General features: G+C 54.8%; 13 protein-coding genes, 1 long non-coding RNA gene and 1 pseudogene across 40 annotated transcripts; 8 read left to right on the plus strand and 7 right to left on the minus strand.

Moving 5' to 3' along the window:
- Positions 1-16,335: 16,335 nt before the first annotated feature.
- LOC121079162 (antigen-presenting glycoprotein CD1d-like) lies at positions 16,336-20,965 on the plus strand. 2 transcript variants are annotated; one of them, XM_040576048.1, is made up of 6 exons: positions 16,336-16,491; positions 17,640-17,897; positions 19,656-19,937; positions 20,021-20,305; positions 20,443-20,539; positions 20,635-20,965. In XM_040576048.1, exons 1-6 carry the CDS (start codon positions 16,353-16,355, stop codon positions 20,639-20,641), a joined length of 1,068 nt encoding a protein of 355 aa, XP_040431982.1. In that variant the 5' UTR covers positions 16,336-16,352; the 3' UTR covers positions 20,642-20,965. The 2 variants fall into 2 exon arrangements, with proteins under 2 accessions (XP_040431982.1, XP_040431983.1); XM_040576049.1 differs by having other exon boundaries at positions 16,337-16,491; positions 17,706-17,897.
- On the plus strand, positions 17,924-18,105 carry LOC121079344 (annotated as a pseudogene).
- An 8,906-nt stretch (positions 20,966-29,871) lies between the features above and the next one.
- Positions 29,872-36,583, plus strand: LOC121079177 (dynactin subunit 2-like). 2 transcript variants are annotated; one of them, XM_040576081.1, is made up of 13 exons: positions 29,872-30,886; positions 31,402-31,470; positions 33,384-33,480; positions 33,597-33,658; positions 34,118-34,278; positions 34,400-34,547; positions 34,628-34,693; positions 34,772-34,810; positions 35,537-35,614; positions 35,805-35,876; positions 35,991-36,093; positions 36,204-36,295; positions 36,382-36,583. In XM_040576081.1, the coding sequence occupies exons 1-13, from the start codon at positions 30,851-30,853 to the stop codon at positions 36,466-36,468; spliced, it is 1,110 nt and encodes a 369-aa protein (XP_040432015.1). In that variant the 5' UTR covers positions 29,872-30,850; the 3' UTR covers positions 36,469-36,583. The 2 variants fall into 2 exon arrangements, with proteins under 2 accessions (XP_040432015.1, XP_040432016.1); XM_040576082.1 differs by lacking the exon at positions 35,805-35,876.
- Positions 36,584-37,658: 1,075 nt separating this feature from the next.
- Positions 37,659-39,800, minus strand: LOC121079116. Its single transcript, XR_005824888.1, has 3 exons — positions 39,753-39,800; positions 38,969-38,975; positions 37,659-37,697 (listed from the first exon to the last, which is right to left on the minus strand). It is a non-coding gene; the product is annotated as an uncharacterized LOC121079116 (long non-coding RNA).
- Positions 39,801-53,768: 13,968 nt separating this feature from the next.
- On the minus strand, positions 53,769-72,524 carry SDC4 (syndecan 4). Its single transcript, XM_040575543.1, has 5 exons — positions 72,335-72,524; positions 58,941-59,082; positions 57,983-58,035; positions 57,552-57,735; positions 53,769-56,320 (listed from the first exon to the last, which is right to left on the minus strand). Exons 1-5 carry the CDS (start codon positions 72,398-72,400, stop codon positions 56,169-56,171), a joined length of 597 nt encoding a protein of 198 aa, XP_040431477.1. The 5' UTR covers positions 72,401-72,524; the 3' UTR covers positions 53,769-56,168.
- A 5,889-nt stretch (positions 72,525-78,413) lies between these two features.
- SYS1 (SYS1 golgi trafficking protein) lies at positions 78,414-84,537 on the plus strand. 2 transcript variants are annotated; one of them, XM_040575545.1, is made up of 4 exons: positions 78,414-78,626; positions 79,098-79,165; positions 79,837-79,997; positions 81,743-84,537. In XM_040575545.1, exons 1-4 carry the CDS (start codon positions 78,465-78,467, stop codon positions 81,772-81,774), a joined length of 423 nt encoding a protein of 140 aa, XP_040431479.1. In that variant the 5' UTR covers positions 78,414-78,464; the 3' UTR covers positions 81,775-84,537. The 2 variants fall into 2 exon arrangements, with proteins under 2 accessions (XP_040431479.1, XP_040431478.1); XM_040575544.1 differs by lacking the exon at positions 81,743-84,537 and having other exon boundaries at positions 78,415-78,626; positions 79,837-80,702.
- On the minus strand, positions 84,194-89,293 carry LOC121078887 (neuritin-like). 2 transcript variants are annotated; one of them, XM_040575541.1, is made up of 4 exons: positions 89,075-89,293; positions 88,240-88,375; positions 84,870-85,106; positions 84,194-84,795 (listed from the first exon to the last, which is right to left on the minus strand). In XM_040575541.1, the coding sequence occupies exons 1-4, from the start codon at positions 89,286-89,288 to the stop codon at positions 84,771-84,773; spliced, it is 612 nt and encodes a 203-aa protein (XP_040431475.1). In that variant the 5' UTR covers positions 89,289-89,293; the 3' UTR covers positions 84,194-84,770. The 2 variants fall into 2 exon arrangements, with proteins under 2 accessions (XP_040431475.1, XP_040431476.1); XM_040575542.1 differs by lacking the exon at positions 89,075-89,293 and adding an exon at positions 88,874-89,011.
- Positions 89,294-90,441: 1,148 nt separating this feature from the next.
- On the minus strand, positions 90,442-102,517 carry TP53TG5 (TP53 target 5). 7 transcript variants are annotated; one of them, XR_005824987.1, is made up of 10 exons: positions 102,402-102,517; positions 97,769-97,985; positions 96,147-97,583; positions 94,331-94,432; positions 93,000-93,115; positions 92,380-92,913; positions 91,636-91,701; positions 91,423-91,559; positions 90,677-91,017; positions 90,442-90,558 (listed from the first exon to the last, which is right to left on the minus strand). XR_005824987.1 is itself a non-coding variant. In XM_040576460.1 (5 exons), exons 1-4 carry the CDS (start codon positions 92,094-92,096, stop codon positions 90,699-90,701), a joined length of 639 nt encoding a protein of 212 aa, XP_040432394.1. In that variant the 5' UTR covers positions 92,097-92,373; the 3' UTR covers positions 90,442-90,558; positions 90,677-90,698. The 7 variants fall into 7 exon arrangements, 1 of the variants encoding a protein (XP_040432394.1); XR_005824988.1 differs by having other exon boundaries at positions 93,000-97,583; positions 97,856-97,985; XR_005824990.1 differs by having other exon boundaries at positions 92,380-92,570; positions 93,000-97,583.
- On the plus strand, positions 99,670-106,527 carry DBNDD2 (dysbindin domain containing 2). 3 transcript variants are annotated; one of them, XM_040576457.1, is made up of 4 exons: positions 99,670-99,825; positions 104,295-104,450; positions 104,948-105,091; positions 105,927-106,527. In XM_040576457.1, the coding sequence occupies exons 1-4, from the start codon at positions 99,783-99,785 to the stop codon at positions 106,133-106,135; spliced, it is 552 nt and encodes a 183-aa protein (XP_040432391.1). In that variant the 5' UTR covers positions 99,670-99,782; the 3' UTR covers positions 106,136-106,527. The 3 variants fall into 3 exon arrangements, with proteins under 3 accessions (XP_040432391.1, XP_040432392.1, XP_040432393.1); XM_040576458.1 differs by lacking the exon at positions 99,670-99,825 and adding an exon at positions 102,177-103,797 and having other exon boundaries at positions 103,947-104,450; XM_040576459.1 differs by lacking the exon at positions 99,670-99,825 and adding an exon at positions 104,089-104,225.
- Positions 106,528-108,089: 1,562 nt separating this feature from the next.
- Positions 108,090-114,075, plus strand: PIGT (phosphatidylinositol glycan anchor biosynthesis class T). Its single transcript, XM_040576456.1, has 12 exons — positions 108,090-108,270; positions 108,799-108,976; positions 109,775-109,902; positions 110,591-110,691; positions 110,807-110,893; positions 111,212-111,299; positions 111,382-111,479; positions 111,758-111,923; positions 112,028-112,228; positions 112,765-112,930; positions 113,067-113,150; positions 113,536-114,075. The coding sequence occupies exons 1-12, from the start codon at positions 108,090-108,092 to the stop codon at positions 113,786-113,788; spliced, it is 1,731 nt and encodes a 576-aa protein (XP_040432390.1). The 3' UTR covers positions 113,789-114,075.
- Positions 114,076-115,530: 1,455 nt separating this feature from the next.
- On the plus strand, positions 115,531-123,723 carry LOC121079342 (BLCAP apoptosis inducing factor). Its single transcript, XM_040576461.1, has 2 exons — positions 115,531-115,608; positions 122,001-123,723. Exon 2 carries the CDS (start codon positions 122,084-122,086, stop codon positions 122,345-122,347), a length of 264 nt encoding a protein of 87 aa, XP_040432395.1. The 5' UTR covers positions 115,531-115,608; positions 122,001-122,083; the 3' UTR covers positions 122,348-123,723.
- Positions 123,724-127,334: 3,611 nt separating this feature from the next.
- Positions 127,335-153,403, minus strand: SRC (SRC proto-oncogene, non-receptor tyrosine kinase). 6 transcript variants are annotated; one of them, XM_040576453.1, is made up of 13 exons: positions 153,213-153,399; positions 140,632-140,697; positions 138,013-138,262; positions 137,689-137,788; positions 134,020-134,118; positions 133,493-133,596; positions 132,033-132,182; positions 131,372-131,527; positions 131,084-131,263; positions 130,926-131,002; positions 130,637-130,790; positions 130,344-130,475; positions 127,335-130,236 (listed from the first exon to the last, which is right to left on the minus strand). In XM_040576453.1, exons 3-13 carry the CDS (start codon positions 138,251-138,253, stop codon positions 130,028-130,030), a joined length of 1,602 nt encoding a protein of 533 aa, XP_040432387.1. In that variant the 5' UTR covers positions 138,254-138,262; positions 140,632-140,697; positions 153,213-153,399; the 3' UTR covers positions 127,335-130,027. The 6 variants fall into 6 exon arrangements, with proteins under 6 accessions (XP_040432387.1, XP_040432388.1, XP_040432384.1 ...); XM_040576454.1 differs by lacking the exon at positions 153,213-153,399 and adding an exon at positions 148,125-152,304; XM_040576450.1 differs by adding an exon at positions 142,627-142,840 and having other exon boundaries at positions 130,637-131,263; positions 153,213-153,402.
- Positions 153,404-161,132: 7,729 nt separating this feature from the next.
- Positions 161,133-169,910, minus strand: MANBAL (mannosidase beta like). Of its 6 annotated transcripts, XM_040576402.1 has the most exons (5): positions 169,836-169,888; positions 168,042-168,090; positions 166,701-166,781; positions 166,128-166,322; positions 161,133-163,614 (listed from the first exon to the last, which is right to left on the minus strand). In XM_040576402.1, exons 4-5 carry the CDS (start codon positions 166,275-166,277, stop codon positions 163,507-163,509), a joined length of 258 nt encoding a protein of 85 aa, XP_040432336.1. In that variant the 5' UTR covers positions 166,278-166,322; positions 166,701-166,781; positions 168,042-168,090; positions 169,836-169,888; the 3' UTR covers positions 161,133-163,506. The 6 variants fall into 6 exon arrangements, with proteins under 6 accessions (XP_040432336.1, XP_040432331.1, XP_040432333.1 ...); XM_040576397.1 differs by lacking the exon at positions 166,701-166,781 and having other exon boundaries at positions 169,836-169,910; XM_040576399.1 differs by lacking the exons at positions 166,701-166,781; positions 169,836-169,888 and adding an exon at positions 169,277-169,295.
- A 2,747-nt stretch (positions 169,911-172,657) lies between these two features.
- Positions 172,658-186,821, plus strand: GHRH (growth hormone releasing hormone). Of its 3 annotated transcripts, none has more exons than XM_040576406.1 (7): positions 172,658-172,710; positions 179,140-179,239; positions 180,094-180,225; positions 181,109-181,213; positions 181,812-181,949; positions 182,287-182,383; positions 183,377-186,821. In XM_040576406.1, exons 2-6 carry the CDS (start codon positions 179,160-179,162, stop codon positions 182,348-182,350), a joined length of 519 nt encoding a protein of 172 aa, XP_040432340.1. In that variant the 5' UTR covers positions 172,658-172,710; positions 179,140-179,159; the 3' UTR covers positions 182,351-182,383; positions 183,377-186,821. The 3 variants fall into 3 exon arrangements, with proteins under 3 accessions (XP_040432340.1, XP_040432341.1, XP_040432342.1); XM_040576407.1 differs by lacking the exon at positions 172,658-172,710 and adding an exon at positions 172,733-176,515; XM_040576408.1 differs by lacking the exon at positions 172,658-172,710 and adding an exon at positions 178,750-179,062.
- A 218-nt stretch (positions 186,822-187,039) lies between these two features.
- On the minus strand, positions 187,040-207,279 carry RPN2 (ribophorin II). 3 transcript variants are annotated; one of them, XR_005824976.1, is made up of 17 exons: positions 207,036-207,275; positions 205,426-205,521; positions 203,871-204,046; positions 202,931-203,006; positions 202,408-202,542; positions 200,188-200,364; positions 199,670-199,788; positions 199,148-199,253; positions 196,657-196,748; positions 195,690-195,804; positions 195,007-195,201; positions 194,404-194,490; positions 193,759-193,854; positions 192,568-192,665; positions 191,547-191,676; positions 189,095-189,180; positions 187,040-187,074 (listed from the first exon to the last, which is right to left on the minus strand). XR_005824976.1 is itself a non-coding variant. In XM_040576403.1 (17 exons), exons 1-16 carry the CDS (start codon positions 207,237-207,239, stop codon positions 189,129-189,131), a joined length of 1,932 nt encoding a protein of 643 aa, XP_040432337.1. In that variant the 5' UTR covers positions 207,240-207,275; the 3' UTR covers positions 187,040-187,074; positions 189,095-189,128. The 3 variants fall into 3 exon arrangements, 2 of the variants coding, with proteins under 2 accessions (XP_040432337.1, XP_040432338.1); XM_040576403.1 differs by having other exon boundaries at positions 192,568-192,643; XM_040576404.1 differs by lacking the exon at positions 189,095-189,180 and having other exon boundaries at positions 192,568-192,643; positions 207,036-207,279.
- Positions 207,280-260,194: the final 52,915 nt, after the last annotated feature.

Below are 260,194 nucleotides of genomic sequence, written 5' to 3' on the forward strand. Positions count from 1 at the left end.
GATTTTCCACACCAGAAATGCTTGCTTCTTGGCTGAATGTTCAGTGATGGAGCCTTCAGCAGCTCTGTGAGACAGTTTTGGCGGCAGGTCGTGTCTTCACCTATTGCCCTGATTTTCTCTCGCAAAAGGCCTGTGGAACCTGGCTGCTGCCTGCAGCTGCTGGGCTTCCCACTCCCCTTGGCCCTCCCTTCTGCCATACGTCTCCTTCGGGCTCTCCCCATCCCTCCTGTGAGGCGACAGGCAATGCAGGAGGCTTTGCAGCAGTGCGCAAGGGTTTCTCGCTACCACTCCTAGCTTTTTCCTCTGTCCTGCTGCCTCTTCCCTCCTACCTGTTTCTTCTGCTCCGGTGTGGCTTTTTCACGGCCGCAGTCGCCAAGAGGCACCGCTGCCACCATGGAGAGCCTCCTGCCCAGAGTGCCTTCCCTGGCCTCACTTCTGCAGCGTCCCCTTCCACAGGCCTCCTCCTGTGTCTTCGCTGTCCCCTCCTGTGTCTGCCTCCCTCTGGGTACCCTCCTGGCCCGGCCCACGTGTCCTCACATTTCTCCTCCTGCCTGCTGCCCGAGCCGCTGCCACCCGTTGTCACACAGGAGAGAGCAGCGGCACCAGGGGCTCCTCTGGTCGCTCTCAGCTCTGGCTCCACAGGCAGCCCTTGCTGAGCTGGCTGGAACTGTCCGGGGCTGGCTCCCATGCCTCCAGGCCTACCCCCCTCCGACGGCCGCACAGACAGGCCCAAAGCCACCCGCTAGGCCCAAGCCACCCCCCGGCTTCCTGCCGTAAAGGGCACAGTTGGTGCTGGGTCACCGGTTGCAGCTGTGCCGCTCACATCTGCTTTGAATTCCAACCTTTTCTCCATTTCCACCAACTTTCTTCCTCTCTTTCCTTTCTGTTACCTGTTCCTGCGGCTGTTTCCTGCAAGCAACAGGGCAGGAGCCGGGCTGCTGGCTCCTGCTGTGCTCACTTTCTACCTCCCCCTCTTATTGGGACCCCTTTCCACCCCTTGTTCCTTCTTTTTTCTCGTTCGTTCCTTTTTTGCCTGCTCTGCAAGATAGGCTTGGTGCCATGGTTCTGGCTGCTGCTACATCTGGATTATTAAGTAGGGTAAGGGTTAGGGCTGTTAGTGTTTGGAGAGAGAGAAAGCACAGAGTCCTGTTGTGTCTGGGATTGTTTAACGGGTCTCTGTGGCAAGAGAGATTGACTTTAGTCACAGGGTGGATTGTGGTGGTGCAGCACTCTCCATGTCAGCACTGCACTGCAGTGCAATAAACATACCTACTTTATAACTCTCCTTGAGTTGTAAAGTTTGTTTCCGTGCATCAGTTTGGCACCCCAGATGGGACCCTCTTTGTCCAGCTGCAGGATCCACTGAGGACCGGATTCCTAGAGATTTCCCCAAGAAATTTCCCTGAGATTTCTTGGGAGGACTCCCCTACTCAAGCAGATCACTGCAGAGGCAGACAAGGACCATGACTGGTGGACGAGACATGTTTTAATGGGATACCTGTAAGTCGTGAAGAGATGTCCTACATAAGGTAAAGAGTCTGTGTACTCGCCCCGGTGGAATGTTCAGGCTTGGGTAGGTGTTTGTGGTAATCTGGGATCCATTGTTTTGGTAACTGTGTTTGTAAAGAATGCTCTACGTTTGGTTTTGTACTACTAGTCACTGGGAGTCCCTGTGATCTGGTCAGTGCTTTGTTTTTTAGACATTCTACGTTGGTTGCCATACTACTAGTCACTTGAAGTACATGTGATTTAGTTGGTACAGTTTTGGACTTGTTGTGGCACTTTGACAATGAATTTGTTCTTGACATTGAATAATGAAAAACAATTAATGGATCACAATTTATACTGGGAAATTTGTCGTAATAAGTGATACTATTTGTAATAGTGATTGCTGTTTTGTGTTGCTTGAGTGAAAGGTGCAAGAGGCCTCTTTGTCTGACTGCATGATTGTGCTGTGTGAATGAGACATAGCATTGCTGCCAAGCCAGTGTGGAGTTCCAATCCGCGGTTCCATATTCTCCGCGAGAGGAAGGGCCAGAGATGAATGAAGCGCATGACAGACCGTAAAGAAGTGCTGTTTTATCCAAGTGTTGACTGGTGGTGCCCAATACACAGGCCCAGTGGTTTAACTTGTAATCCTATTTTTGTTCTTAAATGTTTTGAGTGTGACAAGGAGGAAGGCGGGAGCATTATCTAAGTAACAGTTTAGAAGTTCTGGTATATTCGCTGTGGAACTACCACCCCGTTATATAATTTACTGTGGGTCAAGTTTTACTGTTGTCAGCTTAATCGGGAAGTGCTTATTAATTAGGAAAACATAAATATGGGTAATAGACAGGGAGGTGGAATAGTAAAAAGGGGCCCCTTGGGCTGAATTTTGGCTCACTGGAAAGATATGGGAGGACCAACTGGCAGGATAGTGGATAGGAAGATTTTAATAAAATATTGTAATCAGTGGTGGCCCCTCTATAAATTGGACGATGGGGAGAAGTGGGCCCTTAATGGAACACTGAATTATAATACTTTATTGCAACTAATGTTGTTTTTGAGAAGGGAAGGGAAATGGGATGAAATATTGTATACTGATATGTTGTTTACATTGAGGCAGCATCCTGGAGGGAAAAAGGTATGGAATCGAGTTGGCCCCTGACTGAGCCTTTGGTGTTGGCATTAGAAAAGTACAAGCTGGAGAAAGATAAATAAAAATGAAGTGTTAAAAGGGTTATTGAAGGTGATAAAAGTGTGGCATGTGGTATTCAAACACATAGATGTTTGAAGTTGAATGAGCAGGGAAAGGTGATGTAGGAATGTTAGTAGCCCCAGGGTTGAGGCAGAGACCTCAAAATCATGGATGTGAGCCCTCCGGGGCAGAGGGATCATGATGAGTCCAAGAGAGTTGTCATGGGAACAACACCAGTGGCAGGGAGCTGGGTTGCAACCCTGTTGAGACAGGCAGTTGAGAGCCATGGTCTGGCTGTGGTTAATAGTGCTCTTTTCAATCACAGATTTAAGTAACTAAAATAGAGGCTCAGAACCGGAGTTCTTATCTGAACTTGAGTGATGAGGACCAGTGGAGTCTATCCTAGCAGATCCACTGGTTAAAATAAAGCTAGGGAATGAAGAGAAAGACGTGATTTTTTAATATTTTTTTTTTAATTGGATACAGGAGCTTCTTTCTCTGTGTTAAACCAAAAATTGATTCTGGAAAGCACTGAGTCTGCAAATGTAATAAGAGCAACTGGCTAACAGGAAAAGGTGTTCTTTTTGCAACCCTTGAAATTTAAATTGGGAAAAATGATTGGAATACATCAATTTTATACTTACCCAATTCGCCGAGGCCCTTGTTAGAAAGGGACTTGCTGGAAAAATTGGACGCGAAAATTTCTTTTGAATGAGGGAAAATGGAAATAAAAGTCAAGGATGATGAACATATTAAACTCTCAAGGCTATCCCTGGTGAGTCCAGAGGAAGCTCCAGACAGGACTCCCTGAATGGATGTAATTATGAACCAAGTGTATCCAGGGGTCTGGGCTACAGGAATACCTGGGAGAGCAAAGAATGCAGTACCTTTAAAAACTGATTTAAAGGAAAATAGAAAAAATGTTAAAGCTGAGAGACCTGGGTCTCCTCAGCCTTGAGAAGAGAAGACTGAGAGGGGATCTTATTAATGTTTACAAGTATCTTAAGTGTGGGAGACAGAGAGATTTGGCCAACCTCTTTTCAGTGGTTTGTGGGGACAGGACAAGGGGCAATGGCCACAAAATTGATCACAGGAAGTTCCGCACCAACATGCAAAAGAACTTCTTCGCAGTGAGGGTGACGGAGCACTGAACCAGGCTGCCCAGGGAGGTTGTGGAGTCTCCTTCTCTGGAGATATTTAAGGCCCATCTGGACGCCTACCTGGGCAGCCTGCTCTAAGGAACCTGCTTTGGCGGGGGCGTTGGACCCGATGATCTTTCGAGGTCCCTTCCAACCCCTACAATTCTGTGATTCTGTGACAATGCTCCCAGGGTATGCCAAAAGCAATATCCACTAAAGGTGGAAGGCAGAAAGGGAATGGAAGGAATAGTCAATAACTTTCTTAAATACGGACCGTTAGTAGAATGTGAGTCAGAGTATAATACTCCATGCAGGCCCAGTTAGAAAGGCAGATGGAACCTAACATACAGTCCAGGATTTAAGGGCCATCAATAGGATCACAAAAGATTTATACCCTGTAGTAGCAAACCCCTATAACCTTTTGACAAAATTAGGAAACAGTCAAGTTTGGTTCACAGTACTAGATTTAAAGGATGCCTTTTCCTGCCTGCCCATGGTGACTGAAAGCCAGAAACTCTTTTCCTTCGAATAGGAAAATCCCAATAGAGGACGAAAAACTCAGTTTACTTGGACTGTGTTAACACAGACACAGACACAGACACAGACACAGATTTCTAGGTTGGAAGAGACCTCAAGATCATCGAGTCCAACCTCCGACCTAACACTAAGCACTCCACTAAACCATATCGCTAATCTCTACATCTAAACGTCTTTTAAAGACCTCCAGGGATGGTGACTCCACCACCTCCCTGGGCAGCCCGTTCCAATGCTTAATAACCCTTTCGGTAAAGAAGTACTTCCTAACATCCAACCTAAAACTCCCCTGTCGCAACTTTCGCCCATTCCCCCTCATCCTGTCACCAGGCACGTGGGAGAACAGACCAATCCCCACCTCACTACAGCCTCCTTTAAGGTAACTGTAGCGAGCGATAAGGTCGCCCCTGAGCCTCCTCTTCTCCAGGCTGAACAAGCCCAGCTCCCTCAGCCGCTCCTCATAAGACTTGTTCTCCAGACCCCTCACCAGCTTGGTCGCCCTTCTCTGGACTCGCTCGAGCACGTCCATGTCCTTCCTGTAGCGAGGGGCCCAAAACTGAACACAGTACTCGAGGTGCGGCCTCACCAGAGCCGAGTACAGGGGGACAATCACTTCCCTAGACCTGCTGGCCACACTGCTTCTTATACAGGCCAGGATGCTGTTGGCCTTCTTGGCCACCTGAGCACACTGCTGGCTCATATTCAGCCGACTATCAACCAATACTCCCAGGTCCTTCTCGGCCAGGCAGCTTTCCAACCACTCATCTCCCAGCCTGTAACTCTGCTTGGGGTTGTTGCGCCCCAGGTGCAGGACCCGGCACTTGGCCTTGTTGAACTTCATACAGTTGACCTCAGCCCATCGCTCCAGCCTATCCAGATCCTCCTGCAGAGCCTTCCTGCCCTCGAGCAGATCGACACACGCACTTAGCTTGGTGTCATCTGCAAACTTACTGAGGGTGCACTGGACGCCCTCATCCAGATCATCGATGAAGATATTAAAGAGGACCGGTCCCAGTACCGAGCCCTGGGGGACACCACTTGTGACCAGCCTCCAACCAGATTTGACTCCATTCACCACAACTCTCTGGGCCCGGCTATCCAGCCAGTTTCTAACCCAGCGAAGCGTACGCCAGTCCAAGCCCCGCGCAGCCAGTTTCTTGAGGAGAATGTTGTGGGGAACGGTGTCAAAAGCCTTACTGAGGTCAAGGTAAACCACATCCACAGCCCTTCCCTCATCCACCAAGCGCGTCACTTTGTCATAGAAGGAGATCAGGTTCGTCAAGCAGGACCTGCCTTTCATAAACCCATGCTGACTGGGCCTGATTGCCTGCTTGCCCTGCAAGTGCCGCGTGATGACCCTCAAGATAATCTGCTCCATGAGCTTTCCTGGCACTGAGGTCAAACTGACAGGCCTATAGTTCCCCGGGTCTGCCCTCCGGCCCTTCTTATAGATGGGTGTCACATTGGCTAGCCGCCAGTCAACTGGGACCACCCCCGATAGCCAAGACTGCCGATAAATGACGGAAAGCGGCTCGGCCAGCTCCTCTGCCAGTTCTTTCAGTACCCTCGGGTGCATCCCATCGGGCCCCATCGACTTGCGCACATCCAAGCTCCTTAGCAGGTCGCCAACCATTTCCTCATGAATAGCGAAGGCCACATCCTGCTCCCCATCCCCTTCCGCCAGCTCAGGGCACTGGGTATCCAGAGAACAACCGGTATTGCCGCTAAAGACTGAGGCAAAGGCGGCATTAAGCACCTCAGCCTTTTCCTCATCCTTAGTAACCAGGTTTCCCCTCGCATCCAGTAAAGGATGGAGATTCTCCTTAGTCCTCCATTTCGCATTGATATATTTGTAAAAGGATTTTTTGTTGTCTTTAACGGCAGTAGCCAGGTTGAGCTCCAGATGAGCTTTGGCCTTTCTAATTTTCTCCCTGCACAGCCTCGCTACATCCTTGTAGTCCTCCTCAGTGGCCTGCCCTTTTTTCCAAAGATTATAAACCCTCTTTTTCCTGCTAAGCACAAGCCGCAACTCTCTGTTGAGCCAGGCCGGTCTTCTTCCACACCGGCTCGTCTTTGGGCACGTGGGGACGGACCGCTCCTGTGCCGTTAAGATTTCCTTCTTGAGGAGCGCCCAGCCTTCCTGGACTCCTCTGCCCTTCAGAACCGCCTCCCAAGGGACTCGGCCAACCAGCGTCCTGAGCAGCTCAAAGTCAGCCCTCCAGAAGTCCAATACAGCAGTTTTACTGGTCCCCTTCCTGGCCTCGCCAACAATAGAGAACTCTACCATTTCGTGGTCACTCTGTCCAAGATGGTTTCCGACCACCACATCTCCCACCAGTCCTTCTCTGTTTGTGAAGAGAAGGTCTAGCGGGGCACCACCCCTGGTAGGTTCACTGACCAGCTGCATCAGGAAGCTATCTCCCACACTCTCCAGAAACCTCCTAGACTGCTTTCTCTGTGCCGTGTTGTGTTTCCAGGATATATCCGGGAAGTTGAAGTCCCCCACGAGGACAAGCGCCGACGATTTTGCAACTTCTGTCAGTTGCCTATAAAACTCCTCATCCGTCTCCTCATCCTGGTTCGGCGGTCTATAACAGACCCCGACCAGGACGCTAGCCTTGCCGGCCTTCCCGCGGATCCTAACCCCCAGGGATTCAACCTTATCATTCCCAGCCTGGAGTTCCACAACATCAAAAGATTCTCTAATGTAGAGAGCCACGCCACCACCCCTTCTGTGCTGCCTGTCCCTCCTGAAGAGCCGATAGCCAGGCATTGCAGCACTCCAGTCGTGGGAGCGGTCCCACCACGTCTCCGTGATGGCAACCAAGTCATAGCCTTCCTGCTGCACGATGGCTTCCAGCTCCTCCTGTTTGTTACCCATGCTGCGTGCATTAGTGTAGATGCACTTCAGCTGGGCCATCGCCTTCTTCCCCAGCCTAGCCATTGTTTCCCCCGGCACGGCTCCAACAAGCCTTCTTTGAGCCCCGTCCCCCTTCTTGCCTAGTTTAAAGCTCTCTCTATGAGCCCCGCCAGCTCCTGGCCTAGGATCCGTTTTCCCCTTGGAGATAGGGACCCGTCTGGGGCCATCAGGCCAGGTGCCGAGTAAAGCTCCCCATGGTGAAAAAAAACAAAATTTCTGTGCTGGCACCAGCCTCTGAGCCACCTATTAACCACGTGAGCTTTCCATGTCCTCTCCGTGCCTCTCCCTTCCCCCGTAGGGATAGACGAAAACACCACCTGCACTCCCGCTCCCTCCACCAATCGTCCCAGCCCCCTATAGTCCTGTTTGATAGCCTTCAGGCTTCTCTTTTCAAGATCATCACTGCCAGCCTGGACTATCAAAAGCGGGTAATAGTCAGAGGGGCGAACCAGGTTTGGAAGCTTCCTGGTAACGTCTCTGACCCTGGCCCCAGGGAGGCAGCAGACTTCCCTATGCGTGGGGTCAGGCCGACAAATAGGGCCCTCCGTTCCCCTGAGGAGGGAGTCGCCCACAACAATCACCCTTGAAACAGGGTTTCAAGAATAGTTCCACCATATTCAGGAACTAAATAGCTTGTGACCTTGAAGCTTGGAAAACCCCTCCAGGAAAGGACACACTATTGCAATACGTAGATGACCTGTTGACAGCTATTGAAGAAGAAAAGGAGTGTGTAGAATGGACTATTAGTTTACTAAATTTTCTTGGATTAATTGGATATCGAGTTTCTCAACAGAAAGCCCAGCTGATACAACGAGTCACTAATATTGTGAACCCAACATCTTTCTTCAGTTCACAGTTGTATTGAGACCATGGAAACAGTATACTCCAGCCGACCAGATTTAAAGGATACACCCCTAGAAGATGCGGAGGATTGGTATGTAGATGGCAGCAGCTTCGTTCACCAAGGAGTTCGCCTTGCAGGATGTGCAGTAGCAACACTTGATAAGGTAATTGAGGTGAAGCCTCTTTCCCCTGGAACATCAGCCCAGAAGGCAGAAATCATCACCTTGCTAAGAGCTCTTGAGCTGGCAAAAGGGAAAAGAATTAACATTTGGCCAGACTCGAAATATGCCTTTGGTGTGGTGCATGCACACGGGGCAATTTGGAAGGAGAGAGGACTCTTATCATCCCAAGGGAAATCAATTAAACATGCAGAAGAGATACTGAAGTTACTCCAAGTGGTATACCTGCCTACGAAATTTGCCATTCTGCGCTATAAAGGACATCAAACAGAGGAAACTGGTATTGAAAGAGGAAATAGATTGGCTGATGCAGAGGCCAAAGGGGCAGCAGAACGGGCCATCTTAGAGTCAAATTTTGACACTAGTACCGGGAAGAGAAAACCAAGCATTAGCAAAAGCATTAGAGAATGAAATAGAATATTCTAAGATCTATAAGTAATTAATTGAAGATGTAAATGAAAAAAAATATTACCAACAGGTTTAGGACAAATAAAGGATGGGAGAATTGTGATACCCTCCAAACTATTATATGAGATGGTAACTGAAGACGTAATTTGTATACCATTGTCTGACAGGTATTGAAACAGTGTGTTATATGCCTTAGAAATAACCCACAGACAGGAATCAAACCCCAAAACAGGGCCTAAAGCCCAGCTTGGGCAAATAGAGAAAGGAAATTATCCAGGACAGCAATGGCAAATTGATTTTTCAGAAAAGGGGGGTTTCGACATCTGTTGGTCTTGACGGATACTTTTTCAGGATGGCCAGAAGCATTCCCTTGCCAGACAAATAAGGCAAGAAAAGTAACTAAGATATTACTGCAAGAGATCATACCCAGATTTGGGGTTCCTGCAGTAATCTCATCAGATCATAGATCCTATTTCATTGCAAAGACTGTCTCAAAAGTGAGTAAACTACTGGGGCTAGATTGGCAGCTTCATACTCTATACAACCCGCAGTCAAGTGGCCAGGTAGAAAACATGAATCATCTAATCAAGATACAGATTGTAAAATTAGGTCAGGAAGCTAATCTAACATGGCCTCAGTCATTATCTCTGGCCCTCCTCAGGATAAGAACGAAGCCCCAAACAAAAGAGGGATTAAACCCCTTCGAAATATTTTATGGAAGACCCTATAGCATGCAGGTAAGAGTATCGACTGAACTTGGGAACGAGATATTGACAGATTATATAATAAGCCTGCAGAAACTGCTTCAGGAATTCAAGAAGCTAGTCCTAGGATCTAGGACCCAAGGTCTTGATGGGCCTGTGCACAATATTGAACCTGGGGATTATATATATATGCTAGATCTCTTGCAGATACACCTTTACAACCAAAGTGGGAGGGCCCTTTCCAAGTAATACTGACCTCTCACACGGTTATAAAGATCAAGGAACAAGCATCCTGGATTCACCATACCAGAGTCAAGAAGGCCCCTAAATTGCAATGGAGCTCAACACCATCTGGACCTTTAAGACCTCATTTGCAAAGACATTAGTTTGGTTCTTTGTAATTACAGCTTTAATTAGCATGTCTGATGTGGCTTTTGATGCTAACATGTATGTTTCACTTGTGAAAAGCATTGTAAAATATACTAATATTAGTGATTGTTGGGTATGTGGACAAGCCGGCGACTTTATCTCCCCACTTCTTGGAGTCCTAGTAAGTAATTGGACTGAATTGGACCCATCAAGTATCTCAGGATGGAGCTACTTGGGGACTCCAAGAGTTGTGAGATAAACTACTGCTACCTTGATAGCAGAACTGTGCAATCTGGAATTGTACGGTTGGTGAGCAACACAAGAATTACCTAACCCAAATTGTGGCCAGGATGGAAAATTACTGACTAAAGCCAATCATCTCACGGTCCTATAAATATTGGTCCTAAGTGAAGAGCGTCTGGAGCTCTCCAGGATCACAGTGGGCTAGGATCTCCCCCTGTGGTAGGATGCCTCTCAGGGCAAGACTCCTTGAGGTTCAATGATTTTCCACTGTATATACCAACATGGAGAGAAGAGAGTAGTTCACTAGACGCCTGACTTATCAAGATTCAACAATCATCTGCTGAATATGCCAACACAGAGAAGTGTAATGAACCAAAAGAGGGAATGTTTTTGAGTGCACAACTGAGTTTAGAAACCTTAATAACTTGCTGTACAGAAATCCCTAATCTCTCACTGTATAGAAATCTCCAATCCCTTGCCGTATAGAATCCGCTAATACCTCTCCTGAATCTTTAACTAAGTTGTTTTGATTGTAGCAAACGCTATTGAATTATTGTGTTAAATAGGGTAATGATTAACTGATGATTAAGCGCTGTTAAGGAAAAAGCATAAAAAACTAATTTGTGATTGACAGTAAAATTAATAATCCTTAAATTGCTGATTGCTGATACATCAGACCTATGTAAAAATTTCATCTGTGACAATGGACCCATGCTGGAGTAGTCTGCTCCTGAAGGATGGTATGGGCCCATATTTGAGTAGTTCTTGAAAAGCTGTTGTCTGTGGGAAGCCCATATAGGATTGGATGGCATTTCATGGGAGGGACCACATTGGAGCAGGGGAAGAGAGTGACCATGAAGGAGCAGAAGAGGTGAACCGCTGTTGACTGACCGCAGCCCCCATTCCCCTGCACTGCTCAGGGGAGGATGTAGAAGAGGGTGGATGGGGGTGGAGGGAAGGTCTTTTTAGTTCACTTTTATTTCTTACTGCTCTAGCCTGTTATGTATAGTTAATAAATTACTTTAATCTCCTTTATGCTGAGTCTGTTTTACCTGTCATATTAACTGATGAGCAGTCTCCCTGTCCTTATCTCAATCCATGAACTTTTTTTTTTTTTTTTTAAATCATATTTTCTCCCCCTGTTCTTTTGAGGAGGTGGAAAGAGAGAATGGCATGGTAGAGCCAAGCTGACTGTCAGTTGTTACACCACCACACTGGTTTATGTAAAACATATTAGTGGATTAAATGCAATTTGACTGGTTGAGCAGTTTACTTAATGGTACATAGAACAAGTTTACAATATTTCTAGATTTGGATCCCTTAAACCACTGGGACAAATATCTCACAAAATAGAGTTAGTATCGTGGAGGAGGAACTTCCAGCTGACATGAAACTAATGTAGCCTCCACAAAGACCAAGTAGCAAAGATTTAAGAATAAATCACTTCTCATGTACAGATGTGCCCTGGCCAGTCCTGGCATAAATCCACCATATTCCATTGACAGATAAGGCATCAAGGACAGGCTGCTTTACAAGGCAAGGTGATCCAGGAACTGAAGACAAGGGAGGAAGAGCAGCAACATCACCAACAAGGAGCCAGGAAACCAAATCAGCAAAGTCAGGGTCAGAATCAGGTCTGGAAATGACCAGAGTCATCCAAGAGCCCAGTGATCACCCAGCAAATCTGAGGTGAAAAGTCAAATCCAAAGGTGTTTTGGCCAGTCAAGCCAAAAGGGACAGGATTAGTGTCAGAAATGAGGAAGTACAAGACTTGCCACTGACTTAGCTGCAATATAGCTGCTGTGTAGCTGAGATGGGTGTCAAGGGCAAGACTCACAGTTAAAAGCATCTCCCAAGTGAAGGTAGAAGGATGACTAAGGCTTCTTACCTTTCTTCATGACAGCTGTTATTAGGTAGCTAGCCTTGAGCTAAGCTAAAAAGGTGGAATTGTGTTCCAGGCCCTATTATATGTGGTTTGTTTGGTTTTTTTTCCTACTTTGGTAATATACTCAAACTGCAATATAATCTCAGCTAAATAGTCACCCAATTCAAGTCATTGTAGCTTAACTGCAATGAAGAATTGTACTGTACATACATGGCAAGATTTATGCATCGGGGGAGAGAGGAGGGGGGGCTGCAGGGGTGATGTCTGTAGAAGGATATCAGGAAGTGCCCTGTCCTGGTCATGGTTGGTTCCACTTAGCTTGCCTCCTTCTAACCACAGGAGTTTATGGCACTTCTGTGACCCTATATTTCGGAATGGGTAGTAAATACCTGGGAAAAGGAACAGCAAAGCCAGAGCAGTGGGAGGAGCAAATACACCCCAAAGGGACTGTGGACCATGACTAAGCCCATGCCACAGAAAGTACTTGCCCAAAGGGACTGTGGTCTGTTGAGGGCCCATTCTGGAGCAAAGAAAGCAAGTAAGAAGGTAGAAGCAGAAGAAGAAAAGATTAAGGAACAAAGAGTGGCGTAAAAAAAATGAAACAAACAACAACAAACAAACAAAAAACAAACAAACAAACAAAAACATAGTGCACTGAGCTCAACCTTCCATGCTGCCATCGTCTTCCCAAAATGACTGTAACCTGTGGTGACAGCAGATACTGGGAAGCAAGAGATATGTCAGGAGTGAAGCTTGGCCTGGGAAAGGGAGAGGAGAGGTGTTCTCCCTAAATATTGAAATATTTGTCTTCTTTGTTTCCCAGCACTCAAATCAGTAATAATGTTTATCTTAATTGTCACTAAATTAAATTAAATTTCCCATGTCACATCTGTTCTGCCTGCAACAAGAGTAGAGATTTTCCAGCACCGCAGTATATTAACAGCTCAGAAGAAGACAGTAGACCCAAACACTTGCTGTATATATACGTTTTTTACCTGCTGAATCAAATAGACAGATCCTTGAAGAAGTGTGAACTACTTTGGTTATGAAAAGCAGGAGGAAAGCCCTCTAGCTCTTAAATAGCAACCTAAGCCTGGATAGAGACAATCTCCCAGGGCTTACCTGGTCTCAGTTAGTATTCCTTCAAGGAACCCCTTCAGATGAAGTCAGCTAAAACATCCTGGAGTTGTGCTATCTCCAGAGGTATGTAGATACTGCATAAGCATGCAGTATCCTGGAGTATCCTGCAAGGTATCAGCTCAACAGTTACAACAGAAGACTGGAATTAGTTTGCTGACCAAAAGAAAGTGAAAACAGCAAGGAGAAAGAAGTTGTGGCCTCTTCTACAGCTAGTACTAAGATAATGTAAGTGAGCAATGAAAACATGAGAACAGGTACACTGAATGGAGATGAGGGAGAGCTAAAGCAGAACTTCTGGTCCAGTGCACTAGTGAGAGACATTTGGAGAAAATGCAGAGGGCCTTGAACAAACCATGAGCAAAGGCAAAGGCACGTATGTGCCAACTGCCCTGTCAGATACCCAGCAACAAGTGACCACAAAATAACCTGCATGAGCCCTGGGCTTGCTCCTGCCATACCAGCTACTCAGCTACCAGTGACCAGCACTGACAAGAGGGGGAAACTGTGAGGACCAATGGTCACCTTGATAGGACTGTATAAACAAATGTCTTGCTGCCCCTTCCCTCACTGGCCACCCAATGGCTGCCCTTTCCCATCCAACCAGCTGAGCTCTCTCATCCGATCCTGATGCCAGGATGAATGGGGAATGTCCAATTTGCATGGTGTCCCCTGGGAGACGCCAAGGTGAGCTGCAGAGAAAGTGGAGTTTTCAGAGCCATGTCTGGTCCCACCATGCCACCACAGCATCCCCACTTCTCTGTGGAGCAGCTCCAGGGAAGGGAAGGGGTTTGGTGTCCTTGTCTCCCTGTGCCTGTCTCAGCATCTTGGGGTGCCAGGGCTCAGACTGCAGTGTTTCTGGATGGGCCTTCTTCACCTCCCCGCCACAGTTGGGGGCACCCATGATGAAGACATGGAGGAGGGACCCCTGGTCCTGGTTGTGCTTGGAGAGGTAACTGGACACACTGCATCAGGATAGGGGGCGGACACCCTGGCCCTACTTGTGCTTGGACGTTATCGGAGTGCTCTATCTCCAACTTCCCCTTAGCTGTGGTTTCGGTTCTGCCTTCAACCCCGGTGTAGTCCTCCCCACCCACCATGAAAGCAGAAGAGAAACTGCAGTGTGAGGGGACGTGCCAGGGGACAGCTGGGGAGGATCAGTGAGTGGGTAGTGGACATTGTGGAGGTAAGGTTGGGCCTAGGTACTTTGTCATCCCTACACCCAGCACCCACCAGGTGCTGTGAAACACTGATTTAAGACCTGGTGCCCAAACCTGAGCAGAAACAGTCTGCCACCCCTTCCTGGTGCTGCCCCCCATCCTGCCATTGTTCTCCCTGGGTCTGGCAACTCTGCCGAACTGTGACTGGATGCTGGTGGCAATGGAGAGATGGAGTGGAGAGGGGGGGTGGCTCCTGCCATTTCCATTCCCAAACCCTGGTGGCAGTTGGGGAGGGGGAGCAGGTTTCCCTGCCAAAGATGGTGGGAAGGGAAGGGGAGCACCAGGTTGCAGCCCAGCCCCAAGCCCTCTCCTGGTGGGTGTTTAGGGGAGAGTCAGAGCTCCACAGCACTGTGGGGTGCAGGGAAGCAGAGAGGTGGCCTGACATACTATGGCATGGAAGGAGAATCCCTGGAAATGGCGTCTGCTCATTTACTGCAGCTTCCTAGCAATGGGACCTGTGTTACATGCATTGGGGCTGGGGGGTCATGGCCAAAGGTGCCCCATCCCCATCCCAGCTCTGGGATCCTGCCCAGCTGAGTACTGCCACTCCAGAGGTCCTATGATAATAGGGAACGGTCTTCCCCTGGACCTGCATAGCGCTTTGTCTCTCATCAGCTGGCTCAGCCACAATGGGGGTGGGGGCTGTCTCTGCTTGGGGTGCTGGAGACCTGCACCCCAGAGAGGAGCTCCTGGAGGATCCCTTTCCTCCAGCCTGTGTCTGGCCCAAAGCCAACAGCTGTGGGGCAGCCTGGAGATGCTTGCCACCTCCTCCCTGGGCAGCCCAGGGTCAAGCAGGTGGCATGGTAGGTAGCCCTTGTCTTTGCATTCGGAGGGTGCAGGGTACCCCATAGCAGCTCTTCCCTAGTACAGGGCCAGGAGGATGGAAGTTGTTATCCTCTTGGGACTGAATACCAAAGGTGTCATCACCTCTATTGGAGCTAATGTAGCCCACAGTGATGGAGATGAGGTGCCATCAGTAAGGAGAGGGAGGCACAGGGACAAGGCTTGAGGCCCCGTGCATCTGTTTTCTCCCAGCATCATTTTCTGGGCTGTCCTTTCCCTGCCTGTTCACCCTCTTCTACCTGAGCAGGTTGACCCCAGTCTGTTGCAGCACCTTTTGCCAGCAAAAGTGACTAAGGGCTTGCAGGGTGTACTGGGGCTCCCCAGAGCACATCCTCGTCACCTGCTGCCCATCGTGCCCTGCTGCTCATTGCATTCTGTGTGGCGCTTGTGACTGTCAAGTGTCTTCCCCCTTGCAGGGTCCCCACAGGAAAATCCCCAGCACATGGCGGAGACCCTATGTCATGGCACCAGGAGGAGTCGTCCGTTTCCTGGCAACCTCTTCTGGCATGTCAGAAGAAGCGATTTCCACCTCCACCACCTACTCTGGCACATTTATGACCAGTGTTGGACTCCTGAAGAAAGGTAGTGAAAAACTGGTGCGACTATGTTGAACGGGTTGGGGGACAGGGATAGCCACAAAACGGGGAAAGATGAAGGAATTTAGGGCTGTTTGGCTGTAGAGGGAGAAGAGAGAGGGAAGGACCCAAGCGACATCTCCAACCTCTGACACAGGAAGATGTTTCCAGTTGGTGCAAAGCTGCTCTGGCTGTGGGACTTGCTATCACTCACTCTCTGGGCTGGTTTGGGGTCCAAATCTCCTCCATGTCCTACTGCTGCCCCCTTGCCCATCTCCTGCCCTTACAAAAGGCAGAAAGATAGGGGACAGTAACCCCCACAATGTAGCTGATGTCTGGAAAAGAGCTGTGCTGGACCCTGACTCTGAGTGATGTGCTACCAGGAAGGGCAGTCAGAACAACCCCAGTGCTCTCTGCCAGGGCATTGCAGGGTAAACCCTATTACAGACCACCACAGGCCAGGCTCAGCTGACATCTCCCTGGGTCTTGCAGTCTTGAGGGTTAACCCACTGAATTTCCCCCACTACTCACAGCCCTGGGCCAGCCTTCCACCACATCCTCCTGAATGACTGTAGCGTGCCAGGACCACCCCAAAACCACAGTGCAGACCCCATTGGCTGCTGATTCCACCAGCACTGCTGGAACTGCCCAGGCAGAACAGCAACAGAATGAAATGTGCAGCTGTGGCTCCTGCAGCCCTTTCCTCCTTGTGCTGCACCCACTTCTGAATACTTGGGGCTTCACCACTGGCAGCATGCAGCTCCCTTGCCTTCTTCTCTTCATCCTTCCTGGGATGTGGGCAGACCCAGAGGGTAAGTGGCACACTCCTATCTGCTCCATTCTCTCTACTGTGGGACTCTACAGGGGTGGCAGGGAGTGAGACCCAGGGAGACGAAGATGCATGGGGAGATGATACCCGCCACTTAGGTGCAGCACCCAAAGGTGCCCTATCTCTGCCCACCCCCTCTGCTCCCATGTCCATCTCTGGGCTCACTGCCCTGCACCATCCTGACCAGACCAGTGGTGATAGCTCCAGCACAAGGGCCAAGGGCTCCCAGACAGGCTTGGGGTGCTGGTGTGTCCCCAAAGGTTCCGTTTTCCTCCTGGCAGTCCATGGGCACGGGTGGGAGGGTATCTTTTCCCCTCATGGCACAACAGTCCTGCACTGGGCTCTAACTGCTTAAGCAGGTCCTGGGCACTGCTCTGAGCATGTGGGATCATTTCTTTTGCCATTGAAAGGTTGCTGGATCCTTTGCATGCTTCCCCTATGGTTAAAGGTTTCTTTTGCAGCCACAAGGAGCCTCCACCTTTGTCCTAGCCTGCATTTTCCATGCTGGGGTCAGGTGCTCATTGCACTCCGGGCAGGGGGGCTCTTACTGTCCCAATTCAGGCCTTGCTTTGTGCCATCAGTTCTCAGGGCTTCATTCAGCACAACAGGAATCACTGTGTGAGTGTTGGACTTGCTCTCCTGCCTCCTGTCAGGATTCAGTTTCCCATGTGTGCTGCCCAGCAGCCCCCCCTCACCACAAACCTAGGCGAAATTCACCTCCTCCCCTTCCCCGTTGACAAGATTTCCCGCACTGTGAGCAGGTCTCTGGTGGACCTGGGTCCCTGTGTGAACTGGTGGAACTGTTGTTCCCAGCCACAGACAAGATCACCCCTGCTGTCCCCTCCACACAACCAAGTGATAGCTCTCAGGTGCTCACATCAGGGTGGTGAAGCGGTAAAAAGGGAATTAGAGAAGAAGCAGAGAGAGAGGCTCATCGAGGCAGTGGAAGGAAATTGCAAATTGTGTGAAAGCAGCTAGACAAGGGGATTTCCCCTGCCCTGCCCACCTGCCCCATCTCACCCTGCCCATCCCTGAGGACCCTGTGGGCCACTCCTCCTCCTGGGGCCCCCTGCCCTTCTCCTTCATCCTTGTGCTCCTCAGCATGACCTTCTCTCCCTTGTCACCCCACAGGCTCTCAGAAACTCCACCTATTCCAAACCTTTATCTTCTACAATAGCAACTTTGTGGACCTTTCAGGCTGGGCCACCTTGGAGGACATCATCTTCGCTGCCCTGCAGAAATACACCCGGGAAATCATTTACCTCCAACCATGGGTCTCCCCAGCCCTGCCCACAGATGAGTGGGAAAACCTGCAAAACCTGTTCAAGATCTATGTGCACAACTTCATTCTGTCATTTCAGGACACAGCTAGGCTGCACCAGATTCCCTGTGAGTACTGGGTGATCCTCCTTTTCTTACTTAAATGGCAGGGGAGATACCATGATTAGGCAGGTGGTTTTCCCAGGGTGAAGCTCATCCCCTGCACTTTGGGTGTGCTAATCCCTGCGATTTCTGCAAATGAGGGAAACTCGATAATTTCTCCATAGAATAAACTCCATAAGTTCTGGTAGTGGAAGAATGTGTTCACACTCTCCCCCCCACCATTTTTTTTTTTTTTTTTTTTTTTTTTGACGTGGCTAAGTGATGGGTCTAGCACTTGCAGTGCTACAGGGTTGAGGCAGAGTGGCTCAAAAGCTGTGCGGAGGAAAAGGATCTGGGGGTGCTGATTGATGCTCGCCTCAACATGAGCCAGCAGTGTGCCCAGGTGGCCAAGAAGGCCAACGGCATCCTGGCCTGTATCAGGAATAGTGTAAGCATCAGGACCAGGGAAGTGATTGTCCCCCTGTACTCTGCTCTGGTGAGGCCGCACCTCAAGTACTGTGTTCGGTTCTGGGCCCTTTCACTACAAGAAAGTCATTGAGACACAGGAGAGTGTCCAGAGAATGGCTACAAAGCTGGTGAAGGGCCTGGAACAAAAGTCCTATGGGAACTGGGATTATTTAGTGTGGAGAAGAAGAGGCTCAGGGGAGACCTTATTGCTCTCTACAGCTACCAGAAAGGAAATTGTGGAGAGCTGGGGGTCACCTCTTCTCACAGATAACTAGCGATAGGACAAGAGGAAATGGCCTCAAGTTGTGCCAGGGGAGGTTAAGGTTGGAAATGAGGAGACATTTCTTCTCAGAAAGAGCAGTGAGGCATGGGAATGGGTTGCCCAGGCAGGTGGTGGAGTCACCGTCCCTGGGGTTGCTTAAGAAAAGCCTGGATGTGGTACTTAGGGATATGGTTTAGTGGATGATATTGGTGGCTGGGGGATGGTTGGACCAGATGATCTTGGAGGTCTTTTCCAATCTTAATGATCCTGTGATTCTATGATTCTATAATTTTCCTGAGGACAGGCACAGAGCTGTGAGTAGGAGCTCAGAGCCAATGTCAGTGGCTTTCCTAAGCAAGGGCTAGCAGGAGAGCAGGAGATAGGCCCTATCTTGGGGCAACGAGCCCCCTGAACCGCCTGTCCTGCACCAGGATGTCCTGGTCCCCGGCATAACCTTTAGAATCAGAGAATCAAAGAATCAGAAAATCCCAAGTTGGAAGGCATCCACAAGCATTACTGAGTCCATCTTTGGCTGTGTTTAGCTCCACTTATGCCCTTATGCCAGCCTGCATATTCCTCTCTGGTCACCCCAAATCCCACCAGCGAAGTCCTCCAAGACTGTGGAGTATAAGGTCAACCTGTTCTGTTCTCCTTTGTGGTATGGGAAACAGAGCAAGTGCCTGGCTCTGCACGCCATTCCAATGCTGGTGTCCTATGGGCAGGGTGCAAGGCAGAGTGGCACCACCCCTGTTACCACAGCCACACACCTGCACCCCATGTCCTGTCATGCTCCCAAGGTGGTGGTTCCCCCTTTGCTGTGCTCCTGACCCAGCTGCAGGAACAAGCGGCTTGAGGAAAATGAGCTCCAGGGCTCACAGGCAGGTTTCTCATTCAGAGCAGTTCTACCCAGCACAATGAGCAGTGACATGCGGGAATAATTTGGGGTGCAGAGGGAAGGGGGAAAGGCCTGTGCCCAAAGAAGTGAATGCTGAACTGCAATTTCAAGCTCTGGCTCCAGCTCAAGGTACACTCCTGATACCCACCCTCCCCTCCAGACCCTTTTGTGTTCCAGTGCATGACTGGCTGTGAGCTGCACCCCAACGGCTCCTACACAAAATTCTACCGTCTTGCCTACAACGCTCACAACTTCCTCAGCTTTGATGTGGACAGCAGCCACTGGAAGAGGTGGCAGGAGAGTGAGCTGGCGGTGCATGTTGAGAGGGAGTTCAACAGCTTCACTGACTTTTCCGCAATACTGCAGCACTTCCTCAACATCACCTGCATTGACCACATGAAGAGATTCATTGAATATGGCAGGGCGGCTCTGGAGAGACGAGGTGAGAACACCCAGACCCCAGCATGGCCCACTTCAAAGCTCCTCCGCTGGGGCTCCCCTTACTCCTTCACTCTTGCCCCCCAGAGCCACCTGTGGCCACTGTCTTTGCCCGCATGCACGACCCAGCTCAGCTCCTGCTAGTCTGTCGTGTCACTGGCTTCTACCCGCGACCCATCAGTGTGGCCTGGTTGCGGGATGGCCAGGAGGTGCTGCCAGGCCCAGCACTCAACACCAGCGCCATCCTGCCCAATGCTGACCTCACCTACCAGCTCCGCAGCATCCTCGTCGTGGCCCCTGGTGATGGGCACACCTATGCTTGCCGCGTGCGCCACTGCAGCCTGGGCACCCGCAGCCTTCTCATCCCCTGGGGTAAGTACCACCCACAGTGATAGGGTGTAGGCAGTGACCCAGAGCCTGGTACAGGAGATGGTGAGCCCAGCTCCAACAGCAACTCTGGCCATGTCCATCTATGCACTTGCAGCCCCACTCTGTCTTTTCTCCTTCAGGCAGCTCCAAGGTGGCCCTGGGCATTGGTGTAGCTGTTGTGGTGCTGCTCACCGTGGCTGCGGCCCTCATTGGGACTGTCTGGTACTACAGGCACAGGTGAGATCTCCTTGCCAGGCCATGCTGGTCCTCTCTGCTTGGGGTATGGGTTGAGAACTCTCAACTGGCCCTGCTCACTGCCATCTCTCCTGCAGGTGCTGAGAGCATGGGATGCACCAGCCCCAGGGATACTCAGAGGCCATGCCAACCCCCTCAACTTCCTGATAATAAACTGCTATTTTAAACCCTCAAGCCTGTAGTACCCCACTATATGCTGTGCCAAGTACCAAGGAACACTTGGCATCACACAGCTCTGTCCCACCCTGGGTGGGCCAGGCAGAGACCTGGGGCAGTGCAGGGCCCACACTCCTTACCACAGGGAGAAATGAAGGGAAGCCTCCTGAGACCAACAGTGAGTACCCGGCCCTATGCCCCTGTCCTGAGGGGCATGAGGCTCCTCATAAAGTGGCAGGACTCAGTCAACACCAACACAAGACAGAGGAGCGATGCCAGCATAGGGGGGCGGGTATCGCCTTCCCCTACCCCAACCCCTTCAGGAGCACATCAGCACCTCTGAGCCAGGGTTTGGTCCCTGGGATCCAGGAATGTTGACAAATAACTATGGGGCCAGCACCCAGCTTGGAAGGGCAAAGAGCCCAGGCATAAGGTTAGGCAGTGGGATCAAGGTTCACCTGCCCAGTGGGATGGTCCAGTCAGAATCAGTCTCCATGGTTTAGTCCCAGGGCAGCAGCGGATGAAGAGGTCTGTGCCACACAAGGTGGGGAGCTCCAGGCACAAGTGGCAGCAAAGGACACATCTGCCAGGGACAGAAAACATGGCCCATGACCAGGCAGGATGCCAACTCACGCTGGGGGCTGGCAAAGAAAAGTTGGATAACCCCAGGTGATGGGGTGCCACCACAGCCATTGGGGACCCCACCTATAGCTGGGGGTATGGCCTCACACTCACCCAAATTCTGCCCGCATTCACAGCCCTGGGCCAGGATGTCTCAGCTTAACTCCCATCCTTTCACGTGACCACATGGGCAAGGGGATCCCCCTTCTCCACCTATCCAGGTGCTTGCCCTCAGCCCCCTTCCCGCTGTGTCCTTAGCTCTGTCCTTGCATTCCTTCTGCCCTTTCCTGTGCCTCTTCTTCACCCCTACATCTCAGCGCTATTTCCATGTCCCTTCATATCCCAAAGCACCCCTCTCCTGTCACCCTTCCCCATGTGTCCCCACCCTGTCCTGTGTCTCCAGCTCTGTTCCTGTGCCCCTTCTTCAACCTAGTGCTCCTATGCCATACCTGTCCCTTTTCCCTACCCCCAACGTCCTTTTTCCTGTGCTACACATTCCCAGCCCTGGCCATTTTCTCATCCCACAGTGTCCCTTTGCTGTCTCCCACATGACCCTAGTCTGTCCCCGCAGCTCCCTTACTCTTCCCATGTCCTCTCTGCTGTGTACCCATGGCTTTACCCCATGGCACAAGGCTGAAATGGCCCTTGGACTCACCCACCCCAGCACTGACAAAAATGAGAATAGGATAAAACCATTAGACTATTTATTATTCTCATGAACATACAAAAGAATGGGCAAAGGAAGTAAGGAAACAAGTAACTGGCTATGAGCGTGCTGCGATCCAGCCCACCCTGCAGCACAGCCACCTAGTCCCCTGGGGTTCAGGGGCTATTTTAGGGGTGGCTACTTTCCCAGGAGAATGGAAATGCCTCAAGGCAAAGGTGGTGCCAGGGTCGATTCTGCCCTACATAGCCCTGCTCTGTCCTGCACTCATCCCTGCTTGGAGCCAGCATGGGGAGGCAGGGGGTTGGCACCTGTAGTGGTTGTACCCTGCTGGGCAGCTGAACTCCACCACAACTGCTCTCTCACTCCCCTGCCTCAAAAAAAAAAAAAAAAAAAAAAAAAGGGGGGGGAGAGAAAATACAATGGAAAAGGTTCAAGGGTTGACATAAGGACAAGGAGATCACCCACCAATTATTGTCACAGGCAAAACAAACTCGGCAATAACCTAGTTTATTGCCCAAAAGCAGACTAAAAACACCTTCCATCCCCATCTAGCCTCTTCTACATCATCCCCCCGAGCAGGGAATGGGGACTGCAATCAATCCGTAATGAGAGAGGGAGTTAAGAGAATCTTAGTAGACAGGATGCTGACTAATGAATACCTAGATGATTGTATTAAAAATAGATGTTGCTCAATGTCTTTACTTACTACTGTGCAAATTAACTGAAACAAGAAGTCTTGGGGCCCCTCACAAAGGATGGTTCCTGATAAAAACAGGGAACCTGTCTCAAGAACCGGCTGAGACTGACCCTGTGGTTTGGACAAGAGCCAAGGAGCAGCTGAGTTTGCACAAAGGCAGGGGGTCAACTAGTGGTGATGAAGAAGAGTTATCAGCCTTCATCCCCACAACCCGCAGCGACCACCACAAGGAGACACTGCACAGGTGCAGATGGGAGGAGTTCATGGAAATGACTTCTTGGAACTAATTTTAATATGAAGTGGGGATAGGTCATGCATATGTATAGGAGCATTGGGAAACTTCATGCATATGTAACTCTTTACCACATATAACCAAGGCAAGTTGCCGTGTTGGGGTGCACACAACTTTGGTGGGACTTCCCCCCATGCTGCCCAGCGCTGAATAAACATACCTACTTTACAGTCTTACTGATTGTAGAGTCCGTTTTCCACACATCAGTAACACTTCGTTTCCACTGTCCCTTCACAGTCATGCCCCGGCTCCAGTGTGGGGTCCCTCCCATGGGATGCCGTTCTTCCCGAACTGATCCTGCGTGGGCTTCCCACAGGCAATAGCTCTTCAAGAACTGTTCCAGTATGTCTCTGTACTACGGCGTCCATCCGTCAGGAGCAAACTGCTCCAACCTAGGTCCCCCATAGGAGGCAGTTCCCTCCAAATCACCTGCTCCTGCGTGGGCTCCTCTCCACGGGCTGCAGCTCCGGCCCGGGGCCTGCTCCTGCAGGGGCTCTCCATGGGCCGCAGCCTCCTCCAGGCCACATCCACCTGCTCCACTGGGGCTCCTCCATGGGCTGCAGTGTGGAGATCTGCTCATCCATGGTACCCATGGGCTGCAGGGAGACATCCTGCTTCACCATGGGCCTCTCCACAGGCCGCAGGAGAACTTCTGCTGTGGTGCCTGGAGTACCTCATGCCTTCCTGCTCTGACTTTGATGACTGCAGGGCTGTTTATCACTCCTCACTCTCCTAGCTGCTATTGCGCAGCAGGTTTTTTTTCCCCTTTCTTAAGTATGCTCTCACAGAGGTGCAACCAACAGCAGCAGGTCCCTTTTGGAGCTGTCTGAAACTGGCTTTTATCTAACATGGAGCAGCTTCTGTAGTCTTCTCACAGAGACCACCACTGCAGACCCCTGCTACCAAAACCTTGCCACATAAACCCAATACATTCCACTTCTCGCCTCTGTGAAGAGCATATTTAAGAATTATCACAATATACTCTTACATTGCAATCATTACAATCTTCACAAGGCTCTCTTCCCTCAAAAAAAAGAAAAAAAGAAAAAAAAAATCCCCACACCAAAATAAACATATCATCACAACACTGACAAAGAGGACAATTTACACACATTCCACCCTTCGTCCCTTCACTATATTATTACAAAACATATTCCACACAATTATTACTTTCTTAAATGCTTCACAACTATTACATTCTTAATATCTAATCCATGTTTTACTCATGACCATAACTGGTGGGTGATCTTCCTGTCCTAATCTCAACCCTTGAGCCCTTTCCATGGTATTTTCTCCCTCTTTTCCTTTGAGGAGGAGGAGTGAGAGAGCAGTTGTGGAGCTCAGCTGTGTAGCAAGGTAAAAACCCCACACCCCTCCACTTGCTCTTGCTCTTTGGTCACTTATATATCCAGTTGTTTCTAGGAACTTCAGGGAGTTTAAGCATGCTCATCTTTCAGTAGTCTCTCTTATCATCCCTATAGCCAACTCTGTAATTGTGTTTGTGTTTATCATTTCCAGTCTATCTATGTCAAATGTTTCTTGTGCAGTCATCCCTTGTGGAATATGCACCTCATTGGAGGCAACTACTTGAATTTGACTCACAGTGGAGTAATGCTTTTTTTTTTTTTTTTTAATAACTATATAAGGCAACACAAAACAAAAACAATCCCCCCCACACACACACAAAAAAAAAATAAAACAATCCATTCTCTACTGCCTCCCCCCCCAACTTCTGTTCCTGTGTGTAGCCAGTTGTCTGAGGAAAGCAGATGGGACTTGGTGTAAAAGAGCTTTAACATCCTGCTGGAGCCTTTAGTGGAGAAGTCTCATGTAAGGAAAAGTGAAGTAAGTGGATGTATGTAGGACCTTATGGGACTGCTTTTCCTACTTGCCTAGACCTCTTTAGGAGACACATTGGATCAATGTCAATTGGAGAATGCTGCTACCAATTCTTCTCAAAACTCAAAACTCAAAAAAAAAAAAAAAAAAAAAAAAAAAAACCAAAGCTTAAGTATAGAAAATCCTTTTTAACAAGTGCCCATTGAAAATTTCCCGTTTAATTACGCTCTTGAAACCTCACTAATTAACTACAAGTCTTGAAGACTTGATGAAAATTGCTGAATTGTAATGAACCTCATGATATATTTGGTGTTGAGTCCATGAAACTTAGGTAGTGAGAGGAGAATGAGGCTATGGAATGAACTGTTGGAAAAGGTTTCAGAAGGAAACGTGGACGTGTTCTGGAGTTCTAATGGGTCTCCATGTGGGCTGTTACTGACAAAGCCTCTCCATGGGCTTGTTAGAGCAAATAATTGGAGGCCACGATTACAGCTACTCAAAGGCACTGTGCAAGCGACTCTGATGCTGAGTGAACCCTTGGTTTGTTTGGTGAAGGAGCAAGTCCAAGTCCTGGCCCCTAGCTCCTGGGAAGGGAGGTTCTGTCCCTCATACATGGCTCAGGGGTCTTCCTGGGCTGTGTGATGTGGGGAGTGCCATGTTGTGTGAAGGACAATGATATACGACACCTCCTGGCCTCCCCAGAGGATTTTAAGGAGGCAAGAGTGCACCATTGTCATGAGAACAGCTGTTCATGAACCTCAGTAGCAGAGACAACTGCCATAGCCACAGGTGTGTGAACTACCTCAATAATTTTCTCAGACAGAGTCTTCTGTGAAGCCAATTTATTTGTGATTGCAATAGCGGGCATCCTGCAAGCAGCAGCACCCAGCAAAAGTATATCATAACCTTATATTCCCAATTACCCGACACTTGATTCCTCCCGTTTCCTCATTGGCTGAGTACTGCAGGTTCACAAACTACTTGACGCTTATTAGTATTCCATATATGTATATATTTTTTTGACCAACCATTAATTTCTCCTTTTTTTTTTCCTTCTTCTCTCTTGACTAGAGGCCCCATGATTTTTTGTTTTTACTGATTTCGCACTGCTCATCCTGTTTTTCTTAGCTATCCTCCTAATTTTGGGACAGCAGAACCTTCCCGTTATCTTCTTAACATACTCCCCACTGCTATGCCACTGTGATGCCTACACAATCACTTTTGAATATGCAGTTAGTGGAATTTTCCGCTGCAAAAACACATTCTACTGCAAAAACATAACTTTGATGTTCACAATTCTCCCATCCTCTTTTCTTACTACTATTTTTGTTTTGTACCTCTTCACATCTCCCACTCTTAAGTTTTTAGAACAGTAGGGTTCAATATTTTTCTTCATATGTCACGGGAAATGATAGAAACACAATGCCATTGTTACTAGAATACTAAAAATATGTTGCTGGAGCCAATCCCATTCAGGCAACCAAGAGGTCAATTTTTGCAAATGTCTCTATATTCCCCAGAAGGTGTCATCTTGGGCCATCTCATATAAGATCTTGGTATTCTTCAGGCGCCTTGCCTTCAGGAGTCTAGCAGGGCAGACTCGGCAGATTGAGCAGCACCACTTTGCCAGGGGCTTGGAGCCCTTTATCTTGGTGATGCAGTTGCACATGACTCACTGTGGGGGGCACCGTGCATCCCACCCGCAGCTTGCCCCACCATTCTGTGCCAGCGCTGTTTTCCTGGAACTAGCAGTACCTGGAAGTAGCAGTACTGTAGTGTTTTGGCAGCACTAGGTGGTTTGTCAAACACCATGGCTTGTTCTTTCCCTGTGGCATGGCCAGGCTGGGACAGCCACAGATCCTGCGGAGTGCGCATTGGCCCCAGAGCCAGGCAAGAGCTACAGCTCGCAAAGACTGCACCATCTGTAACCTGGAGGAAGCTCAGGGCCTTGCTCCTGTTGCTGCGACTTTCCAGTCCACTTCAGCAAATACTGGTGTTTGCTTCGCTCTGGCATTGCCAGCCTTGGATTTTCTTTATGGATTCTGCACTTGTTCAGGAGTGATGTTCTAGTAAATCCTTTCCAGCTGCGTATGGCTCATGGTGTTAATGGTTACATAGTGTGTCATCACTACAGCAGTTGGTACATGTCACTGCAATGGTATTATAGTAAGACTCATGCATATTGATGAAGAATGAATTTTGATGTAGCGGTGTAAAGTGCAGTGGTGATAGAAGCGAACAAGCACAGTGGTGATGGAACCAGAGGTGTCCTCAGCAAGTACCAATCCAGCACCACTCACCGTCTCTGCTGCCCTGAAGGGCTATTATGACAGATGGAGCCCAAAGTCATGCACTAAATGAACTCAATGGACATTGTAGAGGGATGGCCCATAGACTAAAGGAATGATACCTCTGTGTATGTTATCAAAAGGCCAGAAAGGTGGTGATTATTTAGGATGTCACAGAAAGTGTGAGACCTGAGCATGCTGTAAATGGTATGGAATAAGGAGTGGATATTGTCCTGGATATTTCAGCTGAAGCAGTGTCAATTGTCTTCATTGTGGCTGGTGTTATGCCACGTTTTGGATTTAGGAGGAAAATAATGCAGATAGTTAACACTGATATTTTGATTGTTGTGTTTACACAGAGCCAAGGATTCAGCTTCTCATGCTGCCCTGCCAGCAAGGAGGCCGGGGGTGCACAAGAAGCTAGGAGGGGTCAGGACCAGGACAGCTGATGCAAACTGGCCAAAGGGATATTCCATACCATATGACATCAGGCAGGAGAAAGAATACTGTGAGGGCTGGCCAGGGGGGACACTGCTGCTTGGGACTGGCTGGACATCAGTCCATTGGGGTCTTTCAAATGGACAGCCCAAAGTACACTTTATTTTAGGGGCTTGCTCAGAAAGGAAGCAAGCCAACATGTCAAAGAATGGCTAGGTCCCATTGCTGCAGTCTGCTCCAACACCTCAATTCAGTAACTCATCTCTTAATTCCTTCCAGACCTCAGTTTGGAGCATCCTTTTTCCTCCATTTCCTTCATTTCCTTCCTTTCTTGGGCAGAGTGACCATGAAATGGTAGAGTTCTCTACTCTTGGTGAAGTCAGGAGGGGGATCAGTAAAACTATCTTGGACTTCCGGAGGGCAGACTTTGAGCTGTTCAGGACACTGGTTGACAGAGTCCCTTGGGAGGCAGTCTTGAAGGGCAGAGGAGTCCAGGAAGGCTGGACACTCTTCAAGAAGGAAATCTTAAAGGCTCAGGAGCTCAGTCTGGCTACTGCTGTAAAAGATAACAAAAAAATGTTTTTATAAATACATTAACATGGAAAGGAGGACTAAGGAGAATCTCTATCCTTTACTGGATGTGGGGAGAAACTTAGTGACAAGAGATGAGGAAAAGGCTGAGGTGCTTAATGCCTTTAAGTCTCTTTAATGCCTCTCAGTCTTTAGCAGCAAGACCAGTTGTTCTGTGGGTACCCAGACCCCCGAGCTGGTGGAAGGGGACGAGCAGCAGAATGTGGCCCTCATAATCTACGAGGGAATGGTTGGCGACCTGCTACAGCACTTAGATGTACACAAGTTGATGGGGCCGGATGGGATCCACCCAAGGGTACTGAGAGAACACGCGGAAGTGCTCGCCAAGCTGCTTTCCATCATTTATAAGCAGTCCTGGCTATCAGGGGAGGTCCCAGTCAACTGGCGGCTAGCAAATGTGATGCCCATCTACAAGAGAGGCCGGAGGGTGGACCCGGGAAACTATAGGCCTGTCAGCCTGACTTCGGTGACGGGGAAGTTCATGGAGCAGATTATCTTGAGTGTCATCACGCAGCACTTGCAGGGCAACCAGGTGATCAGGCCCAGTCAGCATGTGTTTGTGAAGGTCCTGCTTGATGAACCTGATCTCCTTCTGTGAAAAAGTGATGCGTTTAGTGGATGAGAGAAAGGCTGTGGATGTGGTCTACCTTGACTTCAGTAAGGCTTTTAACACTTTCCCACAGCATTCTCCTCAAGAAACTGACTGCTCATGGCTTGGACTGGCGTATACTTCGTTGGGTTAAAAACTGGCTGGGTAGCCGGGCCCAAAGAGTCGTGGTTAATGGGGTTAAATCCAGTTGGAGGCTGGTCACTAGTGCCCCAGGGCTCAGCATTAGGGCCAGTTCTCTTCAATATTTTTATTGATGATCTGGATGAGGGGGTCAAGTGTACCCTCAGTAAGTTTGCAGACAACACCAAGTCAGGTGCATGTGTTCATCTGCCCGAGGGTAGGAGGGCTCTGCAGGAGGATCTGGATAGGCTGGACCGGTAGGCTGAGGCCAACTGTATGAAGTTCAACAAGGCCAAGTGCGCGGTCCTGCACCTGGGGCACAACAACCCCAAGCAGCGCTACAGTCTGGGAGATGAGTGGTTGGAAAGCTGCCTGGCAGAGAAGGACCTGGTAGTATTGGTTGATAGTCAACTGAATATGAGCCAGCAGTGTGCTCAGGTGGCCAAGAAGGCCAACATCAACCTGGCTGTGGTGGCCAGCAGGACTGGGGAAGTGATTGTCCCCCTGTACTCGGCTCTGGTGAGGCCGCACCTCGAGTATTGTGTTCAGTTTTGGGCCCCTCACTACAGGAAGGACATGGAGGTGCTTGAGCGAGTTCAGAGAAGGGCAACGAAGCTGGTGAGGGGTCTGGAGAACAAATCTTATGAGGAGCGGCTGAGGGAGCTGGGATTGTTCAGTCCGGAGAAGAGGAGGCTCAGGGGCGACCTTATCGCTCTCTGTAGGTACCTTAAAGGAGGCTGTAGTGAGGTGGGGATTGGTCTGTTCTCCCACATGCCCAGTGATAGGATGAGGGGGAATGGGCTAAAGTTGCGCCAGGGGAAGTTTAGGTTGGATATTAGGAAGAACTTCTTTACCGAAAGGGTTGTTAGGCATTGCAATGGGCTGCCCAGGGAAGTGGTTGAGTCACCATCCCTGGAGGTCTTTAAAAGACGTTTAGATGTAGAGCTTAGCGATATGGTTTAGTGGAGGACTTGTTAGTGTTAGGTCGTAGGTTGGACTAGGTGATCTTGGAGGTCTCTTCCAAGCTAAATGATTCTGTGATTCTGTGATTCATTCTTAGTCATAACTGGTGACCGTGACTCTCCTTTACTGGTTTGTGGAAAGGCTGCTCCGCCCGTAACTTGCGAGGCTTGTGCTCCCTGCTATGAACTGGTTGGAAAGCCCTGGCTCTTTCAGAACCTGATTTGCCCATTAGACCAAAGGCTCAGGCATGCTCGGAATGTGGGTCTGTGACAGAATTCACACCATCACTGCTTCTGGAAGCCTGCTGCATGCCCACCAAGGCTGCTGCCATCATTGTGCACCCAGCTCTGCCACAAGCACCTTGTTTCTCCTCAGGTGCGGCCTCGGGCAAGGTGCCCCTCCTGGCTCCCTGCAGGAGAGCTTTAGGGGCTTCAAAGAATAGGTTCTGCCGGGCTTTGCTGTTGCTTTGCCCTTTGGAACAAAAGCACAAACCTGTGCTACAACACTGCAGTCGTGCAGCAATGCTGGAGCACAACCAACAGGCTGCCCTGAGAAGCGCAACCCCCTGCCCCACTGTGTGCCCCCCATTTTCACTTGCGTGTGCCTCCACTCCCATATGACCCCCTTTCCCTCCACCATTTCCACCCCCATATGTCTCCCCCCCCGAATTTTCACTCAGTGTGCCCCCCTGTGTGCAGCCCCACGTGCCCCCACCCCGATTTGCACCATCAGTGTCCCTCCCCAGATTTTCCCCGACTGCACCACGGGGTGCCCCCAGCCCCATGTGTCCCCTTGTGTCTCTTCCCCCCCCTTCCCCCCAGCATGCCCTGTGGCACAGAACCTTCCAGAGCGGCCCCACCCAGCCACCCCTGCCCTCGCTCAGCTCTGCCTCGCACCTGCCCTGGCTGTGAGCAGCTGCCAGCCCTGTCCAACACCAGCCTGGAGCCGTCTCCATTGGCACCCCAGAACTAGCACTGCCCCAGAACCGGGCCTCTTAGCGATCCCCCAGCCATGGCCACCCTCAAGTTTGCCGACCTGCCCAGCATCGTGCGTGCGGGGCTGGGCCTTGGGATGTCCAGAGAGGGTCAGGGGAGAGAACGTGGGGCCTGTGGGGAGGTTGGGGATGCCAGGGTCAGATGAGGGAGCTGGGGGGATTGGGGTTGGTTTTGGGTGCCCGGGGGGATCTGAGGCAGCAGGGCAGTAAGTGGGGTGTTTGGGGAGATGGTGGGTAGTCGGGGCTGTCTGGGGTTGGGGGGGAGAGAGGGGGGACAGACAGGTGTGTCAGGGCATTGGGACTTGCAGGGGGGTCAGGGCGGCCGCAGGTGTGGGGGTGCCTGTAGGGTACCAGAGCACAGGGGGTGTCAGGGCCATAGGGGCAGGAAGTGGGGGCTTGGGGACATTGGAGGTGTCCAGAAGAGCTGAGGAGTCCTTGGGGAGATAGGGTGAGTGGGGACAGGGAACTGCCAGGGAAGGGTGGGCAGAGGCACCATCTGAAGGTGTTTGGGGCAGTTCGGGGGTGCTTGATGAGAAATGGCAATTAGCTGAGCCTGTTTGTGTCCTAGGCCTGGAATGAACCAGAGGTCTATGAGACCAGTGACACACTCAAGGGTGACCAGGCCGAGTTTGAGATGGTAAGGCTTTGCTGGGGTCCCATGTGTGGTAGGGGTGAGCAAGGGTGCCGGTGCCCCCATCCCGCAGGCATGTGGCTCAGCGAGATCATCTCTGGCACAGGGGAGCGGCTCCTTGCACGTCCCCGCAGTGACACATCCCCAACATGGTCTGCTGGCCCTGTCTCAGCCTGATATTGCTTCAGGGCAGCAAGGAGCAAGGGCAGGGCTCAGCACCATGCTGGGTGGGTGTCCTTGCCCCTGTCCCCTGGCTCTGTGTCCTGCATAATGCAGCAAGGGCAGTAGAAGCGGGCAGGGCTGGCCTCTGCCATGTCCCAGTGGCATTGCTGGAGGACCCATGTCCAGCTGTGGGCCAGGCATGAGGAAGGGCCAGCTGGTGTCACATGGAGGATGACAGGGGCCATGCTGCAGTGACTTCCCTCCCAACAAAGCTAAAGGGGGCACAGCTCATGGACCACAGACAGATGCCTCCCTCCTACTCCTGGAAGCCATGGGGACCTGAGAGGCATTTGGCTTCTGTGTCCTGTCATGGCTTCTGCTCTCACCTCTCCCCAGGGAAAGAACAGGAAAAGAAGAGATGGAGCTGGAGGGAGGTTGTCAGAATGGGGGCACAGCCATGTTGTAGGCTCTCACCTCGTCCCCAGGGTGGCTGGCTCCGCTCCATGCCCTGAACGCTTTGCTAAGCCCTCATCCTGCTCCCATGCTTTCCCTGCGTTCCATGGTGATGTGGGAGCCCTTCACAGTGCCCACCACGAGCACGACCCTGGATACCTCAGGGTGCCCAGTGGAGGTGCCCATCCTGTTGCTGCCCCTGCTCTCACAGCCGCTGCCCCTGCTGCTACCCTTGCCTCTGTGCTGGTGGCCCCTGTGTCCCACATGGCTCCTAAGCCCTCACGTAGGATTAGCAGGCGGCCCCAGGGGCAGGCCGTGGCAGAGGGACATGGGTGACATCGGGCCACGCATGGGACAAAGCTTCTAATGACATTTTTTTCTCTCTCCTCCTAACCTTGCTCTGACTTTCTCACCTCTGGGGAATGCAAGTAGCTGGTAAGAGCCCGTCTGTCAGCCACTGTAACACTGTGCTCTGCTCAGTGGCACTTGCTGTCTCCCCACAGCTGGACAGCCCCCCCAACCATGCTGGAGAGCTGCCCCCGCTGCTCTCACCCCTTCTCCATTTGTGCTGTGCCAGAGCTCCCTGAGAGTGCTTCAGGCCACGGTCGGGCACAGGGACCAGAGAGGGGAGCAGGCAGGGTGTCCTTGGGGCACCTCCTGCAGGGCCCCGCTGTGTCAGAGGGCGAGAAGCACCCCAAGTTGCTGTCTGCATACGCCCCTCAAGGGGACATGTCCAAGTTAGGCTGCACGCAAAGCCTTGGAGAAGTCTTGGAGGAGTCGAAGTCCTCTCACAAGTTGCAAGCACCCCAGAGCCCGCGGATGATGGAAGCCACCCTGAAACACAGCTGTGGGACTGGGGCCACCCCGACCGCACATAGCACGTATGGTGGGGCTCCCAGAACCGCCAAAGGATGTTGAGCCTCACTGTGCCCTGGCCCTGCTGCCAGGCCCTTGTGGGGTTTCTCCTGTTGGCCAGGCCAGGCCAGGGGTCTGATGTCCATGGGCCATGTCCTGGGAAATAGTGCATCCTGGAGAGCCCTTGCTGCCCAAGCAGAGCCTTTGCTGGGTCTGACCGCTGCACCTGCCCCCGTGTACCTGTTGCAACCTGAGGGCTGCCCTGGGGGTTTATGCACCATCCTGCGGCGGTCGGGGAGGATGGGGCCACCGTCGGCCCCATTTCCACCCATCTGGTCCCCAGCGCTGGCCCTCAAAGGCTGCCAGGGCTACAGAGAGCAGAGAGACGGCAGCACTGCTGACAAACCCTTGAGTCTTCCTTTGTCCTTAGTGCTGTGTCCTGTGTGCAGGAGGAGCTTACCAGCACCAGTGTGGAGCACTTCATCGTCAACCCCAACGCTGCCTTTGAGAATTTCAAGGACAAGCGCCTGGGCACCAAGGGAGTGGGTGAGCCAGAGGGACTGGGGAAGGGTGAGCTGTGGTCCCTGGGTTGCTGAGATGGACCCAGGGATGGCATAGGCTCCCCAGGTATTTTAGGGTGACCGTCTGCTCTTCTCTTCCAGATTTCTCCGACAGCACAAGCAAGACCAGTACAACAGGCTACAAGTCTGGAGAGCATGAAAACGTGAGTCCAACATGCACAGGGATGTCCCCGTAGTGTGAACTACCCTAGTGCATGGTCCCTTGTCCCTCCTCAACCCACAGTTACATCCCTGCCCAACACCACAGCTCTCCCACAGCCACAAGTTTTCTTGCCTGTCTGTGAAGGCACGGCTACTACCAAGGGGTTTTGGGTACTGGTGTCCCAGCACCACCAGATCCCTGGTGCCATGGGCAGGCCCTGAGTCCCTCTGTTACCCTCACCCCCTCCATCCTCCCCCTCCCCGACGTTCATCTCTCTGCAGCTCAGTGACGGTGTTGGTGCCAGAGACACCTCAGCAGCAGTACCAGTGGCTGCAGCATGAGGTGCAGAATCTCATTTGTGAGCTGGAGCAGATCCAGGTGATCATCACCCCTGCCATTGGGACCTGCAGGCAGGCCATCCTTGGGGGCTGACATGGCTGCCTGTCCTCTCCCTGCACAGAGCGTATTGAAGGAGTCGGAGGCCGAGGAGGAGCTGATGCCCGTGGCCTTGGCCAGGCAGGTGGAAGGCCTGAAGCAGCAGCTGGTCTCCAGCCACCTGCAGAAGCTACTGGGCCCTGCTGCAGCCATAGACTTTACAGACTCCGAAGGCACGCTGGCCAAGTGAGTGTGGTCCCGAGGCCTCATGCCTTCAGCTTAGGAAGTGGGGGGCAACAGGGGGAGGATGCCAGCAACCCCATGAGGCAGTACCAGAGCAGCACGGTCACCTTTTCCCCTTTCCCAGGCGCCTGTTGCAGCAGCTGGAGGTGGTGAAGTGCAAGAAGGCAGTGTCAGGGGAGAGACCCGACAAGGCCCCAGCCCCCACTGGAGACATGCTCACCTTTGAGCTCTACTGGAGGCCAGAGCAGGACCAGTTCTCCCAGGCTGCTAGTGTGAGTGTGTGGAGGGGGAGTCACAGAGTTTGACCCCAAAATGGCCTGTCCTGCCCTCTCAGCCCTTGTTTCCCCCCCAGATTGCAGAGCTGGAGAAGCGGTTGGCACAGCTGGAGGTGATGGTACGGTATGAACCTGACAGCCAGGTAAGGGGACAGGCTCTCCAGCCCTGACACTCTCCTGCTCTCCATCCTGCCCCACTGACGTGATTTACCTCCCCACAGAACCCACTGCTGGTTGGGCTGAAGGGCACCAGCCTTGTGGTAAGTCCTAGAATCCTAGAATAGCCTGAGTTGGGAGGGACCCATGAAGATCATTGAGTTGAATTCTTGGTTCCACACGGGGCAATCTAGTAGTTAAACAATATATGTAAGAGCATTGTCCAAATGCTTCTTGAACACCAACAGGCTTGAGTCCGTGCTCCCCTGCTTGGGGAGCCTGTTGTGCTGCTCAGCCACCACACCGGTGAAGAACTTATGTCCTAATACCCAACCTGAACTTCCGCTGGTGCAGCTTTAAGATGTTCCCTCACGCGCAGTCACTAGAAAGAAGAGATCTGCACCTCCGTCTCTGCTCTACACCCTGAGGGTGCTGTAGACAGCAAAGAGGTCGCCCCTCAGGCTGCTCTTCTCAAAGCTGAACAAACCAAGAACAAACCAAGCTGCTCGTCCTAAGTCATGCCCTCTAGCCCTTCCCCCATCTTTGTTGAACACCTCTTTTGGGACCCATTCTAGTATTTTTTATCTCCTTCTCATACTGGGGAGCCCCAAACTGCACACAGTACTCAAGGTGAGGCCACACCAGCGCTGAGTGGAGTGGGACTGTCACTTCTTTTGACCGGTTAGCTCTGCTGTGCTGAACGCACTCCAGGGTATGGCTGGCCATGGTGTGGGTGGCATGGAGGGACACTTTTCCCCATCCCTGCACATGGCACTGGGGCAGCCGTGAGGCACTGCCTGGCCCCTCCTCACTTTGTTCTCCATCCCCAGGAGACCGTGCAGATCCTCCAAGCCGGAGTGAACATCCTGGACATGGCTGTGCTGGACCAAGTGGAGGCCCGGCTACAGGTTAGGGGGGTCAGAGAGAGGGAGGTTGGGGGTGAGTCCTGCAGCCCCCAGCCAGCAATAGTCCCACCTGCCCCATGGAGGGTGGCACAGGGCCATGGGAGAGCCAGGGGAGGGCACCAGCAAAGGTTATGAAATTGGGGTAGGGGACACTGCTGGATTTGGGGTCTCACATCTGCTTCCCCCTCTGCAGAGCGTCCTGCAGAAGGTCATTGAAAACACCGAGCACAAGGCAATCGTGCTAGACCCTGAAACCCAGAGCAAAGTAAGAGGAGCAGGGAGGGCACCTCAAAGCAACGCCAGCATGGGGGGCTTTTATGGAATCCCCCTGCAGACTGTGCTTACACCCTCCTTTCCTGCTTTCCACCCCTTGCCCCAGATACACCAGGTCCATGAGATGATGCAGCACTGGGACCCTGTGGCCAGCAGTCTGCCTGATGTGGTACAGCGACTGCTGACCCTCAGGGACCTGCATGAGGAAGGTGAGGGGCTGGAGGGGATGCTGGGGACAGTGGCGTGGCATGACAAAGAACATGCTGGGGGGGGAGGGGGTGCGGTCCCCAGCAGCACTGAGCTTTTGCCTCCCTCCCAGCCACGTGGTTCATGCAGGCCCTGGTATACTGGGAGACCACGCAGCAGGAGATGGTTGCTGCTCTCAGGAGCAAGGCCTTGCTGCTGGTGGAGGTGAGTCCCGGAAGCATGCACTGGAGAAGGAGTGGGTCCCATCCTGCCTCTCCCACTCATCCCCTGCCCCTCTGACTCCCCTGCAGGTCCAGAAGATGTTAAAGGAAAATCTGGCCATTGTACAGGACAATTTTTCATCTCTAAAAGCCCACATCAAACAGTTGCAGCAGTGAGAGAAACCCAGAGTCCCTTCAGGCATTGCTGCCCCCCCAGACTCCACAACCCCCTTGGAATCCTTCCCGACCTGGAAGGCTTTTTTTCCACCCCATTTCTAAATAAACGTTTTGTCTAAAAGTGTGTCCATGATGGCATCTCCTTTGGTCTGTGGCACATCAGCAGCGCCCAGATGCAGCATTTTGAATGCATATTTTATTGCATTCATAATTCCCCCCCGCCTCAAGTTCCCCTCTGACTGTGCACCCCGGGTACCCCCAGCCCTTTATGTCCCTTCATGTCCCCCAACCCTTCCAGCCTCCCCCCCCCCCCCGCCGAGAATGCCCTGTGGTGCAGAACCATGCAGAGCAGCCCCATCCACCCAGCCTGGCCCAGACTTGGCTCTTCCTTGTGCCTGTGGGTGATGAAGGCTCTGCACCCACACAAAGGGAGAAAGGCCACGGGGGGAGCTTTGTTCTCCTTTAACAGGGGGGAAGACAACAACAAAGGGTTGAGGAGGGGCATTTTTTCCCCACTCCAGCATAGAATAGGAACTGGGGAGGTTTATATCCCCCAAATGGAAGACAGCAAACTGGGGAGCTCTTTCATCCCTCGGAAAAGAGAAGGGCGATGGTGGAGTTCTTTCCGCCTCGGCGAAGTGAAGGGGCAGTGCGGGGGAATTATGTCCCCACCCAAAAGATAGCTGGGCAACGGGAAGAGGGTGAAGCGGTGGAGTTTTTCTTGGTCATATAGAAGGAGGGCAAATGGGAGGGGGGGCAGGGGGGGAGTATGTACCTCTCCAAAATGAGAAGAGCAATATGGGAAGATATTTCATAGAATCATAGAATCATTCAGGTTGGAAAAGACCTCTAAGATCATCTAGTCCAACCTTTAATCTAGTACTGAAGTCCATCACTAAACCATGCTACTAAGTTCTACATCTACACGTTTCTTGAAGACCTCCAGGATGTTGACTCAACCACTTCTCTGGACAGTTGATCCCAGACCCCTGATCCTGGACCTCTGATCCCAGAGCCCCCCACCCCAGAGCTAACTGTCAGCCCCGGACTTGAGCCCTGGACCCTGGAGCTGACCCCAACCCCTGAGCCCAGACCTGACCTTGAGCCCCCAAACCCGAGCCCCGGACCCCAAGCCCCCAACCCCAGAGCAGACCCTGAACCCGTAGTTGACCCTGACCCCGAGCCCCAGTCCCGAGCCCCAACCCTGAGCCCCAACCCCAAGCCCCAACCTCAAGTCCCAACCTGGAGACCCAACCTGGAGCCCCAACCCTGAACCCTTGAACCCAGAGCCCCCACCCTGGAGCTGACCCTGAGCCCTGACCCTGGAGCTGACCCCGAGACCCTGACCCCCAGAACGGACCATGGACCCAGACCTAACCTCGAGCCCCAACCCTGAGCCCCAACCCCAAGCCACAACACTGAGCCCTGAACCCGGAGCGAGCACCAACCCCAGAGTGAGCCCCAGCCCTGGAGCTAACCCCACGATTAAACCCAGACCCGAACCCCGGACCCGAAACCCGGACACCGGAGCTGACCCCGAGACCCCGACTCTGAGCCCTGATCCTGATCCCCAACCCCGGAGCAAGCCCCAACCCCAGAGCAAGCCCAGATCACGGAGCTAACCCCACAGCTAACCCCAGATCTGAACCCCACACCCGAACCCCACATCCAAACCACGCACCTGAACCCCTGAGCTAACCCCAACCCCCAACCCCGGACCCCGAGCCCAAGCCCCTACCCTGAGCCCTGAAGCCAGAGCTAACCCCTGACCTGAACCCCGGACATGAACCACGGACAAGAACCGTGGACCCCAAGCCCCAGACCCCGAGCCCCAGACCCAGAGCTAACCCCAAGCCCCAACCCCAAGCCCCAAACCTGAACCCTCAAACCTGGACCCTCGACCCTGGACCCTCGTCACCGGAGCCCCCGGTCTGGGCCCGACCATGGAGCCCCTGACCCAGGCCCGACCACGGAGCCCCCAACCCTGAGCCCCGACCCCACAATTGACCCCGAGCACAGACCCTGGAGCTGACCCCAAACCCTGACCCCAGAGCTGACCCTAAGCCTCCGATCCTGGAGCTGATTCTGACCCCAGAGCTGACACCGACCCTGGAACTGGCCCCAACCCCCAAACCCCAGAGAAGACCCTGGAACTGGAGCTAACCCCAAGCCCCAACCCTGGACCCTTGAGCCCAGACCCTTGACCCCTGACCCTCGACCCCGAGCCCCAACCAGGAGCTCCAGCCCTGAGCCCCAGCCCCGGACCCTCAACCCTGGACCCTCGACCCTGGACCCTCGACCCCAGACCCAGAGGTAACGCCGAGCCCCAGACTCGGAGGTGACCCCAAGCCCCGGACCTGAGCCCCGGACCCTGAAGCTATCCCCAAGGCCCAACCCCAAGCCCCAGCACCGGCCCTCGACCCTGGAGCTGATCCCAGATCCTCAACCCCAGAGCCCCAACTCCAGAGCTAACCCCAAGCTCCGCACCCAAGCCCTGGACCCTGGGGCTGATCCCAAGCCCCGACCCCAGAGTTGACCCTGAGCACTGACCCCAGAGGTGACCCCGAGCCCCGATCCCGGAGCTGACCCCAGACTGTCAACCTTGGAGCCCTCACTCCAGAACTAACCTCAAGCCCGGGACCCGGAGATGACCCCAAGCCCCCAACCCTGGAGCCCACCCTGGATCTAACCCCAAGCCCCAGACCCGAGCCCTGGACCCCAGAGCTGACTCTGGATTGTTGACCTTAAAGTCCCCCCTCTGAAGCTAACCCTGAGCCCCGGACCAGAGCCCCACACCCCGGAGCTCACTCCAGACCCTCAACCCCAGAGCTGACCCTGGAGCTGACACTGAGCACCCACCCCGGAGCTCACCCCGAGACCTGGACATGAGCCCTGGACTTCGGAGCTGATGCCAACCCTGGAGCTGACGCTGACAAAATGACCCCTGGAACAGACCACAACACCTGACCCCCAGAACAGACTCTTGACCCTGGAGCTAACCCCGAGCCCCAACCCCAAGCCCAAATCCCCAAACCCTCGACCCCGGACCCATGAATCTGGAGCCCTGACCCTGGACCCTCGACATCAGACCCTTGACACCAGACTCCTGACCCCAGAGCCCTGACCCCGGAGCTCACCCCAAGCCCTGGACCCGAGCCCCGGACCCCGGTGCAGACCCCGATCCTGGAGCTGACCTCGACAAAACAAACCCCGGGACAGACCACAACCCCCAACCCCAGGAACAGACTCCGGACTGGAGCTAAACCCAAGCCCCAACCCCGAACCCCAACCCCGGATGCTCAACCCCAGACCCTTGACCCTGGACCCTCGACCCTGTGCCCCAGACCCTGAGGGACCAGAACTGAGCCCCGATCCTGAGCCCCCAACCCCAGAGTTCCCACCCCGGACACGACCACGAGCCCCTGACCTAGACCTGACCCAAAGACCTGGACCCGAGCGCCAACCCCAAGCCCCAGCCCAGAGCCCCAGCCCCGAGCCCCAGCCCAGACCCTTGACCCCAGAGCCCCCACCCCAAAGCTCACCCCAAGCTCTGGACCTGGAGTTGACCCTGAGCCCCGACTCCGAGCCCCGACCCCAAGCCCCTGACCCCGAGACCCCGAATCTGGAACTGACCCTGGACCCGCAGCTAACCCCGAGCCCCAGCTCCGAGCTCCAACCCCAAGACCCAAACCCAAGCCCCAAACCCAAACCTGAGCCTAATCTCCGAGCCCCAACCCTGGACCCTCAACTCCAGACCTTTGAACCAGGAACCACTACCCCAGACCCAATCCCAGAGCCCCCACCCCAGACCAGACCCCGAGCCCCGGACCCAGACCTGACCCAAAGACCCAGGCCCAGAGCTAACCCCGGCAGGCTCACGGGCCTTTGTAAGAATTCCATCAGGGACCCTCGACTCCCGTGGCTCTGGGTTATTGCAGTGACACCAACACCGTCAGAGATTTCTGATATGTGCAAGGGGAATGCTGGATGGTTGGTATTGGGCGAGCAACTGGGACAGCGCCTGCAGCATTGAAACACAGTTAGGGCTTTGTGTTCTTAAAGTGTCCACTGCAGATATTTAAGATACTGTTTTTACTTTATACAGGGTAGGTTTGTTGTTTGTTTGTTTGTCTAAAGTGACTTTTTCATAATCAGAATGAACTTTTGAATACATAGAAATTACAGAACACTTCCTCCTTTAACAGTGGGATATAACGGGTCAGTTTCCATGCTCTGAAATCAGAGAAAAGACTCAATTTATAAAGAGTAGGAGAAGAACCACACCAATATTTTAGCAAAATTACTTACTTTACAAGTGTAAAGTTTTGAGGTTTCTTACAACTGCTAGGGCTCTGAAAATCTTCCCTAGGTTGCACACAAACCCCAATAAGAAAGATCCCACAGCTAGAATTAAGCTAGAGTTTCTGTATATGAGGCCTAGTCTAGAAAACATCTCTGTTTTCCCCTAGCTGAATTGTACTCATGTTTCAATGGCCACCTGTGGTTGTGCTTATTTGGGAAAAAGAGAAGACTACTGATTATCTCATTTTTTTCCTACACTTCCTATAAGATACTCAGGCAGGATGGAATTTTCTTGCAATTCTTTTTCATAACTTCCTCTTGACTGGTAATAACTACAACTGATTAGGAAAGTTTGCAACATCTGTGCAGAATGATCTTGTACAATGGGTTTTAGGAAAATCGTGCTTACAGTATAGCTTTTCAGATTTCCTATGTTTGATACGGTCAAGCAGTGCTTTTGGGAGTTAACTTCTGACAGATAATATTTGATAATATCGGTAATACTTTTTCATATTCTTTCTCAGTCTGAGCCAGATTTCAGAGTCACCAAGGCAGAGATTTTTTCTTGTGACAAAATATGTGTAGTATTTATTTACTGTCAGGCTTCTAGATGTTATTTTAAGTAATATTATTCAAATCACTAATGCAATCTTAACAGAGTTCTTTCAGTCAGGACTAGCACGTTGAGTTAGTGCCATTGATGCTCGGAGTTGACTGGGAAGCCACTGAAGTTAAGGGTCTGTGTGACAGAGTTGTGTAAATCACTTTCATGTTTGAATCTTTCATGTTGTGTTAATAAAAAAAAAAAATAAATCATAGAATTATAGAATGGTTTGTGTTGGAAGGGACCTTAAAGATCAGTTAATTCCACACATCCCTGCCAAAATCCTACAGTATCATTAAAATATTGCAATTCCACTAGGCTTTTGAACAGGAGCCTATAAATGGATATTGCTCTCTGAAGCCTCAAAGCCCTAGGCTCCCTCAGCTTCGGGGCTGGGACTGGCCCACATAACAGAAGCACTGGACACCCAGGTTGTTCTGTTATCCTGAGAGTACGAGAGCCCCTTTCCTGAAACAGACCCTGTATTCATTCATTCCCATGTTCCATTCTTAACCAACAGGTCCCTGTTGGCCTCACAGATGACAAACTTACTTTTTCCAAGATTACCTAACTTACTGAAGGTGGCACAGCAAGTCACTGTCAGAAATAGAAACTGAGCTGGGTTTCTCAGTTCCTTGACAGGTGTTTAATGATTTAGGATTTGTGATTCTCTGGATTTTTGTATGAAAATGCTAGCCAAGCACACAAAAATCCAGACAATCACATAAATACAAAGGATTTAGGTGGTCCTCTAGGTCTACCTCCTGCTCATACCAGGACTAACTAAGGTTGCACAGAGGGCCTTGTCTAGTTGAGCTAAAATCTTTTTCAAGGCTGGAGATCCCACAGCCTCTTCACACCCTGCCTGAGCATTTGACACCCTGCATAGTGATTTTTTTTTTTTTCTTAAAAGTAACCAGAATTCCATCTATTGGAACTCTTGCTTCTTGCCCTTCATACTGTCCCTGTGTACCTCCACAAAAGAGTACGGCTCCATCTTCTTTACACCCTCCCATCACGCAGTTGCAGACAGCAGTAAGATGCCCCTTTGCTTTCTCTTCTCCAGGCTGAACAGAACCAGCTCACTCCTGTGCTCCTGTGCTATGTCCTGTGCTCCGTTTCTATTGGGTCTTGGTGGTGTCTGTCTACCTGAACTCTGGTACATCAGTGCCTGTCTTACTTGGTGGAGGTCAAACTTGACTCAGCAGTAGCAGATGGGGCCTTACCCATGCTGAATAAAGGGGAAAGGTTCCCTCTCTCACCTTCCTGGCTGCACCCTTGTTGACACAGCCCAGGATGCAGCCACCCTTCTTTGCCACAGGGGCACATGCTGTACTCCTTCTCAACTTGTTTGTTACCAGGACCCCAGTCCCAGCAACTCTTCCACCAAATTGCCTTCTAGGCACTTGCCCCAAGCATCTCCAGCTGCATAGGGGTTACTCCCTCCTAGAGGTAGGACTATCTTGGACTACCTGTATTTGTTGAGTTTCATGAGGTTTTGTCCACCATTATTTAGGACCTCACTCCGCTAATGCTATATAAGTAAACAACATAAAGCCAGTCCCGAAACTGAGGGAGCCTAGGGCTTTGAGGCTTCAGAGAGCAATATCCATTTATAGGCTCCTGTTCAAAAGCCTAGTGGAACTGCAATATTTTAATGATACTGTAGGCTGTTGAGTAGTCAACAGATGTCATCGACATCCATTAGCTGCTAAGCTATTTTAAATCTTCAATAGTGGCTTAACACTTCTGCCTGACTTAAGGCTTTATAAAGATGATGATTTATAAATGCAGGAATATTTCATTTTCACATAATTTTTATTACTGAATTTCAAAGTACTTTACAAACAACTATAAGGTAAGTCTTCTTACAAATAAGTCTTCTAGAGTGTTTGTTAACTAGGCAATTATTGTAGCAAATGATTTATAATTTTAAATCAGACTTATTAGTTTGAAATTGTCATCCTTAAAAAGAGATTGTTTTGTGCTGCTTTGTTATCAGTCATGTTTTTAATCATGAAAGTTAACTGTGGTGAATGTGGAATGTGTTGAATTTAACATCACTGGGACAAACAGTATTGTTGTTAGAATGCTCATGCTTACAGTAATATAGCTGTGGATTGAGATAGTACAACTCAAAGCTGGAATGGATCCCCAGTGCTGTTATTCAGTACTGCTGCACAAGGTGAGGTGAAACCTCATGGTAAAGTGTGGGAAAGGAATTTGCAGGTGGCTTCGCACTGTTTCACACGTACCTGAATTAGAGATAATGAGGAAACAAGTGGTAGAAACAAAAACTTGAGCAAGGTTGAGATAAAGTAAATTGGCTGCAGTGTTAAAGATGAGCTTTGGGCAGTGGCCAATTGCTGGCTGGCTCGAGGCGTGTGTCTGAGGGTCTCTAACCAATTGTATGACAGATTCGGGCACGTGGACAGTGTGTGGGGCTTCAGGGAAAGTATAAGTAGTAGTGAAAAAGGGCAATAAATGTCTCTTGTTCAAGAGCCATCAGGAGTCCGTGTCTTGCATCCCTTCAATGGTGACCCGGACTTGGGAGGAGCAGCGCTGCACGAGCGTCCGAAGGGAACCCAGCCGAACGAGTCAAGCTCGCAGCTGGACTGCAGCTTCAACCCCGGGACATCACCTGAAGGACAGGTGAGTGGCTGGGCATTGATCATGGGAGCTAGCCTTTCGGCAGAGGAAGAGGCTATAGTGAAAATACTAACGCAATGCCTAATAGACAGGGGAGTAAAATATGATCCGTTTAAGATAAAGCTATTATTGAAATTTTTGCGAAAGCAAGGGTTCCCCTCAATGGCTTCTGCAGTATTTGATGTAAAAACTTGGGACCAAGCAGGGGAAAAAATATGGGAAGCAGCGTCCAGTGGGGATACTAATGCTGCTGAGGTGATGACTACGTGGTGGCTGGTGACCGAGACTTTAAGATCGTGGCAGGCAGAAAAGGAAGTACAGAACGCCACTGCCCAGGCAGCCGAACCGAGATCAGAGCCTGCAAGGTCACCAGAGCAGTGCAATTTGATAGACCTGGGGGATGACAAGGAAGAGGGCTGCGGACCGCCGCCGCAGAACCCCTCCCTGCTGACCCCCTCGGCTCCCGCCTTGCCTACCCCCGATAACGCCTCCCTGCGGGCCCGAGCTTTCGACCCACGGGAACGATGGGAGCTGGTGCGCCGGGAAGCGCTAAAGGACGGGGACCCGGTAGGAATGGCTTTCTCAGTGCAGGTGTGACCCAACGGTCCAAATGAATATAATGCCTTCCAATGAGACCTAAATAAAGAATTAAGAAAGACTGTGACTACATATGGATTACACGCACTATTTACTCAGTCATTGTTAGAAAATGTTATGACTGGTCAATTGTTGGTGCTGTACGAGTGCCGTCAGATAGCCGCGATGATTTTAACACCAACACAAAAAAATTACTCTGGAAGCAAAAATGGAAAGAAGGGTGCGAAGGAGAACAGCTGGAGGCTTCCTGCTGAGCTCCAGGTTGGAGGTGACATGCCTCCCAGGTTACTAAAGCACATTTTCCTCTTCTGCACTGCACCCAGGAGTCCCAAATCCCTGGTGTGTGTCGTCCCCAACGTCTCCACCTTCGACAGTGACTGGAGATGGCTGCAATACCCCATCACAGTCCCGCTCCTGCTGATCAGGGATGACGACCTCATCTACTCCAGCTCGTTCACCTTCACCTACACCCCGGAGCAGAGCCTCCTGCCAGGACAGCCGGTCCCCTCAGACGTCCCGCAGGACTCGGACAAACTGCTCAACAGCATCCATCTGGAGTTCACCAGGACCAACTTCCACCTCTTCATGCAGAGCTGGCGAGCGGGGTCGGCAGCACTCCGCCTGCCACCGGCCCTGGGGACAGGAGTGTCCCTGAGCCACGTCCGCAGGCTGGGGTGGCTGTGCCCGAGGGTCCTCCCCATACATCCACTGCCCACCACAATATCTGACCCACTGCCGTCTCTCTTTTCATGGCAGGGTCTCGCCCTGGTGAGATCTCACCTGAGAGCACTAATAAATCATGCTTCAAGGACTCTTTACTGATTCGATTGCTTCTTTGCTGGCCTTCAGGATTTACCTCCCATGCTGGCACAGAACATCACAGCTCCCTCAATGTCCTCGGTCCATATATTCAAAGGCCAGGAGGGACAGGGATGAATGCAAGTGACCTTAAATGTCATTGATCAATACCAGGAGTCCCTGCACCGCTTCTGTGTTTTTCAGTAACAAGGAGCTGATTTTGAGCAGCTGAATACCCAGCACCAGATTTTTTTTATTTTTTTTATTTTTTTTTCCATTAGAGGCACAAATGGGGTAATTTCAAAAGGAAAAGGGAAAAAAAAAAGAGAGAGAAACACTTCAGTGTGAAACCCAGCCCTTTCCTAGCTGCCATGGCTCTCTGAGCTCCGTTGTTTCACGCGCATATGCGGTGCAAGGCTGGAGCCGGCAGGAAGCTGCTGATCTAAAGAGGCCATAAAAAGGAACCGGGTTTCTTGGAGCTGGACCCGAGCGCTACACGGAGCGGGGCTTACAGCTTTATTTATTCTTCAGATCTCCGTGGCATCAAAGGAGCTATGGTGTACCTAGAAATCATGCTGCCCTGGCAATTCTGAGCTAGGGTTAGAAACGAGCCAGGTGCCAAAACTGCGGAGGTTTTGAACCTGCGCTGAACTTGGCAGCACCGAGGGGAACAGGGGCAGCCCCGAAGCAGTGTGGGGCACCTGGTGCCTCTGGCTCGGTGCCCGGGCATCCCCTGCATTTTTTGGGTGATCCATCATGGTTCGAGCGACAGCTCCTTTGGCTCAGCAGCTCTGGCACACATCGGCCTTGCCGCGGGCATCTCCTGCCACGATGCAGCCCGGGATGCTGAATTCAGGGCACGGTCCCCCACAGGGATGCACGGCGATGCCCGCTGTCGTGGGCTCTTCTTTCTGTGTCCCACGGATGGCCCCACAAGAGCTTGGGTCTGTGGGGTCTTACCCTGGGAGGCAGCACCTCCCCAGGGCCCCCCAGCAGTCTGGAGATGGGGCTCCATCTCCCCCAAACCCACAAGTGGAAAGGGGCAGCTTTGTAGCTCCTGGATAAGTCTCTTTCCCAAGCATATGCTCCACATCTGGGCGGAGGAGCTGGTAGCATCGTCAGAGCTGTTTATTTACATAACCCCCAATTAACACAAACCATCTCGGACAGGCACCAGCCACCCAGTTGTGAAGTCTTGCTCACCAGCAAGTCAGCAGTGCCCGCCTCTGCTGGACCACTCAGGGACCCCGCATGCATGGGGACACGCACAGATCGTCCCCACAGGCCCTGGCAGAGCTGCTCCAGCATCTCCTGTGCTCCTGAGTCACGTTATGGATTATCTGAATTATGTGTACAGGCTTTTCCCCATCCTCAAGGCAGCCAGAAATGTGGGTTTAAAAGGAAGAATGAAAAAACTTTCAGATCACTCCAGGAGCTGGGAAATTACAAAAAGCATCACATGTTTTTAGGGACACACGGAATAACTTACACCATGGGTGGCCGTGGTGTTGTGTGAGCATCCTCGGGTGGTGGCAAGGTCCGAAGGCAATGGGAAATCACAGCAGCAGCGCCCTACTCCTGCTTCAGTATGGTGATGGGCACTTTATATATAAAGTTATACATATATATTTCAATATGTATATATATACATTTATACAAATATATGTATGTGTATATAAACAGGTCCTGGAGGTGACAGCACCTTCAAAAACATCAAGAAGAAAACAAGATCTTGGCTTTCTCCCCCCGAAACAATGTCCTACAGGATATCAGGAGTGGCTGCTGCCACCTAGCGAGCCGGCACGCGGGGCACTACTGGGGTCCCCGGGCAGGGCTGCACCCTGGCTCCGAGGGATTGCTGTTTTTTTTAAACATGGACCCGTTGCATTTTGCCCCAAACCACGCAACAGGTTCGGGGAGTGTTTTTTTGTTTTGTTTTGTTTTGTTTGTTTCTTTTTTTTTTTTTTCAAAATAATGCCCCGAGGGGGGAGGAAGGGAGCACAGCACAGCGCCCCGCTAATGGCAAGCAAGGGCTGGCTGCGGCACTGAGCTCCCCACGCCCTGCGGCCCCGCATTGCTGCAGGATCCGGCCCCGCACCCCACAAGGACAGCCCTGCCCTGCCCCACATCGCACCCGCTGCTCGGGGAGCGAGGGGTGGCCGTGGTCCCCCGGGAATATTCATCTCCTGCTCACCCAGCTCGCATCCAGCCCACCGACACTGCTCCCTGTGCCGAAGTGGCCGCAGGGCTGGCTTGCTCAGAGGGCAACAGGTGATTTTTCCAGCCTGTAGGAAGGCTGGAAAAAAATGGGTTTAAAGACGATTTTGCATCTCTCGGAGCTCAAGGGGTGGGCAGAGAGGGGAGGCTGGCCAGCGGAGGCTGTAGGAAGGAGGCTGGCAGGTGCCAGCAGGGCTCGGTGCAGGCGGGCTCGCTGCCAGCCCTGGTTGTGAGCCAGCGAGGTGTTTGCGTTGGCAGGGGCAGCCCAGGGCACGTCCCACTGCTGTCACAACTCTGTCACCTCCCGCCTTGAGGACCGAGGGGGTGGCAGCGCTGCCAGCTCCCCCCGGAGGACAGCGGGGCCACGGCGAGCATCTCCTGGGACGCCACATCTGGAGAGGCTGCAGCAGCCACCGCTGGAGATACTGGGAACGTGGGGTCACCACCACCACAGCAGCTGTCCCTGCATCCCCAGCCACACTGTTTGGTGTAAATCTCATCCCAGGAGGGTGAGGATGTGGGGATGCAGCTCTGCCCGTCAGCTGGGGGAAAGGTGCAGAGAAAATCACCGTTCTTGGAAGTTTTGTGCTCCTGACGCCCAGGGCTGGCGTGGTGAATGAGCAGACCTCAGCCAAAGCTGAACCAAGGGGCTGGTTCCTGCCCCACGAGCCCAAACCCTGCCTCCCTGCCAAGCCCCCGCACTAGTCCCATCCCTACCCTGCAGACCCCAGTAAGGTCCCCTCACCCCAGCAGCCCCCCAGGGCACCCCCAGCCCCAGGCAGGGGAGCCGTGTGTACAGGGCTGTAGGTTTGTGCAGTGCCCAGCAAACCCGTGCTGACTTTATCCTTTTTTTCTGGCAGAACTATAAATAACCCAGCTGGGCAGCAGGATGCAGAACGATGCCAGGGCCAAAATAAGCTGAGCCGGGTTGCTGAGGAGTTGCAATTACCTGCTCGAGAGACTCTGAGCGCATCGGGAATGGCCCAGGCATGTGGCACCACTGGCCAGGCTCAAAAAAACACACAAGCTGCAATAAGGATGGGGTGGGCTGGAGACATCCATGGGTGCCTGCATCACCCTCGGTGCCTGGTGGGGGTGTTATTAACCCCATCCCAAATGGGCCTTTTGGAGACCACCACGCTCCTGTGCCCACAGCTCCAGGTACTCAGCCTTGTCCACGCAGCCAAAAGCCTTGTGGAAAATTAGGGTTTGGGTTGTTTCTTCTTCCCTAAAATGAGAAAAAACAGGTTTTAAACAAGCTCCTTCCTGGCAAGCTCCATACTCCCTGCAGTGTGGGGAAGGACCAAGCCCAGGAGCTGGCAGCATCCCGATGGGACAAGGGACAGGACCAGGGCCACCACGTCCACAGCTGGGGCCTGGTGGCTGTTGGGGGGGGCTCGGGGTGAGCAGAGCCATGCTGTGGGGCTGGACGTGGCTCCCAAAACTGGCCCCATGCCGCTGCATGGCCAGGGGAGCCAGGCTGGCGGGGCAGGATGGAGGGAGCTGGCAAACTGCTTTAATCCCCGTCTCGGAAGAAACACCCTGGTGGTTTTCTCAGGGTTCACTGGGAAGGGAAAGTGGGTTTTTAGACAGTTTATATAAACAAGCAGGCTTGAAAAATGCAGACCTAATTTCCATGCACTCTTGCTGTAATTATGCGTGCAAAGCAGCAGACAATTACAGAGCGGGTAGGCTCAGCGCTGAGAAAGAAATCAGGGGGTGCAGCTCCTGCCTGGGAGCCCTTGAGGACTCGGGGAGGGAGCTGCGGGGTGCCTGGCTGGGACCCCACTAGGCTGCAGGCACGTGCCCCACACAGACCTGCAGCAGCGAGCACAGGGTGTGTGACTGGGGACCAAAATCTGAAAATAGACTGGTGTCTGGCCCTGTTTTGTGCTGGGGAGCTGCAGGGGGCACAGCCCCAGGCAGACATCGGTGCCCCTCACCTCTGTGTCGGGGACAGCCATGAGAGCCCACCCCAGCTGGTTCCTGCAAAAGGGCCGGGGGTCTGGATGGGTGCTGGGCTCTTCAGGATGGTGCTGGAGGAGAAGCAGCAGCAGCAACTGGAGGGCTTCAACCCACAGGGATGCGTCCTTGCTCCCTGTAACCAGGGCAAGTGCTGGCACAGCAAGGACAGCTGGGCAGCACCAGGATTTCGGGGTGTGGGCTGAGCGGGAGACATGGACCAAAAAAAAGAAAAAAAAAAGACAGAGAGAATTAATTTCTACAGCTTTGATGTGTGAGCGCAGCTCAGTCAAATGCAAGTCTGCTCCCAGAGAGGGACCTGGCCCTGGGAAGCCCTGGGGAGCTGGGCTGGGGGCCAGCAGAGGTGCCCGAGCTGGCCCCCGCCTGTCCCCACTGCAGCGTCCCCAAGGAGCCAGGCAGCTTCTGCTCCCCATGAGGAGGGCTCAGCCCCTGGGTCCAGGGCAGAGAGGAGGTGCTGGGCTTGTGCCTTCACCCCAGGCACCTGGGCACTAATGGCAGATGAATTTCCCTCCCAAAAAAATGCCTCCTGCCTACCTCAGCATCCATTTATGCTGCTGCTCTGCTTCGCCGTGTGCTGTTGGTGACCGCAAGCAGCGGGGCTCAGCCTGGGGGCTCCGGGCTCTGAGGCTGAAGGCAAAGGATGGGCAATGCCAGAACCACCCCCCTTGGGGTTTTACAGACCTGCACATTCAGCTTCTGGCAGGGCACGGGGGGTGGCTGTGAGCTGCCATCACCTAAGGGGCACCCGGATCCTCACCTCCCGGACTGCACAGGGCTGATGCCAGGAGCACGGTGCCACAAGGGACTTGTGGCAGCTCCTGTGCACGGGACAGGGCAGAAGAAAAGGGGCTTTATTAAACCCGCTGCAGGTCACAGCGACACCTCCACCAAAAGGCAGGCTTGGAGCAGAAAGGCAGGAAGAGGAATTTGTTCTTTGCTTTCTGCCCTGGGGCTGCACAGACCCGAAAGGAGCCGACCTGCCTGCGGAGCTGGGGATGTGCCCAGGGTTTGTCCCCATGCCACCATCCAGTGTCACCGTCCCTTTGCCGATGTGCACGGCCATCCACCTGGTCACCGTCCCCTCACACCCTGCTGAGAGCTGGCACACGTGTGCGTGTGCATGCACGCAGCCCCCCAGGGCTGCGCCGGAGGGAGCGGGCAGGGCTGAAGGGCTCTTTGTTCCCCGGTGTAATTATACCTGAGCGGGGAATCGAAATGTGCTGAAAACTCCTCGCCGGGCGTTTCTGCAGGGAGCCGCGGCGCTCAGCCCAACACTGGCCCCATTGTTCCCTTGGTGTTCTCCGGGCCCACCTCCACTCCCGCTTCCCTGCCTTTCCTCGAAATAATCAGTCGGTGATTAAAAACCGGGCCTTTTCCCTCGGCAATGTCAACATCAGGCAAAACGCCCTGAAACTCCCTCCTGCTGTGGCTCCCTGCGCTGGGAGGGTGGCAATGTAGGGACAAGGGCAGCACCCCTGGGTGAGATTTTTGGCACTGGGAGGACCCCAGCTCCCCCAGGGCAGTGTGAGCTCGCTGAGGTGGGGAGCACCCCTCTCTGCTGCTGCGGGAGCCTCTCCACACTGCCTGTGCGGCGGTGACCTGCCTTATTACAGCTAATCCCTTCCCGGGACCAACGAGCCTTTAAAGCTTTTCCCCACCCACACTTTTCCCAAGCCATCAATATTTCAGCGGAGCAGAAATCCCTGCCCCTTCTGGTTTCCCTTTCCCTCGCACGAGGCAGCCTGCCCCAAATCCCACCCCACTGCTTGGGACCCACGGTCAGGCAGGGCCTCGCCAGCCCCTGCTCTTCTCCTGCCTTCTGCAGAGGGACCGATCCTGTGGGTCCTGGGCAGCTTTCAGAGCCCAGGCCCCATCTCTAACTGTGACCAGGAGCTTTGGCATGTGACAGCTAAAGCCTCGCTGCTGCTTATCCCCTTCTCTGACTCCTGCCCATGACGCACGCTCACCCCACTGGGGTCACCCTGATGATGCTCATCCCACCTGGGTGTTCGGGAGCTCATCGCACCCCCAGCTCAGCACCTCTTCCTGCTGAGGGCTCAAAGGCTTCATCTAGGGTCGAGATTCTTGCAAAGCACTGAAGAAAAAAAAATGAATAAAACAGTAATAGTAATAATAATCATAATAACAAGAGTAAAAACCCTCTTGCCTGCTGCCTGGACTGCAGAACAGCACCTGCACAACCACAATTAGCTGCCCTGCGCTGAGGGATGCTGTTGCCGAGGAATCCCCCGGCGCCCTGCCAGGGGTGCGATGAGCACAGACACCCCAAAAGTGCCCGCGCCCGGCTCTGGGGTGCCGGGGCAGGGAGCGGGGTGCTGGGCGCCGGCCGTGCCAGGAGGTGGCAGCAGGCACACGGTGAGCGGCGGGGAGAAGGGCGCTGGGGAGCCGGGACGGGATGGATGGCCGCTGGGCACCACAGGGGGGTTGGGGTCGGGATGCCCGGTGGGCGCCAGCACCAGCCCCTGGGGAGCCACCTCCAGGAGCCCACCCCAAACCTGCCCCCATCCCAAACCTGCTCCCACCCTGCAGGGAAAAGCACCCGCAGCAAAAGGGTGCTGTGCCCGGGGGTAGCGAAGAGCAAGGGCTCTCTCCTGGCAGGGCTCACCCTAGCACAAAACATGCTTCTCCCCCTGCCCCATCCAGGCGCCCCATCCCAGGTTCATCCCCAAGCCAGGCGAAGCAGCTCCTTGGGTTCTGGTTTTAAAACCAGAGCAGTGCCAGGAGGAAAAACAACTTGGGGGCAGAACCAATGGCTTGGTGCGTGTCCCCCCTCACCGAATACCCTTGGGCAGGGATGGGGACAAGGCAGCCAAGGGGGCCAGGGCACATCCAGCCCGGGAAACCAGGTCCTGGGAACACGGGCAGGCAGCCAGGATCGTGCTCAGGGGGTTGCAGGAGACCCATCGGGATTGCTCCGCAAAAACAAGGCGCTTCTGCGCTGAGGGTGGTTTTTGGAAAGTACACGGGCTTCTTGCAACTGAAACAAAGCCCGGGAGAAAGGAAAAGATAAACACACATTGTTCCAAGGAGCAAGTCCAAGAACCTGTCACAGCCCTTGGAGGCACGAGAGCCCAAGGAATGCAGGCGCACGTCAGCAGCTTGCTGGCACACAGCACCGCCAGGGGAGCAGAGGTCAGCCCCGAGGGGGCTCGGTGCTCACGTCTCGGTACCTCGGTACCAGAAGCAGGCTCTCAGGGGACCCCCCCAGCACTGGACCAAGCAACTGCACGGAGCACAGCAAGCACTGCTGCTCCCTCAACCCTGAGGGAGCCTGGAGCCTGGCCCCAATTTGTTCTCTTTATACCTGCTAAACCTAAGCATCCTGAGAGGAGCTTTCACCAGGGAGACGTTTCCACCAGGGAGAAGGGAACTGGATTTTCTCCAGGAGGAAGATCTGTTTAAATACAGCACTTCTTAGGAGGCTCAGCACTTGTCCCAGCGAGCAGCCTGAGGAGACCAAGAGGGGTCCCAGCCCTCAAGAGCACCAAGCTGTCAGAGCAGAGGGTCTTGGAGAAGCAGCAGCAGCTTCCTTCAGGGCTTGCTAGAGAGAAGAGCTGCCTTTGGTGGAAGCAGCACGGAGCCACCGCAGCCTTGCTCCCAGAGCAGCCGACCCCAGGGAGGCTGGAGCAGCCCTGCTCCCACCTCAAGGCCCGCATCACTCAAACAGAGCTGGCTTCAAACTTGGTCAGGCGAGGCTCTGTGCACCTTGCTCTACACCTGCAGGCATGGGCACGTCCTGCTGTCACCAGGGGACAGGCCCAAGCCTGCCTTTACCTCCCTCTGGCCCTTCTGGCTACTACCCTCCAAGTCCCATCACAGAAATAGGACAGCAGAGGGGACGGACTCACCTCCCCATGCCATGCTAGGTGTGCTTTGCCTGCCTGGAAGAGCTTCAGTACCAGGGAGCTCCAGCAAGCCAGACGTGCTGGTCCTACAGGAGTCTCTTGGGGGGTCAGACGCTGCAGAGGGCACGGGGGCAGCTGACAAAGCCCCTTTGAGCTGCAGGCCACCACCGGGCCGGCTCCCCACACGCCCTCCCTTCGGTAAACCAAGCAGTTACACAAACATGAGGTCCCTGCTATCCAGCTCCCAAAAGTAATCCTAGATCAGAAACAGTCCAAAAAGCCGATTTTATAAAGTACCAGTTTATTTGAGGGGAAAATAAAAATAAAAACGTAACAGTGGAAAATCCAAGAGCAATTAGACAAGAGAATCCAAGTACCCAGCGGAGCAGACACCTCTCCTGCCTTCCCCATAGTGCTGCCCATAGGCACTGCGCATCCTCTCCCTCCTTCCCAGTCTACAATGAACTGTGCCTGGCTCTTAGAGCACCCCAGAGCCTGCAGTTTCCAAGAACACACACATACTGGGACCAACAGAGCCAGCCTGGAGGAGAAGCCTCAGGGAAGTCCTCTCACCCTCACATCTCAGTGCATCACCCCCTCTGCCCCGCTGCACCAGCCCCGCACCAAGAAGCAGCTGCCACCAGCTGAAGCCAAATTTCTTTGTGCTATTGTCTACAGATTTGGCCTCAGGCCTACAACAAAGTCCCTGTAAGGAGGCTTGAGGAGCTGGTGAGATTCCTAAAAAATATTCGCAACAGTCTGGTTCTGGGCTGCCAACCCTGTTGCTCAGTTTGAGGACCCCACAGCGAAGGTGCCTTGAGCCAGAGCAGGTTCAGACAGCTGCAACAGGACAGGACCTGCACGGAGTGCCCCTGCACTGCCCTCCTCCATCGGAGACCTGGGACCTGCAGCCACCCGTTGCTCTAGGGGGACTGGTGTGAGTCAGAAGAGGTAGGAGCTACGTACACAACACGTTACAGAGGACCACCACAGGAGGTCAGAGCGAGCCACCTGTGGCTCTGTGGCGACCAGAGGCAGCCTTCTGCAGGACATCAGTGCTTGGCCCAGGACCACCGGGGCTCTGCAGCACAGACACGCACCAAAAATCAAATTATTTTCCCTGTACTGTAAGCTCTCAATGCCTGCATCAAAGAGCAACCCCAGAACAGAGATGGGGACCTCAGCTGCACCTTAGAGGATCCAGCCTGACATCCCCTAATGCTGCCAGCCCCCAGGCGCAGCAGGGATGGGGTGGCACAGCCCTGGGCACGGCTACTAGCCCCCCAGCTGCCTTCACCAGCCCACCTGCACTCTAGAGCAGACACTGGACAAAGAGCAGTACAAACTAGACCCAGGCTCACAGCGAGGCTGCTGAAGAATTAACTCCAGCCTTTTCACTCTGAACTGTGTATTTCTCAGTAAAATATAATATATAGCTCTATAGGACTGATTATAATATATTACAGACTAGAAATACTCTCATCTTTTCCCTACTTCAATCATACATAATGAATCCAATTTTGCATACAGATTAATTCTAGAAGTTATTGCCTTGAATTCATAATTAAAATTCACAGAATAAAGCTTAAATAGTTTTCACAGAGACTCATTATATTAGCGTTTTACATAAAAAGGATAAAAGTTACCAGAAGAGCAGCCATTTCAGAAACTATAAATAATTCTATTTTTAAAAGTTTAAAAAAAAAAAAAATCAAAACCTAAGTTACAAGAAAACCATAAATATCTTCACCTTCTCCAGTAGCTGCTATAGAACTAAAAAGAAATCTGTAACACACTGTAGCTAACCCTGCTGCAGTTCAGAATATGAATCATACAAAACATCTCTAGAGAAATGCCCAGCCAAAGGAAACACAAAGGGATTGAAAAAATAAATCTGAGGAAATTAAAAAAGTAGATTTTTTATTTCAAAAACAATTTCTACAAACTTTATATAAACATTAGTCTATTTTCTTTAAAATTTTGTTATAAAAACCCTACAGGCAATCCTAAAAAAAAGGTAAGAGAGTAAAGGCAAGGAAAGGGTGTCACCATAGCCAAGAGAAACAGGGCTGTCCTGATTTCATGGACTAATGACCCTTGCCTGGGGCAAGCAGAAAGAGACAGAAGTCTCCAGGGGAAGACATTCCCATAGGCCCTTTATGGCATTCATGGATTTTGAGCCCTATGGGCCTTTTACTCCCCGATAAGGCAACATTATCTGTAGTGTAAGAGATTCATAAATAGTTCTCCACAAAAATGCTTCACATCAACAGCCTGCTGCAAGATGTCTGTTAGCAAGGTTAATAAAAAAAAGTCATCTTCTGTAGAAGCAGCCAATCTGAACACCACACACTGGATGCAAACACATAGTGTTTACTTCCATACAGTCTGTTTTATGCTTACATACCCTCTATAAAAACAAGCAGAAAGTTTGGCTTTTTTTTTTATACTAGCTTTAGATAAAGTACACTGAGGTTTGTTGTTTTGTTTTTTCAGACTCTTTGTATTTCATTGGGCCCTTGTTAGCTGAGTGGGGTGGAAAGGGTCATATAGAAATTTTTCCCCCTCAAAGTCACTTTGAAATTCAATCCAAAAAGAACATTTGTTCAGCACGTCTCCTTGGAGGGCACAGTGTTTCCATACAGTCCATTTGTCCCTTGATGGGCACAAAGTGCTGCTGAGCTTTAAGCGTAGAACTCGTTTGTAGGGGCTTTCTTGTAGATCGGTTTCTTTCCAAGGTCGTAACTGCCTTCGTCCTTTTTCTTCATGCGATAGACTAAGAGAAGGATCAGGAAGACAGCAAACAGGAGGCCAACTGCCCCTCCTGCAATGAGGGCTGGGGAAAAAAATAAACATGGAATTAAGTCTAAACTCCTGGACAAGTCCAAACTGTCAGCTAAATTTTGAGATCTGCTTCATCAGTACAAGTTCCCAGAACTGCCTCCGGAATCAGTTCTGCCCATGTGCCTATCACCATATGTACTGACATTTTCAGCAACAGCAGATGTTACTGGAAAAAGCCACAAACTGATTTTCATCCAACCATAGAATAATCACATGCTCCACATTAACCAGTTGTGCTAACCTTCCAGTCAAGTGCAAGAAGGAACTTTTATCAAAAAGACAACCTCCCTGCTTTGGTACGGTTCCCTTTTTTCTTAGTCTCCAAGAGAGCCCGTCCACAACCCACAGTATCAACTCCAGGAAAACGGTACAGCTTTGACTGAATGCTTTATTGCTTATATATACTCACATTTATGTGTGAGCACACATAATTGAGTATTTCAATTAAACAGCAACAACTCCCCACATGCACCCAAAAGATTCTTCCCTCTCCTCACACCAAGGGTGGCCATAAGACTTCAATCAAGTTTATCTTTTGCTGTGACACCTTCTCACTGCACTAATTCAGCTACTTTGTTAGGTGGCTTTGCAATCCAGTCTCCAGTCCCTCCCCCAGGTGGAAGGATGGCTGCACGTGGGCACAACGCACTGAGGTCTGTACTCGGACATCAGGCTAAGTGCTGGATGAAGTTTGCCTTGATATAGATCTGTCCCACATGCTGAGGGGAAGCCAGCTGCTTGGTTCTGCTCTAGACAGAGCCACTTAGATTTGTAACAGCTGACTAGGTGCTCCAACCCCCTAGAGGAGTTGTTGGGTTCCTGGCAAGGCTCAGAAAAAGCAGGCCTTGGGCAGAGGTTAGAAGGAAAATGCCTGCATTTGATTTAGAAGTTTATGACATTGCTGATTTATGGCTAGATATGCCTCTGGCTGAGGAAGGCAGGTGCAGAGCAGCTGCCACATGACTTGTGTGGCACTTGTTTAAGCCAGCAGTCAGGTGACACGCTCAAAAACAAGCAATTTACCCCCAGCAAGGCAAGCCCTAGGCTCTTCTGCCATGTAAGGCCTAGAAGGCAGAAGTGATCCTGGTAGAGGCAGGCACAAAGGTAATGCAATTCAGTTCCCTCGTCAGAAGGGAACTGCTCCTCAGAGAACAATACAAGCCATTTTGATGTACAATATTAATAATTTGTCATTAAAGTTTAAGAACAATGTGGACTATTACCTGTAAGAACTTCTGTTCTTTCAAAGATGCTGCTGTTGGCTGTGCTTGCCATGGAGATCTTGTTGGACAGGTTCTCTTCAACAGGTACAGCTTTGTCTGGAATGATTTCATTGTCCAGCATCGTGTTTTTCTTCTCACCTTCTATCTTTCTCTCCATATCTCCAGGGATATAGTTGTCAGATATCTACAGAGAATAGACAAACCACACCCGTCAGTAAGCAGCACCCAGCCTACCTACAATTGAAAGTAGGAGGGTGTGCAGGGAAAGGAAAGTTTGCTTAGTGCATTGCAAGCATGCTGTTCCTGCTCATGCAGGTAGATTCCTCTCAATGCCACGTCTTGCAGGGGGAAGGGTATTCAGAAAGCTTCAGAGATGGGCCAGAGTAGCTACACGTTGTTTAAAAAAATATATACGCAAATGCAATACCTACCAGAGGAGTATCCATGGTGGTCAGATTTATAGCATCTTCAGAATCTGGGTAGTCTGCAGGGGGGAAAGAAGAGGACGCTAAGTTTTCCTCTAATTACAGGCTGGTTTTCCACAATTCGGACACTTCAGCAACTGCAGTCTAAATAGCACTCTTGCTCTCCTGAATACCGTTCCCTCTTATCTACTCGTACATTCACCACTTCGTGGCTTCGATTGCACAAGACCATGAGATGTAATCTCCAGACCAACACCTCCTGCATGGGAGGGATCTTCAGCTGCATCCATTGGTCCCTGCTGCAGATTATCAGGAGTTGCTCTGCAAAGCAGGTCTGCCATAGCTTGCTAAACTAATGCCAACGGAGGGCAAAGCTCTCACCACCCATCCCTAAAGGATAGTTTGCTAACCCTCTAGTCACCAGATCTGCCCAAACATGTCAGGTACTGATTTCAGTACTTGTTCTTTTCCATTTAGAGAACAAGTGTTCACATAAAGGGGACAAGGAGCTGCTGAAACTGGTTTGGGCAGGGAGCTTTGAATGTCACAGAGTTCACTTCAACATCAGTTAGTCCTTTACCTTGTTTGGCCTCAGCTAAGACACCAAACTTTAAGCCCTTTAACACTACCTCAAGATTAGAATTAAAAAAAAATCTGCCAGAAGTTCTTTGGAGTTCAGCGGGACAGAGACCCAGCTAGCACAATGCCTTTTCGCTTGCAGTAAGGCAAGTTAGGGAGGACAGATGGAGTCCAGCCAGAGTGATTCAACATCATGGTACAACCACTTTCACTGTTCTCATCTCTGAGTGCCTACAGTCCGCACGGCTTTCTCATCTTCACCTGACACTCTGCAGTTCCCTCTGGAGCTCGAGCTGTACCCTTAGCCCATCATTCATGATTGCTGGCACTAGGAAGAATTTCAGTATCAGCCGAAGGAGATCCATTCACCCCCTTCCCTGCTTACCTCCAGAACCAGACGTCTCATCTATATCTAACCCATCGGAAGTTGAGGGAGGTTTGAATTTGCCAATGTCTTCATCATCTGGCAGGTCTCCAGAACCAGGGTAGTCAAGCCATCGTGCATCCATGGTCTCGGTTTCTCTCACCTTAAGACAGGGGAAGAGAAGTGTTAAGTCTCAGGCAACTACTCTGAAGGGTTTTACAAAAGGTCAGCAGTTCAGGGCTGAACACATCAATTCCATCACAAGAACGTTAAATGCTGAACTTCCTCTCCACCAAGAGCATTATCTTCATTGGCCTGGAAATAGCTGAATTCCCCTAGAATTTCTCAGAACAGAAGTGAGAGCCAGTCTGGGATGGGAATTTCCTGAGGGCTGCGCATTCAGGAGGTTCACCAAACAACCACAGGGTGAAAATAACACAACACAATCTTGGTCAGGAGTTCAGAGCAAGAGCACGTGGGGAAAGATGATGCCTCCAGTTTGTCAGAAAGGGGCATTTGGAGGAACTTGCTATTCTCAGAGAAAGCCTGGCACCTATACATCAGGCTTTTTTTTGCACGGCACAGAAGCTTCACATCAAGGCAGCTCAGTGCTTCTTGCACTGAGAACAAATCTATTTTATTACCCAAGGGTTAAAAACTGATCTGTCAGTTCAGCTGATCTGCAGTGCAATGCTGCGATGTTCAAGAGCATTCACTATCAGCAATAACTCGCCTGAAGGAAGAGCTTCCCCTGCCTCACCTATTCAATCACACGTAAACAAACAAGTCTATAAAATCAAGCCCAGGATCCCAAGGTTTGGCAACTGCGGCTGCAGACGCTTGGGAGCAGAACAGCAGCGCAGAAGGGCAGGCTGCCCAGCCCGCACAGCAGCTAGGCCGGGAGAGCCTCGCAGGGAATCAGCTGTGTGGCCACAGTGGCAATTTCTACACCAGAGCTCATTTGCACTTGGACCTTGCCGGAGCCACAAGCGCAAACCTCCTGCCCTCACCGAGGTTGTGCAATTCCCCCACAAGCCTCGGAGCTCTCCCACCAGCCTGGGGCCAGGTGAGGGTGCCGCGGAGGCAGCTCGCAGTTGCCCAACAGCAGCCCGCAGATTCCAGCGCTCCCCGCCTCTGATTCCACAGCCATGAAGTCATCGGCGTGGTGGGGGACTTCACCCCTTCCCCCAGGGCAAGGAGCGCGACGCAGACGGATGGGTCTCATAGCTGGGAGCTAGGCTGTCACATTTTTTCATGCTGTCCCGGTAGAAATGCTGGATGCACGCTTCCTGGGCATCACCGTGGTTTAAGTCCTGAAGGTTAATCTACCCAGGAGTGTCTTTATAAATAGCTGCAGCAGAACACATGCTTTTAGTCCACAGCCCTGCACATCTGAGAGCTCTTCTTATCATGCAAGTTTATCATGAGTAACTATGGCATTACTGGGGGTAGAAGAGCAGAGACCCATGGAGCAATTAGCCCTGGGTCTCACCACCCAAGCCCGGCTGCTTTATCAGGATAGCAGCGAGCACAGGGCAGTGGGCTCTGTGCCTCCGGTGGCTCCCATCAGCCCCCCTGGTAGCCCAGGTGCGACCCTTCCTACAGCCCCGCAGTGACACAGCCTGACGAGTTATCCCCACCTCTGATCCTACAGGTGAACGCTCACAACCCGTCATAAGCCATGAGTCAGCTTCCTCTCGGCCCTGCTCGCCGCCCAGATTTCCCTACCATTAGGGTACTGGTTTTGCCACAAACAATGCCTTGTGGTCAGAGCGAGATGCTTCTCATTTTGCATGAGGAGCAGCGGCTACTTGATGTGCTTTTCATTAGCTTATTGAGGCATCTCTGGTATCCCCTGCAACTCTGCTGGAGGATAAGCAAATGAATAGCTGCGGGGCACAGAGCACTGAGGCCAGCTCTCCTCCCAGACCCGTCTCCTCTCTGTCAGAGCTGGCACGGAGCAATGGGAAGGGGGCTGGGGAAGAAGGACAGCTGGGAAGAAATCCCCTCGCCTCCTGGAACCAGGCGTTCCTAACATTACGGATCACTCACTCCAGGGCAAATTCATTTTGAGATATGTGAAACCCAGCCAAAGCCAGACCTGCGATGGGAACTGCTGCCAGCAGGCAGTCGCTGCTCCCACTACAGCTCACGGCGATTCCATGGAGGCGCGGGAAGGGTCGGCTCCAGTCTGCCCACGCCAGGACGGCGGGGCCGGGCAGCATACTTGCTGCGATCCCTACAAGCGGGCTGCCAAGCCGGGGCAGACCGATGCTGGCAGGAGCGCCGTGCCGAGCCGCACCCGGGCCAGCTCATGCTGCACGCTGTTATGACTCACTGCCAGCAAATGTCCCAGCGAGGGAGGCTGAAGGAAAGCCACCTTTGGGCCACCGAGTGGCTGGACAGCAGGCTGGCCTTATCAGATCAGCCCAGGCATGAGCAGAGCCATGGCAGCCAGCCACGGTGATTAGTACATACTGTGGAACGCACTAGGTTCGGCTATCAGAAAGCCCTATTTAAATCAGGACAGACAGTGTTTACAAGCCAGAGGACATAACAAGGAAATTACTGACTCACAAGCGTAAATAAGATTATATGGGAGCGTTCCCTGAACTCACTCTTCATCATCCTCTTGAGCAAGGACAGGGAAATTCCTGGAAGCCCGGAGAGCTCCTCGAGCCTTGCAGAAAGCTTTTCTTGTGGGCAGCAAGGCTTGTTTTTTTAAACAGATTCATCTGCCAGCTTCTCCCCGAAGCACAGGGAAGTTAGAGGGCTGCCGGGCATCTCCATGTCTGCCCTCTAGGTTCCAGGACACGCTCTCCCAGGGAGCAGGCTCCTTCCAGGAGCTGGGCCCTGGGCAGCCAGGAGTGCTCTGGCCGGGAAGAGTTAACAGCCGAGTGCCCTGCTCTCAGGGCAGGTCTGCAGCAGGCACATTCCTAGCATGCACACCTGTGAGAGGGCACTTTCCCAGGCTTAAAAGCAAAGGCTCAGGGCTTCCCGAGCGCCACAAACAGCTCCCTGCAGAACTGCTCATCCCAAGGAAGGCTCAGTCCTTGCCGCAGCCATGATAGCAGGTTGAGAGACAGCACAGGCAGGTGCCGCTGCTTCCTCTGGGCTGGCAGGCCACGGCCAAGAGGAAAAAGCTACGAGACAGCAGCACGGCACCAGGCAGCCCTTGCCAAGTCGTCTCTGGCCACATCCAGCTTAACACCCTCCACAACTGCCAGCTGGAGGAGGGCACCCGCTGCTCAGAGCCTGCTTTCTGCCACCTGTTATCCCACACTGGAGCCGGGCCAGGGACTTGCTGGGAGAGGCAGACTGGACGGCTGCGCCATCCCACCTTGCCCCAGCAGCTGAAGTCGAGCCCTGCTATTAATATGCTCCTTTCCAGGAGAGGTCTGCACAGAAAACTACCATTTCTGCTGCTTCGAGGATTTCTTCCTCATGCTAAGCAGCTTTGACCCCCAGCAAGCACCGAGGGGGATTAACCAGTGTGCCGGGGATGGAGCAGAGGCTTTCCCTGCCTGCCAGCGGCAAAAATTAAGAGCCTATTCCCTGCTGGACAAGCAGCACGTCAGGCACGTGAGCTATGAGCGCCATTCCTGGAAAAGCTGGGCACAGAGGTCTCATGGGAGCCCCAGACAGGCTGTGGGTGAGGCTGGACAGGGCTTGCCCTGCTCCTGCCCTACAGCACAGGAGCAGGGCGCAGGCTGCCTCTGCCTCAGTCCCAGCCCACCCCACTCCATCCCACGCTCCCGGGCCCAGTGTACCGCCAGGCTCTTCTGAAAGCAGGAGCATCTATTCACCAAGGCAGCAAGCAAAAGGTCTGGCCGACGTGCGAGTTTCCCCAGCTGCTGGCTAGTTCTCGGAAATACCAGACCCAGGCAGCTCACCTACCCCAGCCCACACATCCTCACCGCAGCTTTTGCGAACCCCATCAGAAAGAAAAACAAATTATGTTCTGGAGAAGGGACAAAGCTTTTCAGACATGGGATTTGCTTTTGTGGCCACTGCCTCTGATCAACCACGCCAAAGTTCGCTAAAGGCTTCTTTCGAGGGCTGTAGCCAGCGAGCAGCAGAGGAGTCAGACCTGCAGAGACTCCAGCACCTGAAGTGCAGGGCGCTCTTTATCTCGTTTTACAACTCCGTAACGGGGAGCTGAGCTCTGTGCGCCTCCCTTCCCAGCACTGTGTACACAAGTCTAGGAGTAAACAGGAGCAAGGTGAAAGTCAACCCTTCCTAGACAAAAGCAGGTGGACCTGGGCCAGCCTGGGAGGTGGCAGAAGTGGCAGAGGTGCAGATCTGTTAACTCTTTATAGCCTGCAGGGACAGATAACATAAGTAGCTCCTGCAGCTTTTGTTTGGTGCTCTGTACTAGAGGACAGCTGTATGGATCACCTCGTTTCACTGCAGTGACCAGGGTTGAAGGACGGGGTCTCAGACCCCCAAATAAATCCAGGACGTGAGCCCAGGTGCACTGAGGAACGTGCCACAGTCAGGACTGGGGCTCCAGTCAAGCAGATCCATGGAAAATTCCTGTGCTGAGGGGAGACAGCCACAGAAGGAGGGACATCAGGGTATGTATGTGCTCTTGGGAAGTCTCGAGGCAAAGCTCTTCCCATTCCCTGTCACTATGGAGCTCGCTGGACACCATAGCGTGACTTGCTGTCTGGTGCTCGGGTGAAGTTGTCGGGACTCTCCTGGGTGCCGACTTGGGTGTTAGTTCAGATTGTCCCCTGCCCCATCCAGAAACCCCAGCTGAGCAGTATCACACAGACACCTTTCCCAGCCCCGTGCTGTCATGAGCTGCTGCCCACCCGGCTTTCCCGCAGCGCTGCCCACACTTTTGGCCAAAGAGCACCGAACCTGGTGGGGCCTTCCCAGTGCAGGGACGCGAAAACTCTGCAAACCACCAGGTCTGAGTCGGGGGATTTCCATACAGCTCACTTCCACCACGCTCTTGCAGAAGCTCAGACACAGAACCAGGAAGGTTTTAAGCTCATGCAAAGCACGCAGAGGAGCAGAGCTCGCCTCAGCCCCAGCGCAGCCAGGCCAGCCCTCTGAAACCAGGGGGGGCGAGGAGCCGCGCGAGTCAGCTCAGCAAAGCTGTAGAGAGGCGACAGCTCTATCCTCCCACCTTACAGCCCTTACAAGTAAAGCTATTAGGACTGACAGGAGCTTCCCGCAGAGCCAACTCCTGCCGCAGCAGAAAGAGAAGGGCCTACACTTTCCCTCAAGCCACCCTTGACTCCCTCCCCACTCCAGTGCAGGGAAAACCGAAGTTTCAAACACTTCCGTACTGAGAGCAAAACAAATACCATTATTTCAACCTAGGTCGCACCTAACTCCTTCAGCACTCATGCTAACTCCTTGTGCCCGTGCCTGGAGGGTACCAATTTACCTCTGGTCACGCTGTCCCATGTAGCACAGCACACACAACCCACCGTGCCCTCTGTGCCAAGGGACAGAAGTTAAGGCACAGAGACACACGTGTGTGTTTTGTTCCACGACAGGCTCACCCCCAGGCTCACAGACACAGTTAAGTACCACTGTTCCTACGCTCAACTCTTTTTAAGCAGTCCTGGAGCAGGCCCACAGGCTCAGCCCATCTTCCCACTAAGTCACCCTACACGTGCACACCATCACAGCGAGCTGTAAAGATAAGCCCACAACGTCTCTGAGAAAATCAGAGACAAGCACAGGCCAATGCATTCAGAAAAGGCTTTATATTTTATATATATTTTTTTTATGTACATGCATATACATAATTGTGCTTGGTAATAGAGTCCAGGAGCAGCGACTCGCTCAGTAAGACAGAACAAGAGGAACGCAGGGGCTGACAGAGCACCACTCGCTCAAGGTCATTACGGGAAGCATCCCCAGTCCCTGTCCAAGCAGGTATCCGTCTCCCTGCAGCCACAAAACCAGTCCTGTGTGCTCGAATCCGGCAGGCCACGTGCTCCGTGGGGGCAGGTACAGCAGCACGTGGCCAGCGCTAAGCACAGCCCCAGCGCGGGTCACCCCCCTCCTGCACATCCCCCCGGGATCCTGTAAGCCGTGTTGCAGCAAGCAGCAATCCTGGGGGCTCATGCGGCAGCGGAGTCATAATCCCTGTGACAATGACGCCGTAATCCCGGGCTCGGCGGTGTGACCCGCTCCCACGGGACGATCCCTCCCCTGCAGCGGGGATGAATCCCTCCCAGGCTCTGCAGGCACTGGGGAGCTTGCTCAAAATAGGCTTCCCTGCACTTACCCAGGCAAACCTCGGTTACCTCTTAACTTACATGCGTTTGCCGACACGCGGCCTGCTCTCTTCAGGCCACGCTGCACGCTTGTGCCTTTCAGGCCGTGCTGGAGCAGCAAACAGGAGGAGGATGGATAGATTACACAGGAATGGATTCTGGTTTAACTGCTCTTGCCTGATTATCAACCACGAGCAAAGCCATGAAGATCCCTGTCCTCTGCCAGACAGGCACATGCTGGGATCTGTTTACTGCAATGGTGGCAAAATAGGTGCTCTAAGTAAACACTCAGTGCCCAGCTCCGTGCCCCAGAGCGGGGAGGAGATGACTGCTTGCCCCTCCAGCTAGGCTAGATAAAGCTCAGCAGGCAGTTGCAGATGGCTGTGTGTCAATCACTTGCCCTGAAGCAAATAAAGATAAGGTTCAGAGGAAAACTGCAGGAGGGAAAAGCAGGAGCTCTCATGTGACTTGAGGAGGAAAACAACCACAGCAGAGCCATGGCGAGCCCCTGAAAGGTTCTCCCAGTCAGGGACAGGAATTCAGAGTTCAAAGTTTGTTGTGTTTTTTTTTTTTGTTTTTTTTTTTTTGTTTTTTTTTTTTAAATGCTAGCTACAAATCTTATCATAAGTAGTTCAGATACTTCACTACCAAGGGCTTAGCTCAGAAGTAGGAGAAATCTATTCAAGGTCAGAAGGGGGATTTGGTTTTGAGGGTTAAGACTCACTCTGAGTTGTCTACTCTAACCTGGGAAGCTCCTCTTGTATCTCTGCCTGGGGATGGGGGGCATAAATAAATAAGGATATAAAGGCCACAGCAAGGCAGCTTGTCCATCAAGGATGACTTCTCATGCTGCTACTTCATGCTTGGGATACTTCATATATCACCTTTCTGCCTCACCCAAGGGCAGTGAGGGCACGCCTCGCCCTTCCTAGAAGACGACGATACCCCGATATTTCCCAACACACACGAGCAGAATTTCCACTTGGCAAGAAACGCACAACGTGCATTTTCAGGATCTTTATTCTCCCTCGTGCCAGAGCGTTAGCGAGATTAAGCCTGGCAGACACCAACTTCAAAGGCTCAGAGTCACGGTGCCGCTCCTAGCCGGCTCGCCGGGCAGCTAATCGCAGCTTGTTTGTGCGATCAAGATTCCCAGTGCTGCGCCCTACAAAAGCCTCCCTTCCCACAAGCCATTTTAATCTAATCAGAAGTAGTAGCCCAACGATTTAGGCTTAGCCCAGGCTGCTGAGCGCTGCCAGCAGTTACACTATGTAGAGCTTTGCTTTTGGCAAAGCTACCAGCGAAAGCTATCAGTATGGAAGCACTCAAGATGAAGTACTTGTGCCACTACACTATCAGACTATACCTATGTAAGAATTTATGTAAACAATAGATTCAACAGCAGGGATTTTCCCCTAGCTAGCTACCACTGTAGAGACGGAATTTCTAGTGCATGGGATTTTGGTTGTGTGGGTTTTTTTTGTTTTTGTTTTTTTTTAAAGTATTCTTGAATGTGCAGAGCTTGGGACCATCAAGCAGCCCCAGCGTGTGCTATTGCAGACCACGCAGCAGCATTACAGAGTCCTGTCCTTCTCCCAGAGCTCCGGACTCCAGGCCAGATCTCCTCCCCCCTCTGAGCAGAGGGCAGGAAGCTGGCAGCAGTTTTCCAGCACTCCCTGACCACTTCTCTGCACCCTCGCTGCTGCAGCCAGGAGCAGAGGGACCGAGTTATTGTTTTTGCTCACTCCTTCCTTGGCTCTGCAGAGCCTGCGCTGGGCCAGACTAGCAAGTCATTTAGTAACCAAGGCATGGTACCAGCCTCTCGTACTCAGCCTCAGGAAACTTGGAATTAGCGCCAAGAACAGCTCACATATAAACAGACTCCTGCTCCAGAGTCTGCCCCGCCGCGCGCCGCGGACTTGCAATAAATATTTATCTCGCTGGGAACACAGTCTTCCAAGCAAAAGCTCCTGACATCAGTAAGGATGATATGTATTTCCAGTTGAGGGGGGGATAGCTAGAAGCTGCTCTGTTCTTAGAGGGGGACACCAGCCTCCAAAAGCTCAGCAGCCCTCCCTGTGCCGCCACATGGGTCAGGATCCGTCCCTGCCCCGTGGGAGCCCAGCTCAGCGTGGCAGCACCCATCACACCAGGCGTGCTCACCTTCAGGAGCAGAGCCAGACCCGAGATCATCGAGACTCCTGGCCGCTGCGCAATTGGGACTGTTTTGCTGCAAGTCCAAGGCAGGCACTTTCCCAGTGCGGTCATTAACGTGCATTAACAGCTCTTTTTATTGCTACAGTTTGACTGTAACTGCAGCTAAAGGGCAGGAGGCAGGGTTAGCCTCCCAGCAAGGTAAACAAGGTACGGCCGTGGTGCTGTCTTCAGGGTTTTAGAAGAGACAGGTAGCACAGTTTTAGTTGCACTGGGACAGAGACACCTTTCCCCCCTCAGCAGCTAAGGCACAGCAACATGAAAAGAAAGAAATCCTTCCCAAGGCACAACTTGCTTTGACCGACAGATTGCAATTTGTTTAAGCAAGAAGAAACCTCGTTTTTGCTACACAACACGAGCTGCTTGGGTAAGAGGACTACGTGCCTAGCAGTCTCCTTCCCACCCCAAGGAGCGTCTCACCAAGCTTTTAATTAACTGCTTTGATTTTTAAGTTATCCCAGTTATTTGTCTAACAAGAGCCAATTGGTGTTTTGTGAGCAGACTCTCAGCCTCAAAGGACTCAAGGATAAAACTGACAAGAGCAGATATTTCCAGCAAAACAAAATAAGACTTTTACAAGAAGGGTATTTTTGAAGTCAGCCAACCTTTAGAAATTGAGAGGGACTTAGCTGTGTCTTGCGTGTTTCCCCCTCCTACGCTGACATTTTCTCCAGATTCAGGATTAAGTATTTAGCCTCCTCTTTATGACTCTCCACTCCTTTGCCCTGCTACGAACACTTTCAATCGCTCCGGATAACACTGCGCTTTTCCTCTGTCCCCATGCAATTCTCGTTTCCAGCTGTATCTGTCTGAAGAGGCAGCACCCACGGAGCTGCCAGAGCAGGTTAGCAGCTGCTCGAGACGAGGCAGTTTTCCTCATAAACCTCTGCCACTGGCGGCAAGGAGATGGCAGGGACCAACAGCTTTTTACCCACCATGGACACAAACCGAGATGGATGAGACCGGCGGCGGCAGTTAAGGCACAGCCTGCTGAGGAGCAGCACTGACTCCGCATTCGCCCCTTTCCTTCCCCCCGTAAGAAGAGACCTGGTGCTGCAGGCGGTGCCAAGCACATCTGAGTCACAGCTGCGAGTCCGGGGGCAGAGCCGTTACTCAGATGGTGACAGCAGTCTCGGGGAGCTGCTACACCAGGCGAGTGCCAGAAACCCTGAGTCAGACTGCTGCTGCGGGGCTGACGGCCATGCACAGCAGACCTGGTCGGACAGAAGCCTTTACTGGACAACCAAGTGCGCGCTCAGAGACTAAAAGTCCCACGTAATCCAAAAGTGCAGCCCTAACAGCTCATTAACGTAGGATTTCCTATAGCCCCTCGGTGCAGGAGCTTGTTACAACCCTTTAACCAGGCTGCCCTGTCTGTTCGGAGCCACCAAGCCGAGCCTCATCACAAGAGTCTCACTCTAGTGCAAATCATTTGAATCCTTAATCTGGAGCGTTTGCATTCCACCCAGTCTCAACAAACAGCCACACGCGCTCCACAACAGCAGCCCAGAGGTCAAACGTGTGCCGGGTTCATCCAGTTTTGTAGTGCTGCAGCTACAGCAGCTTCCAGCTTGAGGCTGCGAAAGCAGCAGGACCCTCCTGTTGTTATAGGGCATAAAGGAACAAGCTGTGCCGAGCAGGGAATGCAGCTGCAAGGATTTAAGAGCAAGCCGAAGAGGCAAAATGTTAACTCAAGAGCAAAGAAGTGTTTTGGAGGATGGATGCTCCATGTTGTCTAGCTGAAGCGATGACCGGGGAGTTGCGATCAGCGAGCCAGCACGTTTTCAGAGTATCTACCAGCAACAGCCTGAAGGGAAGGGAAAAATAGCTGCGGGAACCGTGCTGAGGTTTGCATGCTGAGCAACCAGCCAGACTCCCTCCTTCCTCTCCATTATCGCTCAAAGCCAGGCGAGCAGCCTCCAGCCTCGTGGTGGAAGCAGGACAAGTGTGTCAGGAAGGCGACAGCCACCCAGGAGCACCAAGGCAAAGGGCACGTCAGGCTCCACTTCAGGCATTTTGAGAAGAGCAGGGACTGGTCTCCTGACCCCAAACATCCAGGCAGCACAAGGCAACAGCAAAGTCATTAACACAGGCTCGGAGAGGAGGGGAGAGGTGAAGACATATAGGAAAAAACATTTCCACAGTTGTTGGACTGCATACAGGCGTTTGCAGGACCTTGAAGTGCCAAGGCCTTGGAGGCAACAGCAGGAGGGGCAGGAAAGAGAGCAATCCCGCTGGCTAACAGCCTTAACTTCCTAGAATGAACGAGCCTCTGGTATCATCATGTCTCTGAAAGTCCCAAGTTCAGCCCCAAGCTGCCTCTCGTGCAAACTGTTTGGAAACCAGAACCCTAAGAAAGATCTCCCCAGCATGGGAACCAGCAGGCACTTGGGGCAGGGGCAGCAGCACCCCAAGTTCTGCAGGGTCACTGCTCCCACCCACATGCACCCCTCCGTGCCTGCTTTGCTCGGCGGGGTACGAGGTGCTGGAGAGGCCACTGCTTCCCATGCGTTACGGGCACTGCACCATGACAGCCAGCTCTGGGGTTGGGTACCCAAAGCCACGGGCTCCCCTTCAGGAGCAAGGGACGTCTCCTCAGACTTGCTGCTTGGTGTTTTAGGGTGGCTGGGATTTGTTGCAGGCGTTCAGCGGCCGCCTGGGTTTGCCAAGTCGGGAGGTAGAGTAAGACGCTGATCGCTGCGTCTTGATTTGATTGGGAGGGACAGATGAGAAACTGGGCAAAGAGCAGAAAGAACAGGCCTCGGGGATCGATGGCAGCAGGACAAGCCCAACCGGTTCTGACATTAATAACGCTGCACTACTTTCCTAACACGGCTATCCTCAGCGAGACACCAGCTTTGCCAATCAGGCAGCCTCCGAGCGTGATTGCTGCCAACCAGCAGGCAGGGCCCACGGACAGCTCAAAGCCTCCCCCCTCTCCCCGAAGGCTCCTCAGCTTTGGGGATGGATTTCTGCTTGCCTGCACTGCCGGGGATGCACAAACACAACGCGGTGCTGGGGGGAAACTCTCTGCTTACTTCAGGGCAGCGAAGCAGGACTGCTGCGTCCAGCTCGCGGCCCATTAGCGCTGCTGAGGACCTGCTGAGCTCGGGGCAGTCACAGCCAGGAGCAGCCCAAGCCTCCAGCAGGCAGAGACATCCCTCTGACGCCGAGGAATACCTGCTGCCTACCTCCTGTGCTGCCAGAGGCCAGCGAGATGCTAGCAGTGCAGGCAGAGCTCTGCAGTCCCACGCTGCCCCTCCTCAACTCCACTGATCCCACATTTTAGCTGCACCGGGGGCTTTCTGCCCGTCCCCAGCCACAAGCCCCTGTAGCACCTCCTGTGGGAACCCCTTACTGGCCCCGCACAGCCTTGGCTTCCTGCAGCACTGGATGGAGAGGGCTGGGGACCACCGGGGGACAGCAGGCTCCAGCCCCAACCTTCCCCAGGGCACGGGGACGAAGCGGTGCTCTCGCACCAAGCCACGCCGTGGGTGTAACGCAAGCCACCCCCAGCCCGGGCGCAGACGTCACGCGTCGGCACCCTGCTAATATCCCCCACCCTCTTACACATCCCGGATTGCTTCACGCAGAGAAATCCCGTCCGCGCTGAAGAGGGGAAAGGAGCCAAGGCGTTTTTGTTTGTACAGGCTCGGGGAAATATTCGAGCACCAAATCGCTCTCAAAAGCCGCGCTCTTACATAAGCGCAAGAAACACAATCCCCGTCTTGTGAAGGAACAGCTACCTGCCTTCACCCCGCGCGCACGGAGGAGCTGGGAGCCGCGCGCTGTGCAGCCCTGCACGTTTTGGCAGGGCTATAAAAAATAAAAAAAAAAAAAAAAAGGGGAGGAGCACCCACAGAGCTCTGCCAGATACTGTGTCATCCCATCTCCTCCTCGGCAGTCCGCAGCCTGATTTGTTTGGATAAGGCTCCGTAGTAGGTTAGTATTACCGCTCAGGCGCACAGCTTGCCTTACGTAGCTGGGAAGACACTGACAAATACTCCGCATGGGCTGCGCGCAAGGATTTACAGAATCCATCTGTTGGAAAGCCGTTGTCTTTGCAGAAATCCGATGCTTGCAGTCCACTCGGCTCTCCAGGGACACCCAGTTGCATTTCATACCAAACATGGTCAGCGCAGCTTCCAGATGCTGTCTGCCCCAAAGGTCTGCCCCGCCAGCTCGGGCCACTTCTCGGACGAGCGATTCACAAACTTAACAGCGGGGAGGGAGACGCTAGGCTAGAGCGGATTTGGGCTTGCTGGTCTGGGCAGAGCGGGGCAGACAAGCTCTACAGACGCCCTCTGCGGGAGTTTCCCACCCCACAGCCCCCTGCCCCTGTTGGGGAGCACAGCACAGCACAGCACAGCAGCATCAGCCCTGACCTGCCCGCACGGACAGCCTTCCGTCCGAAATACCCGATGGGGATAACCAAACCTAGCTTTGAGATCCTCGCCGTTATCTCACGCTCAGCAGCTCCCTCAGACCAGCAGAGGAACCTGCCCTGACCGCGCTGTCCGCGAGACGTCACGAACACCCGAACCCAAACCCCAGGGAGGCAGAATCCCCAAATCTCCGCCTCACCAGGGAGACCACGCACGTGCCCGACTCGAAGCATCCCAACTCTTTCACCTCGTTGGGTTTAGGCGGTTCTGAAATCGGTCGGGCCCCCCTTCCCTCCCCCGCTGGAGGCGAGGAGGGTTTGACACCCAGGGGAACCAGCGCGATCCCGCTCAGGCGAGGCAGGAAAGCGCACCCGGGCACCGCGACGTGCTGCGCGCCTCCAACCCGCCAAACAGCGGCGACAAGAAGAGGGGTGCAGGGGCTCGGCTCCGCACCTAGCAGCCCACCGCTGCCCCGGAGCCGGCTGGAGGAGGGCGAGAGGGAGACGCAGAGGCTGAGCGGGGAAGGGAGGCGGACGGGAGGCACCGGGCGGCGCCCCGCGGGGCCGGCACTCACCGACTCGGCGGCGGCGGAGGCCAGGAGGAGGCCGAGCAGGAGGAGGGCGACGCGGAGCAGCGGCATGGCGAGGCCGGGCCGGGCCGGGCTGAGCCGAGCTGAGCCGAGCCGAGCCGAGCCGGGCTGAGCGGCGAGGCTCTGGCCGCCCGCCGGCGCCGCGCTGCTTATAGCGGCCGGGCAGGCGCGGGGCGGAGCGCCGGGCTGCGGGGGGGGGCAGGGGGAACTCGGAGGGATTGGGGGGGAGGGCAAAGGGGAAGGGAAAGGGGGGAAAGGGCGGGAAAAAGGAGGGGGGAAGGGGAAAGGAAAAGGGGGGAGAAAGGGAAAAAGAAGGGGGGGCAGGAAAAGAGGGAGAGAAAAGGAAAAGGGAGGGGGAGGAAGGGAAATTAAGGGGGGGAGAAGGGGAAAAAAAGGGGGAAGGGGAAAAGGAAAAAGGGGGAGAAAGGGGAAGGGAAAAGGAAAAGGGGGGAAGGGAAAAGGAAAAAGGGGGAGAAAGGGGAAGGGAAAAGGAAAAAGAAGGGGAAGGGAAAAGGAAAAGGGGGAATGGGAAAAGGAAAAGGAAAAGGGGGGAAGGGAAAAGGAAAAAGGGGGAGAAAGGGGAAGGGAAAAGGAAAAGGGGGAAGGGAAAAGGAAAAGGGGGAGAAAGGGGAAGGGAAAAGGAAAAGGGGGAAGGGAAAAGGAAAAGGGGGAAGGGAAAAGGAAAAGGGGGAAGGGAAAAGGAAAAAGAAGGGGAAGGGAAAAGGAAAAGGGGGAATGGGAAAAGGAAAAGGAAAAGGAAAAGGGGGGAAGGGAAAAGGAAAAAGGGGAGAAAGGGGAAGGGAAAAGGAAAAGGGGGAAGGGAAAAGGAAAAGGGGGAGAAAGGGGAAGGGAAAAGGAAAAGGGGGAAGGGAAAAGGAAAAGGGGGAAGGGAAAAGGAAAAGGGGGGAAGGGAAAAGGAAAAAGGGGGAGAAAGGGGAAGGGAAAAGGAAAAGGGGGGAAGGGAAAAGGAAAAGGGGGGAAGGGAAAAGGAAAAGGGGGGAGAAAGGGAAAAGGAAAAAGAAAAGGAAAAGGAAAAGGGGGGAAGGGAAAAGGAAAAGGAGGGAGAAATGGAAATGAAGGGGAGAGTGAAAAAAGGGGGGGAGAAAGGCAAAAGGAAAAGGGAGGGGAAGAAAGAGGAAAAAAGGGTAAGGGGAAAAAAAGGGGGAAGGGAAAAGGAAAAGGGGGAGGGGAGAAAGGGAAAAAGAAAATGGGGGGAGAGAAAGGGAAAAGGAGGGGGAAAGCAAACACACGGTATTTGTTCTCGTTTTCGCAGCATTCCACAAGTGACAGTGTTACATTTCCAGAAAGCCGAGTGGGACTTTCTGTTTGAGTCTCTGCCACCGCTGCGGTTATCGGGCGGCGTGTTACATCACGCAGTTCTTTTTGAAGACAGAAAATGAAACCGCTCCATCTATTTTCTGTGTAAGCAGCATGTGCAAAAAAACCCAGATAGCTAAAAAAAAAAAAAATCGACAGCAGAGTTTAACTATTTCAGGTTTTTCTTGCCATTAATTACTTTGCCTGATCATGGGTATTTGGTTGTGTTTGTTGACAGCATCAGTTCCTGCCCTGTAACAGCCTGGGGTGCAGCTGAACTACCATACTGGCACGCCCTTCGTCCCTTGTTCACACTGCAGGTCAGACTGGATTGCACTTTATTTTATTTTATAGAGAGTACAATATATTCTTAATGAGGAAGCAATGCCCAGACTACAAAGCGCATGTGCCATGACCCCATCAGCCCCTTATGGATCCAAACTCTGCTAGATCTGGTTCTCAGCCCGCTCCACCGCTCCTGTGCTGCCCCATGAGACCTTGTAGCCTCCCTGTCCCATGTTTACATGCTGACCCTCAAAGCAAAGACATCTCTCAGGTGAAGCAGCGTTCCCGACTGCCTTTGGGAAGAAATATATACGGAGGGTGCGAGCTGAGGCCACGAGGTCTCATCGTGTTGTGTTAGGACTGTACCTGCATGGTGACTTTGCTGGCAGGAGACCCTCCTTGCAGCACTGTCCTGAATTGGCTGTGGAGCTGGTTCCATATGAACTGACAAGGAGCGCTGCTCTGAGCTTGCAAACACAAAATCTGAAGACGGCACACAGCCAGGTAGGGGCAGGAACCGGCCTGGAGGCTGGGATGGAGTTTCCTGTAGTAACTGCCCCTCTGTGCTCAGGACAGCGATTTATCAGTAAACCTCTAGTTCACCTCAGCATCCAAGGCCGTTGAGGACGTCAGGGAGGGCTCTGCGCTGGGGGCTGGATCACTCTCCTTCCTTATTACCCTTGTTTCATCACGCAGAGTAGCTGATCAAAGAGCCACTCCTGGCGTGGCGGGGAGCCCAGCTCTTGTCAGCCTCCAGCTCTGGACACCCCACAGAGGTGGGCAGCAGAAGGCAGGAAGGAACAAGAGCACATGGGATGGGGTGAATGTGCAAAGGCTGGCCCCTGCTACGACAGCATCTGTCAGGCAGGGACAGCCTCAGCAGCACAAGGTGGACAGAAGCAGTGTACTCCTCCCTAACCCTCTGCATGAGGCCCGTGTTTGTGTGCTGTGATCCCTCCACACCTCTTTCCAGGTAAAGCAGCAACCACAAAAGTGCTTTCGAAGACAGCTGCCTGTACTGTGGCTACAAACAGTGCTGATTTTCCTGTTAACTTCCTCTTGCAACAAGCACAATACACCTCCTGGCTTTTATACCCCTCAACACACATCCGTCCACTACAAAATCCCTCTGCATGGCACCAGACCCCATTTTCCCTCCTAGGGAAGTTCCGATCACGGTGGGCATTCCTGCTCTGACAGAGGGGACAGGAGCCAGCCTGCCTCCCTGGTCCTGGGACCACGCCATCATCCGTCACAGTCACATCTGTGTGCACAATCCTGCAAATAACCTGAAAGAAATCTCGGGCTTCTGGAAAACAGAAGAGAAAATTAAACTAGACCCTAATGTATTTTCCAACCTCGAGAACAAATTTATATAACTCTACCGATGACATTTTCAAAGTTCATTCTGTAGTTCTACCTCCCTACCACACACACAACACTTTCAGTGTCTCAAAAACAATCATATGAGGGGAAATGCAGCCACAAAAATCGTAACACGGTTCTTTAAAACCATGACATAAAGTAGCCTGCTTCATTTTGCCCTTCAAATGTCTCTTCTTAAAACACTGCCGTTCTCCTCTCTCTGGAGCAATGCAGAAAAATCGTGGGTATATGACATTCACCGAGAGTGACAGGACAAATGGACCCAGACAGAAAAATGCTCGACTGAACTGTACTCTCCTGAAGCCTCACTAAAAGTGAGGGAAGCAGAAGGAAAAAAAAAAAAAAAGAAAAAAAAAACACACGCCAAGCCTCATATTTGTTCCAGGCAGTGAATGCTCACATTCAAGGTGTATCAGTTCCCTTCTCCATTTAAAATTAGTTGGCAGAGAAATAACGTAGGCGAGCCACAATTGTTCCTAACCCCGTGTTCCTTAGTGAGCAGTTAACTAACTCTTACACTGAAAATAAACATAAATGCCTGCCAGTTCCCAATACATGACACAAACATGCTGGAAGTAGAATGCAGTGTCCAACTACATTTGGAGAGAGGGGAATTGCATTTTTATACGACATATGAAGAAACGTCTAGATAATCCTGAGGCCATATGCTGAGCCATCTTAGACAATTCTAGATCACAAATGCTACTGCACTGGGCAGGAAAAGATATTTTTCTCAAGCACTGAGAAACCTTAGGTAGAGTTTAAAAAACATCCTACCTTCCAAGGGGTAAATGAACCCCAACAAAGATCAGTTCAGATAGCAGCACTGCCCTTTGTACGTCAGTTAGTAAAATGTAGATGATCTAAACAAATAACTTCCTGTTCTAGGACATGATTCCTGAGGAGGCAAAACAATACTGTCCTATACAGCCGTTTCTTATGGAAAGAATCCCTGGCTAAATAGGGCATTCTTATTCCATCCCCCTGATAGAGAAGTTACATGTGATCCGAGTACATTCTCAGGGTATCTGCTGTATCCTGGGCATATCGCCATTTCTTCTTCCACCTGCTGCTCTTCATGACACACAGGTGTCACACGCAAAACAGTCAGCTGGTTAGAAAAGGACATTCTAATCAGAAGCCAGGCAAGCAACATGTACTGTGGTAAGCTAGAAAGCATAACCTCTGTGCTTCGACATCCCTTTCCCCCTTAACACATCTTTCCTCCACAGCTGTGTGCGACTTTCGTTTCATCTAAGAAGAAGAAAATGAAAATTGAAAATGCACTTATTTCCCCCAAACTTTTCCTTTCCAGGTCCACTTTAACCCTTCCCGCAGAGAAGAGGTGCAAAGCGAGGCTCCCCTTGGTGAGATCTTCTCTTTCAGGAGGAGGACATGGCCCTGTAAGCAGGGACAGCTTGGGGAGGAGGAAGAGCTGGACTCGGGAGATGAACAAACACAACCACACAGCGTGCCATCACCATGCCAGCCAGGATCTCGCGAGATGGGCTGCAGCTGACCCCCAGGACTGAGCGCAGAGCTTCGTGCCGCAACACCTCGCTGCCTTTGCATGCGACTGTTCCCCCTGCAGGGCAGAAGGGAATCCAAACTCGCGTGTCTGACGTGACTGCTGCCACACTGACAGCTTCAATTATGGGGCAGCAACCAAGCAGGGAGGACACTCAAATCTGGAAGGAATTCAAGCAGGTACCTCTCAAAACACTATCTCGTATCGTGTGATCCCAGGGGCTATCGGATAAAGCAGAAATATTGTTGCTGATGACTGAGGCTGTGGAAAGATACTCAGCAATTACACCAACAGCCCTGCCAGGACTTCTGTTACACAAGCGTGGAGTTTTAGTCAGCTCTGACGAAACAACCAGAATTTTTGCTGGCAAAGGAAATTTAGTCCTACAAAGCTTAAAAAGGAACCAGGGAAGTGAAAGTTAGTATCTATGTGATGGCTTGCACATCTCAGAGAGGCAAGCGCAGCACACTTCAGGAAAGGAAACCAGTTTCTACCAAGAACTACCAGAGGATGTGTTGAGCCTCACAATTCATGCTCGGCAATGTGCTGCCAGCAGGCAGCTTTGACAGGGCCTGGGATTTTCCCATGTTCACTTTTACACTCGCTAAGGTTGGTAAGTTTCAGCAGAGACAAATTCTCTGAAGGCCCACGTGAAAACTCAGCAGTCATGGCCCACATCCGCAGCGTGCAGCCTTGCATAATCCTTCCTAGGAGCAACAGGTCCGGGAACAGGGAGGGAAACATGTCAAACGTGCATCGGCACAGTGACATCCACAGAACAAGGAGAAACACGCAGCAAAGCAGCATGTGGAACTTCCCTTACTGGGAAGTGGAAAAAACGTCACAAGAGAATACCAGAGATTGTAATCTGAGTTCCCATAGCCAGAAATATTCCACGCCCACGACTGATGCTCGCCCACCGCCTGCCATGAAGCTGCCTTCCTCCTTCAGCCTCCTCCTCTCTTTTGCAGCCACTGAGAGCTCTGTGGCTGCCCCTTGCCCTTCTCCACTGAAATCTTACCTCTGGATGGCTCCGCTGTCCCGAAGCCTTGGGGACATGGGTGTGCAGGCAGCGATGGCTCTCATGTCAGGAGCCATGTGGGCAGGGAAGGTCGTTCAGGCCCCAAAAATGAGCTTCAGCAGCCAGAAGCAGGTCACAGAGCGGGCACAGCAGAGCAGGAGGGACTCCGGCACCTGCCCCTTGTGTGAGGCATACAAAGAAGAAAACACTGTGTAACAGTAGATACCCTCGCAAAAAACAAGCCGAGCCCTACACATGGGCAGCCTTGAGACACAAAGCTGTTGCCCGAGCACACATCTGGTGCTCTATGCCAAATGCTAAAGTAGGGACGGAAGGGCAGCGGGCTGGGACCCCACGGGCGGTGGGAGAGAGATGGAAATGAACGCCGCTGGGCAGCGCTCCTTCCACGCCTTAACGCCGCTTGACCAGGGCCCACAAGGCAAAGGAGACACCACAAGGCTGGAAAAGAAGCCCACAGGGCTGCCGGCTCGCAACGCGCCCCGGGCCCCCATCGCCGGGTCCTCCCGGCCGCTGCGGGGCGCTGCCCCCCGCCGCCCCGCGGCCCCATCCGCCGTGAGATGGCGGCGCAGTTCCGCAGCTACGTGTGGGACCCGGCGCTGATCGTGGCGCAGATGGTGCTGCTGCAGGCCGGCTACTACAGCTCGCTCGGCCTCTGGCTCGCCCTCCTCGGCGCCCTCGGCAGCACCCGGCCCTCCCTGCACCAAGTCTTCAGCGACGAGGTGAGGAGGGGCGGCGTGGAGACGGGCCCGGAGCCGGGCAGGGGCTGCCCCCCTGGGGAAACCGAGCTCCGTGTGGGGGTCCCGGGCCTGGGGGTGCTTCGTAGGAGCCCCCAGAGGGGAACCAGAGTCGGCCGGGGCTCTGGGCGGCGTCAGGTCCCTGCGGGGTACCCCCAGAGCGGGCAGCCCCCCGCACAGTGTGCTCTACCCCAGTGTTGGGGTACAGCGCACCCCCTGTGTTGTGTCGTACCCCGGTGTTGGGGTACGCGCCCCCACAGCTGGCAGTGCCCCGGGGTGAGGCAGAGGTGTGGTTTTTGTGGAGGCACCCCCGGCAGGGCTGGTGGGAGGGATGCTGTCACCACCCCGGCCCTTCTTACGGAGCGTAGTGGGCGCAGGGCAGTGCCTGTGTGGCTAGCTGTGGGGTGAGGTTGGCTGTGATGTGTGCTGTGGTTTCTTACTAATAATGCTGTGCAGATTTTAGGCTTCTCAACCCCACCTGGGAGGCTCTCCATGATGGCTTTCATCCTCAATGCACTCACCTGGTAAGTCAGCAAATAGCTAGAACATGTAGCACTCCTGTTATTCCAACGGTTCCGGTGTCTTGTGCTTACTCTTTCATAACGTTGAACTTTGTGAGAATTCAGCGTGACCACTGCCTCTCTCACAACACCTCCTGGAAGCCCAGTGCCTGGTCGAGCACGTCTGTTGAGGTCAGGTTATTCCCTGTCCCTCTGGTCTGGAGAGGAGGCCAGCTGGGAACTGCTGGCTCTGAAGGTGACTTACCCTGATCCCGGATAAGTCATTTCTCTTTACTGCCTCAGTTTCCCAGTCCAAAAATGAGTCTTGCTCCCGTGAGAGATTTTACTGAACATTAGAATTAATGAGTGTCAGCAAACACTGATCTGTAAACTGTACTGTACTTTGTGCCTGCCACTAGGCAGAGATTACTGGGGGAGATAGTGCAGAGAGCCAGGCAGGAATTTTTAAACTAAAAACTCATTTGCCTGCCATCATATAATTAAAATGCTGTAAGCCATTTAAATCTTGCTACAGCGCCTGTGAGCAAGGTGAGGGACAACCTATCCTTAAAACAGTTAAGAAGTCCTAAAACATCTTGATAACTAGCACCAACAATTCCTAATAGATCTTGCCATATCCCCTTTTCCACAGGCACAGTGCAATGTGTTTATTCATCTCTGTGTTTACTTTGCAGTGCTCTGGGGTTGCTGTACTTCATCCGAAGAGGAAAGCAGTGCCTGGATTTCACAGTCACAGTTCACTTCTTCCATCTTCTGGGCTGCTGGATTTATAACTCGCACTTTCCCTCAACTCTGACATGGTGGCTGGTGCACATCGTCTGCACAGCGCTCATGGCTGCAATTGGGGAATACCTCTGCATGAGGATAGAACTCAGAGAAATCCCACTGAATTCTGCTCCCAAGTCCAACGTATAAACTTGCTCTGGCAACAACATGCTGCATTGCATCATTGTTTCCAGCACAAGTACATCTAATGCCTGAAAGTCATCACTGAAGAAGCACAGCAGGTCTGTTTAGACTTTTCTTTTTTTTTTTTAAGATCTTGGTGACTGCGTGAGTGTGAGCATCTCCTCTGTCATCATCAGACAACAGGGAGGAGCAGATGTTTATTTTATTAACACAAAGCATTAATGACTGTATGGCAAGTGTGCTCTTAAGCTCTTCATTCATGAGACTGTTAAAAACCAAGTAGCAAATCTTCATGCCTGAGGAGCACCTGGAATTAAGCAAACGTGAGAGGTCCCTGTATGGGTATTGCAGCGGTCAGCTCATCTTGCAGGAGCTGGCACAGTGAGCAGTGGGGCCAGGAGCTGCTGCTACCAGGTTGTAATTCACATGTGCTTTGGTTGGAAAGAAGTCAAGGAAGTGAATGGGCGGGGGAAAAAGAACATAACTGTACTTAATGTGAATCACCAGCTGAGACCCTAAATAACCTATAATCTTAGATGGGTTTGTTTGCTGTTTCCATGTTTAATGCATAGAGATGTCGGACAGCAGTTTGCTGAAGAAGTCTTTTGTAATAATAAAAGTATTATGTTGCTGTGAGTGTGTTACTGGGAAGCTAAGCACTTCAAGAAATACCATGAATGTCTGTATTGTGGCAACAGAAGTGTCTTGGGAAATCAGGCAGCATAACGCTCGCTTCAGGAAGCGTGTCAGCAGCCCAGGACCTCCACATGCTTAGTCCTGGGCTGGAGCTGTTTTAGGGGAAATCTGGAAAAGTTTCTAGAGCCACACTACCATTCCCAGTTGCCTGGGTCTTCCTGTCAGGCTTCAAAAATCTGGCAGCAGAGCTAGCCTGATTGGGGTACCATTTATTCAAGTAAGAAACCGCTACTTGGTTCTCAAAGTGATAGGATGCACCGTCAGTTAGAGATGCTTCAAAAACCTCACCTGTTGGGCCACCACAAACAAAAACCTTACAGCTAAAGGGCAGACCTGCATCCTGCATGCTGTCTGCTAAGGGGTGTTTTGTTTGTGAGATCCCAGAAGAGGGCAAAGCAAGTCCTAAAGAAAGATTGTTCTCCTGTGCAGCATCTTGCTGCAGTAACTTTCCTTTGTATGTCAATGTTTGTAAATGCCAATTTGTGTAAATTATTTGCTACTTTAGTTTGTTGAGAGTTGATGGGATGATTTGAGGTTGATAAACTCTCTTTGAAGTTGCTCTTTTGACTTTTATTACTGGTGAGAAACTATTTCAATTTGTGCTCTACTATCCAGATACTATGGATTCAGACAGGGTGAAATTCTGACATTTTAAGTATTTTGGGGGGTTGCTGCAGAGAAGGAAGGATTGATGGCTGTATGTGTTTAGACAGAACTTTTTGTAGTCTGAGATTTCACTAGTACCTATTGCTAACCAAACCCCCTTTAAGCCCAGTTTTAGTCCCATCATAAGTACAGCAGCAGTTTTTCAGAGGAAAAAGTTTACACAAGTTTTTCTGTGCAAGAGCCAAAACTTTCTGGAGGGACACCCCGAGGCCATTTCCTACTGCTTCCCCTCTAACTCTGCTGTGAACTCAGCAAGACACTTTGTCCCTCCTTAAAACCTGCTGGTTTCTCCCATATGAGGATACTTGCCTTCCTTCCAGTCACATTCAGCCCAGACATAAATAAACTGGTGCTTGGTCTTCCAGTAGGTGCCAGTATCTCCTTCAGAAACGAGATCCATGTGAACGATCACAGCACACAGCACAGAGCATGCTCTGCCTCGGGGCTGCCGAACACTGGCTCGCTCTCATCAGTTGTATTTTAAGACTCTTTCAGGGTCATTTTGTCCTCTCCTGCTTTTTGTTGTTAGTATTGAGAAGGAACGTCCCAGCCCTGCGCAGGGAAGGTTTGCAGGTTTAATTCAAGGCTGAATACCACACCAAATCCCAGTGTTCCTTAGGGATGATCTCCAGGCAACTGTGGAACAGAGGACTGGGTGAATGAATATAAGTGAGCATACATAAAGGAGAGGAGAGAAGTCACATTAGTCCCATTTTTTAAAGGGGAACGGACAGCAGATCCCAGGGTTGCTGTGAGACTGTGTTAAAGAGGTGCTAGCTTTGTTCCCCTGGAGGAACAGGGATGAAGACTTTAGACCAAGGAACACACTTACCTCCTTACTTTCTGTATGCATAAGATATGCTTCGACTGCTTTTCAGAGACTTCCTTGCAGGGGGATCCGAAGTTTCAGTGCAGCTTTGTATCTGGGGACACTTGGGTAGAGCAAGGACACAAGACGACTTGCCAAACCTGGATCCAACACCAAGGCTGTGGGACATCCAGCACGCTGCACTAGCATGAAGCATGCTGTAGGATTAGAGGTGCTTTCTTTAAGCAGGCTCCCTTTGAGGGATCAATCTGTACAGTGCTTTTTATTTTATAAAGGAAATCTACCGTAGCTGTCCTAGTCATAGGGGAAGTTCTGCAAAAAATTAAATACTAGTTGAGGAGAAAACCTCTGAAATTCATCACTCCCATATTGTGAAACCTAATTATCACTTGTGTGCATTGTCAGGTCTCCGCAGCACCTTTGGCTTTAAAAAATTCTGCTGCTCCATACCTGAATGGTGGCAGATGGTCTTTGTTTCTTAATGAATTTTCTTTTTTGTGTGTGTGCAATGGAGTTGGATTTGCTTTCAGGGAAGATTTTCCCCAACACCTGCTCTTCTTAGAGACAGTGATAGTATCAACTAGCTATCTGCACCCAAGGTTTGCAAAAAGGTCTCTGGGTTCTTGGAGATCTCTGCTGCAACTTCTACATTTTTCCCCCCTCCAAAGCCATTTAAAAGTACAAAATTTTAAGAGAAGATGCCAAATTCAAAGAGAAGTTAAGGAAGGGTAATTATGAGGGGCTTATTTGTTTCCCTAAAGATGAATCAGGTGCAGTTTCTGGATTCAAAAGACTCCAGCCTTGGCTGCATGCAATACTCACCTCCTCAGCTTTCCCCTGCTGCAAACAACAGGCTGGAAGAAAGGTAATGGGGGAAGGGGAGACTGGATCAAGCAACATACACTGCTGGAGCAGAATAGAAAGGAAACCAAAACAGCCGAGTGGTTCAGTCCAGGCTCTGCAGTGCTCTGGTTTAGCCTTTCTCCCCCGCGTATCGTCAGGCTTTGTGCCAGCAATGCTCAGTACATAAGTGGTGGCTGCAGAAAGCCTGTTTAACCTTGCACTGAAGTGCTGTCTGAACACCGGCTGCTCCTCACCAACTTACAACTTGGAATGTGCCTCCATCCATTCCTTCCCTCCTGGAGCTGAAGGATAGGTGATAGAGCAGGTAAGAGAGCACAGGCGTGCCAGGAGAGGAATGTGAGCTGTCATTAAAGAGCCCTGAACCACTGTTCCCTTACTGAAAACACCACAAGTGCCTTGATAAGTGGCCAGTCTGTGCAAACAGCCAAAGTGATGTACTTAGGGAAGTCAGACTGAAATACCCTGTTAGTTAAACATGGACAATTCAGATCTGATGAAAGACAGCTGGGTCCCGTAATTAGAACATGTAGTTCACAGCCACATCCAGCTGTTGAGCCCTAATTTAGGGCATGATGAAACCAGCTCTTTCCCCATCCAGGAGCAGCAGCACCACATGGGGAGCACACTGGAGCAGCAGGAAGACCCAGCAAGGCTCACGGTGCTCTTCTTAGCGAGGGGCTGGCCCCAGACCTTCACAGGAACAGGCCCATGCTGTGTCTCCAGCTCCCGTGACCCTGTGCAGTAAGGCAGGGCACAGAGCTTCATCAGCATCCTTAAAGCACAGCTACCTCATACTGCCCAGTATCTGAGTTTTTATAGCACACCCAGGAGTCACACGCAAGCACCCCTCTGTCGAAAATACTTTTTATGCTTGTACCAAAGCCGCAAAGGAAGCTAGAAGACACTGCTTTCAAACAAGATGCAGGACAAAGAGCCTCAGCCTCTACAACAAAATTTAATTCTCTGGAATTACACACAGTTACCCACAGAGCTGCTTACAGGTACCATTGGGAAAAGCTGTAAAGCAAAAGAGTTGCCATAAATAATTTTATATATTTTTTTTTTTAAAAGGTAGCTTGGCATCCCTTTTCCTCACAAGTATTTTTTCCTTTCTGTTTCCTTAGAAAAGGGATTTACACATAACACAGGAGTTACTCAGGAGTCCAGATGTGTGCTAGTGAAGAAGTCATGCACCTGTGATTGTTCTTCAGTGGGTTTTCAAAGTGTCCTCAAAGACAGATGGCCAGTACCGCTATGCTTTTGGCAGGACATACACCATCCCCAGCACCTCACAAATACCAGTGTGAAAATTCCCATCTAATTTTCAGTGCCTAAGTCAAAAAAATCTGAGGAGTTGATCTGGTGGAAACAGACAGCTACACTCACAGGTTTCCATCCATAGAAGAGTGCAGAAGAATTCAGTGTTCACAACCAGAGAATTTCAGTGTTCACAGGCAATTTCCCATTTTTCCCCAAGTCCTCCATCCCACGTGTACAGTCCACAAATTCTGCAGGCAGCCAGAGCCATGCCTGTGCCTTGAGGCAAAAGGGGACAAGCATTATCCCAAATTACAGAGGAACAACAAAACCCACAAGATGCTGCCGGGCTCCTCCATGTCTCAGATACGGGACAGCGCTGAGCGTTCACTGAGCACCACGCCCCGCAGTCCTCAAGGGTTTGGAGAAGAAAGTGATCAGAAAGGTGCCACGACGCACTGCCCCCACCTCTGTTGCGGTACTTACAGAGCTGCGGGTCCTGAGTTCAGCCAAGTGACGATGAGGGGGATGCCGAGGACAGAAGCTTTGGGAACCTGGGTCCAGGCAGAGCTCTGGGCCGTGCTGGGGCTGCAGAGGTCAAACAAGCTGCCTCGAAACTTGACCTTTTGGGCCTCCCTCCTCAGCATCTCCCAGACAGCCGCCGCTTCCTTCTGGCACTCCCAGAGCACCGTCAGGGCACAGATGTGAAATTCATCCCAGTACCTGCAGCCCAGAGACATCACCGTCAGTCCCTTTGTCTGTGGAGGCCAAAGAGCCAGGCAGAGCCCCGCTGCCCTGTGCTGGCCCTGCAAGCAGCTGCAGCGTCAGATTTTTGGAGGAACTGTCCAGCTGCGGGGTGAGAACAGCTCGCCAGGAGCCACGCGAAGAGCCTGGCCCTACAGCCCTCCACTGCTCTTTCTCCTTCCCCACACCGTTACCCATTCCCGCTGCAGTCTCTCAGAGCATCTTGGCTAAAATTCCAAACATCACTGAAGTTATTATTTTTTTTCCCCCTTGCAAGTCAGTAAAATCCATTATTTTTCATCAATGTGTTTCCTTTCAGCACTGAGCACCCTGAACATCTGAAACTGCGGTCAAAGGCCCAGCACACTTAATTTATGGCTTTCTTCAGGCTGATTCGGGGCAAAACACAGACACGGAGAGGAGAACAACGGCTCCTGCAGCCTCTTGTGGATTTATAAATAACATATCAGCAGAGGCTGGGGAACTGTGTTCTCATTAGACACCTCTATTTATCTCAGTATTATCCTGCACAAACAGAAGCCATTCAATGGCAAGAGACTTCTGAGGAGCTCCAGAAACAGAAACACAAAATAGGCACGGGTCTAGAAAAGGTGCAGCGGGTGCCAGCAGCCTCCAGAACCGACCCCGCTGCTTCTATCCAGATCTCTCAGGGCTTTCTCCTTCCCCAGATCTCCCTCTTACCATTGACAAAGAAACAGGGAGGTGGTGGAGAAGCTGCTTTTGAGCTGTTTCCAGTGAGCTCCCTGCCCTGCAGCTGCCCGCAGGCAAGGACAGCAGGCACCAGGCTGAGCCACGTCTCCCTGCCCTGCTCCGGGAGGGACCAGAAGCGGCTCCCCCTGCCTGGGTTCTGTTTGGGTTTTTTTGGGGGGTGGCTGCTGAGTGTTTGAGGCTCGTGGAGCGTTAGGCTCAGTTCCTGACTACCCAACGGCTGCTGTGACTGCGGCAATCTGGCAGGGAGGGGACCAACAGCCTGGGAGGCTGCAGCGTGCACGGCAGCACGGCCACGTCCCAGCGCAGCTGGATTCGCAGGCAAGGTCCCCGCTTCGGAGACACAAACCCACAAAACAAACCAGCTGGAGTCTGGAAGTCTCCAAACGCTATGGACCCTCCTCTCCTCCAGAGAAGCAAGCCTGGCAACTCCTCCTGAATCAGGTTTGTTAGCGAGGGCGATTGCAGCCCCCAGGGACCTGCAGCACCTGCAGTCAAGACCCCAGCACTGCCGACCTGGCACAGATCACCCAGCGTGGTTTGAAGTCGCAGTTTCCCTCCTCAACAAGGATTTTGCCAAGGGACAGACAAGGCTCTGAGCCTGCTTGCTGCTAACCTTCCCCCGTGACTTCTTCCAATGAGGAGAGCAATTGCTCTGCCCCCACTGGGCCACCAGCTCGCTGCGGGGTCCTTTGGGATGGACGGGAGCCGAACAGACCCTGCGCGGGAAGGGGCAGCTTGTTTCGGTCTCGGCACCCCGTGCTGGAGATGACACCTTTGTCCAGGCAGGCAGGAGCACTTCCTTTATTTAGTTTTCTTACCAGGCTTACATCAAAACACCAGCTGTGATCGAGTTCATTAAACAGAGTCACTGTGGCAGAATAAATATCCCGAGATAATGAGAGCCCGGTGCCAATCCAGGCAACCCCTCGCGTTCGCTCCTGACCTGCTGCTGCTGCCCCGGGCCGGCAGCAGGCAGCTCTGCCAGGAGAGGGTTTAGCCTGGCTTAAATATTTGGGCAAAACGTGGCTGGGAGAAGCAGCTCCAGCCTGCTTCTGCTTTCAGCAGGGATCGCAGTCCCCAGTCCTTCACCCTTCACAGCCTCCATCTGGTCAGGCTGCGGTCGGGCAGGGAAGCACCGCGCACGCAGATCCGAGGTGGCGACACCACGCCGCCTCTCATCCCCATCTCCATCCCTGACCCATGCTCCCAGGGAGGGGAGCACGGTGCCTTCCGTGGGCAGGCAGGTGGCAGCTGAGGAGGGAAGGGGTTAAAGGCCATAACTCAGAAATATTTCCCAGCAGGAAAATGGGACTTCATCTTTTTCCTCCAGCCACAGCGAGCCCAGCTTGCCACGCACCGCCACCTGCCCACCAGGACCAGCACAAGGAGTCGGCTTGTCCAGGAAGGTCCCATCCCGAGCCCCAGTTCCCAGGTCCTGTTCTTTCCTATTTAGTGCCCCAGAGCCTGTTGAAAACCTCCTCTTACACTGCATTTGAGCGGGAGCTGTGAGTTTCAGCAGAGAGCAATCACGCCTCCGGCAGCCCCCCAAGCACATGCTGAGCCACACACACGGCTATTTTCTGATACCAAGGAGCCACACACATCACAGCCTAGAAAAAGCAGTTCCCATTTCAGCCCTGCCTCCCACTGCATCCCAGGGAGGCATTTCATCCTAAGCTAGGTTGTCCGGTGGAGAAGGAGGCAAGAAGGAGCAGGACACAGCCAGCTTCCCATCAGCAGGGTTTCTGTCGGGGGAACGCATCCCCAAAGCAAATAATTAGAAATGAAAGCACTGAGGGTAGTTAGCTCTCGGTTCTTTTACCTCTTTCATTACTATTCTGGGTCTCCTACAGTTAATGTCCTCCCAGCACTGCAGTCACACAAAATACCAGGGGCAGGTGGCAATTCCAGCCTGAAAGATGATGGGTTGGGAAGGGAGGGAGGCAGCGAGCCTGCCCGGGGCTGCAGCACCTAGCTGGAGGCAGCCTGCCTCCCGCAGCCAGGCCCTGGTGCCTCCATCCAAACACTTGGTGGTCCGGGTCGAGTTCTGCCAGCCCCACACCCGCAGGGGGTCACGGTGCATGTCCTAGGGGCTGGAGCTATTTTTAAGGGCTGGGGATGCAGGCTCTGCCCGGAGGTGGATGGATGCAGGGAGCTCTCCCTGTGTTTGGGGTCGGAGGGAGGCAGGGTGCGTGCACGGAGGGATCCAGGCACACAGCAGCACGGAGGGGTGCTGGATGTGCACCCCCAGTCACCCAGTCCCTGTCCTCTCAGTGCTGGTGGGGAGCCTGTGAGGGTCTGGGGCCCCATCCCACCCCCCCCAGAGACCTTCCCCACAGGGTGGGACACAGAGGGGGTCCCGGCATGGGGCCGTACTCACCCACAGACCCGGTGCAGCCCCTGGGGCTCGATGCTCTCCTCCTCCTCGTATGTGGCCATGTTCTCCCCCAGTTTCAGGACACAGTCCGAGAAGCCTCGGTAGACATCCGTGCACGTGGTGCCCAGCACCCGGTGCCCTGCCAGCCACCGAGGGGACAGAACAAGCTCAGAGACCTTTGGGGACAGTGCCCACCTTCTTCCTGGGGCAACGCGGGCAGCCCTGGGCCACCAGGGCAGGGCAAGCTCCCCGTTCTGAGCGGGATGCATGCAAACCACACACCCATTGCTTGTTTCCCAGCCCTGCCAGTTTGGAGGGGGGGGGGGGGGGGGTTGTCAGAGAGATGATGTGGGGGGCAGCCTGGGTGCCTCCCTCCCTGCCTGCCCTGCTCTAGCTGAGGACAGGAACATGGGGGCACAGCCTGCGAGGAACCCCCAGAGAAAAGGCACAGGACAACGACACGGACAAGAGGCAGGGGACCCCCACCAGCACCTCCCCCTGCACACCCCACACACCAGCACGGGACACTGCCCCTGCCCAGAGCCCCCAAACCCAGCCCGGGCAGCACCTCCCCGGCTCCAGCACCCAAACCCCAGCCGGGGCAGCACCCACCACCCGCCGGGGGTCGCAGCCTTACCCAGGGCGATGAGCAGGACGAGCAGCACGGCCGTGCCCTGCCGCTGCCCCATCCCGCAACCCCAGTCCGAATCCCAATCCCAATCCCGTGCCGGTGCCCCCCATGGCCGCCAGCGCTCCCCGCCCCAGCTCCGGCCGCAGCTAATTAGCGGCTTTGACCACGGTTAATTAATGAGGGGGCCGGACCGCCGCTAATGAGCACCTGGAGGGGGGCAGCCCGGCTCCTCGTCGCGCCCCTGGGGCAGCTCCCCCCGGATCTGCGCGGCTGCCGGGGCAGAGCCTGGGGGGGCGGGAGGCACCCCCCAGCCCCCAGCCCGACCCTTTCGGACCTCCCCCGGCTGGTTTCGCACAGCCCCCGGCTGGGGTCGCCCTGCCCCTTTTCTGGATTCCGAAACCCGTCCCGTCCCTCCCTCCATCCCTCCCTCCTTCTCTCCATCCCTCCCTTTATCCCTCCCTCCATCCCTTTATCCCTCCCTCCATCCCTTTATCCCTCCCTCCATCCCTCTCTCCCTCCATCCCTCCTTCCCTCCATCCCTCCCCAGCCGCGCTCCGCACCCCCGACCCGTGCGCCCCGAGTGCCCCGTGCTGGGCTCGCCCCCCTCGCTGCCGAGGAAGCCCCGAGAGCCCCCCCCCGCCCCGCGCCCCCCGGAGCTGCAGCTCCCGGCTCTTGGCCTCAGGGCATGAGGACCCCGCTGCCCCCCAGCAGCAGAAATCCGGGCAGGACACGGGGTGCCGCGGGGCCGTGCTCCCTCCTCGTGCTCCTGCTCCATGCTTTTTGCTTTCTGCGCTCGCCCCCGGGCCCAGCCGCCACTTGTAATTTCGCAGGGTAAACCAAGGCCAAACGTTAAACGAAGACCTAAGTGTGTGTAGGTTCAAAGCCTTAAACTTCAGCACCTACAGCTATAGGACTTTCTCTGTTGATCCTGGCACCGGCAATTCCCATCGCTGCAATATCCTGAAGGGGACCGTACGGCATTTTGCATCCTTACAGCCCGGCCCTGGCTCTTGGCCAGTGAGCCACTTTCCTTTACTCCAGCCGAAATGGGAGCGGAAGGTTTCCTGGCAGCTTTGGTGACATCGCTCTGGGGGCTGGGCACGTCCCAGCTCACAGCCTGGTGACAGCTCTGCCACGCCAGTGGCCCATTAATCCTGCTGGTGGACCAGCCCACCACCTCCTCGCGTAGGAGATGGGCGACAGTTTTCTCTCCTTTTCCGGGCTGGAGAGATGGGGATAGCTGGGGTTTTGCCTGCGAGGCTGGTGGGAAAATGCTGCCGTGCTCCCCTGAAGGAAACCCAGGGGAGCAGAGCCCTGCAGCTGCTAACTGCCTGTGTAAGGCTCCTGACCCTGGCCAGGCATCCTGGGGACTGCTGGTCGCCGAGCCCAGCAGGGGCATAGCTTTTGCTGGTGCCTGGTGATGGGGTGCATGGAGGAAAGATTTCCAGCCCCTCTGTACACGGGCATCACCCCCGACGTCTCCAGCCCCTCGAATCCAAAGCAAGCGGAACCCACCGACCTGCAAACGCAGCGGGATGCCAAACCAAACACAACTCTTGGGCAGAACGTCTGGGTCAGGAAGACACAGCTCGCTCCCTTTATTCGCAGCACAATGGCTCGGTGCGTCGCCCCACAGACCTCCTCTTGGCAGCTCACCTCCTGCTCCTCCCAGCCCCGAACCTCCGGCAGCCCTGGAAGGAAAGTCAGCAGCACGGCCGCCTCGCTAACGAGCTGGGCCTTAATGGGGGTCCCCGAGGCAGAAAGACCCCCGCTCAGCTAGCAGGGCACGCTGCACGTTGGGGTTCGTACCGACGGCAGCGGCGCCTCGCCCTCACTGCGGGTAGCGGATGGTGAGCACCTGCTCCAGGCTCTCGCCGCAGGAGCGGGTGCAGCAGGGTTTGACCCAGCGCTGGGCCGACGGCCGGCAGAGCACTTTGGGGGCTGGCAAGTGGAAGCGCTGGGGCAGGGTCCCCAGCATGTCCTTCTTGGCCTCGCCAGCCCCCCAGTTCTTGGTGAGCGGCTGGGGGTCCCCCAGCGGGGTCCCCGTCTCGGGGTCCATGGGCACATCCTTGCTGCTGGTGGCGTTGGTCGCCGGGCTGCCGACGGCCTCCTCCATGACCTCCTGTGGCTTTGGTGTGAGGTGGCACATCCTGCGCCCAAATCCAAGAAGAAGAAGGGCGCATTTGTCCTGCCCTGGGCAGCCCAGCCAGCACCAGGGCATGGCTCAGCGTGGCCCCATCAAACAGCCCGCAGGGAGGGAGCACGGAGGGAGAGGCTCTGGAGCACAGGGAAATGCCTGTGCCAGGCCACCATGGGCTGCAGTGCCCATGGGGTGCAGGGAACAGGGCAGTTTGGTGAACCCCAGGCTGGCCCTGAGCCCAGAAACCTCCGGTACGGCTGAATCCGGCACCCTCCCAGACCAGCCCAAACCCACCTCTGATTCACATCCCTGCGGTTTATCCCCCTTTAGGTCATCCTCACCCCTCCAAATTTGTGCCTTTGCGTGGCAGACAAGCAGGGCCGGGGGCGTGGGGCCCCTCTGCCCCCCGACCTACCTGGGAGGGACCGGCAGGAGGCCGGGCAGCCTCTGCGCCGCAAGCGAGTGCCAGCACTGCACGGCCACAGCGTGCAGCCGCAGGATCCTGCGGTTCGTGCGCTTCAGCAGCCTGAGCAGCGACAGCTCCTTCAGCACCTGCGGAGTGGGGCGGGCAGGGTGAGCGCCCCGAGCACCGCAGCCCCCCGCGCAGCCCCGCCGCGGGGACCCTTACCTTGCGGAGGTGGCTTTTTGGATCCCTGCTGCCCAGCGGGCAGGGCTGGTCCCCCATGTCTCCAGCCTGGGAGAGGGAAAGGCAAGGAGGCAGGTTAGGGTTAGGGCTAGGGTTAGGGTTAGGGCTGGGGTTAGGGTTAGGGTGGCATCGAGCTCGTCCCAGCAAGCATCACCGCAGGCTTGCACTCCCTGGGCTCCTTTGGGGACGTGGGGACATGTCCCCACAAGGCAGAGGTGCGTAATTCGGGTAACCCAGCAGGGGCTCCTCCCAGCCCATGGCATTGCCCATGAATGTCCCCACGGTGGTGGCCTGGGGGGGCACAGTGCCATGCCGTGGGGCTGTACCTCCTGAGGGGCAGCCGGCTCCTTTTTGGGGGCCTCAGATGGCAGTGTAGGGCCGCAGGGTGAGGCGCTGGGGCAGCGGCAGTGGGGGACAAGGGCTGGGTTGTGCTCGGAGCTCATGGTGGCAGCGAGGACAAGGGCTGTGACCTCACGCCTCTGTGACACCAGAGCCCCGGTCTCAGCGCCCAGCTGCGCAAAGGGGACCAGGGACGGTCCCGTAATGGGGGGCACAGCTTAATGGGGAGTCAGCTCGGGTGACACAGCTCAAGAAGTGGCTGGGAGCAGGGCTCCCATTCCCTTCCTGGGGTATGGGAAAGCTGCAGGACCCCTCTGCTCCGGCTGGGCCCAGGGAATTGGGCAGGGACAGCCCAGGAGACCGGGTGGGGACAGGGGAGCTGCCAACCTGACCGTGGATGTCCTCGAGCAGGTCCTGGGGGCAGGGCGGGTGCATGGAGCAGCTCCAAAGCGCAGAAGGGACGGGGCACAGGGCCAGGTCTGCAGGTCGAGGGTCATCCCGTTCCTTCTTCCATCATCCCACAAGCCGGCAGCAAGCAAACCTGAGTAGGGCCAAAGCCCAGCAGTCCGGGTACAGCCCTGGGGGAGATTTACCCACATTTACCCGTGCCCGACCGCTGGAGGTGGGCGGCAGCAGGACACGGCTGCACTGCCACGTGCTTCATTCAGCTGGGCACGTCACGGGGGCAGACCAGGCAAGGAGATGAGCCCAGCGCACTCGGGGACCTGCCGAGGAGAGCACCACACCACTGCCACGAGCAGCTTTGGAGGGCTGCCTTGTGCGGGTGTGAGCTATAAAACCTTGTTGTGGCTGAACTGAGACCTCCTTGCATTTGTGTCCGTATGTGAGCATGCATGCACGCTTCCCACACTTCAATCCCCGATGGCATCTTCCCATTTGAAGCTCTCCCTTCCTCCCCTCCTGCCCAGAGAGGAGGAAAACCAAGCCGTGAAGGAACCAAAAGGCTGGTGAAAAGCAGCGGGGCAGAAACAAGCAGCTATCCCTACCTCGCACGGTGGGCAGGCAGCTCCTCTCCTCTGCGGTCCTGGCTGCGAGCATCTCTCCCAGCCCCATGGTGCCTTCAGCACCGTGCTGAGCATCCCTCAGCTCCTCGGGGCCGGGGCTGTGTGACCACACCGGGGTGACGGGGCAGGCACCCACGGTGAGCCCCGCTTCCCCGGCCCGGCCGCCCGTCCAACGTCAGCAGCTCCGCGTGCTTCCCCGCCGCCGTCCCCGGCTCTCAGTACCCAGATGACTGTGAGCAGCGCTTTGCCAAGCCGGGGAAGGTGTTTTCACCCAGCCGTGTTTAACCACAACACAGCGACAGAGAAGGTGGCTTAAATGTCACTGCTGGAGGAGGCTGTTTCGGCTGCTCCTCCTCCCACTTTCCCTGCCAGCTGAGCGGGGCCTGGGTGGGTGTCGGGACCCCGAGCTGCCGGGATGGTTTTGGGAACGAGGACACACCGGGATGCCCAGTCCTCGTGCAGCACCAGCTCCACGGGCTGTTTGCAGGAGTCCCCAGGGCCACCCTCTCTCCCCGTGGGTTCCCACATGGCAGCATCAACGGGGTCACCGTGCCGAGGGTGCAGCCCACCAGCGTCCCCATCCACCTCCATCCCCAGCCCCCTTCCCACCCTGAGGGCTCAGGTCGGGGGGCCACGGCCCCGCAGCCCATAGCTGGAGGGTCCCGCGTCCCCTCCTGCGGCTGCCTCAGGAGGAGGCGGTGAGAGCAGGAGCGCTGCGCGAGGCAGCCTCCCACGTGGCCTGTGGTGACCTTCCCCGCCGCACGCAGTGCGCCCCGGTGCCGTGGCAGACAGGGTGGCTCGTGCACCCTCTGGCTCCCACTTGGCCCCCCCAGCAGGTAAGGGCTGCACTGGTCCCCGGCCAAGGTGGGGGGCTCTGGTTTGGGGCAGGGAATGGGGAGCGGGGGGCTCCAGGCAGGAGGTAATGGGGTGTCCGAGGTGTTTGGGGGAGCAAAGTGCTTTGGGGGAGAGCCTGGAGCTCGGCAGTGCCGTGCTGGGGTGAGCAGGAGGGTGAGGGAACGTCACCTGGTCTGGGGGTGTGTGGCTTTGCACCCATCTGAGCACCCAGGGTGGCTGTCCCTGCCAAGCTCCTGTCCTCCCCTGGCCCCACAGACAGCAGGGAAGTTGCAGACCCCATCCCATTTTGCCCACCCTTCACGGTGGTATGGCACAGCTCTGCTCCGAGGGCTAACGGGGCTGGTCCCGGGCACCAGGGCAGAGAGATCCCGCTCCCCCCAGCCTCTCCGCAGCCCCTCGCCAGGCCGTGCCCTCACCCTGCAGTGGTGCAGAGCAGCTGCGGAGGGCACAGCACCCACCTGGTGCTGGCTGGGGGCTGCTGCAGGCATGTCCAGCTCAGAGATATCACCCGCTTGGGGCCAGTTGTGCTGCATTTCTATTAAGCCAGCTGAGTTTTAAAGCTGTTGCTGTGCAGGGAAAAAAAAAAAAAAGAAATTTAAAAATCATGATTATGGCAGAAAAGAGCATCCCTGAGTGGCCGGGCTCTGTCACTAACCCTTGCTGCTTGTGTAGCCCCCGTGAAAGTAAAAAGAGCTAGTGTGGTTTCCCTGGCGTGGGAAGCCAGCCAGGGCTGGGAGCCGAGCACAAGGGGAGAACAGTGGGGGCGGTGGGACCTGCGGCTGGCATTCAGAAAGCCAGAGAAATAACTCAGCACCAGCTGAACCTGCTGCTTTTTGGCAGCTCCTGCCCAACTTCAAAGGGGCTCAACCTCGCTCTTGCATCTGTTCTGCCTCCTGGTGCCACTGCCTGACCCACTACGGGTCACATCGGCCCCAAGCCCTAGGAGGGGCTTCCCTTGCCCCCCGTCAGCCCTCCCCAAACCCCCCATGGGAGCCCCGAGCTGTCACGGTGAGATGGGGATGGAGCCAGCCCAGCCTGGCCCTGGCCCCTTCCCCCTGAGGTGCCACCCTGTCCCCGCAGCACCTACAGCCCCGAGGGGTGCAGGGACGAGCCAGCCCCGAGGCAGCATCCCCCCAGGGCCTGATGCTCCTCTGCCACGGGGACCGATGTCACCAGCATGGGATTATTGCCAGCCTCACAGATGCTGTGCGCCCAGCCCCACCACTTCCCAGCCCTGTAACCCTGCTCCTGGTGCTCTCCTAGATGCTCCTGCTCTCCGAGCCCCACGGGTGACGCAGTGCCTCCGGGACCTGCCTGCAGCAGCCCCACAAAATGTCCCAAGAAGGGGGGCTGCCGGAGGGTGCCGAAAGCAGGACCGTCACGGGGGGGCTCAGCCTGCCCCCGAAGAAGCGGGAGATGACAGCGAGGAAGGCGCTGCCGGCCCCGGGCAGCCCCAGGCACTGGGGCTCCACACCAGCTCCAGGTGCCTGGGTGCTGCCGGGGGGGCCCGGGGCTGCCTGCCCCTCGCCCCAGCACCCACCCTGCTGCGTGAGGCCCGTGGCTCCTGCGGGCACCCAGCAGCCGTGGGCACGATGCGCCCTGCCTGGGCACACGAGGGACCCCGGCTCCACCACAGGCACTGCTGATGGGGCAGCAGGGGGCTGCCCACAGCCCCCGGGCATCGCCGCCACCTACAGAAGGGGCTGGGGCACCCCCCGAGGCTGTCCCGGGGCCAGCAGCTGCCTGCACGCCCCAGCCTGGATGTCCCCCAGCAGGCAGCACGGGGACAGACAGGACATGGGGATAGGGGCGGTGGGGGCCCTGCCAGGGCTCTGGTCTGCAGCCAGCCCGGTGGCACCAGCTGGGGCTGGGAGCGCAGGGGGCACAGAGCTGGGCGGGGGGCTCGCCCCGGTAACCCCATTGCCCACAGGCAGTGTCCCCAGGGCACGGGTGTATTACGGACTGGCAGTGGGTACGGGCAAGCTGAGCAGGGCAGCTGCCAGCCTGCACGATGCCAGTGTCCCCCCACCCACACCAAACCCCTCGGAGCCCCCCAGCCCCTCACCTCCACCTTCCACCAGCGCTGCCCCTCCGCAGCCCCCTCTCAGGGCGGCTTCCCCGCAGGGGACAGGCGAGGAGCCTGCTGACACGGGGACCGTCCCCACGGTGCCCACCCCGGTGCCTGCCCACATTTCCACCTCCCCAGGGCTGACCCCCACAGCACCGTCCCACGCGTTGCTCTACTCCCAGCCGCTCTGCCCCGCGGTCGCGTACCGGCAGTGCCGAGCCCCGGCCGGCACCGGGGGGCTCTGGGCCATGCTGCTGCCCACAGCCAGCACGGCCTTCGTGCTGCCCCACTTCCAGCGGGGCTCCCTGGCGGTGCTGCCCGGCGGCGAGCAGAGGAAGGTGGAGGAGCTGCGGGAGGAGGATTTCCTGCGGTGCGCGGCAGCCGGCACCGAGCTGCGCATCAGCTCGTGCGTGGTGCGGGGCATCCGGAGGAGCTCGCATGCCGGCTTCGCCTCCCTGCGGGTCTGCCTCGGGGAGCAGGACGGGCAGGTGCGTGAGGGGCTGTCCTCAGGAAGGGGATCCCCACGTCCCCAAATGCACGGGGGCCGTCACAGTGCAGGCACTGACATGAGCAGCCATCCCCTGCGCTCTCATCACCCAGAGGAGCTGCCTGGGCTTTGCAAATATTTTTCCCCAAAAGCTCTGCGCCTCCAGGAGCTGGCAGTGAGGGCTGCCAGGTGCAGGGAAGCGGGCAAGGACATCAGTCCTGCTCTGCGCGGAGGGAGTGGGGCCGCGGGGAGAGGCAGGCCAGGCTGCATGGTCCCACCTACATGTCCCCACCAGATCACCAGCCTCATCCTTAGGGGACCCTTCCAAGCATCAGCCCCAGAGAGCTGAGAGTGCGCAGGCAGAGCGGGACCAGCCGGCCCTGGCACCCTAACCACGGAATCGGTGGCTTTCCTCAATGCCAGGCTGGCCCCGGCCCTACAGAGGAGAGGGTCAGAGGCCAGGGAAGGCCGAAACGGGTGAACTCCAGCTCCGCCACCAAGCTGCTGCATGGCCTTGGTCACGTCTCCTGATGTGGGGTGGAAAGAAGGAGCTGTGGGGTGTGGTGGGGCTGCCGGGCTTGTGGAAGGCAGCTTGGGAAGGAGGTGGCCAGCCTCCCAGCCTCAGGAGGCTGCCCTTCAGCAGTGGGGCAAGCAGTGGGTGCTGGTGGCATTGGGGCTGCTCCTGACGCGGGCCCTCTCCTCGCCCTGCCCAGGTCTCAGTGGAGGTGCTCCAGGAGTTCCCCTTCTTCGCCCGGCACCGGGGCTGGGTGTCCTGCTGCCCTCACAGGACCTGCCAGCTCTACCAGCTCCCGTGCCAGCAGCTGGCCGTCGGGGACATCTGCATGGTGTGGAGCCTGAGGAGGCAGGGACACGACACCCACGGGGCTCAGCGAGAGCCTCCTGGGGACCGCTAGCCCTGGTGGCCACCGCGTGCCCCCGAGGGGCATGGCCAAGGAGCCGGGCAGTGCGGCCCCGCTCCCCCCGCTGAGCTGGCCCCCACGCTGCGGGATGCTCATTTCTCAGCAGCCACATTCCTTCGGGGGTGTTTATGGCTTTGCTGTCTCCCCGCTGTCCCGGACTAAAATCTCCCCTTTTAAGGGAGCCTCGGGAACTTGGTCGCTGGAGTTTCACAGGCTGCTCCCTCACAATTTATTGCCTTGGGGAAAAAAAAAAAAAAAAAAAAAAAAAAAAAAAAAAAAAAAAAAAAAAAACTTGCCTTGTTTTTCTCTTTGCTCCACGATTTACTGAGCGAGTCAAGCTGCATCTCATTCCCAGCGCTGCGTGCAAAGAATAAGATCTATTTTCACCACCGAGTGATTCACCTGCCTGGCACTAGCTCACCTTTCACTTAGCAGCTGTCTCCCTGCGCAGCTCCATCCTCGCCTCCCGCCCCGCAGCACCCTGACTCACCTCCTGTTTTCTACAGACCTGTAATAGAAGGGAGAAACCTGACCGGGAGCGGCAGGAGGAACGAGTCACGTTGCGTTTTCTCCTGATGACGGGCACGCTTTGATGCTGGCTTCCCCGGGGACCTTTGGCAGGAGCTGAGCTCTGTGTCCTGGAAAGAAGATGTGTCATTTCCTACCTGGGCTGGCGACCGGGATCTCCAGGGGACACCTCCCAGGGACCTGGGAATTGCAGTTAGGGCGAGTGCTGGTGACACACGACAATGCCATGAGCCTGCACCCGCGGCACAAGCGAGGCAGGATGCTGCCGCAGGTAGGGGCAGACCCTGCGGGTATCTCCCAGGGGCCGGCAAGGCTTGTAGTAGGGAGCCCAGGGAGCAAGTGGAGACTCTCCACCACCTTCAGTGTCCCCTCCGTCCCCTCCTGCCTTTTGGCCGGGGGCAGGCACGCTTGGCCAGGAGCAAAACTCATTACACGGGGCTGGCTTGCCTGCGTGCGTATAATGGGACTAAAATGGGTGCCCCGCTGCGCAGCACGGCTTGTGCTGAGGAGCCGGGATGAGTCAGTCTCCGTGCGGATGATATCAGAGCTTCTCCAGCCCCCTCCCCGCCAGGCGGGACAGAGGGGACGCAGCAGGGGGTGCCCGTGTGTGGGGTCCCTCGGCGCTGCCGGTGCCGTCACTACCGTGGGGATTTGGGGAGCCGCAGGGAGCTCGCGAGCACAGAACCAGCCTCAGCGCCTCGCAGGGGAAAGCGGTGCCAATCGGCGCAGACATCTCACATAGCAGAGACCTGAGCTAATTCCCTGGCCCTGCCTCTCGCCTCCCCGCCAGCAGGGCCGGACAGGGCCGAGGGGTCAGCAGCAGGGAGAGCTGATGCTGGAGCACGCTGCCCGGACGCGTGCCGGGCGCTCGGAGCTGGGGGCAAGCGAGGGCCGGTGGCTGCCCCGAGAGCCTCCCCCTTCCTGCCACCGTCTCGTGAGCAAAGCTCGTCCCTCGCACCCAGCGGCACCCACGGGAGCTGAAGCCAGCAGCCGTGGGCAAGAGCAGGGGGTGCAGGAACAGGTCCCCAGCTCAAACCCGCTTTCAGCAGCAGGAGGCAATTTGGGGACAGCAAAGGGACAGTAGCCAAAGCAGAGCTGGGACGCAAACAATACCCAGTTATCTCCAGCCATGCAGACAGCGAGATAAACAGGCTGAGAGGGGCCGGCAGGATGCCACAGACGCTGGGAACTCCCCGGGAGCCGGAGGAAAGGACGCAGAGGCCTGGAGCAGCCTGCGTGCGGGGCTGGTGCTGGGCACGGCGGGCACCGAGTCACCCCGCTGGGAGCAGCCCTGCTGGAAGTGGGCAAAACACCCCAAAAGGGGATTTCGGGGGTGCTGCTGGGGGAAGTCGGGGCGAGCCGCGGAAGGAGTCCACGGCCCGGCCACAGAGCGAGCTGTCCGAGCTGCGTCAGCTGCCCGTTTGGGGAAGAAAAGCGAAAAAAAAAAAGGGAGCGTGAATCACCAGCGCGCTCCCTGCCGTGCCACAGAGGCTGCCGTCCCCGCCACGCGTGGGGCAGAGCTCCCAGCTCCCCCGCCGGCTGCCAGCGGGCTGCAGAGGGGGTGACGCTGCCCAGCCGTGCCCCCAACCCCACCCCGGGGACCAGCGACCCTACAGGGGCACCAGCACCGCGGAACACCCCCCCCCCCCCCAGGACCTCTCCTCTCCATGCGCACCGGCTGCTGCGCGCCGCCCCCCTTTCTCCCCTTGTCCCCACACCCCAGCGGCCCCATCCCCGCTTGGGGGAGCCGGGGGGGGTCCCCCCGCTGCCGGTCCCCGCCCGCCGGGGCCGGGCTCGGCGGCACCGCCCCGCGCAGCGCCCAGCACCGCCCCGCAGCGCGGCATGGGCGAGGGGCGGCCCGCGGCGGCCCCGCGCTGAGGCGGCCCGGCAGCAGCAGCCGAAGCCGAATGTCGGGCTCCGGGGCTCGGAGCCGCAACCGGCGGCTGCCCGGTAAGTCCCGGCCGGTAAACGGCGGGGGGAGGTCGGAGGGGTTGGATGGGGGAGGGCGGGCAACGCGGTACCCCCCCCCCCCCCACCCCGGTCTCCTCGTCCCGCGGCGCAGCTCGGGGGTGCTCCTTGCAGAGCTCGCCTCGAAGCCCGGCCCTAATAAAACGGGGGCCCCCAGCCCCCGAGCCCCGGTGCTGGCCCCCTGCACCCCGGCTGGTTTGTGAGGGGCTGCCCGGAAAGCTCCGTGCCCGGCGGGGGGATGCGCTGCGGGGGCACCTGCCCGGAGAGAGCCCGAGCTCGGGCACCTGTTGGGCCACAGGTTTGGGGCACGGTGGGGTGGGCACCCCCCGGCCCCCCCCCCCCCCCCCCAGCACCCGGAGGAGTGGGTGCCCCCCCTCCGGTAAGGTTTAGGGCCAGAGGAGGCCGAGCGGAGCGACAGCACGTGCGAAGGTGTCGGGGGACGGGGTGCCGTAGCCCTGCCTTGCGTCTGGCCCCTCCTGGGCACCGCGCTGCCCTCCTGGCTGCCCCGTCCTCCCGCTTCTGCGGGAATTGGATAAGGGACCGTAAATAGCAGGGTCTTATGACACAGCCTCTGCTGGGGAAAGAGCTCCGGGCGGCAGGGATATTTTTAGTGCTGAGACGCAGGGGATCTGGAGATCGCTCGGAGGAGCGCAGGCAACGAGGCCGCTGCTCAGGCAGGGGCTGTGAGGTGCCCTGTCCTCCCCGTCCCGTCACCCCCCTGCTTTTCCTAGCAAACGGCTCTGCCAAAACCACCGCCTCCCTCGCACTCGCCTGGTGCATTTCCTCTCACCGGGGCTAGGGTTATTTTTTGCTTTGCTGGAACACGAGGTCAGGCGTGCCAGTTGGGAAGGGACCGCGCAGGGAATTCACGCTCAAGCAGCCAGTGTCTGGGCGTCCCCTCCCCGCCCTGCACGCTCCTCAGCGGCGTTCCCAGCTCTCCCCTCCGGCTGCTTCTCCCGAGGCTGAAGGAGCTGAGAGCCCCTGGGCCTTCCTTGTGCCACAGTGGTTTTGCTGGGGCAGGGCTGAGAGGGAAACGCTTGTGACCTCTGTGGGGCGTCCCAGAGGATGCTGTGGCAGCCGAGGAGCTGCCTCTTCCCCCGCCCCGATCTCCTTGCAGAGGCAGGGAGCGCGAGGTGCATCCCGCGAGCCAGCGGCAGCGGGGTGCCCCAGACCGCTCTGGAGGTCAGGGGGTCGGCTCTGGGAAAGCGCAGGGAGAGGGGCAAAGGAGACCGAGTGAGGCTGCCCCAGCTCTGTAGGGAACGAGCCCAAGCTCGGCACAACCTCTCATTTAAACTGCACGCCTCGCCGTCACCCCTTTCCAAAGAAGGTCCTGAAAAACAAAACTCGACTCCCTTGAAATTTCCACGAGGTATCAAAGAGCTACGGTCTGAAGAAAAGGCCGTCCCCATCCCCTCTTGGCCTCGTGCCTCCGCTAACAAGCCTTCTCCCACCCCTGAGCACACCCCTCCCATTCACCAGCACAGAGGGGAGTTTGTACCGGGATCCCGCGGACAAGGAGAAATGGAAAACGCGTCTCCTCGCCGGGGAAATGCAGCCAGACAAGTGAAACGCGCTCAGCTCCCAGCGTGAACGCTGGCTGAACACCTTTCCACAGGTGCTCCCTCGAGCTCTGTTCTGCCCTCGCCCCATGCTAGCCACATCCCAGGAGCTGCTCCCCTTCCTTCCCACGGCAGGGAGGATGCGGACGGGGCAGCTGGCAGCGCCTCACTGCCCGGCGAGCCGTGAGAGCCGGAAGGATCTGCAGGCAGCGGGGTGCTCGGTGCCGGCCCAGGCGCGCGGGAGGTTCAGCCACCACCGAGGAGGGCCTGGCTCTGAATGCAGATAAGCCTCCGGCCCCTTGGCTGAGCTCGCTGTAGTAATAACCATGACAATAGTAATAAAAGGCAGGCCACCAGCAGGTACTGACAAATCCCCCGCGGAGCACAGGGGCCGCATTGTGCGTGTGAACGTGTCCCTCGGTGGGAACATGCCAGCCGGATGAGACAATCCCCGCCACTGACAGCCAGGGAGCATGACCGGCCGTCACATGGGGAAGGGCAGCGGCAGGGAACGCTGCTCTCCTTTATGTCCCCAGCCAGGGTTGCTGAGTAGCAGCCACACACTAGCAGGGCTGTTTGCTCCTCCTGTGCCCCGGCAAGGCGCGGGAGGAGGGGGGAGGCTCCGTCCCCGACTCTCACCACGGTCACGGGTCAGGCAGAGCCCAGCAGCGCAGCTGCCGTCTCCCGCTGCCGGCGTTACGTACATAATGGCATCTCAGTGCTCGTGCCCAGCGCCCCGGCCAGAGCTCACAAACAAGTTCATAAACAGGTCCTGCTGATTTCTCCTGCAAGAGAAATCCCGGCGTGCCCTCCCCACGCGCCCACAGGAATGCTGCCACCAGCACTGGTTCCGGCTGTCCCCGTCGCGCCCTTCCGAGATGGACAGCGAGAACGTGAACGGCGAGGATCAGCCACGCTCACAGCACCACAGGCAGCACCTGCCAGCGTTTTGGTTTATTTTGCATTTGCACTGCAGGATTTGGAGACTCTCCACCTTACCTTGAAATCAGGGCGCCTTTGGGAAGATGCTGCACAGAGAGAGCTGGTCCATCCCCCCCAAATCTGGGAGCCTGAAATGAGACAAGGCGGGCAGGCGAGGGGGTCATGTCCTCCTGCTGATAAAAAGCTGGCACAGTCTGCACTCTGAGCCCAGCCCGATGAGCTCTCCTCAGCCCTGAGGAGCATGATGAACCCTGGGCTGTTTGCCACAGATTTGGCACAGCTGGGCTGGGGGGCAGAGCTTTGCCTGGGGGAGACAGGACAGGGCTGGCTCCAGCAGCAGCAAAGAAGCAGCTCTGTAATTAGTGCCCTGGTCACCTCCGTCCCTGTCCCAGTGCAGCTCCTCCTTGTCCCTGGCCGAGCCCTGCTGCAGGTGGCAAGGCAAAAACCTCCCCTGCGCTCCGTGCTGAGGGGCAGCAGCACCCGTCAGCTGCTGGTTAAGCAAAGCTTAACCTGGACCGTGCTTTTGCCACCACAGCTCTCAGCCCAGGTTCTGCTCGGCACTGCAAGCCTCTGCGGGTGCCCAGTGCTCAGGTCAGACGTGCCAAAGCAAAGGGCCCTTCAGGCGGCCAGGGCTGCTGCCCCGGCCATCCCAGGAACACGCTGAGCAGTCAAAAGAGGAGCGGGGCCACTTCCAAAAAGAGCTCCTGAGGCAGGGGCCTGGGGTTCAGCTGAAGGATGTCCCAGAGAACGGGGTGCAGAGGGCAGAAGAGCACTGAAAGGGCTCTCGGGATGTGACGTTTATCTCCGGGACATCTCCCCAGGCGCGCCGCCCCTCTCCCGTTGGGGTCCGACACCACTGAATGTTGCTGACAGCCCGCCACTGCCCTCGCCCCTGCTCCTGCCAGACAGGGTGGGGATGCTGAGCGCTGGCTGCTGCTCGGCTCCCTCCCTAGCCCGGAGGAGTGGAAGGTTTGGGCTGCGCTCAGGCAAAGCAGGGGATGTTTGTTTGGTTCCCTTGGTTACTGCACTGCCTGCTCCAGTAATCACATTTTCCTTGTGCCGGCTGGGCCAAGAGCTGCAGAGAGGAAATGCGGAACAAGTGAGGCCGAACACCAGCCTGGGAACAGCCAGGGTCACTAGCCGTGGCCCCTCCGTGGCGTTTGGGTCCTACCTGCTGGGGGTACCCAGCCCCCAAGGGATGCACCAGCTCCTGGGATGCAGCACCAGGCTCACTTCTGCTTTCCTTCAGCAACTGCCCAAGGGCTCTGTCGTTCCCGTGCGAGCCAGGGACACAAGCACCGGCGCTGAACTGCAGGAGGAATTACAGGAATGAAAATGTTTGTGCAGGCAGAAGCCAAGCTGGCTGTGCAAGCAGGGGATGTGAGCGCGGGAGCCTGCGAGCGTGGGTGCGGCTGTATTTATAGCGACGGTGGCGGCAGGGGTGGCAGCAGGGGTGAGCGTGTGCAGGGCTAACGAGGTTCCTAATCCCTTTTGTTCCTTATGCATTCCTCAGCCCAGAAAGCCTGGAGCACTGACACCAATTCTTGTTCCAGGGAGTTTCCCCTGCATGTTGACATTCACAGGCAACCCTCTGTTTTGCAGCAAGAAAGATGAATTCCGAACATGTGCAAACCGTGGCTGATCTCACATCAACACCCTTTCCCCCCTCGATAATTTACTTCAGCAGCAGTGAAAGCAGCATGCGGCCTCCCAGCTCCTAGCTGCCCTGAATCTCAGAAGTGAGGTCTGAGGCTCCGGCACAGCGAGTGCTGGTGGTGCTGCCACTCCAGCGTGTCACAGCCACTCACGGTGACCAGATCACTGTGCAGCAGCAAAGCGGAGCAGAAGGGAATCACCTAAGCTCCAGCACAGCAGCGCCATGTGAGCTGGGACGGGCAGGAGGGCTCGGACAGTCCCGCCTGGCCTGACCCTCCTTGCCTTCCTCCCCAGCCGACATGGAGCAGGGGCAGCGCAGCCTGGACACGGAGCAGATGCAGCAGCAGCAGCTGAAACTACGGGAGCGGCAGAAGTTCTTTGAGGAGGTTTTCCAGCACGACGTAGATTTCTTCTTCCCTGTGTCTCACCTGCAGATAGAGCATCGGAGACGTAAGTGCTGCGGGCACCGGCACGGGGCTGGGGGTATTTCAGGGAGCTGGCACAGCCGTTAGAGAGGGGCTGGATGTCCCCAGTCCAAAGGCAGCTGGGGACGTGCCTGTCCCACACGGACACAAGACCACACACACTGCGTGTGGGTGTACGTGCGGATTACTCACACCACTTAACCCAAGGCACTGAACGTGGGTACCCTGGCTGGCTCCCCGCGTAGTTACTGGCTTGAGACAGGCTCCTCCAGACAGCAGTTTGGGACAGGAGCAGGGGATGCAGCGAAACAGCGAGGTTTTCCAGACGGATGTTTTAAGGAAACAGGATTCTCCTGGGGACCTCTTACCAGCAAGTGGAATTCAGTTTCCCACTGCAAGGCTGGCCTCCCACTCTGGGGTCCTGCCTGGCGTCTGTGGGACAGACAGACCCCTCCCCACAGGCTATCAGCGCCCTTTGCCTGGCACTTGCACTCACCTTTTTGCTGGCCTCTCTCTCCGTAGCCCCCTTAGGCAGCATTTCCTCCATGGAGGTGAACGTGGACATGCTGGAGCAGATGGACATGATGGACCTGTCAGACCAGGACACCGTGGACGTGTTTCTGGGCTGCGGGACAGAGGAGAGCAGCGGCTCTGGGCCCCTGCCAGGTACAGGCAGCCGGAGCACTTTGCGGTCCAGCACGGGAGCTGTTCCTGCCCCCAGCATCCCCACCAGCTCCTCCTTCGGCCCTGGCCGCCCTGCTCTGTCAGCCGCCCATCCCGGCGCTCAGCGTGCCTGCGTACACACGCACGCCCCCTGTACAAAGACAGCCCCTTTACCCTGGGCTGGTCCCTGCCTCTGTCCACCTCCACAGCCCAGAGGTACAGAGCCCGTAAATGTATTTCGCTGCAGAAGGCAAGATTGCTCAGACACTTTCCAGAGTCTGCGGGGCAAATTCTCTTGTCCCGAAGCTCCTCCAGAGCAGCCCGTGTCTTGCCGTGATGTTCTAGGGCCCCACCAGGCTGCAGAGCTCACTGGACTAAGCAGGGAGGCAGCGGGAGCCCTCCTCTCCCCAGCCAGTTCCCATAATCCAGCAGCGGAGCTGTGCTGAGGTCCCACAGGCGAAGCCTGGGGTGCCAGCACCCCACGCACATGCGCTGCAGCGAGTCACCGAGGCCAACCCAAACACCTCCCAGCACATCCTGCCGGCCGCAGCCGGCAGCCTCCCGCAGCATGGCTCCGAGCCGTGCCTCACGCGAGGCAGAAAAGGCTCCGCTGCCAAAAATGGGGAAGGAATGCAAGGCACGGCCTAGCGCCAAGCCGGGGGGGTGAGAGGGGGAACGGCAAACGCGTGGCTCCCACTGCACCTGAAAGTGGGGTACGGGGGGGGGCAGTGCAGCCTGCGGAGGAGCAAGGTGCGTTGGTGGGGATACCCGTGAAGTTTGGGGGGCAAGAAGCCTCCAGAAGCCTTTTTCTTCCTTCTCTTACCTCCCTCTGCTCCAGGGGCGGACGCCAGCCAGTGCGCAGAGGAAATCACCCTACCAGTGCCCAGCGCAGCCGCGACCAAGTCACGCATTTCCTCCACGTCGTCCGTCTCCACGGATCCCAACAGCTTGGACACCAGCGAGGAGGGGGCCGAGACCCCCGTGGTGCAGTCGGACGAGGAGGACCTGCAGGAGGACAGTCCTAAAGAGCAGGCGGCCAGAAGCTAGCAGCCAGCTCTGCCCCGCTCCCAGCCTCCTCCGTACGGACCTGCCAGCCTGGAGGAAGGAAGGCTGCTGGCACTCTAAACCCCATCCTGGACTGCTGCCCTGCAGGAGAGGGGAGATGTTTCCCCCCGCCTCTCCCTCCACAGGTTCTCCTGGCAGCCAAGGGAGAAGGAAAGGGGTGTTGTTAGGCTCCCAAAATTAACTCTTCAGGCTTCGCTGCTAACACTCCCTGCTTCATTCCCCCCCCGCCCGAACGCTCAGCATCCCACAGTCCCACACCGTTCCCAGAAAGCCGTCCCTTGGGATCCCAGCCCCCCCGGTCCCACTGACAAGGATCCTTTCCGAACAAGCATTTAGCAACAGCAGACACAAAAATAACACTCCTGTCTAACCCAGCAGCGGGTGCGTGTGTTATTGGGAGAAAAGAGCGCTGGGGATGAGGGTTAGGTGGGGGCTGCAGGAGGGAAGGTGGGGATAAAGCAAGCATGCTGAGGGTACAGCTGAGAAGCAGATGGCCACATTTCTCCTGCTATACATCCCAGCTCCAGCACAGGGTGGGAGCAGGCAGCACGGACCTCTGCTTGCTCCGCAAAGAAGGATGGGCGATAGTGGAGCTGGTCACCATCCCGTGCTGCCTGCCTCACGGAGGCTGCTGCGTGGGCACAGCTGTCCCGGAGAGGGCTGCCAGTGACCTGTAACTACCCACAGCAGGGAGATACCCCGTGCCCACCAGCTGAGAGTACTTCAGCACACGCAGCGCCAGCAGCTCTTGCTCCCCAAGCCCAGTACGGGGGGCATTGTCCCGGTTGGCGGCTGCTTTGAGGAGCGCAGGAAGAACCACTGCAGAGCAAGCCAGGGGCTGCTGCCTCTATCAATGGCTGCAGGCCAGGAAAGCGCTGTCACTGCTCCGGCTGTGTCAGCACAACCGCAGTCACCCCGAGGGGGGGAAGGAGCCTGCGAGATAAGCAACAGTATCCTGGCAATGCCGTGCACCCAGCTGCTTCCCAGGGGTGCTTGGACCTGCTTGCCATGATCCCTCCTGCACCGGGCAGCCATGCATGGAGGCTGCTGGGTCTTGGGGGTAAGAGGAGCGGTGAGCTCGATCGTGTCCTTGTCCCAGCGCTGTCCCGGCGTGACCTTCCTTGGGGTGCCCCCATCTCGCTGGCGGCTGATGAAGGCAGCGTGCATCCAGCCGGATCCCTGTCTGAAGATCGCTGCTGCCTCTGGAAAGAGCACGTCAAGGAGTGAGGGGGACCAGAAAACGGAGGGGCAGTCTGGGAAGAGGAAGCTGTTGTGGACAGGCCCGGGACACGAGGACAGGGCTGGGACACGAGGAAAGGGCTGGGACACAGGGACAGGGCTAAGCCACGAGGGCAAGGTTGAGACACGAGGGCAGTGTTAGGGCACAGAATCACCGAATCGTCTAGGTTGGAAGAGACCCCCAAGATCACCGAGTCCAACCTCTGACCTAACACTAACAAGTCCTCCACTAAACCATATCACTGAGCTCTACATCTAAACGTCTCTTAAAGACCTCCAGGGATGGCGGCTCAACCACTTCCCCGGGCAGCCCATTCACGAGGACAGGCCCTGGGACACGGGGACAGGCCTCGGGACACGCAGACGAGGTCGGGACACGAGGATGGGGCTGGGACACGGGGACCTCCCCGGGACACGGGGACCTCCCCGGGACGCAGCACGGCCCTCGCAGCGCCCCCGCTCGCGGCAGGCCCCAGCAGGGCCCCCCGGGGGCCGTCCCGCGGGCCGAGCACCGTTCAGGCACGGAGCCCGCCGGGGCTCCCCCGGCTCGCCCCGCGGGGCCGGCCCCGGCCGCCACCGCCCCGGCCCCGGGCCCGAGGCCTCCACGGCCGGGCCGGGCCCCGCCGCGTCTCCATGGCAACGGCGGAGGCGGCCGCCGCGGGCCGGAAGCGGAAGCGCTGGGGCCGGGGCCGCCGTGATGGCGGCGGTGCCGCTGCTGCTGCTGCTGCTGCTGCTGGGGGCGGCGGCGGCGGGGCCGGGGCCGGGGCCGGGGGCGGCGCTGCGGGAGGAGCTGCTGCTGCGGCCGCTGCCCGCGGGGGACGTGGCCGCCGCCTTCCAGTTCCGCACGCGGTGGGACGCCGACCTGCGGCGGGGGGCCGGTAGGCGCCGTGACGTCACCGCGGCGGTGGGGGGGGTGGGGTGTGACGTCACGGGAGAGGGGCGAGGGACGTGGGGAGCGGGGGAGGGGCGGGGCCAGCGGGGGCGTGACGTCGCGGGGGCGCGAGGATGACGCGAGCGGGGCGGTGATGACGGGGGGGGCTGGTGACGTCACCGCGGGGGGAGTCCGCGTGACGTCACGTCGGCAGGTTGCGCGTGACGTCACGGCGCCGGGCGCTGACCCCGCCTGGGGCAGGGCGCAGCGCGGGGACGTCAGCGGGGTCCTGGCGGTGGCAGGGAGGGGGCAGCGGGCACCGCGGGGCGTGGGGACACGGCGACGTCAGCAGGCCGGGGCGATGACGTCAGCAGGCCGGGGCGATGACATCAGCAGGCCGGGGGCGATGACGTCAGCAGGCCGGGGCGATGACATCAGCAGGCCGGGGGCGATGACATCAGCAGGCCGGGGCGATGACATCAGCAGGCCGGGGCGATGACGCGAGCACGCTGGCCGGCACTGACGCCTCGCGCAGTCTCTCACTACAGGCTCTTCCCGAAGGCGCTGGGGCAGCTGGTGGCGGCGCAGGGCGTGCGGGAGCTGCACCTCGCCCTCACGCAGGGCTTCTGGCGCACCCAGAGCTGGGGGCAGCCCCCCCTGGGCGCCCCCGCCGGCGCCGAGCTCTGGGTCTGGTTCCAGGACGCCGTCCCCGAGTAGGTACCTGCACGGCGACACCACGGCCACGGCACCGCCGGGCGTCTGGGGTTGCAGCCGGGTGGGAAGCGGGGACTGCAGGAGGCAGGGCAGGGCGGCCGGCAGCACGTCTGTCCTCTCCCCGGGGCCTTTCTCACCAAAGGCCTCGTGCACTGGGGCCCGCCTGGAGCTGGGAGGGGTTTGGCAACGTCCGGTGGAATAACGAGCCCGTAAGAGCAGGGGCCGCGGCAGAAAAGGCACAAAGGGCAGAGTGGCGCAGAGAGAGAAAGCTCTAGTTCGCTAAAGGAACAAGGAATTCCCTCAGGGGGCTCTGTGCTGACAACCCCCTCGCTGTGGTGTGGGGTTACAGCTCGAGCTCTCATCCGTGACTCGCTTCCTTTGACTCCCGTTCCGTATCTGCCACCGTTCCCTGTCGCGCGTTTCCTCTGGCTCAGCCCAGCAGCTCGGCGTGGGTTTGCAGAGCTGCCTCCGCCCCAGAGGGGGCCTGCGCGGGGCCCCGCTGCCCGGTCAGCGCTCGGAGCTGCACGACGGTGCCCCATCGCCCCCCGCCTGCTCCCCCAGCCTACCTCCTCGCTGACCAGCTGCGCCCAGGGACCGCCCCTGCAGTAAACGTTGCCCGGATCCCACGGGTTAGAATAAAACGTGAAGAGGGGCGGAGAGTGAGTGACCACCGGCCTCTGGCTGTGAGCTCCTGAAAGCCAGCACGGTCAGCGCAGCGTAGTTGTTGAACGGTGCCGATTTGCCACCTGTTATCCCGAGCTGCTGAGTCCTCCGTGATGCGATGTCTGTTCCCACAGCGTTGACAAAGCCTGGAAAGAGCTGAGTAACATCCTCTCGGGAATCTTCTGCGCTTCCCTGAACTTCATCGACTCCACCAACACGGTCACTCCGACAGCGTCCTTCAAACCCCTGGGCTTAGCCAACGGTGAGCCCGACCCGCGCGTGCCCGAGGGCTGGCTTCGTGCTCCTTGTCCCTGGCTTGAGCTCTGCCCCGTGACACTGGGGGGGAGTCCGCGTGCGGGCCCTGCCAGGACTCCTGCTCTGGCAGTGTTTGTTCCCGAGTTCACAAGTCGCTGTGATGAGGTAGCCCTAGAAGGGGAAATCCGGTGTCCCAGAATAAACACCGCAGAGGCTGCTGCTCTGCCATCTCGGCCCGGAGGGGAGGGAGAGGAAGCGTTCCCACTGGGTTCCCTGCCAGCTAACAGCGCTGCCAGCTGCAGCAGCAGGTATCGGAACACGAGGGCACGGACAGCGGGGGTTGGTAACCTGTTGGCAGCATTTCCTCTCCCTGCTGATGAGACTTACACTTGAACAGAGGAAAGCCACAAGCAGCACGTGGCAGATGCTCCCAGGCCCTCAGCCGTCCCTCTGAAAAGCGTTTTACAAAACAGAGAGTGAGAACCGCAGGATTTAAGGCGCTCAGAAAAAAAACCTGCCGAGAGCTACCCTTACCTAGTCTTTCCAAATCACTCTGACCGGAGTCGGATCTATCCCGGAAGGAGTTTGTGGCACTTCGGGCGTATTCGGAGCGTGTCGGGCTCCGGACTGCACCGGAGGACGGAGCAGGTCTGCTGCTCTCGTGCCTGCTGTTAACCCTCTGCCTCCCTGCCCAGGGACGGATCACCGGCTGCTGCGGTACGCTGTCCTGCCCCGGGAGGTCGTCTGCACAGAGAACCTCACGCCCTGGAAGAAGCTGCTGCCGTGTGGCTCAAAGGTAACGGCGAGTCCTGCTCTGGGGAGCTGGGGGCAGTCCAGCAACGTACACCGGGAAGCCTCGTGGCCTTGCAGAGAGCAAACCGTGGACCAAGTTTTCCTTCCTCTCCCCGCAGGCCGGCCTGGCCGTGCTGCTCAAGGCTGAGCGGCTGTTCCACAGCAGCTACCACTCGCAGGCAGTGCACATCCGCCCCATCTGCCGGGTGAGTGTCGGGCTCAGTGGCTCCCTCCTGTGCCTCCCTCCTTCAGCAGCTGGGCGTCTCCTGGCAGCCCAGTGCTTTAGGCGTTGAGGAGAGGCTCGACGTTCGGAAGCTTTCCCCAGGGCTCTGTTCTAGACAGCTTTAACACCCCCAAGAGAACACCGGAACCTTCCTTGCTGTGACTTGCAAGATGACCCTGCTCCTGTGCAGTGGATTCGGTGTCTCACTGGGACTCTCGCAGTCCTGCTGTAGTTCGAGCTCTCTCCTGCCGTCTTGCCCTTCCGGAAGGCGTGATCAGAGCCACCTCTTTCTCTTCCCCAGGATGCTTCCTGCCTGGCTGTTTCCTGGGAGCTCAGGCAGACCCTCACTGTGGTCTTTGACAGCTTTACCAGCGGCCAAGGAAAGAAAGGTAAGCGCAGCACCAGCGCACTGTGGCCCCCGCGTGCCCCCAGCCCGCCTCACACTGCTGTCTCGGACTTTGCTTCCCACAGACTGGTCCTTGTTTAAGATGTTCTCTCGCACTCTTACTGACGCGTGTCCTCTGGCATCGGAGAGCAAGGTCTACGTTGACATCTCCCCTAAGAACAAGGTAACGCCCCTGCACTTACAAGCACGCTGCTCCCTGTTCGGTCACTTCACGTGGCTGTGGAGCATCGTTGCCTCCAGACTCCGCCCAGACAGGTCCTGGAGGCCTCCAGGGCTGCTGCAGGGCTGCAGTGGTCTCCTTCCTCGGAGCAGGGCTGCTCAGAAGCGCTCAGGATGAGCGTGGCAGTGTCAGCAAGCGTGCCGAGCTGGCCACTTCTGAGGGGGGCTTTGCCAGTTACTCCAAGAGGCACATTCCTCTTCATGGCCCACTTGCTTTCTCAGGAAAAAGAGTTACTGGAAGTGACCCCCACTCCAACATCCGTACACGAAGCTGTTGTCCAGGGAGACAAGAGAACCTATGCAGTCTACGACCTGCTCAGCCCCTCACTCTTCAATTCCTCCCGCAGCCTCAACGTGCAGCTGAAGTGGAAGCGGCCCCAAGACAGCCGTGAGTGACCAGAGCGCTACTCCCCCTGCACCGTCGGTCCAGGCTCCGGGCCCAAAAGCACCTGGCAGCAGCCTCTCATTCCTGTTTCTTTTTCCCTTTTGCAGAGGAACTGTCAACACCCGTACTCCACGCTCAGCGCTACGTAAGTGGCTATGGGCTGCAGACTGGCGAAATCAGCACTCTCGTCCACAACACTCACCCGTACCGGGCTTTCCCTGTGGTCCTGCTGGAGACTGTGCCGTGGTACCTGCGGCTCTACGTGCACACCCTGACTGTCATCACTAAGGGGAAGGAAAACAAGCCAAGTGAGTAGATCCTCCCAGCAGCGCATGCCATCCGAGTCCCTTGGCACAAGCAGCTCATTCCAGAGATGGTTTAGTCCCTCCCTTGAGCCCCAGCGATAACCGGGGGACAGGACTGGGAAACAAAACATCTTAGGATGTTTTCCCAGCCTTCAGTTCAGCACTCGCCGCAGATGAGGCTTTATTAAGTCTGTTCTCTAAGGGTCCCTTGGGCAGTGTTTCATAACCCAGCAAGAATCTAAAGCAAAGGAAATTGATTTTTTTGTAGTTAAGGAACCTCGATGTAAAACTGATGAGTGGATGACATTTTACATTTTTACCTTTTGTTATGAACACCTAACTTTTGTGGGTCATCAGTGCTAAAGATCAGCCAGATTTAGCTTTAACACATGCTTTTTATTACTTGTTCCGTCTTCACTTGCCCCGAAAACTTTTCCCAGGAGAGTAGAAGCAAGATCACCCACTTAGCGAGATCTCTAGGCAAGGTGAGGCTGCACAAGTGCCACTCCAGTGCCGCTGATGAGTGTCTTTGGGGCTAGGTTATATCCACTACCAGCCAGCCCAGGACCGCAAACGGCCTCACCTACTGGAAATGCTGATCCAGCTTCCAGCCAACTCTGTCACCAAGATCACAATCCAGTTTGAGAGAGCCTTACTGAAGTGGACAGAGTACACGCCTGACCCGAATCACGGATTTTATGTCAGGTAAAGACATACTGCAGCTCCTTGTCCCCTTCTGGGCTTTGTGTAGGACTGGCTACCCAGGCCTCTGGGGCTGGGAAGAACTTGTGCTGTCCCTTCGCTGGCAGGACTGACGCTAGTGCGTCCTTTGTCTCCTCAGTCCATCCGTGCTTAGTGCCCTGGTGCCCAGCGTCATTGCAATGAAGGACGTGGACGTGGAGGAGAGCCCGCTCTTCGCCTCGCTGTGAGTGTTCCTGTCTGCTGGAGAGAGGGGCTGTGCTGCAGCACGTGTGGGCTGGTTGCAGTTATCCTACCTGGTCTTCACCAGCCTACAAAGACTCGTGGGTCCCTGGGGAGCTGCCGCGGGATGTTCTTGATGTGTCGGGAACAGCAGCCCAGGGGCCCTCTCGAGGGGGGCTGCTGGCAGGGAGGTGACTACAAGGGACAGCTGGTGGTGTCAGTCCCCGCAGCCTCTTCCGTGGTCTCCTCTGAGATTTGGAGGTCCTGGGGAGAACCTGACCCCTAAGGGGCTGTGAGCACGTCCAGAGGCCACCCAGCTCCAGCGCTGGTCAGCACGAAGCGGTGGTCTTGTGCAGGGTGACGCTAACCTTCCTGCTTCCCCTCTCCAGCTTCCCTTCCTCCGACGGCTCCAGCTATTTCGTGCGCCTCTACACGGAGCCACTGCTGGTGAACTTGCCGACGCCAGACTTCAGCATGCCGTACAACGTCATCTGCCTGACCTGCACCGTGGTGGCAGTGTGCTACGGCTCCTTCTACAACCTGCTGACCAGAACCTTTCACGTGGAAGAGCCAAGCCGGGGAGGGCTGGCCAAGCGGCTGGCTAACATCATCCGTAAGTTCAGGGGCGTGCCGCCCCTCTGAGGGCAACCAGGGCCGCTGGCGCTGGACACAGGGCTCGGTGGAAGCCCAGAGCTCTGTGGGGAGACCCAGGGAGCAGAGCGCTGCTGCCTCCTGTCTTTGCTGCCTGCGTCTCTCCTGGGTCCTACAAGCTGAGATTGCTTCCGTGATTAAGATGGAAGAGGGCTCTAAGCGCAGTAACTCCCAAACTGCATTCACACAGGATTAGGAAATGTGCAAGTCGTCTGTTTGGGTGAGGGGTAACTTATTTACCAGGAACAATGCTGGAAGTAAACTTGAGCTGTTTTGTACATTTGTGCTGCTCGTTGTTTTTGCTTTCCTGACCCCACAGGCAGAGCTGATCCCATAAGACACCGCTAAGTGTCTAGCAGACTGCCGTGGTCGGCTAGGGGAAGCTGCAGACAGTCTAGGGGGAAGGGGCATGGTCTGCACTGCAGGAATGGTTTCATCTGCTCTGCCATCACAATTCCACAGTTGCCACATTGCATCGCCCTCCTTCCAGACTCCAGCACATTTGAGCCAGTTTGCAAATTAACCTCCAAACTGTCTGCTTGTCCCCTCTTTCATACCAGGAGGTTATTTCCTTTTTTAAAGAAGCCAGGAGCAGAGCTTTCATGCGCGGTGTTTTGAAACCCCTCCACCTGCTTACCCTGCGCAGCAGCTCAAGATCCTCCATCCTTTTCCCCGAAGCTCTGCCTCTGCCATATATTTCTGCCTGTCTGCGCCACGTGGTGTCCCCAAAGCCTTGAGGAGCCTGGGCTCAGCAGCCCCCCAGCACTGGGCTGGGAGCACAGGAGCAGGGGGCACAGTTTAACGCGCTGCCCAGGATGGCTTTGCTGCTGGTTGCACGCTGGGTTCCATTTCAGGGGTACGCCCTTCGCACCTTAGATACGGCTTTTGTGATAGGAACAGGGAGCTGACTTCAAGCAGGTGAACAAAGCGCAAGAACCTCAGCAGGAGCAATATTGCAATGAATTGCTCTCAGCAACTGCCCGAAAGGAAGGTGTGGGGAGCTGGGGGTCGGCCTCTTCTCACAGGTAACCAGCGATAGGACCAGAGGGAACGGCCTCAAGTTGTGCCGGGGGAGGCTCAGGTTGGAAGTGAGGAGACATTTCTGCTCAGAAAGAGCGGTCAGGCGTTGGGACGGGTTGCCCAAGGGGGATGGTGGCGTCGCCGTCCCTGGGGGCGTTCAGGGGGCGGGTTGGACGCGGTGCCTGGGGACGCGGGTCGGCGGGCGGTGGTGGCAGCGGGACGGTCGGGCCGGGTGACCTGGGAGGGCTGTTCCGGCCGCTGCGCCGCAGTGAGCCCAAGCAGGAGCTGTGTGGACACAGCCCCCAGGACCCCCCCACGCTCCCAGGGACAGCCGCAGCCTCCCCGAGCCGCCCGCTGCCCTACAGCGATCCCAGCCCCCCCCAAAGCCCCCCGCACCCCACATACCCCCCACGCCCCCTTACCCCATATCCCGCCCCCCCCCCAAGGCCGCACGGCCCAGGCGCGCTCCCGCCTGGCGGCGCCGCGCACGCCCCGCGCACGCGCACTGCCCCTTCCCCATCCGCGGGGGCCGCGCAGGCGCGCTGCCCCCCACTCCCCCCCGCCCCCCTCCCCGGGCCGTGGCCGCGCAGGCGCAGCGCGCGCCCCGCCGGACGGAGCGGCCCCGCTGCCGGGGCCGGGCAGGGCGGGCGGGGGGCGGCGGGGCCCGGCGGGCTCTGAGGCGGCTCCCGGCGCTCCTCCGGCCTCGGCCCTCGGCGGGGCGCGGCGTGCGCGGGCGGCCCGGCCCGGCGGCCGGAGGAGGAGGAGGAGGAGGAGGAAGGAGGCGCCGCGCCGTGAGTACGGGGCTGAGGGGGGCTGAGCGGCGCCGAGCCCCGGGGGGCGCCGTGCGGGGCCGTGTGGGAGGGGGCGGCTGAGCCGGGCTGGGGGAGTCACGGCCCTGACCCGGCGCGTTTGGGGTGCCACGGCCCTAAACCAGCACGTTTTGGGTGCCACAACCATAGACCGGCCCATCTGGGGTGCCACGGCCCTAAACCGGCACGTTTGGGCTGCCACGGCCATAGACCGGCACGTTTGGGGTGCCACGGCACCAAAGCAGCCTATTTGGGGTGCCACGGCCCTAACCCGGCAGCGCGCTCGGCTCACCGCCACCACCTAACTCCTGGCCTTGTACCCCCAGCCTCTCTCCCCCCCGGAGGCTCGCACCTCGCGCCGCCACCCCTCGGGAGCAGCCCCCGGCCACCCCCGTGCCCGGCAGGCAGCAGGGCCCCGCTGCAGGACCCTGAACCGGCTGCGGAGCGGTGTCACGAGCGCGTAGGTACAGCAGGGTGTTACACAGGGAGCCCTCAGGTGCACTCTACAAAGCGCTGAACTCCGTTAGCCCAAAGCATAACCAATTTTACAAACGCTGTCACGGCGGAATACCTCCTGCCTTTCCAACCCGTATGTCCCAACCCCACAACCCTAATCAGTAATTATTTTTTTTGCCTCTGCTTGACAGGCAGAAACCTGGGCTTTGTCAGGCTGTACTCACGCTAACGCAGCATGAACACAACAACAGGAAAGGTAGTAAGAGATCCAAATTAAAGCTAAAAACATTGGTGTTTTTTCAGAGAACTTGGAGCGGGTCTGTAATTTGCAATCCCTGCCAGTTATGCGAAGGGCAACGGTGAAAAATGAGGGCCACTGAGAATTAAGAAATTAGTACAAAGGAAAATAGCGACACTCCATAGGACAGCTGTCAATGTTTACGTCTTCGTGCCGTAGAGCTGACTGACTTAAGGCTCTGCTCCTGGGATTTAAATCTGAGAAACACAGGTAGTGCTGCTGCCCTCTCGCTCACAGGCAGAGGTTTGTCGGCTCTGGTGCCGAGTGTGCAGTAATCCAAACGGGGCAGGACGCTGTGCTGACTCTGGAGACCAGCTGATCGATTCCCCAGTCAGAGTAACACAGCTCAGAGAGCAGCTGTGAAAATGGTAAAGAGTGGTTCCACAGAACGCCTCCACTTTTCATGGAAGGAGTGTTGCTCTGGATTGTCCCTAGCTTGAGAAACCAAAACACTTTGTAAACCCCCGAGGCTTGATTAGTCAAGGAATTGCTGCCCTTTTGGAAAGGGTTTGCAACTGTATTGCACCATTTCTGAGTCTCCATCAAGCGTTCCAAGGCATGAACTTATCAAAGAATGGCATAAAGCCTTTGCCAAAAGTTGGAGACTCACTTTTTCCAGCTGAGTCACTCTGGCAGAATAAGCCTTTTTTTTAAAAAAAAAAAAAAAGCACAGAAAAATAGTGGCAATGACTAAAATAAAAGCTGAAGTTAAAACCCTGTTACTGCAAATAAGACTTAAAAGTTTGAAAAGTTATGGTCCTCAGTTGTTTCGTTTGTGGTTTTGGTTTTTTTTGAGGGTTGGCATCTAGAAAGCTAGCGCATCGATGTTTTTCATAGCTAAAAAGGCAAAAAAAAAAAAAAAACAAACACCCTTGTCACTTGATAGCTCTTTCACCTCTTTTTTTTCCCCAGTGCTTTGGATGTTGTGTGTTTAGCAGCTATTTTGGACGCTACGCAGTATTTGAGAGTTGGCTTCAAACACATGCAGGCAGCAGGAAGCTCTGCCCACACAGAAAGCTCTGTGGCTCTGACAAGGTCCTTGATTTAAACTGTTTTAAGCAAACTACGGTATAGGCAAGCCTTATACATAAGAAACCGGGTGCAAGGCCCCAAGGCACGCTGTAAGTACACCACGCTATTTAACCTGAGAAGATTTTTGTCTAGGCAAGTGGCTTTTAACTCCCAAGCGGGAACTTGGGCTTCTGGGAGAGGGGGAGATTGGCATCACCACACACAAAAAGGAGTTATTCAGCCTTCTGTTGCAACTCCGGGTGACCGGTTTGTGTAGCACGTGCAAGTTTTGCCTTCCCTTCCTCGTGGACACCACTGGCTTAACAGCTGCCTCAGTGAGGTCTGAACAAGCTTACCTTTTAAGTACCTCTGATTAGCGAAAGCCAGCTGATTATTCTGTCCTGTCAGGGTAAATGGGGTGTTAAGGACTTAGGGCATTCTTGCGAAACACACAAACTTGGTATTGGCATCCTGATGCGGCAAGCCTGTGGCGCGTGAGCGCTCCTCATCCTTCTAAGTGCTGAACTGGCTCGGAGAACGCCAAGGAGCAGCTTGCTGGCTCCTCGGACGGATGCGTTGTAAAGGTGAATGAGCCATTGCAAAAGGCGAGACCTGTGCCGCGCTCCTCGCTTTTGACTTGTCCTGATTAAAGTTTTGCTTCTGGATGGGAAAGGCGTGCCGGTACGCCTGCGGGGGAGTTTGGAAACCCTCCCCGCGATCGCGTGCCAGTCCCACCTGCTGGTTCTGAACGGTCTTGGGAGGGAGGAGGAAGGACTGTGAGCGCGGTGGGAACCGATTAATAGGCACGTGGAAGAGCACTGGCGTTCGCTTACTGCCGAGGCGTGCAGGGAACTCCCCACGCTGCTCCTCTGCCTGCAGGAGCTGCCAGGGAGGCTCCGGCAGCGCGGGGACATCAGAGGGGAGCCGCAGAGCGCTGGCTGCGGGCAGGACAGCGGGAGCAGCACGTGCTCTGCTGCCGAGGGGGCTCCGAGCACGTTTGGAGCGGCTGAGTAGCTGCGGAGGAGCGAGAGAAGGCAGTGGTGGTGCGACGGAGAGGAGCTGGCTAGTAAACACGAGCGGCTGCCAAGTCAGATGACTCGAGCACTCCTGAGGGGAGCGGGACACCCGGCCGGCTGAGGAACGAGATGAGTCAGATAGGCAGGGGAGAACAGGAGCAACTGGTTGGGGAAGAGCAGGAAGCGGTTGTGAAACAGGGAGCTCGCAGAGGTGCCGCTGGATGGCAGGTAGTGGCTGGCTCTGGGACACACGGTAATCTTTTGCTTGGATCACGAGGAGGGGACAAGGGAAACAAGGGAGGGACGTCTTATTTGCAAGTTTCACCTGCAGATTATTGCTCAAGCACCTAGGCAAAGCTGCATGTTATTACAGCTTCAAGAAGGGACTTCCTATTCCGGGCACTAAGGAGAGTGATACTTCCCTAAAGGGCTGACCGTGGGAGACGCGGCTTCTCTGTAGGAAGGCCTCTGCAGCGCGAGGATCAAGAGCTTGGAAAGAGAACACTCATTGCCAGCTGCATAAAGGGGTCTCCAGCAAAGAGCAAGGAAGAGAATGCATCTTGAGGAACACAGAGCTGCAGGGTTCCCAAGCAAAGGTTACCTTATCTAAGATCTGCTAGATCACACAGGCAACAGGTTTTCAGCCTTTAACTGGTGGGTAGTTAAGGGGCAGAGGAAAATAAAGCTTACCACGGATACAAGACTTAACTGGTCAAACATCTGCGTTTGTTCGAAGCCTGAGAGGTTTGCAGAGCCAAGGGCACTGCCATAGAAACTTCACAGTAAAAATAACCACTATTAAATGTTTCTTTATTCTGCGGAGTGGTTTTATTGATTGCCACGAGCAACTGGCCCCTCCAGAAAATACCAGTATTTTAAAATGGGTAACTTGTTCTGAGAGCGGTGTTCGTCGGAAGGAGTCTGTGCCACGATGAGAAGGCCAGGCCATGGAGTTCAATGCAGCTGTCCCGAGTTTTAATTACACTCGTGAAATGTAATCAACTGCAGAGTTTGAGAGCTAAAGGCTCAGTAGTTGTAGCACTGCTACGCCTGAGATATTTATGACAACAGGCCTAGAAGATTCCGGAGTTTGTACTCTAATGCTAGACACGTTGTCTTAGGCTGATTTTCTTACCCATCCTTCACTGCGGAGACAGAGAGCACAGAGCAGGTATCTGAAGGCACTTAACACCGGGGCTTTCAGAGTGGGTGACCTGAAGACTGCAGCACAAGTGCAGCAAGAGGAGTCGAGCTGACGTGATGTCAGGGCTGGATTTAGCCGCAGCGTTATGGGATGTTTATGTAGTGCTTTGCCCTGCACAGCGTTTAAGGCACTTGGGAGGGAGGCTACAGGAAACGTCAAGTAGAGAACACTCAGAAGGATTAAGCTGGCCACGCCACTGATTTAGCACAGCTTGGTTGCATTCAGTGCAGTGTCATCTTTGCCTAAGCAGGACAGGAACTAAGAGATTGGGGAGCGTGGTTCAGTTCCGTATCTGTTAAATCTTTTCTCTGAATACTTCCCCGTGGAGAAGTTACCTAATGCTTCAGCAGCACTCGCACTCCAGAAACAGCTCGGTGATGTACAGAGGCTAGCAGACAGCAAGTTTGGCTGTGGAGTAAGCGATCATTATTCTCAGATCATCTGTTCACAGATGAGGGAAACTCAAGACTTGCCCTTAAAGATGTGAGCTGCATGAGATGGGATTAACACCGGGATTTTATTCCTTTAACTTCAGCCGTATTGCCGTGTAAAATAACTTCCTTATTCCTCTGGCTGCCTAATTGAACCCCAGCTGTCCTCTCTGCTGGAGAACACTCTCTTGCAGGACAGCCAACACAACACACTCTCCCCAAATACTCAATCTGTTTGCCCTGGTGGAGCTTTTGGCCTGCATTCTCTTTCACTAACATTAAAATAGATCCTGCTGCTAGGAACACAGCGATGGCAGCGTGCTTCCTGCTTCCGACACCAGAGCTGGTTGATACCAGGGAGCTTACTGAGCTGTGAGACACGGGCCTGACCTCGGTGGTTTTTTGGAAGAGAACCGCTTGTGGTTTTCTCTTGGCCTTTCTGTTCAGTCCCTCATTCTCTCCCCCTTAGCCAGGAAATCCCTTCTCCTGCCAGCAGGAGCCAGAGGAATGTGCTGTTTGTTTACTTTCTCACTCCTTCATCCTACTAACCTTCCCGCCCCCCAGTCCTAATCCGAACAGGCTCAGCTCAGCCCTTCGTCCTTCTGACAGCATACCTCGCAGATGAGTATTTTCGGATAAAAGGATCGCTGCAAAAAAAGCTGTTCTGGCCAGGCTCTGGTTAGCTGGGGTGAGGCTGTGGCGTTTTGCAAGGCTGGGGCTGTCCTCCTGCCCATCTTCTTATGTCTTGGCTAGCAGCCGCGTGTCACCATGATGTGCTGCAGGACAGCACGGGAGAAGAGTACATTTTCCAAGCTGGTCCCTCTCGCAGCATTCCCCTGTGTGCTTTTGCCTTTTTGGGGCAATAAGCTAGGAGTTGTTCCACAAACTGAGGGAAATCTTATCAGTTATTTTCCCCAGTGATACCGACATCTACTAGCCTGACTGGCTATTGCCATCCCAGACTGCTAAACTCCGTTCTTCTGCCCTCCTTCAACAGTTCTGGCTCTGTAACAACACCTGTAAGGCATTTATTATTTTTAAAACCCTCTAAAATACTTGAAGATGTTTGGCTTAGAAAGAAGAAAACACAGTGTAGTTGATCTAGTTGCTAAAGATAGAAGGGCATTTTCTGGACCTCTAGTGCGCTGCCATCCCTGGTTAGAGAAGCTCTTGAAGCTCGCTGCTTCCACAGGGTTTTGCAATAATCCAAGTAAGGAAATCCTGTGTTTACAGCACTTATGAAAATTGCCATTTTGAGACTGTCCCCCCCTTTGATCCGTTCGCATGCTTTGTCTTATCTGCCTTTAGCTGATTGGCAAGGATTGTAAATCCCTTAAGCAGGGACTGTCCTCTCCTTTGTTTAGCAGCATGGACGCCGTCGGGGCTCCCCCGGGCAGCTACGTGTGGAGTTCAGATTTTCTGCTGTCCCACTGGCAGACCGCAGGGGGTCTGCGCCTGGGGAGGAGGCAGTTTGTGTGCTTATCGCTTCCTAGAAGCGTGGCTGAACACCAAACCGGCCATTTTTGTCTTCCACTTCTTCCTTTGTGCCACCTGTGAGTTTACCTCTCAGTTGCACATTTATACCATCACTCAAGACTTTGGACAGCCTTGTAGAAACACACGTGTCGGAAGGCAGCTTGTTTCCTTTCCTGTTGCTCCCCCCTCCGCCTTTCTTTTCCTGCACTATAAAGAAAAGGGTCTCAGGACTGTTAGGCGGGGTGAGAGCCCGAGCAACAAAGCACGCAGGGCACACGCTGCTGTATCAGCCATAGGTAGTCGTGTCCCCAGCTTCTCCCTCAGAAAGCAGGGAAGTTGACACCAGCTCCGGGTCACCAGAATTTAGCATTAGGGGTCTGAGCATCAGTATATGATGCTTGGGAACGTGTGAGCTGTGGAAGAACTGCTGTTGATCTGTTTGCTGAGTGTCTCTGACAGTCTGACGTTTTACATCCCTACAGAACAGCCCACCGGAGGAGCTGCTGAAGACTGTTGGGAGCACATCTGACTGCTGCTGCCACAGGGCCCCGGCCAGCCGGACACCATGTACTGCCTTCAGTGGTTGCTGCCTGTCCTGCTCATACCCAAGCCCCTCAACCCAGCGCTGTGGTTCAGTCACTCGATGTTCATGGGCTTCTATCTGCTCAGTTTCCTCCTGGAACGGAAACCTTGCACGATTTGTGCCTTGGTCTTCCTGGCAGCTCTGTTCCTCATCTGCTACAGCTGCTGGGGGAACTGCTTCTTGTATCACTGCACAGGATCCCAGTTGCCGGAATCAGCTCATGATCCCAGCATCGTGGGCACCTAGAGAACGATAATCTTCCAGTCTGCTGACAGCTCTGGTTTTGCTTTTTTTTTTTTAAAAAAAAAGGGGGGGGGGGGGGACTAGGGAGGAGGGGAGGGGGTGTTAGGCATGTGACTGGAGTAAGAACAGCCTGTTTCCTGTAATGTGTGTGTGGACTAGAGTGGTAAATTCCTGACCAGCCCTCCCACTCTGCCTGTGAAATTTGACTTGTTTACTGTGTGAACTCTGGCAGCACCACCTGCTTTTTTAGAAGCAGAAATCTTTTTCTCTTTTTCCCCTTCCCATATCACTGGGAACGGACACCAGCCCTCCTAACTGAGAACTGGTGGAGGAAAGAGCTGTTGGCTTCTGTCCAGCTGTTGCATGGTGGTGGAGCTGCATGGTACTCGTCTGCGTTAGGCCACGGTGGTCTAACTCGGGGCTCCCGGCCCTCTGACTCTGCTCAAGTAGCTACAGGACCCTCTCCAGCTTTCTGTTTGTGGGGAGCCAGTCTTCCCGCCTTGCTGATCAAGGGAAAGCTCGGCAGCTCGCGGATGCACTTGGCCAAAAGCTGCTGGAGCCAGAGGCAGTTGAGTCATCTCCTCCCGCTCAGCCTGCCAAAGAGATGCGCGCACTGCCCAAGTGCTTTCTGAACTACTTACGCTCCGAGATCATAGCCTGAAAGCCTCAGTTGTGCTGCTGCTTTTATAAAGCCTCACAGGCAGCGGAGACTGCCTCTTCCCCTGCTAGATTTCCAGGGTTTACTGAGGTATTGACTGTTGAGGTAAAAAACTGCTATGCTGCAAGACGTGGGGTTTTCATAGGCGCCACGAGCCTCACCCCACAAAGCTCGCCGCTAGCCCAGAAGGCTGGGTGTGGGCAGGGCAGGAGAGGGTCCTGCGGTGGAGGCGTAGCTTGGAGCAGTGGCTGTTTCGGCTGCTTTTGGTGACAGTGTTCTCAGGCCAGGGGTGACAGAGGGTGCTGGTGCTATGCAGTGGGGAAGGAGAGGCCAGAGGGGCGCCCGGTGCCTCCATCTCCCCTGGCAGAAGGATGTCAGGGCTGGGTGGTAGCGGGTTGCTCTTACACAGCCGCTGCTGAGAGCTCTGCACTCATTGCTGCCTGCAGCAGCGGCTCTCGGGGGAGCCTTCCCTGGGGCAAGGGTTTGCTTGTGAGCAACCGTAGGGGTTAACACAAAGTACTGTCTCCGCACTGTCAAAGGGTTCCCTCTCGTTCACCATCTGTTTGTCCTTACTTCAGTCTACGAGTCCCGTAGGGGAGAGCAGCACAAGTGGCTGCTGCTGTCCCGAGGAAGTTCGAGCTATGAGGTTGTGAAACTTCCCGAGTATTGTTTGTTCATTGCACAGCTGTTCAAAATGTTTAATAAAGCTTTATAAACTTTGGTCTATGGACTCCTGCCCAGCATGATGCGTTCACTGCTCATTGCAGATGCCTCAGCCCAGCAATCGTACATCTCTGTATTGTTTTGTTCCCAGCACTGTAATCCCAGTCTCTAGCAGGAGGCAGAGCCTGTCAGCCCTGCAGCTCCCAGTACCGACTGTCTGCGTTAATGGTTTAACCTAACCCAGGGCAGGCTGAGAAACGTGCAGGCAATCCCTAAAACAAGCTCGCTCTGCACACAACACAGGCGGTAGCTTCTGGTTGTGTCTGTATTTGTGTGACAGATCCTCACCGTTCGCTTACTCATTAAGGAACCAAACCCCAGAGCTGTGTTCTGAAGTCCTGCTAATCCCAGCTCCCGCTAACCCCAACGCCAGCAGCGTTACAGCCAGACACGTGCCCCTGAGCCTGTCCCACGGTGTCCCCCCAGTGCTGTCCCCTTGCCGTGGGCACAGACTGGGCTGGGACCCAGCTGCTGCACGTCCACCCTCGCTCCTGAGCCCTGGACACCAAGCCCGAATTGGAAAGCATACGAGGCATATCGGTGTTACACATCCAAAAAAAACCAAGCGTGACACATCCTCAGGATGAGAGGTGGCAGCCCCATCACCTGTCGGGCTGAGGGGAATCCCAAGAGCTGCCACGCTAGCTACAGTGCACGTAAAAATAGAAGGGAAAAAGGAAATCCTCTCATTTGCAAGCTGTGGCAACACAGTTGTCTGCACTCTGAACAACATTTAAGTTTTATTTATTTAAGCTAAAAGGATTTTTTTTTATTTAAGCTAATGCAGTCAGTTTAAAGCTATATTTTAGTTGCTAATGAGCCAAGATGCGCTCTACTGCGATTTAAATAAGTCCTAGCCACAAAGGCAGACAGCCCTGGGTGAGAGGAAGCCCTGGCTTCGTACATCCAGCCCAGCCCAGGACAGGGCTGCAGGCTTCCCCTTCTGCCAGGCCTGACCTGGAGAGAGAAGCACTTCAGAAGAGGGAAGCTGCCGGTGCAGCGACAGGAGAGATCTCAAACTGATGCGTAGGAAATCTACTTTTTACAGCACTCCCACCCCAAACGCAGTTAAGAGCGCTCTTTGCTATGCGCATAGCCCTCACCGGAGCACTATCTGCCACTTCTCAGTGTGCCGAGATACAATCTTCATCTTCAAGATAGAAAATTAAAGTAACTTCATCGCGGTCAGACAGAAAGCCTCGGGCAGGGCAAGGAAGCCAACCAGGTCTCACATCCCATGCTAATGCCCCGATCCCCAGCTCACCCTCTATAAAGAGACCGTGAAAAACCAGCCTGCAACTGCAGAACAGGTCAAACCCGACAGCTTTTGGAGAGCAGCATCACGGCTTCCCTGCCTGCGCACCACAAACTGGGCTGAGCCCACACAGACGCGGTACCGGCTCCTCTACAAAGGAGATGTGACAGAGACACTGGCCCCGCTCGCCAGGAGCTGTCCCCCAGCGGGGTGGTTCCGTCACCCGGGGGGTCCCTGCTGCACTGGGGGCAGCGGAAGCGGAGGGGCTGAGAGCAACCGCTGCGTGGTGCCACGTCCTACCGAGCCCAGGCACTGCCTGGAAGGGATCTGGCGCAGAGCAAGCCTCATCACCTCGCTCTGTGAATTGCCCATCTGCCTCGCGCTCCCTGGCTGCGGGGAGCAGGAGCCTTAAGCTATTCCTTTGCCTCTCCATTGGAAGGAGATCGTTTTCTTTTCTAGGTCACGTAACAGATCAGTGGCGCTGCAGGGTCAGGGGAAGGAGAACAGAAAAAACACCAACCCATGCTCAGATCCTGGGAATCAGAGCCGCAGCAGGGCTGGCCACACCTCGGGCTCCCCACTGCAGCCTCGGGACCGGGGGCTTCTCTCCTCGCACCCCCTTCCACACCTCTTGCCTGCTCCCACCAGCCCTGGGCTGGCCCAAGCCCTGCTGAACCCGGGGAGCCGCCAGCATCGCTCTGGGCCAGCCCTTCCCCCGCCTGCGCCCTTTGCTCTCGCTCCTTGCACGGAAGGGGCATTTTCCTCGCCCTCGGCGGCTGGCAGGAGCTAAGTGCAGCGGGTAAGGACTTCAGCCTGTCTCAGGAGCCCGGAGATTAACCCTTGGCAAGAGGGCTTCGCTGTGCCTCCGAGCAAACAGGCAGCGGGATGAGGGAGGACGGGCTCGCTGCCGCCACAGCAGGTGCTGGAACAACACAGCCAGCAGGACCCCAGCGCCAGGACAAAAACCACAACGTTTTCCACCTTCACCCTCTTGCAGCCCGGATCAAGAGCTGGGACTTGATACGCTTCAGGGAAAATTAAGGGGGTGCTCAGGCCAAGCAACAGCTCATCCTTTCCGTTCCGGCAGCCCCCCCAGTGGGAGCAGCCCAGCCCTCTGCAGCCCCCTACCAGCGCCCAAGCCCTCTCCCCGGCTTACAAGGCAAGGCAAGAGCACAAAGCAAACAGCGAGATTAAGCCTGTTAAAGGAGGCGAGCGGTATAATCCCGAGGCACATCTGCCCGGCTCAGGATGGGGACGTGTGGTGGGGGCTCCTCCTCACCTCCCAGCCCAGCAAGCCTCCGTCCCTCCAGGGACAGACCTCAGGGTTGCAGCAGCTTCAGCCTACCCCCCCCCCCAACCCACACAGGGGGCTCACCAACACCAGACACTCCCTCAATCGCTTAATTGCTTTAAGGAGAAGTAAAACACAAGGCATTAGGCACCAAAGACGACACGGCACTCACTCACCAGCCCGAGGAGAGCACCGCAGCAGCAGAGCAGAAGTGCAGCACGTGGATTTCAGGGCACCAAAACCTCCCCACACCGCTGAGGCTCAGCCACAACCCTGCTTTCTAAGAGCCTATTCCCACCACACCACTGGTACAAATCAATTAGTTAATCACCAGCTGAGGGATCCCAATCAGCACCCACTAATTACCCTGATGAAGCGAGCCTGCTCCTTGCCAGCCCACTAATCCAGCAGGCTGCAGAAAGGAGCCGTCCCTCCCCAGCCCGGGCTTTGCCACCCGCACGGCCCCATGCAGAAAAGGATTTAGGATGGATGGATGCGGGAGAGGAGCCGGCTGCCATCCCAGCACAGCCCCAGCAGCCCCTGCCTCCCCTGGGAGCTCACCCAGCACCACCAGCCATGCTTGCTGTGTGCAACTTATGTAAATCAGTGGTCTGTAAGTGAATATAAAGGTACAGATCGTGCTGGCCATTACCCAGGGGTGGATTTGGAGCTCTGTCAGAGCAGGAGGGATGTGATGGAAAAGGTTCCCCTTGCTGGAGGCAGCTCTGGTCCCCCCTGAGCCCAATCCCAACCCCAAGAGGCGCACAGCACCCTGCATGGCTGTGCACCGAATCTGAGGCACATCGGATGGAAAAAGCCCCCCAAAACACCCGGAGCCATACAGAGAAGTTGTACTCACTCCAGTGACCGCCGACCCCTTACCCGGGATGCCAAGAAGCCCTCTCATACATGAGCTACACTTTTTTTTTTTTTTTTTTGTGAGGTCTGTTTGTATTTAATTATCAAATTGCAAAGTATTTACAACAACATTAGAGTTTCAAAGCATCTCCGTCCCCCACCACCCACAAAGCTGGACATTTTCAGGTTTTTCCAAAGTTTTATTATTATCCAAAAAAAAAAAAAAGCTAAATATTTTTACTTCGACACTGAAAAAGGCAGGTGGGGAGGAGGGGGAGCTGGGGAGAGAGAACCAGATCCACGTGTTCTCTGCATAGTCTCGTCTGGAGATCTTACAAAAATGCTATTAAAAAAAAAAATTACACCAGCAGAAAATACCTTGTACGGGGTCATTGGCCCATCGCATCCATGCCAAGGAGCATCGTGGGGTAGGGGGGATTCCCCTCTAAATTACTGGCTTTGAAAACAAATTGGCAGACCAGGAGGGTGATGGAGGGGAGGCTCTGAGCCTGCGTGGCCTTTGTTGAGGCCAGCCGCAGCAAGGACTGCAGGGACCCCAGGTCCCACCTAACACCCCGCACACGCGGTCAGATGGATGGACATGTAGACGGACACACAGACACACATCCCCAGCCCTGTGCCGTGCTCCTCCTGGGTTGTTTCACTGCCTTCTGCCATGAAAAGCCCCCAGCCTCTCCCTGTCGTCAAACCCCCGGGGCAGGGAAGAAAGCCCAGGGCGGTGCTGACGCTGCAGGGGCGTTATTGCTCCGCCGTGCCAGGGAATGAAACAACTGGGTTGGGAGCACCCCGGCCCTGCTGTTCTCTCACGAGAACCTGTCCGTGCTAAAGAAAACAAAAGGTCACGCGTTAACACGTGCATTCGCCTTCTCTCTCCCCAGCTCGTGGGTCCAATCCGCCTTCTGCACATTGATTTAGAGATTTAGGAGCCTTCTCCCGGGGCTGGGGATTCTGTGTCCCTCCCGTGGTTATGGCACAGGCTGCCCCTTGTAGCACTAAGGGGCTTCTCTGGGACCCATCAGCCAAATGGCCACGAGACCAGGAACTAGAAGACCTCAGGGCGTGACAGTCCCTGCACGAACGCAGACAGCAAAGGTGCTGGGGGAAGGAGAGGCTCCGAGTCCCAAGGTGGTTTTAAAAAAATCCATTAAAACAGTTGCTGTTCTCCAAGCCAAAGGCAGGATCTCTCTTTTTGTGCCACGTTTGAAGGCTTTACTATTAAAAAGGGGCCACCAAGCCAGAACTTGTTCAATAAATAAGATGCTGGGGAGCTGTGGGAGCGAGCGGGGGGCAGCGGCGGCTGTGCCCTGCTCCTGCGGAGGCAAGGGGCAGGAGCATCTCCCCCCGCTGCAGCGTGCGGCCCCAGCACCTTCCTCGCCTGGTTTTCCATGGGTGCTGGGCCACCGAGGCAGAGCCGCAGGAGCTGGTGGGTGCCACAAACCACCGCTGAGCTCCTGGATGAAATACCCAGGCTGAGAGCAGGCTGCAGGGGCGCACGCCCCGAGCATCCCTCTGCTGCACACCAGCGACCCAGCCCACCGGCATTTTTGGCACTGAGGGTGCTCAGGACAGGGGTGCTGACTGCTGCAGCCTCGCACGCCAGGACAGTGAGGGGTTCTGCTTAGGGACAAATGCAGACAGAGACATCGGCGTGATGGCAGGAGGAAAACAAAGCCACATGCAACCTGGCCGGCTGGTGGGGGGCACGTGGGGGCTATGTACAAGGTGGGCGCCAGGGCTGTGCACGGCACCAGGGGTTCAGCCTGGTGGGGACAACGGGGGGGCAAAGCTGGGCACGGGTAAGCAGTGACCTCCGAAACACAGCCAAGGGCTTGGGGAGCGAGCCAGTGAGCCTGCAGACATCTGCGTGGCACAACGCTCCCCAGCAGCCCAGCCCCAGGGGGTGGTGGCAGCAGGAGTGGGGAAGGCAGCTAGAAACGTACCAGTGGACAACCGCGTTGCAAAAAACGAGTATTGCCCCCAAAATGCTCCCACAGCCCGAGTGGCCGCCTCTGTCGCGTGCCCCAGCCCCGTGGTCTCGATTTGGGGTTGGTGGCCAGGAGAGGCGCAGCGTTGGGTGGAGAAGCCCTGGGGGGGGCTGCAGGGGGCCAGGCGAGGGCTCCGTGGGGTCCCCCCCCCTCGATGCCGATCCCAGAAGCGACGAGGTGGTGCCCTGCGGGGGACAGGCACAGCTGGAAGACTCGACTGTGTGCCCAGGAGGTCCCACGGGACGGAGCGGGCAGCGGGGCCCCGAGCAGGGCCAGGTCCCACTCCCAGCGCGAGGACGGGCAGGCACTGGAGGAAGGAGCCTCAAGGCCAGCGTCCTGTTGGCACCACGGGCCTGTGGGATCGTGGGGCCTGGTGCCTCGCAACGTCTGCTCTCCAGCTGCATCCCAGTCCAAACCAGCGCTGGCATGTGCCTTCCCCACAGCAAAACGTCTCTGTGGACACCTTTGGGCAAACCAGAGCAAAACGGGTGGGCGAAGGGGTAGGGAAAGTCGTGGTGATTTTAAACTAGGGAGGGTGCAAGAAGCTGTGGCCACATGTCCGAGGCAGGAGGTGCTGTCCCCCAATTTCTCTGGGGAAAAAGCCTCCCAAAAGCCAAGCCTCTCGGGGGGGGCAGGGTGATGCCCCGCCAGCCCGCTGCCCCGCTTGCCCTCCTGAGCTGGTGCCAGCACCCTTGGGATCCTCTCGCCCCTTCGTTAATCAGGGGCCAGCAGTCTTAACGAGCGACGGGGCACCCGGCACCTCCCCTGGCCGCAACCAGAGGCGATGCCCCGTCCCGCTCCGGGGCTGTTCCGCAAAAACGGCCCCCTTGGCGGGGAGGCCAGCCCTCCACGCCCCGCGGCGAGGTCTCCGGTGCCAGGAGGAGCTCCAGGTCTATAGGTTCTCGCCGGGCTGGTACTGGGGCTCTGTCGAGGTGAAGTAGTCCTCCAGGAAGGCCTGCAAGTACTCGAAGGTGGGCCGCTCCTCGGGGTCCTTCCTCCAGCACTGGCACATGAGGTCGTGCAGTGATTCGGGGCACTCGGGCGGGCAGGGCATGCGGTAGCCCCGCTCCACCTGGTCCAGCACCTCCCTGTTCACCATCCCTGAGGAGAGAGGGGCCGTGGTGCTGAGCGGGGGCCGGGCCAGACCCCGCACCGTGCCCGCCCCACGGGGGGCGAGGGGCTCCGTGCCAGCTGGCGCCAGCTCTCACCTGGGTAGGGCACTCTGCCCTTGGTGGTCAGCTCGGTCAGGAGGATGCCGAAGGACCAGACATCCGACTTGATGGTAAACCTGCCGTACAGCGCTGCCTCGGGGGCCGTCCACTTGATGGGGAACTTGGCACCTGGGCGGGGAGGCAGGGTCAGGGGCTGCTCCCCTCCGGCGCAGCCCCCAGGCCCTCCGCACACAACGCGAGGCACCGCGGGACTGACCCAGGGGACACCACAGCACACCCTGTGGGGACTGGGGACCGTGACATGGCCACCGCCCGCGTCCCGACCGCACCTTGCCGGGCCGTGTACTCGTTGTCCTCGATGAGACGCGCCAGGCCGAAGTCGGCCACCTTGCACACCAGGTTCTCCCCCACGAGGATGTTGGCCGCCCGGAGGTCTCGGTGAACGTAGTTCATCCTCTCCACGTAGGCCATGCCGGATGCGATCTGCGGGGCAGGGCATGGGGACTGAGGCTCACGGGGGGGACACAAAGGCCCCCCGAGGGGGGACGGCTCTGCAGCCGGGCCGACCCAGCTGACGGGAGCTGGGACGCGGGACTGGGAGGGGAACCACGAACCCACCTGAGCTGCCATATCCACGAGCTGCGGCAGCCGCAGGTACTTGCCCATCTCTCCCTTCAGGAAGTCCAAGAGGCTCCCTGCGAGGAAGACAGCGGTCAGCATCCTTTGGCAGAGCAGAGCCACCCCCCCGGGCCAGCCGGTGTCCCTCCCGTGCTCACCTTTGCTCATGTACTCGGTGACGATGTAAATGGGCTCCTCCGAAACCACGGCGTAGAGCTGAACCAGCTTCTCATGCCGGAGCTTCTTCATCACCTGGGCTTCCTGCAGGAAGGCCTCCGGGGACATGGTGCCGGGTTTCAGCGTCTTTATTGCCACTCTGGTGGTGCCGTTCCAGGTCCCTGGAGCACAGGACACATTTATGGGGCCGTGTCTTCTGCCTGCTCCCCCCAACCGGGAGATGGGGCGAGGACACTGCGCTGGGGACACGGGGCCGAAGCGGTCCTTACCCATCCAGACCTCTCCGAAGCAGCCCTGCCCCAGCTTGACCTCGAGCCGCAGCGATTCCCGGGGGATTTCCCACGCGTCCTTGGCGAGCCCTTGGGTCTGGGGCTTGGACGTGGGGCAGACGGTGGTCAGACGGTGGCACAGGCCATCGGCATGTTCTAGCGGGGGACAACGTGCGGGTGATGCTCTGGCATTCAGGCACGCGATGCCTTCCTTGCAAAACACCTCGGGGACCCGTACCCAGACCCTTTCCCCTTTCTAAAACCCAAGCTGTGTTTTTCACCGGGATGCCCCCATCCTGGTTTGGGGACCCCCACGCCAGTGCTGGCTTCCAGCAGCCGCTCCCTGCAGCAGAGGCACATCCATGTTGGAAAAGACCTTCAGGACCACCAAGTCCGACCGTCCCATCACTAAACCACGTCCCTTAGAGCCACATCCACGCATCCCTTAAATACCTCCGGGGATGGGAACGCCACCACCTCCCTGGGCAGCCTGTTCCAAAGCCTGACCACCCCCTACACGAAGAGATTCCTCCCAACACCCAACCTAAACCTCCCCTGGCACAGGCACAGCGCTCTGGGCATCACCCAGACCCCTGGGATGTGGGGCAGGGGGGTCTCGCCATGCGCGGGATGGGGCAGAGCCGCGGCCCCGGGTACGCACTGGAGTAGTAGGCCACCAGCTGCTGCAGGCTGCCGAACTGCGTGCGAGAGGTGATGTAGAAGCCGCCGCTGTCCAGCTTGCGGATCTTGTAGTGCTTCACGTTGAGCCCCTTGGCATTGTCGAAGTCGGAGACCGAGAGGCAGTAGGCACCTGCGGGCAAAACCCAGCAGCTCAGGGGCTGCGCGGGCATCGGATCCCCATGGGGGGAGCAGGATGGTGCACGCAGACTGCCGGTTTTACCCCAAAAAGCCCCTCTTATCTGTCATTTACAACTGGTGCAACAGCCAAGAGGCACCACGAGGTGCAGGGATGAATGCAGCAATAAAGGGGCAGGGACATGGGGGAACGATGGGGCCGCAAGGAGCAAAAGGGAAGGTTCACGCTGCTGCCTGCATGAGCTGTTTCCACTGGAATAAAGCAAATAGCACCACGTTCAAAGCACCAAGGCAGAAAAAAACATCAAGGAGCTTTTCCCAAAGGTGCATTTGGAGCCAGACTAAAGCACGTTTCCAGGTAAGAAACGGCATCCTCGGCCAGCCAAACTCTGGAGATCAAACTCGCACAATCGGGAAGCACAAAACTAGGACCAAGAATCATTAGACCTGAAAGGAGGACCTAAAAATTCATCATTGACTTTGTCTGGTTGCTCACAAGCAAGAATTTGACATTATGCAGGTGGTAGGAAAAAAAAAAAAAAACACAAAAAAAAGTATTTGTGGAACAAAAACAAAAAAAGAACAAAAACAGAAAAAATCCAGGGAGAGGAAGTGCTGCTGGTTCCATTCCAAAGTGTTTTGGAAGCCCGTGGGTACATGGGTGAGCAAACCATTAGGGCCGGGGTGGGTAAAAACAGGACATCTCTGCCTCCAGCTTGGATGCCAGGAGAAGAATGTGGCAGAAAGGGGACAAAAAGGAAAAAAGAAAAAAAAAAAAAAAGCAAAGCAAAGCAGCAGCTGGGTGCTGCACAGGGAGTAAACCCCGGAGGCACAAATCCTGACGGCAGATGCTGAGCACAGAGGGGACAGCACCAGGCTCCCACGCTGCACTGAACGGAAACACCTCAGGCTGAGAGGTGACCGCAGTTTCCCACGGCACAGAAATGTCACCAGCGATTTCACGGCACGCTGGCACCCGCTCCCTGGGGACCAGCACCGGGGGAACAGAGCGCAGGATGCTCTCCGTGCCGCAGGGGCTCCGTTTGGTGACCGTGAGCCTCATCCCCTGCCCGCAGGGTGAGGCTCCTCTTCCTCCTGCCCATCTAAGCCAGGGGAGCAGGGAGCGTGGCCCAGTGCTGAAGGACCCACACGGATGCTCCCGTGGGTCCCCAGGTGCTCAGGGTGGCGTGGCCGTTCCCAGCGCCGTGACCCATTTTCCGCAGAGGAAGGAGGGGAGGAGGGAGGCTGGGGCCGGCACGAAGCACAGCAGGGTGGGCACCCCGTGTCCCCGCGGCTGGGGCTCACCTTTCGTGGTCTCACTCTCCCGCACCAGAAAGGTCCCCCGGGGGTTTTCGGGGTTGAGGAGCAGCCGCTCGGACTCCCGGCGAGTGATCTTCCCGAAATACCACCTGCGGGAGGGAAGCCACAGGCTCAGCACGGTGCGACCGCGCGCCCCTTGGATTTGCGAGCAGCCATCCTGCGCCGCCGACCGTGGGCACCGCTCAGCACCTGGGCTCCAAAAGCCTCCCCAGAGGAGGGGCAGCCCTTGGGGCACCCCCAGCTCTTGCCGGGGGTGGGATTCCCCCACCGTGGGCTGTGCCACCGGGTGGGGACAGTCTGCGGAGACGCACGTGGATTGGAAACCAAACCAAACCAAACCACACCAAACCAAAAAAAAAGCCCCAAGAAATACAACAGAGGCCCCTGCAGGTTTTGCCCAGGAGGAGAGGGACAGGAGAGAGGGAAAAGCGCTCGGTGGGTGGTGTTTTTTTTTTTTTTGTTATTGCTTTTTTTTTTTTAATTAAAAAAACTGTCTAAAAGATAGCAATTACTCTTCAGCCTGGATGGAGTCTGAGGGCGCGACATAGTTACTGGGGATGTAGCCCGTCTGTCCTGTAGTGAGGGAATGAGCCAGCCACCAGTCACCTTCCCTGCAAGAGAACCAAAACACACTCAGTGTGAAGCCAAAAAGCCCCCAAGCCCCCCTGGGCCGTGCCCTCTCCTACCTCCGGGCAGCATCCCCGTGTCCCTAGAGGCATGGGACGAGCAAGCAGAGCCCAGCCCGGGGGGGGACAGCAGCGAGCAGCACCCGCACCCAGCCCCACAGCAGGACCCTGGCACACAGAAAGACCCCCCGGAGACCCCAGGGCACGGGGCAGGAGGGTGGCAGCAGAGCCCAACCTGCCCAAAATCAGCCCTGGGAGTGCTGCTGGCATGGGGGTGCCCTGCTGCCACCCCAGGACAAGCAGCATCTCCACGGTGCCAGGGTCACCCATGTGCATGTGGGATGCTGTGAAATGAGGGGTCTCCTGGCTGGAAAAAAGGCTGGAGAGCCAAAATACCTTTGGAGCCATCCGAATTTGAGCCGGGTCTGGCTGGAGATGAGACGCAATGGAAACCCCAGCGAGCAGGTAAGCGGGGAGCAACAGGCAAAGGGGGAGGGAGGGGAAATGGGGAAAAAAGCGACAGAATGGCAGTGATTAAATAAAGTGCCAGAAAAAAACAAAAGAAGGCAGAATTTGTTAAACACAGGCTACTCAAGGCAACAAAAGGGATCAAATAAATAAGGAATGGAGCAGGCTGGAACAGAGTGAGGTGTTCTTTAGGCTCCTGCAGTGCCCTCGGGCCGGATCCAGCGGGCACGGGGCAGCCGGGCTTGGTGCTGGGCACAGGGGTCCCTGCTGCAGGCCCGGGGGTCCCCCTGCAGCCTCTGCCGAGGGCTGATGGTGCTGGGGCTCAGCCGTGGTCCACAGCTCGCCGAGCATCTCCAAACCAGGCCCCCGGGGTGCTCCCAACCCCAGGCCGGGATGTGGCTGGAATTTGGGCGATGGGGGGAAAGCTGCCTGCAGGCAAAGCCCAGCCCCGGTGCTGCGGGGTGGGCTCTGCCCCGCTCTTCCCTGTGGCACACGTGTCCCAGGGCTGGCCCCAAGCAGCCGGGGCCGAGAGGAGGTGGCCCCAGGAAGGTCTCGAGGTGCTGGCAGGGTGCAGGAGCCTTCGCCCGCTGCGCTCTGCCGTCCTCCCCCTCATAACCCCACACCTGACCGGGACGGGAAGGACAATAAATGGATAAAAACAAAAGGGCCCTGGAAGGCAGCTTCCCCTTCCAGGCAGACAGCAGGGGGTTCCTCACAGGACATCCACGCTCTCATCCGTCACAGACAGGCACCTCATTTACCCCGACCGCCCACGAGGCAGGGCTAGGGGAAAATGGCGGATCTGTGCGAGCAGCCTGGCGAGGACGGGCCGGGTGGCTGCAGGGCGCAGGGCGTCCTCCGCACCGCTGCCCCAAAAATACACCGAGAACCTCGACTGCTGCAGGCACGGACCCTGTGAGCCTGAATCCTCCGATCCTGACCCCGGGGAGTTCAGCCCCCCCGCCCCGACCCCTGCACACCTCCACCTCGCCCCAGCCCTGCGTGCCCACGGCACGGGGCGTGCTGTCCCCTCGCTCCTCGATGCAGGGGGCACGGAGCTGCTGCCCTCCACCTTCCCCGGGGAGGCCGGGACGGGGTCGGGGGCTGCTCTGGCTCCTTTCCCACGGGGCCGGAGCAAACATCTGCCTGAGAAGCGCCCAGATTTCGGCTCGGGGCTTTATTCCAGCTCGGGCTGAAAGGCTGCAATCTGGGAATTCGGCAAAAGCAAACTATTCCAAAAATGTCTCAGCGGAAGGAAAAAAAAAAAAAAACAATCACCATCATCAAAACAAAGCATTTCAACAATTCCCTGCACAGTTTTAACCAAAATACCCCGTTACACCCCCGCTGTCTGCTAGCTGACTGGGAGGGGGCCTTCTTTCGGTGATGGGGTGAGCGGATTTGGCCCTCAGGGAGGCCGAGGGTCACTGCTGGGGCTTTGCAGGACGCAGGAGCAGGGAGGGGAGCGATGGGCTGCAAACCCAGCCCCAGTACAGCAGCCACCAGGCAGCAAAACCACCCTCTCACAGCCACGCCGAGCAGCGTGGTGCTGCCTGGGGCGGATTTCTCCAGCACTTGGCTCCTTTCCGATGTCTCAACCACAGCAGACACCGCTGGGGTCGGGGGCTGGGTGCTGCACCCTCGACTCCTGGTGGTCTGCATCGCCAGCACAGCCCTCGCGCCCCCTGGGATGTCACCAAGCATATGGCATGTGGACCCTTCCCTCTGACCAAGCCTTTGACCGACAGCAGCAGAAGAGGGGGGGGAAAAAAGAAGTACAGACCCCTCCTAGGTGATTTAATACATAAAGAAAAACCCCGTGTATGTGGGCTGATCCAGACCCCGTGAGGGGCAGAGCTGGCTTCGCCACAGCACGAAGCGGAGCACGAGCCCGGGGCTAGCTCCCTGCTGGGGCTGGGAAGCGGAGGAGCACCAAACACCCCAAATTGGGGCTTTTTGTGCACCACTGAAGCCCTCCATGCAGCACATCCCAGGCTTCATGGACTGAGCGAATCCCCATCAATAAACGATGAGTGTGGGAAGGAGGAGACCAAGGACCGAACTGAAAACCTATCTGTGTGGCACTGCTGGATCCCCGCGGGACAGGAGCGCTGCCTGCGGGACAGCCCCTCATCCTTCTCCCTTTGCGGGGCTGGCTTTGGTCCCCAGGTTTCAAGGCGGCAGCAGCGGGGACAGCGAGCTGAGCGCGCTGCGCATCAGGACCGAGCACGCAGCAGCTTTAGGAAGTGTGCCAGTCCCTGGAGCGACTCACAGAAAATAAAAAAATAAATTAAAAAATGCAAAAATAAATGCAAAAGGAAAAAAAAAAAGACCAGGAAGGAGCAGAAACCCAAACGAAACAGGACTGATGAGGGGTGCCGGACGCAGACAAGGGGTGCAGGCCCAGCTCAGACCTCCCTGGTGCAGAGCCGCCGGCACGGAGGGGGCTCCACACGCTGCCCCGCTCGCCCAGGGAGGACAAACGTGGCCGGGCACGGCCCCCCCCGGCAGCCTCTGCTCCCTCCTGCTCCCACCCGCCGCAGGCAGCCTTTCACCAGGGCAGGTCGGCAGCAGCAGTAGCAGCACCAACCCGCGATACACACCTGACGTCCACTTTCCTCCTAACGAAAGCGTGGCGGGCAGGAGAGAAGAAAAACAGTCAAGAGGGAAGCTGAGATCACAGGCACCGCGTAAGCATGAGAAAAGCATCTGGGGAGTGGAGGGGATGAGTCCAGGCAGACGAGAGGCAGCCGAGCGCTGACGGGGACAGGGGGCAGGCAGGGACGTGACCCCGAGCTGGGGACTGGCTATGGGACGAGGAGGTGGCTTGGTGGCAAGGCTGCAAGGCAGCGGTGCCCAGCAGAGGGGCCAGGAGGACGGGGGAGCATCGAGCATCACCCAAGCGATGGCCTCTAATGCCAATGTCCTCGGACATGTCACTGCTTCCACACACGGCTCTGAAATGCCCCTTGGTGTGTCCCCGGGGATAGCTGGCCTGCCCGAGGCTGGGCTCGGTGACCCCTTTGGAGCCCTCTCGAGGGGGTGAAGCTCTCGGGGGCTTGGCCACAGGGGCACAGGGACACTCACGTGTTGTTGACAATTTGGAGGCGTTCTCCTTTCTTGAAGGACAGGTCCGTTTCGGTCCGGGACTCGTAGTCATAGAGGGCCACGAAGGTGGTGACTCCACCTGTGACAGGGACCGCTCAGGATGAGCGCCGCCACCCCACGGCACGGCACCGGGGGACCCTCCTGTCCCACCATCCTCCCACCACCAGGCAAAACACCTCTGCCAACCTAGCCCAAAAAAAAACTCCTTCCAGAGGAGAGGACCCCACCACCACCAGGAGGAGCTGGAACCAAACCCAGCGAGACCCAACCGCCAGCACCCGAGGGACCCGGGGCCGCACTGACCGGCCAGCGCCCCGGAGCGCTGCGGCGACGTGACGGTGTCGGAGGTGTTGAAGCCTCCGAAGAGCTTGGATTCGGCAGCCATGGTCCCGAAGGAGCGGCTGGGGGTGCGATGGGCGTCGGGGGCAGCCGTCTTGCTGGGTGTCTGTGAGGCCGGGTAGCCCCCGTGGTGGGCGCTGTCGGCCGGCTCCAGGCTGCGCCGGCGCTGGCTGGGGTCTTTTGGCTTGCTCTTGCTGCTCCCCATGGTCCCGGGCTGGAGGAGGCAAAACATGCAGAGGACTTTTATTTGTTATCATCGTCATCATTAAGCTGCTTCCCAGGGGTTTTGCAAGATGCCTGCCCTCTAGGAAATGAAACAAAACCCCCAGAGGCTTTTCAAGCACCAGCTGCCAGGAAGCCCGGCCCTCCTGCCCCTGCCCCGGGACGGCATCGCTGCCCCCTTACACCCACGCTGCCCCCAGATGAGGCGGGTGGGGAGATGGGATAACAGCACAGCCACCAACCCCACCGAGGAATGCCAGGGCCAGCCCTCCTCAAAGGAAAAGGCTCCTGGACACCGGGGCGAGCAGCAGCACGAGCCCCAGGGCCACCTGCACGCTGCCGACACATCGGGGATGCTGCGGGGCCACGTCTCTGCTCGGTGCCTCCGGGTGCAGCCCCACACCACACAGAAACAGAGGGGACAGCTGGGTGGCAGAGCCACCGCAACGTGTGGTCACCGCTCGTCAAAAGCTCATCAAAAAAAAAAAAAGCTTGCCAAATCTCCTGGTGCCCCAAAGCCCCTCCTGCACAGCAGGGCAGCCTATAGGGCCGTGCTTCCTCACGCACAAGGGGTTTCTATCAGGGCATGGATGGGAGAAAACAGGACCCAGACAAACGTTCACAGGACAGGATTCCTCCAACAGAGAAACTCGGAGGATCCGCAGCTGCACCGCTCTCCTTCCTCAGGAAGGGGATTTAGGTGCTGAGGACGGTCCTGTGCAGCCCAAAGCCTGAAGCAAACCAAGCCCTCGGAAACAAGGAGCAGAAGTTTGGGTCGGGAGCGGTGTAAGGCAGTCAGCGGCTAAGGACCAAGGGATCTCTGCTTTATATATAGTCCTGCCTTCCCTTCCACTTAAGATCCTGCTCTATAAATACCTCCAAGGTAATGATATAAATGAAGGAAGGGAATTATTCGCAGTCTCCCAAGATGGCAGGATACACAGCAGTGTCCTGCAGCTATGGAAGGAAATATTTAGGCTAGAGCACGCAGGCAGGATGGAAAAGGGAGGTGGAGAAACCTCTCTACAAGGAAAAACCAAGCAGGTGAGGAGCAGAGGAGGCAGCCGGCGCCTGCGGGGCACGGAGCAGAGGGCGAGCGGGCTGCAGCTGCATGCCAGGCTTTGCCCCACAGAAGATTTTCCAAGCCAGAGCTGGGGCTGCTCCCTCCTCCAGCTCCCTCCCCATGGTCAGAGCTTGGTTTGACCGTCAGGGCTCGTTTTCCAAGAGACCTGGCTTCAAGCAGGGCCTCAGCCCACGCTTTGGGGATTTGGGAGCAGAGCGGGACGGGAAGGTCAGATACAAACCCCGTGCTTGCAAATCGTCACCGCTGGCAGACTGGCAGTGGAGAAGAGGAGAGAGGCTGCCCCATAAATAAATGTGCTGCTTAAATCAGGAGATGCTTGAGCAGAGTTGCAGGGGAAAGCCGGTCTTTAGAAATAAAGAAGCAAAGCCCCCTCCCATACCAAGAGCCAACCCCTCCCTGCTCTCCTCCCTCTGCTCACCTCCGTGCGGGGCTCGGGCACCCGCTGGCACTCCCAGGGCCCTGTGGGCTGCCCGGGGACGGCAGGGCTGTGACCACGGGGCTCGTGACAGCCCACGCGCCTCTGAGCAAGGCGTGCCGCTGCTCACAGCTTCCCCTGGCCATGGCACTTCCCCCAGCAGGGATGCAGCAGGGACACAACTGGGACACGGCCGGGACGGGTAGCGGACGGAGCCGCGGCCCCCGAGCGCACCCATGGGGGTGGCTGTGGGGACTGGGGGGCGCTCCTGGCCCCCAGCACGCTCCAGCGACACTGCTGGGCAGCAGGGTTAAGCAATCGGGTTGCAAAAAGCTGCCCACCGCTCGCGGCCATTCCCCACCTGCGGGTACCGTGCCCAGTACTGGTGTGCGCAGCGCCGCGGGCGTCCTCGCAGCCGCACGCCCCAGCACCCAGCCGGTCGGTCCCGCACGGCACGGCCGGTGCTTGGTGCTTGCCCGCTCCTTCCTTTTTTTCACACCCTCCTCGCCCCAAGGTGACGGTGCCGTGCTGGGGGCTCAGCACCGCTCCTGTCCTCAGCCGGGCAGGATTTGGGCAGGGCTTCCCCCCAAGGTGCAGGCGGCGGGCTGGAGCGCAGCCAGCGTTCCTCGCGCTCGCCTCCGACGGATTGGAGGCGGCAGCTCTCCTGCGGACAGGATTAGCACCCCAGGCACGTCGCAGCCTGCAGGGACTCCTCTCCTTTCCTCTCTCCGGGGGCTCGGCGCCACTGACAAATTGCGAACCACCGCGGTGCTGAGCTGCGAGGTTTCAGCTCCGGTCCCTGCAGGACCGGCTCCTGGGGGCACCAGGAGATGGGGAGACCCTCCCCGTGGCGATTCCTTACCTGCGTTTTCCAGCTACAGCCTGGCCGTGGGGTTGTGGGGGGCTGCCAGTGGACTCAGCTCAGCTCCTGCAGCGGACAGAGGGATGTTAGTGGCCCTGTCCCCGCTGCCTCGCGCCACCACCGCGGGCTGCTGCGCCCACCCTCCTCCTCCTCCTCGCCACCCGCCCACCTCGGCGGGTCCCCCCAGCGCGGGGCAGCCAGCTCGCACCCGCCCGCTCTGCTCTCTCATGTGTGAAGAGGGGACGATTCTCTGCTCCACTTCATCGCGCCCACCCGGCGAAGGGCGAGGAGGCAGCGGGGGCAGCCCCGGGCGATTTACGGCGGCGAGAGGGCAGCAGGGACACGTGGCTCCCAGGGCACCCCAACCCGCTGCGGGGTTTTTTGGTTGTTCCCCAAAGGAGGAGAAGCAAAGTCAGCACCACGGGGCGCTTCCAGACCCATTGCTCCGTCTCGGATGGCTGGGACCGGCCGCAGGGGCACTGGGCCACCAAACGGGGACCTTGTCCCTGGGGACATGAGTGGCCCTCCCCGCCCCCAACAGCACAGACAAACCACGGCGTGAAGCGCACACAAAGTCTCGGAGCACCTCACGCTGCTCAAGCCCTGACTCAGCAAGAAAAGCGTGTTTTAACCAAAATTTTCAAAAGGCACAGATTCTTATTACAAGCGTGGGTGCCGAGGGGAAGTGCAAAACGTGCTATTTTCTGGCAGCAGCAGCCCAGGGCAGAGCTTTGGGTCAGAACCAGAGCAAGGAAGGGCTCCACGCAGCCGGGGGCTCTTGGACGCCCTCCCCACGCGCAAAACACGCAGGGGTCAGCTGCAAGGCAGCCCCCGCGGCACCCCCAGATGGGCCACGGCCCCCAGCAGAGGGATGCTGCCGTGCCAAAAAGCCAGAGCCCAGGCTTCCCTTCACCTCCAGGGACACCGCACACCGCAGATGGGTGCTGACGGAGCAGGCACCAAGCTTTTCCCCATGCCACCAGCTAACCCTGCCGCGCACCGCCCAGCCACAGCCTCCCGCCTTCATGCAGGAGCCCCGGGTGTCAGCAGCATCGCAGCACGCAGCTCCACGGCAGCTGCTCCGGGCTCCTTATGCTCCAAATTTGCAGCACGAGGCACAAACCCGCACAGGAGCTGCAGCACCCCGTGTCCCCCCCACCGGCCGGGCGCCGTGCCGAGGATGTGCCACGCTGCGGGTTTATTTTGCTCCCCTTCCCTTCCCCCCCCCGCCGCCAGTAAGTTTTGTGGCTATTTTTAGTGCATTTGATGAGGGTAACGAGCAGCAGCTGATTGACAGCCCTTTACGACTTGAATGGTTTGTAATTTGTGCTTGACTAATATTCGCCGCCAATAATTGCACAGCGGGATGGGAGGTGGGGGAAGCTGCAGTCTCAACTCCAGGCTGCAGCACATATGAATAAGGCTGCGATGCGCACGCACGTGGCGTCCCCACCGCCCCGCGCCGTGTCCCCACCGCGCCGCCGTGTGTCCCCAAGCACAGCCATGTTCCCACAGTGGCCCCATGGGAGCATCCCTTGGGCGGCGAGGCGCTCTGCCCCGCAGCAGGCATGGCACCCCGCCCGGATCCCCAAAGGGATGCTCAGCACTGAGTTCTGCACACGGGGTCTTCCCGGCCCCCCGTTCACCCCCCCCCACAAGCAGCAGCAGGGCTTGGCCGAGCCGCGCAGCCCTGCCCAGGAGAGCCCCAGCAGGAGGGCACCGCCACGCTCCCCCCTCCAGAAGCAATTAAACGAAGCGTGCTGAGCTGCACCGCTCAGCTCGGATCCCATCGTGGCACGCAGCAGCGGCTTCCCCGTCCTCTCGTGCCGGGGGCAGCAGAGCCCCCGCGCAGCACAGCCGGGGCTGGGAACACCGCCTGACCTGCCCGACACCCCCAGCCCTCTGATACCGACATCCGCGGGGTTTTGCTCCCCCCCCCTAAAAAAATTAAACGGCAAGGTGGGACGTGAGAAAGGGCTGGCTCCTCCGCCCTACCTCGCAGGGACGCTCTCGGAGAAGCAGCACCGGGGGGAAGCGGCTGCTCGGGGGCCAACGCGTCTCCTCCAGCCAGGCTGCTTGCTGCTGCACCCGGATGGCTCAAGGATACAATGGAAGTTGTAAAAGCCACGCTGATAGCAGGCTTGGCGACGCAGGGGGAAGCGATCTTTTTTTTTTTTTTTTTTTTTCCCAAAGACACTAACAAAAGACACTGATTGGGAGCAGACAAAACACAGAAATACCACGTTTGCTGGCTTCTGTGTAGCAGGAGCAGAAACCTTGGGAAATTCTGCGACACGCTGGGGCCCCGAGCCAGACAGGGAGCCTTGGGGAGGGAGAAATCTCTGGCAAAACAGGCTCTGTCCTTGGGGCTGCTGAAGAGCCGGGTGGGTGCCGAGCAGACCAGGACACGGTGCTCCAAGCACGGGGATACCACGCCGGGCAGGGACATCTGCACAGTGACCCCCCCCAGGCTTTAACGCCCTCCCTAAATAGGTGTTGCTTTCCTTCCCTGCAGCGTGGTTGCAGGCAGACCTCTGCCAGCCCTGCCTGTGAGAGCTTCGCATTAAGCACGACCTGAATCCCGGCTCGCACACACCAAAATCAGAGCCATCACCGCCAGTACAGCTGGGGGGCGGCGGGCAGGGGGCCACCAGCAGCCCCAGGCAGGTTTCCCCTCACGCCCGCCCGCTTCAGCGCCTCGCAGAGCCCCCGCGAGATGAATAACCGCACCTGTCTGCTGCCAGACTGAAAAATGAAGCGTGCAGGACGGCAGGGACGCCGCGCGAGACAAAGCCGCCTCGTGGTGCAGCGCCGAGCCCACCGGGGGCGAGCAGAACCAGAGGGAAGGAGCGAAAAGCCAGGGACACGGCCCCAAGCCCACCCCACGCCCCTTGCCCACGCCAGGAGCAGGGACGGGTTCACGCACGGCACACAAAAATCGCCTGCTGGGTGTGCCACAGGGCAGTGGGACCCGTGGCTGGAGGCGGCCGACGAGCCGCCATGAGCACGGCCAGGGTGCACCCAGGTAGCCCCAGCGGTGCGCGCCCCCGTGCCCATCCTCCAGCAGCCCCCTCCCCGATTTTGGCAGGAGACACGGCCCCAGACACGCACACGCAGCTGCTGCCCCCAAATGGGGGACTCGGTGCCAGGGATGACCCCCGAAGTTTTGCTTCCTCCCGCGGCAGAGGTGGTGCCAGAGCCTCGCCAGCCCGGCCGTGAGCGGTGGCAGTGGGACGGAGGGGCTGGGGACAAATCCTGGGCCACGGACACCTTGTAGGGCACCACGATGGCAGCAAGGCACGCGGCTGGGGGCCAGCAAACGGCAGCGCAGCCCCAGGTGCACCCGGGAACGCCTCGCTGCCCTGCCCGGAGCTCGAGGCCCCGGCACAGCAGCACATCTCTGATGAGTCCCACGTGCTGGTGAAAAAAGGGGGGCTGCTCCCCCAGCCTGCAAAGCAGCCTCGGTGCTGCAGAGAGCAAACTGCCGCCCGATGCGAGGAGCGGCCCCTCCCTTACCACCCTGTCAGCTCCCGTTAAATTTAGAGCTATCTTAATTAAAGCTGCAGAGCCCAACCTAGCAGGGGCCAGCGGGTCGTGACAGGGCGAAGGATAATTAAATCAGCCATACAAATTCACCCCCCTTCCACGCACGGGGGAGAGTCACGTTCGGGAGCAATTTGGGAACGTGTCAAAACACGAGTTAGAGACCAGACCAAAGCCCCGAGAGGCACAAAGCAGGTGCTGGATGTTTATCTGGCCAAGAAACTCAGAAACATAAAAAAAAAAAAACAGAGAGAGAGGCGTGCAGGGAGGCAGGAACAGCCCGCGCCGCCCCCCACCATTGCGGGGCCGCACGCTGCCCGGCGCAGCGGCGGGGCCAGCCCTTGACAGTCATTTTTTTGTTTGTTTTTTTTGTTTTTTTTTTTCGAGGCGATGGGAAGCAAGTTACCCAGGCAGGCAGGGTTTCACAGGATGGCTCCGCACACACCAGCAGCAGCTGGGGCCACACACAGCCCAGTGCCCCCCAGTGCCCCCCAGAGCACCCCAAAGCCAGGCGAGGGCAGGGAAACCCTGACAGCGGGCACCCTGCAAGCTCAATCTTGCTTAAGGCGCGCAAGAAAAAATCACAAGGCTGACCTCCCAAACTCACTGCCAGCTCCCCAGGGCGAGCAGGGTGCCAGCACCTCGTGCTTTCTGGTGTTTTAAGCCTTTTGCTGCCCCAAGGGCTCCTCCCCAGCAAGGGCAGAAAAGTGGCTTTCCGTAAAGAAAAGCGGGATCTGGGCGTAATCCCAGCGCGGCAGCACCTCGGGCGGGGTTAGGAGGCACGCAGGGGATTTCTGTGATGGGAGAGAGATGGACACCACCTGCAGCAGACCCGGGCACGACAGAGCCACGTCTCCAAAGCTTCAAACCAGGCAACAAGTCCGGCCCCGGGGCTAAGAGCTGAGGCCACCACTGACCTGGAGCCAGGAAGGTGCCAGCCCGGGTTCCAGGGCTCCCACAGCTCCACCAGCCCCGTGCCCGTGTCCCAGAGGAGGTCCCAGGGTTCGGGGCACTGTTAGGAAGTGTTTGGGGTCAGGGAAGAAGCAAAAGTGAGCCGGAGGCTCACGGAGCCCCCGCATGAGTGCTTCTGGAGAGCATTTGGACACTTCGACGGGAGCACCTCGCCCCCAGCCAACAGACGTGTCCTCCACCCCCTCTGCCACGCAAGGGTGCCCTGGCAATCAAAGACAAGAAATTTTTCACCCCAAGGCCAGCCCGGCACAGGGACGGGTCCCGGCGAGGCGGTGGGATGTCCCCGGGGAGATGCTCCAAGCCTGGCATGGCCCCGGGTCGCCTCCCGGTGCCTCCCAGCCCAACTCACCCCGCGCCTCCAGGATCCCCGTCGGGGCACGAGCCAGAAGCAGCGATTGCCAAACCAGCTCCAAGAAATGCTTTCCAAAGCCCTTGGCGTGCGTTCACCTGCAGCGTGCTTCTCCCAGACAGGTGATGAGGGCACCCTTCTCCTCCTGCCAAGGCCGGGAGAAGCGGAGGGAATGCTCCAAAGTGCACCGAACGCCTGCGGGGCCGGGCAGCATTGACGGGGAGCCGGGACCAGCACCAGGACTGACGGAGCCACGGGGCAAATCTTCCCAAAACCGCCCTCCAAAGAGACCCCCAGAACGCACCTTGTCAGTACCAGCCCCAGGGCATGCCCCCAGCCCCCGGGGCTCCCCACCAGCTCCCATTTCCTGCAGCCCCCCCAAATGCACGTCGTTCCCATCCTCCCCCCGAGCCCCCCCCCGGGGAAGAGGGGTTGGGCGGCAGCGGGGTGACCCAGGCTGGCCTCTGGAGGAGGAGCGCGAGGCCTGGGAGCTCAGTTCCCCATTCCTGCCTCCCAGCTGCCGGCTCCAGGACGGCTGCAGAAAACGGAGCTCGCTTCTGCTTTCTGCCAGGAGAGAGCCTGGGGCTCCCCAGGGACACCCAGCGCCCAGCCCGGCTGCTGGGGAAGGGGCAGGCCGGCAGCGAACGGCACGGATCGGGCCCAAAGGGCGCTGCCTACCCGCGGGTGCCACGGCTCAGGGGATGTCACACCGGGCAGCACCTCTGCCATTGCGTGGCCGACGGAGCCGGGCGCCCCAGGCTGAGGATGGCAGCTGGGCCGGGCGGTGAATCCTCCGGGCTGGGGGAGGAGGAAGGGGCACGGAGCACGTGGGAGACGGAAAAGCTCCGGATCCGAGCAAGTTGCAACCACCCCGGCCACGCTGGCGTCACCGCCAAAACATTTCCCCGCTGAGCAGAACCAGCCTGGCCAGTCCGGCCGGCAGCGGAGCTCCCCGGGCCCCCCCAAGCCCCCGGGGGCCGCAGCACAGGGCGCACAGCCCCCTGCCCCATGCAGCCCCTGCGGGACCCCGGCGGCACAAAACGCTCCGAGGTGGACCAAGAAGCGAAACAGCGGCTGCTAAAACAGGAAAAGGGCTGGGAGGTGTCCGCAGGGTCCCCAGCTGTCCCGTGGGGTGGGGAGGGCATCGCCTCTCCTCGCCGCTGCCCCGCTCCTGGATGGGGACGGAGCTGCCCCTGGGGATGCGGCAGGACACGGCCGGCACCGCAAAGGGAAGGAGAAGGGCCGAGGGTCTTCCAACCCCGCTTTGCAGCAGTCTGCGCTTGACACAACCCTGATTGTTTTCACATGAGTACCAAGGAGCCCGCACAGCAAATTTATGCTGATTGTGGGCTTGTTTTCCAGGCTACCTGGGGATCCTGGGGCAGCTGCTGAGCACAGGCTGCGTGCTCCAGGGAACCTCGGGGCCACCAGCCCCGATGCAGGCATGCGCAGGGGGCTGTGGGTGAGGGCTGGGCGATGCAGCTGCCAAGGCAGGGTCAGCCCCCCGGGATGCTCGCGTTACCCCTGCCTTCGCCTCGACCTGTGTGGATGGGGCTGGGAGCAGCTGCTGTGGCAGTGGGCACAGCCTGGGAGCACAGCTCTACTCTCAGCACCACCACGCTCTGCCCCGAGACGTGCCCGGGGAGCCTGGACCTCTCTGGTAGGGACAGCAGTCCCCACGGCCACTCTGATCTCTGGCACCATTTGTCACTAAGACGAAGTGACCACCTTTGGGGGCACCAGAGGAAGCTCAGCACAGCTACCGGAGGAGTCTCAGGGGGTGAGCTGAGATCGGCCGGACCCACATGGCGTTTCCGTGCCTAAAACCCCCGTGCTGGGTTCCCCAGGTGTGCCCCAGCCGCTCCCGGGGTGAGCGGGATGCTCGGAGCCAGCCGCGAGGTGCAGCCCAGCCGGTGCTCGCCGCAAACAGCCCCAGCAGATGCAAAACAAAGGAAAACGCTGAGCTGGTGTCTTTCATCCTGCCGCTCTGGGAGGGGAGAGCCAGGCTCCGTGCACGTCCCAGCCCCGCACCGCTCACTTGGGTGCCCAGAGCCCGGCTGGGTGCTGGGCGAGTGGCAGGGACCAGCCCAGAGCTGCCGGCGCGGGACGAGCAGCGGGCACACGGGCACCTTCTGCCCTCCCGTGGCACGTCTCCCACCCGTGCTCGTGTCGCTCATCCCACCCAGGGCTGCCGAGCGCCCCTCTCCTCCCGATGGCAGAGCCCGCGGGGCAGGGCCGAGCGGTACCTCCTGCTTTCCATCGCCTCCGGTCCCCGGCAGCTTGGACACAGTGCGGCCAGAGCACAGCACGAGAACCCCCCGAGCCCTGCGGCCGTCACCACCGCCAACAGGGCGAGAAGGGCTCACAGAAGCTGCAGCACGCACGGACGTGTGCACACACAGGGGCAGGTCTCGGCGGTGCCTGCGCTGCTCCCGGCGCCCTGAGCCCGTCTCCCCCACGGGCTTTCAAACCCAGCAGTGATCTGGGAGCACGACACCGACCCTCACCGCAGGGCCTTTTGGGGCCCCACACGTGTCCTCCCCACCCCGCGCCCCGACCGCCACCAGCGCTGGTGGGATTTGGGTTTTCCCGTCCGATCTGGCCCACCCTTGGCACAGCAGGCACTCACCCCGGGCAGCAGCCCAGCCGCCGCTCAGCGTCCCCGACTTGTGAGGACGTGGCCTCCCGTCCCCTGGCCTCTCGTCCTGCCGTGGTGGCAGGGCTCAGCCCCACGCTGAGCTTCCCGAGCCTCCCTGGGCCGCTGGGGCTCCCCTTATCTCACGCTGGAGGCAGCCGGGGAAAGGAAAGGGCACGGCAGAGCAGGGAGTGACTCCGAAAGCTGTTGTGTTTGCTTTTTTTTTCCATGTTTTGTTTCATTTTGGGGAAGTTCCCCGCCGCACGGCTCCGCCCCAGGAGCATCCAGACCCCAGAAGGCGCAGCCCGAGCCTGCGGCTGCGGGGACACGGAGCTGGGGAGGGAGAAGCCAAGCACAAAACCAGCTGAGCTGGGGAGGGAAGCCCTTAAAAGTCCCACCCGGGAGGCTGCTGGCGGGGAAGCAGCAGCACTCCACGTGCATAAGGTCGCATTTGCCCTGGGTGAGCGCAGCTGGGTCTGGATGGGGAAACTGAGGCACGCGGGTGGGGAAGCAAGGTGGAGCAGTGAAACTCGGGCAGCGCTGCAGCCCCCAGCTTCTGCTGAGCAGGCTGCGAGGGGGGAAACTTTTAGGATGTGGCTGCTCAGACACACAGCAGCCCACAGGCACGGGGAGCTGCTGGGGCCGGGCGAGGTCGCTGCGCCCAGGGCTACGCGGCACCAACCCCGGTGCCATCCCCCCGGCATGGCTTAGCCCCGGCTGAGCGGAGACCGCCCAGCTCAGCCCACCCAAGGCTGCCCTGCCGTCCCCTCCCGCCTCAGGACCCCAAACCCTGCCCTTCCCAAGAGCTCCCTGCCCCCGAGCCGGGGCACCCGTGTCCATGGGGACCCCGTGTGGGAGGAGGGCACGAGGCTGAGCTGAGCCCGGCTGCCCCGTGGCGGCGAGGCAAAGGCGAGATTTCTCCTCCCTTTCCCAGGGCTTCACACGGGCGTTTCGGTGCCTTGTGGCAGCACCGAGGGCAAGTGACACAAGTGTCCCCAAGTCACACGCAGGGGGAGGCGCTGACCCAGCAGGACCAGCTCGCTGCTCGTCCCTGCAGAGCCCTCGGCGCGCCCGTGCCGCCACCTCGGGCAGCCCTGCTGTGCCCCAGCCCGGGGACAGGCATGGCAAGACGGCTGTCGCCAAGCCGGCGATGGCACCAGGGTGACAGCAGGGGTTTGGTGACGGGGAGAGGCAGGGGATGGGCACAGAGCACAGGCTCACGAGACCACACTGCTGCTGAAAGCTGCGCTTCCTCATTTTCCTCTCTCAAAATCCTCTCCCCCACGCAGCCAAGCACCGAGGCAAGCCTGCTGACCTTCGGGTTTCACTACGGATATTTCGGCTGCTTCACCGCATCTCCACACAACACCAAGATAGCTTGGAGCTGCAGGGCTCGGGCAGGCTTCTGTAGGGTCTGAAGCAAAACCTCCACCCGGATCCCCCTTCCCCAGGGTTTCTCCTCCTTGCTCCGCGCACCGCTCTCATCCCCTCTGTGACCCAAGGGTCCCTTTGCTGGTTTTCGGGCGCTGCCTCCACAGGTGCCCCCCGTGCCCTGCAGCAGCCCCAGCAGCCCCCAGTGCGTCCCAAGCGCTCCCCAGCTCGGCGCCCGGGGAGGCGGAGGGCAGCGAGGAGATACGTAGCCTCGAGGGAAGTCGGTGCGAGACGCAGATTTACAGGTCCTGGTTCCTGGCCCACGTTCAAACCACATTCATTCCCAAAATCTGTTTTGGCGCTTTCTTTTCCAAGCCGTGCACGGCAGAGGCATGTGCAAAGCGGCGCCGCTTCCCTCGCGCCCAGCGCCGCCGGGGGCCTCGCACCAAGGCCGTCCGTGCCAAAACAGGACCCAGGCACACCTGAGCTGTGACGCAGCCCACACGGGTCCAGCTGTGCTCAGCCAAACACTTCCCCCTGTGTTTTCCTCCCTCCCGACTGGACCACAGGGTGGACAATCTCATGGCTCACTGCCAGTTTAAAACATCAAGGACCAAAATCATTACTTTCCCCCTCCCCCCCCGCCCCGAGGCACGCACGTTTCTGCTCCCGGACGGAGGCTCTGGCACAACGCGAGCCCCGGGGGGAACAGCTCCGAGTGCCCCCAAGTCAGAGGAGGCGGAAAGCAGAAGGACGTTGGAATGGAAACGGTGACAATCCGTGCTCCAGTCACACAGACGGCACGGCCAGGAGGGTAATTTCCATGCAAAGAGGTTGGAGCTGGTTGGTGAGCACCACGCCACGGGGAGCCTGCCCGTGCCAGGCACACACGCGCTGCTCCGGCGGGGCTTCGAGGGCTTGTGGCTGAGAGGCGAAGTGCTGAGGAAGTGAGGTCAGACGGGAAATTGTTCCAGGAGATAAAGGAACAAGTTAGAAGCCGAGCAGCAGAATAGGCAGCACAGGAAACAATAGTGCTTCAGATAGCCCGGCGCGCTTACCCCTGCGAGGCCAAGTGGGCAGCGCTTTGTGGAAGCGATGCTCTCGTGCTCTTCCCCCCTGAACACGCCGGGAGGAAGCGGGGGCTGTTGCTTCAGCCGGGCTTGCTCCAGCTGTTCCTGTCAAGGCGTTACACGCACTCGCTGGTTGCTATAAGGAGTGGCCAAGTCCTCCCTGCCCCACCAAATACCAATTTCGTCCGTGTGAGCGGCTTCACGAGCCAGGCACAGCCCCGGCTTGGGGCGTGCAGGAGAGGCAGGGGTCCCTGGGGTCACAGGAGCCACCAGCTCCATCCTCCCTCTGCTCCCTCCTTGCCTCCATGAGCCCAGAGAAACGGTGCTGCTTGCCCCGGGGCAGCCCGCCCTCGGGAGCGCCGATGTCCCCTCCGTGCCACCACGGAGCTTCCTGTCCCCGCAGCAAAGCCTCTGCGCCTCTCGGCCACCGCGAGCTTCAGCTCCTTCCCCTTCCCAGCCCTCGCTGCCTCCCCGCCGCACCGGGGTGATCTGCCTTCACGTGGGACAAAGTCATTAAAGGGCAGAGATACCGTTAGGGCTTCTCCATCACACTACGAGGCCACTAAAGACCCAGACAGAGAACAGCGGACTTCCCTTCACTGCCGCGTCAGCCCAAGAATAACCCCATCCCCATAAATAACCCTGTCCCCATAAATAACCCCGTCCCCAAAATCCTCGGGCTGGGTTTTGGCGAAGCTCCCGAGCACGAGGCGCCTGGACGAGCCCCTGCCCTGCTGCTCCCGGGTCAAAGCCTGGCCCTGGGAGCCAGCCTGCGAGCTTCCAAGCAGAGGTGCCCTTCTGTGAAAAGCCAGCACCGACTGGCTAATGATTAGAGACGCGGCTCCCCGGGGAGCGAGCGGGCAGCCTCATCTCGGAGGCACCGAATAGCCGAGGTCTGTCCAGGGGCCAGGTCCTGAGCTGGCCCAGGGTGGCACAGAACAACTGGTGACAGCACGGGGAGCAGCGCAGGATCGGTCTCCCCACCTGCAGAAGTGCTGGGAGCAGCCCCGCAGCGGGAACATCAGAAATATCAGAACGTCAGAGAGGACGCCGCTCTCAAGTGCAACGTTGGCGACGTCCCCCCGTGCGTCCCCAGCGCACCTCCCTGGGGACTGGTGGTGACATTTCGGTGCCGCACGGGAGCCCAGGCACGCGTTGAGGTGCTGATGGGGTTCCCCGGGACAAACGGCCTCCAGCCCCAAAGGCCGGACCTCGGGGGAGGTGGCCGTGGCTCGGTCCCACGCCCGCGCGCTAGTCACCGGTGGGAACGCCTCGCATGGTGGGCGCACGGTGGGCGCCTCATCGGGTGGGAGAGGAGGGACAAAACCCTCCAGCTTCCTGCCTGCCGCACACCTCCTCCTCCTGGGGGGAGCACCAGCCTGGGAGGAGGGAAAAAAAATAAATAAACCAAGCCTTTTGTTGCCACCCTCGTGCAGCTCGGCTGGCATCCGGCACTGCTGGAGGCGCGCTGTCCCGTCCCCGGGATGCGAGCACCGTACCCCGGCCCCGAAGGCCACCGGGCGGTGGGACCTGTCCTGGGGACCCCCCTGCACCGAGCGGCCGCACCACATCCCCTTCCCTTGCGTCGTGTCCGGAACAACCCGCGACAGCCCCGTGGCCCTACGTCCTCTGGGGTGGCCACAGCAACGTACCAACACCCTGTGGGAACGGCATCCCGAGCCCCTAGGGCGGCGCAGGGAGGGGACCGGAATGGGGACCGAGGTCACCGCCCGGCTCCAGAGGGGGACTGAGCACGTTGGATGCTGCGGATCCCCCCGGTGGGTTTCGCAGCTCTCCGAGGCGACGCTCCACACCAGACGGGGTCGGCACCCCGATGCGCCACCACGGCGAGAGGAGCCCAGCCCGGCCCCACTTTGGCTCCACCGAACCCCGCGCTGCTTTCCCGGGGCTGCGACGGGGACGGTGGGGACGCGCCAGCGCGGTGGCTCGCAGCCACGCGTGGCGACCGTGTCGCCTGGGTGGCCGTGGGGGAACTCGGCGGCTGGATAAAGCCCTTGGAGGGGCGACCCGGGGCGCCGCAGCCTCCCACCGGGCTGCTGCTGTCCCCCAGCCCCGGCGATGGGAGCAGCATCGCCCCGGCCGGACACGGCCCCCCCCCGGGGCTGGACACGAGCCCCCCGAAATCACCGGTGAGCGAACCCTACGAGGGAAAGGGATCGGGAGACATCAAAGCAAGGAGCGGGGGGGCGATGAATATTTCGTGTCCTGGCCTACATTCGGCCCTGCTCTCCCCGCCCTGCGCTCCCGGGGGTCCCCCGCAGCCCCCGAGCACAACAAAGGGGAGCGCAGGCAGGCGGTGCCGCCCCGCCAGACCCCGCTGCACCCTCGGCACCCCCAGCCGGGCTCGGAGCCACCCCAAACCCCGACCCTCAGCATCCCCCGGCAGACCCCGACCCCCAAAAACCCCGCGCATCCTCCGCTGGACCCCCCCGACCCCACAGACCCCACAACCGGCCGGCGGGCACCGCCGCCCGGACCAAGCCCACCGCGAGCCGGGGACACCCCCAGCCGCTCGGGGCGGGGGGGGGGGGGGCTCCTCTCCAACCCTCCCGCACCCCATGGGGACCCCCCCACCCCGGGACCCCCCCCCGGGGCCCCAAACCGGCCGCCCCCCGCTCACCTCCCCCGTGCGCGCCCTCCGGGGCTCGATCGCGGCTTTGTCTCCGTGCCGGGGGCGCGGCCGCCGCACCCCCGAGCCGTGGCAGCCCCGGTGCCCCCCCCGCAGCCCCGAGCCGAGCCGAGCCGAGCCGAGCCGGGCCGGGCCGGGCCGGGCGCTCAGGGCTGCGCCGCCGGCAGCATCGCGCAGCGCCGCCGCTTCGCTCCCGCCCCTGCTTCCCCCCCACCCCTCCCCGCCACCTTCTCCGGGGTGTGTTTGGGGGGGGGGCAACCCACAGGGAGAGAAAAAAAAAAAAAAATAGGAATATGGCAGCAAACCGGAAACGGCTATAGAAAAAAAAAAAAAAGCAGCCCCTCCCCTGTATTTTTTTTTTTTTTTTTTTTTTTTTAAGGGAGAAGGCTCCGGGCAGCCGGGCTCCGCGGGGTGCGGAGCGGGGTGCGGAGCCGCCCCCGCCTGCGGCTTTAGGGGCGCGGCCGTGGGAGCCGCCTGGCCACGCGTGGGAGCCGCGGCCCCGGGGCTGGGGGGCTCGGGGCCGGGGGGGTTCAGGGTCAGGGGGTCCTGGGGGTCTCGGGGCCGAGAGGTCTCGGGCTGGGCGCAGCGCGGAGCTGGCGTGTGTTGGCGCTTACCTGGCAGCCGAAGGTGGCACCAGAAGAGAGCGGTGATTTTGGGGGGAGGTTAGAGCCAGGCCGTTGTCCGTTTTGGTGTATTGACCCAGAGCAAACGGCTGTTTGGTCACAGATTTTGTGCTTGGAGCCGAGACCGGGCACCTCCGTCCCCCAGCTGTCCCGGAAGGCTGCGATCCACCGGCCCCCGATCTCCAGGAGGAGGCAAAACCTCAGCGTAGGGGGACGTGGGGACAGAAGAACCACGGGCGGCGGGGAGGCCCTATGGGTACAGCGCGGGCTGGGCCGTGTCCCATGCCGTGACAAACACGAGTGGGGTTCAGCCATGTCACCCTGATGGCTGCCCCAGTGCTGCCCGACCAGCGGGGCGGCTGGCGGCCCCCCCACGTCCCCCATCAGCCATCCACGGCATCGCCGGGTGCTCCGCGAACCTCCGGGGTGAAGCAGCCCGCTCCTTAAGCCCTGCGTACCCGTTGACCTGTTTTACGAGGCCGCGGCAATCCACGGGCCACATTTCCACATCCACACTTCGTCCACCATCCCTGCCCATCCCAGTGACCCTCGCAGCCACCTGAGCGGGGATTTTGGAAAGCCCGCCCTGTCTGAGCAAGCCCTGGCACTTCAGAAGCAATTTGGGAAGTTAACGAGTTTCAGGGAACTATGCGGTGGAGCTTTTCTTTCTGTTTCCAATCCTCTCCCCTTGTTCGTTTGAGTTATTAAAAAAATATTTCCCATGACACTGCCGAAGGCCAGCGAATCCATGAGTCACCAGGAGTGAGGAGTCACGCACGCACTGATCCATCACCACTGGCCAGCGCAGCGCCGAGGGGCCCTACCCGGGAGGAGCCGCCGCCGATAAGGCCGGCGAGGGCCAGTGCACCCCATGCCAGCTGTTTTTGGGGCAGCAGCCCTTGGGACAGCCCCGAAATGTGGCCTGGGTTTCCCCCGAGGCTTTTTGGGGTGCCACTGTGCAGCCTGGCAGACACAGGGAGGTGTTAGGGAGGGATTCCTCCACCTGATGAAGGGGGCACTGCTCGTGCCACATGTCGGCACATAAATCATACCATGGGGTCCCCCGTGCTGTCTCCCAGTGGGAGGTATCCTGGCTGTGTCCCCGCCGCCCCTGCCCCAAGGGGACAGGGCTGTGCACCCCCTGCCAGCCGCCCAGCACCGCCTCCCCTGGGGAAGCCCAGGAGCCGCCCCGGGGGCAGCTTGGCCCCAGCCCCGGGGAGCTGCTGGGGGTGACTCAGCCTCTGCCGGATCCAGACCCGAACCCAAGATGCAATTATGACTTATAAATATTTGAATTTTGTTTTCCTCTTTTGCAATCGGCCCCTTTTCTACCTGCGGCCCTGCAATCGCGTTTCCATCTCTGGCAGCGCTGGGCTGTGCTCAGAGGCAGGCAGCGCGCCTTCAACGCGCTGCACCGGGCCCGCGACGCAGCCTCCTGGAGGAAGATGCCAACGTGCAAATTTAACACGGCAAATAGACACTCTTTAAAACCAGCCTCTTATCTTTTGGGCTCTGATTCAGGAATGTGCCCTCGCAGGACTCTGACATTAAACATGCAGCACTGGCGATAACGCGATTTAAACCATTTGGGTTTAAGCAACTCAGCACGCCCCGGTGCCGTCCTGGCTCCCAGCTGAAGTCCTGAGCCTGAAGGCCACTCACCTGCAGCCCTGCTGCTCTCCTGTTCCTTCTGCCGCACTCCAAGTATTTGTCTTCAAACAGCCCAAGGCACGACTGTTTGGTTTTTCACCCAGCTAGGGACTCCAGTCTCTTTCCTAAAACTATTCTCTTCCTTCTCTTCACCTTTAAACACCACCAGAAAATAACACAGGGGGGAGGGGAGGAAGGCTATAGGGACTGAAACTAAGAGAAAAGCAGGTTCTTTCAAATTAAAATAATATGTATATATATCACCGAGTATTTCTGGTGGCTCAATTCGCTGCACATCTTGGTTTCCTGTTAGAATACCACCTTGAGACAAGCACAGGTATGCTTGTGCTTTTTTTTTTCCTGACCTTTAAGCAAGTTTCAGCAGGAAAAATAACTGCATGTGGTTTTTTCCCCCTTTAGGCGTGCTGTGCATGGAGGGCGCGTTGCAGCACCCGGTGCTGCAGCGTTCCTCCCCAGCGAGCTCCGAGGCTCGGCCCCGCTGCTGGGGACACGCACGCTACCCGGGGCTGCAGAAGCCGCCGAGCTCCCAGAACGACCTGAGCCCCGTCCAAACCCTCCACGGGGCTCCTAAAATCTTCCTGCAAAGCAAAAGGGTGCCGCTGGGGTCCCATAATTGATCCGAGTCCTGCCCTCCCCAGCGTAGCCGGGGATTTACAACAAAACAGCCATTCATCTCCAGCCAGGTTTATTTTTAAGCATCCCTTTGGCAAGCACGAATAAGTTTTGTTTCATGGATTCCGTTCCTGAGGCTAGCTGCATTTTGCACACTGCAAATCCCTAATATATTTGCATGAATTATTACTATTAATAATACAATGGCTGTGTTCGAGATGCTGGACAGACGCAGAAGCAGCCACGGCTGTGTCCCCGAGCTTTACGGTCTTGCAAAGAGTGAGTGTGCGCAGCAGCAGCCGGTCAGCATCAGGAGAGCTGCAGTGACGAGCTCAGGGGCTGACTTAGGCGTACCGAGGGGGATTGACCAGAAGGACTGTCAAGGCACGAGCTATGTGGCAATATTTCATGGCAGAAATACTAATTCTGGCCAGTCTGCCCTGCACCGAGCACTGGGGCAGCAAGAGCTGCGCAGCAAGAGCCGGTGTCTGGCAGGCTGCGTGATGAAGGGGGCAGTGGAGGAGAAGTCACCAGGAGGGCTCAGGACCCATCCTGTCACTTGGCACGGTGACAATCTGCTGCGCTGGGGACCCTCAACCCCGGCACTGAACTGCACGAGCCAGGAAACCTCACTGCAAAGTGCCCCGGGGACCAGGACCGCTGGAAGCCAGGGACTTGTCCCCATCTGATAAGAAGGCACCAAGTTCAGCAGCTCCGTGTGCTCAGGGCAGCCACAACATTCCCTGTCGGGCTTCGGACTGATAAAGCACAACGTTTTGCTAAGATCTGAACTAAGCATCTTGGAACACCTCACTCAGGCAAAAATCCGACACTTTCCACTTCTCGCCTCAGTCCAGGAGAAAAGCAGCCCACGAAACGTTAGCATTTCCCAGCGGTGGAAATTCTGCTTTTTGGCCAGCCTCGGCATCAGCAGCAGAGAGCGGTTCAGAGGAGCCCAGGGAGAAGCGTCCAGATGAGATTTATGGCCCTCTTTCCAGCCGCCTTGCGAGCGGGGCAGCTGGGGAACACTCCCAGCTGCCGGGCGGTTCCAAGCTCTTGCGGTCACCCCGGCGCAACAATCCCCGGAGCCGAGGGCGTGTGCGGGGACATGGTGCTGGGACACCCCTGGGGGGCAGAGGAGCCCCCGGGGCACCCGTCTGGGCTGCTCGAGGTCCGGCAGGCGGCTGCGACCTGCGTTAAGCGGAGCTGGCGCAGACACGAGGGTGTTTCCCCCGAATCGCCCAGCGCCGGTCCTTTGAGCGAGGGACGGGCCAAGGAGGCCAAAGTCTGAATCTGACAAATTTAAACCACATGACGTTCGGATCCGCGCTCGGTTTATGGTGAACTAAACAAGGGGGGAGGCAGGGGAACAGTCGGCAGCTTCCCCGCGTCTCTCAAAACCTGCAGTTCTCATCACCTCGGAGCCCAGACACCCGGGGATGCTCGGACGTCTGCTCCAGCCACCCACAGGAGCAGCTGCAGTGCCAGGAGCACCCACCCGTGGAGCCCACAGCCCGGGGCACCCTGGCACCCAGGGACACTCAAAGCCGGGGGGACACGACCAGGCCAGCTCCTGGCCCGAGCAGGGCGCAGCCACCTCCGGGAAGCGGCCGGAGCCTGGCACTGACACAGCCGCCAGGTCCCCGAGTGAGGGGAGCGGCTGCGCCCTGCAGCAGCTCGCCCGTCCCGCGCCGCCTGTCGTACTCTGGACTTTGGCTTTGCGTGAGAGGGATTTACAGGCTCGGGGTGGCTTTCGCACAAGCAGCGGCCAGAGGGAAGGCGGTAGGAACTGGCTTTGGAGCCAAGGACACCTGGGCGGTAGCCTCAGCTCGGACAAGAGGCGCGATGCCAGGCCAGTGTCACTGCCAGCGTGGAACCAGAGCTGGCACACAGAGACCCCCGGGACCTTTTGGTTAGGAAGGAGGGGACGACAGTCCAGGGTCAGGTTCCGCAAATAAGGAATGCTGCATTTAGCATGGAAATAGGACATCAGTAAAGCCTAGCACTGGGGATGACAGCGCCTCGACTTGAAAAGGCGTGAGGAACTGAGAGACCCTCACCCCCTCCACCCGCAGCATCCCCCACCTGGCAGCTGAGCTCTTCAGGTGCTACAGAGACGTCAGCCAGGCAGGAGATGTTTTTACAAAGGAAGCAAAACAGACGTGGTCCAAAGCGGGCTTGCCTTGTACCTACCTGCCAAAAAGGACGCCAGAGCACACGGGGGACGGGCTGCGAAGCAGAGAAACTAGAATTAAAAACAGGCTCCTTCTCTCCGGGCTGGCTGATCGCACCTCAGACAGCAGCGTGGTTACGTGGGTGGGAGGAAGGCTGGCCCCGAGCCACGGAGGAACCTGTCAGCCTCCGCTCCAACCACCCGCTGCGGTGCGCCGAGGGACTGCGGGCGTCTGCTGCGTGGCCGCTCACGCCTCCGGCGCGCAGGGTGCAAAGAGCATCAAAGCCACACAGGGGCCTTCGGGCGCCCAATGGAACCGGGCAAGCTCAGAGGAGGGAAGCAAACGCTGCGAGAGGTTTGGGGTTGCACAACACCGATGCGTGCGTGCTGGCGAGGAACGGATCTGAACGGGCGGCGCGAAGCAGCGCAGCAGCATCGCGCTGGTGTAGCGCAAGAGCTTGGGAGCGTAATATTTAATTGCTTTAACTCCTCGTAGCTCAAGGGTAGGCTGAGGTGCGTGGCACGGCTGCCTGGGTGCACCTGGGGTTCCCAGGACAGAGAGCTGCCTTTTCCCCAGTTATGCTGAAAAAATAGTCAGGGAAGGGGAACAAGCTCAAGGGGCTGATCACAGGCGACACCCTTCTTCCTCCTGGGCTGCTTTCTCTCCACGTTCTTTCTTTATATCAGTCCTTGCAAAGCGAGGCGATACTCGCAGCCTGTCACTGGCAGTTAAAATTCAGCTGCAAGGACTGAAGAACTGCAATGGACATCAGCCTACAGGGTGGAAACACCAAGGGGGTGCTTGGGGATGAACTGAAGTGACAGAAAGGCCACAGACTGGGGAGAACAACTTGAAACATGGGAAAGTAAGCTGAATTTCAAGGGAGAGATGGGAAGACGAGCTCATCGTCCTGCAATTGCCAGCCCAAGCAAGAGCCATTTTAGACAGACCAGCTACTGCACTAGTCCATATAGCAAACGCCACAAAACAGCCCCCAAAACAGTCACAAACTACCAGGTACCAGAGAAGAGCAGGAGCTTTCACCTGCAATAACTGGCAATTTCAGAAGAAATGCCCAAGCAAACACTGGCTAGCACCGGCATCTCTTGCAAGACAACCCCAGCCGAATCATCCCTTCTGGTCTGGGGAGGATGAGGAGGGTCAGATCCCTCCAAACTGCCAAATCTGGCAGTCAACCTAATCATCAAACAAGCACGCGTGCTCCCTATGCCATCACTCTCCATTCATCATCCCATTTTCTCGCTGTAGTCAGTCCCTGATGCCTCATGAGTTTAATGAGCAAACTAACTAAATCAATACAGCCATCTTGATCCCCACAGGCCGCGGGCTGTGAACAACAGAATGTCTGCCTGGAAAACGCGTCTGCCTGTTAGAGGGGCTCCCAAGAAGGAAGGCCAGCACCCCAGCTCTTCGGACATCTCCGCCTAGGCTGGCCAAAAATTAACATGTGCATGTTCAGCCCTGCCCTGGGAAACAGAGGTACTGACCAGCTCCTCCCCTCCTACAGCCTCGTTTTCTCCTGAAGTATCACATACAGCCTTGATGCCCCCTGAAATCCAGGCACTGGAGGGATGTTTTTGCATTCTTGATGACAGGGAAATCGTCTTAGCTGATAGCCTCTTCAAGGGGCCGACTGGCAAACATCAGTCCTCTCCAAAGACGGCCTCGGGCTCTTCAGCTCCTGTCAGCAGGGAACCTCACCGGAGTACCTCTGAAGCAGAGAGAAACCTGTGTATGAGAAGGAAAGTAAATTAGGTCTGAACAAGATTAACAGGGATTTAATTGAACTATGTGAACTGGAACTCCAGTCACGAGCTACTTATTAGGCTGTCTCAGGGGATTGTGCTGCTTGCACCGGAGGAGCACAAGGATGCATTGTGAATGAGACAGCTCACGGGGACAGCGACGGCCACGGCTCCCAAGATGGGTGGCCGGAAAAGGAGACCTGCCTGAATGCAACCAAAAACGAAGCAAAAAGATGTCTCAAATCCCAGCCATGTTTCTTCTTCTTGGCCTGTTGAGGGAAAGGAACTTGGTACTGCCCATCAGCAGAGGAAGCCCAGCTCCCAGCCCAGCTCCCGGGCTCTGGCCAGGAGCACAAGGCGCAGTTCACAGAGGTGCTGCTGGCTGCCTGGTATCTGGAGGCAGACATCTGAAAGCCTCCCCTTCAATAAAAGGGACTTAATGAAGTCTTCAGCTCCCTTTGGGATGTTAATTACAAAACAGCCTGGAGAAAATTGCTTGGGAATTAAAGGACTTACCACGCTAGTCCTTTCCTTTCCTTTCCTGGTGAGGGAACCGACCGTGGCACTTGCCAGAGCTCGCCTGCTCTTCCCACAGCCCAAGAGCGGCCACCAGGCAGCTCCTTGCTCCAGCCACGGAAACCTGAGCTACACTCACACACTGAGGAGCTTGTGAAAATCCCTATTATCAATCTACTGAATCCCCATCTAATCCCCTGCTCATATTACTAACAAATGCTGCCTTTAGTTTGGAACCTTCAGGTGGGCTCTTGGAGCCAAACTCTCTCATGAGAGGCAAATTAATTTAGCCATTGCACCATTTCCTCCTGCCAGGAAGGTTAAGGTGTTCTGGGAGATAGCTTGCTACCTCCAAGTCAAACACAAATACACGCATGCCTGAAAGTATTAACTAACCAATTTCTCACAGATTAAAGGATCTCAAAGGCTTTCCCTTAATGGATCGCTTTTTATGAATAGGTTATTTATGTCTCTGTGTTCCAATATTCTGAGAGCTCTGGCAGCTTTCACAGTAAACGCACAGAAAGAAGCAGCAAAGTTCAAAAAAGGTTTTTTGTAAACAAAGATATTCAGGTTGTATTTATTACACATTTCAACAAAAACTAAAATACACGGGACACTGGTAATTTCTAAAGACATAGTGTAAGTTCAGTTAACAAATACATTGAAACAGGTATCAAGCTGTTAGAAACAGAGTGGAAATACAACACAACCCCACTTCCCCTTGACAAAATGAACCCCCAATGTCCATGATTTCCACTTAGCAATGAGCAATTAAGCCTCTAGACAGCTAGACAAAGACGTTGATGTAGTAGCCTGCCATTCCAGGGTAACCACACAGGGCTCATCCCTAACTGGTTCTTGGCTGTGGAAGCACTTCTGTATTTTGGGTAATGTGTGCACTACTCTTTCAATATTTACAGTTCTGTGAGAACAAAGCAATAGAACCCACCTTTAGGTAACCTGCAGAAAGACCAAGTTGTTAGATAAAACAACCACCATCCTCATTTACTAAAAAGGAAGTGATTTATAGTACCTATCCAGGGAAGGGCAACACTTTTCTTTCCCCTGCAGATCACGGACAGGAGCACAAGCCCGTAATGGAAACTCATAGCACAATATTGTTCTTTGTTATTTGCGTGGGAAATTTTTGTAATGTTTCTTTGTACTGAGAACTCAAAGCATCTTTAGAGTGCTTGTGTCTCACATGCTTTGTTCTGCTCTCCTAGTATTGCCTTTAAGTAGTTCAAAAAAAAAAAAAAAGGGCTGAATTTGAAGCAGTGCTCTAAGCTGGATTTTAAGGAGCGCGATGGCAACAGCATTCTGGTTAAGAGAAGCAGAGAACGTGGAGCAGGGAAGCAGTAAGGGGCTGGAATCAAACTGGCACTGGGATCCACCTGGCTCACCCACCAAAAGCAGGAAGGAGCAGAAAATACGGCCTTTTGCAAACCGATGGCTTCTGCAGACGTGCTGCTAGGCTTCTGTTAGAGACCACACGCAGCACAGCGCTGCTGCCGTACCCAGGCTCACACGGCATTTGTGAATTGAGGACGGGAGTCTACGTATGCAAAAAGGATCGCAGACTTGCAGCCCCGCCAGAGAACCCTTTCCTTCAAAGCCGCTCTGAACCCTGGGTGCGCCTAAAACAGCAGGTTCTCCTCCCATTGACTCATTCGTGATCAAACAAACCAAGATGTGAGCTGGCATCAGGAAGCTTGAGCTGCCCTACAGAGACTCCGTGGCTACGTCACCACCTATCTCTTTCCAGTCCTGTCTAGCCATATTTAAATCTAATACTAGATTGTCCCTGGCCCTGGAGAGCCAGAGCCTGAAGGAACACAGCGTATACGTCTCTTGCCATAGAGTCATGCTACACAGCCAGCTTACCGCACCTCCTCAGGCTGAGATCCTATTTAACTTCAGGAAAGAAATCACCAAGAGGAGACGCAGCATACTGTGTAGCAGGTATGGCTGGGAGGGTGTTTGCAAATTCAACAAACCCCAGCTGTGTTGAAATGGAGCACATGGTTAAGGCTGAGCTAGCTCACAGGAAGGTTTATAAACAGCACGGCTAGGCAGTGCTGGTTGATGCATGCCAAACGCAGCACTTCAAGTCCCCCACCTCAGAGCACCTTTTCTCCAACAGGCAGTATCGGGTCTTTCCAAGCTTCCAAGAACATCCCATTACTCTAGGCATTAAGCACCTTCCAGAACGGCGATTCCTGTAGTCACTGCAGTCTCCACCACAATCTCAACTCCCTGAAAGACTCCCGCTTTCAGGAAAGGGAATAGAAAGGAAGAGTACATGGGTGGGGAATAAGAAAGAGGTAGCGACGCTGAGGAAATGAAAGCTTTCATCTACAGCAGTCTGGCATCTGATGAGTTATTACCTAAAGAATTAAAGAATATGACAAAGCCATTATTATTGAGCCGTAAAATGCAGCTATGTATTTCAGACTAGATGACAACAGAGATGAATGCAAAGCTATGTAGTGTGGTGTCCTTGATCCATTTGATCCTTCTGCCTTCAAAAAATACAACACAAACCGGTATCCAAAGTAGCAAACCCATGCTCCACCTTCCACGGGGACTGTTCTACAAATCCTGGCCAGCATCGAGTAGATAGGACAAGCCTCTCCACCCATCAAAAATGACAGAAGTCACTTTGATGGTGACTGATAAATTAATCATGTCAAATGAAGTCCTGGATATGTGAAGTCCTCTTTGCTTTAAAAAAAAAAAAAAAATCTAAGGCAGAAGCCCTTCCCTTCCACTTTTATAAGTTCCTCTCCCTTGTCCCTGAAAGCTAAAGCATGGCAATGCCAGAAAACCATTTAACATAGTTAGTTGCCTTTGATGTCATCTCTGAGGAAGCATGATTACAGGTGATTGTTTTGTCTTTTGAGGTTCGTTGGTCAAGCCTTTATCGTTTCTTCTTTGTTTCTTTCTTGGGTTTCTTGCTTATCTGCGGGGCAGTTGCCTTTGGCTTCTTCACTGTCTCTGATGTCTTCGGCTCAAAACTGTCCGAGTCCTACAGGAATCAATTAAGAAACAGTCAGTAACTTCTTAACAGTTTGCTGACAGCTCACTTTGGGAATTTGTGTGCAAGCCAAAGGAACAAGTGCTGGGTATCTCTGTTGGAACACACCTATATCAAACCGAGCTGACATTTAATGAGACTTGAGCAGCACCATGTCTGCTTCTTCTGCATGTGCTGTTTGAGGAGTGCAAGTTCATGCCCAGAAACAGCTTGCTACCAGAGAAGCTGTTGTAAGCGTGTCTAAATCAGGCTTTGGAGAAACACAGTACCCCAATTTTAACGGCAGAAAGAAAACCAACACTAAATGAAAACTATTCAAACTGGGAAAATGAAAAGCCACCGTAAAAATCACCAGTATGCGTGGCAACGTGCCATAGGTATTTCTGCAAAATGTTAAGCCTCATCCGGTGCAAGACAAAAAGTAATCCTCAAAACAGTAGTAAGAACGTCAAGTTCAGAGCCACTAAACCAAGCCTGAAATTCAGGGAGGGAACCAAAGGCAAAGCTCTCTTCACCTGGCCTAACAAGGAGTCCTCAGGTATCCAGCTTGTTTCCTTCAGGGGAGATGACAGATAATACTTCAGCCATGGGAAATAAAGTCTACTTATCTTGTAAAAACATAAGGGAGCAGCGCCAGTCTCATCTGAGAAAGCGCACACACACAGATTGCCTCCTTCCATTAAATGCATTTGAGTACAAATATTGCCTTAGCATCTTGGTTTCTATCAGTCAGAGCTTGCCAACTGGAAAAGGACACACAGAAAATGGCAGAGCAAGACGTGCTAGTTTCAAGCTTCCAAGACAGAGCTCCAGATAACAGAGGGGAAGGCAAGTATCTGACAGGATCCTTTTAATCAAGGAGCTCTGTTCAAACACCTCTCAAGTCACTGGGCTATTACAGCTCACATCTGTGTGGCTTTCCAAGGAAGGAGATTTGGCTGGCGTTCCAAAGGCTGTAATCAGCGCACAGGGAGCTGGCAGGCTCTGGAGAAATGGAGCAACATGCAGTTATTACTCAAGGATGCAGCATGGTGCTGCCATAAAGCGAACACTGCTGCCTTCTAATGTTCAAACCAAGGTAGTCTCCAAAGCCTGAAGCCTCCGAAACAGAGAAGCCGATCTGTACCCTACCTGGACTCGAGCACCATTCCCAAGGTTCGGAGGGATAGTCTTTCTTGTGTATTGTCTTGGAAATTAATCACAAGGGCAGAACATCAATAGGACAGCATGGAGAAAAAAAAAAAAAAAAGAGCATGCAAACAACAAAGGATGACCTTAAACAGGAACAGGTCCTTGAGCTTTATCACTTTAATTGGAGGCTTGGTCTTCAGCTTCCCACTTCAAACTAAAACCGTCACTCTTCCCAGCTTTCAAGAACAGCCATAAATTCATAAAGGGAAGCGATGGACTCGGATGGATGGGCTCTGGTGGCTGCAGCAGGCCTAGCAGAAGGGAGCGTGCACCCAGGCCAGGGCATCGGGAATCCAGTGCATCAACACACCTCCACATCCCGCTGACAGTTAAAGGTGGAAGTTGGGCCATGAACTGTCCTGCTTGAGCTAGAAAGGAAAATCTCGCTCTGCCCTCTCTGTTGTATGGTTTTAACCCCCCAGACCGCTGTTATCAGAACACATCGGCCAGAGCCTTTTTCCTTCGCACTGTGCCTCACCCTCAGGCATTCCCTTCTCCAGCTACCCTAGGCATACTTTCTCTCCTACAAGCTTCTTTACAAGACAGGTAACATCAATGCCACGTGCTGCTGAAAATCTCCATGCTTCCTCTGCGCAAGAGGGAGCAAACGCCAATAGAGCCTGACATCAAAGCCTTCCATTCTGAGTTGTTACTGAAAACAATACCATGCACGTTTAGAGAAAACCTGAATCAAACCAACAAACTTGCAGGCTGAAATACTGCCGGCTCCACCAACACGAGCGCGACCGAGCTCCTGGGGCTCTTTTATCACAACAGCTGGGTGGATGCGGGTCACCCCACTGTGGCCCAATTTAAAGTAAACAGAAGATGGAATCAGAGCCCTGTAGCTCACCTCAACCTTTGACTTTAACATTCTCTTCTGCTAACAGCAAACGGCTCCCTGCACGCTTGCACAGGATTGGGCGCCAGGACTGAAAACTGCCTTCTCGGCATTCGAATACACTCGAACTTTCACCTGCACCTCGTTTCCAAAAATCATATGCAAACAAGAGCCCTAAGCCATTTTCTGACAGGCAGGCCCTGCAAAGGGCACGCCCTGCCTGGCAATTAATAGAGCAAATCAGCAGTAGGATGATAACGTGGGCTTGGGACTGAAGTATTCTTGTGTGCGATCAGGAACAGCACGCACACCCAGCGGGAGGTGGGAAAGCTAGAAGGAAGGAAAGAGAATGAGCTATGGATCATTAGTTCTGGGGCAGACTACCGTGTCTCCACCAGCTCTGACATGTTCCCTCCCATCCGATTTTCTGTGATTCTGTGCATCTATAACAACGTTAAAGAACACTGCTTACTGTCTTATGGGACTTTGAAACTGGCAGGATTATGGCTAACACGCAGATAAGCTGGAAAATGGCTCCGAAGAAGAGTCCATAGCGTAGCACGTTCTCCATGAATGTGGGCTCGGGGATCTCAGGCGGGGAGAAATCCAACTCAGCAGCCATAGTGGAAACACCTTTCTCCTCCAGTGCTCTCAGGAAGACTGGTTTCTACAGGAAAGAAAAAAGAGTACTTATTTACATCGTGTGTTCTGGCGTTACTTTCCAGCAGCAGAAAATTACAGGCTACCTTATGGGGTTTGCTGAAGATAACCTTTGAATATCATCACAGTACGTTGGTACAGATACAGACGCAACCACAAAGAGGGAAGTGAAGCTCGCATTCATTTGGATGCTGGTCTTTCTCTACCTGCCTAAGAAAGTAGCCCTCAAACATGAGTTTTAGTCCATTTGCAGGTGAGGGGAAAACAAGCAAAATATGACAGATGGCCATAACACAATAAAGGAAAGCTTAAAAAGCAAGAAGATACCTCTCCCTGAGGCCGATCGTGCATGCAAGATGAATGCCAATTATTCATTTTCACTTACGTTGTACGTGTAATCACAGCCTTGTTGTTTTAGATGTTGTACAAAACCCAACGTTTTAGATAAAGCGCACAGAGAGCAGATCTGCTGAAGACGGGGATGAGTTCAATGTTTAACTACAAACAGTGCGTTAGCGGATGGTTACAGGAAGCCCCACATACCTCGCAGCGGTCACACAGGAAGTTTGTGTCAGAGTTAAATATTGATCTCCCGGGTCCCCAGCTAGATTTTCAGCCACTCCCTCCCTTCCTTTTCCTAATGGAGTTATCGCTTCATCCTACAAATGACTAATGGCTCGCTATGATAACCGAGAACCCTCCCTCCAGAATTGCTCAAGTACGCCCCAGAAAGTCACAAAAGGGAAATTCAATTCTTCTGAGACGCCACCAGAACTCAGCTGTGATTACTCTTACTTGGTTTTCCTGATCTGCATGATTCAGTCGTGTGCTTATTGAATCAGCACTCCTTGTTTATACACACAGTTCTCTCTTGGCTTTCGTTTGTTTTTCATATTACTAAAGGCTGGGTGCAAGATTGTGCTGCACGCACGTTCCACTTGGAGGGCAGTAACCTGTCTCCCAGAATTTATCTATCTCCAAAGCAGGCTTTGCATTTCTTACGCTACGAGGAGATTTCTACAGCCTGCAGATGTGACCGAGTTCAGAAAGACGGTAAATGCAGAGTCCAACTTGAATAAAGTTGTAATTGATAAATTGAAGAAAAAAATCAACAACTCTGTGCTGTCACAGACAGAGGCAAATGTCACCTGGGTACAAACTAAAAGGAGCGGTATATAAATCACAAGCAATAATAATTATTTTCTTTTAATTCAGCTGAAGTATGGGATCTTATTTTGGATTGAAAAAGACAGCAAAAGTATTCCCAACTGCATTTGATATCTCCTTTGAATCAGGATATAATTTAATATCTCCTTTGAATCAGGAGATAAGAACAGGTGACCTCCTGCGGTCTGTACTTCAGTGAGGAGAAAAAAAACCACACACTTCAAATTCTGACTGAATTCACGATCCGTGCACGAAGCTGGAATACGCACCGGGCCATGCAGGCTCACAGGTCTCAGTGCAGACCCAAGGAGGGGACTGGGCTTAGGACAGCATCAGCAAAGCATGCATAAATGAAATTCACTCCTAACTGCCCTCAGCCTGTAAAATTACCCTTCCTCTAATCTACCAAGGCAGCAGTTCCTAAGCAAGAATCACAGAAAACTTCAGCCTTAAGTTGTATTTTGTCTGGGTTTTACTTATTGGGACACCTTTAGAAAACTTCATTCTTGCTCCCACTCTTCCTAAACAGAGCAGGAAGGCACGTCGCTTCTCTCCTCACCTGGGGTTTTTTTGGCACGAGCTGCTACCGACAGTCCTGATTCACACACCTGAAACACCAACACAAATCAGAAAAGGGAACTGACACATAGACAACAAAACCAAAAATCCCCGTCCTCGTATTCCGCCAGTCACCCTTCCCTTTCCTACTTCATCTCTCGTTAGGGCGTTATTAATTTTGTAAATATCCCCAGTGACGTGAGCAGCGCCGAGCGCCCAGGTGGCAGCACGGCGTGGCGGCCTGCGAACACAACCCACGCAGCACGCCCCGCGCTGACACCACGCTGCAGCTATCGCAGCAGTCACAGCCGGCACCCCGCGGGAGAGCCGCTCATTTTGCTGCTATCAGCGGAGCTGAACTAATACAAGGAAAAAAAAAAAAAAATCCCTGCTTTGAAAAGACTCCCAGACCTGCACACTGAAGGAGGTTAACCCTCACGCGAAGCAGCAGGTCCAAGTTACACGTGTCAGGAGGCCCAAAGAGCAGCGGGGAGCCAGGCTCGGTACCAGGCACGCCTCCTGCAGTACACACAAAACGAGGAGGGAGTTTTCTCACCCAGGGAGCTACCTCGTCACGCTCTGCCTGGCGGCCAATGCAACAGGTCCCTGAGCGATAGTTGGCTCTTCCTCCCTCTTCCAGGGAGGCTACAATTTCACCATCTCTTCCCTTGCTAACATCTCTTCTTCTCCACAGGCTCAGCCACCTTTTTCCCCAGACGGCCTAGCCTGTTACCTATACCTAAAGTAAATGTTCTTAGGCTGTATTTAAAGGTTTATACTCCTCTGGCAAAAGACATAAGCGTATGACACAGCATGGCCCTCCCCAGTTCTCCCAGTTGGTTTAACAGCAGGTATCGCCTCCCCCCCCAGGCCTTGCTGGCTCACTGGAACACACCGGTGGAAGCAGGTAAAAACACAGCTGAACCGCACTAAAGGAACTGACTTTCATTATTTGTTTAAAACTACTCTTAGGGCTTTAGAGCAAGCTAGCTGCTGCCACCCACAAGTACATCTTCCTGCAGCAAAGCCAGAGCCGCACCACGGAATCAGCGCGGGGCTGCAGGGCTCTGGCTCGAGGCTTTGCTCAGTGCCACCCGGGGGCAGAATCAGGCCCCACGATAAAGAACCTCTTGCTTTCAGGCTCAGGGCCATACACGAGCCACCCCAACAGGGGCAGATAAAACCTTTCCTTCCGCTGTCCCGCGCCTCCCAGCTGGCACCCCCAAGCCCCACCACTGCATACAATGACTAACACAGGACAAGGCCGCAGGAGCACTTCACGTAACACACACTGGATCCCTCTCGAGGCCCCAAGGCTCAGCACAGAGCACAGGAGGCTGAGAGCGCTGGGGCTGCCCAGCCTGCAGAAGGCTCTGGGGGGACCTCACTGTGACCTTTCAGTACTTGGAGGGGGCTGATAAAAAAGCAGGAGAGCGACTCTTTTCTCAAGCGGATATTGACAGGACGCGGGGGAACGGCTTTAAACTGAAGGAGGGGAGATTTAGCTCAGAGGTTAGGAGGAAATTCTTCCCTCAGAGGGCGGTGAGGCCCTGGCACAGGCCGCCCGGAGGAGCTGTGGGTGCCCCAGCCCCGGGGGCCTCCCAGGCCAGGCTGCACGAGGCCCTGAGCGACCCGGCCTAGCGGGTGCCGCCCCTGCCCGCGGCAGCAGCCGGGCGCTCCCTCCCGCTCCGTGACGGAGCCCGCAGGGCCCGGCCCGCTCCGCCGCGACCCCCCGGGTCCCCCCCGGCCCCTCCCGGCCCCCGCTCGGCCCCCCCCGGGCCCCGCCGCCCCTCACCGCCCGCTCGCCGCCAGGCCAGGCCGCGCCGCCCCGGAAGCGCTTCCCGCCTCGGCCCGCCCCTAGCAACCGCCCGGGGCCGCCCGGTTGCTAAGGGCGGCCTGCCCGGCCGCGCCCAGCGCCCACCCCCCCCCCCCAGCCTCGGGTAGGGCGGTGGCCGCCCCGAGCCGCCGGGTCCTGGCCCCCCGCCCCGCAGTCCCCGCCTCAGCCGGGGGGGTTTGGTTCTGCTTCCTCGAACTCCCGGGCAGCGATAGTTAAGCCTCCCGCTGCTGCTTTGCTCCCGCCTGGGTTTCTTTTCTTTCTTTATTTTCCCCCGCCCGGCTCTGAAATGGAGATGCCTCGATGAGATGAGCTATAAAGGGGGAAAACTGGCTTGTGCTGTGCTTTGTTTCTTCGTGGTATTTAAAGAATCTGATTTGCTTTGCCCTCTTCCTAACCCTGAAGTATCAGTAGTGCCAGCTTAGTTTTGCTGCAGAGCCTTATTGTCCAGGAGTCTAAATACTTTGAGGAAATCCTCATCAGTTTGCTGATAAAAAAAATCAGTTACTTCGCTACAGAGGGAGTAAGGGATGGCATTTGTAGTAAAAGGATTTTCCAGGCTGCTAACAAGCATTTCAGTTAAATAGGTATTAACAAAAACAATTTCAAAGGTTTTGAGCAATTGGATTTAAAACCTTTTATCTTTCTATTTTAATGCAGAAGACTTTACGGACAACGAGAGAATGTGCACAGCTGTGAGTTACAGAGGACAAAGACATTTTACAAAGCAATTTTTCTGGCTTGAAAAATTAAGAAAAAATTACTCTTAAATAATGATCAGAGCTTTCACTACCTGTGATGGCCAAGGAATAAACCCAGAGCTCAGGAACAGCAATAAACCCTGCCCTTTTAGGTCCCGAACACAGAGCATCAAGGATACAAAACCACTGAGGATGGAGAAATAACTTGTGAAAGTGAGTGTCAGGAGAGATCCTATCAGTGTGGCTTAAATGACCAGGTTAAATGATTTCCATACTACCAGTACGCTGAGCTGGGTGGTGCTGCTGTCCATGTACACCTCCTCACGGGCACCGATCCTCAGGGTTTGAAGGTTGCAGGCAGAGGGGAAAGCACACACACGGCTCCCGGCCAGTACTGTACGCCTTCCAGGTTAAAGCTCTTCCCTTCTCTTTGCCAACAAAACTGGCACTAACTACTGAAAGGAGAAATAGGCAGACAGAAGTTGCAGCTTTTATACAGCTCCCACCCATTCCCTCTACCGCCAGCCCCCTGGCAGACCATCAAACGCCTTGGTGGTAATGCCAGGCTCCGCGCAAGGGAAATAGCCTTCGAGCTGCAAGCAGGTGGTGCCATCAGCCCGCCCTGGCTGCGCGCCTTTCACCTGCACCGCACTGACCCGTTCATTTCGCTGATTTTGAAATGATGAAAGAGGAGGCTGTTTGGAGGTGTATGCTGGGTGGATGATTTTCCAAAGCCTACGAGATTTGTGTGGGTTTCAAAGCTAGCATTGATTCAACGAGCAGAAACGGCAATTTTGTCAGCACCCAATTCTGAACAGAGACAGAGCTCAGATGTGAAGTCTTTTCCCAAATCCAACTCATCCGTAGCTTTTTTATTTCTTTCTAAATTCCTTGTTTGGTTTGCATTGCAGTACTCCCTGCAAGTCTTTGCAGTGAGACCTGTTTATTACCATACACTGCACACGTATCCTTGCTCACCTTGATCTTTTCATCCTCAGGTCATTATCGAGCCAGGAAGAAATAACTGCTTTGTTTTTTGGTCCTTACTGGAAACACGAATTTCCTCACTCCATCTCCATAAACTAACACATCTTACTTAAACTCTGATTTTTTCATCAGAAGCTTTCAAAGCAGCGTTTCCTTAGGAGGGGTACCGGCAGCTGAAGGACTTTAGTGAGCCAGTGACAGGGTTAGGATTTTAACGCCAGCTCTCCTTGTTCCTCGAGCGTGGCTGTATTGTGCTGTGTAACTTTCTAGGCAAAGCTCCTTTCCAAACTGAAATAAGAGTGGAAGACCAGAGATGAATTCACTGCTGGCATCAGAGCTCGGTCTGCCTAGGTAGGAAGAGGAAGGAGCTGGTATTTAGCTAGAAATTCAGGAACCAGTGACTCTCAGCTGACTGTAGGATGCTGACATCTGGCTGAAACTCCTGGCGGTTCACTTGGGTGATGCTGAAATGCTCCTGTCGCTCCACCAGGAGATAAACAGAGCCAGACAGGTAGCAGCTCTATAAATGGCTCTCACCCGCAGAGCACATCAGGCCTCCTGACACATACGTATCTTGCTGGCTGGTGCCATTTGTTCTATTGTAGTGCCAGTGATACGGTAATGTTTGAAGATTAAGTAGGCTTTTCAAGCAAGCTTTTAACTCTCTGAGACAGTCTTTTCTAATAGCACTTCCTTGTACGTTTTGAATTACCGATTTATTTTGTCTATTTTAAATCTGATCCCTTGCTTCAGACTCATTCTCACGGAGCAAACTGCGCTCCCATCCAGAGGGACCTTTTGCAAGAGATTATTTTGATAATTGTTTGTATTCAGGTTCCTACCAAACGGAATTCTTCAAGGGAAATTTCTCCCCAGGATACCTATTGTTGTTCAAAGGATCGACTCTGGAGGCTCTGAAGATCCAAATCCCAGCACTTTATCTTTCCAAGGTGGAAAAACCCAGTCTCGTATAATTTTCTAAAGGCAAGTCTTACCACACCTGCTGCGTTTGGGATTTGGGTTCTCCATTTCTTCCGTAGAAGTAACTGGTAACACAGGTCAAGCCTTGTCTTTCTCATCTCATTTTGCTTGCTTTCCACAGAAATTATTGCATCTTTGCAAAAAACCTTTGGAATGAAAAATACTGGGTATGTACCAGCAACAGACAATGTAATAATGGTCAATTTATTTATAATATGTCTTAGGTCTGCTATGCGGGATAAGAAATTTGAACTAAAATGTGTCCCAGCCTATCTCTAAGGTGGCAAACTTAGGCAGAAAATAAAACTCCTAATCTTCTTAGTCAGTTCTGTTGAATATACCGTTAGGGCACTTGTGATAAGCGGGTCACCACCACATCTCACGAGTAAAAGAAACCCACAGGAAACAGTTGTGTGTGGCTCCATCAGGAGTACTGGGGATTAGAGAAACTGGAGGCCAACAGTCATTGTCTGTGACATTCTGGAGGAGTGCAGAAAAGCTCTTGACAGCTGAGAATAGGGAACGATTTTTTTTTTTTGTCATTTGATGGGTTACTTCTTACTGTCATTAGTTTCAGCCTCCCAGGGTGAGCAGGCCCATTTCACATGCTGTTCAGCTTATCTGGACCTACCCGTTCTGCACCTGGAATAGACAGGGGCCATTTTTTAAAGCACGGCATGGAGACTGGAGGAGGTAAAGCTAAGAGGAAATCAATACCTGGGAAATTGCTGCAGGATCCTAACACCGTGTCCTTCATCAGCGAAGGACTAGCAGTGAAATATAACTCTACCTGGCATGTGCTTCACCCAGGGAGGTTTGGTCTACGCGCATGTGACTCCAAAATGCAGCAGCTCCAGCTGGAGAAGGTACCTGTGGTGGCCTGTACCTGGCCACAGACTGCATTCACCCTGCAATGATGTAGGCTTAGGCAAATAGAGAGCTATCCAGCGGGCACTGCTGACCCCAAGTGATGACCTCTGGGGGTAATCCCAAATTCACGTGCCCTGTGTTCTGGGGGCCAGCAGAATGCCCACAGAACCGGCTGCAGGAGGAAGGAGAGGTGGGGAAGAGCTGGAAGGCTCTAGGAACAAATCAAGAGAAACCCTAAAGGGAAAAAGCTGTTTGTTCCCTTTACAAAGAGAATTTGTCATTTGTTGTGCCAAATTATAATTGCTGCTACTCCTAAAATGAAGCTCCCATGAAGAATGCTTTCACGCTGCTTGCACGCGTACCTGCACGGGGCACGGATCCACCTGGGCGACCACCCTGCTGGGAAACACTGACCACAGGAACAAAGAGCGTAGCTCCCAGTTCAACTACTTTCTGTGACACAGATGGGTGCAGAACTGGCTCCAAACAGCACTGGATCCTACTGCAGTCTGTAGCAGCTTCGTCCCGAGCAGTCAGCAGCCAGAGCCCCCATGGCAGGACTCAAGCTGCCGGCAGCAGGGGGATCACAGCCACCGCTGCTGCCCCAGGAGCGGCCTCGCTAGCCAAGGGAGAGCTGAAGGATCCTGGCAGAGGAGCTCCAGAACTGACCCTTATCGGCCCTGGGACGACACCAGGGCTATGACGAAAGCTAGAACAGGAAATGCTGTGGAAAGAAAAGCTGCTCTTTTTATGCTATTTAAGAACTCCTAAGCAGTATCCACCCGACGGAGCCTGAAGGGGTTTTAGAAGTTTCTGCTGCCTCCCACAATTAATCTGGTCATAAAGAGAGCTTTTTGTTGTGTGGGTTCTCTTTGGTCCAGCTGTGCATGACAGGAACCCAGCCCAGGCAGAACAAGGAAACCCCTAGGACCATGGAGTTTTATATAGCCTTCTTTGATAGCGACTCACTTGAGATATGAATGCAGAGCACAGCCCTCATAATCCAAGCTGGGCAGCAGGCAGCTATAAACAAATCAATTATAGGCAGACTCCCCTTAATCAGAGAGATATTGCCCCGGGTCTTAGAGCAGCTCTGTGTAAGGCAACGGGCCAGGAAGATAGAGAATTAGCTCAAAAACAAGCTATAGGATAATATCTTGGAATAGCATTGGCTCTCAACTGGTTTAACAACGTGGTCTGATTCATCTGTTCAGCCAGTGTAGCACCAAGACTGGAAGAAAAATAAGTCATGCTGAAAAATTGATGCAGCCAGCCTCACACATGAGAGAACATGAACAGATTGTTTCAAAAACACAGACAAAAATCCCTTTCCAGTTGCAGAGAGCACGCAGCTGTGTGCACCAGTACAGTGGTTTTGGAAAGCCTGCTCCGTACTGCCTAGAAAGAGTCTTCTCTGGGGTTCGTGAGGAAGGATGAGACACGTTTATCACCTGACTTGTACAGCAGATCATCTCCCCATTGACTGGCTGGTGTCACTTCTTACGGCTGGAAAGCTGGCAGCAGTTCTTGCTCTCTCTCCACGTGGTTGTTTCTGGATTATATCAGAAGTCCCCTGGTCAGCTGCTCACTTCAGGGCCAGCTCCTGCTTTGGTCCCTTCAGTCCTTTTCCTTGATTTCTCTGTGAAGTGGCCTGGCACTGATGTGATACCAAATGGAAGGCGAGCCCTTGGAGCATTCAAAGCAGGCAGAGCAAGAGGTGACAGTGCACATCTGCCTAGGTATAGAGCAGCTACTATTTAATTCCACGGCGTTATCTGGTGTGCTGAGCTCCTTCGAGTCTTTCTGACCGTTGGCTTGCTGCTTACCAAGAGCACATGGTTCGGAAGGCCACTGTTCCGCTAAGCAGCGAGCCATAATCACAGTGCTGATTTCTCACCTCAGCAATGGCAGAGACCAGTGCTGAACGCTCTGGCCCCCTGCGCACACCAGATGCGGCATCCTTCCCTGCATTCTGCCTCTGCCAGCCGTAGCTGCGACGAGCTCCCTGGTGCAAGGTGAAGGCATTCTGCAGCAGGCGGCTCTGAGTCATCTCACCTGCTGAAACTTCTTTCCAGCACCAAGGCACGCAAGCCCCGAGATGGGAAGGTCTGGGTCCCTCTGGGTCCCCATCAATTCTGGGCATTATAAAACCAACGCTAAAAATCTGGCAGGTGGAACTCATGCTGGCACCTCTTTTTTTTTTTTTTTTTTTTTTTTTAACTCCTCTGAACTGTCCCGCTCTTCCTGGCATCACAGCTATGTGTTCTTTTTAATGGGGGTTTCATTCTTTGTTCCAAGAATGAAAACAGCTGCTGGTGCACGGAGCACCCCAGGGGAGACCCTTCCTTGCCTTTTTTCCAGAGCACACGAACAGAGCAGGGCTCCCCAGCTGCTCTGTGAGCTCGGTGCGAAGCTGTGATGTTTGTGAGGGACTGAAGCATGAAGTGCCCCGCTAATGCTAGCAGGTGTGGGCAACAAAGGGGAAGGAGGAAAATGCTGATAATCAAAGAAAGAAAATAGCAAAGAGATAAACCCTCCTGAGCAGGCAGCGTGAAAAAGTATTAATGGTTAACTTCCTTATTGTGGGGTAGGAAGAAAAAATGCAATTGTAAAAGGAAAGAAGTTTACCCTGCAAAGCCAATTTGTCATTCACCCTGCCGGATTATCATTGTTGTTATTTGCTCTTCACTCTGTGAAGAAGGCAGAGAAAACACGCAAACACCCCTCAACTACAGCCACAGCCCCCTCCCCACAACCTCCCTGCATGCGTCCTTGCTCACACAAAAAGAGAGGATGCTAAGCGCAGCCTTTGAAATCCAGGAGGATAATTGACTCTCTGACGTGTAGAAGCCCACGGGACTCCCGAGGGAGCACAGGTATAAAAGGAGGAGCTGCACCTCCCTGGCAGCTAGAGGACAGCTGGGGGCACATCCGCGTGTCCTCCCTGCTCAGCGGCTTCGCAGGGTCCTGCCCGGGTACCGGTGGAGGGGACGCATCCAGCAGGGCTCTCAGAAGCAGCACTAGAGAAGTTGTATCTGCGAGAGGGGAAGGGAACACCTCAGCAGGAGCCGATCCAGGACGAGCCTGTGGTCTAAGGGAACGGTAAGAGCGGGTCTCTGTACGTGGCTTTAACACGATAATGTCTATTTGGAAATTGGAGGCAATTAAACTACACCGAAATGCAATCAAAGCTGGCATCAGTAATTAGCTTTGCCAGATACAGTGCCCTTTGTATCAAAAGGATTTTTTTTGTACCAAGTTAGAGAACGAATCAGTAGCTGGGCTGTGGATAAGTGCAGATCAGTGGAGCTGTGCTGTAGGTGAGCCTTGTAAAACTCTTAGGCATTTACTAGAGGAAGCAAAGATTTCCTCATTTGCTATCCTCGTGCAAATTCCTTTTACCCTGGAAAATGAACGCTGCTTTACTCACCCATCAATAAAACTGTGTTTGCACCATCCCCAAGTGTGAGGAGAAAGGCAGCTGTGTGTCACGGATAACGCGAAGCCAGCCACAACGACGCAGAGTAAGCCACTTAAATTGAAATAGGATGTGAGAAAAGCAGAAATCCGAGTATGAAAGTCTGAACTTCATAAACCTGCAGGCACAGTGAAAGCTCCATTTCATCTCTGTAGAGGTATTTTTGAGACCGCTCAGGTAAGGTTTCAGAAGCAGTCACCCAATCTCTCCAACATCGTTTTCACAAACGCCGCTGTGTTAACGTTGCACAGGATGGAATGAAGCTACTGTGCTTTATCTGTTGGAATGGTGTAAGAGCTCTTCATCTGAAGGGGAAATTATTAATCATTTTCTTTCACACGCTGCCAGAATAGAAAAGAAGGCATCTCTTGCCCCTGGAGAATTTTGAAGGTGACAAGGTTTTTGCAGAGCTGTCAAGCTGCCTGTACGCAGGGTGACACTTAAATTCTCCAGTCTCTTTTCTGAAATAGCAGGCACTTCTGGAAAGGGGAGAAGGACTTTCATTCTAGGCTCCTTCGCAAGGGAGAAACGGAGACAGAAATATCCAAAAAGCTGAAGGGATGAGAAGCAGGCTGTAGCAAAGGAAGAGAAGACAAAGCAAGACAGGAGATAAAAGGCAAAAGCGAAAAAAAATAATCACAAAAACTAAAAGTAGAGAAAGGAAAAATTTCAAAGGGACAAAATGTGAGGAGGAAAACCTTTTTTCCTGGAGGAAAACCCAGCACTCAGATAATCAGGGCTGTATCCTAGGAATTAAAAAGGGAAGCAGACAACGTTGGGCTAGGTTTTCTTTTCACTTAGTGATATTTTACTTCACAGCTCATGTAACGGCTTCTCCTGGTGCTGAATAAGTCTCCTGGTTGGCACTTTCTTCAGATGTTGGTGCCGTGGTCTCCTGGTACCCTCCAACATATGCTTTAGATCATTTCCTTTATCTAGAACAAGATCTGATTTGAGATTTGTCTCAGAGATATTTAGGGGAGAAAGGGACATGCTTTCTCAAGTTCAAATGAAAGAGAGGAAAAGCAGCAGCAGGACCAGGAGCTCTGTCAGTGTGCCTCTGTCACTATTTTGCTGCTTCTGGGCATTCCTCAGCTCTCCGAGGGGCAAGAGCAGCTCTGTAGGAGACCAGGTCTTGGAGGGAAGGGGTGCTCCTCCTGCAGCTGCCAGAAGTCAGCTCTGCTCGGGCCGGGATCGTCGGCTCTGCTCCCGGGGAGCGGGTGGGAAGCGGGCCGAGAGCGTGAGCAGCTGGCAAGAGGGAGCTGGCCAAGCAAGGGCTTGTGGCAAGAAACCCTAATTCTTAGTGCAGCACCTTGCCCATGTCTGTCCAGGCACTTAGGGCACTGCCTAATCCTGGTGTTAGCTTCCACGGGATCAACATCAAACCCACTTGCGTGGGTACCACACAAGCCCTTAATGAGACATCTCCATTCAGCTATATCCGAGCAGCGAAGCAGTCCCCACTGCTGATGTTTCCCACCAGAACGGGCCCCCTCCTGCCACCACCATCAGTAAAATCCACTGCTTGGGAAGTTCATTGGGGAAGTTAGAAGCCCAGCCAAAACCTTTCCATTTGGCAATGTGGGGGTGGCTTTTTCTTTCTTTCCTTTTTTTTTTTTTCCAACTAAGTATTGTTAAACATTGGGAAGCTTTTTTTTTTTTCTCCTTAAAAATTGAACATTTTTCTGTTACGGAGATCAAATATCTTTCTGCTCTTTTCTTGTGTAAAATAACATAGCAGAACAAGGACACTTGATATTTTAAAGACTTCCATCCACATCCTACTTTCTTAAAGAATCTTTTCTGAGCTAAAGATCAATTGCTTTTGATCAAAGGCGAGGAAGAGCGTTAACTGGAATATTCTCCTACCGTCTCTTGCTTCCAGTAACAAAAGCATTGCATTCAGCTCCGATGGTGTGCGACCTCGGGTGATTCTCTGTCCTGAGTCATCCACCTGGGATGGTGGATACACAGCCCTTCAGCCAGCCCCAGGGTGCAAAATACCGCAGTGTTTGTCTCTGGGCAGACACACACCGCTGGTGGGATCCATCCCACCTTCACCGAAGTCCTGAGAGCTGCGAAGGCATTTCTGACCAGTGGAGAAGGGGCTCCTCTTGACGCAGCAGGGCAGGAGAGGTCCTGGGGGACAGCTGCAGATGGAGATGGTGAAGGTCCTGTGCAGCGATGCTAGGCTGGTGAGGAGGTTGCTTTAGGCAGACACTGCCACTGACTCAGTTCCGCATTTCAGGTGAGTCCAAAGGGTGGAAGATGCTGGATAAGGCCACCCTGCTCCTGTTCCTGCACTTAGTTGCATGCTCCATCTCCTCTCCTCTCTACCCAGCTCTCAGGTAAGATACTGAATGCTTCATCCATGCTGTAACTCTCTGCCTTAGCTCTGACCTTCTGCAAAATAAGCACGTGCCAAATTAAGTTTGCCAGCCCTTTTGAAAGCCAAATAAACTGTACGTGCTCTGGTGAACCTGTTTCTTTACCCTGGCTTATTTTTTTGGGAATGCCACTAGCTTAGGAGTGGTTTCCAAAGAAGGCAGACACCTAACACGGGATATTTCAGCCCAAACAGTTGGTTTTGGAATTGAATGCTGGATTCTATGAAGGGGAATCTGGCAAACTCCAGAGCAGCCAGCACCACCAGCACCGTCACTGATTAAAATTTGTGCCTGCAGGCTACCTGCATTGAAACCGGAGCCACAGATATTTCAGTACATGAACTCAGCAGCTGCATATTAATATTTCAAGTATTTCCTTGCCAACTGTTTGAAGTTAGTATTACTTCTCACTATTACAAGTTGATGGATGTACAAAATTGGGCATAGGGTTCTCTAAAGTGGATTCACAACATCCCACAGAAAATGCTTCAGGCCTTGTGCCAAAGCCATGGCATGATGATACCACAAGCACTGGAGTTTTGCTTGACATTGCTGGGAGCTCAGCGAGGGGAAAACACGTTTGGGGCAGCTTCACTAACTGCCTTTTCACTGCTGTGACAGCTTCAGGGCAGTTTCTGGCTGGGGAGAGTGACAGACAGAGCTTGTGTTAGTGATGAGGTAGGGATGGAAAGGGAGAGAGAAAGGAAAAAGCAGAACGAGGAGGAGCAGTCAAGAACCCTGACCAGCATTTGACCATGTCTTGCAATATGCCCTTTTTATTTTTCCGTTTTTTATTTATATTTTTTTTTTTGCAGGTACAGCCCACGGCCTGTTACTGGCAAGGCCATGAACTTCCAGCTGCAGGACCGTGGCCCACTGCAGAGCCATAACCCCTCAACAGAGGAACAGGACGAGGAGGGTTTGTTACCAGACCCTACTGAGAAAAGGTTTGTACCTTGCCTCTCACCCCCCACTGCCACGGAGGATGCTGGTTACGATTTTCCTGCAGCCCAGGAGCACACCAGCAGGTCACTTAGTCCCACCAGCACCACAGAGGCCAGGCTCAAGGGGGAGAATGCAGATGAACCCTGAAACCGGAGCAGAAGGCTGGGATCATGCCAGCTCCCACCACTGCTGCTGTCCTGAGCTGCTTCCTGCTCTCCCCCAGCAGCACAAAGCATTCTGACAGGCAGGGCTGCAAGCCCCGTGCTTCAGCAGGGAGCATAATTTTTCACCAAGCTCTGGGAACTCACCTGGAAGGCTGTCAGAGCCTCTTTTCCACCCCTGCCAGGAGACAAGGGATGGTTGCTTATCTTAAGTACAGTGGATTCATCCTCACAACAGTGGGGACCATGCAAATAGCTTGTGCTTCTCCTACCTGTGGAGTTTCTGTACCTGGAGAACCGTCCGAGGCTCCTGTCACCCTGCCCCAGCCACAGGGGTGTCTCAGGAGGTGACAGTGGTGCTACAGAGCACAGTAGTGTCCCAGCTGCAACTCTGCCCTCTACCAGCCTCTGGTTCTCCTTCCTGCTGCTTCTTTGACCTCACTGCTGCTTTGCAGGCACTTCCCATCAGCTGTTTAAGTGCAAATACTGATTAACAGATATATTTTGTTTTTCTGGCTGCCTGCCTGTCAGAACCAAAAATCCCTTAAATCTTTTCACCCTCCAACACTAACTCAGTCCAATACTAAGAAGCCTTTGGTATGTTTACACCCCTGATGTCAGCAGTTACATCTGGTGTATTTTGACATCTGAAACATCCATTTCTTACCTAGAAAGCTCCCTGCTAGCTCAGTGAGCACACCTCGTGCTTGTCTTTCACCCCTAGGATGCAGCGCCACGCAGATGCCATATTCACTGACAATTACCGGAAATTCCTGGGGCAGATTTCTGCCCGCAAATTCTTACAGACCATCATTGGCAAGCGGCTCAGGTAAGCCACGGGGGTTTGCCGTCCCAGAGACAGTGCTTTGCTTACTGGGTGTTTTTTTTTTTTTAATGCATGTAGCAGGAACAGCTGCCTTCCACTGCAACAGAAGCAATCTCCTGCTGCTCCACACCCCAAAGGGCATCCTAAATCCCCACTTCTAAGATCCCTCTAATCACAACAATTATTAAACAGCCTAATTAATCCATCCCTCCAAGGCTATCAGTGTCAGATCAGCTGCGAGCTGTACCATGCTAGCAACGAGCAACAGTCTTTGCAGATTAATAGCTGCAATGATCATTTGCTGTTAGGAAACACCCACTGTTATGCTGTTATGCCTGGTCTGAACACAGAAGACAGCCTCTCCACTACAACTTGGGCAGCTGTGGTTAGATGGATCAGTTATTGCCACTAAACACGACCAGCTAGTCAGATGCAAGCCAGCTCTGACCCCTCTCCTACCACAGGAGCAAAGAGCTGCCCAATTTCCTCCTGAAATGAGGCAGAACAGCCCCAGGCCCAGCAGGTTCCTTGCCACGCTGTTCAGCCTGAGGGACTAAAACATACCTCTGAAACAAAGACGGTTCTCATCTTCGCATCACAGAAACAGTGAGAGCAGCCCAGAAGAAGGGGTGCACGAGCTTCTGACGAGGCGCCAGTCCGACAGCATCCTGATGGACAGCCGCTACCACCAGCGGATGGTACTGAGGGACTTCCTGGGAGCCATTCTGCAGAATCAAAGGTAGGTGGGAATCGTTCCGTAACCTGCTCTCCGCAGGAATAAGGCAAGGAAGGTCCTTTCTGCTGTCTGGCTTTTAGATGTGAAGCTACTGGAAGTACTACCTTTCAGATACACCCAGTGAAAAAAATAAAGCTCCTACCTGACTCCATAACCCACCCCTTCCCTTTCACGGGCAAGTAGGGTGCACAGAAGGATCAGCCTGTCCTGAGCCAGCCCGCAGCACACAGCAGCACATCACTGTGCTGCCTCCTCACCCCCATAATTCAGTAAAACAGCAGTAGAAAAAAAAACCTCAATCTCAATTATGTCATCACTGTCCTATTCTCTTCTTTCACAGGCCTCGGGACGTAAACAGCAGCCAGTTAGAAGGGTTTCCCAACACCCTGGCTAAGCTCATGTGAATATTTCTCCCTTTTTCATCTCCCTGTGCTCTGGTGAGTACCATTCCCTGCACAACTGCGTACGTAACACTGCTGCTGCACTGCACCCAACAAGTGGTCCGAAGGCTTTCCCTTAGCAAAGCCAACTCCCACCACTGCCCATGAGAAAAGGGTATAGACTGCAACTGAGGGGAACAAAAGCTCCCAACCCATTTTGTCAAGTACCTTATTTAGGTACTTGGCATTAGTACCACTCAGACCTGTTAGTCTGAACAGACACCTAGGCACGTGTTTCCACAAAAGGCCCCCCTGGTCTAACTACTCTGGCCTGAGCCCTACCACAAACACGGCTCTCACGGCAGATCTATCAGCAAATCCAGCGGAACTCAGACACCCATTTGGATGTGTGGGAACAGGCTGGTAGCAACCAAAACATCCTCATAAAGCTGAGGGACACCAGGGCTGAAGCTAACCTAAACGCAGACAAAAATCTTCTCCCAGGGCACAGAACGTTCCTCTAGATGCCCAGTACATTGCAGGTTTTCCCCTCTCGCTGCACTGGACAGGAAATGAAACCTTAGTTTTCTGTTCCCCTCAGTCCTAAAATTAGTCACCTGGAGCTTGAAATATGCTCTAAGCCTTGCCAGCCCTGGGGGATTCAGAGCCAGCACACAGGCCATCCTTGGTAATACCTTCATTCAGACAAATGTGTTTTCCTCCATGAAGCAATTTCATCTTACTCCTGTCTCAGAAATTAAGCTTGTCTAACCCTAGTCAGCACAATATGAAGCAGTGTGGGGAGACCTGTGAGAACATTAAATAAAAAAAGGGGGGGGAGGAGGGGAGAAAGACCAGAACTGTACATAAATCATACATATGGATTTAGCTAGGAAAGAACGGCATTTTAGCATCTCTTGCCATGTTTGAGTTGGTTACATTCACTTCTTTTCACAAATGAGGTCAGCCAGGAAAAGCCTCAAAAAAGAAAGAAGTGTGCACTCACCAATAGCTTTTTCGTAATACTCTTTTCCTCCTGCTTCTGTACAGAATAACTCGGAGCTCATGGATCTAACTGTACAGTAAGCCATTCACAGCCATGAAGACATTCCTGGAGGTGACCAGCTGGAACTGAAGCCTACAGTCCTCAAATCCATTTAAAGGAATGCAATTCTGATGCACTACTTAATTTACTTCAGTCTTTACAATTTAATTCCCCTCTCTAAACATTGGTTTGTGTACTGAACCAGGAAAAAAATACCTCTGTGGTTTAACCTCAGGCTGTTTTCTATATAAAGGCTAAAACAACGAGTACACTTGTAATCCTGGAGACATATCGTCTACTAATTAAGGCTTTCAAATCATGAAGTGCAGCAAAATTTCTGCCAAGTCATCATTCTGTTTGAGGGCCTGATTAATAAATATGAGGCCACCAAAAGGCACCTTTTGGCAGTTTAGTGAACTGATTACAGCCTCCTCCAAAAAGATGCTGATGGCACAACCACACACAGTTAGAGCAGGGTGAGGTAGCGCATAAATCCACCAGTCTACCCTCCAAACACCGCTGGGGGCTGTCACTGCCCAGCCCCTGGACAGAGCCCTGGCAGCAAACCTGGGCTCTAAAAAGCTCGGTGACGAGCAGTTACTGTTCAGCCCCGAGGTGTTTACGCTGAGCCTACAGCTTTGCTCAGCAAGAGCAAAAGGAGAGCCCTGTGCATTAGATTGGGCTGACACTGCTTTCATTCAGTGTGCCATCCAGGGGCTCTGAACGCCACCATGGCTAGGGTTACAGCTGTCAACGTTCCCACTGCCACTTAGAAGAAGTTATTAACCCAGTGATCTCTCACATAACTACTTCCTTCTCTGTCACCCCAATTATCCCATTGTTCATGTAATATTTCTGTCTTCAGAAATGTAAATAGTGTCAGGATGGGGTACGCTTTCCCATCATTAGCAGGGAATAAAAGTTGTTCTAAATAAACCTGTCCAACAGCAGGTCAAGATGGCTCTGTGTGTATTGAGATGTTAGTTTCTTGATTCCAGGCACAGAATGGAAATGGAAGACGTTGCTCAAAGACAGCAGGAAGAACACAGAGGACAACTCAGAGCTGTGCTTACAAAGGCACTGGGTCCAGTGCCAGCCACTTAAAACCAGGCTGGAAATACACCTGCAAACATATGAGGGCCTCTTAAAGTATCCCTCACTGCACCCAAACAATTCCTTGGCAATTCACAGTATTTACCATCTCCTTTTTCCTCAGGTGATCATGTTATAGTGCAGTAGGCTCCAGCACACATGGAAATGAGTTCATACTTGCACCAAATCCCTATAGATTACATTCTCCCTGTTGAAGTTTTACAACTGTAGCACTACAGAAATACTATCAACTGCCCAGCAGGGGGGGGAAGCAACGGGGGGATGCTGAGGTCCATCAGTAAAGCCACGACAGCAGCAGTACACTAATGGGTAATCCACTACCCTTACGCAAGCAGAGAACTGTCACAGTGAGACATAAGTCATGCTTCTGCTTCGCAGTACAGCTGGACAGAGAAGCTGGAACAGAAGAAACAACCTGAATGGGACTGCTTCCAAGTGGGTTTGTAAAGCTGTTGTCTAACACCAGCCACCGTGCCTGAAGCCATTACAAATTGCTCCAAGGAAAGGAACCCCCCTATCCAAAAGCATATTCATAAATTAGAAAGTAAACAAGGCAGCAAAAAAATTACAAGTGACATGAAAGCTATATGCAGACACTACACTACATTCAATAGTTTTAAATCAAAAGATGTATCATAAAATACTTTGGAAATACCTAAGTCTGTATGATTAAACAGCTGAGTGACTGTACCTATCTGGAATAAAAGGAATTCCTTTGAAAGCTCGGTTTGAATAAAAATGAGGAAGCAAATGCTCAAACTCTGGGAGATGAAATGTTTAAAAAAAAGCAAATCAGAAAGTGTCTTAAGAATAAAGGGCCACGGGAAGGAAAAAACATCCTTTCCTAACATATAGCCAAAAAAGGAAAAAAAACAGCAACAAGCAGAGCTCAAAGAAAATGCATCACAGAACTGCATGATTTTCTTTTTGCATCTGTACTGTCATTGGAGAACATGCCAGAGATCTGCTACAGGGAAAGTACTGGAGCATCTGTCATAGTGCGAGTATCAACAGATTAGTTATAAAACAAAGTTATAAAACAAAGCTGATAGGTGTGCAGTAACAACAAAAAAAGGCTCAAAAACTCAGTGAAAAGGAATTCCAGGGTAAAACAGTGTAAATAGTAGCTTAACTATTTCTTGCTTACAACTCCTTTATTCCCAGAAGGCTCGAATGCAGCATGAGATCAGTTCTTTGAAGGAGTGCAGAGGAGGTCAAGGGACTAGTTCATCAAGCCTGTACGGTGTTCAGTACAGTGTTCACCACGAACAAACTGGTAGGAACTGGTATTACAAAGAACAGAAACAGTGAGCTAAGTGTGAACAACTGCAGCGGGGAAGAGGCAACAGCTTTTGTAAAGTGGAGTCATGTCTCACACATGTGAGGTTCTTCGGAGGAATTAGCTCCACACCCTTTATCCACATGCTTGCCGGTTGATATAATTTCCTTGGATTTCCAAAAGACAGTTTGTAAAGTTCCTTTGCCAAGAGGTCTTTAAAGAAACCCATCTGACACGGGACGAACAGGAGCCAACACAGACGCAGGGGAGGGAGCCAGGAGCAACTGTGAAGTTTTCCATGTGCAAGTTGTTCATCAGGAGAACTCCCCAGAAATCTGTGTTGTTCCTCCAAGCATTCGTCTTTCCCCCTCCCCAACTCATTAATTTGTTGATGACACAAAATTACTAAATACAGCTACGAAGTTCAGGGTTATAAGGAGGATGGTGGGCGAGAAGTACTGCATATGACATCAGCCTGGAGACACTAGCCAATGACATAGAATTAAAAGGCATCGAACTCATATTTGGAGGTCACTTCCAGAGGCTGCCATGAAAACAAACCCACCAGAAGGGCACCCCAAACCTACCAGGGCAGACACGCCAGGCACAAGGCCTACAAGGGCCAGAGCCCAAGGACTCCTCCTGTTTGAGCTCTGAGCACCCATGGCAGCTCCACATAGCCTGGCGCCATCCTGAGTTGAGAGAACAGCAATTAGCAGAGAAATGCAAATGACAGCATCACAAACGATGGGCAGAAGTGGGAAGCGCCCCCAAATAAACACGTGCCTCTGGGAAAGGACATGAAAGAAGAGGAACCTTTGCACCACAATGACTAATACACAAAAACTGCCCAGCCAAAAAGCTCTTTTCATTTTCATGTGAGCTCAACTTCCAGTCCGAGACTTTGAAACAGCCAAAACAAAACTCAGGACCATTCTTTCCTCTTTATTCACAAATCACTTAGTATGAGGAGAGGGTGCCTGGGGAAAGGTAGAATTATGTTTTCCTTTTTCTTCTTTTTCTAAAAGAAATTCAAACATCCCAGGTGAAGAAAAGGGGAGAGTGGAGTGGGGCAGGGATCCAGAAGAAAGGATTTTTGAGATTCATATGAAAAACACTCAGGTAGCATGAACGCAACAGTGAAAATCAAAACTTAAAAAAAATGTATAACTGGAACCCTCTTGACTTAATTTATATAAAAAAATCTTCTGCCTTCCTTCTTCTGCTCTTTCAGTTATTTATTCACTTCTGTTCTGAAGGCATTTGCTTTGTTTTACCCCATTTCTTCCATTCTTCTGGTGCTAGTGTGTCCTGGAAAGGAAAATCCAAACAGTTAACTCTCCCACACAACAAAGTACTTCCTCGCACAGTAAAAGTGTCCCCAGAACCCTCATTCTCTCTCAAAGGAAGCTTATCTGACAGGAGAGCGATAAAACCAGTACCACAATGTAACTGAGGAGTGAACTCAAGTAGCATGGAAATGTTCAGACAAAATGAAGGTCTGGCACAAAAGGGATGAATGAGCCTTATGAAACGGAAAACCGGACAAAAAAAGCAGGGCTGAATGCAAAGCCTGCAGCTACTCTACCACCCTTCCACTTTAAACAGGGCCAATTTATCCAACTGGAGTCAGTTGGTCCATGTAAACACAGAGGAGAGATCTCCAACAAAGCTGGCACCGCAGGTCCATCTTTCTGGGGTCCTTTTCTCTTCCAAGATGCCAGATACAAGCATAGCTGGGTGTACTTCACAGTCCAGTCCCCAGGTATTGGTACCAATACAGTCTTAAATGACATATCTGGGGCATCAGAAAACCCAGCAATAAGGAAAAATGCTTGTGACTGCACTTACGGATTAGGAAAACCTAACATATGGACCATGGCTATTAAGTTATTCTTAAGATCTTCCAGGATTATACTCACAGCCTACGGGGAATTCAGGAGTTAAAATACCCGGCTGAGAAGCAAAAAGCTCGCAAGCTGTGGAGAACACACTTCCCGGCTATTTGGCAACTGACCACTAAAGCTGAAAACCACTGGCTCAAAGTTTTGGTAAAAAGTGCAGCATCCAGCAACCAGCACAGCACCAGCAAACAGCCAGGCTACAGTCAGCACCGCTCCACCAGAACAAGCGACAGCCGCCTCCAGGTCCTCTCCGGTTACTTGTCAGAGCTTGTGCTGTGCTAACATCCCTCCAGCACCCCAGGGAGGGACGAGGCAGTACCAGGGTGTTTTTCCTGTGGCACACAATGCCAAGTTCTCCATAGATGATTTTTCAGATAGCACCGAGGATGGTTTCAGATGTGCAAACAGAAGCTCAGCACACGTGGTTTCTGAGACGCAGCCACCCACGCTGGGTTGTTTTGCACCGCAGAACTGAGCTCTGCTGAGCACGCCGCACGTGTGCCTGGAGCACTGGCTACGAACATGAGAGAAAGCAGACGCTCATGAGACGTACCAGTGCTGCACATTCTTCAGCAATTTCAGTACCATCACAGGACTAGTCCCAGATGCTTTCTCCCTTCTACTTTATAAAATAACGTGCTGCTAAGAAATGAAGCCACGCACAGAGAATTGGGTAACACAGAGGAGCAGGTAGTCCTGCCTCCCACACCACTGTGGACATAGCAAACTGGGACCTTACCTGCTCAGAATCAAAGGGAATGGGCTTTACACCAGCAAATGATACTGGAGATCTATCAGATGACTGTATTCAATCAAGGGGAGCTTGCTGCTGCTGCTGCTGCTGACTGTGCCATCATGACCGGTTCAGTCTAAAACAAGGGTGAACCCTGGGTAAGGTCATGTTCTCAGCTGAATGAGGTGGTGCTGACCTGGTTTCTGCTGCATACAGAGCTCTTGTCAATCCAAGCAAGGACATAATTCAGTTCCACCAACAGTAAAGAGTGTCTAGCAGCTGAACAACCAGAATACTGCAGATGGGGATAGGGAATACCAACAACAGGATGGGAGATGGGGCATCTCTATTATGTTCTCCACTAGCTAACACTGCTAATTATTTACAGGAACAATATTGCTTAGACTAGGTTGATTTCTACACCTCAGACAGTGTATTAACATGTGCGCATATCACCACACAGACTCCAGATGATTAAGGAATCACAAGAAGGCAATTTAGTCTCAGAGGACACGTACTGCTAGTATGCAAACCCAGCTGCAGCCAAGGACACCCAAGGACTGATTTAAAGCCAAGTAAACAATGCTGGAAGGAAGCAGCTTCAGCTCATATCTTTCTGTGCAAGAAGTGAGGGATGAAGAGAAATGAAGCAGGCAGCAAGCCCAAGAAAGGCAAATTCCAAAAAGACCCTTACTTCTAGAAGAGCTGGTCACTAGCAAAACCCCCTTTTATCGCAGCGTTCTATACTTTGCCAACCTACTGCTCTGCTCTGCAGCGATCCTGCCAAAAGGAGAGAGGAAGAAAGGTTCAGAGAAGATAGGAAAGAGGAAAGCAGCCCTGCTCCAGGAACCAGAGCCAACGATAGAAATGCAAAAAGCAAAACCAGGCCTTCTGGTAACGTCTGTAAAAACATCGTTTGAATACAGTTCCCCTCCAGCCCCTACCAGCGCTCTCCATAGCGCAACAGCAGCTTTGCCTCAAAGTGCAATCTAGTTAATTACCAGTGCACTTCAACATCTGAGACGGACTAGCTGCATGTTAACAAAAAGATACATCTTTTTGAACTTTAAAGTCATGTACAAAGGGTTTAACTTTAGCCTGAGATACAAGTTTTACTTTCAAATTTGCCATTGTAGTTGCAGCTTCATGTCATTTACAGTGAGAAAGCACACAGACACCCCCTGCAGTGTTTTGAAGCAGGAACCAACCACCTGCATTTCTGTGCTAGCAGAAGCCCTGGTTGAGCTAAGACACTTAGAAGTAAGGTTTGTTGTATTCTTTCCTCCCCACATCTGTACACTAGGAAACCTGTTGTTAATAATGATTTATCGTTACTCTTCAAATTAAAAATGAATCATTATTAAAGTGACATAACATAGCCCTTTTGGCAACAAACTCCTGGTAGGAACTGTTATGCTAACACAGTAAAGTACCACACCAGAGCCGGCTGGGCATCCAAGGGTGCAAGTCTGAGGAAGCTGAAAGAACAGTATGGAAAGGGTTGATTACAATAATTGTGCCCCCTGCTATACCCATGCAAATAGAAATGTTTTAAAGACAACAAATCCCTGTGAAACCCCTGAAAATTCTACTCTTCTGTGTTTGTGAGGTTTTGTTGTTGCTGCTGTTTTTTTTATAGCTTGTCCTCAATTTAATAGTGTGATCAAAAATGTGAGAACCCAGGGATATTTATGCAAATAGGCATGCAAGGATACACTTCTAATGGCTCAAAAAGGGGAATTAAAAAAAAGCACAGGTCTGATGGTAAAGCAGATCATGAGATCATCTTCAAGGCCAAACTCTACATTTGCAGAGTACAAAAGGACTAAAATTTAAATCTCATGTGGAGATTCCATGGCAGAAGCGGCAGTAGTAAAGGAGGGGTAAAGGTCCGACTTCTGACTGATGCATGGTACTGGAAACTTGGGTCAGCGAACAGCCTGCAGGCTGCCTAAGTCATGGCACGCACATGAGACCCTGTGGCACGGGACATGAATGTGAAGGATCAGTCCTACGCCAGTACAGAAAATAAAGGTGAGGTATGTATCCATGCAAAACCCATGTCCATACAAGGCAACACACTGCTGTGCCATGCTTGAGGCACCCATCCAGGTGTGCAGGGCACAATCCAGTGCTGCTGAGCTGTTCTAGCACAGGTCCAAAACCAGCACTGCAGTCAGGTTTGACAGCCCTGTCTCAGCAGCACAGTCTAGGAACAAAACCACACTGGCTCTACTATACAACTTCTAGCTGGACAGAAAACTTGCTCAGGGCTTGCCTGTGTTTAACAATGCCTGATATAGATACCTCAGTACAGTTATTACAGAATCATACAATAGTTTGAGTTGGAACACACCTGCAGAGATCTGGCTCAAGTGCCAGCTCAAAACAGAGCTAACTTTGAGGTCAGAGCAGAGTACGCAAGGTGATATCCAGCCAAGTTCTGAACATCTCCAGAGAAATGAAGGTTTCACAACCTCTTTGAATCCTCCTTTACAGTGCCTGACCACCTTCACTGAATTTTGTGTCCCTAACATTTATCAGAATTTTCCCTGTTGTTGCTTGTGCGTATTGCCTTTTGTTTGTGGCTGCACTCTTTCACAAAGCAGCTGCTCTTTTTTTCACTGTAATCCTTCTTTGGGTAGAAGACGGCAGTGAGACAACCCCCACCTTACATTCTTCCTCTTAAAACTTATCCCACAGACACAGCTGCATAGGAGTTCGGCCTCTTCTGTGTTTATAGCAGCTCTCATTATCTAATATTATAAAATGTTGATACGCCACATAGTAAAGCAATTTTGTCAGGGTATGTATCTTCCCAAAAGTGGGTCTCCCCATGCCAAGATGCACGTGCTTCCACTCATTTTCTCTACGTGCCTGACCACTTTAGCAAGCGGCCACGTGGACTATTCTCTCTGAAGGAGCAGTTAGCTACACCTCAGTGACAGTGCCTCATCACCCTAGTTCAGGCACTTAATCTGAAAACAGGCATGAGAGGGGGAAAGAACAGACCCCCCTCCCAAGATTTAAGAACTGAAAGCAGCATTCATCACTGTATCAGTTACTGACATACGATAGCATTGATGCGATCTCCTCCCCGACATCTTCAAAAGCTGCTCCCACCAAGGCATCCGTGCCTGGCTTACCGTTTTACTGCTTTATGAGCCAGCATCCTATTGCCTGCCAGGAACGTGACACCACCCAAAATGGCCAAGTACTTCAGAGTCTGGAACATGTTGAGCTGAGTCCAGTAGACATACATGAGTCCCAACATTGCTGTGAAAAAAGACAGCCCACAGTTCAAACTATACTTTAAAGACAGACCATTAGCTATTCCCAGAACAATTGTTATGTTGTACTGCCAGGCCTAAGCACTTGGTTTCTAACTCATTTCTGAACCTCCAAAATGACAGATTTAAAGCTTATACATTATTGCCAAGGGAAGAAGGCATCTGGGTCCTCATATTGTAGAAAAATATGATGGACAGCATGCAACCAATCCTCCTGTGGCATAATTATGGAGGTATTACAGACATTGAAGGCTATTAAAAAGAAGGATATTCTGGATTTCAGAGGATATTAACCTTTACTCACTTTTAAGAGCTTACAGTTTTATAAAGACTCCAAGGAAACTGGCTTGGATTAAGCAACATGCTGTCATACAGGAAACAGTAGACCTAATGTTCTCCCAATCTCCTGTGTTTGAGAGTCTACCAAGACTGTAAATAACTATGCAATCAAAGGTGTGATAATATTGATGACAAAGCCTAGTCCAACTGAAGAACAAGATTTTCACAGGAAGAGTTTTAAGGAAAAGATGTAGATGGTAGCCCTGCATGTTTCAGTTCCCACAGAAACTCCCTGCTTACAGAGGACAAACATGCAATAACGAAAGCGTGACCTCTGGAAATAAGTTCTATCAAGTACAGATAAATGGTGTGTGAGAGGAGCCTAGATAATGACTGCTGTTATAAGCTGATGGCCAAAACAGGTTTATCACCGTATTAACAATCATGAAAAGCAGGAAGGCAGATGAAAACAAGAGAACAAATGTTATGCTATTATGTCATTACAGTTAATAGGCTGCAAGCCCATTTACCACCAGGGCTCTCGTCTGTAACTCCCAGGTGAGAAGGTCAAACAAAGCAGAAAGCCTCTGACACTTACCAGCATGTCCCATGTGAAAAACAATGGTGCTGGGAGCAAAGCTGAAGTTGGAGATGTTGGCACCAATCTTTATCCACTAAAAGGAAAAGAAACAAAACCTGAATAAAAAAAGGTCTTGTAAACACAATCTTTTATTTTAAACTTAAAGGAAACAGATTTGAAAGATACTCAAGTTGTTCAATGAACACAGTGTATTCTCTACAGAAGCACATTGTCTTCTACTACAGAGGACAGAATAGTAATTTTGTCAAAGACAGCGCTGTTAAGTTCCTTTAGCGGAAATTTCTCCTACTGCTTCTGAGTCCCCAAAGGCAGTTCCTCAATTATCTTAAAGTGAAGAGAGGTTATTGCTCGAAATCTACATTTTCCAGAAAAATATTGCTATTTATTTCCAGCTGAATTAATTTAAAAGGATGAAATAGGTAACAATCAGTTATGTAGTTTTGGACTCAGCAAAAGACCGATTACAGATACGTGATATTTACTCACAAAAACAATCTCAGTTTTTAGAATATAGAAGAGAAAGGCATGAAGGATGGAAACCAGGAGCAATGTGGTTTCTCATCCACAAGTATATTGCAAACTCCAGAGACCAATGGACACAACTTTCTGAAAGTCAACCTCCAGCAAGAATAGCTAACGAGAAATTACTGCAAAGCAAGTAAGGGATCAGATTCACCTTCTAAATAAGGTAATTTGACTAGATGAGATTTTTCTTTCACATTAAGTTCAGAACACTGAGCTGATGCTACAGTTGAACTAGTGCTAGACATTTCACCTACTGATACACAAATACCAATTAAGTCCATAAATGGGAATCAGTCTGATAGGATTAAGTAACACAGATTTTGCGATGGCTATATTGCGTGCAAAGCAGAATCACTGCTTTTCTCCTGTAGAAGTCTAATGTTGTAACTTAATCTGTCCACTGTTATTCTACATCACTAGCAGAACCACACTGAAGAAATCCCACTTTTATTTAGCCACAGTGTTTTCTGTTCTGACCATAAACTCAAAAAAAGAGACACAAACAGACCAACACTTTGCACTGACCTTTGCTAGCTACAACCGCAGCAATGCCACGCTAACTATAATTAACCAAGAGTTTTAACACAAAGTTTAGTCGGTCAACCTCGAAGTGACTGTGGACTGGATGGAAAAAAGTGTCATTCTGTGGCCCAGTTCACTCACCAGAATGAGCAGCAAGAGCAGTGGTGAGAGAATCAATGCTGTGAACGTGTTAGATACCACAGTGGGAGGCCTCTTCTCAGGTTCCCTGAAGAGGTGCTGCAAACAAACAAACTCGTAAGAAAGTATTCCAACAGAACAGCTTCTCAGCTCCGCAGAGGAGCGGCTTCAGCCCTGCTGCTGTTCCTAGGCATTCCTCTGGACGAAGAGCATGCCTCTTTAAAGTAGCACCTATTGCAGTCTCTGCACATTTGATCTTTTGCTCAGTTAACTTTTACCTGCACTCACAGAAGCACTGGTTAGCTTGCCATCAGCACAGATGGCTAGAATGATGCAAGAGAAATCTCTAAAAGCTGAGAGCATTCTGTGGTGCCTACCTGGTCAAATTTTCTTGTTTGAGTCTTCTCATTGACACCAGTTGCTCTTTCACAGGTAGGACACTGCCTATTTATTCATACTGCAGGGGACTGCATTTAATTTCTTTCCATTAAGCAGTACATCTGGTATTATTTTAATTACACTACTTGCACAGTTAAGTAATCTCTCAGAAATATTATCAGAAAAAGTTACGATGAGAGCAAAGACTAGATAAGCAAAAATAAGACTAGCCCCCCATCTACGGAGCATGATTTTTGGTTTTGGTTGTACCTGGATTTCAGGTTTGGGAACAAAGAGGTTCTTGGACTGGACTGTGGATGGTGCATCCTCCTCTGGGAATTTGATCACAACATCAGCCTGAAATGAAATCACGCAACTTCATGAACTTTAAGTGTAATGTATTAAAAGTTTTATTACATTACTGTGACCAATTTGCTTATCATGCCAATCAGATTGACAGATTTTTTTTTTAAAGGAATCTAAAAAAAGCCTCCACATCTTAAAAGAAATTTCTCCTAAACAGAAGCAGCAATGCCCTTTATTCGTCACTAAAAGTTGGACTTATTTCCAGCGCAGCAAGCACAGAAAAGCTAAACCTTGAAGTGTTTGCTGTGAACTTGCAATTGAACCCACAAACACACTGAAGTTTCTATTTCACCCTGTGATGAAATAAACATTTCAATCCCACTTTGATGTTTACACGGAGTTTGAAAACTTAAAAATGAACAGCAAACCTTAGAACCCATAAATGGCCAAAAAGTTTCTGCTTCGTTACAAAAAAAAAGGAGCTTTTTTCTTCCAGGCCTGTACACCACCCTCCTGCTAGACTGTCAATAATCTCAGAACCACGCCACCACACTTCCAGCTACGTACCACGTTCCACAGGATTGGATTTTCCAGAGTGGCATCTCCAATTATCAAGTACAGAGTATAGGTACCAGAGGCAGAATCAAACTCAGTCTTTCTTTCAGAGGTATCCAGCTCAAACTTGTATACGTTCTTGCTATCCGGTTCTGCAACAAACACTACCTCCTGGCCAGTCTTCTGGTTGTGAAGTCGGACAAAAGTCTGAAAGGAAAGATTGTAAAATTCCTGGAATATCTCACAATAAATGTGTTTATAAATGCCACTGAAATGAGAGATTTACCCCCAAACAAAAAGCACAACAATAACAGAAGTTAGAAAATAAACTGAGAGGGCAGCTCTCTAGATCCCTGCACTGCCAGCAATGTACCATGCCTCTTCAAGTAACCACATTAACACAGGACCAACACTGTCCAGAGGCCCACGTGGGGTACAGGGCAATATATTGAATGCTACTGGAGAGGGTATGTGCAACAACACACAACAGGGATGTATGCATTTTATTTTTTTTATACGTGAACAAGCCAAATCCACTTCCCTCCTACCAAGATTACTGTTTTTTCCCACAGTCCATGTCAGAAACGTAAGGCTTCTCGAAACCTACCAAACCTTTTCAAAAGCAACTGTCACACCTTGGATGCTTCAAGATGGAATATTTTGGTGACACAGTAATGACAAGAATTTGTCCTAACCTGGTGAGGGATGAGTTCAGCTCCACTGTTCACATCTATCAGCTGGAAGGATAGAGCAAAATTCTGATGGCTGTCAGCAGTGAACGAGCCCTTGGCTTTGGCTGGGTAAGCTACCCTAGGAAACAAAAAAAACACAGATGAGGTGATCTTCCAAATGAAAGCCTGCCATTCAAAGAAACTGAGGCAAGCAAGCCTGACTAACAGCACTGCTATCTACTCAAGCGATCTATTTTAACAAAGTCAGGTGACCTAATTCTTTCTGTTCCACCATAATTTACGAAAAAGGAGGAACAAAATTCTTCATTTTTCTGCAAGCTACATACGTTTTCATATAAAACATTAGTTCGTTGCAGATTTTGGAGGAACAAAAAGAACAAGGCTTTGCTAGTACTACACTCCACCTTTCATTAAACAAGGCTCTGCTACAAAAAGGTGTGATGGCAGCCTAACAGATAAAACCACAATCAGACTTCAGCACAGAAAGGCTTTATCAATCCACAGGGATGGACCTCAGAGAAGCAATGCAAATGAAGTTAAATTACAAGCATTTCATTTTAATTGATGTCAGTTAAAGAGCAACTGAGAATTCAGGCACACCAGGCCATGATAGAGCCATAACCTCAAAATACAGTGTACATATTGCATTAGACCCTCTCTGTCAAAGTTCAACAATAATAGAAACATTAAAATAAACGTTTTAAACTCACTTTTGCTACAGAGAGGTGTCAACAAAGGAACAGATGACTAAGGTCACCTGTTTTCTGTTAGAAATTATTTCAGCAATAAGGAAAACCACCTACAAGAAACAAATCTGTTCTCCCAAAGAACTTACAGGTGTAAGAGAAACAGCATTAATATAGTTTTGTTGGCATTCCAATACAAGATCCCTCAAGCAGGCAAAGCTCTGAAGACCTCTAGTCTAGAACCAGAGCTGCCCCTTAAAGGATCACAGAATGAGTCATTTTACCTGGTTGTTTTTGGTGCAATGCTCTGATCTTTATCCACAGTAGAAAGATCTACATTAGTAATCCCAACTTCTGTGGAAACTTTTACTTTCAGCTGCAACAAAACACAGCAGAAAGTTACAGGGACCACTCCTACATATGCTAACGATGGTCATGTTCACTCCAGAAGCTTTCGTTCTTCTGTCCCCTTCCCCACAGAGAACCTTCCTCTACACCAAGACAGAACCTAGCCTGAACAAGTGTGTCTACACTGATTTCCCTTCTGGCAAAGCTCCTGCATCAGTTACTAGCCCCAAACCAACCCCTTCCCCTGCACTAGCAGCTGTCTCTGAAGACACCAATCCCTCAGTCACGCTGGAGTTGGCTCCCTATTGCAGAACTGTTTTTAATGAAAGAGTCCAGATACCCAGATCCAACTAGTTTTCCTTTTACACTAGTAGAAGCTAGCTATTAAATATGACATCATATAAAACACGAATTCAAACTGCACATGCGTATGTACTTCTGTGTCCTGGACAGCAATCTGAGATGAGAGAAGTCTCCGCACAGCGACCAGTTATGCCTACGCTGGCTCCTGAACCCTAGGAGGTTTCTGCTGATTTTATTAACAGCAGGCAAAAGCCAAAGCATTCCTGCAGGTCTGCACTTTTTTTTTTTTAACTGTGCCTCTGAAGGAAGGCTTGCTATTTATCATTTAGGGCACTGCAGACATTAAGGCCCTGCCATTTATCACAGCTCCTTTGTGCCAAGTGCCGTACAAACGCCGAGCAGAGGAATGACTTCCTGCCCTCTCCCCATCCCAAACCACAGACCACCCAATCCAGACAGCAAACCTCAGTGGGTCTGACTGACTTCAACCCTTCTCCCAAACACGAGCGGTTACTGCAATCCATAGGATTTAATTAGCACATTTGTTCTCACAGCTTACAAACGCTCCCCTGGAGAATTAGTTTCATTGCCAAGACATTTTTCAACATACACTCCAATTTGTTACTGCAGGTTTGCTCATGTGAAACAGCCCCACCCCCTCAACCTGAGAAATAATTCCCACAAAACCTGCGGGAAGAGTATGTGAAAACATAAAATAAACTATTCAGGTCAGACTTCAAACACAATAACCTTGAGAGCTCCTTTACAAAAAGGGTATGATTTGATAGAGATGTTACTACTGAAACTGGGTCCATTAGCAGACTCTTTAGGCTAACTTTAGCAAAATCTTTTTCTGTTCCAAGATGGGAGCAAAGAAAGATGGACTAATGAAATAATCATTAAAAAAAGAGTTATGTGAAGGCAACTCAGAGCTGCTGCACACAGCCCCTCCAACTGCATAGCACACAAACATCCCTCAAATATTTTAATGCCAGGAAATGCAGGCTCTGCCTGGAATAATAACCCACTGGTTTAGCTCATTACTGTCAAAAACGATGGTGCATTAAGGACAATTAATGCTAATAACGGTAAGGAAAAAAAAAAGCAGTTCCCCCAGCAGTCCTCCCCCATAACAATGTGTCTTATTAGAAGCGGCTCACACAAAGCCACCCCGGCATTAATGCATTCCTCCTGGTACCTCAGTGTGCCAGCAGCGAGCTGAAGCAGGACCAATCACTACCCTTCTGACGCTCCTAAGTGCCATTACTACTACAATGACAACATCAATTTGATACATACAGGAAAGGTCAGCAGTTGTAAATAAGTGTCTTCCTCTCCTCTGAGCCGACTATGTTGCAAGACTTTAAAAAGCTAATCTTTTCCTTAAATAGGCAACTGAGGGCAAAAATTCACCCGGGAACAGACATCACTGGAGAAGAGCATTCTCAGCTGTTGACACTGCAGTGACTATGCTAATAGTCAGCCGGGTCGCATGCTTCTCACAATAACTAACTTGAGAAAGTAAAGCTGAGTGTTTTATACAAAAGAACTCTTCTGAGAGGTGTGCTGTAACAGCTTTTGCCACCAAAAAGGGTGTATGAACACAAGAAATGAAGAATTAATTTCTACTTGCTCTGGTCACTGTTTCTCCACTACAAAAACATCACCACATACCCAGTTAGAAGCTAGAAAGACCCCTATGGCTCTTTTCTAAAGCTCTCAAATGCTTAACTTCCATGCATCAGGGAATCACTAGGCAATCACTCAACTGCTAGCCAAGCTTTGAGATTTACAGGCTCAAGTTTTGAATGCTCTGAAGAACACTCTTAGTAATCATTTTTGCACAGCTACTTTAAAATATTGGCTGCTACATGAACATTTCCACCATTAGCCTTTGTTCGTTTGCTGTCAAATTAGCAAACATTTAAGTGATAAGTCAGTTTTGAAACTTACGCAAATCTCTTTTGATCATATACTAATCTGTGGTTACTGGTCACAATCTCAAGTCAAAATCCAGTACTTTACAGGAAAATGTGATAAAAATGCTGTACAACATCCTTAGCATATATAAACAAAAAGCCGTTTCACCAAATATCACAGAACTGAAGCGACAAACACACCCACCTCAACTTTGTTCGCAATAAATCGGTTATCTCCATCGACACTGATAGAGAAATCATAATATCCACTTGCAGGTTTGACGTTCATGAAGTTCAGCTCAAAGACATCTCTGTAATAAAAAAAGGCAATGTATTAAGCATCCTCTAGGACACTAACAAAGCAACCTACAAGCAGGTAATATCTTGCTACCAAGACGTCTCCAAATATGCTAGATTAAGCAGGTAAACAGAAATGTGACACAAAACTAACACTACTACTAAGTACAGGGTGAAAAATATCTTCAAGTTGCCTCAAAGTCAGGAGAATGTTGCAACTCCCCACTCCCAAAAGAAAAAGACCTATGCAACAAATTCAACATCACTACAGAACATGCTGTCACCTGTTGCCAACAAAATGCAACTACAGCATTTTGAGTCTTCCATCACACAGGCATTGTTCTGGTGGAAGAGCATAGGAAGCAAGCCCAACACTGTTTAAATAACAGCTGTTTGCCTTACAAAGCCTAAAATAAGATAAAATTCTTACCCTGACAGAACAAATGGTGTCTGTTGAAGGACGGTGGCTTTGGTAGATGCAGACTTGGCATAGTCCAGCTTCACAGAAGCTTGAGTAAGTGGCTGGGACATAACATTGGTCACTTGAAGCTACAAAAGCAAAAGAGGAATTTCTGGGAAACCCATTGTCTTAGGAGGAATGTAGAAGCACAGACAACTTTCTACCCCTTCTGGATTATATACCCAGAGTTCTCTCCTGCCCAGAACCCTTGATTGACCTAGCTCTTTTTAGCATAATGGGGAAAGGTAAAGTTTGTAAAAGAGCTGACTACTACAAGGTGCCTTGTCAAGGCAGAGTCTAAGTCCTGGGTAAGCAGAGGCTTCTAACAATTATTTGATATAAAAGCACTAAAACCCCAGACCTAATGAAATGGAGCATGTCATGGAGCCTAAAATGAAACACATCACCTTACGCATTCAGTTCACCCAGACCTACAAGACTACAGAGTAAGCCAAGAGATGAATTAAGATTTTAGGGTACGGACTTACCTTGAGCACAGGCTGATGGTGAGACACAGCTGCAGACCCATCAGGGACAATAATGACAGGCAAGTGGTAGCGGTTGCGGGATAAAGCACCCGTGGCACAAGCAATACTGAAAGCCTCTGAGAGCGTCTCAAAATTTTTCTTGCTAAAAATTGCATTCATCAACTGGATAATTTGATCCTGAAAAAGGAAGGCAAACTGCACATTAGCACCAGCAGCTTACCACAACACTGCATAACAGTACGGTGGTATTAACAAAAACATCATTCATACCGACTGCTTAATTTCCCCTATTTGCTTTAAAAATAACTCAAGTTATGAGGTAACCCCAAATTAGCTACCTTTCAGATTAGCATCTTATTCTTGGCTGGGAGGTTCCAACCACAATTACTGTAATTGTGCTAAAATCGTGCAAAAACAGGATTTGGATCTACCTCTTCAAACTATGTGTTTAAGAAGGGAAGGTGCCTTCAGCTCAACGGTCCACACTGCGTGCAGTTGCAAAAAGAGCTTGGCTCCAGGAGCAGGATGTAAACTGCCTTCTTACCGCGAAGAAGGACTAGGCTACATGTCCTGGCTACCAGCCAGAGTGGGAAGGCCACGGAGAGGCGATGCCAAGCATCCTCATGACTCTGGAAGCAGCCAGTCTAGGCCCTCAAAGGCTTAACCCCTTGGGCATAGCAGCATCTTCAGGCTAAGAGGCTTAACTGTAAAGCGGTGCCACTAGGAACACAGAGCCAGCTCCGGGACGTGCCTAAACTAATTTCTTCTCTTGGAAGTAGGAATGGGACAGAGTTCCCCAGCTGGCTTTCCCACCTGACCTCGTAGGGTTAGTGCACCAGCACCACGCTGAGCAGACTGCACCATCTGATACGGATTCTTCCAGTGTTCCCTGCTAGTCAGGAAAACAGAGGATTTCACTACCTGTACTTTGATCCAAAAAAAGGACTGTGGGCTAACTTCTAACCAGAAATGAGAATAATCAAAGACAACCCCAAATACAGCAATAGGCATACTATTTAGTGACTTGCAGATGACGTGCCCTTCTAAATGAAACCCACAGCATCTCAGATGTTCAACCTCATGCTTGCACATTAGTGCTCATTAATGCATCATGTGATTATAGAAAGCATCCAGATAGATGCTACAGTACTCCTGCACAGTACAAACTGTTTTTCCTTTATCTGAAGTGCATGGCATAGCTCTAGACCTTAACCAGCAACTTACACACACATTTAATTTGTAAAAATTGAAAAGCTCTTTTTCCATATACTTCATTTGTTAATTTTTAAAGTGAATTTTGTTGTTTTCAGGATGCACCTTTGCCATTCACAGGAGATAAAGCATTAAAGCCCTGACAATAGCACTTCTGACAGCACAATTCTGAATCAACACTAAACAATTTTCCTTAATTGGGCTTTTTCTTTTTTTCCTTACATCACTTGGATGCTGACAGTCAGAATTGTGTGTAGGAGAATCACCGCCTCAAAAACGACATCAAAATTACTTCGCAGTTAGTTTGTTGGCAGCAGCATGGAAGAGAGCCAGGAATTAACTCAGATGTCTTACACTTGCTTCTGTTTCAACCCTGTCACTTGGCCTTGTACTCTAGGGAGACGCCATTCTCAATCAAAAGTGCATCTACTGTGGTTAACCTGTTATGGAAAAAATACTAAATGGAGAGCTTGCAATAGTGATTTTCTATCTTAATCAAGCTCTAAAGGAATTGTCACTGTACTATAATGAAAGATCATTTGAAAAGTTTGTGCTTGAATTCCTGTAGGAGTACAGTACTAATGTTGTCTCCCTTTTGGATGCTCCTAACGAGGGTGTCTGTATTTCCTCACAGGTAAATAACACTTGCAAAACACTTTGAAATGCTGTAAAGTGCTAGGCAAGTGCCAAATACCAGAACAAACTCTGAAACAAGAGTTTTTTTTTTCCAGCAGCTTGTCTCAATAAACAAAGAAAAACTAGGCCTCGCTTGCAATTTCCTTCTGTGCATTAAAAAAAACAAATTCAGCCTGTGATCTTGAAGGTGGAATTTCGTCCTACATTCTGGTATTTAACATTCACTCTGAGATCTCCTTTTTCACTGAGCATGTTCATTTTTCCAGTAGAAATTCCACCTAGTTAGACTGGCCTCTTGCTCTGCACCATGATCACTAGGTAGATCCTGTCTGTAAGTTACCTTGTGCAAGACAGGAAAAAGCAGATACAGACCTCCTTCATTGCTGGCTCTGTACCCACGTGGTCGGACAGCTTATAGGCAGCAGCAACAAACAGTGCAGTCGTCTCAATTCCTTCTTCAAATTGCAGATAGACTCCACCCAAGTCATCCAGGCGAGCAACAAGATCCTGACAGAAAGAATAAACTCTATTTAGATTGCATTCTAGTAGAAGATCCGTGGAAAGTAACTCTACAGTTCGACCTCTAGTCAGGAGTATTGGCACAGGATTCACTGAATTATTTTCTACATCATTTAGAAATAGGAAAAAAATACCTTCAGCCTTTACTGGATTTAATTATATTTACATCAGTGGACTTTGTGTCACAGTCCGCTGTGAAACAGTTAAACTCCACGAGAAATATCTGCTTGAAGGGAAGAGCCAAGCCAACCCACCTGATGCAGACAAGGAATTAGCCAGATTGTTTTTTCACTGTGTTTCCTATTAACGCATCTTTTAGTATCACAGACATCTAGCAAATAATCCTGAATAATTAGAGACCATAGCGTGTTCCTACCTCTATCTCTTCAACAATGGCACTTAAATCTGCCTGCTGGGACAAGTAAGATGCTGTTTCTAAAGCCTGGATGGTTCTGAAACAACAAAAAACAAGAACAAGTGTATGAATTTTGTTCCTTAAAAGCCAAACATCCTTCAAAGCAATTAGTTTCTATTCCAAATGAGGCATAAAGCAGCCACTACTGCATTTAGTTGACTCTAGGCAATGAATCTGAAGGTATTTAGTGGAAACTTAGAATTCATTAGGGAAGACTACTTTAGTTGTATCAGCTTTGCAATAAACTCAGATTCGAATGCAGAGAAGAAACCAAACTTTTCTCTCTGCATTGCACAGATCCCCAAACATGCTGCTGAAGCTTCTAGGAATCTGGATTTTTTGCCTAGAAAATAAGCCTTTAAAAGCTTCCCTTTCTTTCTTAGCTTTAAAGAAAAGCTCTATTCTTTCCTTTCACAGTAAAAATTACTTAACCAATTCTTCGGTGATTAGTGCCAGGATTCCTTCTGCTTACTGGCACATTTTTTCCACCTCATAGCACGCGCATCCCAGCCTATAAACAAAAGGTCTGAGGAAATGCATCCAGCATACCACAAGCCGCAATGATGCAGAACTATGGCTGGATTTTAAGTCAAAGATTTGTTGTGAATCTTTTTAAAAGAAGAGACTTCTTCGGCATGCATCCTCTTTATTGACCATTATTCTCGAACTAAACTGAATACATAAGCTCATTTGCAAAAATCGCAGAGAACAGCTCAGAAACATTTTCCATGTTCTCCCAGAGAGACGATAATGAACTAAACAAATATTCCAAATGAAAACACAGCACAATCTACTGGAACTACATTGCAAAACCTGAAGTGTTAAAACAACCTCTACTCTACAACCCAAATGCTAGCAGATAAGTGCGCAACAGTGAAACGTTTCTGTCTGAAAGACTTACGCCAGCACGTTTTCTTCTTTGCTAAGACGAGCAGTAAGAGCACTAAGTGCTTCCTGAGAAGCTAGAGGAAGGCCAAAGCCACTCAGGGCCCCAACAGCATGGAAGATCTGGGTGATCGAGGAGTCCTCACTGACAGCTGCAAGCAGCAGCTCCCTGGTCTCATTTGAGATGGCAACCTGAGGAAGAGCACAAAGAATACACTGAAGAACGTATCTTCCTAGTCACTGCTGACTTGCTTCTGGAGCAGCACGCGTGACTGGTGAACTGTAAGCTATAGCTGGGAAAAAGCACTTTATCATTCGTTACCTTTCAGTTCAATTAAGTCCCTAAGATTTGCTGTCAACTCTCAATTAGTCAGGATAATCCACAGTTCAGATTTATCCTGGTAGCCTGCTAGTAATACTATCTGCTTTTCATCTGACATCACATAATTGTGCAGCAGCTGATGGTGCGGATGAAAAATGAGGCTTGTATAACCCACCCACAACTTAGCAAGCACGGACTGCACGTGTATTGTTGCAGTGTTCACTACAGGGCTTTCAACCACACGGTGTATTGTCTGCCCAGGGAATGTCTAATTGATACTGCTTTGTGAATTTATTAAAATGCACTGGCTCCTTCTTTTCTTAGCCACTGATGGTTCAATCAAGAAAGCACCGAAACATCCAAACCTCCTGTACCATCTCCCATGCCTACAAGCCGGCTTTGCCCCACACAATACCAGCTCTGCATTCACGAGCACACCTTGACTGAACATGAGGGGTACCCGGGGAAGGGAGGGAGTGGAAGGAGACAGCCTCCACAACCATGGATCTTCTGACAATCAGCTCTGTCAAGAACTACTTGTTTGAAGGCAATTACATGACTGTTCAGAGAAGTTATTTGTTGTGCATAGGCTGAAAGAGCCAGCACCATCACGGAGAAGGACAGAAGATACCTGAGCTTGGTGGGTAAAAGGGGAAACAGCTGGGGTAGGAAACAACAAGCTGCTGGATACCGCGTGTGAAATATAGCAGAGGAACATTTTAAGAAGGTATTTACTTGTTCTGTTTCAATCATTTGGTATCAGGTGTGTACAAGAAAACTTCTCTGCTAGATCCCCACATCGTTCATGACAGAGAGAGGATATCACGTGTCTAAGATGCAGCACAGTAGCATGGTTTTAAACAATTTTTAGACATTATTAGATGTAACAAAAAAGGCTTTTTACAACTGTGCCTAGACCTGTCATTTACTGATGAGATGCTGTTCTAAAAACAGAAAGTTAACAAAGAAGGGAACTAGAAGTTTCTACTCTTCAAAAAAATCAGAATGTGGCTGGGGAGCCAGTACTGGATCAGGTACTCAGAGTTGTGGTGAAGAAAACACTTGCTTTATACTTGTTCAATTTGCCTTGTCTGGGAATACTCCCAAACACTTTGTAAGCTACTTACCTAAGACACAACAGAATACCACGTACTAAGAGAAAGTAAAACAGAAGTTATGCTTACACACATATCAAGGTAAACGTTGACTTAGTAACATCTGTCTTCAGAAGTTAGGGCCCCAAACTCACCTCGCAACCAGACAGGACGCGGATAGATTGTGCAGCATAGAAAAGGGAATCGACACTGCTGGAGTCTACGTGAGACTTGATGAAATTACATGCAGCCTGCAAGGAAAGAGAAGTTAAATTATGCAACAGCCTTGACTTTAATTATTGACTTGATTTAAACGATACTCTAAGATAATTTCAGTATAAAAATGCACACCAGTGTACATGAAAAAAGGCAAAAGAAATCCAAATAATATTTGTGATGTAGCAAAACCTATAACCCCAGATCGTACACTACTAAATGGCGCACGGTAACAAAGATGATTCCTGTTCAAAGCGATCAGTGATTTTCACACTGACTCTGCTGCAACCAGCTCAAATTTGAGTGTAACATTCAGCAACATACAAGATCCACGTGTATATTTCATAGGCAAAATCTTCCAGATACAAGAAGCTTGCTTCCCAGCTGTACATCACAAACATACACACGTTTATGGATGCAGAACGTCAAAGCATAAGGAAAGATAAACCAGGTAAGCAGCTAAACTATGAAGGCAAGCGATGAGATTACTCACTGACAAGTAGCAAGCGTACTATTGACTGACTACACAATACATGCACCGTCAACATCCCCTTCTAACCAGAAAATAGCCAAGAATTTAACTGCTTGTACATAAATCGCTGGTCTCTGAGCAGGGGAAGAACAGGCCTTTCAACTAGGACAGGATTTTAATGCTGCAATTAACCAAGGATATATGTTCAAGTGCTATGCCTAGCTACTATTTTTTATTACTCTTACCTTTTAAACAGCCTCACTATGTGAAGAGAGATAATGTCCAGAAAAAAAAAGTCTCAGCATAAACCTCAAGGAACAAAAGCAATTACTGCACACCTGCAGATGCACAGGTGATATTATCTTTGCCAAAACTGTGAACTCTTAAACATCCCAGCCACACTGACAAAAGCTGAAGCAGCAGTTGCCAGATCAGTTCCCAGATGGCCACGCACACCACGGTGTGCGCTGTGGCAAACCGCAACACCTCCGGGAACCTCACGGTTCAGAATTTGAGGTGCGAATGCACAACACTCGGAGAGAAACCAAGTTCAAGCGGTCAGAAAACAGCAAGCTATCTCAATGTATGTGGAGAGAACAGACCTGTGTTTACAGCTCAGGTGTGCTGGTCAGAGCACACACGTACGGCGAAGCAGGTCAGCTCTGCAGCAATTTAAGAGTACTTAAACAGGTCGTGTCTGAAGACATGACATTATTAGAGATAACGTAAAAGGTATGTAAATTATAGATAATACGGGTGATAAGAGCACCCTGCTGATGCCGCAGGCCGTTATCTCTGGCCTGCACGCAGGAATACGCGCTCCATAGGGGAAAGCCGAGATGGGGTGCCGCGGCTGCACTAAGCGCCGGCCCGAAAGGAAGCCGCTGCGAGGGCCGAGGGCAGAGCAGGTAACGGCTCCCCCCGGCCACCCCGCCCCGCCCCGCCGTCACCGCAGCGACCTGCCCACGGGGCCCCGAAGGGACGAGGCGGCCTCCTCCGGCGCCACCAGACCCCGCCGCGGTTTCTCCTTCACGCCTTCCCCCCGCGCAGCCCCGCAGCCGGCCGCCTCCCGCTCACCTTCTCGTCCGCCAGCCGCAGCCCCAGGCTGCCGAGGCCCACCACGGAGTGGTAGGCGGCCTGCACGTCGCCGAAGGGCCGCTCCAGCGCCGCCCGCAGCCGGGCCAGGTCGCCGGCGGTGAGGCGGTGGCTGGGGGCCAGGGCGCGGGCGGCGCCGAGGAGCAGCAGCAGCAGCAGGGCCCGCGCCCCGCACGGCGCCGCCATTTTGTGGCCCTCCTCCTGCGCCGCCGCGCCGCTTCCGGCCCGGAGCGTACCATCGCGGCTGCTCGCGGGGGGGGGGGGGGACGGGAGGACGGGGATTGCTGCCACGGAGCCCTGCCCGCCTCAGCGATACCGAACGGGGACGCTGTGGAGGTGTAGGAGGGAACGGGGACGCCAGGAGCGGGTGGAGGGTGGGAGGCGGAGAGGGGGCGGGGGGGAATGGTATGGCCAGCCGTGCCCCCCCCTGCGGCGCGGAGTGGTACGGGCCGCCCGGCGGCCGGCGGGGATGTGGGCCACGCTGATTGGCCGAGCCGCCCGCGGCCTCTGCACCGCCACGGCGCCTTAAAGGGGACGTGGCGAAAAAGCTCCACGTGCCGTGTCACGTCGTGTCACGTCGCGACGTGTCGTGACATGTCGCGTCCTGTCGTGACATGTCGTGACATTTCGTGTCACGCCGTGCCACCTCACGCCGTGCTGCGCCATTCAAAAGCCCGAGCTTGGTTCCCCATGTGCAGAAATGGCGCCTCCTGCTCGCCCAGCCACCGGGGTGGCAGCTGCCACCTGCGTCCCCAGCGCCAGCCCCGCGAGTCCTGACCCGGCCCCGTGGCGAGCGCTGCCCATGGCCGCCCGCGGCCCCTCGCCCTGCTGGAGACCCTACGCCGCGCTCCCCGACCCACCGCACATCCCGGGGCTGTGCGGGCAGGGTGTTGAGCGTGGGTCGTGGGAGGGGGGCGGCTTAAATGACGTGAGCAGTGGGATCGAGTGCACCCTGAGCAAATTTGGAGACGACACCAAGCTGAGCGGGCGGTTGATAGGATAGAAGGAAGGGATGCCATCTGTGAGAAACGTCTCAAATAATTTTCTGCAGACAGGATCTTCTGTGAAGCTATTTTATTCGCGATGGCAATGGCAGGTGTCCTGCCAATCAGGAGCGCATTTTAATAAACAAATCATAACCTTTTATTCCCTATTACCCGACGCCTGATCACCTCCCCATGTCCTCATTGGCTGAGTACTACAGGTTCACAAGCTACTCGACACTCCTCTATACCATATATGTACAATTTTTATTTTTTTTTCAATCCTTTAATTTCTCCTTTCTTATGTTTTGAGAACTTGTGGTCTTTGTTTTACTGTTCTCACACTGCTCATCCTGTTTTTCTCAAGCTTCTACCTTATTTTGGAACAGTGAGTCCTTCTACTGTCCACTTATCTACTTAGCATTTCTCCTTATTACGACTATACAACTACCTTGGAATACAGAAAAGTAGTTCTCTACTGCAAAAACACACTTAGCTTCTCACACATCCAAAGGGACCTGCAGAAGTGGGCCCACGTCAACCTAACCAGGTTCAACAAGTCCAAGCGCAAGGTGCTGCACCTGGGTCAGGGCAGTCCCAGACATGAGCACAGGCTGGGAGAAGAACTCGCTGAGAGCGGCCCTGAGGGGAAGGACTTGGGGGTTCTGGTGGATGAAAAGCTCGACATGAGCCAGCAGTGGGTGCCTGCAGCCCAGAAGGGCAACTGCATCCTGGGCTGCATCAGCAGAGGGGTGGGCAGCAGGGGAGGGAGGGGATCGTGCCCCTCTGCTCTGCCCTCCTGAGGCCCCACCTGGAGCCCTGCGTCCAGCTCTGGGCCCCCAGCACCAGGAGGATGTGGGGCTGTTAGAGGGGGGCCCAGATCATCACAAAGATGCCCAGAGGTCTGGAGCACCTCTCCTATGGAGAAAGGCTGAGACAGCTGGAGCTGTCTCATTTAATTATTGAAATTCTATCAAATGGGCAAAGAAATGGAAGGAAATACTGGCTGCCTTCTCTCAGGTGCAATCCAAATGATGCTTGCCTACCTGTGCAATTTGCTCTAGGGAACCTGCTTTGGCAGAGGGGTTGGACCCGATGATCTCTCGAGGTCCCTTCCAACCCCTACAATTCTGTGATTCTGTGATTCTGTTCAGCCTGCAGAAAAAAAGGCTCCGGGGGGACCTCATTGTGACCTTTCAGTTCTTGAAGGGGGCTTATAAAAAAGACAAAGTGACTCTTCTCAATCAGATAGTGACAAGATGAGGGGGAATGGTTTTAAACTAAGAGAGGGGAGGTTTAGACTAGAGGTTAGAAGGAAATTCTTCACTCAGAGGGTGGTGAGGCACTGGCACAGGTTGCCCAGAGAGGTTGTGGATGCCCCATCCCTGGAGGTGTTCAGGACCAGGTTAGATGAGGCCCTGAGCAACCTGATCTAGTGGGTGGTGTCCCTGCCTATGGCGGGGGGTGGGGGGCGTGGAATTGGTGGGCTTTGAGGTCCCTTCCAATCTGAGCCATTCTATGATTCTGTGATTAAATGGGTGCAGAGGTGCACGGCCATCGGCCCTTGTGCTGCCACCTTGCCCCTGGCACCCTGTCCTGACGTCCCCGGGCAGGGACGCAGCACACACAGCAATGTGTGGAATGGCTCCTTCCCTGCGGGCACATGGGGATGGGCAGGGTCTGCACCCAGCCAGGGGAGCCAGGCTGCCCTCCTGGTGGGCCCAGGATTTGGGGAAAAGGGCTGAGCTTCCTCCTGCAGAGGGCACTGGGAACTTGTGCTCGGTGCTTTCGGCGAGGAGCCCACCCAGCCGCCGGCCCGCGGGCAGAGCTGCGTGCAGACGGAGGCTTTTTGGCTGATCGCCTCCTTTTGCTGGCTAACACGGGCGCCAGCACCGTGCTCCTGTCCCTGTTACGGAGCCAGAGCATGTGGGGCTCCCATCCTCAAGCTTGCCCCAGGCTTCTGAGCCTCTAATGTGCCTCACAGGGCACAGTGTTTTCCGCTGTGCCCTGTGGCCACCTCATGCCCTATCCTGAGGCCAGACAGGGTCCAGGCCTGCCATGGACAACACCACAGGGAAATCTGTTCCTCCCTGGCTTTTCCCTAGGGAAATGGAGTCCCTCCAAAACACATTGTAAAGTCCTGTGGCTGCTGCTGCAGCTTTATGGGGAAAAATGTAAGGAAAAACGTGCTGCCTCGGAGTGTCTGATTTTGATATTTTGTCCCAGAAGGGGCTTTTGTTTTGCATTGCTGAGTTTGCATCACCTTACAGCTTGCACTAAACAAGCGACACGTTTCAGCCATCTGCGATAACACTTCCCATCCCGCTGCCCTTCCTGGGGAGGTTTTGTCCAGGATTGGAGCGAAGCCAACCGGAAGGGCTTAAAATCCCTCGAGAAATGGCATTTGTCTCCTGTTCAGGCTCGACATGGGCTCGAGTCCACATCAGATGATCACAAAATCCCCATGGGGGCTGAAAACCCAGGGGGTTGAAATCCCCAGGGGGCTGAAACCCCCCTGTGCACCCACCCAGCCTCAAGGGGAGGCTGGAGACCCGCAGCTGAGCTCCTCTGCTGTGACTGCTTGAAAGGGGAAGTATTTTATGAGACGAGAGAGAAGTTAAAAGCCACTGGTGCAATTAAGCGCCTTAAATGTGGATTTTATTTCAATGTAATGGGATGGTTATTGCATATAAAAGATGTGCCAGATGGTTGTTAAAACCACATTTACTGAGTTCTAATAACCATGCGTTTGACCTGTGTCCCTTCAAGAGCTGCAGTCCCTTCTTACAGAACAAATCGCGAGCCCTCGCCCCAGGCAGATCCTTACTGGGACCAGCCTGGTCCATACTGGCCAGTGCCTGGGGAGGGGGTTCCACAGTTTTGCTTTTCTGATGGTGACACAGGCCGAGAAATGGGGAGGTGTGGAACAAAGCTGAATGTTTGGCGCAGCCAGGATCCCCTCCTGGGGCTTGGGTCAGGCAAGGGGCTGTGCACGCCCCCGCGCAGAGCCTCCTCTGCAGCTCTGCTGGGGGCAAAGTGGTTTGGAGGAGGGAGGAGAGAGGATGGAGGGCAGAAGACCTTGGAGGATGCGGGATGGAGGATGGAGAAGGTAGGACTGAAGATGGACAACAGAGGATGGATGATGGAGAACTGTGGGTAAACAAGGGAGGATGGAGCAGGGAGGATGGAGGAGAGAAGAGGGAGAATGGCAGAGGGAGGGCGGAGGGGAGAGGCTGGAGAAAGGAGGATGCAGGATGGAGGAGGGCCCTGGGACAAGGGGGAAGCTGGTGGTATGGCTTCTTCTTCTCCCCCTGTGGGATCCTTGCTTAAACATGTGCAGGTGCAAGCAGGGAAGGTACGGGGTGAATTTATGGGGTGAATTTGCGGAAAGGACCATGGGTCTCATCCCCCAGCTGCCTCCCCACACCTGCTGCATGCAGATTCACAGGACCTGGGCAGATCAGTCCCTGCCATGGCCCCGAGGCAGCAGTGCTGGGATGGATCTGACCCCTGTGCCTTCAAGAGGAGCCTGCAACAAGCACAGCAGCGAGCCCCCAAACCTGCAGGCTACATTACAGCATTCCTCCATGCCACTCTGCCCCGCAGCCGCCCTTCCTTCTTTGGTAAAGACTCCAACAATTCCCTTTTTAGGGTCAATAGCACCGGCCTGGGAAGGAGCACTCCCCGCTCCCCCAGCGCACTCCCTGCTGGTGCCGTGGTCCCTCCGAACCTGCTGCCAGCCAGCAGCCAAGCAGCCTCTGAGCGTGTGCTGTGCTTCTGGGGCTGAAGCATGTTCTTAGGCTGCATGCAAATGGCTTTTCAGGACACCCCTTCCCTGGACCGTCAGCCCCCGGCCCCAGCAGTGCAGGAGACCCCTCCTGGCGCAGCCCCTCGGGGAGCCTGTGCTGCTGAACCTGCTTTTCCAGGAGCACACCTCGCCCTGGCTGGCACGAAGGTACTGCTGTGCTGGCTGGGGTCTGCTTGCCTTATTAATACTCCTGGAAAGCTCTCCCTGATGAATCCCAGCTGGGAGGCCTTTTAAAATCTTATTAAATTGTTTATACGCATTTTCTGCAGGGCTGTTGGTCCTCCCTGCCCCGTCCTGCTCTGTGCCCCGCTGGTTCCCCCATCCCTCGTTGCAGAAGGGGACAAGGGGCTTCCCTCATGCCTGCACCCGAACCCACCCCTTCCTCTTGGGCATCGCCCTTGGGTGTCCCCAGGCTGCACCCCATCCCTCCCACCGCTGTGGGGGCTCTCCCAGTCATCCCAGTCCCTCCACTGGCAGCACCTCCAGCACCCCACCCACCCATCTTCCCCCAGCAGCAGTGATGTGCCGAGTCCTGCCCCTGCTACGAGCGCCAGCGTGGGTCACCCCTCCTTGGGGACAGCCGGGGGGCCGGGTGCGGGACGGGGTGCCTTGCAGCGGCTGCACCAGCTGGGTTGCGTTTGCACCGCTCCCGTCACACATGTTGAAGCTCTCCGTTTTCCTTGGGATGATGTCAGACCCGTGCTGCTCCGCCAGATCCTCCTGCGGTGAGGAGGGAGATGGGCTGGGGGAGGCAGCATTGGGAACGGGGCCGTGGGGTGGGGGGGACCCAGCGGGGACACCCCCAGGGCAGCACAGCTCCCTGCTGGCCCGCTCTGTCGCACGCTGCCAGCGGGCAGGGGCTGGCACTGCGTCCTCATTTCTTTCCTCTTTGGCTCTTCCCTTTTTTCCTGCTCCCAAATAAAAGCCAGCCCCGGCTTGGTGCAAGCCTGCTCTGCAGGGCAGCAGGGGTCCTGGCATTCCCCGCTCACCTCCAGACATGAAAGGGATGCGCAGACAGGTAAAACACTGTTGGCTCGCCCCGCGGCTTTTCACAGCTCCCGTTCCTGTCTGGCGTACCAAGACCAGACATTTTCCTGGCGGCTTTTCAGATCCCACCATGGGTAAAAACCCACCAGAAGGAGCTGGCAGGAAAACGTGATTGAGTGGGGTCTGGAGGGATGGAGAGGATGTGCATCCCTGCCCACTGGAGGCACCCTCAGGCATCTCTCCGTCTGCACCAACGCTCCCACCTCCTGCTTTCCTTTCCACCCATCAGACTCACTGGACAGGTGAGTGAACTGTCTTCTTGAAAAAGTGCCCCTTGCCCATGGGTTTTCCCACCTCCTCTGTCCCCACTGCAGTGGTCGCGGGGTCCCAAAAGCCCCCAGCCCCCCCCTGCAGCAGCCTGGCCCCTTGCAGCCCAGCTGCGCAAGCCCCAGCTCTGGTGAGGAGCAGCGTGGGGGCCCCGGGGTTTGCTTTAGAGGTTTGGGGGGGCACAGACTTTTTTTTGGGTGGATAGAGGAGTGTGCAAAGATATGGGGGCTCTGCAGCAAATGCTAGCATGGGCTGGTGCCAGCTCAAAAAGCTCTGCATTTGCCAACCTCTCGCAGAGCCCCGTCAGCCCAGTTATCCGGGGCACATCTCCCCGGCTGGCTGCGGAGCCATCCCGGTACGTGGGGCTGGGGACGGACCCACCTGGCCCCCAGGAAGGTGGGACTCGTTTCTCTTGCATCTGCCTGAGTGTGACCAGCCCCGCGCAGGGGCGGCTGCTGAAAGCTTGACAGCTTGTTTGGATGGAAAGCAGGGGGAGAGCGCTTGGCAAGGCGTGCCGGGAGGAGCTGTGTGCCCCCCGCGCTCGGGGAGGGCTCGGTGGGGACGTATCTCACCCCCCAGGCCCCAAATGCTTCCCATATGGCTGGTACGACGAGCCGCACAAAGCTGCCTTTTGCCTTATTTTGGGATGGTTGCAAGCAGTGCAAAGCCATGAGCCTGCTGGTCTGGCCTGCTTTTGCTCGCCTGCCCCAAATTTCCCCCTAGACAGCACCTGAGCAAGGATGCTGCCAGAAACTGCCCTGCAGGCTGCCTCTGCCCCCATGGAGGGGCCTTAATGGGTCTCCTCCTGATGGGGAAGGGACGCAGGCAAGTCACTGCCACGGGGCTCCCCGGGGCTGAGTGCCTTTAGAACCTCATTTTTTTGGCTTCTTTGGAGCATCGAGCGTGGGCGGAGGTGGTGACGGGCACGGGGGAGGACCTGACTCTGCGTGCATGTGGTCGACATCCCGGCTTGGCTGATAGCGTTTCCCTTCTGCTCCGGCTTTCCTCAAGCCCATAAATAAGAAACAAGGCCCCAGGGAGCACTCAGAGAAACTATTAAAAATAATTAAAATGAAACAATAAATAAACACAGAGAGACCGAAGAAATAAACCTTGGCTGTGCAAGCTCCAGCCCCCTGCGCTGCCCATGCTGATGTCCCCGCCGAGCCAGCAAGGCCCTTTCCAAAATGCTGACGGGGTCACAGCTCCCACCGGGGGCTGCCGGGGGCTTTGCAGCCACCCCCCCCAGGATGGCATTTTGGGACGAGCCCCGGAGCCTGGTGCCAACGCTGCAGTGGCCACGCAGGGCGAAGGATTCCCCCGGGGGACAATTTTCTCCCCCCGGGCTCCCTGCGGTGTGGAGGGAGAGCGTTTAATTCTCCATAAATAAATAAATAAATAAATAAAAGGATCAGGATCCCGTCGAAGGGGGGTGAAGGAGCTGGGGCCGGGGCGTAAATCCACGGTGCTGCCGTGCAGCGCTGGAGCCGGGCCAGGTGACAGCACCACGACGCCGGGCCGGGAGAGCGCTGGCTGCTGCGTTTGTCTGCTGCCTCCCCCCGCTGGGGAAGAAGCCGGCTCCTGACTCTTTCTGCGACTGCAAGCGTCAGGTTGGGTTTCCTTTGATTGCACGAGCTTGGTTTGCTCTTCTGCTTCATAACCATTCAAGCGCCAGATGCTCGCAAAAAAAGCGCCTGTGAATCCCCCGGGGCCCCCGCCTGCGGGTCGGAGCAGCCCCCAGCCCCCAGCCCCGAGCTCGCCAGCCCCCGGCCCCGCAGCGACGACCGAGGGAGAAGGCGGCCAAAGCCGGCAGCTCGTAAACAAGCCCCGCGCTGAAATGGCTCCTCCGGCCCCGCGGTACCGTGAGCAGAAGGCGCCCGGCGTGGAGCAGCTCGGAGAGGTCCGAGCTCAGCACCCCCGAGGCCTGCACGCGTCCGGGTGGTGCTTTCGGAGGGCGATGGGGGCGAAGGTGCCCCCCAGGGGTCTTCTCGCTTCTCCAAGCGTGCTGGGACGTGATGCCCCTCTCCATTTGCCATTGAACAGCGAAACCCAAAGGGTTTCCCGTAGCGGGACGCAGACAGAAAGGCTTTTTGAGGGTGACCCCTGACGGTTCCCCACTCCCTTTCCCCGACACCACGTTTATAGGGGTCACGTGCCTGCTGTAGGGTGGCATTTCTCCCCTCTGGGGCCACGCACAGCTGCTTGCCCTGTGTGCAGGAGCTGCAGCTGCTCTCCACCCCCTCTCTGATGGCTTATCCAGGGATGGAGAGGGGAAAAAAAAAACCACCACCCAACCCTGAGTTACAAAATCTGCTTTTCAGCAGGGCCGAAGTGCGGCAGCAGCGAGGTCAGAACCAGGCAGGGTGCTGGTGTCGGGGGTCCCAGCCCAGCAGGGGCCATGGGGCCGGGCAGCAGCAGCCCCGCACCCCTGCCAGCCCCCAGGGTGCCTGCACAATCCCGCAAGCCCCCTGCTCCTGCTTAGCTTTCTCATTCCTTGCCAAAATCACTCCGGAGCACGTCAGCACACTGTCATTTCAGGAATCTCATTTCAGAGAGGCTTTTCCCCCCCCTCTCCTTTTTTCCCCTCAGACACAAACCAGAGGCAGAGCCGTTTTATTGGGTGTGAGGGCAGGGCTACCACGCATCCGGCCTTCCCCTGCTCTCACCCCAAAACGATGCCGGCGTGGAACCGGAGGGCTTTGGCCACTTGTGGGGATGTTCCTGGCTAGCAGCGTACACGGGGCCATACGTACACGTGTATACATGTGCAGGGAACCCCACGGCAGCCCCGCACAGAGAGATGGGGAAAGCAGGGCCAAAGAGATGGGACTTTGGGCCCCCAGCGCCATGCAAGCCTCGGAGGAGTGGGGTGCTTGGTCTTCCCTCCACTTCGTTATTTTATGGACTGAAATCCTTCTCCCAGAGGAGCACTGCTCCTTCATAAAGCCCTAGATAGGTGCTCAGCCTCCTGTTTGCTCCCGTTACCCCAAACCTGCTCCCCTGGGGCCAAGCCCCCTGCATTCCTCCCCCTCTTATTCCTACTGACTGCACAGCCCCCCAGCCCCGTACCTGCCCCCCTCTCGGGACGGGTCACCAAGGGCAAGTCCTGGCCTGGATCCCTGGGGCCCTGCTCAGCCGCCCCAGCCCCTGCACCCCAGCCTCACGGGGATCCCCTCCTCCAAGTGACTCCTGCACCTTTCTGGGGAGAGCAGAGGGGAAGGGAGGTTGCTGCTCCCCTTCTCCACGTGCAGAATTGAAGCGACGAGCAGGAGAATTAGCTGGCTTCAGTGGTAATACAGGCACAGGGCTGATGCTGTTTTTGCTGATGCTTTGCTGCAAAATCCTGCAGAGCTGCAGTGCTTCAAGCCAGGAGGGAAGAGAAGTCCAGGTGACCTCCAGATGATGCTTGCATCGCAACGCTGCCAGCTCTCTGCAGGGAGGTGCTACGGGGATAAATAACCAGCTTCCCTCCCTGCCGGGGAGCAGACCTGAGCCACCCGACCTTTCCAAAATGCTTGGCCTGGGAAGCAAGAATAATCTGCTCAGGTCACCGGGGGATTAAAACCCTCTGCTGGTCTTTTAAACCATCCACCTGCGGCCCTGCAGAGGGGGTTTCTGAGCCAGGGCCTCTGGGCAGGCAGAATTTGCCTAAAAAGGGCTGAGAAAAGTGAGCTGTGATGCTCCTGGGAGAGAGGCAGGGTGCCAAGGGGCTCCAGCCCTGCTGCTCTGTCTGCATCTGTGCAGGGAAAGCAGCCCTGCAGCTCAGCTCACTCACAAACCCCCCATGCTGCCTCGAAACAAGTGCTGACAATCCCAGGAGATGCCCCAAGTTCCCCCCAAGCCCTGTGCTGGGCCTGGCGGGACAGGGAGCTCTGTCCCATCACTGTCTGGGACCAGGTGAAGGATGGGGGCTGTCCACAAAGCCCCAGAACACGGCCAATTTCCCTGATTTTCCCCACAGCAACCCAGCAGTAGCTTTTGTCCCTTCCTCCACCTTTAGATCTCATCCTTGCAGCACTTCGCAGCCTGCGTTTGCAGGGCAGATGCTCCAGGGAGCACTTTGGATGCGGAGCCCGGTGCATCCAGCGCAGCACCGTGCCACCTCAACCTGCCCCCCGCCAGGTACAACCCCAAGCCCCCCACCCCGCTATAACAGGGAGGGGAGGCAGCACAGCCTCTCCGCACAGCACCCTGCACCTCTGCTCCCTGCTGCCAGCAGCCTTTCCCCCAGCCAGCCCTGCCCTCCTGTATCCCCCCCAGCCCTGGCCGAAGGTGCCCCCGGCAGGTTCTGCACCCCCAGTGTGGGGCATGGAGCAGCCCCCCCCAGCCCGAGCCCATCTGGAGCTCAGCCTTGCAGGCGCACAAGAGTTTGTTTAAGAGTTCACCGAAGTCTGAAGGGAGAGCTCGTCTCGGACGCGCCCTGTGATGCTTTTCCATCCTAACTCACATCAAATCATCGCTGGACATTTATTGTTTCTGGGCACACTCCAGTTCCTCCAGGAGATAGCAATCAGAGGGCCCCTCTCCTCCTTTTCCTCCTGCTGTCCTCAGGCTCAGCCCCATCCCCTATAATTTCCATCCGAACTCAACACCCCCAAAGCCCCAGGCAGGGCTGGATCAGGCCCCAGAGGGGCAAGGGCTGCACGTACCCCAAGGGAGGAGGAATCACCAGGTCCAGAGACCATTGAGCTCGTTCCAAATGTTGGCAACAGGAAGATAAGAGGAATGGGAAGGGCTGGTGGGAGCAGAGCACTGCAGTCTGGGGAAGAACCACGAGATGCAGCTGCCCTCCTGACCCTCCGCCAGGCATGACGGAGGAGGAGAGGGGCTGCTGGAGGATGACGGGCTCCACCTTTGCACCAGGATTCCTGCTGACCAGTGGTTGATGCTCCCTGCTGCCACTGGAAAGCTGCTGCAGCCTCAGGGTAACGTTTTCAGCACAAATACTTGGAGTTTTTCACTCCAAATTTATGTTCCAAGGCCAATTTCTCAATATTCATTTAGGGAGTCTGCCTTTCCATGGGTGCAAATTGGTGGACCTCTGCTGCCTGCACTGATTTATATCAGATGAGACGCTGACCCCAAATTTGCAGTTTGCACAAGTGTTCCTGCCAATAAAACGTGAAGTATTCACAGAAAGCAAACCCAGGAGGCACATGAACACGGTCCAAACAAATCTAATTAAAGCTTTCATCCAGAAAATTCTTCCTTGCTATCCAACAAGAATCCATACAATGATACTTGTCCTCACCTCGCTGGGGTTAAGAAGGCCGGTTCAGATGCCCAGGGTAACCAATATTTACGCCATGAAATCAGGCTGAGCACTCACAAGCCATCCAGGCATTTATCTCTGGACCCCTCGGAGCTCCTTTGTTCTCACCCTGCATCTCCCATTCTTACAGCATCTTTTTGTATGGCTCTTGGGAGCACTTTTTGATGGGAGAAACTGGCACCGTACGTGTTTTTTAAGGTCCTAAGTAGGGTTAGGCTTAGTGTTACGGTTAGGGTTGTTCGGAAAGAGAGAGTGCGCAGAGTCCTGTTGCATGTGGGGTTGCGTAAAGGCTCCCCAAGGGAGTTCAGGTGTACCCAAAGGTTTCTGTTGGGAGCACATTTTGATGGGAGAAACTGGCGCCGTAAAGAAGCTCAGCTCCTAATTCAGACCAGTCCAGCTGGGCTGCAGCGAAGCAGACGTGTGCTGCTGACTGGGCTGCTTTGGGAAAACTTCTAAGGAGCAGATCCTGGCAGGGGCTGAAGGGATGGAGGTGCTGTGTGTCCCTGCCACAGCGAGGCACCCGGCCACGCACCAGCTCGAGGAGCAGCCTGGCAGCTCCACGGGACCCCAGCTGGCTCCCAAAACATGGTCGGGGTTGCTCAGACGCCAGCAGGCTGCAGAAAGCTGGTGCCACACGCACAGGGCTGCCTGCTCGGCTGGGGGCAGCTGGCACCGCGCTAGGTGCTGGCTTGGGGATGGGAATTCAAGCCCTCCCTTTGGGCAGATCCTTCTAGTTTTCTTCACTGGTCGCTTAATCAGCACAGCCCCCCGCAGCTGAAACATCACCAGGAGTGCTTTTGATGCTACAAAAATGGGGCACAGATCGGGACGGATCTGCAAACGCAAGTCAGAACTACGCAGTGCTGGCCACTGCCAGGCAGGAGGGAGCTGCCAGGAGGGAGGCAGCTGGGCAGCCAGCAAGCCTACCCACGAGGAGCTAACCCAGCCTGTCAGAAGGTTCCCCTTTACCTACCTCCTTCCCAGGAAAATGGTTGCATATATATATATGTATATACAGACACAGCATCCCTGCTTTACTGCCTCATTACCCAAACTGTTAATGGTGCTGGGGCATGCAGCCTCACTTTTCAGCGCCCTGTACCCTCACCTGCCACCTCAGCACACGCTGCAGGGAGATGAAACACAGCTGGCACGTAGCTGGCAGCTCAAGTGTTTCTGCCCTGGCTTGGAGGGCACGGTGAGACACCCCCTCCACCCCAGCCCACTGAAATCCAAGGACTAGAGGCAATAACTCCGAGGCTGGTCTAGTCTCTTCTTTCCCCACTTCCTCTACTTCTTCCTGTCTTTCCCTCGTTTTAGCAGGGAATCATCCCACTCTTCTTCCTCACTGCCCCTCTAATAAGCTAAAGAAGACAAACTATGCCGCAAGCCCCGAGCCACCTCATTTCATCTGCCCTTCTAAAGCCCCGTGTTCTGCTGCAGGATTCCAGCAGGATGCCCCTGCAGGCATTTTCCAAGACAGGAGAAGCTTCAGACCGGCAAAAATGTACAGAATTTAGCTTATTCTCTTCCCTTACCTTTCGGTGACCTTGGTGGAGCCGTAGACAGGCAGCACCTTCCCTCGCTCCCCATCGAGCCCCAGGACAGCCCCAGCCAGCCCAGCCCTGAGCCTGCTGGGAAAGAAGCCACAGGAATGCAGAAAGAAAGAACAAGGCAGGTGAGGAGACCGGGATGGGGAAGCAGAGATGCCGGGGTGGGCATTACTGCCTGGTTTGTGGTGGGAGCCGGGAGCATTGTGCTCCCAGAGCCACAAGATCTTGCTCTTTGAGTGCACAAAGCTGCCGAGGGAGCCTGGTTGCTCACGGCGACTCCTAAGTTTTAGGTTTGCATTCACTGTATTCACCTGGGTCGTGGCCACAGCAGGGATGGAGATATCCAAGAGAAGGTCTGAAACAGACGGCTCGTCCCCAGTGGTACCTCTGTGTCCCACTCCTTCCCTCCATCACACTGCCAAGGAATCACCCCGGGGCTACAGACCTTCCCCTGCGGGCAGCCAGACCTGGGTATTGCAGGACAGAAAACTGGCCTGCTGTCACCAGCTGGAGAGCTGCACAGGGGGAACAGCTCCTTCTGCAGCACCAGCAGTCAGACACGCCGCTGCAGCATTTGGAGTAGGGGATAAAAACAGTCAAATATCAGCTTGTGTGGGATTGCAGAAAAAATCTGGGGCAACAGGAACTGCCTCGATGAGGAAAACGTTCTTTCTGCAGCTCTCCAGCCAGGCAAGCAGCTAGCTTTCACCCAGACACTGCGAGTGTCTGGTTCCTGGTGACAGGACGAGGGGGAATGGGCTAAAGTTGCGCCAGGGGAGCTTTAGGTTGGATATTAGGAAGAACTTCTTTACTGAAAGGGTTGTTAGGCATTGGAATGGGCTGCCTAGGGAAGTGGTTGAGTCACCATCCCTGGAGGTCTTTAAGAGACGTTTAGATGTAGAGCTTAGTGATATGGTTTAGTGGAGGACTTGTTAGTGTTAGGTCAGAGGTTGGACTCGGTGATCTTGGGGGTCTCTTTCAACCTAGATGATTCTGTGATTCTGAGTTTCATGATAGGTCTTGGAGAAGAAACAAGCATCCCTGAGGATGGCCCTTGAAACGGTGAAGGAGATGCTCCCTGAGCCACGGCTGCTCTGGCTGGGGATGAGGTCTGGGGGCTGCAGAGCCCAGGGCAGGGCCACCAAGGGATGGATGCTCCCAGGGCAGATCGCTTCGCTCCCAGGTTTCCAGGGCAGGGTTAAGGCTCCTACAGCTGGCACCACCAGCATTTTCCATACATCACATCCAGACTCAAAGCCCTCAGTGGCACTGGGTACACCATGAAAGGATCCCCCAGGACCGCGGGGGCTCCTGCATCCCCTCCACAAGGCACAGCTGCCCAGCACCCAGTGCTCCCCCGGGCCCCCTCCAGCAGCGGGGGAGGCCCAGCAGGACACGAGCACTGCTGTCCTCTCCAAGCGTTTTACAAGCATGGCAAAAGAATGAAGGCAGGAGAGCTGTAAACAAGCTAATTTGAGCATCTCCCCAGGGCCTTGTCAAGTCAGCCTCAGCTACGGTCAACACCTCATGTCAGCCAGAGACCAGCCAGGCCAGGCTGCCTCGGGGACCCTCGTGCTAATCGCTGTCAGGTGCTTCAGCAAGAGGTGGAAGAAAAGCAGGGAGAACACCCTCCCTCCCTCCCTCATTCCCACCCAGATCCCTCGCAAAGTTCTCTCAGCTGGCTCCTGGCTCTGCTCTCCTGCATACCCTTCGCCATGTGATGCTGATTTCTAGCCTACACAGCATGCGTTTCTAAGGAATCGTGTTTAACGCAGCGGAAAAATACACTTTCACCCCCAAAATTAAAGTTACATCAGGGCCAAAAGCAAGCAAAAGCATGAAAACTGTTTGTCAAATCGACCGAGATTATTAAGTTTTCAGGGATCATTTCCTGCCCAGGTCTCTTCTCCCCTGCTCCCCTTGTCTCCTGGAGCTGGAGCCTTGCTCCGAGCCAGCAACCCACCTGTTTCTAAACCAAAAGCTTCTGCTGGGAAGCGTGGCACAGGAGACAAGGAATTCAATGGAAAAAGTACAAGGTCAGGATGGAGCCGTGCCAGGGTTGCAGACTGCAGCTACAGCTGGGAGCAGACTTCCAGAAAACGGCCCATCCTTCCTGGGGGCCATCCTCAGATGTCCCAGAGATGAAGCATCAAACACAGCTTGCCAAGGAGCCCTGCTATGGCCTGGGATCCCAAGAACCATGGAAGAAGCAATGGCAAACCCCAATGAAAAAGGGGAAAAAATGAGAACCTGGTTTGCAAGTGTGAAGGAGAAGGAAGTTAGATAGACAAGCATCAGGTCTGTGACAAACTGTGCCACCAAGATGTCAAGCAGGGAATGAAACAAAGAGCCAGTGATGAACCTGGCAAAGCCACCGTACAGCCAGCAGCAGATGTATTCAATTAGCCCAAGAGCCAATATCCAACCAAACACCAACCTAGCCAGCAAAAAATAGACAATAGACTACTTGTTCCATCAAACAGCTGAGTTAATAGCAAAAACGTGCAGGGAGTGAGCGAGCAGCCAAAAACCCACGCCAGCCACTCAATAAGTCAATTAACCAAAGACCCACATAATCAGCCACTTAAGTGGAGCTGAGCAAATAACTCGCAATGAGTTATTTATCCACTGAATTTAGCCCCTGGTTTTGCTTGGGCCATCTCTGTGAGCGCATCAAGTCCCTCCAATTGATTTTCAATTAATCTCCTTTTGGCTTGTTTGCTCTGCGCGCGGCTGGCCAGAAGTTAACATTTGAGCAGCACTTGTTGTCTGTGATTGCCCAGCAAGATTACATGCTGCTCTCTCTGGTCTCAGATTAGGTAAGCACAGCTTGGCCAGTGATTTCCAGTCCCCAAAATGCTCGGACAAGACTGCCGTTAATCAGCCGGGACACAGCAATCACGTTATTCAAAGGAAGAGCTCAGCAAGCTGTTAGTGAGCTCTCCAAGATGCTCATCTAACTAGTCCTGCAGGAGGAAGGCTGGTGGTGCTGCTCCAGCAGGAGTGGAAAGCTGTCTCCTGCCTTCACGTCCCTCTGAGAAGTGCCTCTGCTCCGCTGTGGGGCCACGGCCAGGCCACTCTCTGCTCTTTGCAGCAAGGGCTGGGGACGTCACAAGGCTCTGGCTGTGTCTGGATGCTCTGGGTACCACCAGAAGATTAAAATAAGAACAGCAGCAACAGAAGAAGCCTGACTGTCCGAGCAGGAGCTTCTCAGGGGAGGCTGTGCTGCCCATCCCAGCAGCCTGAGGAAGGGGCTTCGTGGTGGCTGCTGTCACCACTGCCTCCACCAGGCTCTTTCCCACCTGCCGTCAAGAGACCTTGCATCTTCTCAAGCTGATAGCCAAACCCGAGCCCACACAGGGCCCTTGCCGCCACAGGGCCACGCCAGGAACAGGTTTGGCACAGCACGTGGAGCCAGGCCCTGCCCTGTCATGGCCATTCCTACTACGGAGGATGGGGAATGTCCCATTCCTGGCTTTCCCCGCCCCAAGTTGGCCAAGAAAAGCAGCCAACCACAGAGCCTGGCCGGGCAAGCTCTGAGCATGGCCCAACGCAGCTCAGGGAGCTGCATGTGAAATTCCTCTCCTCCTGGGGCTGCTGCGAGCGCTTTGCATCCAGCCCTGGCCGGGGAGGAGGCATGTGCTGCCGTCTCGGCGCTGCCAAACCACATTGTCAACTGCTTTGCTGCTGCCTGTGAATCCTAATCCCGCAGGCAATATATAACCAGCGGGAACAACACCGTCTCTGGAGCGCAAAGCGGGACATCAGAGGAGTGCTCCCATCCCCTGCCTCGCTGCGGGGCGGTCGCAGGGGCTGTCAGCTTAGCACTAATAGCACTTAGCTCGCTGCGGCAGCCAGCTGAAGCAAGTGATCCTTACTTGCCCTCATGTCCTAACGAATTGTGTCTGGTTCCTCGCCCCGTTCCATGAGTGCAGAGCAGCAAGGTGATGCTCGCAGCCTGAGCTGTGCTGATTTTGTGCTCAGGGGCTGGGCAGAAATTGCCTTTGGAAAAGATTTTTTCGTTTTTGTTACCTTCGGAAACCTGGCCCCATGGTTTTCGTCTAGATAGCCTCTCCTCCAGCTCCCACCGCTGATTCAGTTTGGAGCTCAGCTTTCAAAGAGGACTGACCTCTCCAAAGCCAAGCTCGGCTGTGAGTGTTGAGCTTCAGCCTCAAGACCAAACAAAACCACCGATTTCACATTATTTCAATACCGAGCTATAAATCAGCTCAGCCTTGGCTTGACTTGAGGCCAAGGCCTGACTGAAAGGTTCATGAACCTTAAGGAATCCTTTGACGAGCTTGGTCTGAGATTCAAATTGGTAATGAAACCCCCAAACAGTGAAGTTCTGCTGGTCTCACATAATTTCAGGTTTTGTTGTGAACATTTCATGCAGCTCTGGGGACACAGTTACACCAACATAAACCCAGTTTCTCCTTTAAATAAAAATCAATAGGGCTGGCCTGGATTCATGCCGGTGCAAGAGCAATCAACCCAGCCCAGAAAAAAGGGTTATTTTTATTCCTTGGCTTCTGTTTTCCTAGAATCCACCCAATAAAAGTTCCCAGCCTCAGTCCAGACTGTAGAAATGCAAATGCCAGTAGAGCATAAACCCTAGCATATGTCTGGAGGAATTTGTGTAAATCAACAGGGTTACTCCATCTGTGGGAGGCTGCTCTGTCTCATGTGCAAATCGATCAAGAACCAAGGGGAGCCCAAGGACCCCTCCACAGCTGGGGTCAGGGCTCCTGCCAGACCCCATTTGCTGTTCAAATCTGCAAGTGCTCCGAGGGGTTTTGCTGAAAACGGCCATTTTCTGGGCTGGTGTCCTTGCTGAAGGGCAGAGAAACCATCACGTCCAAACCCAGAGCAGACAACAAGCCATGGAGGTCCTGCAGCCCCATCCCCGCTGGCCCTGGTGGGGTGGTGCTGGGCTCTCTGGAGCTCGGGTCAGGCTTTTCTCAACCCATTTTCTCACAGAGTCCCAGCTTTCAGCAAGCAGCCGAGTTTGTGCTCTGGAAGGGAAACACTGCAAGGCTCTGGGGATGCGGATCTCCACCCTCGCGATCAAGGATGCGCGCCGGAGCAGCGCTTGGCCTGGCACCAGTTACGGCTCCTTTCTATGCCAAGCATTTCCCACAGTAAGACAGCGAACAGCAGGAATTCCCTGCGTTTGTTTATTTTGAAAATCCTCTTCTTGCAGAGGCTGGAGACCTGGCAGGAAGCTGGAGCTGTTTATTTCCCTGTGGCAGCCCCAGAGGTGTAGCACAACCAAACGCTCTTGCTTGCCTGCTCCCCATCTGCACCTCAGCACTGGCAGGCAGCTCTCCTCTCACACCTCCTTTTCGTACCCAGTACTTTTTGTACTGCCTTTCCAAGGCTTATTGCAGCCTGCCACATCCCCCTGCCCTTGCTTCAGTCCCGTACCTGCTCCCAAGGGCTGGGGTACTTTGATGCATGTTCCCCTCCATGCACTGGGAAGGGGAGGTCCTAAAAAGCAGCCCGGGCATTGCTTTGGCGGTCATCTTCCTGCTGGAAGACCTCTGGTTTTCCATGCTAGGCTCTTCAGAGGTGTTAAGAGCGATTTCCTCACTCCCTGGCAGCACCTTGCTGCCCATCAGGTGCAGATGAACTGAGATTTGATTTTATTATATTTTAAGCATTTGCTCAAAAAAACCTTCAATGCCCCTTGGTCTGAGTGACTCCAGGTCATGGCCATCATTTGTGCCCATCCCAGAGGGGCTGGAGATGTGACTGCTCAGGGGGCTCTTGGTGCAAGTAATATATTTTTAATTTTTTTAGCAAAAAAACACAGCAGTAACAAAATATTCTCTCATCCTACCAGTAGTGAAGCCCAGGAGAAAGATGTGTGAGCAGGCAGAAGTCACAGCATTACCAGGGAGCAGCACAACTGCATTACCCCATGGGGCAGGGGCCAGAGGTGACCAGCACAAGGGGTCCCAGCACCGTCAGGGCACAGCACCAAGCAGGATTTAGAGCTGGGGCTGAGCTCAAATAGAGCTTGGGGCCAGGGCAGGGGTGTGGGTTGGGGCCCAGGTGAGGCTGGCCAAGACAATTTATGTCATTGAGATGCATCTGAAGGAGCATTCATGGCACCTGGCAGATGTAGGTACAGCATCAATGTACCTAGGGGAGGCTAGCCCAGATGTTTTAGAAGCACCAGACATTTTCATGTCCATCTCCCCCTCCTTGGCACATGGCACAGAAGAAAGCCAGGGTTCCCAGGGATCTTCCCCTCCTGTGTGGTGATGCTGGGGGTGGATTTATGGGTTGGCTGCCTGGTGGGAGCCTTTGCTCACAGCCCCCACTTCCAGGGAGGGACTCCAGCTCGAATGCGTTGCAGCAGACACCAGGATTTGGCCCCTGAGCGCTGAGCATGAGCGGGGAGAGCCCATTTGGGAATACCGAGCTATTCAAACTGGATATGAGATACATTTTATCTCATTGGAATGGGTTCGGAGGTGATGTAAGCACTCAGTGTGCTCGTACTTTTGGGATCGGGACAAGATGCTGTTTATCATGAGCTGACAAGTCAAGGAAGGATGCAAGGAAACAATCTGGGACTTCCCAAGCAGGCCGTGCTGGAGCTGTGGGCTGAGACGTGACTGGAAGCTGCGAGGATTGATGGCCCCGGTGCTGCTGTACGAGGTGCGAATGAATGAAATTCTGTTCCCCTTACAAAGGAATGCCATTAATTCAAGGGGAGGTAGTCCAGATTTTTCTCCAATGTGATGAAAGCAGAATTTGGCCCTTGATCGCACAAAGAAAAAGCCTGTCTAGCATGTTTTGAGGCACTTCTTTCCATTTCTCTTTTGATTTGATTACATTTTCCCCTACAGAAACCTTTTTTTTTTTTTTTTCCAGTACATGCAGAGAGGAAGGAAGGGGGAGAAGGGCAGGAGACCAGAGGGAAGGGGAAGGTGATGAGCCAAGGGGAGATGTGCTCCAGGGAGGAGAAGCCTCTCCCCTCCAGGGAGACGCTGGGTGCAAAGCCCTGGGCTGGGAGGTCTCCAGACCCCTTTGGCTGGAAGCTATAAGCAAACCCCCAGTGTGACTGAAACTGCTCCCTCTGTTTGGTGCAGACAGGAATTTGGGGCAGGAGGGGCCCGCTGGGTCCATGTTTGCTCACATTCCTCTTCCTGCAGAGTTTTGGGATGGAAGAAACTGGGGGAAGCAGGGGATGGAGGTGCCTGCAGGGTGACGCGCTCCCTTGGCTCGTGGTGGTTTGGGAGGCAGCACCACGGAGTAGAGGAGCCTGGGCTGGGGTCCCCGCTCCCTGGCTGTGCCGAAGGGGCTGCGCCGTCCCCAGCAAGGCAGCGGGGAGCAGTGCCCTCGCTGAAGTCCTGCAGGCCCCCAGATGCGATGGGTCCTGCACCCCATGTGCATCCATTCATCACACAGACGAGGTGCCAGAGGTTCCACCTTGGGGCTCAGGGCTTCAGTCCCCATGAGCAGTTCCTGCTCAAGGTCTCCAACCTGCAGCTTTGCCTTCCATCACTTTAGGGAACTTCACCTAATTCCCTAAATGAACCAGCAGTGCCTTTCTTTACGGAGCAGCTGGCGCGGAGATGCTTTGCTGTGCATCACCCAGAGCAGGGGCAGACCCTGGGCGCCCTGCTGAGCCACACCTAATGCCATGGAGCATCACGTTGGGCATCCAAGTCCTGTACAAGCAGAAGTAGCAGATGCATGTAAAAAAAAAAAAAAAAAAAAAAAAAGAGGCAATAATCCAGAATTTTGCTGATATAAACACAATACCAGCACTGAACAAAATTGGAAGAAGGCAAAAACATCCCAAAGACAAAAAACATCAGGCCCCCTGGAGAACCTCCAGGCTACATGCGCCGAAATCTGTCAGCCTCTGAGAAATGAGTGCTTAACCCCTTTTCAATCTCTTTGGCAGTCCAGTGACCGAAGATTTATGGCGGGCTGTGGGCGAGGGATGTTCCCCAGCGCGTCCTGCCTCCTTAGATAGGGGTGAGAATGCAACAGGCGTCGGCTGAGTGCCCTGGTCCCATCCTGGTGGGACACAAGGTTCCTTTTTACGTTCCTGCAGCTCTCCCCATTGCACATACCTGCACCCCTGCACCGTCCTCTGCACCCACCAAGGTGATGGAGGCAGCGGGACCACACGATCCAGGTGCTGGGAGTTCCCCTCCGCCGGCCCCGCTCCTTCCCCAGCCCTAATTGCGGTGGTGCTGCGGGGACCGGCCAGACCCTGGGGTCAGGCTGAGCTCCGCCGGCCAGCCCTGCTCCGGAGATGGCGCTGATGTGTTCTGACAGGACTTAAGGACACCTGCTACTTTGGGAGATTTTTCTCTTTGGCCAGGGCGTGTTGACAGGGGCAGACATCACTCGAGGGTGTTGAGGAGGGAGATCTCCGAGAAGGTGTCAGGGAGGATTTTTGCCGGCTGCTTGCCCGGCGGCGAGTGATGGCACCGAGGCACGGCACGGCATGGCTCTCGTGGCACAGCTATAGGGCCCAGCTCACTTTTCCCAGCTTCTGTAATGAGCCCTGACCGTGTTCTTTTTAATGGCACTTTAAAGCCAATTAGTAGCTTTAATTTATGGAGACCACACACATGCCCAACCCTTGTGTTTATGCTGGATGACTTCCATCCTGGAGAATTTCTTGGCTTTCTGTCCATCCCCGGGATGCTTCCAGGACTCCACCCTCCCCTGCCCAGCCCTGTGGCCCCAGGGGAGCCGAGCAGGATTCACGGCCAAGGGATCAAGAGGAGAATGGAGCTACCTCGCTTCCCACCCTCCTCCCCCCGCCACCCAGGGAAGCATCCAGAGCTGAGCAGGGATTGTGCTCCTGGCACAGGGAGGGACTGGGGGGGCTGGGTTACTTCGAGTTAAGCCAGAAAGACCCAGATTTGGTTCTGCTCCATGGCTGCAGCACCCAGAAAGGCAAAATTCTGTGTCAGCACCAAGCTTCATGGGCCGAGATGGTGCACCCTGGTAGATCTAGTGGCCTCGATGGATTTCCTCCAAATGGACACAGGAAAACAAAACTACCCAAGCCATAGCTCTCCCGCTGGGCTCATCATCGGGGTGAGGCTGTGCAGGGAGGGCAGGTCTGAACCACGCCACCTGGGCACGGCACAGCAGCCTGGGCTTCAGCAGGGAACCCAGCGAGGGCTGGAAGATGTTTCTCAGCCTGGGAGCCACCATTTTATCCCAGGCTGCTGCAGAGCTCCCCTTGGAAGGTGCCTGGTGGAGGGATGCAGAGCCACGCTGGCCAGATCACCCCGTGAGCTTCCAGACACGTTATATGTAGAGCTGCTGCTCTGCAGCAGTGGGACACAAAGGCTGTTCTCAGCCTCCTTCCTTCTCCATGCACCACCCACGCTCCCCTTGGCGGCATTCACTTGACCCATGTTCAGCATGTCTCAGCAGAGCAGGCAGCGATTCGGGAGGCAAGGAAGATGCTTGCTGTCTCCCCAGACTGCTCCCCTGCCTCTCCAGGAGGTTGTCTCCAGGGCAGCACGGCGGGACCACATCAGGGGGGCTGGAACAGACATCGCTGCTCATCCAGAGCCTCCGTCTGTGCTTCCATCTGCAGCAGGCATGACAGAAACGCGCCTGGCCTGGGAACCTTTCACCACCCCGAGGCAGCTCACCTCTCTGCTTTCCCTCCTGCCTCTCTTTGCTCCAACGCCTGGGCGCTCACTTGCGCCAAGCCCGGTTCTCACCACATCTGCTCCTCCAAAGAGCTGCGAGATCTCAAGCCCGGTCAGGGCTCCTCCATGCGGTCCAGCCTTGTCTGTGAGTCCCTCGGGGAGCTCAGGGAGGTCACGTAGCTGCTCCCAGCCGTGGCAGCTGCCTGCTGGGGTGGCACGAACCCCTCCCCAAGGGGTCCCCCTTGGCCGCCCTCCTCCAAGGCTTCACCTCCAAGCACGTGTCCAGCCCTGCGAGCCTTTCCCATGGGGTGGACCCTGCAAAATGCCCCGTGGTCTCGTGTCCTACACCCATACCAGCCCACCTCCAGCTCAGGAGGACACAGGGATGCTCCATTTAGGCTGGCCGTTAGCAGACATTGATGCTGTGCCGTTTTGTGGGATTTACCTGCCTGCAGTCCACCCCATCCCATTATTTTAGCGAGATTTCAGCTATTTTATTGCATGTGCTCCTTGGGACCAAAGCCTGCTCACGGCCTCCCTGGCGTCGGGCTGGAGGAATACCGCCAGCCCCAGCTTTACGCCAAGGTTAGCCGAGCAGAGCCGGCCCCATGTGTGCTAATTGCTCGCAGGCTCATTACTGCCCTTCCTGCTTTTTGCTGTTTCCTTGGCCAGGCTGGAAGCTGGGTCCCCAAGCAGGGAAAGCGCTGCAGGAATTGGAGCTGGCATCTCCCAGCCAGGGGCTGTTTTGCGGGATTTTATTCCACTGCCTCTGCTGGGTCTTTTTTTTCCATCTCCATCAGTGAAATGAAGGCTTTCACGTGTCACCAAGCCCTCCGGACGGAGCTCGGGAGGTCGGCCGCTGCCCCGTGGGCTCCCCACTGCCCCGGCTGCTGGGTGCCACCTTCAACCCCCTCGGTGTGCGGGGGGCACCTCGGCGCTCTCCTCCCAGCACAGCCTCTCCCTGAGGATGTGATTTCCTTGCAGGGACGAAGCCCTGGTGCTGCGGGGCACCGTGCAGGGCCGGGAGCAGGGGGGATGCTGGTGCCTGGCTGGAGCAGTGAGCAGGAGGAGGGGGCCCTGGCAAGGACCCCCCCCGGGGCTTCCTGCTCCCCTCACGAGCCATGGGACCCCAACCGTCCTCCCCCAGCGCCCCTCCTGCCCCCTTCTGTGAGCCAGGGGGTGTGTGGGGAAGGAGGGGAGGGGGACAAGGGAGTGCATTTAGGCCTCTGGTGCCCCCCTTGGGGCACTGCTCCTCTCCCAGGCTGTCCCCCAACGGGGGGCTGCCCCCCCTGTGGCAGTGGTGTCCCCTGTTGTGGCGTGGCAGTGCTGGATGGGACAGAGCTGGGGACGTGAGGGATCCTTGGGCGCGGGTCACAAACCAGGTGGCCCTCTCTGTCCTCTGCCTCCGGGTCAAGGGCCAAACTCAGTGCCCGCACTGTAGCAGAGGGACAAATTCTCCTAAAAGCTTGGGATCTTTCTGGGTCCTGTGCTGCATGCAAGGGAGAAAAGCTGCATGGTGTTTTGGGGGGGTTACTGCAGAATTAGGGGCTCCCAGAAACGGGAGGTGGTTGTCACACCTGGGCCGGGGAGGAGGCAGCCCCCAGCAGCGGGGCTGCGAGGAAGGGGCTGGGCTGGGAAACCAGGGGGCAGGGGACAAACAGCCCGAAGTCCCGGGTCAGCAGCAGCGAGGATAAATAAATAATAATAATAAAAACCCCCACGTAACAAGTCAAACTGACCCTGTCTGTGAATGAAGGGAAAGAAAAAGGCGTTTCCCTCCCTGGAAGTCTCGAAAGCTTCCAAAAATAGTCTCCGGCCCCGGCCAAGGCAGGGTTGGCTCGGCCGGCGCCAGCAGAGCGGCAGATCCGTAGTGCTTCCCTGCCCTCCTGCTCCTGCCCTGGGCAGAGAACAGGGATGGGACCCCCTTGGGCAGCGTGGGGGCCAGGGCCATGCCCCGGATTTCAGTGCCTAGCTCCATCCCAGCCCTCCTGATGCAGACCTAATGGGTTTCCCCTCTTTGCCCAGGAGCTTCCCGTGCTGTGCCGGGGTCCTGCAATCATCCTCTTTGCACCAGCAGCTGGGGTCAGGAGGGTGCTGGCCTGGGGGTGCTGGGGGGCTCCTCCCAAGCTCCTCGCGCCGTCGCTGCCCCCTCACCTGGCAGCCACCCGCTGTGATGGCAGAGGGAGGGAGGAGACCTCGAGCGGAGCAGCAGGGCTGGGGATGGAAATTTGGGCTTGGCCCCACTGGCTCAGCCCACGGGGACCTCAGCACCCCCTTCCTGGTGTGGGAGCACCCCGCAGGGACAGGGGCAATGAACCAGGAGAGGGAGGGACGGGGCTGGAAATGCTCCGGAGCTGGTGGCCTCCCTGCTGCCCTGGCTGAAGGCACACGAAGGCACATCCCTCCCTCACCCGGCGTGCCGTGTCCAGCCAGTGTGTGCACGAGCGCTCACGTCCTCCAAGAGCCCCAGCCGGTGGCCAAGAGGCTCCAGATGTTGGAGGAGCTGTGCACAGCTGCTGGCCAGCAGAGGGGAAAAAGAAGCGAAGAATTGACACCCTTTCCTTTCCTTTCCTTTCCTTTCCTTTCCTTTCCTTTCCTTTCCTTTCCTTTCCTTTCCTTTCCTTTCCTTTCCTTTCCTTTCCTTTCCTTTCCTTTCCTTTCCTTTCCTTTCCTTTCCTTTCCTTTCCTTTCCTTTCCTTTCCTTTCCTTTCCCCTTTCTCCGTCCTTCTTGCCCCTTCCCCCTGCTGACCCCAGCACAGCAGCAGGACATCCCTGTGTCCCCTCCATCCCCCTCGTACATCCTCCTTGTTCCCAAACAACCAGGAACAAGGGACTGACATCTCCCTGATGGCTCAAGGAAATCACCCCCACACCTGTGCTGGGGCTACTCCCAAACTCTGGCTCACTTTTCGGGGACCGCTTTCCCCTCTCAGCTCCTCCCGGGCTGCTCCCCAGGTGCTGGCAGGAGCAGAACTTGTCCCTAACCCCCTGCCACCTCCCCACGTGCTGCTGAGTCCCCCCAGACCGTGCCCTGTCCCACATCTTGTCCCAGGAAGGGCAGCTGGGCTCCATGTGCCTCCCAGCCAGCCCCAGCACCACCAGGGGAAGAGAAACTCCCCGAATAACGGGATGGGAGCCCCGAGAGCTGGGCCCTGCCTGTTGGATGAGAGAAGAGAGCAGGAATGCCAGGTATTTCCTCCTGCTCCCAGAGCTACAGCAGCCCCAGGTGAGGGGAAGGGGCAGGGAAGGCACCAGCACGGTTTCCCCAGGAGCACTGGGGAGCTCGGGGTAGGCTCCAGGATGGGGAGCAGGACGGTCTGCTGGGGAGATACGGATCTGATGCTGTCAGCCCAAACGGGAAAGGAAACAGGGAAAAAAGCCTGCATGAATTGCAGGAGGTTTTATTCCAAGATTAGATTGATCTAAAGCTTGCTGCAGTGTGGGAGCGGGGAAGGGAGCTGCCTCCGAGGGGGCCACTGCTCCCAGGCTCTCTATTTAAAATGAAAGCATTTCCTGGGCCATCAACCCGGGGAGGGGTTTGCAGAGGCACCAAACATGGGGGTCCCCAATCCCCCCAGCACAACCTCCTCCTTGCCAGCGGCGGCTACCCCATGTGGGAGAAGCCCAGGAACGGAGAGCAGTCACCCTCGGAAGCAAAGGGGGGACGCAGGGATGGGGAGACCCCCGCTCCCCGGAGTTGAATTCAGGTCACGGCCTCGCTGCCCCTTGCTTTTGTTTCTTCCTCCTCGCGTGGCTTGCGGCTGAAACCCTAACCCAGCTCAGCTGGACGGGGAGCGGGGCTGCCGAGCGCCGTCTTGGCGCAAATCCTGCGTTGGCTCCGCGTCGCCCCCAGCCATGCGTGCGCGGTGGAAAAGCACAGTAAAGCTTTCGCTTCCTACCCTGCTGCCATGTCCAGAGAGGTCTGTGAGAAGAGAGGGCGGTGTTGGAGGCCAGGGGTTCGCAGCAGGGTGGCAGGGGCAGGAGGGGAGCCGCGGGGAGGGTCTGTGCACGCAGCCTGCATCTGGCTTTTGCACAGCCTCCGCCGATGTGCGGCTCGGCTTCGAGCACCAGCAACAACACGAGGGTCATCCATCACGCCTACAACTGCTGCAGAGCGTGGCTGGGGTGGGCTTCAGCCCACAAATGCCCACTCGTTTTCCCAGGCCAGCATTTCCCAGTGCGAGGTGTGCAAATGCAGCACTGCCTCGCAAAAAAAACAAAACAAAACAAACAAACAAAAAAAACCACAGAGCAAAACAAGAGGAAAACCCCAAACTTAAAATCTGTTATTTTGCTTTTATCTCCTTCCTCCTTATGTTTGTTTTAGAAGGGGGGCTGGCCATGCCAGCTATCCCCACATGGGAGCTTTGGGTTAAATTAACAGAAATGCCAGCTGCTTTCCATGAAGAATATTTTTTCTTAAGAATTCGCAGCTGAAGCTTGTGGCTTTGGGAAAATCCCCCAACCCCTTCTGGCAGCTCTGCAGCCCAGGGCACCCTCGCTCCCCTGGGGACACTCCTGAACCTGCAGATGCTCTGCACATTGTGATGCCCCGCAGGGACGGAGCCGGAGCTCTTTGCCTTGGGGTCCTCAGCACGCAGCCCCCAGCAGCTCCCCGACTTCAGCTCTCCCTAACCTCGTGCTTCACCACTCAGCAATCCCCATTTTTATCCTTTCCCAGCCTTGCTTCTCCCCGGGTGCCAATTCTGCCCGCTGCGGGGTGTGCCTGGTGCCTCTGTGCTTGCACCCAGCTCCTCCCCGTGGGGCAGAGCTCACGGGACCAGATCCTGCGGCTCAGCCCCGTGGCTGCGCTCCCCTCCCTGGCCCCTCTGCCGGAGCCGCAGCCTCCCCTGCGTCCCGCTGCTATCCGATATCACCGTCTCCGCTGCGGGCTCCTCAAAGACCTCTTTCTGCAGCTTGTCTCTTCCAATTTGGCTCTCCGGATGGTTCAGCCTCCTTCAGCTGGGACTCAGTGGGGTCTTGGCCACCTGGTTTGGCCCCTTGGAAGGGACGGGGAGCCCCTGGTGCACCCATCCTGCCCTGACCCTCAGACCCTGGCTCCTGCAGCATATGGGGCCATCGGGGTGTCTGTGCTGGCCCCCACCTTTTTGGCATGAAGACCCTTCCCTCCTTGCAGCCAGGGTGCGTGGTGAGCAGAGCATCCCTTGTGAGCCGGTGCAGGGCCCCTCAGCAGGGACAGGATTAGGCCCCTCTTCCTTTGGCCTCTGGAGCGGAGCTCTGTTGGATGCCTGGTAATTTTACAGCCTGCTGAAGTGTTGTAATTAGGGTATTGAATCATTTGGCAGCAGAAAAAAAAAGAGGATGCAAAGCAGAGGGGAGGGCGCTGGTGCTGCAGATGGACACGGAGGTCCAGGGGCGGTGGGAGCCCTGGGGACCAGATTCATGGGGCAGGGAGGGGGCTTTGCTGGGCTCCCCAGCACCACGGTACTGGGAAGGGAGCAGGGAGGATGGGGACCTTCCCTGTGCTTCTGGGGGCAGGGAGGGATGGTCGTCTGGTCGTCTTTTTTTTTTTTTCCCCTAATAAAAATCAGGTACTTGCCAGGAAAAAAATAAAGCATATTTTCCGTCATGTCTTGGCCATGGAAGTAGGCCTGTGACAGCCATGGAAAAAGGGAGGGATTAGGAAATATCCCAGGAAGTAAATAAAGAAAAGCAGGGCTGGAGGTGGGGGGAATGCCCCGGAGCTGAACACAAGCCCCTCGCCACCGCCACCCGAACCGAGCGCTGCCCCTGAAGCCTCTGCGAGGCGTCGGGAAGAGGCTGCTCTGTGCAGCGTGGTGCCCTGCTGTGTGCTGGAATGAGAAGCACGCTCCTAACCACGGCGAGAGACTCTGGGAGCAATAAAAACCGGCTTCTCGGCCCCGTCCCCCCCCCCCCCTTTTATCCATGTGCTGCATTTCCTACAATCTGGTTCCTTCTCTCCATCGAGCCCAGGTTTCACGTTCCCGGGCTGTGGTTTGAGAGGAGCAGTGGAAACTCCCTTGCGTGGAAAGGTGCCAAAGCCGGGGGGGGTGCAGGAGGGGAAGGGGGAGAAGACAAGGGGCCGCTTTCGCTGGGGGCTGTGTGGAGGCTCACAGGGGCCAGGACCTGAAAACCCTGCGCTCTGCTCCGCACCATGCTGGTTCCTCGTGGCCTCTGACCTGCCCGGGGCTGATGGGGATGAAGCAGAAGCAGAACCCTTCGGGTGAACCCTGCCCTGTGCCCCATAGGTGGCACCTCAGAGGGTCCCATCACCCTGAGGTTCCACAGGTGACCCACAGGAGGGTGGGACTGGGGTCTGCTGGTGCCCGGTCTCAGTGCCTCCATCCCCTGCCTGTCCGCAGCCCTCGGGGTACTTCCCTGCCTGGCTGGGGACTGTCCCGTGGGGTTTGGGGTTACTCCTGCAAGAGCCCCACAGCACCTCCCCTTCTTCTCACGAAGGCTGCACTGCAAAACAAGGAGAAGCACTGGGATCTCCAGCTTTTCCCTTCGCTGGGGAGCTTTGAAGCAATTTGGACAAAACCTTGAACGCCAGACTCTTTTGTCTGCCTCTCACTCTTGGCCATTTAATCACATGCCTGCATTTAATCCAGACTTAATCTTGGACGTTTAATCCAGCACCTGCATTTAATCCAGACCTAATCTTGGACGTTTAATCCAGATGTTCCACATCCCCTCCTTGCCCCGCACCATCCTGGGGTTCCTTCACGCTCCTCTGCCTGCCTCTTGGCTCTGGGAAAGCCGCTTTGACCCAGGGACTGCTTTCCAATTAGCAAAGCATTATTTCCAGCCCTTTGCAGTGCCAAAACAAGCAAGGCTCTTCTGATCGCTGCTCCCTTCGTGGCAGCTGCTGGGGCTTTGCTCCCTGACGGCCTCGCGAGGGACAAGAGTCCAGCTGCCCACCCGGGTCCAGCTGCTGTGTTTGTGGCTGGAAATGGCGTCGCTGCTCCCCTGCCTGCTGGCGAGGTGTGCAGGGGTAGGGGAAGGGGCTCACGCCTTCTCCCGCTCTTTTTTTAAAATTCCTATTCTTCGAGTGCTTCTCTGCAGCAAGGCAAAGGCATCGAGCAGGCACGGGGGGACGGCAGTGCCGGGAGGGACACGGCTGGGGGACGCTCGCTGCCCTGCCCAGCTGGGGAGGAGCGGAGGCGAGGATGCTCCATGCAAAGAAGTTCCCCTGCCCTGCCCTGCCTGCGACGGGGCTCTCGAAGGACAGTTTTCAGCTCACACTTGCCACAGTTTGCCAAAACCCCGTGGTTTTGGTCCCAGGAAGGCATTCAGAGCAGTCCGGTGTGCCACGGGAGGCACAGTGTGCTTCTGGAAACTACCGGGGTATGGGTGTCCCACGGCACTGTGACCTCCAGCCTGGGCACATCGGGGACATCTCCTGGGTGGCCCATTGCTGGTGGTGGGATCAGCTGGGAGATGCAGGGCAGGACCAGGAGGGTGGTACGGAGCTGGCCATGTCTCATTAGGAATGAATTCCCCAACGGGTTCTCAGTGGGATCCCGTTTCCATTACCCACCCACTGCCTGAGAGCGGCTCAGCCTGGCGAGGAGCGGGTGGTGCCGGCTCACCACAGCCCGTGTTCTCCTCAGATAAATTATCCAGCAAGAAAGAAAAATGAGTTTCTGGATTAGGTTCTGGCATGAATAAACACTCCTGCTTGATTTTGCCAGTCCTTCAGGAACTGCAAGTATTTTCCCAGTGTCAAACGTTCAAGCAGGGAATGTACACAATGACAGCGATTATGTCAGATATTACAATGAGCAGAGCTCTGGGCTTTTGTTCCTAACAATATCTGCAAATCGGAGTTTTAACTTCTTGCTCAACTAGCTGGATTCCTCATGCTGCAGCACCGTGAGGCCAGACGCTGGGTCTGTGGGCAGGGAGCTACGTCCTGTCTGAGCACGGCCGGCGTCCTGCCAGCACCTTCCCGGTGCTGCGACACAAGGTACGTCCCCGAGCTGTGTCAGGCTGGGAGAGAGGTGTGGGGTGCCTGGGCTCCTGGGGCCACCTTCCGTGGGTCGGGCAGCCCTCGCCCCATCTCTTCCTGCAGCTCTCCAGGACAAATAGCACAGCCCGAGCATCCCAGCAGAGGATGCAGTATTGCGTCCAGGAGGGTTCACCTCTGCTTGCGTGAAAGTAGCAGGCAGGGGAAAGCCTGGTGCTTGCAGAAACATCTCCCTTTTCCTCACTCCAGGCCTAGATGCTGCTCTCCAGGGCTTCCAGTGACCAGGTAAGAGCACAGGAGCACAGAAAAGCACCAGGTCCAGCAACTTCACTGCTCCAGCGAGAAAAAGATGACATCCACAGGCTGAGGGCTGGTAGGAAATAGCAAGGCGAATGCCAGCTGAAGCTAATCTGATCCTCTGTTTTTTCTCCAAACCACTGTGTTTGTTCACAGGCTTTGTACGATAAAATTGGTGGAAAATCAGTGGCAACATTGAGTGAGCCAAAGCAAAGAGAGGGGTAGGAAGGGTGTGAGAGAAAACAGCACCAGCAGATGCAGGGGAACCACGCGAGAAGGATGAGCACAGGAACTGCACTCAGTTCATGAGCCCTTCTCCCCAGCAGCCTGCATTTCAGCTCCTTTTGTGCAGGACTTTCCCATAAATGTCCATCCCTTTAATCTAAAAATTAAAAAAAAAAAAAAAAAAAAAAGAAGGAGAGATGTAAAATAAAGACCTTTTTTTTTCCAGACTTGAAGCAGCTGGACAACGTCTCCCAAGATGATGGCTGCAAAGGTGAAGCCAAGAGCAGGCACCAGCTTCACATCAGCCCCGAGCAGGGTTTTGGGAACCATTTCTCTCTCTTGCCCTTCTTCTCCCTTCCTGCAGCTTCTCGGGAGCTGCCCCTTTGGCTTGCTTGTAGGGTGCAGGAGAGCCCCTACAGCAAATGGGAAATGGGGAGGGAGTTGGGACTGCTTTGATCTCAGCCAGAGGCTGCACACTGGGAGGGAGTCTCCAAGCAAAAGAAAGAAAAGCAGAGAGCAAGGAGCATTCTTACAAATTTCTGACAGTTTTCAGTGTAGGTGGAACTGGTAACCTCACCTGTAACGCACGCAGCCTGCCACTTCCAGTTACAGGGCTCTCATGTCATCTGCTTTTAGCTTTGCCAGACTAACCACTTGGGCTTTCCTAGGCAAGCCGCACGTCAGCCAGATGAGCACTGCCATTTGCAAGGAGCAGGCCGAGGAAAACGAGGGGCATTTTCCGCAAGAGACCTTGAGCAACCTTCTGCTGGGGCAGGGGGACGGCTTCACACAAAGTGTGTGTTCTGGTGACGACATGAAAATCTGCCCAGATGAGGCCAGGTTATAACCTCTGGAAAGCTGCAGCCTGGTTGGCATAAATGGGAGCAAAAAGGAGAGATTGGATTTAAATTCATGTCTTTTATAGCCTGGTGCAAAAGGAAATGGGTACAGCCTTGCTCCAGGGCACTGACAGCGTTAATGCCGCGCAGCCCCCAGCCCCGTACAGAGAGCAGAGCTGTTCCTGGGATGTGGCAAGGCAATCGCCAAAATCCCCCCAGCAATCCCCCACCCCAGCCCGAGCGGGGGTCTGCTTTCCTTCTGCTTGCCCTCCCCTCTAGGGACCCACATGCCAGGAGCAAGCCCAAGCCGGAGAGCAGCCGGACTGAGCGCGGCTGCCTCCTCCCTGCCAGGAGCTTTTAGGGAGGCATTTGCAATAATCGGCCGCTCGGCTCTTTTGCCACGTGCCAGAAGAGCTTTTACCACATGGCCACGTGTGGATTTGTGGTTCAGACGTGTCCAGGTATGGTTTAAGCCCTCTGCTCTGCTCTGCTCCTGGCGGAGCGGGGCCGTGCTCTCTGTGCTGGGGCAGGCTTTTCCCCTGCAGCGGGGCAGGTGTGGGGCAGGAACCCCAACGCTTTCCTCCCAGAGGATCAGGACAAGCTGGGGAACGGCCACGGCTGGGGCCAGATGCTGGCTGGGGTGCTGTGGCCACACTGGTAGTGGAGCTGGCTATGTGTGCTGAGAGGCAGCAGCAGACATGAGGTCCTCGGGGCTGGCATCCCAAAGCAGCAGCAAAATCCCCCATCTTGTATGGGTCTCTCAACACCAGCCCTCCTGGCTGCAGCTGGGATCTGTCCCACTCCAGTTCCACCCGTCACTTAAGAACCTTGCAGATAGATCAAGAGTGAGGAAGGGAGTTTCCATCATTCCTCTGCCAGTCCAATTCTGACCTGCAAAAGAGTCGGCGTGGCCAAATCCCTCCTTGCTGCTGCTGCACAGGGTCTGCTAGCGCCAGGCGAAGCCTCCCCAGCCCTCTGGGGAGGGACCTGCAGGCAGCCGGCACGTGGCCCGGACAGCTTGGCGGGAGCCAGGATCGCAGCCACGACGCCAGAAAGAAATCGCACGGCTCAAAACCTACGGAAGGAACAGGAGGCGAATGCTCCAGCCGGATCTTCCTCCTGGCCGGGAGCACCAAAGTCTCGGCACACCAGAGGCTGCAGGGAAAGTCAGCAAACAGAGGGGCGGAGGGTGCTGAGCGCTTGGGCTGCTAAAGGGTAGTGAGAGGTGTAAGAAGAGGACTTCTGGGGATGATGCAAAAGTTATAGGTGATGATGAAGACCAGCTGGGGCTCTCAGTCGGGATGGGCTGGAGAGATGGGGTGCTGTGCTGGGGAGATGTGGGGCCACCGAGTACCTCCAGCCTAAGGACTTGGGTGGGAGGGGAAGGGGAAGACTGCTCAGGGACAGCGAGGGCAGCAGCACGGAGGTGGTCGGACCCTGGCCCCCAGTTCAGAGAGGGGAACATAGCCTGCGGCTTGCTTCATCGTGCTGCACCTTGATGGCACAAACAACGAGTTTCATCCAGCCCTGGCCCTTTGGCACTTCCACAGCATCCAGCACATGGGGGGCTCCTCCCTGCATGCAGAGATGGTCCACAGGCAGGCTCCTGTGAGCTAACAGCCTCCTGCCCTGACTAACTGAGGCTTTGGGTGCACACTGCTCGATTCTCTTGACCCAGGAGCTGTGTGAAGCCTACAGAGACCTCGGAGCTTGGGGCCTGGTGAACCCTTCAGCTTTGCCCTCAGCCCTGCACCTGCCTTCAGCCCGAATCCTTCCCCTCGGTGCGCCCAAGCGCCAGCGGGGAGGCACGGTGTGTGCACGGAGAGGAAACAGCCCTGCCCCGAGCAGGCAGAGGGGGATGCTTTATGAGAAGCAGTTACAGCCGTTCTTAGAGGACTTTGGCTCCGAGCCCCTCTGCCACATTCTTCGGAGAGATCATATCAAAAACTATTTTTACTAAAAATGTAGTGGTAACAGGCTCCAGATGTCTGTTGTTATGTAATAAGGTTTGTTTTAATGGAGCCCACTTCCAGATGTGCTGCTTGGACTCGAGGCATCTGCCTGGTCCTCTGCGGAGCAGGGGGAGCAGCCAGCCCCCGAGCCGGGTGAGATGTCCCCATCCTGGGGGCGGCATCTTCCCAGAGCATTGCTTTCCCTTCTCCTTTTTTCCAGCACAGCTTTCACCATCCTTGGCAGCCGTCTTGGGTCCCACATTTTGTTTTTTGGAGGAGGTCAGCAAGAAGGGTCACTGAGCACCGGCTTGTTCAGCAATGCGTGAGAAAGAGGTGGGCAATGCTGGGGTGAGGAGCAATTCTTGGGAACACCGCTGTGGGACTCACTGGGACTACCTGCAAGCATCACATCGCCATCAAACAGATGGGGAGAATTACGTGTTTGGGGATCCGCAATAACTGGGGACTGAGGAATTGATGAGCTGACCACATCTGGCCTTCCCAGGACATGCTGGGGGCTTTCTCAGCTGTGAGAAAAACCTGGACACCATGGCTGCTAGGAGGAAGGAACCAGTCTGGGGTTTCCTTGGACCTGGAAGTGGAGAGGGAAAATGGGAGGAGCTGAGGAAAGAGACTGCCACCTCCCCACTGAGCCTGCAGGAACAGCCTGGAAAACGCCAAGGGGCTGAGCCCAAAGGACGTGGTGGGATTTTGTGGGATGTGCGCCCATCCTGCAGGCAAAAGAGGTTCTTGCAGGGCTTGCTTGCGAAACACCAGCAGGCAGGGCAGTGATTTCCCACCCTCTTCTGTGTCTCTCCATCCATGGCAGGTGTAAACGTATCAGCCAGAGCCCTCGTGTAGCCCTTCGGAGGCGTTCGGCTCATCCTCAAACCCAGATGTGGCTTGGTTGCTCTCCACTGCATCTCCTCCTCCCTACCCAGAGGCAACTTTCTGGCCCAGTTCCTACGTTGCCATCAATATCCACCAGCTCAGCCTTGGTTCATCTTGCCTGCTAGAGGCCCACTGCCCTGGAGAGGCCACCGGAGGTGGGAGGGAAGGCTTTTGGAGGCACTTTTGGACACTGTAGCTTCTGCTTCCCCGGTGCAGATCCGGGGGCTGCAGGTTTGGTGGCCCCCTCTCTCCAGCACCGCTGGCCACTGTTAATGGTGCTGGTGAGATTCAGCCTGCAATTAGCAGGAATTGGCTGCTCACCCCTCGGGCAGGAAGGGCTCCACGTAGGGGATGTGGGAGATGTCTGTGTCCGAGCAGCCAGGCGGATGAGTGAGCCGAGGGGGATTTGAATTCAAAGCACGCGGCTCCAAGCCACTGCTATTAGCATCTGCTAATAAAATGCTAAGACTTATTAAGCGCCCAGATCCAGGAGGGAGATTTAAGCAGGATGCACTTGGACTGGAAGCAAGAGGCTTAAGTGCTTTCCCAAGAGCACAGACATGCGAGTGGCCGGGCTCAGGCAGATTTGCAGCCTGCGGAGGGGATGGGGCCGAGCTCCCTGCCCAGGTCCTGCACAGACACCGCTGACCTCCCAGGCTGGGATTTTCAAACAGGCAGAACTGCAGCGAGAAAAACTCCCCTGGGGGTTGCTCTGTCTCGGCTTGAACCTCGCTACCATCAAAAAATAGAAGGACTACGGTGCGAGGCGGGCTGCAGGTCCCTGTTCTGCATGTGCAGACTGCCTCGGCCATGGAGCCGATTGGAAATCCATCAGCTCATACACCAATGGGAAGGTTTCCATGTTTTTTTGAAAGAAAATGAGTCCTCTTTTTTTTTTTTTTCTCCCCCTTTCTTCCTATGGTGAAGCCACCATGTGCAGGGCCAGCAGTGCCAGGAGCAGGCTGTTTGGTGGAGGGGAATTCCCTGCTCTGACGTGGGGCAAAGCCCCAGAGAAGGGGAGAAAGAAGGTGAAGGGGGAGAGGAGAGGGAAGCAAAGGCGAAGGCATGGCCAGGCCGGGGGGCAGCCGGTGCAAGGCACAGGAACCAGCTCTGTGAAATGAATGAACAAGCGCTTCAGCTTGGGCCTCCCCCACAGCAAGTCCGTGTAAAATGTGGAGATGGGGTGGAAAATCCCTACGGAGGGGAAATGCATGGCTTTAGCAGAGCAAGGCTTCAAACGGGCCAACTAGCTGTCCCGGGTGGATGTCCTGGCACGCAGAAAGTCCACTCTCATCTCCTTCCCTGATCCTTTAACCATTAACCCTTCCTCACGGGGGGACAGTGGGTGGCAGGGGACAGTCCCCAGGCTGGGACAGGGCTCGTGGGGAAGGGTGAGCAGGAGGAGACCCAGCCAGGCTCCTCAGGAGCTCCGGCACCCCCAGACCCTTTGCGTGACCTCCCCTCCAAAGAGGATCTCAGCAGAGACCTGGGGCAGCAACGTGGCTGTTCAACCAGGGCAGCAGCGCTCGATCCCTCCAAAAAGCTCCCAAAAGTCGCAAGGTGGGGGGCAACATTTCAAGATCAGATGTGAGGGGTAAACGCACGATGCTGTTAGCACAGGGCCGAGGGAGGGGGAAGCACACTCGCTTGTTTTCTGGCCAGCTCCTGGCCTGGCGGGGATGAGACCTGGAGGATACTGAACTCACTCCCAGGCCTCACCATTAGTCATTTTTATAGTGCAAATGGATTTCTCCAAAAACCTTTAAATGTCAACACCCCTGGGGGAAAGAAGCTTTGTATGGCATTCAGAGGGGCCGGGTGGATGGGGAAAGAGGAGCAAGAGAGATCCAGGCAGTCTGCAGGCAGGACATCACCTCTGACAGTCCCCCAGCAAGCTGCCTGTGCTGGGCACACTGGTGTATGGCCTGGGCAGCGACCCCCAGGGCTTTGCTCTGAGCCTTCCAGCTCACACAAGGTGTCTTGCATGGTGAAAGGGAGATGCAAAGGAAAAGAGAAGGGAATGTTGTCAAACATGGGATTAGACCAACGTGGGGAAAGCTGGTGTCAGCATCACTTCTTGCAGGCAATGTGGGGAGTGTGGGAGAGCCCAGCTCTCGTCCAATTCAGGACAGATCCACCAAATTTCCCACCTGGGGAGGGTTTCTTTCCATGAAGGGCCATGGGGAGTCCTTCCAGCCTTGGGGAGTGGGGTATGGGTGGGCAGGAGGGCAGGGGGCAGGACATGGTCCTGCTGCGGCTCAGCTCCACAACCTCCCTGCAGCAAAAGGGGAAGGTTTCCTGCTGCGGTGCCAGGCACCAAGGAAGGACATCCCATGGGGTGGGAGATATCGACTGCTGCAGCCGACAACGGCAGGCAGGCAGAGGGGTCCTCCAGCACAGGACCTTGTCCTGTCCCCAGCTCTGCTGCTGGCCCCCCGGCGGGTTACAGCAAGGCACATCCCTGCTCTGGCTGCCTCTGGACAGGGGACTGGGCGGAGGAAGGAGCAGGTGAGCCCTTACTGCCTGCTTAACCACAGCCACGCTCAGCACTTCTGCAACACAGGCATTTGGTAGCCCCCCCCAGCAGCTTTCAGCCACAAACCGAGGGTCCCGGGAGGTGCAGTAGCCCGGGATGGGAGGGCAGAGCGCGGCGCAGGCTGCACAACACAGCACGTTGAAAAATACTACCGCTAATTACACAATGGGTTCCTTATGTTCCCTGGAAATGCAATACGCAGGAGGACTCCCAGCCAATTCATGTTTTAGGACAAATCAAGGCAATATATTACTCGACTCTGCTCCTAAATTTGGTCATACTTTAGCTAGTGTTTTCAGACATTTGTGAGTTAGGTTGGCCAATGCCACAGAGAAAAGTGATGGGGCAATTATCCTAATTAGGAACAAATGCATTACTTCTGCAAGTTATTTGGTGCCTGGAAGAAGACCTCCCCATTGCGTGACTACTTTGTGCAGAGTTAACCCCTGCCGAGACCTCCAGGAGGTCATTTTTCTGGAAGGCGAGGAGGAAATGCAGTGCCCATCCGATCATTTGGGTTAAAAGCTGAGCAGCACAGGGAGCTTCCACAGCATCCGGCAGGAGGCTTGGTGGCTTTGCTGGCACTAGGCAGCTTTTCCCCTTCGTGGGTATCAGTGCTAGACTGTGTGTCCTGCAGAGGGTAAGGGACCAAACTCCACCACCCTTCAGCCTGCAGCAGCATAGCAGCCGTCAGCACGTGCCGGGTAAGGCAGCACCCTCACCACGCTGGTGAGCAGGGTTCCTCTTGCTCCGTCTCAAAATCACAGCCTGCAGGTGCCGGTAAAGCTGTGTCGCACTGGTTTTTTTTTGCTCCCATAGACAAGTAAAATGAGCTCAGTCAAAAGACCTGGCACTTCCCAGGCAGCCCATGGCTTGGTAGGTTTGCCCCAGCATTGAAGCCCTCAGTACACGTACATAGGGGTCTTCAGACAAGACCAGGTTAAGAAACTCCTCTTCACCTTCACATTTAGCCACTTTTACTTTGTTTTGCTGACGTAGAGGCAGCTCCTTGCAGTTTGGGGGGCAGTAACAACCATTCTGCCACCCACCAGATCTGCTCGCACAGACAGCGTGGGATGCAAACCGGCATCCGCTGCCAGCAGCACCTGCAGCAGCCGTGCCGGAGAGCACCCGGCCAGCAGCTTAATGAGGTCTTTGCCATCAGTGGCACTTAATGAGGAAAGCGAGCATCCTCCAACCAGCAGCCGTGCTCTGGCCCCAACATCTGAGCTTTCAGAGGGGGTTCTGAGGAGTGGCAGAAGAGAGGTGGGCTCAAGCCCGTTGCAGTAAGTTACCAAAATGCAACTGCTAAAATCCACCCTGACTTTCTGCAAATAACAGAGCCTGCTCCTGTCCAAACCCCGCTCACAGTGGGGCTCTGCAGCCCAACAGACACCCCACATGGCACAGCCCCCAGTGCCCAAGGCACACCTCACCTTCCTTAGCAGCCCCTTGAAATCCCACACAGACCAACTTGGTGAGCCCGCAGTCTGTGCATCAGGCTTTGTTCTTCTTCGGGAATTTCAGGATCTGGAGACAAGGTCCAGGAACACCAGGCAGTTTCTTTGAGCTGTCTGGGTATTTCAGCTGCCTCTGTTGTTCTTTACTGAAGTAGAAAATTAACGTGAGCCAGTAGGGTGTGGACCTGAGGAAGATCTAGAGGTTTCTGACAATCTTTAGGTGTTTCTAATGAGTGTGATTTGCTGCTCTTACACTAGAGGGTCAGGAGCCCTGTTGCAGTTCCCTTTTTATTTATTTGGTTTTTGTTTTGAGGCAAGGTTTTGGTAGTGGGGGGCTGCAGGGGTGGCAGAAGAATCCAATAATTGTCCCATGCTAGATAAGGGCCAGTTCCAGCCAGCTGGAAAAGCAATCCTCTGCTTGATAAAGCTGTGCCAATGAGCGGCCTCAGCAAAAGCAGATTTAAGAAAGGGTAAAAAAAAATCCTTTGCAACAGCATCTGTGAGAGAGGAATGAGAAATGAGAGAAAACCAAGGGCGGTGCAGAAGGGGGGCAGGAGGTGAGATGGGTGAGAAGAGGTCGGTACGTTGTGCAGCATCAGGGAAAATGACCAGGATACAGACAGGAGCGAGACAGGCAGGCACTTTGTGGCCGACAGCCTGGGTGCTGCTCTCAGCTGGGAATGAGGCGGGAGGGAGGGAGTGCAAAGGGCACGGGGCGATGTGAGAGGGAGAAACCACAACAGGAACAAAATGGGGATTAAGCAGGGTCACCTCCAGCATCTGCAGATTGGCGAGGCAATACCTACGGGGCTCCATTATGGACAGATTCCCCAACCCCTTCCTAGGAGCCCACCATGCTGGGGTGCTCCTCTGAGCTCCTGTACTGTAATGAAGGCAGGATGGGAAAAAACAGGGTGAGCCAGGGACGTGCATGTGGTTGCAGGGCTGTGATGTTGCTGTGATCCTGGAGGTGTGGTGGGATGGCCACCACGACTGGAAGGCTGCCATGGAAGGCTGTAGGTTCTTTAGGACATGCCGGGGAGACAAGGAGGGACTCTTGTCCTCCATGAGGGACCAGCACCGAGCTCTGCCTGGGGACGGGTGAGGAGATGGCTGAGGGTTTAGGGGTTAGGGCTGAGGGAGGACGGGGTTAGGTGGCATTATAGTGGGGTCTGCTGCAGGCCGCCCGGCCAGGTGGAACAAACAGATGAGGCCCTGTGGAATGCATCGATGAGAACTTCCTTCTCCACATGATAACGGAGCCAGCGAGGAGAGGCAGAGCCGCGCCTCATCCTCACAGCACCAAAGGGCTTGCAGGGAACATGGAGGTCAAAAGCAGCCTTGGCTGCGGTGACCCTGAGATTGTGGCGTTCCTGATCCTATGGCAGTGGGGAGGATGAACAGCAAGCTCACAAACCTGGATGTGGGGAGAGGAGAACCTGACCTCTTCAAAGAGCTGCTTAGTACAGTGCCACGGGACAAGGCTCTGGATGGAAGGGGGGCCCAAGAAAGACGGTCAGTATTGAAGGATCACCTCCTCCAATGCATCCTAACGAAGAGGAAGGCAGGAGAAGTTCCAGGAGGCCTGGGTGGATGAACAAGGAGTTACTGGCAAAGCTCAAAATAAAAAGGAAGCGTGCAGAGGGTGGAAGCAAGGATGGATAATTTGGGAGGAACACAGATAGTCTGAGCATCCAGGCATGAAGTTAGGAAAGGTAAAGTCCAAATGGAATTGAATATGGCCAGGGATGTCAATGGCAACAAGAAGAGCTTCTGTAAGTACAGCAGCAGAAGGAAGACTGTGGAAAATGTGAGCACAATGCTGAATAAAACAGGAGACCTCATTACATGGGATGGTGAAAAGGTACTGGAGGACTTCTTTGCCTTGGTCTTTACTACCCAGGCCGGCCTTCGGGAACCCCAGGTTCCAGAGACTGGGGGGAAAGGCTGGAACAAGGCTTACGCTGGGGCTCTGTGCCCCATCTTCAAACCCTAACCCTGAGCTGTGGCTCCCATCGAGCCCCTGTGCTGCTGGGGCACCGCTGGACGCTGCCACCCCTGTCCCCAGAGAGCCACCGGCAGCCATGTGGGGAGTGACAAGGGACACGGGGAGGTTTGCTGGGGCAGGCACAGCCTGGCAGTGCAGGGACAAAGGCTGGGGGGGCTGCTTCTATCGCGAGATGCCTTTGCGTTTGCCTTTTCTTTCCTTCTCCTTTTCCTGCTTTCTCAAAAAGGGCCCAGATGCCTTTACTTTGGCTGGGCTCCCTTGGCCGGCAGCCCAAGGAGGCACCAGAAACGCCATGTGTGAGTGCATGAGTGTGTGTGTGCAATATTAATACACAGAAATGGAAGGCGACCAGCACATAAACATTCTTTACTGTTTGGGTCACAGCCCGGGGATCTGTAAGAGCTTTTGTGCAGGGTTTTGAACACAGACTAAATAGAGCGGGAGCTAGAAGGGCAGAGGGGAGGAGAGAAATGGTGGGAGGGGGAGAGGGAAGGGTGGGGGGGGACCCTTGTGGGGCTGGGGGAGACAAGCGGGGGGGGGCTGCAGGGCTGGGAGCTACCGAGGACCCCAACAGTGGGGAGAGAGTGGCACTGGGACTCGGGGCTTGCTTCCACGCATGTCCTTTTTTTCGCATTAAAACACGAGACAAATAACAATAACGATAAAAGGCAACATCCGCTGAAGGCTGAAATAACCAGGATTCCAGTGCAAATCTCGTTAGAGGGTCTTAAGTGTCTATTTGGGAATAAGGAGGAGGGGGCCGTGAGGAAGTGTTCCTCCAGCAGCCAATGGAGAGGATGGGCTCTCCAGAGCTAATGGGACCCATCTGGGTCTCGGCTGTAGCCGAGAGTGTTAAATCAGAAACTATTCCGTCGACAGCCAGTTTGGCCAACTATGAAACATTTACAGGGAATCAATGGCCGGTGCTGGTGACGCAGAAGCCAATAGACTTGACTTCTTTTCCAGAGCCTCCAGAAATATATTCGTCATTTCGGCCTTAAAGGGACCAGCCGAGCTTTTTCCCCGCATCATGTGGCGCTAAGCAGAGCCTCGCTGAGAAATCCAGGTCCCGGCAAGGAGAGTGATGGCTGGGCTGCTCTAACCCACTGGTTAATGCTCGCGAAGGGCCCCAGGGGCTTGCAGACCTGCCAAGCCGCTCCGCATTACGAATCTGAACTGGACGCGTCCTCCCCAAATGTTTTCCGAGGCGATGAGCTCAGACGGAGGACTGGGGCTTTGCGCAGCTGAGCGCCGACCACCGTTGTTCTCGTCCTCCGCTGGCCTCTGAGCCTTTGCCCCTCACCTGAGCTCAGCGCAACAGAAGCCAAATATTCAGGTCTTGTACATGGGGAAATGGTGTAACTCTTTGTCTGGGTCCCCAGCTCCTCTGGTCTGCTCCTGCTTTCCAAGGCAAGGGGCAACCTGATGGCGTATCCCAGCCCTCCTCCAGCCTGGGTCCTGCTCGTCTCATCCCAGCCAAGAAATGGCATTGGTGACATATCCCAAGTCACAGCGAAGCAAGACCGATAAGTCATTGCCATAGGGAATAAGGATCATTGGGGATAACACAGAAGGGGGGAAAATGGCAAAAAAAAAAAAAAAAAGTATAGGATAAATGCAAATTACTTGGACAATGGAAGAGTGAGGTCTGTGGAGCAGTGTTTGCTGCAAACCAGCCCTTATTGCTACTTGGAGCAATGCAACACCGTCCTCCTGCCCAGCTCCCACCTTTGCACTGGTTTGCTACCTGGTGGCTGTGCCTGGAGCCTGGTCCTTCCGTCCAAACACGTCAGCACCTGCAGACACCTCCCCGTCTCAGAGACGTCCTTCCTCGTTCCCATCTCCAATGGCTCATGTCCTCCACCGGAGATCTAGCTGCGCCCTTCCCTCAGAGTGGCTTCGCTGCTGTTGAGTGCAAGCCCACATCTGCAGCCTTACACTGCAAAAAGCCCCCAAACCCATCCCCTGCCGTGGCCCACTGTGGTTTTTTGCCATGCAGCCAGGAGCTGCTGAGCGGGGCACAGCAGAGCAAGGCTCTGGATGAAGGCGATGTGCCCAGGAGTGCACAGGTCTGGCTGCTCCGTGTTCAGCTCCAACACCACCAGGTGAAGGGCGCTCTGCAGCCGCAGCACCGTGGGCTGAGCGTGAATTCCCAGTTGTGGCTGGACTTTAAAGGCCTGGTTGGTGGTCTCCTCCAGTGGATACGAAGCTAGCGTGGCTTTTATCGGGGGCCAGGGAGCTGGATAAATGAGCCAAGCATCTTGTTTCTCTTTCCCTGCTGTAGGCAGCCCACGTTCCCACCAGCTGCTAGCATGCAGCTCCGGCAGCAAAAATAATCCTGGGAGTTCTCCTATTAAACAAATCTGGGGAAAAGGCAAAGTAGACGGGGAGATTGACCTGGGGAGGGATAGAGTGCACCCAGAAGCTGGGCAACATTAAACACAAGAGAAGAGGCATCTGTGGCTGTCCTGAGAAAGGGAACTCTGCTGGGGCATGAGAACTGTGTCCCATCACTTTGGGGGTGGCGATGGAGCAACCTGTGTCTGGATGGCACCAGGTGACACATTCCCTAGCCAGGACAGGGATCAGCTCAGCCTCCAGGCTCCGTGGGGCAGCCCTGGGCAGGGTGAGGGCTCAGGATTTAGTTCCCCCTGGTGAGGGCAGAGCATCGGCAGGGTGAGCTGAGCTGGGAGGAGAACAGAGATGTCTGTTCCTGGGCCATGTCCCGATCCGTCCCCCATCCTGCCGTGCTGCACCTATCGCTCTGCTGGCGGCTCCCCCTTCGCTGTGTTTCCAGAGGTACTTCCAGCATGGAAAGTTCTATTTAAAGGGCATTTTTCCTCTCTCTCTCTCTCTTTTTTTTTTTTTTTTTCCCCTTTGGATGAGAAGCCAAAGGTCTATAAAATGCAGTTTCCCCCCCAGCTGAACCAGAGGAAATGATGCTGACAAAAGGTTTCATTTACCCCATTGCAGCATCAGTTGTTGGAGACGAGCTGTGTCCCTGGGTGCTGAGCAGGACACCCCTCCCGTTTGAACTGAGCCCACTCCTCCTCGCTGCAGCTTGGCCCCTGCATCTCCCAGCCCGTGGGGCATCCCTCCTGTGGTCTCTGCTCCTGTGGACGCAGGGCAGGGCATCACTGCCTGCCAAGCCGCACTCTCCATCAAGCAGCGTTTGGTGAGGAGATCGGTCAGATCTGGGAAACCTCTGGGAAAAGCAGGTCTGCCAAAAAGGCACTGAAGGGCAGGAGAAAAGCATTGGGATTTTTTTCTTCTCCTCCCCTTGCTGGCTGGGGGGATGGAGATGGTGTTGGAGGTCCCTGCTTGATGGGGCAATGGCAGGACCTCACCAGGACCCCTCGGTCAGCCAGGACCTCAGCAGCCTCAGCAGCCCAGGACTCCCCAGCCAGCCTGGGGTACTGCACACCTGAGCCATGCACTGGGTGATCCCCTGCGGGGCCAGACTTGATTAATGCTCATTCCTCTGCTGTGTGGTGTTTTTCCAGCCTTGCCTGGTTTTAATACGTGCGATGGGTCCCTTCTGTAATAAGTGGGTGGATTTCCTGGTGGCTCTGGTGAGTCTGCCTCCATTGGGACAGCCACGTGGAGCAGTGCTTGGCTCCTGAAGTCACCCAGATGCAAGCAGGACATAAGTGCCTGCTCTATGTGCTAACCTGGGGACGTAGCCAGCCCCCGCTGGGACTTGAATTTCTCCCTCCCCACCATACAGAGCAACATTAGTAAAAAATCTGTACCCCACAGCAGTGGGTCAGGACCTTCCCTGGTGAGCCCTGCTGGGTGATTTCTGGAGCCCTTGTAAGACTCAGGACCACCCCAGCATGAGGGCTGCAGTGAAAACGAGCCCGGCAGCTGTCCCGTGCAGCAGGAAGGGGCAAGCTGAGCTGTGCCAGCACAAACACCCGGGGCAAGAGGCCAAATCCAGCTCCAGGCTCGGTTACGCTGGCACTGCCGGGGAGCCCAGTCCTGGCCCTCGTCCGGCCGCCCCAGCCAGCGGGTAAATGAAAGGCATCTGCCCCTCCCTGACCCCCCTGAGCAGGCAATGGGGTCTGACCAAGCCCCAGCAAATGCTGCAAGGCCAGGGCCTCCTGGAAGCACTTGTTCCCAGTGAAGTCAGCTGCACACCAAGACCTGCCAGGTTTTGCAAAGGGACAGCCAGGGAGGCAGCCTGGCTGCACGAGCAATGTGCTCCTCTGCGGGGTCCTTGTCCTGGCTTTTTCCACCCAGGATCTCAGCAAAGGAGATGTTTAAATTCAGCCTCTCCATGGCGAAACCTCAAAGTGCTGCAGCTCTGCCCCCGTAATGCCTCTGAATGCCGCGCTCTCCCAGACTGCTAAATATTTAGGATCTAGGCGTGAGGAGCCAGCCTCCCCCCCGGGTTCGGAAGCCACACCATGCAGACCAGCCGGCTTTGCATGGTGCGACACTGGGAGAAAATGGAGATAAAAACATCCTGTAGGGCATGAACAGGATGGTGATTAATCCTTGGAAAAGGCTAACTGACATGGCCATCAATAACTACAGTAACTTGTTATGGCTGCCTCATTCCAGGAGGATTACATGCCTGAACACTCCTTAAAACATCTAATGAATGTCATTTTGTTTTTACTCTCGGTGCTCAGGCAAGTGAAGCACTCCGCAGTGCTGGCCAGAACCATGGGGAGAGCCGGCAGGGCTGCTCCGAGCTTCCCACACCAACGCACCGCGCGCCTCCGCGCCGACCCCAAACGGCCTCGCTGGGCCAGCCGCAGCCCTGCTGCAGGGTCACCACGCGAGGACCCCCGTTGGGGCTTCACGGACAGCGCCGTGCTGCTTCCCATGGCTTCGAGTGGCTTGGGATGGTGGAGGACACCCACCCTGTGGCAGGGCTTGGGATGATGGAGGACACCCACCCCATGACGGGGTTTTGGATGATGCCTCGCTGGAGGACACCCACCCCGCACAGGGCAGTGGCTCACACGGTGCTCTTCCCGGTGACCCCACCGTGGTGCTTTGGTCCAACAGAGCCTGGGGCACGTTTCCCTCCCTGGTGCCCGTGTCGGGGGTGTCTGCGGCAGCCCTCGAGGAGAAGGATGGCAAAGGGACAGCCCTGACGCAAGATGTGCTTGTCTGCTCCGTCTTCAGGAGAGAAGAAATGTATGGAGAAAAGAAACCCAAACAGTAACAGACCTGCCATTGGAGGCCCACAGCCAGGAGCCCTCAGACACTCAGGGAGCCAGGGCTGAGGCGTGCAGTGTCCAGGGGGGATTCCCGACACCCGCTGTGCTCTGGCTCCTGGCGTGCCACTCACCGGGCTCTGTCAGATCCGTGCTAATCACAATTCCTTTTAATTTTGCTGAGGGATATTACTGAGAAAAGAAGAACAGTGGAAACAAAGCACACAGGGCTTTTGCACTGAAGGACCATGTCGTTTTGCCTCCCCTGCCATAATGCCCGGTGTGCTGTGGCTCAGCACCATGGTGCTGCCCACCCCACTTGTTTGTATGGCACTCTGGGGAGAGGGGGCTTGGACAGGGGTTATGTACAAATCCAGTTCCCCATGGTTACTGCTCCATCCGGACATTATCAGCAAAATGCTGTTGCTGCTGTCACTAGCGTAGGTCCTCCAAGGACAGTTTTTGGGGTGCTGGCAGCACATTTCACGTCTCTGCTGATGCCACAGGAGACTGTCTGGGCCCTGACCAAAGCAAGGTTTGACACCACCCTGGATTCGTGCTTTTCTGTCCCTCTGGGGGGCTCCTGTTTTCCAAGGGACACCAAAGCAGACCCCCAACACCGGGCTCTGCTCCCCCCCGCACCCCAGGCGCTCAGCACCACCAGCAGCACAGCGCCCGCAGAGACAAGCCCGAGGCCAGCCCCGGGGGCAGCTCGCACCTCAGCCTGCCCTTCCCTCCCTTCCTCCCCCCCGACGGCCCAGCTTTTCCTATTAGCAGAGGACCTTTTTGCTGCTTCTTGTGCTCTCGGCCTCATATTTCAAATTCCTTCCGAGCCGGATCTGGTTTTCATTTAAACATATTGCATTTAAATATATATATAAAAAGTACAATGAGGAAGGATTTTCGAGGTAATAAATGGAACATGCGAGCCTAATTATTCAGGCTGACCCATTGCAATTCAGTAAGTCCGGAGAGCTGTTTATATTGGCAGGATGAGAGCAAAATATCACTGGATATGGTCATTACTCTTATAAGATTTCAATATATATACATTGTCAGGAGTCTCTGAGTTATGAAGTCCTCCTCGCTCGAGGAATAAACACGCTGGGCAGTAACCCTGGGTGCGATCGCGATGCCTGCAGCTCTGACTGCAAAGCCCCTCTCAGCAGCGCAGGCGGAGCCCATGGCCTAGGTCACAGCCCTGACTCCCAGACAGACATTTTATCTCACAGAGGCCACGGCAGAGCTTGGCGAGCGAGTGGAGGCAGAAATACGATTCCTGACCTTTCAGGTTGCATTACCGGGGCTGTCTGTGGCCTGCCCCGCTGGTCAGAGAGGGAGCGGGGACACGAGGGAGCTGGCTTCGTGCTCAGCGTGGCTGGAGGAGCCTGAGGGGGGTCTGCTCCTGCAGGCTGCCCTCGAAACCTCCCTCGGGTGCTCTGGTTGTGCAGGGCAGGACTGGCCGCTCGGCACCTTGCTCAGCACATCCCCCCTGGGTCCTGCTGAACATCCCTGGGTGCAAAAGCAGGCCTGGCAGTGTGGGGGGAAGGACGCGGAGTAAGGGCTGCCCTCCACTCCCACCTCTGGTGCACATCTCCCTGTGGCTTGAGAAGAGCTCCCTAAGCATCCTCACTGCTAAAACCTGCTCGTGGCCCAGGGTAAACGGGGCATTATGGCCGTGTGGGTCAGGCAGCAGATGCTGGAAATGCAGCAGCAGCCCTTTGGCTACCCTGCAAGCCCTCCAGCCACACAGGAACTATTCCGTGGCGGCGCCCCACGAGCTCTTCCATGGAGCAGGGACGGTGGCAGCTGAGCTGCCCCCTCCTGTGCACAGCCCTGGGTTGGCCTCTCCCAGGACCCCGGGTACCCTGTTACAGGGGCTCTGGGGCTGAGAATGCCTCTTGCAGCCTGCGCAGTGACACACCGCTTACCCTGCAGGTAAAACCCCACGTGTTCCTGACACAACAGCCCACGGGCAGCCAGAAAAAATCCTGGGGAAGCTCTCTGATGGGACAGGAGCACAGCCCTTTGCTGGTCCTGTGTCCGGGGGATAGAAATGCCCCCCAAACGACAGCATTTCTGTTTCAGGAAGAAGTTAACTTTCCACCGAATGCACCGAGCTGACAAGCAGTGGAGCTTTGGCTGTTTACCATGGAGTGCAGGCTTCATGGTCTGCATGGCTGGAAGTCTCAGCGGGGCTCCATTCACTTTGATTTTACACCAGGGTTAACCAGACCCCGGTAATTATCCCCTTTTAACAAGGCAGTGTTTACACCTATGAGCAGGGGTCAGCTCCTGACGTGCTTGCTGCGGCTGGAAGCAGAGCATTGCTGATGGCAGCTGGAGAGATGAAACAACCATGGGGGGGGGAAGAAAAGATGGGAAGAACGAGAGAAATAGAAATAAGAAAGGTGATATTAAAGCCCAGACGAAATATATTGCCCACAGTCTCTGACTCCACGGCTCGCTGGCTCCCCACCCCTCTTCCACCTGCCCCACTGCAATGCAGCCAGCAAGAGTGGCCCTAAGAGCACACGCACAGATAGGTGGAAGCTGGGGTAGGTTGATGGATTTCCTAGCTCCTGGGCTATTAAATGTCTGGACCAGCTAATTTTAAAGCAAACAAGCAAAGGCCAAATGACAAATTGTTTGGGAGGCCCTTCGGCAAGAGGATGGAGTTTTACGAGCACCGAGGGCACTGTTGCTGCCATTAAATCTGTGGACATAGGGGAAAAATAAGGCCTGATTTATTTGGTGATGGTGAAAAATATTATCCAAGCTATAATTTATTGATCATTGTATCCTCCCGGCTTTCAAGGCCTCTTTCTTGTGCATATGGAACATATACATATTTTTCCTCACATATGAGGCTGAACACAGCAGTGCTCCTGCATTTGAGGAATTTTTGCATGGTCTGCTGGCCATGGCACAGGAGCCGGCGATGCCGACAGACTGGGGCAGGAGTGGGGAGCAGCCTCTGCCCCAGGGACAGCCTGTTTTGGTGTGGGGATGACATGGAGGAGCCACGAGCTCACGTTGAACAGCGCTGCGTGGCAGGAGCTGCCCATCCCATGCAGCCCAAAGACTCAGGGATCTGCCTTTCTCCTCCTTCCCGTTGGGCACCGCATCGCCAGATCACCTCCGTAGGCTCCTTCCTGTCCCATTTCCTCTGGGAAGCTGTGTTTTGTTTGATGAACTGGGCTGCCATCGGCCAGCGACAAAGCCGGATCTGAGACCGTATCCATCAGGGATGTGAACGTGGGTGTCACGCTCCTTCCAGCCTCCTCCACCCGGCCATAGCTGGCTGCGCTGCCTGGGCTGTGCAGGACCGAAGAGCATGGTGATGTGCGTGGTTGTGCGAGCAGAGCTACGCTGGAGCCCTCCTCGGTAAGAGCCTGTGCCAATTCCCCCAGCATGGCTGCAGCCGGCAGCGCCAGGCAGCAGAGGTTTTGCTTCCCACTCACCCCTGCCCTTGCTCACCCATCCCGGGCATCTCAGCTCCAGGTCCTGGTCTCCTGCCACCATCGGCACAACCTCGGGGATGCCCCGTGCTTCTCTGGGCACCCCGGGTTACCTCCGAGGCTGGCGATGCTCCCGCAGCCCGGTGGGCACCCTCCTGGTCCCCGCGGTGTCCTGGAGGCATAGGGAGCAGTGCTGTCCCTGGGGGGGGACAGATGGGCACAGACTCCTGTGCAATTCCCCGGGGACAGAGAGCAGAGCTCGGGGGGTTTATGGCTTGCAAACAGGGACATTTTGCTCTCCTGCTGCAGACGTGTGCTGTGTTAGACCCCCCGAACCATCGCCTCGGAGCGGCCCCGGCGCCTACCCCAACCTGCACACAGCGACGTTTCCCAACCGCTTCCAGCCGCGGGCTGTGCATGGTTTTCATTTTCCAAAGCAAACAAGGGCTCCGTGTCTCCCTGAGCGGGGGCGGCCAAGCCCAGCTGCCTCCCTTACCTGGCCTCGGCAGCGGGACAGCTTCCCGCTGCGAGCCCCGTGGTGGGACAGGATTCGACATGGCAAAGGAAGAGAGGGCAGCGGCGGCCCCCAGGGAGCTGCACTGGAGCTGGAGGCTCTCTCAGCCAGCCCATCTGGTGAGGAGAGCGCCGGGCTCTGCAGGGACAGCCGGAAATAACAGCAATTTATGCAGTTATGTTTCCAGATTGTTTTCTCTAACCATCAAATAATACCACCAAAAAAAAAAAAAAAAAGGGAAATAGAAAAAGCAATATAGGGACCAGAGATTTTAATCCTCCTTGCTTTTCCAGAGAAAGGCAGGGCCTCTTTCCACCCTCTAACTCACTCCTGCTCTCTATCAGAGCCTCCTCCAGCTGACATGGTGAGAGGAGCCCCAAACCGGCTGGGGGCTGGGGCTGAGTGGGATCCCAGTGGCCTTTGGGTGGGCACCCAGGGGCGTCAGGAGGTTGCCCTGCCGAGCTGCCAGCGCTGTACCGCAGCCGAAGAAAGGGAGAGGAAGGGATGGGGAGGCACGGGGCATGCTGTGTGAAGCTCACAGATGCAAAACCCCGATCCCTGCTGCTCTGGCTGGTGACCCTGGTGGCAGGTGTGGTTTGTGGGGTGCTGAAGCAGTGCAGGGACATTGGCATGTCCTGGAGATGATGAGAGTCTGGGTGTCTCCAGGGCAGCAGCTATCACGGCTGTCCTGATGCGCTGCTGATCCGACAGCAGCTGCAACTCCCCATCACCGGGGGATTACAAGAAATCACATTAGAGAGGGGGGCAAAACCTTCCAGCCTCTCTGCTGAGGCCGTGCGCTCTCCTCCAAGCCCTGTGGGGATTCTGCCATCCCTACCACTGCTGGGGCTCGGTGGCGAGCAGTGGTTTGGGTGTGCTGCCTGGAGACAAGCACGACGGCACAGCGATGCTCCGAGCTCCCACTGCCTGCTCCCGATAACAGCACCAGGGGAAAGCAGCCGGGAGCCGGCGTGCTGGAGAGCGCAAAGGCGGCGCGGCTGCCACTCGTTTGTTTTCATTGATTTGAGGAGCAAAGGCCGGGGGCAAAAGTGGGTCACCCAGACCACCCACAGCCCTCCATGGTGACAGGGACAAGAGGGACCTGCCACCCCCTGCGCACAGAGCCGGCTGGGTGGCTGCAGGGCTGATGGACCCCAGCTGTGGCACGGCCGCCCGGCCGCCCGGCGCCTGCTTCTGGCAGCCCCAGGATGGGTGCGAGAGCCCGGCCAGCGGGGCTGTGTCTGGCTGTAGGGCCACTGCACAGCCCGTTTGTCCTCCAGCATCTGGAAACGAGGCGAGGAAAACATTAGTGAGTGAGAGGGAAGGGGATGGACCCGGCTATCTGGGCGGGAAAACAGGGACAAGACGGATAGCTGCGTGCTCCACGGGTACCCAGGGAGCTCCTGCCTGCGACACGGATGGACCACGTTACGGGCTCCTATGCCCAAATCTCCTCTTGGACGGGAACGACAGAAGGTTTTAATGAAAATCCCAATGGATGCCTCTTCCTAAACCTCTTCCTTGCAGGATGTGGTACCTGAGCAGGGTGTCCCAGCTCAGCAGGCAAAGGGTTTCCTGGGAATGAGGATTTCCTGCTTTGGCACTGAATTGAAACAGCAAATTTTCTCTTTCTCTCTCTCTCTTTTTGGAACAAATTGGGAAGAGAGCTGTGCTGCTTCCAGGAGCCAGCAGTGTCTTTCCACATGTTGGACTCAGGGCAAAGCGTGCTATGGGGTTCCCCACATCGTTCAGGTCACTGGTCCGGGGGATGCACCAGGGCTGGGGGGAGCCAACCCCCGCCAGCAGGAGCCCCCTGTGCCAGGAGCAGGCAGAGGACATGGGGTAGCCCTCACTGTGCAAACAGGAGAGGAGCAGGATGATTTCCCTTCCCACAGTAAGATGCCCAAGCATTTCTTAATTTTAGACACTGGGGTTTTTCAGGAAACAGAAAGAGACTTGCACAAACTTCGTGCCCACCTTTGGAGGTGGCTCATGGCCTCCAGACCAGAGCACCAGGACCGTTCCCAAAGCCCATCTCTGGTTCGGTGCAACACTTGTTGCAGTTCCCGCCCTGCCAGCCCTTCCCTCAGGCATCAGAGTACCCCAAATGCCTGTCACCCTCACCAGCCCCCCTGCTTGCGCATGGGGAAAGGCTTAGAGCAGCTGGCGGGGGGCCAGTGCTGCAATGGCAATGAGCAGCAGCCTGACACGGGCTGCCACTGAGCCCTGGGATGGAGGTCTGCTGGTGCTGGGAGGCTTTCCGGGCACTTCTGCTTGACAGCCAGGACAAGCTTGCCTTTTTTCCCCATTGACCGATCGCTGAACATTGACTGATCGCTGAACGTTTGCCACCAATGCGGTGCCTGGGCTCGCCGAGGCTGAGGTTGCCTCCCGGCCTCCCCGCCCGGCCTCCCCCCGGCTCCCCGTGGCTGGAGGGCTTCCAGCGAGCGGCAGCAGCAGGAACCTTGGCTTCTGGTGGGGAAACGCGGCCAGCGCCGGGAAGGGCGGGGAGGCAGAGCCGTGCGTTCGTAATGCTCAAGCACACCGTCCTCGCAAGCATCCCCCTAATTGCAGCCACATGCCAGCTCTCGCAGCCCTCACCTCGCCCAAGCCCCAAATCCCCTTCCCCACTTACGGGGCAGCCATGCAGCCCGGGCTGACCCTTTATCTCCCGCACCCATTCTGCATGCCAGAGCTGCGAACCCCGTGCAGAACACCCGGCACGCCCTTGATATTCAGCACAAAATTACGCACCCCGCAACACGCCGGTCCCGGGCCCTTCGTTCTCTGCCTTTCCTCCCTCTCCCCCAGCACATGAATATTTATCCCCTCGCCCCGGCATTCCTGCAGGAATTCCTCCTTCTCCTGCCACAGAGTGCAGCACGGGGCTGGGGCGAGGGGGGGGGGCAGCTCCTTTTCATTTCCAATCCCCCCATCCTCGACGGAGAGTAAACATTGTTCCCCTGACAAAGGCGGGCATTGTGGGGGCAAAGGCAGCGGGTGGGGGTGTGGGGGGATGGAGTGCGAGCAGGAGGGCGGCACGGGAGAGCCCCCGGAGAGGAGGGTAGACGGGATGTGAATATAAATTCTGTAAATATTTTCTTTAAGGTGCTGCACGGAATCCCAGGAAACAGATCCAGTTTCACAGCAGAGCTGGGGGGAAGCGGGGCCGACTTTGCCATCGGTTTTTCCCCAGTGGTTAAAGCCCTGGTGCAGAAACAGGGGGAGCATCCTGGGCTCCTGGCAGGGCTGTGGGGTA

This window comes from Cygnus olor, chromosome 16 (assembly GCF_009769625.2).
Source record: "Cygnus olor isolate bCygOlo1 chromosome 16, bCygOlo1.pri.v2, whole genome shotgun sequence".
NCBI classification, from domain to species: Eukaryota; Metazoa; Chordata; class Aves; order Anseriformes; family Anatidae; genus Cygnus; species Cygnus olor.

Excerpts from the sequence above, each read along its gene's own strand:
- LOC121079162 (XM_040576048.1), top strand. The coding sequence starts at position 16,353 with ATGTGCAGCTGTGGCTCCTGCAGCCCTTTCCTCCTTGTGCTGCACCCA. Across the intron at positions 17,898-19,655 it reads TAGGCTGCACCAGATTCCCT|ACCCTTTTGTGTTCCAGTGC; the intron begins GTGAGTACTGGG and ends CCTCCCCTCCAG. Across the intron at positions 20,306-20,442 it reads CAGCCTTCTCATCCCCTGGG|GCAGCTCCAAGGTGGCCCTG; the intron begins GTAAGTACCACC and ends TTTCTCCTTCAG.
- LOC121079177 (XM_040576081.1), top strand. The coding sequence starts at position 30,851 with ATGGCCACCCTCAAGTTTGCCGACCTGCCCAGCATC. Across the intron at positions 33,659-34,117 it reads AGTCTGGAGAGCATGAAAAC|AGCGTATTGAAGGAGTCGGA; the intron begins GTGAGTCCAACA and ends CTCCCTGCACAG. Across the intron at positions 36,094-36,203 it reads CAGGGACCTGCATGAGGAAG|CCACGTGGTTCATGCAGGCC; the intron begins GTGAGGGGCTGG and ends CCTCCCTCCCAG.
- SDC4 (XM_040575543.1), bottom strand. The coding sequence starts at position 72,400 with ATGCCGCTGCTCCGCGTCGCCCTCCTCCTGCTCGGCCTCCTCCTGGCC. Across the intron at positions 57,736-57,982 it reads CCACCATGGATACTCCTCTG|ATATCTGACAACTATATCCC; the intron begins GTAGGTATTGCA and ends TATTCTCTGTAG. Across the intron at positions 56,321-57,551 it reads AAGAACAGAAGTTCTTACAG|CCCTCATTGCAGGAGGGGCA; the intron begins GTAATAGTCCAC and ends TTTTTTCCCCAG.
- SYS1 (XM_040575544.1), top strand. The coding sequence starts at position 78,465 with ATGGCGGCGCAGTTCCGCAGCTACGTGTGGGACCCGGCGCTGATCGTG. Across the intron at positions 78,627-79,097 it reads ACCAAGTCTTCAGCGACGAG|ATTTTAGGCTTCTCAACCCC; the intron begins GTGAGGAGGGGC and ends AATGCTGTGCAG. Across the intron at positions 79,166-79,836 it reads ATCCTCAATGCACTCACCTG|TGCTCTGGGGTTGCTGTACT; the intron begins GTAAGTCAGCAA and ends TTTACTTTGCAG.
- LOC121078887 (XM_040575541.1), bottom strand. The coding sequence starts at position 89,288 with ATGGAGGGAGGGACGGGACGGGTTTCGGAATCCAGAAAAGGGGCAGGG. Across the intron at positions 85,107-88,239 it reads GGGCTGCACCGGGTCTGTGG|GTACTGGGATGAATTTCACA; the intron begins GTGAGTACGGCC and ends TCTGGGCTGCAG. Across the intron at positions 84,796-84,869 it reads AACTCAGGACCCGCAGCTCT|GACTGCGGGGCGTGGTGCTC; the intron begins GTAAGTACCGCA and ends CAAACCCTTGAG.
- TP53TG5 (XM_040576460.1), bottom strand. The coding sequence starts at position 92,096 with ATGAGCTCCGAGCACAACCCAGCCCTTGTCCCCCACTGCCGCTGCCCC. Across the intron at positions 91,702-91,979 it reads AGCCGGCTGCCCCTCAGGAG|GCTGGAGACATGGGGGACCA; the intron begins GTACAGCCCCAC and ends TCCCTCTCCCAG. Across the intron at positions 91,018-91,422 it reads CTCCTGCCGGTCCCTCCCAG|GATGTGCCACCTCACACCAA; the intron begins GTAGGTCGGGGG and ends ATTTGGGCGCAG.
- DBNDD2 (XM_040576457.1), top strand. The coding sequence starts at position 99,783 with ATGTCGGGCTCCGGGGCTCGGAGCCGCAACCGGCGGCTGCCCG. Across the intron at positions 104,451-104,947 it reads GCAGATAGAGCATCGGAGAC|CCCCCTTAGGCAGCATTTCC; the intron begins GTAAGTGCTGCG and ends CTCTCTCCGTAG. Across the intron at positions 105,092-105,926 it reads CGGCTCTGGGCCCCTGCCAG|GGGCGGACGCCAGCCAGTGC; the intron begins GTACAGGCAGCC and ends CCTCTGCTCCAG.
- PIGT (XM_040576456.1), top strand. The coding sequence starts at position 108,090 with ATGGCGGCGGTGCCGCTGCTGCTGCTGCTGCTGCTGCTGGGGGCGGCG. Across the intron at positions 108,271-108,798 it reads CGACCTGCGGCGGGGGGCCG|TCTCTCACTACAGGCTCTTC; the intron begins GTAGGCGCCGTG and ends CGCCTCGCGCAG. Across the intron at positions 111,924-112,027 it reads GAAGCGGCCCCAAGACAGCC|AGGAACTGTCAACACCCGTA; the intron begins GTGAGTGACCAG and ends TCCCTTTTGCAG.
- LOC121079342 (XM_040576461.1), top strand. The coding sequence starts at position 122,084 with ATGTACTGCCTTCAGTGGTTGCTGCCTGTCCTGCTCATACCCAAGCCC.
- SRC (XM_040576449.1), bottom strand. The coding sequence starts at position 138,253 with ATGGGGAGCAGCAAGAGCAAGCCAAAAGACCCCAGCCAGCGCCGGCGC. Across the intron at positions 137,789-138,012 it reads GCGCTCCGGGGCGCTGGCCG|GTGGAGTCACCACCTTCGTG; the intron begins GTCAGTGCGGCC and ends TCCCTGTCACAG. Across the intron at positions 131,528-132,032 it reads GCTGGTGGCCTACTACTCCA|AACATGCCGATGGCCTGTGC; the intron begins GTGCGTACCCGG and ends GTCCCCCGCTAG.
- MANBAL (XM_040576397.1), bottom strand. The coding sequence starts at position 166,277 with ATGGCTGCTGAGTTGGATTTCTCCCCGCCTGAGATCCCCGAGCCCACA. Across the intron at positions 163,615-166,127 it reads TTTCAAAGTCCCATAAGACA|GACTCGGACAGTTTTGAGCC; the intron begins GTAAGCAGTGTT and ends TGATTCCTGTAG.
- GHRH (XM_040576406.1), top strand. The coding sequence starts at position 179,160 with ATGCTGGATAAGGCCACCCTGCTCCTGTTCCTGCACTTAGTTGCATGC. Across the intron at positions 179,240-180,093 it reads CCTCTCTACCCAGCTCTCAG|GTACAGCCCACGGCCTGTTA; the intron begins GTAAGATACTGA and ends TTTTTTTTGCAG. Across the intron at positions 181,214-181,811 it reads ATCATTGGCAAGCGGCTCAG|AAACAGTGAGAGCAGCCCAG; the intron begins GTAAGCCACGGG and ends TTCGCATCACAG.
- RPN2 (XM_040576403.1), bottom strand. The coding sequence starts at position 207,239 with ATGGCGGCGCCGTGCGGGGCGCGGGCCCTGCTGCTGCTGCTGCTCCTC. Across the intron at positions 200,365-202,407 it reads CAGAGCCAGCAATGAAGGAG|GATCAAATTATCCAGTTGAT; the intron begins GTCTGTATCTGC and ends TTCCTTTTTCAG. Across the intron at positions 195,202-195,689 it reads CTGAACTCATCCCTCACCAG|ACTTTTGTCCGACTTCACAA; the intron begins GTTAGGACAAAT and ends CTTTCCTTTCAG.